The sequence below is a fragment of the Solanum verrucosum genome, unplaced genomic scaffold, assembly GCF_900185275.1.
Source record: "Solanum verrucosum unplaced genomic scaffold, falcon-dt-bn FXZP01000022.1, whole genome shotgun sequence".
Classification (NCBI taxonomy): Eukaryota; Viridiplantae; Streptophyta; class Magnoliopsida; order Solanales; family Solanaceae; genus Solanum; species Solanum verrucosum.
In genome coordinates, this window is record NW_026020086.1 from 4,326,762 (window position 1) to 4,588,541 (window position 261,780).

At 33.4% G+C, this 261,780-nt stretch overlaps 18 protein-coding genes, 1 long non-coding RNA gene and 3 other non-coding genes across 24 annotated transcripts; 16 read left to right on the plus strand and 6 right to left on the minus strand.

The window, feature by feature from the left end:
• Window positions 1-6,745: 6,745 nt before the first annotated feature.
• On the plus strand, window positions 6,746-8,706 carry LOC125824309 (BTB/POZ domain-containing protein At2g24240-like). Its single transcript, XM_049503659.1, has one exon. It carries the CDS (start codon window positions 7,169-7,171, stop codon window positions 8,492-8,494), a length of 1,326 nt encoding a protein of 441 aa, XP_049359616.1. The 5' UTR covers window positions 6,746-7,168; the 3' UTR covers window positions 8,495-8,706.
• A 1,657-nt stretch (window positions 8,707-10,363) lies between these two features.
• LOC125824308 (omega-6 fatty acid desaturase, chloroplastic) lies at window positions 10,364-17,235 on the minus strand. The gene is made up of 10 exons (XM_049503658.1): window positions 16,937-17,235; window positions 16,789-16,843; window positions 15,056-15,294; window positions 14,586-14,729; window positions 14,177-14,328; window positions 13,226-13,348; window positions 12,933-13,110; window positions 12,704-12,822; window positions 11,023-11,137; window positions 10,364-10,822 (listed from the first exon to the last, which is right to left on the minus strand). The coding sequence occupies exons 1-10, from the start codon at window positions 16,973-16,975 to the stop codon at window positions 10,661-10,663; spliced, it is 1,326 nt and encodes a 441-aa protein (XP_049359615.1). The 5' UTR covers window positions 16,976-17,235; the 3' UTR covers window positions 10,364-10,660.
• A 4,149-nt stretch (window positions 17,236-21,384) lies between these two features.
• Window positions 21,385-27,871, plus strand: LOC125824300 (formin-like protein 13). The gene is made up of 4 exons (XM_049503649.1): window positions 21,385-21,592; window positions 24,144-24,844; window positions 25,802-26,023; window positions 26,105-27,871. The coding sequence occupies exons 1-4, from the start codon at window positions 21,520-21,522 to the stop codon at window positions 27,689-27,691; spliced, it is 2,583 nt and encodes an 860-aa protein (XP_049359606.1). The 5' UTR covers window positions 21,385-21,519; the 3' UTR covers window positions 27,692-27,871.
• On the plus strand, window positions 22,440-150,381 carry LOC125824317 (norbelladine synthase-like). Its single transcript, XM_049503665.1, has 3 exons — window positions 22,440-22,445; window positions 149,244-149,421; window positions 149,930-150,381. The coding sequence occupies exons 2-3, from the start codon at window positions 149,250-149,252 to the stop codon at window positions 150,205-150,207; spliced, it is 450 nt and encodes a 149-aa protein (XP_049359622.1). The 5' UTR covers window positions 22,440-22,445; window positions 149,244-149,249; the 3' UTR covers window positions 150,208-150,381.
• Window positions 40,335-46,102, plus strand: LOC125824320 (reticulon-like protein B21). Its single transcript, XM_049503669.1, has 9 exons — window positions 40,335-41,896; window positions 42,157-42,219; window positions 42,530-42,632; window positions 42,755-42,823; window positions 43,023-43,170; window positions 43,285-43,354; window positions 44,175-44,240; window positions 45,102-45,224; window positions 45,790-46,102. The coding sequence occupies exons 1-9, from the start codon at window positions 40,489-40,491 to the stop codon at window positions 45,957-45,959; spliced, it is 2,220 nt and encodes a 739-aa protein (XP_049359626.1). The 5' UTR covers window positions 40,335-40,488; the 3' UTR covers window positions 45,960-46,102.
• On the plus strand, window positions 49,701-60,006 carry LOC125824306 (RNA polymerase II C-terminal domain phosphatase-like 4). Its single transcript, XM_049503655.1, has 11 exons — window positions 49,701-49,865; window positions 50,869-50,960; window positions 51,905-52,054; window positions 52,094-52,119; window positions 52,388-52,473; window positions 53,499-53,614; window positions 53,922-54,102; window positions 57,520-57,809; window positions 58,179-58,367; window positions 58,705-58,743; window positions 59,482-60,006. The coding sequence occupies exons 2-11, from the start codon at window positions 50,958-50,960 to the stop codon at window positions 59,779-59,781; spliced, it is 1,380 nt and encodes a 459-aa protein (XP_049359612.1). The 5' UTR covers window positions 49,701-49,865; window positions 50,869-50,957; the 3' UTR covers window positions 59,782-60,006.
• Window positions 84,865-86,644, plus strand: LOC125824311 (CBL-interacting serine/threonine-protein kinase 6). Its single transcript, XM_049503661.1, has one exon. It carries the CDS (start codon window positions 85,199-85,201, stop codon window positions 86,471-86,473), a length of 1,275 nt encoding a protein of 424 aa, XP_049359618.1. The 5' UTR covers window positions 84,865-85,198; the 3' UTR covers window positions 86,474-86,644.
• LOC125824319 (uncharacterized) lies at window positions 90,995-94,959 on the plus strand. The gene is made up of 4 exons (XM_049503667.1): window positions 90,995-91,104; window positions 91,617-91,693; window positions 91,838-91,928; window positions 94,659-94,959. Exons 1-4 carry the CDS (start codon window positions 91,085-91,087, stop codon window positions 94,687-94,689), a joined length of 219 nt encoding a protein of 72 aa, XP_049359624.1. The 5' UTR covers window positions 90,995-91,084; the 3' UTR covers window positions 94,690-94,959.
• On the minus strand, window positions 98,540-98,642 carry LOC125824737 (U6 spliceosomal RNA). Its single transcript, XR_007442805.1, has one exon. It is a non-coding gene; the product is annotated as a U6 spliceosomal RNA (small nuclear RNA).
• Window positions 99,579-99,650, plus strand: TRNAG-UCC (transfer RNA glycine (anticodon UCC)). Its single transcript has one exon. It is a non-coding gene; the product is annotated as a tRNA-Gly (tRNA).
• Window positions 109,791-112,130, plus strand: LOC125824318 (uncharacterized). Its single transcript, XM_049503666.1, has 4 exons — window positions 109,791-109,912; window positions 110,223-110,360; window positions 110,608-110,683; window positions 112,109-112,130. Exons 1-4 carry the CDS (start codon window positions 109,835-109,837, stop codon window positions 112,114-112,116), a joined length of 300 nt encoding a protein of 99 aa, XP_049359623.1. The 5' UTR covers window positions 109,791-109,834; the 3' UTR covers window positions 112,117-112,130.
• Window positions 118,064-123,073, minus strand: LOC125824307 (bHLH transcription factor RHL1-like). The gene is made up of 7 exons (XM_049503656.1): window positions 122,463-123,073; window positions 122,289-122,381; window positions 122,035-122,205; window positions 121,860-121,925; window positions 120,470-120,535; window positions 120,220-120,288; window positions 118,064-118,696 (listed from the first exon to the last, which is right to left on the minus strand). The coding sequence occupies exons 1-7, from the start codon at window positions 123,015-123,017 to the stop codon at window positions 118,376-118,378; spliced, it is 1,341 nt and encodes a 446-aa protein (XP_049359613.1). The 5' UTR covers window positions 123,018-123,073; the 3' UTR covers window positions 118,064-118,375.
• Window positions 133,193-138,921, minus strand: LOC125824305 (NADP-dependent glyceraldehyde-3-phosphate dehydrogenase). Its single transcript, XM_049503654.1, has 9 exons — window positions 138,684-138,921; window positions 137,317-137,510; window positions 136,695-136,823; window positions 135,704-135,823; window positions 135,162-135,298; window positions 134,673-134,828; window positions 133,970-134,348; window positions 133,551-133,667; window positions 133,193-133,456 (listed from the first exon to the last, which is right to left on the minus strand). The coding sequence occupies exons 1-9, from the start codon at window positions 138,826-138,828 to the stop codon at window positions 133,343-133,345; spliced, it is 1,491 nt and encodes a 496-aa protein (XP_049359611.1). The 5' UTR covers window positions 138,829-138,921; the 3' UTR covers window positions 133,193-133,342.
• LOC125824738 (U6 spliceosomal RNA) lies at window positions 142,783-142,885 on the plus strand. The gene has a single exon (XR_007442806.1). It is a non-coding gene; the product is annotated as a U6 spliceosomal RNA (small nuclear RNA).
• LOC125824315 (norbelladine synthase-like) lies at window positions 143,080-144,669 on the minus strand. Its single transcript, XM_049503664.1, has 2 exons — window positions 144,249-144,669; window positions 143,080-143,552 (listed from the first exon to the last, which is right to left on the minus strand). The coding sequence occupies exons 1-2, from the start codon at window positions 144,430-144,432 to the stop codon at window positions 143,263-143,265; spliced, it is 474 nt and encodes a 157-aa protein (XP_049359621.1). The 5' UTR covers window positions 144,433-144,669; the 3' UTR covers window positions 143,080-143,262.
• A 2,319-nt stretch (window positions 150,382-152,700) lies between the features above and the next one.
• Window positions 152,701-159,603, plus strand: LOC125824374 (probable galacturonosyltransferase 6). Of its 2 annotated transcripts, none has more exons than XM_049503744.1 (9): window positions 152,701-153,183; window positions 153,289-153,323; window positions 154,542-154,583; window positions 154,675-154,813; window positions 154,937-155,013; window positions 155,898-156,145; window positions 156,884-157,241; window positions 158,302-158,817; window positions 158,996-159,603. In XM_049503744.1, exons 1-9 carry the CDS (start codon window positions 153,066-153,068, stop codon window positions 159,269-159,271), a joined length of 1,809 nt encoding a protein of 602 aa, XP_049359701.1. In that variant the 5' UTR covers window positions 152,701-153,065; the 3' UTR covers window positions 159,272-159,603. The 2 variants fall into 2 exon arrangements, with proteins under 2 accessions (XP_049359701.1, XP_049359702.1); XM_049503745.1 differs by having other exon boundaries at window positions 155,913-156,145.
• Window positions 159,604-178,494: 18,891 nt separating this feature from the next.
• Window positions 178,495-179,990, plus strand: LOC125824377 (uncharacterized). Its single transcript, XM_049503748.1, has one exon. The coding sequence runs from the start codon at window positions 178,587-178,589 to the stop codon at window positions 179,766-179,768; it is 1,182 nt and encodes a 393-aa protein (XP_049359705.1). The 5' UTR covers window positions 178,495-178,586; the 3' UTR covers window positions 179,769-179,990.
• A 1,950-nt stretch (window positions 179,991-181,940) lies between these two features.
• LOC125824376 (glucan endo-1,3-beta-glucosidase-like) lies at window positions 181,941-185,068 on the plus strand. Its single transcript, XM_049503747.1, has 3 exons — window positions 181,941-183,109; window positions 184,492-184,810; window positions 184,922-185,068. The coding sequence occupies exons 1-3, from the start codon at window positions 182,069-182,071 to the stop codon at window positions 184,948-184,950; spliced, it is 1,389 nt and encodes a 462-aa protein (XP_049359704.1). The 5' UTR covers window positions 181,941-182,068; the 3' UTR covers window positions 184,951-185,068.
• A 1,454-nt stretch (window positions 185,069-186,522) lies between these two features.
• Window positions 186,523-200,130, plus strand: LOC125824370 (FIP1[V]-like protein). Its single transcript, XM_049503739.1, has 9 exons — window positions 186,523-187,593; window positions 188,945-189,171; window positions 190,022-190,148; window positions 190,843-190,911; window positions 191,021-191,158; window positions 191,344-191,445; window positions 191,647-191,987; window positions 195,198-196,800; window positions 199,250-200,130. Exons 1-9 carry the CDS (start codon window positions 186,613-186,615, stop codon window positions 199,805-199,807), a joined length of 4,146 nt encoding a protein of 1,381 aa, XP_049359696.1. The 5' UTR covers window positions 186,523-186,612; the 3' UTR covers window positions 199,808-200,130.
• Window positions 200,131-237,576: 37,446 nt separating this feature from the next.
• Window positions 237,577-244,362, plus strand: LOC125824385 (uncharacterized). 2 transcript variants are annotated; one of them, XR_007442769.1, is made up of 3 exons: window positions 237,577-237,840; window positions 238,811-239,645; window positions 244,240-244,362. It is a non-coding gene; the product is annotated as an uncharacterized LOC125824385 (long non-coding RNA). The 2 variants fall into 2 exon arrangements; XR_007442768.1 differs by lacking the exon at window positions 244,240-244,362 and adding an exon at window positions 240,906-240,932 and having other exon boundaries at window positions 238,811-239,711.
• A 6,598-nt stretch (window positions 244,363-250,960) lies between these two features.
• Window positions 250,961-252,060, plus strand: LOC125824382 (temperature-induced lipocalin-1). The gene is made up of 2 exons (XM_049503753.1): window positions 250,961-251,380; window positions 251,638-252,060. Exons 1-2 carry the CDS (start codon window positions 251,024-251,026, stop codon window positions 251,821-251,823), a joined length of 543 nt encoding a protein of 180 aa, XP_049359710.1. The 5' UTR covers window positions 250,961-251,023; the 3' UTR covers window positions 251,824-252,060.
• Window positions 252,061-253,218: 1,158 nt separating this feature from the next.
• On the minus strand, window positions 253,219-258,954 carry LOC125824381 (VAMP-like protein YKT61). Its single transcript, XM_049503751.1, has 6 exons — window positions 258,499-258,954; window positions 257,523-257,620; window positions 257,326-257,430; window positions 257,138-257,203; window positions 255,001-255,087; window positions 253,219-253,432 (listed from the first exon to the last, which is right to left on the minus strand). Exons 1-6 carry the CDS (start codon window positions 258,689-258,691, stop codon window positions 253,382-253,384), a joined length of 600 nt encoding a protein of 199 aa, XP_049359708.1. The 5' UTR covers window positions 258,692-258,954; the 3' UTR covers window positions 253,219-253,381.
• Window positions 258,955-261,780: the final 2,826 nt, after the last annotated feature.

Below are 261,780 nucleotides of genomic sequence, written 5' to 3' on the forward strand. Positions count from 1 at the left end.
TAATTTTTTAGATGTAAATTACTACTAAATATCATTTATATAAATAATTTTTTCAATTATTATTTTAGGTAAGATTTTATCAATTCAACATAAAAACATCCTTTTATTAAGACAATTATTATATGAATTATGAACATAATTCTATAAGTAATAAGTTGATAAACTTTAAAGATAAGAGTTAGAATCATAGAATCTGATTCAAAAAGTTGATAACTTTGTATGCCTACTTTAATATGAAAATTTACGAAGAAATAAAAAAAGAATTTGTAATTTACTTTGTTCAACACTTTTCGACTATTGATTCATATTTTTGAGAGTGTATTACTCTAACTATCAAAGATTTGAAAAAATAGAGTGCAAAAAAGAGTTAAAAATAATAAATAATGTGAGTGTTAGCGAAAAAAATGTAAGAGTCCAAAATAATATTTTCTTGATTTCTTCTATTTTAATGGAATTAAAATACATAATTTTTTATTTGTAGAAATTTGAGGGCCCCAAAAAGGGGGGCCTAAGGCCAATGCCTTAAATTTTATAAGCAAGAGCCGCCCCTGGCAGCTACCAAATTCCATTTTATTTATAATAATCATATCTGATAATTATTGTGATCCAAAGGTATAATAGTTCTGAAAAACCATATGCTAAGAAAGAAGAATTAAAAAAATCCCAACTGTAACCAATCTAACTTTCCAGCACTTTAAAGTGATAAGGGTGTGAGATAAATTAAGAGGATGGAAGTTAGGATATCCTTATCTAAATTTCGATGTATAAAATATTTTATATTTGTCTAAATTAATTAGGAAAAGATCATAATTTAAAGGATATAACATGGATAACTCATAATATAAGCATTATAGTGGCTGACAATTTAAATTCACAATAGGCCATATGAACGAATGCACAAAAAGTATTTTATATTTTGTACAAAATTTAAAAAAGGATCGTAATTTAAAAGGTGAAACATGATTATGTACTTGATTTATGTGTAAATTTCAGATATGACATATATTATGGTACTATTTTCAGGCTATAGCAGTAGATTTAGACTTTCAAGTTATAGCATTAAAAATTTCAGGTTATAACAAATTCACAAATAAAAGAAATGTTTTTATTAATTCGAAAAAAGTTAAAAAAAAAACGAAAATAAAATAAAAAAAACGAAATTATGGATAATAAAGTAAAAAACTGAAAGTGTGGCCTGTAATTTAATTTGAATTTATTGTAGATAATTAATGATTAGCATGAAATAAGGGATTCAAACAAATTAACAATATTTTTTATCCTTAATTCACTCAAAATCAGTTAAGATAAATTAAAAAATCATATCATATCATTCTTTTGTAGATAATTAATAAATAGCATGAATTAAGGGATTTAAACTAATTAAGATTATTTAGTATCCTTAATTCACTCAAATCAGTTAAAATCAAATAAAAATTCAGATTTTATCTTCTTCTTTTTTCAACGTTTCTCTCTCTTCAATTTGCAACAAAAAAAATTCAACGTTTCTCTCTTTAATTTTCAACAAAAAAATCCCACATTCGAGTAATTGAAGTTTTTTTCATCTTTGAAAATTCTTGATTTTGTTGTGATGGACAACTACGTATCAGTTTTAATCAAACATGGTGAAAGATGGGATCCTTCGGGTTAGTATTTATTATTGTTTAACGTTTGTTTTAGAATGATAGCGAAATGAAACAAAAATGATCAAATTGTCGATTAATTGAAGGTGGAGTCATAATTTGTTAACTGTTGATATCATATTATGTTTATTGTTGTGAAATGTAAAAAATTTAGTGTTTTTTTTTGTTTATTTGTTTATTTTGTACACGGTTATTGTTTTGTGAAATTATAAATTTAATGTGATTTTATGAATAAATTTGATAGAATAAATTAAATGAAATTTGTATGAAAGTGTGCTAATTATTCTGTAAAAATAATTTAATTATACTGTTGACGAATTTATGAAAATTTATTTTATTTGATAATGAATTTGATAGTATAAGTCGAATGAATTATGTATGAAAAGTGTGTTAAGAAATATGTAAAAAAAAATTGGAATTCTTGACGAAGTGTATTACAAGTGTTTTAAATTGGTATTAAATGTGAAATTGTTGAGTTTATATTAGTTTTGTTATTTCTGTATAAAGTTGGGTGACAGTATTTTAATTATTTGGGACGAGAAATGTATATAGTTTGAATGAATAATCGTTTCGTATGAAATGTGTATTAAATGAGTATGAAAATGTATAAATTTGGTATGAATGATGATTGTTGTATGAAATGTGTATTAAGTGAATATTAAATGTGAAATATTATGTTTTGTATGAAATTTGTTTTGTAATGTACTGTCTGAATGATATTTGTATGAAAAAATAATGACGAGTGTGTATAATTTTGTTGTTATTATAATGATTTTTATGGATGAAATTTGTATTGTCTTTGAAATGAAAAGTCAATATTATTTAGCATATTTCTAATTGATTTGTATAATGTTAGACTAATTTTTATTTTTTTTAATGAAACAGAGAATTATGTTGATTTTCAAATGAAATGAATTATATATGAAAGAGGGTTGCTGATGTGAAATTCAAAAGGTCCAAAGTTACTTGCAGTTGATAAAGGCCACAACATGAAGCATGTTCAAATTATCTTGTGCAAAACTAATGACTGCTTATTTGTTTAGACTATATATAATTTTTATTTTATTTTGTCGTTTAGATTAATGTTTTGTTTTGATATGAAACATAATTGATTTGAAGTGAATTATAAACTTAGTGTTTAATATACCGTTTATTCTTTATACATTGTTCATTCATTAATCATACAGATTGCATACTGTTAAAAATAAAATTTATTCCAGCTTAATACATAAGATAGTGTAAATATTAGTGATAATTATAAAAGGTAATTATGGTATCCTGAGTATTTAATTTAATGTAAATTTACATGAATATTAATTTGATTTTCAACTGGTGTCCTACTATAAATAAATTTAAAACAAATTGCAGTTAGTGTTTCATTCCCACACTAACTTCAGTTAGTGTCATACACATATTAATCAAAATTTCAATACACGTTTTATCCAAACAACATGTATAAAAATTGATAAATTCATATAATCACACAATTTATACCATTTGTATATCAATATTATATCACAATTCATACAATATTCAACAATAAAATATTAAACTCATAGGCATACACGTATTAATCAGATTTCATACATGTTTCATCCAAAAACATGCTTAGAATATAAAGTAAGCATAATGTGATTTCTTTAAAGAAAAAATCAGTAGTTTGACAAATCATACCATTTTCATACCAATTTAATAATTTATATCATAAACACAGTTAATAGACAATCACACCAATGTTAAAACGCAATTCCATTTGTATACCATTATTATATCACAATTCATAAAATTTTCAAAATCAAAACATTTAAGCGTAGTCATACACATATTAATCAGATTTCATATAAATTTCATCCAATAAATGTATAATTTGGAAACACACTAATATTTTCAAAATAGTATCTTGAAATTGTAATAGACCATCAGTAATTCATATGTAAATGGTATCTGCCTAAAAGAAAACATATGATATTATATATCATCAAATACTTAAACACAAAAAAATTGTGCAAAAGTTAAAAAAAATAACTTTTTGTTGTTCTTCTTGTTGATGGTTTTGAAGATGCTCCAACTTCTACATTTTTTTTCTTTTTTTCTTTTTGATTTCAGTAACAAAATCAAAATCGGAATCAGAAGGGGTTTCAACAATTTTCCCCTTCATCTTCTTCCCCTTTTGATTTGTAGGGGTGACCTTTTTTTTTCTTCATTTTTTCTCTCTTTGTCGCTCCTTCAACTTAGATGAACCATCAGTCGCCAGATTTTGAATATTCGTCGGATTTTCAACAATTTCACCCAATCTGGGACTCTTTTGAGGCATTTCAATGGGTTTCTTAGACATAATTTTGTTGGAAAAAAAAATTGGACGAAAGATTGAATGTTGGTGTAGTTGGCAGGTGAGAAAAATGGGAGAGAAGAAGATGAAAGTGAGGTAATAGCGTGTATAGTTAGATATGTATGGGGGAAGGGTGGTGGGATTGACTAATGGGAGGTTATGAGTATAACATTAAATAAAGAAGTGTAATCAATGTAAAATCCCTATAATTGTGTAAGAGATAATTATGGGGTATTCTTTATTTAAATAATTTAATAATAATATAAAATTACAAAAAATTACTTATTTAATAAAGTAAAATTTAATTAATTTATAAATAATTAGTGATATGTTATAGCCCGTAATTAAACTGTTATAAGCAAGAATTTTTTAAAAGTAGATTTTAAACCTGTAATATTGACTCTTAAATGTGTATATGGGGTGATTTTTCCTTGATTTATATTAATAATTAACTTCATGACTTGAATTTACAACATATAGACCATGACATTCCCAAAATATTTCATATTTATAAGAGTTCAACAAAAAACCTAACATAATATACCTTATATAGTCAATAAATTAAACCATAATACAAACGTCAAATTTCATGGTTCGAACATATAACTTTATCATCATCTCTTTATATCCTTATCTCAAAGACCAATAAGAAATATAATATAAAATAACTTTGAAGAGGTCTTTTTTTAAGTCTCTCTATGTTAAAAAAAAAGTAGCCAAGTAGAGAAAAAAATATTCGAGGTTTGCGTCCTATTGAAGTTTTCTAATATTCTCCGTTCATGTTTACTCGTTTATTTTGAATTTTATACGTCCCTTAAAAAAATAATTAATGTAATATTTTATTATAATATATATAAAAAATAATCAAATAAATAATTATACTAATATTGATCATATAATTAAAAAACTTACCTACACTTTGTCATCACTTGATAATGATGATTTTCTGTAACAACATTTATAAGTAAAGCATTTCATAGATTTATAAATATGAAAAATTTAGTTTTTACATGATTTATTTTTATATTACAAAATATGTTTTTCTGTCTCCTTCAAGTGTTTGTTATGAATTTTTTTTGTCTATATTGATTTGTAGTTACTGTGCTTTTTAATATTCATTCCACCTTTTCTATGGAATTCATAATTTTAATATAATTTAACCAAGTCAAATAAAATTAAATAAAACTATAGAGAGAAGAGTTCTTGACCTACATTTTTTTTAATAGAACCACCTACCCTTTGATGTTTTTTTAAACGTATATAATAATTGTAAATTCGTTTGAAGTTGAAACTAATGTATGATTATATGTGGATTTTGGATTAGAATCTTATTGATTCTGAATTTTATGATATTAGCAAACTTAAGTTTCTATAATTAACTCGATATAAAATTTTATTGACTAAGTGAGCAAAATAGAAACAAATTTGGACATCTTTCCATTAATTAATAATGAAAACTCTTATCTTTAACAACCTCAAAAAGAAAATAGTTACAGAAAAGAAAAAGGGTACTTATCTTAACTTCAAAACAACAAAAAACAAAACAACAAAAAAGGATCAGAATGAGATGAAAAAAGAAGGATGAGAATGATGACTCAATGGGTGATCCTATTTTAATATACACATAGAGAGAGTTTTATGGTCACAAACAAATATATCTCAAGTATCTCAATTTTTTGAATTATATCAAAATTATCAAGTGTGCGATTTTTTATTTGAGCTAACATCAACTGTTTAAGATATATTATAGATATCATATATGTTTTTGATAAATGATTAGTGATAGCTCAGATAAAACTCACATACATAATAGTTCATTTATGAAACTCAAAAAAATCAGCATATACCATGCATACATGGAAATAGAAAAACTGTTTCGAAAAGACCCTCGAGATACTCATATATATATATATATATATATATATATATAATTGAACAGACTCCAAGACATAATAATTGGTCACAATCTCCAATTTTTTCATGACAACTTCCTAAAGTTTCTATTGACATAAAAAAATAAGCATTGGGAAACATAAAGAAACACATAACGCACAAGACACGCTCTCTTCTTCTTATGTCTAGCAAAAGATAAGCTGACTTTTCTTATAAAGAAGAAGAATGTAGACTTAACTAACCAACAAACAAACAAATAAATGGATATTATCATTTTTAATCCCTCAAATATCATCAAATTTTAATTTTGATCTTTGTGAAACTTTACCAAGCATTATATATTTTTAATCACGGTAATATCTGGATCAGCTTGCGTGTATTTCAATTAATTTCAACAAATATTTGCTATCTTAGCATAGGTATACAATAACTTCGTCCATCCAAGTGTTTTTGTTGAAAATTAAACATAAGACCTCATTTCCACTCACTTTCATATACCACTAAATCATACTCTTAGGTGTTTTTTATCGTATGGAGAGACATTTTTATGTATTATGCCATGATTAAATATGTTTGACCAAATATTAAAAGGATCAAAACAGTAATTCATTACTAATTTAGGGACCAAAAGTGCAACTATCCCTAAACAAATAAATGAAACCCCATTTAACCATTTTTTTAGAATTACAACACAACTACCAAATTTTTCTTGACCATTTGATCAAAAATCCATATAATCCCATGGCCAACTATAAAAGGATGCTAAAGTGGGACCCACATAAGACAATGAATTTATAAAAAGCTCATATAGCTTGTGTTCAGACTTAAGCAAGACCTCAAAAAAAAAAAGAGAATTAAAAGAATAGAAAAGAAAAAAAGATCAAAGAAAAAACACAACAAAATTCAATTTTTTTGAAACCCAATACCCTCCCAAGTCCAAATCCAACCAAAATTCTCTCAAGAAAATTCAAAACCCATCTCTCAAATCCTTTAATCTTCAATACCCATATCATAAATTTTGTCAAAATTGAATCTTTTCTTCTTTTCCCACCATTTTCCCTCTGTTTTTCCTTCTTTTTGTTCATAGTCATGATAGGTGCCTTGTTAGGACCATTAAAAATCAGTTCTTTTCCATATTGGTCCTTGTAAGAAGTCTTGAATTCAAAATTTTCAGTAGAATTTAAAGAGACTTTTTTTGACTTCTCTGTTTGTATCTTCTTTTTTTTTTTTTCAAGTTAGGTGTTTTTTTTAGTTCAATTCTTGATTTCAGGTCCCCTGTTTTATCAGATTACTGTAAATTTGAGTTATGGGGATTCAGAAAGACAGAGTGAAATTTAATGTTGGTGGTAGAATTTTCGAAACTACAGCAACAACCTTAGCTAATGCTGGTCGAAATTCTCTATTTGGAGCTATGTTTGATGATGAATGGAACTTGAATTCTGATGCCACAATCATTGAACATTTCATTGATAGGAACCCTAATTGTTTCTCAGTCCTTCTTGATTTGCTTAGAACAGGGGAGCTTTATTTACCTCAAAATCTTCCTGAAAAGTTGTTGTATAGAGAGGCTTTGTTTTATGGTCTTTTAGATCATGTCAGGTCAGCTAAATGGGGTCCATTTGATGGAAACAGGCTCCGTCTGGCCTGCTCAGTAACGGGCCAGGCTCCTGGTGATGGAACTGCCATCCGGGCTGGCCCGGATGGCGGGTGTTGTGTGGCTCATGGTAGTATGGTTCATGTGTATGATTGGATGATGGAGGAACATCCTCCTATTAATCTTGATTATCAAAGGGTGAATGATGCTGGTTGGATTGATTCTGAGAATATTGTGTTGAGTGCTTGTGAAAGATTAGGTAAAGGGGATGGGGGTATGGGGTTGTTTAGTGCATCAACTGGGGAGCTAAGGTATAAATTTAATGTCAAACATGAAAATCAAGTCAAGAGTTATACTGCTGGCGCGCTTAGTTTTAGTTCAGATTATAAGTTGTTTTCTAGTTGTAAAGGTAGAAGTAATGAGTATGGTATTGGTGTATGGGATCAAGTAACTGGGAAACAGATTGATTTTTTCTACGAGCCGCCCGGTTGGTCACTTGGTGATGCTGATAAGTTACAATGGTTACATGGTACAAACTGTTTGTTAGTTGCTACTTTGTTTCCAAGGAAGGATAATTGTTACATTAGTTTGTTGGATTTTAGGGATAAAAGTATGGTTTGGTCATGGTCTGATATTGGCACGCCTATAACTGACGAGAGGAGAGTTAGGGACGCGATAGCAATGGAGGAAACGAGTTCAATATGTGTCGTGAACGAGTATGAAGATTTGGGGTTTATGGATTTGAGGAGGAATGCTGGAAGTGTAAGGTGGAGTTCAAGAAGCAGGCTGATGAAGGGGAAAATGCCAGATGAGCCATGTTATCCTAAACTGGCATTGCACGATGGACAGTTGTTCTCATCGATGAACGACTGCATCTCTGTGTTCTGTGGTCCTGATTGGGTACTTACATCAAGGCTTCGACGAAGCTATGGTGGTTCCATTTGTGATTTCTCTATTGGTGGTGACCGTCTTTTCGCTCTTCATAGCGAGGAAAATGTGTTCGATATATGGGAGACATCACCTCCACCAATTATATGATTTTTATGTAGTTTTGAAGGGGTTTAAGTGAGTGATTTTGTTATCTTTTTCTTCAGATTGTTAAAGAGTGACTAATGTAGATTTTTTTAGGATTAGAGAAATTGAATAGAAATCAGTGTTTGTAATACTTTCTAGATTTGTGAAGTTTGAGTATACATATGAAAAACTGACATGTTAAAGTTAAAGGAAAATGATTGCTTAGCAATCAATATTTCAAATTTTTACCTTTGCCTTGCTTCTAATAGATGCATTCTTTCAATATCTAGTACATCATTGCTAGACTAGATCAAGATTCGCGTCCGAAAGTCATTTGTTGGAAGGTCAGTTGCTCCTTAACAAAGACTCGAAGTCGAAACCTCTAATTAAGGATAGAGTAGTTACCGCTCTACTACAACTCTAGTAGATTCATTGGACGACCTTTACTACAACTCTAGTAGATTCATTGGACCACCTTATGATAAAGTAAGTACTAGCAAGTCTCTTTTGAACAAACCCCCATACAACAACTTTTCTTTTGACCTAAGCTTTTAACAAAGATTATTCCTCTTTATGCAGTTGTACAATCCAATGCAACTAAGGCTCCCGAGTGATAATAAGTATTTTTTTATTCTTAACTAGAGACCCCGAGTTCAAACTCTTAGGTATGAAGTCGTCTTTGTTAGAAAGCATTTCACCCCACACCCCAGCCCAACCCCTTAATGTGGGAATATCGACACGAATCTAGATAGCCCCAATACAAATATCAAACACCAGATGAAAAAACGAAAAAAAAGAAGTTAGAAGGGGTGAGGGTGGGGTGGTAGATACCATTTGCATGTGAGCAGTTGTAACTACTCACCCAGTCTCCAGATTATTTATTGTTAAGAAAAAAGGAGGTAAAGTTTTGCTTTATTTTTTCATTTCAGTAGGGTATCTCATTTCCTTTGAAATTGTTTTTTAAACGGCTGAGTCCAGACCAACTGTTTCAACTGTTATTTGCTATATCCCACTAGCACACTAGTACCAAGTGACTTTGTCTATCAATACTTGGCAGATGGAAAGAAATCTAATATTTTTTTGTTTCTGCCAAGAACTGAATCGTAATCTCTCAAGATTTTATTCGATTCATCAACCAGTGGGCCACACCCGTGGGGTGCCTAGGGGCATTTTTATTCATCTTTTGCAGTCAAAACAGAATTGTTGGCAACTGTAAAAAACAACATACTCATATATATGATATCAACAAATGCTTACTCTCGTCTTTTAGGCTGCCATTCATGAAATCTGGAGCCAGCAGTATTTGTTTAATGACACCACTAATCACTTCTTTATAATTAATAATAATATTCATCGAATGGCACGACGCCTAATAACACGACAAAATTTCAAAATTATCATAATGCAGATCATTAAAATAAGTTCAAACTTCTGTAATTAGGAGCAAATCCCCAGTTAAGAAGCCCCACAAACAACATAAAAATTCATGCACCCTTTGACTTTCGCCGGCGTATTTCAAGTATCCAGAAAAAAACATTATCTCAAAACAAGGATCATTAAACAAAGCAACTACAACAACATTACCCAGTGGATAGGATATACGCAAACCTTACCTACCCTCTACCTTTTGGAGGTAGAGTGGTTGTTTACGATAAACAAAGCAGCAAGTGTAATCAAAACTATGATTCCACCTGTTCAAGACAATACTTTAATGCAAGTGCATCAGGTTTTACAACCTGTTAGCATGAGGTTTCAAATTCCAAATGCAAAATGACAATGCACTGATGAGTAATGAAGGTAAATTACTGTCAACCATCTACATTTACATATGTAAAACAAGATTTGAGGATACTGGCATAACATAAGTCTTGGCAGATTATATTGAGTCGACCGTAGGGAGAAGAATTTAATGAAGCTTTGGTATTAAATAAGCAACATGTTATTCATGGGTACTTCTCAAAAAAGAAGACAAAATCGCGAGAAACTTCAATTATTGTATACTACACTAACACTACCAAGAAACCTCTGGAGAAGATATTTCTCTCTTTGATGAGTTAAAACAAGTCTTACAATATTTGTGAGAACTTGACATTTGGGCACTGGACCGCTTGACCGGACCCAAAAGGATTGGAAGGATACCTTCCCAAAGAATGAAGCAAGTGAAAGTTGACCTTTTGAGGTGCACGTTAATCAAGCGTAGTCTGGCATTACTTTTTTAAGGAATGTGATTGGCTGGGCTTCTTCAGGGACAACTTCATCAAATGCAACATAATTCCGCTCCTTATCATAGACATGACATACTGTCAGTATTGTCTTCATTAGACGCCAGTTCCATGAAGCCTCGTTCAGGTACTGTTAGGTGTCAAGCAAAACACAATGTTGTCAATAGCAATGGAAGACGATTTTAGAGATCAAGATGAAATTTTTATATTCATTTTTTGTCCTCACTCATGCGTTTTCTGTTTCCCCCATCAAACAGAAAAAATGATATCCCATTCAAACGTCATTAAAATGAAATGAACAGTATTAGAGAAAATGCCAAGTCACGATACCTTTCCCCAATTCTCTTGGAGAGATTGATGAGCTGCCCGTAAATTATAACTTGGTATTCTGGGGGATATGTGGTGGGGAATATGAACATTGATATCATGACAAAGAATCTCAATCCTGTCGAAAAGAAAGAGCAAAGATCAGAAAATAAAAATATGAGACGAAAAAATGAATACTTGTCTAGTCTTTTTACTTCTTTTACTCTTTGTAATTTGTCCTTCTATGGTGTCCTTTTCTTTCATCTCTGGCTAAAAGGAAATTGCCAAGGTTGCCACAAACAATGGAATAGCCAACCCAGGATCACAAAAACGGACAGAGACTTTGATCATAATCAGATAGATAATACAAATCCATCTTTCTTCCAGGATATGAATCGTGGAAACAGAGATGTGGTGTGCTCAGTAAGTTGCACAGACTCTTCACTTTTGATGCCACACCCGTGTCAGATTCTCCAAAAATACACTACTTCTGGAGTATCTGACACACTCCCGTTGACATTTTTGAAGAGTCCAAGCAGAAATTCCTGCTTCTGTTCTTCATGAAATTTCCATTAAGATCACTTTGAAAAATTAAGATTTCCATAAATATAATTCTTGTGATCAATTTTCATTTCTCCACTTTCTGAAAAAGATATAGTGGGTCAGCTTTAACAGGACTTTGATATGTTCTTTTTCATTTTTTGTTTTATAACCGTGGTATCTGGGCCAGTTTGCGCAGACCTTGACCAATTCCACGAGGCGCATGCTACCTCAAACCAACACAGGTACCGGGTAACTCTATCACTAAACAAATGTTCTATCTCTCCGGTCAGAAGTTGAAATTCAAAGGAACTCATTGAAGGAGGGAGCAGTAAACAAAGAAAAAAAGAGGTCACCTCTTCCTTTATCAGGTAGAAACATAGTCTCAGCAGTGGGAAACATGCATTCCAAATTCATGATATTAGGAGAAAAACTGCATCATTTTTGTGCATAGGAAGCATAACCTATGACTTTGTCCGCAAGATCCAATTATTTTCTAATTACCAAACTTGGTTTCAAGACCTTATCCCTTGTCACTAGAATACGCTCAGCTAGTCTCATGGACAAAAAAGGCAATGAAAGAGCTTTTTTTTTTCAAATAACAGTGGTGAGACGGGCTCGTTTTGTGTACCTCGACAATTCAACTGAATACCTACATCATCTACGAATGCAGATATTGGCTAACTCTATCCACCAACACTCATGCAGATGGTAAATTCCCCTAGTTTTTGCCTCTATTAGGATTTGAACCCTGACCTTTGTGATTTTATTTCAACTTCATTGACCTAAGTCACCCCCATTGGGTGCAAGTGGATCTTACTTTCGAGAAAATCTTCCACCCACTGAAGTATCTACAGTTAATTCATACTCCCTCCATTTCAATTTATTTGCCTTAGTTTGACCGTGCACGGAGTTTAAGAAAATAAAGTACACTTTAGGATCTTGTGGTCTTAAGCTAAAGATATGTATAACGTACCAAAATGTCCTTTAACATTGTGATCTTAAACATGCCACGTAAGATGTTGAAATTAAATAGTTGCCAAATTATGAAAGATGCATTCTTTTTCAAACAGACTAAAACGGAAAGTAAGACAAATAAATTGAAACCAAGGGAGAACAAGATTAGCCAATAACTTCACGAAAGAGGATAAGAGAGATCAATTACCAACTAGGATAGTCACAGTGAACTGTGCCATTCAGCTGGGCCTGAGCGGCATTCCACTCATCAGAAGTTTTGAAGGGTATGTGGGGTGCTGTATGATGAACCATCGTAAAAGTACTCATCTGATCATTTGATTAGAATAAAAACTTATTAGTACAGGAAGTTTTCTATAGCAAAATTTCAAGAACGAGGTACCAAGAGGTAATCACAGGAAAGCAGAAATTGTTGTTACCCAAAAATGATAACCCAACCATGGCATTAACCAGAACTTGATCCATCCAATAATCCCTGTTTTCCAGATTATCAGTGGCCAGCCAATTGCCATAAAAGCAAAGACACAACCCAAACTTATTTTCACCCTGTCAATTTCATTTGGTCTGAACTTGCTCAAATTGAAATGACAGAGCCACCTAAATCAAGATCCAAAATAGTAGATAAGAATCAAGAAGTTATAAAAAAAAAAAGCCATACAAATTAGAAAATATGGCTATTTTCACAGCAAAACGATTAGTTATAATGGCATACCAGTGAGCTACAGACATCCAAGGTCGAATAGGGCCGTAACCTAATATAATTGCCTTCCTCAGAGCAGGGACTGAATCGAACTCCTCCTTCCAAACAGGCTGCCAAGCTGTGTCTTCGTGCAACCTGGAATAGAGAAAAGTGAAAGTTACAGTTTATACATATCGATGAATAATGAGTATAAAGTGCTAGAGTCTAATATACTAAACAATTGCAAGGGAAGCTTCATTGATGGAAAAAGATTTCTTCAAGTGGTTGCTTTAATTATTGTGAGAAATATAGGAAAAGAATATTATTGAATTGTTGTTGTGTCTACATTATTACATTGAGACCCTATTTATAGACCCTAGAATACAATCCTTTACCAAGTAGGATACTATTTAGTATTCCTATTTCTATTTCTATTCCTATTCCTATTCTAATAGGATTGTATAAACCTATTCCTATTTTTATAGGATTGTATAAACCTATTCCTATTCTAATAGGATTGTATAAACCTATTCATATTCTAACAATTATCATTACTCGAAAGAGCTGGCATACTACATTAATATACAGGCTGCGACGGCAACTACTTTTTTACCACTTTTAGACATGAAGAGCAAATTTGAACATTGATAAAGCTGACTTCTTTAATTTGAAGCTGTTAAACAAATATATGCCTATTCTCTGACTTGTGTAGGATCAGTTGGCAAAAGTTTATGGGTCAGAAAAGTTATAAAATAGATCTCGTTTTCCTATATAGGCAAGCCATTAAAGGAAAAAGGCAGAATTAAATCTATACACAATGTTAATGGGTGCGGTATTCCTGTCTAACCAGTGGTATTAGCCTTGAAATTTCCAGTTGAACAGCTAAATATAATAGATTAAGTCGTTGACATTTCACAGGTCATGCCAAAAACAAAGATGTAATTAACTTGAAGAAAATAAAAGTACAAGGGTCATTTGACTAACATGTTTGTTTTCGCGTGATGCCGATCATGCTTGAACCTCCATGGCTCATAGGGATAAATCAATGGCAAAAAGGCTAGTGTTCCAACAATATCTTCCAATAATTTGTTCTTTGAGAAGGATTTGTGAGCGCAATCATGTCCTATTACAAAGAACTTCACAAATAAAACCAAACAAAGAAAATCGACTTTGAGATTTATGGTTAAGAAAAGGATATAAATAAAAAATAAATGAGGAAATAAATAGGCTAAATTCTGATTTGGAGATGGGAACGAAAAAGTTAAGTAAGTTGATCTGTGCTGTCTTTAACATGATTTCCTTTCTCTGCTGCGTTAGAGATCACATAAAAATAGAATAATGGCAAGAACAAATAATAGAAATACCAAAAAAAAGAAAGAAATACAGAACTCACCCCTGTAACTGCTGTTCCTGTCCAAGCCCAGGCCAGGGGAAGTAGGTACCATGGAGCTTTGGCAATCATGAAGAGGCCCAGTGTGTAGGAAGTTACTGATATCAAAACTGACTTCAATGCCTTTCCATCGTCAATCTCAAATACCTAGTGCAGTAAAACGCAATCTTAAAATCAAAGTTGCACCACGGATAGCAAGTTACTAACCAGTGGAAACAAAATATTATTTCTATTTTGGCAACTATATGAGTCCATTTTTGTCCTTCATTGTAATAATGGAGACAGACTTGAAGATATTTCACAAAAGGGACTGGATACTCATTTTTGTAGTTTTTTTATATAAACAGTACATCTCATTCGGAAGAAGTGTGACTGTGTGAGCAACTAATGTACCAATGTCAATTACCAGATTCTAAAGGAAATAAGCGAACATTTAGATTTTCAAAAACCTTTGTCAGAGGAAATAATAATACCTTCTTAGGTAGTGACTCAGTAATATCTCTCATTGTGACGTTATCAGGTAGTGGTTCTCCAATTTGTCTAAAACCATATTTTTCACTTAATCGTTTTCTCTCCTCTGCAGAGTCTAAGGGTGCAGGTGCTATCGGAACTGCAACAGCTTGTATAACATTTTTCTTTCTCGAGTAAATTAAGCAGCCTTTCTGTTTCGAGCTTATCTGAGGTAGACTTTCCCACTTTAAACAATATGTTCCTGTTAATATATTCAAACAAAAGATTGTACATGAAGCTGGTAAGACACAATGCAAAATCCATCCAAAACATCAAAGAGATTCAGCTATTGTTACAGTTTTCAGCTTAGTTATCAAGCTTGGCCTAAAACCGTGCAATGCATAGTAATCTTAGTATTCATATCTTAAATGCAAAATTGCTTTAAAGCTTTCCAGAATATCAAGGTGAACCAATATATCAATATGAATATGTTTGTTAATAATTAACATTAGCATCTGTCTGATAACACTGTTGCATCTTATTCCGTTTCACTAAACAATAATTTAGTTAAGACGTTTATCACAAAAGGGAAAGTCGAGAGATTTTTAGATTAGAAAATGGTCTTTAGTTTAGCAGTTCAATTTTCTTGGAATGTTATGCTCATGATCCAAAATTCGCAAGGAATGACTAATTCCAAGTTACTTTAAGCTATTCCAAATTTTGTATCCAAAATTCAGGGAGAAACAAAAAGAACAACAATTCAATTTACAGAAAGGAAAATTTATACAGATGAAAATCCACATAATGTAGCCACTAATTTTCAGTAATCAATTACACAACTAAACCCTCACAGAAGTAACATGCAATTACCATTCATAGAAGCTACATTTAAGTGTTCTATTCACAATCAAGAAATTTCACCTTCAATTCAAGAACGGAAAAGGGACAAAAATGGCCTTGAAATATTGTATATAGAACAAAATTGCCCTCCATTTGGCTGTAGGTCCAAAAATGGCCCTGAATTATTATAAATTGGACAAAAATGCCTTTGTGGTGGCAAATTGGCCCAATTATGCGCCTATCATGTTAATGGAAACCTGTATCCCCTTTTAAACTTTTATATCTTTGCTAAGGCTATTGAAATAAGTGGGATAGCTTAATTACAGTTTTTTCATTCTTTTGTCTAAAGTAATTATTGTCTGTGTTTATAATAATAGATTTGGTGTTTCTTCATAGGCGCTTTTCTTGGCTAAATCCCACACTTTAATTGTGCTTTGCGCTTAAAACTCCATCAGACTTTGGCGTTTTTCGCTTTTGACTACTCTGAGCCACTAATTTTCAGTAATTAATTACCCAGCTAAATACTCACAGAATTAACCTGCAAATTGCCATTCAAAAAGCTACATTTAGGTGTCCTCAATTCAAGAAACAAAAAAACAAAATCGTCAATAGACCCCCACCACCACCACAACAACAACACACTGACACCCACAATTAACTCAGTTCAAGCAAAAACGCAGACGAAAACCTACAAGTCTAGCTACTAATTTTCAGTAATCAATTACATAGCCAAATCCTAACAGAAATGATCTGCAATTTACCATCCAAAGAAGCTACTTTTAGGTGTTCCATAATCAAGAACACAAAAAATAGACCCCCCCCCCCCCCAACAACACACACACACATACAAAAAGTTAACCCTGTTCAAGCAACAATGCACCCCACAAGAAAATACTAGTAATTTTTATACACATACCTGTAGAAGCAATTTGCCCAATTCTAGTGCTATGAACTGATCTTTTCTTGGAAGCCTAACATTAGAAACCAAAAAAAAAACATGAACTTACAACCAAAATTCACCAATACAAGAACAGTGGAAGCAACAAAAAAAAAAGGGATTTTACCAAGAACAGGAAACCAGAGTCTGCAACACTGCAAGCCATTATAGAGCAAAATTTGCAGCACAAGAACTCACAAAAAAACAAAACCCCACTTAGATTTTTTGGTTCTTTAGCCCTTTTCTTCTCACCCCTTACCTCTTTAACCAATAAAAATTGGTTCTTTACTGTAAAAAATGGTTCTTTATTATAAAAATTGGTTCTTTATTGAAGATAAAGAGTGAAGGGAGGAGAAAGGACCAAAAAACTTATTTCTGTTGAAGTGATTGGGCTAAGCCGCTATAAGGGCCTATGGGGGTTAAGCAATTCACATGGGGTTATATATTGCACTTTGAATTTGAGGTATATAACACATCAACAATGACTATTTGGACCAAATGTGGATAGAAATTTGTGTTGGGATTTTGAGGGACCCCTTTGAGCTATACTTGCAGACTTTTTGTGGTCAATTTGTAATTTGTCAATTTCTTTGGTTCATTAGAGTTCACTAATTTTTGAAAGTGGGAGTGTTTTTCTTTTTATTGGTTTGGATGGTTGCTACCTACCTATCGTTTCATCGTGTAACGATCACACCAATTTGATCGTTACTAAAATAGGAATTTTCTTTATTACATAACAATGAATTTTTAAAGATATGATATAATAAAATTTAAGTAATAGTCAAAACAAACATTGTATTATACAATACAATAGGTTAGAATCATCCAAACAAGTTGTTAATGTTTAGGTACTTCAAAATTAACTTTAATTCGTATTAGACAAAATTTGAAAATCAAGGTCTAAAGTTACAAACTTCAAACATACGAGTCCAAAGTTGGCTTGTCAAAACTCAACTTCATACCTATAAGCTATAAGTATAAAGTTGATTTATTACTTGTGCAGTTCACTCTTCGTACATTTAAGCTTGACAATTCCCAACTTTAGATCTATATATCTAAAGATTGAACTATTAATGTAAGTTTAGACGTGAATGAGTAAGTTGAAATTAGTACAAATCTAAAATTACCATACTCTAGCCTCATAGCGAAATTGAATTGCAAAGATGCAAAAATACTTTGTGTTTGACACAAGTTTTAATCGTCAATGATATCTTGCGTGAAATAAACGTTACTATCAGAATCGTGATTCACTATGAAGCAATCCGACAGATTAATTAAAATCATTTCATCTTTAGTAAGAAAACACAAGTTAAGAACTTGAAAATGTAAAGTCTCTTGGTAAGATATAAATTTACTTGTACAATAGACAATCACACTCTTTATATCTCTATCTCTTAGCAATATATCGCTTTGGAAAGCATTTATATTGCTTGTAGTGCAAATGTTGGAAACAAGTCTTTGACTGTCTTTAGTCGAGCAATTGCTACATTTCTCGAACAATCATAATTTACATAACTTTTCTATCTTTTTTTCAAGAAAATGAGTCTCAAACCGTTAGTTCTTACCTCTCGACTTTTTTTATACGTAGATTTACCTAACGTGAATATAAATTTATTGATCAAGTAAATCTCAAACTAAATATCTAAAAACAATAATCATGATTTAAACACTTATCATGTGCTCAACACATCTCTAAAAAGTTTTCCACCATTAAAACTATGAAATCACAAAGTCCATTAATGTTAGGTTCTATTTGTGGTCTTGTGGACGGTGGACAAGTGACCCATCGATAAAAGTGGCACTGTACAACAAACGGCTTATGTCAATTAGTTTTAATCGATTTTGATAGTCATTAGTCGGAATACGGAAAATGTCTTAATCTATGATTTTCAAGTTGACTTAATTTTTCTTGAATTAACAAAATATTGAATCTCGAGTTTCAAACTGAAATATCATAATAATAAATTCTTACTTACAAATTACAATGCACAAAGCCTCCACAATTTCACTTTTATGGTAAATTTTACTTCAATTCTTCTTTTATATAGTAGTTGTGTAGTACACTCCCTTCTTGGTAAAAAAAAATGACGTTTATTTCAAGTTAATAAATACATCGCATGTATTATGTGTTTGTACGTAAATTAGATTTAGCATTTAATCTTAATTAATTTAACATGTATTTTTGTCTAAATAAATCAGTTAATTATAATAAATCTATATGGTAAAAAGGTCAATATCATTTTTGCTCTAGGTAAGAATGAAGTTAAATTGAAGCCATCAAAATTCATAGCTAATATTAAGCTCCCATTTAACTACGAATTTTAGGAGTATTTAAAAAAAATAAAAATAAATAAAATAAAAATAAATAAAATATATATATATATATATATATATATTATTTGTTCATGAAATTTGATTAGTTTTTAAGTTCTAAAAATGGTCCAGAGGTCTTATTCGAGTCTTGGGTATGAAAAAGTTCATGTTAGGGAGAACTTCGCTCTTAAATGAATCTTACGCGACGTGAATCTAATTTAATCAAATCTCAATATAAATATCGAATACTAAATGAAAAATAAAAAAATCATTTATTTTCATTCCTAATTATAAAAAGATGATAATGTTAACATTAGAACTTTGCATGAAGTCATAAAAAAAAAGTTTATTCTTCCTTTAATAGATATCCAAGCACATGAAAAGCCGAGAAGGAAAGGGAAAATAGAAAGAAATGACAATTTTGTGTACATTTCCTAGTGTAACAAGTCTTACATTTTGTAGGTAAAGGTATGATCGAGTGATCAATAAGGTTCGATGAAAATTATAAGAGAAGTATACGTCATTAATTTTTATAGTGTTAAAATAATTTTTGTATATCTTGCTTTTAAATCATATAATTTTATTTCATAAAAGTTTAATTTGATATCAACTGAATGAGACATTGTCCATCACCATTCTATATAAATTTACACGCAAACAAAGTTGCTTCACATCGATTTACAAGGAAAAAATGTTAAAGAGTAAGTATCGAGCTTGATAGTGATTTTTTTCCTCATAAAGTATGCTTTATTCTAGAATTATTTTCTATTGATTGTTTAATTTATTATATTGAAAATAACGTGCATTAATACAATCTTAAGAATAAATTGTTTACTTGTAAAAAATACCCAGTATCTAATTATTACATAAAAAAAGAGTTTGAGAGACCTTATTTTATTTTGAGATAACTAATTTTCAGTACTATTATTCCACAATTTGACATAAATAACTTAGTTTGATACTAATAATTAATCTTGACATAACCCGAGTTAATAATTAAATAAAAAATAAAACTGTATTAATTTTTTATCTCACACACATCTTTAAAAAACTTTAAGTAGGTGTATAGTTTATTAAACTAACTTTATTAATAATGCTTTAAAATTTTAAATTTAACTATTACTTTATATAGTTATTTAATATTAAGATTAGTACAAAAAAAAACTCAATTTGCAAAATAGATAAGTAAAATGAAATATCTACTCTCTTCATTTATTTTTAATTGTCATGTTATGCTTTTCGAAAGTCAATTCCACTAATTTTTAAAAGTAAATTAGATCATATTAGTTCAATATTTTAAAATAAATATTTTAACATTCAAAAACTATACAAAAAATAGGACTGTGTATCGGTCGATTCAGTTTAATTTTACAATTTATCTGCTTGAATTATCTGTTATCGATTTGTAAACATGCTAAACTATTATAGAACCATTAAGATATTAACTTATAAATTATTGATTTATTAGTTATTAATCGTTATCGATTTAACCGTTAATATTTGATTAAAAAAATATGGAAAATCACTTATAAACAAGGTGACAAACCAAAGAAATCATGCATACGAATTGACAAATTTCATTTTTGCTCAAAAGCAAACACTGTTACATTGTAAAATAATCGAGAGTTTGATACAGACAAAAATAAAAGTATGAAATTAAACTCTAAGTCAAGGACTATATGTAATAAATGATATAAATATAATTATTTATTTTTCAATATGTTATCGGTTAACCTATTAAGAAAATAACCTCAAACCATTCAGAATCGATAATAAAAAAATTAAAACCGTTATCGATATTGCTAAACGAATAAATCATTACCGATAAATCAATAACATTTTTTCGATTCAAATTATCGATTTCAGTTCGATCTTGAACAACTCTAACGAAAAATACTATAAATTACATTATTTTTATTTTTCTCATATCAAATATAATGAATAAATATATTTTAAAATATTAATCAAAATAATTTTCAAGAAACTATGACAACTAAACAGAAACGTGGACGATTTTTTTTTCAATACTCCTAAAAAGGGTAGTTTCCCATTAAATGACAAAATTTCCAATATGGGATATATATTGAAGTAAGATACTTGTAATATAAATTTTCCTTTTCCAAAGTCTACGTTGCCTTGCCTAAATGCCTTCCACGTCGTCGTTTTCTTACAAAAATCCATTCTTCTTCTTCCTCTTTATTCGTTAAGCGATCTCTCAAGCTTCAACAAAAACTCTCCATTTTCAAAATATACACAAAAATTCACACAAAATATATGTATAGATACACATATATTATATATATGAATAAATATATTTGTATGTATAGATAGTTTTTTTTTTTGTGGAATTTGAAAGGAAGGAAGGAAGAAGGTGTTTTTTTGAATTATTAAGCGAAAATGGCATTGTTACGGAAATTGTTCTATAGGAAGCCACCTGATGGACTGTTAGAGATCTGCGAGAGAGTTTATGGTACGTTTTTTTTTTTTTGTTTTAATTAATGGAGGTTTTGTAATTCTGGATTTTTGTTTGTTTGTATTTGAGATCGAGCTGGAATAAATAGAAAATTTATGATTTTTTGAGTTTTTTTTTTTGGTTTATACTTTATGTTTCAATGTGTGAAATATGTAATTATAATGGGGAAATGGAAATGTGAAGAAATGATTATTCTATGCATTTAAGAGGGTGGTTTAGTGGTTAATGAAGTGGGTTGAGCAACATGAGGTCTCAGGTCCCGAGACAAAAATATTTACTTTTCGTCTATTTCTAGCATTGGTGGATAGAGTCACCTGCTACATATTGTTGGTGTGAGTTGACTAGTATCACGTAGAATTAGTTGAGATTGGCCCGGGCACCACAGTTATCTTGGTGGTAGGTGATAGGTATTTTGTGGAATTAGTTGAGGGGCGCTTAAGTTTTGTCTACCTGGTACATGTTGCCGAAAGGAGGTGACACGTATGACGTAGAGTTAGCTGAGGTGTGCACGAGTTGGCTCGGGCAACGTGTTTATCATGGTGGGAGGTTGTAGGTATTCCATAGAATTAGTCAAAGTGGGTATAAGTTTTATCCACCTAGTACATGTTGTTGGTGGGAGGTGGCACATATATCGTAGAGTTAGTTGAGGTGTGCGCGAGTTTTGTCCACGTGGTACATGCTGCTGGTGGGAGATGGCACGTTTGCTATAGAGTTAATCAAGGTGCACGCAAGTTGGCTCGGGCACCATAGTTATCATAGTGGGAGCCTGGGAGGTGACATGTATCCCCTGGAATTATTCAAAGTGTGTGCAAGTTAACCCGGATGTCACGGTTAACAAAAAAAGAAGAAGTGATTATTCTCTGTTAAGACATAGAAAATTGAAAAAAGGAATCATTTTTGTTGCCACTTTGAGGCCAGTGAAGATATATTTCCTTGTTCGGATTCGGAAAGGAGCTTTATTATTATTGAAATTGAAGAGGCATGTATTTGGGCCTTTAATACAAATTAAGACTAGACTTTAGCTACTTTTGGATAATTTGAAGTACATGTTTTGAACTGTATGCCAGCTGGCCCTCGGTGATTTCTCGATTATAAGAAAATATCGAAATATGGGATGTTAAGTTGGAATTGTGAGTGGATGAAGCGAGTTGAGGCAAAATGCAAGTTATCTTGCAATGAAGAAACTGTCATATACTTTAATTCACCTAAGCGAAATTCAGTTAATTTTCAGGGAAATTATGTTGTGATGACTATATTGACTGCTGCCAAGTTGGCGACGTTTGGCATGCTAGCTGAGCTGAGTCGAAGCATAAGCTGCTTAATGGGCAGAGGATTCAGCTCATCTTTTTCGCCCAAAATACTCTAGTGTAATACTTGGGAATAGTATAATTAAAAGCCTGCTTGTGCTTTGTTTAGTATATTTAATGAAATTTCTAAGTTGCTGCTACCAACGTAATCTAAAATAGTGCTTTCCCAAAGTATGGGTCATTTAGTTCGAAGGGTGGTTGTGCTGGACACTAATGCATAATGCAGTTTCATTTGATCTCTCCGGTGTCTGATAGCACAACTGTTCAATTGGACTATTATAAATGAATAAAGGCTAAAGAAGTAATGTAACTATGTATGTGTTCTGATGATTAATGCAAATGATATTATTCTTAGAATATTTTGAAGTAAAAAAACCCAATGGTATGGCTTTAGTGGTCAATGAAGTTGGAGGAGAACCATGAGGTGTCGGGTTCAGATCTTGGTGGAGGAAAAAAAATAAACAGGTGTGGTGGAATAGTCAAGGTGCACGCAACTTGGCGCTTGACACCACCATCACTCAAGGCAAAAGAAAAAACTGAAGTGGAAAACTCCGCCACTTAAGAGGTAGAGGATTGAACTGATTCTTTAGGCTGAGACATGTTCTCTATTAGGGTTAGATGAAAGGAAAACCATGTCACCCAGCAGAAAAGGTTAGCTTTCCAGTAGTTGTGAGTTGAACAGTTTTGATCAGTCATACTTTGATGTGTAGTACAAAAAGGTAAAAATACTTGAGGAAGTGATGCTTTAGATAATCTTCAATCAGTAGTGATTTTTTCAATTTTATCAAGTTTTGAGTACATGTAAATTAGGTATCTTACTCTTACGTGACCCAGAAAAAGGTGGAAGGAATGGAGAAAATACTGAATCTAATAAACACAACAACTCAAATGTGATGTTATTCAATCAATGCCTTAAAAACTAAAAGGGACACTGTCAAGAAACACCTTGGCATGCTTCCTTGAAGTGTTTCAAACAGTATTGTGACAATAGAATCCAAATTTCTTCTCCTTGAAAAGGGAGAAAAACGGAACAGTAATGTGGCAAGAGAAAATGGTTTTCACTGTTAATTTTATTTTCAAAATATTTATGTTTAGATTTCGACATAATGCAGGAGGCCGAGATTATTACAGCTGAGTCATGTCATCTCTGTTTATCAACACAAAAGTATTTTGTGACTTGAAAATGTTAATGCCTGTTGGTACATCAGTTTTGCTAATAATTTGTTCTATTTTATATGCAGTGTTTGATTGCTGTTTCACCACTGATGTTTGGGAGGAAGAAAATTACAAAGGCTATGCAGGAGGTGTGATTAGTCAACTTCGGGATCATTACCCTGATGCGTCAATATTGGTTTTTAATTTTCGTGAGGGTGTGTCGCAGAGCCTGATGGCAAATATTCTGTCTGAGTATGATCTGACAATAATGGACTACCCTCGGCACTATGAGGGTTGCCCCTTGCTTTCAATGGAAGTGATGCACCATTTTCTAAGATCCGGTGAAAGTTGGCTCTCACTTGGGCAACAAAATGTGCTTTTAATGCACTGTGAACGGGGTGGTTGGCCAGTTTTGGCATTTATGTTGGCTGCGTTATTGATATACAGGAAACATTACACTGGAGAGCAGAAGACCTTAGACATGATTTATAAGCAGGCTCCTCGTGAACTTTTGTACTTGCTGCAGCCACTGAATCCAATTCCTTCTCAGCTAAGATACCTACAGTATGTAGCCAGGAGGAATGTGAACATGCAGTGGCCTCCATTGGATAGAGCACTCACATTGGATTGCATCATTATTAGGGCTATACCTAATTTTGATGGCGAGGGTGGTTGCCGGCCAATATTTCGTATCTATGGACAGGACCCGTTTCTAGTTTCTGATCGATCGCCAAAAATTTTGTTCTCAACTCCAAAGAGGAATAAAGTTGTCCGGCATTACAAGCAGGTAATATGTTTTTTTCCTCTACTAAAATCATATGTTACTTCCAAAGGGTTTATGCTATCTTTGAGGAAGGGTATCTTTATTCTATTCTGTTGATTAGACATGATGCTTGGTTCGAGTGGCGACGCCAGGAATTTCACGAATGGTGTCCTGAAATTGCACAACAAAAGCTTTTTTTAAAAAGGAGAAAAAAATTGTTGCTAATGAGATTCAAACACGTGGGCACTAGCTCATTCAAGGGGTCCGAAACTCATTAAAGGGGTCTGAAACCACTGGGCCACAACAACCTATTTTGTCAAGGGTGTCCAAAATACGTTATTTAATCACTTTGTGTGTCATTTTACTTGTATATACAATATTTTTTTCCGACGAAACCCTGACATGCACGTGGCTCCGCCCCTGCTTGTTTCTAGGACTGACATATAGCCTTGTCAGATTCATTTATAGTTGAAAAAACACATGTGAATAGTGTCCAAATAGACCAAGGAACATATGGGGAACTTTATCTATGATAGTACAACTTATTGTATTTCAATGAGATCAATATGTTTGACTTAGAGTGGATCAACTACCTAATATTTAATTTTCTACAGTTCTCTCGATTCTTTCATCTTCCCAAAGAAGCAATTTTACGGTTTTTCCTCTGCTCTATGACCTTGTTAATTTGTCAAGCGGTGGTCTTCCGTTGGGATTGAGATGTTTGATTTAGAGTGAATTGGACTATTTAACAAGTTGTTCTACTTGAACCTTATGACATTTTGTTCTAATGCCATTATTCTTATGATTTTTCTCAAGTGGAGTTCAGTTGAGTTAGGTTGTTAATTTCACATGCTTGAAATGCATGTACCTGTTATATCTTGGTCTTTCTCCCTCGCCCCTCTTTCCCATTCTTGTTATGCATGCCCTCTTAGGACCCAACTGACTAGTATTGATTCAACATTCCTTATAATATCATTTCAGGCCGAATGTGAATTGGTTAAGATTGATATCAATTGCCATATTCAAGGCGATGTTGTGTTGGAATGTATTTGCTTGCACGATGATTTGGAGCGGGAACAGATGATGTTTAGGACTATGTTTAACACAGCTTTTATTAGGTCAAACATTTTGATTCTAAATCGTGATGAACTTGACACTTTATGGGATGCTAAAGATCAATTTCCAAAAGATTTCAGAGCAGAGGTATGTTTTTTTTTTTGTTGTTGTTGATACTCTCCAGCTAGAAGCATATTGTAATTTATGAAAGTTATGCTCTGGATGAAGGTTCTTTTCTCAGAGATGGACACTGCTGCTTCTGTTCTTCCTGTAGATTTGTCCTGTTTTGAGGAGAAGGATGGCCTACCAGTGGAGGCATTTGCCAAAGTTCAGGAAATCTTTAGCTCTGTGGATTGGATAAGTCCAAAGGCTGGTGCTGCTTGTAATGTGCTCCAACAAATAACCACGTCAGGTTTAATTCAGGAAAATTTGGAATCCGTTCCTCCCCTGTCTACAGACACTAGCATGCTCCTCGATCAAGCAAATTTGGAGACTCCTGGAGAGAGGAAGGGACCTGCACCAGTGGACAATGATGCAAAGGGCTCGTCACCATTTACATTGGAGCAGCAATCTATGTCATCCATAAAATCATCCTCCAAAGTACAACAAAGTGACCAACAGAAAGTTGAACCTCAATTTATTGGGACCAAAAGTGAGATGAAGGTGTCAAAACTGCAGCCGTCAATTCCTCTTTCAAAACCTTCTCCTGCTGACCTTAGTACAGAACCTAGTGTGTCTTCTGTGCCATCACAACAGTCCCTGTACGTTTTTCCAACGTCGGAACATCCTCCACTTATAAAGAAGTTGGATCCTCATGTACAAGAATGTGATAAGCTGAATGACCTTCCTTCCCTACCTGAGACCAGGACTCCACCCTTCAAGACCAGCATTCCAACTTCACCTTCATCCTCATCCATACCTGGGAAGGATCAGGGTATTGGTATTGGACTAGTTCTATCTCCTACTCCAGTGACACCAGCGCCGCTCACTCCTCCCATGAAGGATAAATTAGTCACTGGAACTGTACCTTATGCATCTCCGGCTGCTCCACCCAGAACCCAAGGTCCTCCAATTGTATCCTTGAAGGATGAAAAACCTACTTCGTCTCAACCTGATACATATCTGCTTCCTCTAGCAGCACAGAAGCCAGATCATAAAGGAGAACCTGCTTCACCTCCTCATCTTACTGGGTTGTCTCTGTCTCCTTCCCCCTTGGCACCATCACCAGAGACTCCTCCCGTGAAGGATAAACTAGTCACTGGAACTGTACCTTCTGCATCTCAGGCTACTCCACCCAGAACACAATGTTCTCCAATTGTTTCCTTGAAGGATGATAGACCTACTATGTCCCAATCTGATGCACCTCTGCTTCCTCTGACAGTGCAGCAGCCAGCTTATGAAGGGGAGTCTACTTCACCTCCTCGGACAGCGCAGCAGCCAGGTGATGAAGCTGCTGAAAAGGAACCTACTCGACCTCTTCATCCTTCTAAAAGTTGTCCTCCATCCCTAGCTCCTCCTAATTCCTCTTCTCCATCAGCTGCCATTCCCTTTATCAAACCTTTAGAACAACAGTTCGTCCAGAGTAGTAATTTTTCACCACCGCCACCGCCACCGCCGCCGCCACTGCCACCGTCACAACGTCCAATCCCTCTATTGAACGAGAATGTTGCTTCCATTGGTGGATCACCTCAGCCACCTGTTCCTCCCACTCCACCTTTGAAGGAACATTCAGTTTTCAGAGGGGTGCCATCACCTCCACCACCTCCGCCTCCACCCCTCGAGACTCATGCCCATTATTTACACCCCCAGTATTGAGCAAGAATTCTGTCTGTACTAGTGAACCACTTGAACCAGTCCCAACTTTGAAGGGAAGTTCAGCTTTTAGAGATAAGTCACCGCCACTACCACCACCTCCTCCTCCACCTCCATGCCAGTTAACTACAACCCAAATATTGAACACAAATTCTGCCTCTATTTGTGAACCGCCTCCACCTCCACCTCCACCTCCACCTACTCCACCTTTGAAGGAAAAAGTTGTTCCCCCAACCAGGGTGCCACCACCCCTGCCTCCACCTCCTCCTGTGCAATCTATGAAGGAGAACTCCTCGTTCAATGGTGGACCCTCTCCACCTCCACCCCCTCCTTTGCCTGCTGCTCAAGCTTCTAAGCCTGCGAATGTATCTGCAATGCCACCACCTCCTCCTCCTCCTGCGTTGGGTTCTCGACAAAGTGTCCCTTCTGCTCCCCCTCCTCCAGTCCCTTCTCTTAATCCTGATCTAAAAGCAGGTGCTAGTATGATACAGTCAGCATCTAAAGGTAGTAATCTCCCTACTTCTCCATCTCCACCCCCACCTTCTGCTCCTCCACCTGGCTTAAAGGGACGAGGACCATTGCCTCGTACCATGAATTCAAGAAGTCAGTCATCAAAGAAACTGAAGCCTTTGCATTGGTTAAAAATATCTAGAGCAGTCTCAGGAAGCTTGTGGGCCGAGGCTCAAAAATGCAGTGATGCTCCCAAGTAGGTGCTAACTATGAGTGTGAAAGTAGTCATTAGTTAATTTTCTTAAAATTCTTTCCAGATATAACTTCTGATGTCCTCCAATTTCTATTTGATAGGGCACCAGAGATTGATATATCAGAGCTTGAATCCCTCTTTTCAGCTGCAGTTCCAACTTCAGGACAAGGCAGTTCAGGAGGGAAAAGGAATTCGGGGACCTCAATGGGGCAGAAGCCGGAGAAAGTGCAACTGGTAATTGCTTATGACTATATGACATCTGAGGTTCCTTGTGGATTTTCATAAAAAATTTCCCTAGATCATTTTATCTTTATACAGTCATTTGCAAAGTTCCTGGTGCAGGTGTTCCATGGTTTGACATAAATCTCAGAATCTTAAATATTATGAACAGTCTAATTCTAACGTACACTTTCTGTCATGGTCTTGTACTTCCTTACTTCCTTTAATGCAGCTTGTTCCCCAATCTCTCTTTCTTGACACGATTCTGTGTTTTCACGTGGTTCCTTTTTGGATCACCTAGTTTTCAGCTTAAGAAACTTTGTTTTCAGAAGGGTTTCTGGAGTGAAATTCTTTGGCTGAAATTTGGTACTTAATTCCTAAAAACCTTAGTGTGTAAACAGAGAAGCACAGTGCTGACATTTTGTAGGCATTATTGCTCTCAGTGATCTTTATTTTTCTTTTTAATGTAATATCACTTGATATATAGCATGTTTAGATAGGAGGTCGCACTGATTACTTAAAAATCATACATAAATTTACATATAAATATTAATTCCAGAATGGACCATGGTTGGATTGTCTAGAATGTCAAATCTGAAAGCTGTCAAATGTGCATGGTGTTATTCATTCAGAACCGTCCCTTAATTACTGAATAACATAAAATTAAAGACACTAGGACCAATAGTTTCACTATTGAGGATGCCAAACCTTATGGCAGTTGGTCCTTTTCTTTAACAGAAAGTTGTTGGAAAAAAGGAACTGCATAGGTCAGTGCACTGTACTGAGGCAGCCGTGTAATTGGATTTTAATCTTTATTCACATTGTTTGAATCTAGGGTCAACAGATTTATTATACTCATGATTGAGGTCGGCCCTTTCCCCGACTTTGCGTGAACGCAGGATTGGATGTTTTGTGCACTAGTCTGCCTTTTTGTTTAATTGAGGGTCAGTAAAATATAAGCTATTGCTTTACCTTATCAAAAATAAATAAATATCAGCTATTGCAAGCTATTGCTGCACCCAAGAGTGTGACCTAGTGGTCAATGAAGTTGGGGGAGAACCATGAGGTCTCAGGTTCTAGTTCACACTAGGTGATTTCTTCCAATATGTCAAAGCTTTGGTAGAAAACATCACCTGGTATCTGTGTTGTGCTGGTGGGAGGTAGCAGTATCCGGTGGAATAGTCGAGGTGCGCAAGTTGGCCAGACATCACGTCATAAAAAATTATTGCTTTTATTCTAACAAATATTTACATTGTTCTGTATCTTAAAAAATCTAATTAATAAATTATGTCTCTTAGGCCTGTAGATTGGGATCTTTTACAGTTATATAATACCATGGTAATTGGACAAACAAAATCTTTTAATTCTGCTTCCCAAGTTTGTTTCCACAGATTATCTAAGCTTCTTTGTCACGGATTCAGTGAAAACCTATTCATGAGTAACATCTGATAGAATCCATTTCCACCTGATACTCATATAGCTCTGTGGAAGCCACTGCCTGTTCTCTCCTCGCATATAGCTGCGGAGAAAAGATGGAAGTGTGGCACTATTTCAGCTCTTCCATGTTCTAAGAGAGCATTTACCTGAACTCTATTTTGGCAGGTTGATCATAGACGAGCTTATAATTGTGAAATCATGCTTTCTAAGGTGAAAATACCACTGCATGAAATGCTGGTAAGCTGTATACATATACAATTGGCTTTCTTTTTGGATAATATGGTTATTCTAGAATATATATATCTGACATACAGCTGTTTGTACCAATTGTTTGTATTCATCTGTGTCATATATCTTGGGTAATCATTTATCCACTTCTGTATGCCTGCAGTAGGGTGGTGCTGTTATCACAATGATTCATTTGACATTTCAAGTTCTAATAGTTAAAGCATGTTATGTGTCCCATATTTTATAGCTTCCAGTGTTTGACTGATTTTTGTGTTCTTGATAAGCAATTATTGTAAACTGTGTGCCATTGTTCTTAGACTGCTTATCTATATAATTTTCACTCCCTTCTGTTTTCTCAATTTTGTACTTAACTTCCTCTCAGAAATATGAATAACAATCACATTGTAGACCTTGTTAGAGATTCTTTGCGAGATGTTCAGTTTTCAAATAAACATCTGTAGTAACAATATCCATGCTTAAATGGGAACTTACTATTGATTTGGACTCTGTCTGCTTAATTGTATTGGTAAAAAACTTACGTCTTTTAATATCGTAAGACTCTACTTTATTGTATAACCAATGTACATATCCCTGCTGATTTAAGTATAATCTGATATTTAAAGAAAACAAAGCCATTCAAGTGTCACCTATCCCGAGACAAGGTGTTTGTACGTGTTGAATCTTGTAATCACAAACTTTAGTCCTGGTTGTGCACTTTTTGCATGCTAAATGTTCTCATTTTTAACCTTCTCCATCTCTTCCTGTCATCTCTCTGTGATGGTCCGTGGACCATAATCCTGCATATAGTCGAGTTACATTGAAATGTGATTATTTCCAAGAATGATGTACACACACACCCCTACACCCAAACACATCTTTGGATTAATTATATATTGGTGGTGGATGGGTAATTGTTCTCCTTATATGGTTTTGGACAATCCTTACCTCATGAGCTAGCTTTTGGGGTTGTGGTAGGCCCAAGGTCCATGAATATAACGTCAATTGTGTGGATTATTTTCTGTTAAAAGTTGGATTATGCTTCTAATTGTTGGCTACCACTTTTTAATAATTTCAACAGAACTCGGTGCTTGCACTGGAAGATTCTGCACTAGATGTGGATCAGGTGGAGAATCTGATTAAGTTTTGCCCAACTAAGGAGGAGATGGAAACTCTCAAGGTGAAAGATCTGATTGAAAAGAGTTAAGGAAAACTAATAATTAAATGTACATAGGAACACAGTGAATAACCTTGTTTTAGTTGCATTTCTGCTTCAGGGTTATAAAGGAGAGAAGGAGAAGTTGGGTCGATGTGAACAGGTTTGTTCATTGTGAAATAACCTTTTTTTCTTTAATTTTGCTTACTATCCCACTTTATCCTGTATGGAATTGATTGGACCATTTATATAGTAACATCTAATTGTAAGATCTCTTTGTTGTTGCAGTTTATGTTAGAGTTGATGCAAGTACCACGAACAGAGTCCAAGCTGCGAGTTTTTTCGTTTAAGATTCAGTTTGAATCTCAGGTGAGAAGATGGCAGATGCCAACCTCCTGGCTCTATTCTTTTACTGATTGAGCTGCAATATTTTCTATTCTAATAGATTCCACTTGGCCTGGTGCTGCTGCCTCTTTGCTGCACTGGGAATGTTTCGCTTGCTGACAGCATATTTGTTTTCTTTCAATTTCAGGTTTCTGAGCTAAGGAAGAGTCTGAATATTGTGAATTCGGCAGCTGATCAGGCACATTTCTTTTGTTTTTTCTTTCCAACTTTAATGCTTTACCACTTTTAGATGAGACAAGAGGTTTCTTGATGCTGTCCTTGAATATCATCTTCTCTTTGATGTTGTAATCAGATTAAAGGTTCATCAAAATTGAAAAGGATTATGCAAACAATTCTCTCTCTCGGAAATGCTTTGAACCAGGGAACTGCTAGAGGTGGGTAAACATCTCTTTTATTTTCAAGCATATCTGCTATTGATTTCTTCATTGTGGCGTCTTATTTTTCTCTGAGGGAGTGAGTTGAAGAGTTCCCCTACCCAAAAGAAAAGGAGTGACCTGTTTGACAAATGACAAAAGAAATTACACAATATATGGGGGTGTGGAATTAAGAAATTAAATGCACATCATCAACACTTAAACCTATTAGCTTAGACCATTCACCTATGTTGGTGCACTTACCACTTCAAATAATCAGGTCCAGCTTTGTATAGAAGATTAACTGATGTTGTTCCTGCTAAGGACCATCTAAACTTGCTTTTTTCAAATCCCTGTAGGGTGGAAACCACAGCCTGTAGGGTGGAAACCACAGCCTGCATGTCTGTTATTTGAATAGGTCTAATTCTTATGGAGATTTACCCAATTATGTTTCATGAAATTTTTGGAAAATTGGTCCCACCAAAAGATTTCCAAGTTGAGAACTCCTTCAGCAGTAGAAATCTAAACTCTAGATAAGGAAAACATGTCAAATAAATCAACTGGGTATGGCTCAAAGCTTTTCTGATGAAATGATATATCTCTGCAATTGTCATCTCCTTTGGCTTTTCTGGTCTTGAAATTATTGAAAAATCCCTGCTTCATTTAGATGATAAATGCAGTTCTTACAAAAAAAGAAATCTTTGAGCAATTATCTTCGTCTCATCTAATAATCTCTTGATGATTTCTGTAGGTTCTGCTGTTGGATTCAGGTTAGATAGCCTCCTAAAACTAACAGAGACACGTGCACGGAACAATAAGATGACTCTCATGCATTATCTTTGCAAGGTACAATCTTTGATCGGCACTCTTCTTGATGAAAGCATGATGATATGGTTGACTAATATTTTGGGGGTGGTGTTTTCTATTACACACATATTTCCTCCTATCTTGAACAGAATGCAGAATAAAATTTGTTCACTTAGTCCCCAATTTCTTGGCAGATCTGATTGTTTTCTGAAATAAATGAGTCATAGCATTTCATTTATGTGATGCTTGGTCAGTGATTAGTAGAATGCACATTAAGATAAAGCCAGCTTTCAAGGACATTTGCTCGTTTGGAAGGGATCATCTATGTTGAGCATGAGTTAAATTTTCTCTTATCTGTGACCTGAATTTACATAATCAGATCAGCTGATTGCACCTTCTCTCATTAGATCCTTTTCAATTGTGTCCCAGGATCATCTGTAAAAGAAATCTGTATCGGCTTTTATCTAGCTAAAAGTTTCTATATCTGAAGTTAGTAAAGACAAATTATAAATTCAACCCTAACTGGTCAGGTTGAGAAAAAGGAATTAGTGTCTGAAGTTCGTTGGATAAATCAGGGATTATCTCTTTACTTGGGTTTTTGAATCTGTATATAAGTTGATTATAAGAAGCTTAGCTGAAAGGAAGAATAGAAGTCTTATTTTAAAAATAAAAAACAAAATAAACAATGACTAGATGCACAGGAATGGATCTTTTCTCACGACATGCAATCAAATCACAAAACTTGGCTTTTTACATTGTTATCAGCTTCCTCACATTTATCAAATCAATCTATATAATTATCTCTATCCTAAAAGTTGCATGGCGCATCTGGTACTTCCAGATTTCTTATCCTATTGATGTTAAATTATCCTCTAGCACTTAGGCGCTGACCGGTATGAACCTTTTCTTTATAAAGTGTTACCATAACAACTACGTGTCTTTATATTCACTATTTTCTCGTCATTGCGCTGGTATCTTACTACTTGTAACTCAAGATTTTCACTTAGGAAAATGATTTGAATTTGAGTTTACCTCATGTTAGCAACCAGCATATTTTACAAGATGCTTAAAGAAATTTTCTCTGCCAGGTTCTTGCTGACAAATTGCCCGAACTGCTAGATTTTTCTAATGATCTTTCTAGCTTGGAACCTTGCGCAAAGGTATCATTATTTGGACCAACCAATGATAAGTTCACTGTAGAAATATGACTGACAATGGTCTGATTAAAAATTTTCTGCAGATACAACTGAAATTTCTTGCAGAGGAGATGCAAGCTATTAGCAAAGGACTGGAGAAAGTTGTACAAGAACTGTCTATGTCTGAGAACGATGGAGCTGTGTCTGAGAATTTCCGTAAGGTAAGTCATGACTACATAATACTGATTTCTGTGTACCGTCAGATTCTGTCTCTTCCTCTTTCTGGACCACTCTACCCGCTCAATCAAAAATGAAAATAAATAAGCGTGATGTTAGCATCCACTGAGATGCGCCCAAGTAGTGATCACAGTAGATGATAGCGCATTTCAAGAAGCCGAATCCTCCTAGATTCCACTATGCAATTCAGAACTGAAAAATTCTCTCGTGATGAAGGCTCTAATTCACTTTTATTCTTTCTTATAATGGATAATGAGAAAGAAAAAGAATTCTAAGTCAAGACACTCCTTGATAATATATAATGTTGAGCAGGAAGAGCAAAAAGTTCTCACTGTAATAAAGAACACCAAGAGCGGAATGGGGATCTGTGGAAGAATAAAGATCCTAGTAGACGAGCAGAGCATTATACCAAATCGGAAATCTAGAGTGGTGAAGAAGATAGGAAAAGAAGTGTTGTCAGAGGGAGCCACAAACAAAAGAGAAAACATTTATTCTTTTGTAAGACACTGACCTTCTTTTATCCCAGCTCCTCCCTTTCCTCAATCTGATGCGTAAGACCTGAAACAGCCAGCCATCTACTTTCTAGTTTTGTACCCATAAGCTGTGGTACTGGTGTTAGAGCTGTATAACTGCTGACATATGTGCACTTTCAAAGGAGTCTTACGATCATGAGTAGATATGCTGTGGAAAGCCCTAATTGACTTGGGACTTTGGTTCCGGATTGTAAAGATATGGCACCTGGGCCTAACTCAACCCCAAAAGTTAGCTCTCAAGGGGAGGATTGCCCAAGTCCATATAAGGAGACCACCAATCCATTCCCCAAACAATGTGGTACTTTTACCCACTCTAACACCCCCCTTCACGCCCAGGCCCAAATAGAGCATGGACCGGGAGTCCAAACAGAGATGGACCTGACTCTGATACCATGTTGAAGTGGGTGACCATCTCATCTAAAAGCTTACCCACTTCAACAATCATTGTTGTCCCAGGCATAATTTAGTTTCTTTTCCTCATTGGTCCAAGATAATCCCCTGGTTTGAGATGAAAGTATGGGAGTTCTGTTTCTTTTTTACTTCATCTCATGTCATCCTTAAGCTTGGTAACTTCATCATCCTTTTTGATCATTCTTGATTAAGACGAGGAGGAAAAAAGCACTCATGTATCCTTGTCACTGGAATGGGATTCCTCTTATTAACTTTCTTCTTATTCCTATTCTTTTTTTTTACTTGGGATAGCCGATGGAATCAAAAAAGAGATCTTGAAACATTTTATTTGCACATGTTGTGCTGGTAGAACAAGAGAGATCAGAAAGTAGATAATGAATATTCTCATTGATTAGTATAATTGCCGTTTGCCAGGCTTTGAAGGAGTTTCTCTGTTATGCTGAAGGTGAAGTGAGGTCCTTGGCTCAACTTTATTCTGGTGTGGTAAGTCTTATTCCTAACAGAATTTTTCGTGGTCGTTTGGTGTCTTACCACATTGAGATGTTCCTAACGGTATGTTTTTCTTCTTTATGTTCCAACAGGGTAGAAATGTTGACACATTGATTCTATACTTTGGAGAAGATCCAGCTCGTTGCCCATTTGAACAAGGTAATGTTTGATAAGTGATCATCTAAAAAAAATGTGCTTCAGATTTTCTGTGATCCCTTGCCTTGTGGTAGCATTTGATCATATCACTAAATATTTTGAGTTTACTATTCTACATGGGTACACATTATACAAAGCATTTTGTATGATAATTTTCGAAACTGGTAACAAAGCATTTTGTATGATCATATGTGCACAGTTAGACCTGTAGCTATAAATGAGGTGCCCAGCTTAACGTCGTTCCTCTTTTTCCCCTAGTTATCACAACGTTACTAAACTTCCGAAGGATGTTCAATCAAGCCCTAGAGGAAAACCGGAAGCAGGTGGAGTTTGAGAGAAAGAAAGCAGAGAAGGAAGCAGTGGAGAAGCAGAAGATGAGTCATTCGGAGAAAACTTGACATCGTCTGGAATAATGTATTCTTATATGAAAAGAGCATGATCATGTCTTCATTGAAAACATGAGAGCAACTTTTCTTTGTCATGGCAAAGCTTCATTGAGATTGAAGATTTCACGGGGAGCGAGAAATCAGTTATCTGATGGATATAAAGAACGATGTACATTTCTCTGCAGAAAAACTGGATAACGTTGGTTTAGGTTCAATGCCACCCACAGAGTTCTTCTATCCTTGTTTATGAGAGGTAATCCCAGAACTGCATGCTTGTTGCTGCCTATGTTGCTCAGACTCTCTAAAAAAATGTGCCCCTGGTGCATGTCGGATACTTCAAAACTAGTGCTTTTTTGAAGGATCTAACATAGGTGCAACAACATTTTTGAAGAGTCCGAGCAACATAGTCACTTGCTGCTCCTTTTCTGTTTACTGACCCTTTCAATAACTCTTGTTTTTCTTGTTTATTTCATTTCAACCTTCTTGCAGAATCTTAGAGTATGCAGATGGAATTACTTTGGGGAGGTAGGCTTATTGTACATATTTATTTATTAGGAAAAGAATGTAGAAATTCTTTGAGAAGATTTTTTTATTTTTTATTTTTTTATAAAAAAAATGATAACATAGAAATTTGTTGTCCATTTTGTTAAATCTTTCAGTTAGTGTCATTTTTTATTCCCTGTATTTCATGGTGATGATCCTAGTTCAGTCTTAGTTTTTGTGGTTCATCCTACTACCATATATTTTTGTATTATTTTTCAATTCATTTTATGCAAGTATTTATTAGAGTTGAGATAACTTTGTTTGATAATTCTGATCTCTTTACAATGAAAATATATGAATAATTAGATCTTCATATATGAACTCTTTAATTAAGTCTTCAAAGTTGCAAGAAGGTAACTTTGATATCAAACTGTAATAACTAAAACAATCATTCCTTCGATGTGTTTCATTTTTATGTGACGATGTTTAACTCGAAAAAAATTTAGTCAAAATTGGAAGTAAACAACTTTTATGTTTATGTATGTAAAAAATAATAATATAGATTTGGTAATATCACGTGCCGTCAACGCTCAGCATGTGGAGCAAAGTTCAAAAAGTGACCAAGAAACTAATTTTTTTTTTAGTGGAAGCAATAAATTAATAAACTTTTTATATTTAACTTAAAAATTATAATCCAAACAGTTCTGCACACTCTTCCAAGTCTCCATTCTGTACATAATAATAATAATAATAATGGAAGTCTCGAGTCCACAAGATGAATAAAGAATGTGTATAAATTTTCTTCTTAGGTGTGTTAGTTAAGAATGTGTAAAATTAGAAAACAGTAAAAGTAATAGTAGAATCTCTCCTCTGAATCCTATTCTTTTCCACTAATGTAATAATGTAGTTTCCTCCTCTCATCATCCCGCTCCTATAACAACCTTGGAATTCAAAACAGTTTTGCAGGACATGATAGGTAACATTTAACCTCTATACACCACATAATTCTCTGGTGAAGAGTATGCATCAGTCGACGATAAAGTCAGAATTTTCATTAAGCGCATTCAAAACTAATGTATACACACCAAAAATAATTTATGACCTATCTACTTTGTATATATAAACATAATTGTTCGACAATGAAATATCCAACTAAACACTAATATATATGGCTATGAAACTGACATCGAACCATAACATATCAACAATAACTCATAACTCAAAGGAGGGTCATGTGGGGATAAAGAGAAAAATAATAAATTGAATGTGAAGCAATATATGCAAACGACCATAAAGCAAAACAAAATAATAGGAAGGTGCCTTTAATTTCACGTGGTGGTGAAACATAACATATCAACAACATTGCTTTTTTTTTTTTTGGTCACAATCCAAATGCAGCCTTATCCACCTATGCTTTAATTTCACATGCTTAAAAATAAAAAAAAAGGTAATTAAAAGATACATTATTAATTATTATTTTTTTTAAAAAAAACCTTTTCTACATTCATCCCAACGTTCTTCACTTTTTTTCTTCCATTTAACATGAGTTAGGAATAGTGTTGGGGAAAATATAATAGAGTAAATGATAGTCTTCGTTTAATTTATGTGATATTATTTAATTTGAAACATAAATTAAGAAGAGGATTATGAGCTCATGTATGAATTCTCAAAAGGCCTTTATGAATATTTCTTAATGTCTTGACTATTTATGATACATGAAAAGTAAATGATTAATTATTTATTTTCGAAAAACATCAAGTATTTCTTTCAGGTGCATATCTTTTCTTGAGTTCTACATTTCAACATAATTTATGAATTAATGGACTAGAATTGTGAAAGCAAAAATGTTTCATGTATAGAACTGTCTATAGGTTAGTTACGATATGTTTAAGGTTAGAAAATTAGACCTATAAACAATTTACCAAGTACTATATGAAATTTTAATATGATTGTAAAATAATTGTTTATATTATATCAATATATTAAAGTTAAATTCTTTTTCAAAAACATGAGACATTATGATATTCAGAAGTATTACACTTTTTAAATATTACATATTACTTATAATTTATTTATTAATTATATATAATCATGCATAACAATAATTAAGCCCTGATGCATGCAGGAGGCCATAATGCACAAATTCATGGACTATTTTTCACCCTAAACATTATCATTTGCCTCCCAAAGCAATTGTTTTTTACCCCAAAATTCATCATTACTATAACTTTTTTCTGTTTAACCATTAGGGTAATATTTTTTCTGACTAATTGTTATATTATTATTATAGTTGTAGTGCATTTTTCCTCCTTATGTAAATTGTGGTTATTTTCTTATGGTGACTCGATTAATAGAATATATATGATATAGTGTATCGTGAATAGTGGTGAAGTTATTTTTACGTTAAAAACTCATATCGTGTATAAAAGTAAAATTATATAGTATAAACTAATTTGGGAGTCTTGAAACAACAATAAATTCATTTCTAATTTGTAATTATTATCGGAATTAAATCGTGAAATTAATCATTGCTACATGCATCACGTCTTTCAGAGTAGTCTTTTCTAAATCTTTATAATATATGGAGTACGTACCGTATGGTTTGATTTTGGCTTCGCATAAAATTTTAAAATAAATTATTTTGAGTTTTTTTTTTTAAGTAGGAAAAAGTACAAAAGGGCATGGCATGTGAGGAACAAGACTTTAGTTAGTCTTGGTTAAAGAGAGTCACAGAGATCCAATTTGACATAAAAGTGAGTGTCCAAATTTACCAAAGCACTCTCATATTACCTAATCATTACTCCCCCACATTGCATTTTATTTTATTTTTACCCTTTTCCACTATTCTATGATCTTTTTCTTTTATAGTAACTATACAAGAAGAATAAATAAAGAGGAATTTACTTTATATACACTAATAAGATTAATTAAAAAATTTTATATCAAAATGAGTAAATAAAAAACACAAAGATGATCTTTATAGGGTTAATTTCTACCACTTAGACGGTAACTGGTCATATGAGATCATTTTCTCATAATAAAGTGTTACGTATCATTATAAATTAGTTTAATAGTGTAGATAAAAAGTAATGATTACTATAAGTGTTTTATCACCATCTCCATATTAGTTAATGTATGGTCTAATTAGGTTCTGAAAATGATTTAGAACTAAACCTTCACTTGTGCTTTTGCAGGTTATGTATAGTCTTGAATCTGAAAAAATGATTTGAAAAATAGTACTGACATTGATTGTAAAACATGAAAAAGTAACTATTTTTTTTTGATACGTTAAAAGTGACAATAAAAGTGAACAGACGAAGTATTAACATACTTACATGCTAAAAAAATTAATTAACTTGATTCACTTCTTCTTGATCTTATGACAAATTCAACTATACCATTTTTCGATAAACAACACTCATTTATAAAACACAACAAAATAAGGAAAAGAGAAAGAAAATAAAGATAAATGAAATCACCAAATCAAAAAGATCCAAATTATGAAAAAGAAGGCAAAAATGAATAGAAACTCCTCTTCTCTCTCTTTCTGGTATTATGGGATCCCAATGTACTAATTCATAACTTTCATCACACCCCTCTTCATCTTTTGAGCTACATTAATACATACTACCCCCCTCACACACACACCAATAGACACAAAAAAATGGAAGTTGTTAGCAAGAGAAGGGGAAAAAATTCAAGAAATGGTGTTGTTGTGGCAGGTTGTGTATGGGAAAATAGAATGAGATTTGATGAATTCAAAGGTGGAATCAATGTATATAGTGAAAAAGAAGAAACCCCACAAGTTGAAAATGATGATATGAAAACAAATCAAGTTGAAGAAGACAAAAAGTTGGAAATGGGATCAAAAACTAAACTTGGTGTTGGTTGTTTTGTTATGAGTGGAAAGAGAAAAACTTGGAAATCTGAGAGTAATTTTGAAGGGAACCCAACTGAGATATCAACAAAAAGATCTCAACTTTGTAAAGAATTGAGTGTTAGTGCAATGAAGAAAAGTCCAATTCAGAGCAAGAAAAGGGAAGGAAATGAGAAAATGTGTGAGTTAAAGAAGGTGAAAAATGTGTCTCCTAATGGGAATTTGAGGAATTCACTTCAACTAATGAAAGCAAAATCAGAGAAATGTAAAGAGATTGCTGTAATTGAGGAAAATAAGGTTGTTGGTGTTCTTGATGAGTCAAAGAAGTATCTTGAAAGGGTATTTAGTGAATCAAGTGATGAAAATAAGGTTGTTGATGTTCTTGATGAATCAAAGAAGAATCTTGAAAGGGTATTTGGTGAATCAAGTGATGGAAATGAAGAAAATAAGGTTGCTGATGTTTATGATGAGTCAAAAAGGAATCTTGAAAGGGTATTTAGTGAATCAAGTGATGGAAATGAAGAAAATAAGGTTGTTGTTGATGAATCAAAGAAGAATCTTGAAAGGGTATTTGTTGAATCAAGTGATAAAAATGAAGAAAATAAGGTTGTTGATGTTCTTGATGAGTCAAAAAGGAATCTTGAAATGGTATTTGTTGAATCAAGTGATGGAAATGAGGAAAATAAGGTTGTTGATAATGTTGATGGAAATGAGGGGAATCAAATTCTGCTAAGGAAAGTGAAATCAGAGGCAAATAAGGCACAAAATGGGGATGGAAAGAATTGTGATTTAAGGAAAGTGAAATCTATGTGTCTTAATGGGAATTTGAGGAATTCACTTCAAATGGTGAAAACAAAAACAGAGAAATGTCATAAGAGTTTTGAGAAAAATAAGGTTCTTGAGGAAAATTGTGAAGAGAAAGTCATAAGAAGCAATGTGGAACCTCAAGAAAAATTGAATCTTGAAAATGAAGATTTCAAGATTTTGGAAGAAGAAATTGAGAAGGAAAACAGTTTAGCAAAAGAGATTAAGACTAAAAAGATTGTAATTGTTGAAGAGAAAAAAGTTCATATTAGTAACAATGAGAAAAAACAAGTGTCCATTTCTCCAATTATCAAGAAACAGTCTACTCCTTCATTTTCAGGTCAATCAAGAATTCTTCATCATCATCCAAGTCCAACAAGAACTAAACCAGGCAAATCCATTTTCTTGAATGCTTCTTTTTTGTGTTTTGTTTTCCCGCTCGATGTTTGGTATTCATATGTTGCTCAGATTCTTTGAAAATGACGATGGGGATGTTTGGAGAGTCTGAGCAACATAACGAGTAGCCTGACTAGATTTGAATAACAAAGGCAACTTTATATTCAGAGCTCGAAACTGACCTTTTTTCTAATATGATTCTGTTTTTTAAGGTTGCATTTTGTTTTCTCTAACAATTTTATGCTGCATTTTCAGTTCCAGCATCAGATGAATTTCAGAGAAATATTCCAAGACAACATAGCAACTTAGAAAGTTTGGGTAATTTTCTTGTCCTTTAGAATTCAATGTCGAAAAACGTAACTGGTAAAATTATTGTCATGTAACCAAGAGATCACAGATTCAAGATGTGAAAATAGCCTCTTGCAGAAATGCAGGATAAAACTGCATATAATATCACTAATAGCCTCTTGCAGAAATGCAGGGTAAAACTGCATATAATACACTGTTGTGGTTTGTACGATATAACAAGAGCTTTAGTGCATTAGGCTGTCTTTAGAATTCAATGTCATTCTACAAATGTTGATTCTAATTTTCTCTTTTTTGGTTTGTAACTTTTTTTATTTTTCAGTTGATTTGGTCATGTGGACAGATGCATCAAAATCAGCATTAATCTTTGGAATTGGAACATTTTTCATTATTTCCTCTTCATATACTAAAGATCTCAATATCAGGTAATATGACAATTACACTTAGTAAAAAAAAAATTCAGATATTTCTTTATTGATTCTTGAAATAACCAATAATAATAATAATAATGTCAAGTAAAATTAATGATTTTTTTTCTTTTTTACAGCTTCATTTCTGTGATTTCCTATTTGGGTCTGGTCTACCTTGCTACAATCTTTCTATTTAGATCTCTCAGGTAAAACGTGACACATTCTTGGTTACCCAATTTTTCACACAAATATATGGTTTATTACATATCACAAATTTCAAAATTTTCCATCATTTTCTAAAATTTGTGTTCAGTCAAACATTGAAACGAAAGAAATATTAACTTTACTGTTATAGTAGATAATGATTACTTTTTTGATCTATTTTTTTTTTTTTTTGGTAAAAAGGGGTGCAAATGATATAGGTGAATCAAGTGAATATGTATTAGGGGAAGAAGAAGCAATGTGGATTTTGAAATTAATATTGCCTTATATAAATGAATGTCTCATGAAAATTAGAGCTCTTTTTTCTGGGGATCCTGCTACTACAATGAAGGTAAAAAAAAAAAATCTTTTTTTTTGTTTTATTTTTTAAAAAAATAATTGAACATTTAATATTTTTGAATATTTTGAAACTCATTAGAAAGTTGACAAAAATTTGCCTCTACAGATGGCAGTTCTACTGTTTATTTTGGCAAGATGTGGCAGTTCCATAACTATTTGGAAGATGTCAAAATTGGGTGAGTTTTTATTTTTATTTTTGGGTAGAATTAAAAATAATTAATAAAAAAAAAGAGAATGAACTTTTTTGATATTTTTTGGGTATTAGCAAAAAGAATTTTAAGTGAGGAATATTATGTGTGACTTCTACCATCAATGACAAGAGTTGAATATTCTTTATCGAAAAATTTATAATATTATTTATATAAGTCAATATTTTTAATAGAGTACATCTTAAAATTTTTTGGATTACTTAATGGAGTTCTTGATTTCTCCATTATTTATAGATCCATTTTTTGTAATTCTTCCTACTAATGTTCTTGATTTTTAAATTTATAATATTATTTATATAAGTCAATATTTTTAATAGAGTACATCTTAAAATTTTTTGGATTACTTAATGGAGTTCTTGATTTCGCCATTATTTATAGATCCATTTTTTGTAATTCTTCCTACTAATGTTCTTGATTTTTTTCCTACTTTGATAACTTTGTTAATAAGCTTAGAGATAAAAATAAAAATAAAAATATATAACATATTTCATGAAGTGAATTTTTTAAAGGGGTGATTGCTAAGTATTTATCGAAAACAATCTCTCTATCGCACTAAAATAAGAGTAACGTCTACTTATATTTTATCTTCTTCATATCTTATTGGTGAAATTACACTGAATATATTTAATTTGTGTTTTTTTTTTACTTGGTACATATTTTTGAGGAAAAGAAAGTACACATTATTCAGTAGATCAAGCAGAAATAAATAACTGAAACATTCTATTTTCACCTTTTTTTCACTTAACATATTTGTTGCTGACACTTTGTTTTTTTTGTCTGTTTGTAGGGTTTTTTGGAGTTTTCATAGTACCAAAAGTCTGTTCTTCTTATTCCACACAGTTAACTGCCTATGGTAAAATTTATATTCACCATGCTCTTTTTATTTTATTTCTTTCTTGTCATATTTTTGATCGATACCTATCTTAAAACTAGATTAAATTTGGATATACGTTGAAAAATCCTATATTAAATGATAAAATGGTTTCTAACAAAAGTTACTTGTTATAATGAGTTAAAATACATTATGACACTCTTTTTTTTACGATATTACTTTACATGTATATTTATTTTAGAATCTGACTAAATTTAAAATAGTGCCGAAAAGTTTAACTTTTGGAGAAGAAACATCCCTTATTAAATTTCATGGTTTAATTATGAAACTTTTGATTTAGAATCAAGGGATATTAAATATTTCGCCACAACCTTTTTTTAGTATATATCTCTGAATACAGTTTTCAAAATGCAGATATAATTAGTAGAAATTAAGATCTAATAAGCATTTATAAACAAATAATAATAAAAATTTTACCAACTCTTTTTTTTTTTTTTGAATTCTTAGTTGGTGAAGTTAGAAATATTTAATAATTTGTAGTACACATAGTTGGATGAACTACATAACGTCTATTTTTATGAATTTGTCAACTAGTTGGTTGTAATAAATGGGGTCACAATAATATTATTTTTGTTGCATTAATGAATGCAAATAAATAAATATATTTTATTTTCATACACAAAAGTGGTCCATTTCAATCTTTATATACCTTTATCCTCTGCATTATAGGATTTTCAGTACACATATATATGTCTGCTTGATTGAAAATAATTACAATTTCTATAATTTAATTTTTATGAGTTTAAACTCGAAAATTCTGATTAATGATGTTGAAACACTTATCACCTTATCGCAATAATTTTCGATGATTTTAATATGAAGGTACATTTTGGATTAGACGTTTTCGTGATGCTTGGGAAAGTTGTACTCACAAGAAAGCAGTTGCATTTGCAATATTCACACTTATATGGAATTTATCTTCAATTTCTGCTAGAATTTGGGCAGGTAAATTTACTCATTTTTATTTATAGAGCTGCAATTTTAGGGTACTCTTGGCATCGAGGAAAATATTTTCTGAAATAATTTTTACACGAAAATAAGTTTCTTGAAAATTAGGAAAAAAACCTCTATGAGTGCATTTCAAGTTTATTTCAGCTCCTACATATATACCTGTCATCATATTTTTCTATATTACATATTTTTATATAAATGCATTTGAGGCAGTATTTTTTCTTATTTACTTATCAAACAACAAAAAATAAGAAAAATATTATTTATTTTGTTAGAAATTATTTTCCTTCCTACCGAACAATTTAGTGTTTTCTCCAATATGAATTCATACATTTTACTAAACGGAATCGGATTATAGTCAACACAAATTACTTCTTCTTCAAAAACAATTGTCCTTATATATTACATATAAATGATTTTGAGACAAAAACTTTTATTTATTTATAAAAATATCAGAAAATGAATAAAAAGTTACTTTTTTTTTTAAAAAAAAATATTTTTCTTGATATAAAAAAATCGGATTATAATCTCTTTTTTTTTTTTTTTTTTTTTTTTGCAGTTTTTATGTTGTATGTGGGATTTAGGTACTACCAACAAAAAATGATGAAAGAAGGATGGATAGGTGAAGAAGAAATTACAAAATCAGAGGATTATTGGCAAGAAAGACAAAGGAGAATTGGGAGAAAATCAACTTCAATGGAATCCAAAAAGCAAAAGAAAACAATTTAAAAAGGAAAAAAAAAGCGTTAATTAATATTTTAAAGATATAATTACAATCTTATTACTGTATATAGTTGTTTGTTTTAGTAAATAAAAAAAATTGTTGGAGTTTTGTAGCTTCTATTGCTTATATAATAGAATCTTTATTAATTCATTTTCAAGTGGTGTGTTATTATATTGATTATTTTTAGGTTTTGAGTACTCCATTGGGTAGAAATTTGTTAAAATATGGTTAAGAAATTAAAGTCATACTATTTTTTTTGGAATTTAATCGGGACTCGTACCTCAATATAATTATCGGATAAGTGAGAACGAAAAGATTTAAGTTAAATTAAGTACCTTTTGAGTTTTGTCCAAACAAAAGATTTACGTTTTGTGAAATAAACAAGGACAATTATGACTTTTTCACTACATCTACACATATAACAACATATAATATGAAAAGCCACGTATTCATCACATCGCTCTGGTTTTGGCCTCCATACTGCAATTTGAAGGTAAAGGTTTCTCATTCTTCGTCTCCCTCTTCAATTCAATAGATTCGAATTGTTAATTGTTTTATCTTCATCTATTTTCTCCTCCATTACGTTTTGATTTTGAAACAAAGATTTTGTTTTAGATTTAGTTCGACCAAGCCAAAATTAGAGCCAATAAAGAACCCTACATTTGTCTGAATAGATTTATAAAACTTTGCTTTTAGATTTAAGAAGAATTAAAATTAGGGTCAAAATAGTATGTGTTAGATCAGATCAGTTACAATACGGTGTTTAAAATAATTGTGAAATTCACCACGGTTGAATCTTCATCTTTGTTTTTCCATTTTTAATTTGAAATTTTAGGTTGTGAGTTTTTAACTGTAGATGTGTATTGTGATTGGAATCTCTTTATGTTTGTGCATTTTAATGGACATGAGTAGATTAATTTTGCTAACTGTTTCACAGAATGCTTTAGAGGACTAACTAGCAATTTACTGCTTGTTTTAGAGTATGTTTCACAGAGTGAGTGCACTTGAAGTTTGTCTGATAAACATAAAATAGGTTCACTGCAAAGGCTCCCAAAAGTACTTTAGTGTACAACTAAAATATCCGTGAGTCTCTTTAATCACAGATTGTGATTTTTATATCAGTACAGACCACAAGTAAATAGTTGCAATTGAAGAGTAAGAGTAAATAATGCAAGACATGCCCAACAACTAAGAATTTAACTCTTGTGTGGCTTTTTTGAAGTAAAACTTGGATAGCAGTAACTCTGCCATTTTTTCTTTTGTATTGTATGATTATTCCTCTAATTAGGATACCTTATAATTTTGAAGAATTCTAATCTGTAAGCTTACTTTTCTCTGATATGATCTTCATCAAGTTTTAGTGAACTTACTAGCATCCATGTTTTAGAGACTTTTGAGACGAACATCACACATAACTTAATTCATACTTCCATAGTAGCTTTTCCGGCTGTGGTCTCCATCCAGTAAAACTTACTCACCATCAAACGAAATATAACTGTGCCCACCCACACCCATATCGTGCCGACACAGGTGCGGCACAAAAATTGAAGAGTTTGAGCAACTTAGAATTTGTGTCTGCACCAAGTCTTTCAATTTCAAATGATTTCGTAATTCCTAGCCCTCACTAGCTAATATAGAAAGAGATTCTAGGCATTGTTTAATAGAAATTCATTTTTAATTTGTTGTGAGCGTAGCTCATAGAAAGGTTTTAGTTACTTATTATTTAGCTTTGTTGGAAAAATGGTGAATTTCTTGCTATAAGAAATTTACAGCAAGCTTCCTTAACTGTATATTAACTTAACGATATAAAGAATTATCTCAAATCTGGATTATTGTCATATGTTTATGTTAATTACTTCATACGCCATATTTGCACGCCATCTTCTCTTAATTATTAAATGATAGGTAATTTGTCTGTTTCTATTCTATTGTTTGAGTTGCTTACTGCCACATTAGTAAAATAATATGTTGAACAAAAAGATCTGTGACGCCCAATGCTTTAACAAGGTATGTCCCAATCAACGATATGCACATCCACGACATTACTATTCGTGGCTTTAATCTCCAGTGATATCAATGAGAGTATATATTTTTGTCGTCAAATTCCTCTGTGATCATCAACTCTCTTAGTCGGTATTTGTGTTCATCAATTACAGTGAGAAAAGGATAAAAAGAAGATGAGTGTGGCTTTTTTGTCCATCTTTGTGAAATTGCTAATTGTGATATGCATATAATGAAATAACCAGAAGTATTAAAATATATTACATTCTTGATCCTTCCTTAATCCATGATTTTCATGTCCATTTGTGACTCTTACTACATTTTTATCCAAGTTCATTTCCAGAAAGGACTGATTCAACAGTTAAGAGCACAAAAATTATAACCCACAAAATAAAAAACACAAACCAAATCAAATTGATGTGTAACATTCTCAGAATAATGTGTCCTCCAACTTCTCTATAGCTTCTCTAATCTTACTTTCAGTTCTCAAACTTGACTTTGAACAACTCCACACAAGAGACGTTGGTTCAATAATATAACAATTGTGCTTGATCAAATATTTCTTTGAAATGCCCTCTTTCAGGTTCATTCTGTGTTATTGTGATTATTATTCTTCAGTGTGTTCAACCTCCTTGACGTTGGTAAGTGTTTCTCTTCTGCTTGCTTTGATTATAATCGCTTAGCTTCTTGAATTTGCATGTCTCTTAATTGGTTATTTTTTTTGTGTAAAAATAATTCACAGCTCTTCAGCTTGCTTTGGTTGTGTTGCTTAGCTTCTTGTGTTTGTTCAGGTGTATCATTTGGGTAGAGTTTTGTAGCCTTTAGTGTGGTGCCCTATAATTCAATTAGTCATGGAACTAGGTTCTCCTTTGAAACAAAACTCACCTCCCATGTACTAAATATGCAAGAAAAGTATGAGTAAAAAGAAAAATATACCCCATAAAATTTGATCATAATTTGTTCACTAGCAGCACATTTTCCTAAAACACAAAAATCAAAAATCATTTAGCGGCATATGCAGCTATTAGCATGAACATATACAAAAGTTGAGTTATACTTGATAGCTTAGACTATAACTATACTGCCTATGAACATCTAAAGATGCTCATTCAAGAATATAAGAAAGAAAATCATGGCATTAAAGTTTCTAGAACCCATCATATTGGTTGTTTGAATTTGATGAACTATAATAAGCATTTTTCATCAATTTATATGTATATGTTATGTTTATCATCTTTATAACCTCTTCATGTGTTTTGTCAATCAGAACTGCCAATGGCATAGCAGTTGCGTTACTATTTTACCTTTCTCATTTTGATACTAACTTCACTGCGAATGTATATTTACATACCAACAATTCAAACAATATGCTTACCTAGGCAATATTTATGTAAATAATGTGTGTAAACTGCTCAAAGAGATGTCATCCTATCTATTAAATAAGTCTCCATCACTTCTAAATTTGCATTCCACTAAAATTGCACGCATGAAAATATTGGGCCTGTGCGCGCACGGGCAAACACCATCTAGTCTATTAAAATTGACTTTAAATCTAAATTTAAGTCCAAAAGAAAAAAAATATTGGGCCACATAGAGCTCAAAAGGTTGCCAAGAATTGAAAATTCAAGTCCAAAAGAAAAAAGTTGTATGTTATGCGGGGCGGATTAAAATTTTTTGGGTTATCAACCATCCAAACAAGGCGTTAGGTTTTTAAAATTGTGCTATTTCCCTTCAAATCCAGGAAACTTGCCAAGGTTTTCATGGCTGTCTAAGAGCTCTTCGCCATGGCTGTCTAAGGTTTTCCGTTCCTTTCTAAAAGTTCTATTTCGATACCAAAGTTAGGGTTTACAACATTCTGCACACCAAGATTTGGAAGCTTCTTCAACTGATTAGCTTCGACTTTGCCTCAGGTTAATGCGTTTTCTTTCTTTCTTTTTCCAAATGGATTTTGCTGAAATTTGATCGATTCTTCGAATAGGATGTTTCTAATAGCCTTACTGCATCAATAATACGAAGCCAATTTGTTGATTTGAGTTGTTGTTGTGTATAGTTCTTGTTCTTATGTTCCTTCCGATCTGTTTTCCTTAACTTCTCAATGTTTGCGGATATTACACATAATTGCAAATTTCTCCCAGTAGAGACTCTGTGTATCTATAATAATAAGGGGGATATTAGGTTTACTGCATCAATAAGACGAAGCCAATTTGTTGATTTATTAGGAACACAAACATAGGATGCTACTGAAAGGAATCAAATTACATGTTGAATCACCCTCATTAGTAAATAGGACAGGCCTGAATGTGGAACTAAGTAGTTGTTTGAGATAACTTGAGTCAATTTACCTGCAACTGAAGTCTGTGAACTGTGAAGTATAAAGTTCCTCTTTTCAACTTTCTGAAAATAGGACCCTATAAGATCACATATAAATACTTCATTATAGTTTAGCATAGTTGCTTCACTTGGATCATTACCAGCTATAGTTACAACAGGGCTGCCACAGTAATAAACCATGGCAGCTTGCAAAAAAGGGTCACGCTTCATCCTCAATAGACTCCGTTGGTTCTAGGTGTACTATTAACTGTGGCAGCAGTTTTAAAAACCTTCACTGGAAGGCCTAGCTCCATTTTCCTGCTTCACATTGTGTTCATCTAGAGTATAATTTGGAATCTTTGGAGACACCTGATTATGAAGCTTCTCTCCGCGGAAAACACTATGTAAGCCATAAAAATCATGTTTCCTTAAGCTGCTGAACTGATTGGAGTACTAACACTTTTACACACCAAGCTTAATTCACGTAGTTTAAGTTGCGTATGTGCTTTTCCTTTACACTTGTCACAAATGATTCGCAAGACCTGTACAGAGTGTTAGATAAATCACATAATTGATGATCCCTTTTGCTGCTTTTGAATATAGAATCAACTTCAAGGCACTCACCTCCCACCACAAGTTAAAGAAAGCTGTTGCATCACAACAGAGTCCATTTGATCTCTTACGCCTACTATATGGTAAGTTCTTCTAATTAATCTGGAAGTTACCACAATGTTTTCTGGAGTTTTACTAATTACATTAACACTTTTTAGCTTTACTAAAGAGTAACTGAACCTTTTAACTGACTAGAAGCTCATTCTAGTAAAAAATTATTGGTACCTTATGTTTGAGTGGCTTTTCAAAACACTGGGGGATTTAAAAGGTGCAAAAGAATCTATCTCAAAAGTCAAGATTATTGATCTGGTATCTTTGTGTTTCCTTTAGCATCTTATTGCAGCATATGCTTGGGGGAAATGGTATTAATTTGCAAAATTTGCTAAGTATTACTGAATGACACCTTTAGGTGCTCTCCCAGATTGTGTGATGAACACAGTTGATGTTATATCCCTATTGGTAGATTAGTCATATCCCCACAGCTTTTGTGTTTTAGCCTTCTTTTTGGTGTTGCTGATCAATACTTTTTATACACATATTGTCGCTGCTGATTTATCTACCATGTATAACAAATAATTTAAGTTTTTTTGTGTTGGGCCCAGGCAATGCCCGGGCTATCCCCACTAGTTTGTTAATAGTGAATTTGAAAATGGTGAATTTTAAATTTACACACGCCCCACACCCGCTTCAAAGTTACTGAACCCGAACCCACACAAAATTAAACCTGCCTCATTGCCATAGTAACAGCAGATCACACTCTTATTATCTGTCTGAAATCAAAACATATGGAGGTGCTGACATAACATTTACTAATTGTTTCACTATGAAATCTTTACACATATATATATGATTGGCCATTCATATCTATAGTAAAATTTTCAGATTGAGTTAGTTACTTAGTTATAGAATATTTGGTCAAATTAACTTGTTGGTTGTTGTTTTGAGTTTTTTGAACCAGTAGTAAAGCAGCTGTTAGTCTTATGATGTATTAGCATAATACTTATATAATTCATGGTTGACATGCCAGATGAGTCTGACGGCAGATTCTCCCGTCCACTCATCAAGCAGCGATGATTTTGCAGCATTTCTCGATGCAGAGTTGGACTCTGCTTCTGATGTATCACCTGAGCTAGATGAAGTAGAAAATGGAGAAGCAGAGGGAGAGGAAGAGGTGGAAGATGAAGGCAACGACACTGGTGATGGTGATGATGATGATGATGATGGCAGCATAGATTCTAGCAGGTATTATAAGATTCTCTATGAATGCTGGATTTGTTAGTTCATCTAAGCTAATAGTTTGAGTTAGACATGCAAAAGAGTGCAGATAGAAGAAAGGAATTATAGACGGGTTGTACTAATTGTCACCAACTATTGTTAGTTCTTCTGAATTTTGAAATCATTCTGTAGCCAAATTTACTACATACTTTTTAAAGTTTAACATTGCAATTTGAATGTTTCTGCTTACACTACCCGCTCCATTTCCTCATTGATCACTATATTGATATCATAGGTCAAAGAAGCGTAAAATTGAGTTGATTGAAGCTGCAGTTGATCCACAGAGTTCAGTGTCTCGTGGAGAACCAGCAGAAACTTCAGGTGAGGCTGTAGAACAGTTATTCAATCTTCTGTCAAGTTGTTAAGCATTTTATGTCCTTGTAAAAAGAAAAGTCTTAAAAGGCATTTTATCAAAACCGAGTGGAGTCATTTGATGTTTAGGTGTTGTTATAGAGATATTATAACACCATACAAAATGATTGTCTTCATCTTTTGATTATTTGGTTAAAATGTCTTACATGGCATAAAAAAATTAAAAATATTGGAAGGCGAGGAAAACTCTTAAGGAACAAATAATTTCGAATGCTAAATTCCTTATATGTCCATGGTTGGAGAGAGTGGTACTTTGAAGGAAATAAAAAGCCTCTATGCAACTTGAAATAGGACTATCTTCAACTTTTGAATTTTTTTTTTAAAATGTTTTATATAGCATGTATCATGATTAGTTTTGTCATCTTATCAAAAAAGGCAAAACATTATTGATATTGTTAGCTCCCACTAACAGGGAAGAATCCTTGCGACTTTTGTATATCTGTCAAAGCTCTCACTGCTTGTTGTGAATATTATTGACCTTACTTCTTAGAAATTATTCATTCGCCTAAAGTAACTATTATCTGACTATACTAAAACTGGGTCTTCTTGAGTCTCCTGCATAATATATCTTCTGACGTCACCTTATTAATGCCTTGGTTGCTGAAGTCTGAACAAGGAGAAGTAGCAGAAGGTAGGTTGGTCTTTAGTTCTTCTATAAAAGTTAAGTGATGCCTTTTTCATATAGATGACAGCTATGGCTTCCTCGACACTGAAAGGTTGATGCTTCTTGAGCTTTCATTCTTTTGGGTGGTGGGCCTTCACTAGGAAACGGTAGATCAGTTAGACATAGTAACTGGGAAAGAAATGTTCTCATGATGACAATAATAGGCTGCAGCTACTTGTATGTGCTTATAGGTTCTTTGACTCTTTCCTTTCCAGTCTCATCGATGCACTTCCTGCTCCCCTCCCTCTTTTGCATCTTTTAAGTACTTGTCTGGTTATGTATGATAAATCTGACATGTCCCCATGTGCAGGAGCATCTTTGGCGCTGGATGTATGCACTCATCCTGGTGTCATGGGAGGGATGTGTATACGGTGTGGGCAGAAGGTGGAAGATGAATCTGGTGTGGCTTTTGGATACATACACAAGGTTATTCTCCATGATTCAGTATTCACTAAAATACACTTATATATACATATATTCTTTTCTGGTTGGTCGGGTTGGTGGGGGAATGTTGCGAGCTATGTCTCGGATGCTTTCAAAATGCCGCCAATGCCTGTCGGACCCTCCAAAAGCAGTGCATTTTGGGAGGATCAGACACGGGTGGCAACATTTTTGGAGATGCTGAGCAACATAGGTTGAGAGGAAACGGAAGGAACTATATGACGTGCTGGGAACAGCTATTGCTATTAAACTTTGTACATCTATTCACTGGATTCTATCAATAATTTGGCAGAATTTGAGGCTTGCAGATGATGAAGTTGCTCGATTGCGTGACAAGGACCTGAAAAATTTACTACGACACAAAAAGCTGATCTTGGTTCTAGATTTAGACCACACACTTCTGAACTCAACTAGACTTGCAGATATTTCTGCAGAAGAATCATACTTGAAGGACCAACGAGAAGTACTGCCTGGTATGCTACTCTTACTGGTTATATGCTGTTAGCTTCATAATTTGGTGCTTATATCTTGCTCCTGAAAGTGGTGAAAATCTGTTTTACTTGCACATGGAAGCTAGAGAAGCCAGAATAAGGAAATGCTACCCAACAAGTTATATGTACTGCCCAGGGCTCTTTGCCGTGGCTTGAAATCTGTTGGAGATATTGGTAGGTGGAGAGCAATTGCATGTGGTGAGGTGAAGTACTAGGATCTCTTCGATGTACGAATGGGATATTGTGCTATATGTTACGCGATAAGTTAATGAATTGGATAGGGAAAGAACCTATAAAAAATATACGAGGAAACGTAAACTAGATAGTTAAGAATAGTAAATGAAGAATAAGACTGTCTCATTGGAGTTAGTTTAAACTTTAGCTGTCCCTCTAATCAGTACTGCACTGATTTATGTCACCTACTCAATCTGCTACTAGCCTCATATTCCCTTTTATTTGATCTCCAGGGTTTGAAGGTATCCGAGTCTGATAGCAAGTATGCGTCACTGTTACTACATTGTTCTTTGATTCATTCGAATAATGCCTGAGCAGATGTGATTAAAAAAAAAAAAGACCGATGAAGAAATGAGGTCATGTGGTTGATATCTATGGTTGGAGATCTATTTGGTTTAGGGGAAGGGTCTACTGTGTAAGGGAGGATGTTTACATGGCTGGCGTTGGCTATGGGTGTAAGTCTGTTTGTCGAAGGAAGTTGAAAGTGGCAACATCTAGACCTTAATTTTCTTTTGCCTTTGTTCTTTTTCTTTTTTTTGAGTCAAAGTTAAAGAAAATAAAAAGTGGACCTTACTTTCCACTTGCCAAGTTTTAATAGGTCTTAATTGTAATTTTCTTTTATATTTTTGTGTGTTTTGAGATTTTCATGGGTGAATAATACTTTCTCCACCACATTGTCAGTTAAGGGGTATTATTTTCTCTTTGAACCAAAATTATGGGGGTAAGAGGTTGCCCGTATAGTTGAGGTGTATCAATGGATTTTTTTGAACAAGATTAGGAGGCAACTTGTATTTTCCCAAAAAGGACTTGGCAGGTAGTAGGTACCCCGTGGAATTAGTTGAGGTGTGCGCAAGCTGACCGAACGCCATGGTTATAAAAAAAAAAGGTTTCCCAAAAAGGATCTCTGGCATTCTTCTCTGGTGGAGAAAACTCAGCTCTAATATGTGAGACTATTTATGCAATTTCCAGAAAAAATTGAAGTTCTAATTGCAGTTGCTCATTGATGATTCTTCCATGAGCAAGGTACTTGTGAACAGTGGATAAACATATTTTAGTAATTAGTGGTCAACAAAATACTTATTGTTATCTTGGAGTGCAGCATTCTGATGAATCAGAACTTGGCTTGGCTACTAAATTGATGTAGTACCTTAATGGGGAGAAGGGTGAAAATGCTGGAGAATGAAAAAACGAGAAAGAGAGGATTAAGAGAGAAAAGAGATAGATCAAGACAGAAATAGAGAGAAGAATAAGAGGAAGTAGACGGTCATATATGTTGGTTGGTGCCGTATGTGTAAAAACAGGTGAAGGTGTAGGTGACCTTCTCCTTTATTATGGGGTTACTTCGAGGTTATGGTGGGAATTCTTGAGATTGTTTGGGATCTGTTAAGTTGATGCCACACAATGTGAAAAGGTTAATGTTCAACTAGTGTTGCAGGAGGAGGAGACTGGAGAGGGCGCAAGAATTAGGTGTTGCCCCACTTGCACTTATGTTGGTCTTTGGAGAGAGATAAAGATGTGAGAATGAGAGGGGGATAGAGAAGTGGAAAGCCGGAAAAGAGGGAGGGATATTAATGCCTAATCAACTCACAATCATTACTCATGCCCATCAAACAGTAAATCAGTACATTAGTCATATTTATAGAAGATCGGACTAAATATAACATAAGGTAATCTCATTTTCAAAAAAATAAATATAACATAGGTTTATCTTTATCGGCCTTTTTTCTAAAAAAAAAGAAAAGGGTCATCTTTATTGCTCCTTAAACTAAAAATATAAATTACAATAGATAAAGATAAAGTATGCAGCATCCTTACGGTCTGGATGATGTGGCTGGGGCCTTACTCTTAGGCTCAGTTTCTTAGACTTTTCTTCTTTAATTAAACTCAATCTGTTTGACATATCTAAATCTCTCCTCTAGTTTATTGTTTTAATACATTGACCTTGTATCTTTGAAGAAAAATGCTGTCCAACAAGTTATATGTACTGCCTAGGGCTCTTTGCCATGGCTTGAAAACTGTTGGAGATTTTGGTAGGTGGAGAGCAATTGGCAGTGGTGAAGTGAAGTACTAGGATCTCTTTGATGTATGAATGGGATATTGTGGTATATGTTACGTGACGACTAAGTTAATGAATTAGATAGGGAAGGAACCCATAGAAAATATACGAGGTAACATAAACTAGATGGTTAGGAATAGTAAATAAAGAATAAGACTGTGTCATTGGAGTTAGTTTAGTTGTCCCTCTAATCAGTACTGCACTGATTCTTGTCACCTACTCGATCAGCTACTAGCCTCTTATTCCCTTAATTTGATCTCCAAGGTTTGAAGGGGATCCAAGTCTGATAGCAAGTATGCGTCACTGTTACTACATTATTCTTTGATTCATTCGAGTAATGCCTGAGCAGATGTGATTAATTAAAGTCCACTTTAGTGGGTTACTGTTAGAAAGATTAATATGTTTTTAATGGGTGCTTCAGCGCTCTTTGTTTACCCCCCTAAAAGATGACCATGAAGAAATAAGGTCATGTCGTTGATATCTATGGTTGAAGAGCTATTTGGTTCAGGGGAAGGGTCTACTGTGTAGGGGAGGATGTTTACATGGCTGCCGTTGGCTATGGGTTTAAGTCTGTTTGTCGAAGGAAGTGGCAACATCTGAACCTTAATTTTCTTTTGCCTTTGTTTTTTTTTTTTTTTTTTGAGTCAAAGTTAGCTGCTCGGTGTTCTATGTATAGTAGTATATGTTTCTATTGAGTTAGTGTTTACTCGTCTTGTAATGATGTGGAATTGTGGATGCCTGGACTAGGTAAAGAATGTTTAGTAGGCACTCTTCGTTAGAAAGTATAATGCCTATATCATGCAGCGATTGTAAGATATGTGCCCTTTAGTTGAACTTCTGACATCTGGGCAATCTAAATTATACTGTTTGATAAGCTGGCCTTTTAACTCTAGAGCTTTGTAAGCTCTTCACTTTAATAATTCTTTGTGGTCATCTTTGTCGTTGAATGCATTCAAGTTATTTTTCTAATATAAATGTTAATTTATTTAGACCTCATAGATGGTTAGGATTTCTTTTGCTTTAAATTCTTGTTGTTTGTCTGTGCTAGTTATTTTGCAGGTCTCTGTTGTGCAGTGTTTTATGATTTTTTCCCAACTTACTATCTACAGATGCTTTAAGAAACAACCTTTTCAAATTGGACTGGATACACATGATGACAAAGCTGAGGCCATTTGTCCACACCTTCCTGAAAGAAGCCAGTAGTTTGTTCGAGATGTACATTTACACAATGGGCGAACGTCCTTATGCGTTGGAAATGGCAAGCTTACTTGACCCTGGAGGTATCTACTTCCATTCTAGAGTGATTGCTCAATCAGACTCCACTCGGAGACATCAAAAGGGTCTAGATGTCGTTTTGGGCCAAGAAAGTGCTGTTCTGATCCTTGATGATACTGAAGTGGTAAGTATGTGAACATTTCTTTAGGACTATATGATCTCTCCAACGAGAATGAGAGAATTTATTTAGTGGCAAAGAGAATGCTAATCCCACCCAAGGCTTATTATTAATACAAAGGGAGGGAAAGTTAGTCTAATTAAATTTAAGTTCCTACCACCATAATTCCATGACAGCTTTTCATTTTCCATGTATTGCTATTCTGACAGTTCAGATTTGTTTTGGAGTTTAACTCATCTTCTGCATGGAATTTTTCTGAGCCTTATTGTTATTTAAGGAACTTTCTTAGTGTTTGTGCCATGCACTCATGTTCGTAGTTAGATAGATGAGATGAGTTGTTTTGGTGGAACTGAACCTTTCTATGTACTGTTTTAGGTATGGGGGAAGCACAGGGAAAATCTTATACTGATGGACAGATATCATTTCTTTACCTCAAGTTGTCGACAATTCGGTTTGAAATGTAAATCACTTACTGAACAGAAAAGTGATGAAAATGAAGCTGAGGGAGCGCTTGCCTCTGTCCTAGGAGTACTGCAAAGGATCCACAGACTATTCTTCGACCCGGTATGTAGGCTATTCTTCCCAAATTAATTTCATAGTCTCTATTTGAGTTGTCTCAATATTGTATACAATTTAATTCAAAGGACACCCACATAATTCAGTAGTTTCTCAATATTTTAAGAAAGGATACTGCATTTGACTGTGACTTTTATGCTAGAAAAAGTTCATATTTACACAAGTTAATTGCATCTACACTTTTGGACCCACTTCTAGATACAATATAACTTCACTATTGCGTGTGTTAGCGGAGGTGGTTATACTTGCTAATTTTGTTATATTTAATTGTATTTGTCTTACAATGTTAGGGTTCCCTAATTCTCCTTAATGCTGCTTCTTTCAGGAACGTGGGGACAATATTATGGAGCGGGATGTTAGGCAGGTAAAATTCTCAACAAACAGTTTAATTTATTGATTTTTACTCCTTCCCTAACCCCTCTTTAAAGATTCTTCTCTTAATTTGCCAACTCGAATTAAGATAAACTAGTACCCCACTTTTCACATTTCAAAACACTCTTCCGAATCATTTTTTGCCAAATTTTGTCTAATATCTGTCACTTGTAGTATTCGCAGAGTTGATTAAATGAAATTTAGAAGAGTTGCGATAAAACAGAGTATTCTGTCTGTGAAAGTGACTCTGACCTAATATATTTGCTCACTTATGAAGCAGCACCCACTCCCTTGAAAAGGGTGATCAACTTTTGGCCATGAGTAAAATATTTTTTATTTTGTATTTTCTTGAATTACTTGATTCGGAAACAACCTCTCTACCCTCACAAGGTAGGGGTAAGGCTGCGTACACAACACCTTCCAGAGATGCCACTTGTGGGATTACATTAGGTATGTTGCTGTTGTTGATGATCGATAACTTAATGCATAGCGTAATGATGCCTGGAAACCATAATTATGCTGGTCCCGTTGTTTAGAATGTCAATAATTTTGAGGTTATAGAAAATATATCTTCAAGTGCAATGATCACTTCTCATTGATATACCTGTAATTGAATAGATTTTGATCCTTGTCAAAGAGTCTGCAGCTTTGCTTTATACTAGAGAGTTTAATTGATTAAGAATATATATATATATATATATATATATATATATTTCGGTCATTATTACAGGTGCTGAAAACTGTTCGGAAGGAAGTACTGAAGGGCTGTAAAATCGTCTTCACTGGTGTAATTCCCATACAATGCCAACCAGAAAACCACCACTACTGGAAATTGGCTGAGAAATTAGGAGCTACATTCTCCACAGAAGTCGATGAATCGGTGACACATGTGGTCTCCATGAATGACAAGACTGAAAAGTCACGTCAGGCACTGCGAGAGAAGAAATTTTTGGTCCATCCAAGATGGATTGAAGCTGCTAACTACTTGTGGCGAAAGCCACCTGAAGAGAACTTCCCAGTTAGTTCATAACTATTTGCTAACCTTGATTTTAGGCAACTTTTTTGTAAATTCTAGTAGAATGCTTACAGGTTTCATTCACCAATAGAAACCATCCGATGAGGAAAAATAGTTCGCGCCCGAGGGAATCAAAACCAAACTCTGGCTAGTCTTCTTCACTGATCTCTTGAATTTTGTCTGGAGATCAACCAAATTCATGTGATTGTGTGGCATTCTGGATGCTGATTTTGCTAGTTATATTGCAGTGCTAAAAGTGACTTAACAGATCATTAGGAATTGCGCGATTTGCACTTGTGATTGGTTCTAGCCATCCCCACCTTAATGAGTTGGACTATGAAGGGGTTAGCCTTCCCCCCTCATAGCCTATTAATTATTTCGAGAAAGCAGCCATTCACGTCAGAAATGGAGGTTGTTAAGGATTAACTTACTTACTCGTGACAACCTTTCAGCCTCCCAACGACCTATAACACTAGTATCTTTTATGTATGTATATCTTACATTGAATTGTCAGTATCGAGACCAGTTCGGAATGCTGATTGAGTGTAGTAGCTTCGTATCTATCTCTCCAAAGAGGAGAGAAAAGATACAACTCAAAGTAGAATATCTCCTTGACATGATGAAAGTCAGCCTGATATCAACTACGATAAAAAAAAAAAAAACCCAATTGTTTTACATGAAGATTGGATAGACGTAAGATAATCTCAAGTATGAGTTGTCAAAAAAAATAATAGGAAAAAGACATTCTAGTTAGGTTTAAGTTCTAATCCCACAAGATTAGTAAGTTGATATGACCCATTTAAATATAGTGGATAACATCGAGGCTTGAAAATTGATATGTATTTGATGTACAGGAGCTAACAACTGTCTGTATGCTTATATTGGTGAATGGTGACGCTATTATTGTTATGATTAAAAAGGTAGTACCAAATTATAATACACCATATTTTCAACATATCATTGCGTGAAAAAATATTTTTATATATCGATCTAAAGTTAAAAATAATATTCTAAATTATTAGTAACAAAATGTAGAAGAATGTGACGTACACCACCTAATTAATTATGTCAAGATTCTGAAAAGAAAAAAAAACATTTGTCTCATGTTTGGATACACTAAATCTGAATTTAAAAATAAATATACAAATAATTAGAAGTCACACTCATATTGGAGAAGTAAAATTCTACTAGAACACGCTTTTATTTTTAAAGTTTCTCAAAATTATTGAGACTAAGAATGTATGTTTAAACTTTACTCTAGGAGTGGCAAACGGGTAGATTAGATATGAACGGGTAAAAAATATTTAAACAAAAATGAATAAGATATTGATCGACACATATTTAACACTGATAAAAAAAAGTTAATCGATGAATAATATGAATATGTATTATATTATACATGGCTTTATAAACAGTCAGATAAAAACTCAATCTAAAAATCAAAATAAATCTAGACTCTCTGAATTATTTTTTAAAAAAAATGGGTTGGATTGAATGGTTAACTATCTACCAACCCTAATTTAATCAAACATTTGATTACAAAAAGTTAAAAAGATATTAAAAAGATGTGCTTAATTAGAACTTAATTATTGAAGCAGGATATAAATATATAATTGTGAAGACAAGGATCACATTATTGAAGATAGATTTTATATATATAATTGACCAAACATGATTAATAAGTATTAGCCTTTGCATTATTGTTAACTAAATGTTGTTCACATAGACACCTGTACAATTATTTATCTTAAAAAAAATGATCTGTGTTAATATAACATAAGTCATTTCTTTTGTTTAATAAACTCATGAGTTTTCGTATATATAGGTGATTTTTCAAATATTGATCAAGTGTCTTGAAAATATATATATATATATAAAATGTAAGTTAATCAAACAAGAAAATATCAATTGCTGGAGCTATGATTTACATTAATAGGTCGAAGCTCAAAAACATGAAAAAAGTAACTATACGAAGAAGTCAATGAGATTCAGCATATACGCACATAAAAGGTAATTAAATCTTACATATACAATGTAATATTTCACCAAAAAGGATTCAGGTAAACTAACTCCGTTATTCTTACCTGACTCCGCTCCTGATAATAGTGTTTTAATCTCCACACGTGGATTTGCCTCTAACTTGCGTGTTAAATTCACTAATGAGGCTTCATAAGTAATTAGTGTCAAGACTTCAACCAATTTCCCTCCTTAAAAAATTATACTACATACTAGAATAAATATTTATAAATTGCTAAACTCTTTATAACAAAACAATTGTCGATCTAACATAAATATTTAAGTTATATGAACGTACAAATAACAATTAATAAGACCAAATGATTAAGGCTTTTGTGGTGGAACAATAACTATTCCTAATTAAATCATTGATATGGTCATGTTATATCAAATTCCTTTCATTTTATGGGGAAAAATTGTTGATCTTGAAGATGAGGTGCAATGTAAATCGCGAAATAAAATTTGAATAATGTTTATTTATTTTTTATTAAATAAGAAAAGAATCTTTTGTTGTATCGTTAAATTGTCATTTTTCTTTGTTTCACAAAAGAGAAAAGCACCTAACAACACCTAAACTATTATACATTCGGTGACAATTTAGGTAGGAATTCACACACCTTACAATTCAGATATGAAACTAAAAATAAAAATAAAAATAAAAATTGAGATATTTTAAATATGTTTTTAACTCTTCACTCTATCTTCAAATCACATCTTCAAATTTCATTGAGGTTTACATCATTAATGTCATATCAAATTACCTATTTTTTCTAGACAAGATATGTTGTCTATTGAATTGTTAATTAGTGTCCTCGTCGTTTTTTAATAATTTTTTTTATTCCTTCCATAAAGAATGAATTATTTGTCGCCTCTACAAAACAAACATTAACACGTTAATCCTCATACTTAAGAGAATCTATATATATATAAATAAGAGAACCTTAAGCCCGCCTACGTGGCACCACCAGAATCCAGGATTCCCTTTTAAGTTATTTATTTTCAAAATTAGTCTTCCCCTTTCATTAAAAGTTGTGACTTTTATGAAAAGTTGCGACTTGATATAAAAGAGAATGTTAGGCCCGCCTACGTGGCGCCATCAGAATCCAGAATTCCCTTTTAATTTATTTATTTTCAAAACTAGCCTTCCCTTTTCATTAAAAGTTGCGACTTTTTTTGAAGAGTTGTGACTTTTTTGAAGAGTTGCGACTTTTATGAAAAGTTGTGACTTTTATGAAAGGTTGTGACCTTTACGAAAGAGTTGTGACCTTTCTGGTAAGACACAATAAATATTTGTTCAAACTACTCTTGGTTGTTTATAAATAGAGGGATTTCCTCTCATTTTAAAACAACGAAAATTCTGAACTACTTATTCTTCTTCTTTTGCACAATTAAATATTCGTGTACTTTGCTCCTGTTGAGTGACTCACTTCACCATTGTTTTTTGTATCAATACACTGGTGAATAGAATCGTCCTATCCTGAAAGGATCTATTAGTTTAAACCTCGGGTACTAGAGGGGAATAATTTTCTTAAGGGTACACTACGCATTTAGTGGGCTTGATTTTTTCCTTTCTGTTTCATTTTATTGTTACATATCCTGTTTTTTTTTTTTTTTACAATCATTAATTTATGCTTATTTTATTAATTGTTGTTTTTGAGTATATCTTTTAAACTTTGTTGTTTATGTTTCTTCAAAATTATTGTTATAAGTATTTGTTTGTACAAATTAAATAACACACGTTAATTCAGTATCATGCAAGTTTTCTCTACTAAAATTGTTGAAAGTAGAGTAAAAGAATCCTTAAAGATCTGTACTACCATATCTTGAAGATAAAATTCAAATTTGGTATGTCATGTAAACACATAAAGATCTTAAAAACTTTATCGCACCTTGATATGCGAAGTGAACCAGGAAAAGAAGACAAAAATTAACAAACTTTGGACATAAATTCAAGAATGTGCTGGATGACCTATAGAGGAATATGACTAGACTGCAACATCTTTTAATCCCAAAGAAATAGATAACTATACAATAAATTAATTGCTCATATTCAATATGAAGTATGAACAAATTTCTCAAGTTTACTGCAAGTTGTAAAAACTTTTTTTGAAGTAAAAGATGTGTTTTCGACACTGTGATTGGAATAGAAGTGTAGTTTCAAATTGAACTTCATCACTCTGGTATGTTGATTTTAAAAACAACCAAACAAACTGAATAGTTGTGTAATATTTTTCCCTTTCAAGTACATATAATAAGTTGAGTTGTTGTCCAATATGATACATTTTACCTAGGCTTAAGTCATCAACAACCCCTTAAAGTTGTCCGCATAATTCACTTAGACTCCTTAATTAGGACTTGTACATATTGAACACCTAAATTGTTCAAAACATGTACCTATTAAACACAAAACGTTGATATGGCAAAAAATGTGTTTTGCACTTCCCTGAAGCGTGTGAAAAGATTCAAAATAGTGTTTTTTGAACTCTGTTTTTACATTTTATCTTCTTTTATTGACACTTGGCACTATAATTAACTTAAAAACATTTTTTTTCTTTCATTTACACTTTTTTCAAAAAAGAAGAGCTCCACCCCCTCTACTCATCTTCTTCAAAATTTAGTTTGCAAAACTTTCTCCATTTTAGCTTCAACGTTGTTTGTCTTTTTTTTTATATAAAAAAAATATATTATTTCTTCCAAATTTTAAGATAAATGAAAATCAACTATGACGAAATCATATGATTCATCTTTGAAAGAAAGACTTTCTTTTGTATGATTTATTTCAAATCTCATAAAAATAATGGAACAAATATGAAGAAGAAGAAAGATGATAAATGATTTTTACATATAAAAAAAGTTAGCTGATATTTTTTTATCACAATTTTCAAACAAATATTTTTACTCAAATTCAAATATAAATCCATTAAATTTATCAAAAATGATATTCGAAAGTTTGAGAGAATTAATTTTTGAGCTATCAATTTCTTTTGATCATCGATGTAGAAATGAATAACCACCAGCAAAATTTTCTTTCTTCTTCACTCTTAGTATGAAAATATATAATTTTTTAAAAAAAGTTAATCTTCAAGTTATTTGAAAAGAAATTAGGTTTTGTGATTTGAGAAAGAATATATTTTGGGAAGAAGATGAAGATGAAGATGAAAAGGGGTTGGGTAGGGGTGGAGTTCTGTAGAATAGGTTGACATTTTCATTTCTTTTTCTTTTCTTATTTGTTAAAAAAATTAGATATAAATGTGTTTGAAATAATTTTAAACAAAATTTTATTTGTTTTTTATATTTTGGGGGCCCAGTGTCATATGTTATTTTTTAATTAGTCGTTTTGCCATGTCAGCGCAAGTGTATCACACACTCTTCATATTTTTTGCTGATTATCAAAAAATGCCTAATAGGAACAACTTTTGAATAGGTAAAAGTGTTCAATAGGTACTAGTCTTAATTGAGGTGTCTAAGTGAATTATGCGGACAACTTTAAGGGGTCGTCGATGACTTAACCCTTTTACTTATGATACATTTAAATGGGAACTTTAAAGTGATATATGTAAAACAAAAGGTAGTGATGAACTTTCTACACGTTAGAATTAGAATATTTGTTCACTTTTTTCAACCTTTTACAATTTGTTTATTTCTACACCAACGATTATTTATTTATTAGAATCTTTAATATTACCGGTTGATGCATTTGATTCCTGGAAACAAAATGATAAATTATAAAATCAAATTAAAGATGATTGATTGAAGGATAAATGATAAGATGTTATAATTATCATTTTCTTTGTAATGTTTTACTTTAAATGACTAATAGGTTACAAGAATTATTTTATAAATTCTGTAATATTAAATTTCCGCACGAGGTGTGGATTATTTTACTAGTATATATATATATATAAAGTTTTAGTTGCAACATAAGTCGCTGCTAATAGATATAATAGTCGCCACTAAAAGTATGTTTTAGTAGCAACATTAGTCGCTGCTAATGCCTATCATAGTTGCCACTAAAAGAATGTCTTAGTGGCAACATTAGTCGCCGCTAATGCCTATAATAGTCGCCACTAAAAGTATGTTTTACTACCAACATGCCTGTAATAGTCGCCACTAAAAGTATGTTTCAGTTGCAACATTACTCGCCGCTAATGCCTATAATTGTCGCTTCTAACAGTATGTTTTTAGTGGCAACATTAATTGCCGCTAATGCTTATATTAGTCGCCATTAAAGGTATGTTTTAGCGGCAACATTAGTCGCCGCTAATGCCTATAATATTGGCCACTAAAAGTATGTTTTAGTGGCAACATTAGTCGCCACTAATGCCTATAATATTGGCCACTAAAAGTATGTTTTAGTCAACATTAGTCGCCGCTAATTCCTATAATTGTCGCCACTAAGTATGTTTTAGTAGCAAATTAGTTGCTGCTAATGCCTATAATAATCGCCACTCAATGAATGTTTTTAAAACCTACTAAATTTTAATTTTCTTATAACAATCGATTATTAGAAAAGTTGTTCAAAAGTTTAGAAAGATTATTTATGTCCGCGCGGATAAATTACCTAGTTATATTATATTCTTTTAAGTAACTACCGGCAATTTAGGACACAAATAATGTTTTAGTGATAATTAATCTAAGGACAGTAATCTTTATTGCTTTATTTGGAAGGACAAATATTAATAATGCAATAAAGACTTCTAGTCACACTCATCAATTTCATATCTCAAAGTATATAAATGATAAATCCTTACTTGTTTGATTTCAATTGGTAGTTTAATTTGTGTTGAAAAGTAAGGAACTCTTTTAAAAAATGAAAGATAAACAATTCTAATTTGAAAAAATATCTTATATTATATTTGTAGTTCATGAGAAGATGATTGCTCGAGATCATATAAGAGATCCGTCAATGCGATACTCCAACCCCCCACTCATGACGAGACATCTAGAGCATGAATAATTTTTATTCTTTACTTAATTTCTTTGCATGCAAGTTCATAAAACCCCAGTTCACTAGTAACATCCTCAGGCCATTGTCTGGCCACATAAGAGAAAACTAACATTATGCTTTCCTGTGAAGAATTACATAACGGTAGTTGTTTATCTTAAACTTTGGAGTATACAATTCACATTTTATATACCTTAATGAAAAATTTTATGAGAATCTTCATAATTAGTTGGAGAAGCATTGTGTATAGTCCCGCCATTTTTATGCCTTATTTTGGCATTTACAAGCCAACTTTTAGGAATTAGGTGATTTTATTATTTTTTTCGTGTGTATTAGCCCATGGATTTGGCGTCTTCGATCACCTGAAAATTTTTTTGAAAAAAGTTTATGAGGACCTCCGTAATGAGTTAGGGAAACATTGTGTATAGTCCCACCATTTTTATGGCTTATTTTCGCATTTATGAGCCAACTTTTAGGAATTACGCAATTTTCTTATTTTTTTGTGTGTATGAGCCCATGAATCTAGCGCCTTGGAGCACCCATCATTTTATGACTTATTAGGAGAGCATTCCATATAGTCCCATCATTTTATGACTTATTTTCACATTTATGAGCCAATTTTTGGGAATTACACGACTTTCTAGGTTTTTCGTGTGTATTAGCCTATGGATCTAGCACCTTGAAGCAACCAAATTTTTTTTTTTGAAAAAAATTTATGAGGACCTCCGTAATGAGTTGGGGAAACATTCCATATAGTCCCACCATTTTAAATGGCTTATTTTCGCATTTACGAGCCAATTTTTAAAAATTACGCTACTTTCTTATTTTTTGTGTGTGTATTATGGGCTAATATAAACACACGAAAAATCAAGAAATTTGGAAAGTGAAGTGAAATCCTCAACTTCAAGTATAATGCAAGCTAGAACAACATTGCCTTAGATATTGTGGTGTACATATGCAAGGAATCACACCATAACCGGTGTCGATAAAGGGCATGATCTTAATTTAGAAAGGAGCTCTCAAGCTGAAGTGGAGAAGAAAGTTATGATTTTGTTGATCCTAAAAATGACCTGTAAATATGAAAATATGCGTTGAAAAAAATGGTGAGATTATACAAGATGGCTCCCCAACTAATTTGGTTTTTCCACATTGGGGTAGTTTAAACTTGAAAATGTGTCAGCTTGCCCCTCGGGACCAACTCACACCATTAATAAGATCATAACAGACGTTAATTAAAAATGTCGGCCAAAAACAGGTCGGGATCACGTATTACCAAAAATATATGGACTATAACATGTGAAAATTGGTAATTTGGTTTTTCTCACATAGGGGCTCGTTTGAACTTGAAAATGCATCCAGATGCCCTTCGGGACCAACTCACACCATTAACAATGTCGTATCGAACGTTCATAAAAAATTTCAGCCAAAAACAAGTCAGGATCACGTATCACTAAAAATACATTGACTATAGGCACACAAAAATTGGTAAATTTGTTTTTTCCTTCATTTTAGCTCATTTTAACTTTAAAATGTGTCTGTTTGCCCCTCAGAACCAACTTATGCAATAAATAAGGTCGTAACAGACGTCCATGAAAAATTACAGCCAAAAACACGTTGGGACCACCTATCAACAAAAAATCATGGATTATAGCATATGAAAATCAGTAAATTTGGTTTTTTCGGCATTGAGGCTCGTTTAAACTTGAAAATGCGTTTGTTTTTCCCTTGAGACCAACTCACGTCATTAATAAAGGTCGTAACAGACGTCCATGAAATGTTTTGATAAAAAACAAGTCGGGATCAAGTATCACCATAAGTCTATGGACTATAACATACGAAAATCAATAAATTTGGTGTTTTTCTCGCATTGGGGTTCGTTTGAACTTGAAAATGCGTCAATTTTCCCCTCAGGACCAACTCATGCAATTAATAAGGTCGTAACGGACGTCCATGAAAAATTACAGCAAAAAACAAGTCGGGATCACGTATCATAAAAAAATCATGGATTATAGCATACGAAAATAAGTAAATTTGGTTTTTCCCCGTATTGGGGCTCGTTTAAACTTGAAAATGCGTTTGTTTTCCCCTCGAGACCAACTCACGTCATTAATAAGGTCGTAATGCACGTCCATGAAAAGTTTTGGTAAAAAACAAGTCGGGATCAAGTATCACCATAAGTCTATGGACTATAACACACGAAAATCAATAAATTTGGTGTTTTTCTCGCATTAGGGTTCGTTTGAACTTGAAAATGCGCCAATTTTCCCCTCAGGACCAACTCAGGTCATTAATAAGGTCGTAACGGACGTCTATTAAAATTTATGGCCAAAAACAAGTTGGGATCACGTATCATCAAAAATCAATGGATTATAGCACACAAAAATTAGTAAATTTGGTTTTTCCCCGTATTGGGGCTCGTTTAAATTTGAATATGCGTTTGTTTTCCCCTCGAGACTAACTCACCTCATTAATAAGGTCATAACGGACGTCATTGAAAAATTTTGGTAAAAAACAAGTCAGGATCAAATATCACCATAAGTCTACGGACTATAACACACGAAAATCAATAAATTTGGAGTGTTTTCTCGCATTGGGGTTCGTTTGAACTTAAAAATGCGTCAATTTTCCCCTCAGGACCAACTCAGGTCATTAATAAGGTCGTAACAGACGTCCATGAAAATTTATGGCCAAAAACAAGTCGGGATCACGTATCATCAAAAATCAATGGACTATAGCAAACAAAAATTGGTAAATTTGGTTTTTCCCCGTATTGGGATCGTTTGAACTTGTAAATGTGCGTGCTTGCTCCTCGGAACCAACTCACGCCAATAATAAGGTCATAACGATCGTCCATGAGAAATTTTGGTCAAAAAAAAGTCGGGATCACGTATCACAAAAATTCATAGATAGCACACGAAAATCTATAAATTTGCTTATTCCCGCATTAGGCTCGTTAGAACTGGAAATTGCATATGTTTGCCCCTCGTGACAATCTCACATCATTAATAAGGTCGTAACAGACGTCCATGAAATATTTTGGCCAAAAACAAGTCGAAATCACGTATCACCAAAAATCCATGGACTATATCACACGAAAATAGGTAAATTTAGTTTTTCATGTATTGGGTCTCATTTGAACTTTAAAATTCATTTGTTTTCCCCTCGGGACCAACTCATGCCATTAATAAGGTCGTAACGGACGTCCATGAAAAATTTTGGTAAAAAACAAGTGGGATCATGTATCACCAAAAATCTATGGACTATAACACATGAAGATTAGTAAATTTGGTTTTTCGCGCATTGATGCTTGTTTGAACAAGAAAATGCGTCAATTTGACCCTCGAGACCAACTTACACAATTAATAAGGTCATAACATACGTCCATGGAAAATTTCAGCAAAAAACAAGTTTGGATCATATATCACCAAAAGTTCATAGACTATAGCACACGAAAATTGGTAAATTTAATTTTTCCCGCATTGGGGCTCGTTTGAACTTGAAAATGCATTTGTTTGCCCCTCGAGACAAACTCACACCATTAATAAGGTCGTAACAGAGGTCCATCAAAAAATTGGCAAAAAATAAGTCAAGATCACATATCACCAAAAACTCATGGACTATAGCACATGAAAATTGGTAAATTTGGGTTTTCCCGCATTCGGGCTCGTTTGAACATGAAAATGCGTTCGTTTTCCCCTCGGGACCAACTCACGCCATTAAAAATGTCGTGATAGACGTCGATGAAAAATTTCAGCCAAATACAAGTTGGGATCACGTAAATTCATGGACTATGACACATAAAAATTGGTAAATTTGGTTTTTACTACATTGAGACTCGTTTGAACTTAAAAATGTGTTTGCTTTCCCTTCAGGACAAACTCACGCCATTAATAAGATTGTACCGGACGTCTATGAAAAAGTTTAGCAAAAAAATAAGTCGGAATCATGTATCACCAAACATTCATGGACTACAACACACGAAAATGGATAAATTTGGTTCTCCCGCGTTGGGGTTTGTTTGAACTAGAAAATGTTTTTGTTTGCCTCTCGGGAGCAACTCACTCCATTAATAAGGTTGTAATGGATGTCAATGTAAAAATTTGGCCAAAACTAAGTCAGGATCACGTATCACCAAAAATCAATGGACTACAGCATACGAAAATTGATAAATTTGGTTTTTCCTGCATTGGGGCTCATTTGAACTTGGAAAATGTATCTGTTTGCCCCTTTGGACCAACTCACACCATTAATAAGTTCGTAACGGACGTCCATAAAAACTTTTGGCCAAAAACAAGTTGAGATCACGTATCACCAAAAATTCATTGACATAAATATCGATAAATTTTGTTTTCTCACCTTGGGATCGTTTGTACTTGATAATGCGTCTGTTTGCCTCTCGAGACCAACTTATGCCATTAATAAGGTCGTAACGGACGTCCATGAAAAAATTCGGCAAAAAATAACTCGGGATCACGTATCGCCAAAAATCCATGGATTGTAGCACACAAAAATTGGTAAATTTGGTTTTTCCTGCATTGGGGCTCGTTTGAACTTGAAAATGCGTCTGTTTACCCCTTGGAACCAACTCACGCCATTAATAAGGTCGTAACAGACGTCCATGAATATTTTTTGCAAAAAATAAGTCAGAATCACGTATCAATAAAAATTCATGGACTATACACGAAAATTGGTAAATTTGATTTTTTTCCGCATTGGAGCTCGTTTGAACTTGAAAATGTGTTTATTTTCCCTCGGGACCAACTCACGCCATTAATAAGGCCGTAACGATCGTTCATGAGAAATTTCGGCAAAAAACAAGTCGAAATCACGTATCACCTAAAATCCATGGATATAGCACACGAAAATTGGTAAATTTGGTGTTTCCCGTATTGGAGCTCGTTTGAACTTAAAAATGTGTCTGTTTACCCCTCGGGACCAACTCACTCCATTAATAAGGTCGTAACGGACGTCAATGAAAAATTTCAGCCAAAAACTAGTAGGGATCACGTACCACCAAAATTTCATGGACTATAGCATACCAAAATTGGTAAATTTAGTTTTTCCCGTATTGGAGCTCGTTTGAACTTGAAAATGCGTTTGTTTGTCCCTTGGGACCAACTCACACCATTAGTATAGTCCCACCATTTTTATGGCTTATTTTCACATTTACGAGCCAACTTTTAGGAATTATGTGATTTTGATGGTTTATCGTGTTTATTAGCCCATGGATTTGGCGTCATGGAACACCCAAAAAAACTAAAAAACTTTATGAGGACCTCCGTAATGGGTTGGGGAAGCATTGCATATATAGTCCCACCATTTTTATGGCTTATTTTCGCATTTACGAGCCAACTTTTTCTTGATTTTTCTTGTGTATTATTAGCCCATGGATTTGCGCATTGGAGCACCCAAAAAAAAATAAAAAAATTATGAGGACATCCGTAATTAGTTGGGAAGCATTGCGTAGAGCCCCATCATTTCTTTATGACTTATTTTCGCATTTACGAGACAATTTTTAGTAATTACGCGATTTTTTTGGATTTTTTGTGTGGATTACCCCATGAATCTGGCGCCTTGGAGCACCCAATTTTTTTTTTTGAAAAAACTTTATGAGGACCTCCGTGATGAGTTGATGAAGCATTACGTATAGTCCCACCATTTTTTTTAAGGTTTAATTTCGTATTTACAAGTTAACTTTTATGAATTACGTCTTTTCTGGTTTATATATATATAGAGAGAGAAGAAACATTCATTTCATTAGAAGTTTGATGGAGAAACATTATTGAAGTCTATCTAATTTGTTTATTATTTAAGTTTAATGAAAGTTGTAGTTTCTAAACTTATGTTGTTGTCAATAGGAATTTTAAGATGGTCATAGTTTAGAATGTTGAAATGGAGAGAGGGGTCATGATGCCATTTTTTACTTGTGGAAACTAAAGGCATCAACAGGTTCGAACCTTAGAAATAAAAATACATATAATGTTAAAATGATATTTATTGGCCATTTTTTGACTTTGTTAATTGAAAAACAACTAGTCTTAAAATTTTAAACTGCACACGGGAATCCATTTGAGTTTGGATTAAATTTTGGGTATGGTATCGGTTTTAGTCTGATCCAATATAGATATTAAATATCGAACGAAAAAAAAATTGAACACCATAAAGCCTTTACTCAAGATTGTTTTCCAATCTATCCTAATTTGTGATGGTCACCCATATTAACAAGTGAAGAAGCAAATACGTGCAAGGAAATTAAATTATTTTTCTTCTCTTGATTTATGTGTTATGGTGTTACATCATATTTATTTCATATTTGTGCAAAAGATTGCGCCATAATAAATTGAATAATTGATATGTTCGTTTTACATCAAATTCCTATAATTTTATGGAATTGGAAAAATAATTTGATTGGTTGGTATATTTTTTTACATCAAATTTACTTTTCATTTCTAAATTTAAATTTCGTGACCAAATAGACACTTCGTTTACAAACATAAATCACTAATTGCACTAATTATAAACAAAAAAATATATAAATATTTTTTTTGACTAGAAGTATAACGTGACAATTTATCATGTCATCATGACACTTAAGCTCATTTGAAACTATTTTTTGTTATGTAGGAAGTTTCTGTATGCAAATGAGAATAACTTATGTGAAAAGGAATCATCATGCTTTAAATAAAAAACTTATGTGAAAAGATTTTAGAAAAATATAGGAATTTCTCTTGAAAGATTTAAAACTCATGAATTTGTTAGGAAGGTTTTCGAAACATTTTAGTCATATAGATCTTTTAAGATATAAGATATTTGTACTATAATTTTTATTTGTTTATTAGTCCATATTATATTGCTAGTATAAATAGGAAGATGTTCATTTATAAATTCATCAAACACTTATCTTTTGAGAAATTTACTTTTCATCTTCTATATATGAATGTTTAAAATTATAAGCACTTTTCACTTAATAAAAAGCATGTGGAAAGTAGATACCAAATTCTTACTTGAAGCACATTATTGACTTTTGATTCTATCATATTAAGATAGTAATGATTTCAACATATATTTTATGTTTATTACAATTTTAATGCAATAATTGGTCAATTCTTGATTAAAAAAATAAAAGTTAGTCGTACATTTGTTTCTCTTCAATTGGCTTGCTCTTTTTTTTTTGAAAAAAAAGGAGCAATTAAATTTATCTTGGATTTTCTAAATTTTTATTCCCTCTCAAATTATTAAGGGAATCTTTTTCAGAAAACATGATATGTTTTAAAATACAAAATTAATAAAATTACCATGTGACAATCCTACACAATTAACATTACTTAATTAACTTGCTCTCTGCATTTACCCTTTAGTTTTAGTATTACTTTAGTCTTTAGGTTCACAACGTCAAAAACCTAAAGAACTAAGAACGATGACGTCTAGGGTTTGCAACGATGACGGCAAGGGTTAGGCAATGACTCGGGTTGTGAATTGTGAGTATTTACTATACTTTTACTACAATAAGAAGAATTTTTGCACTCAATTAGTAATTATATTTCTCTCTTTATTTGTTTCGCATTAAATTGTTGGACAAGTCATATATTTATTTTGAAAGCATTTTCTTATTGGTTAAACCAAAAACCAAACCGTTAAAGACCAAATCCGATAAACCAAAAACCAATAACAAATATCTTATTGGTTTGGTTATCGGTTTAGCATATTTAAAAACCAAAAACCGATAAACCGAACCGATAATACTTAAAATCGAACCGAACCGAGACTGATATGTGACATTGTGACAAAACAACATTTTGTTTCCCTTTTTCTTCCAAATTAAATTCCTCTCTGTCCATGCTTTACCATATAATTATAATTTTATAATAACAATAACATTAACATACTCAATATGATTTTATATAATCCGATATAAAAAAAGCAAAATATACACAAATCTTATTTTTATTTTTACAGGTATAAAAACTGTATATTTCTAATAAATCGTCAAATCGAAATAACGAATAAATAAATAAATTGTGATGACATTATTGGTTTTTCTGTCTCTTGGTGAATCAAAGAATCAGAAACATCCAAACCAACTTTTTCTGTTTTGATATGATTTTTTAATAAATATGACAAAACATTCTTCTTTTTATCATTGGATCTTGGAGATGACATCAATATATAAAAAAAAAAGCCAAGAAAAAAGTGCATCAAAATAATTAAAATAATTAATCATCCAATAATTCATAATAATAACAACAATAATAAATGTATGCCATACCTTGAGGATCCCACACTTAGCTTTTTTGTTAAAATGATTAAGCTCATCATCACGACACTTATAAAATAAGATCAATAATAGTGATATATAATACATATATAGTGTACTAAGCTGTACACAAACGTGCAATTTTATCTTGAATCTTCTTTTTTTAACACTTAAATATTTCATTAGATTTGTTTTTTTCTAATTCCTATACTTGAGGAAAATTTCACATCGGCAAAATACAATAGTCTAATAAAATGAAAGATGAAAAACTAGAATCTAGAGATTTTTTTATTTGGTTTAACCATTTGGAATTCGAAACACGCGACTAAAGCGATTAATTTAAATTTATGTTACGTAGGGTAACCCTACTTAAATACGAGCAAAAACACTTTCTATATAAGGAATTTCTTTATTCATAGTGGTCGAATTCAAAACTTTTATTATTTAAGGGTTCGCATTCGTCATCACATTCCTTTAAGTGAAATTTCAAACATTTAAATTTACTCCGAAAAGGTATGAATTTTGTTTTAATCAATTTAAAAGGGCAATCGACATAGTTATACTAAGTAGGGATTATTATATATTTTTTGTGGAGTATTTGTAATACAGAGTATCAAGATTATGTAACTAAACGATTAATTACACGAATCGTGATTGTTAGAGATCTATTTCCGCTACGAAGAAACCGATAAATCTCCTAAACTAGTTATTATGATTTTTAATACTAACACAAACAAATGAACAGATTCATTATATTCTCAAAATCCTATATAATATAAATTAGAGAGAATATAGTTAACGTGTTTTAAATAATTAGGGTTCATTAGTTTCCAAATTATTACCTCAATTAGAACGACAGCAGCAGAGAGAAATATAATCATGACTCTAATAATTTAATTTTAAAATTAAATTATTGGTACAAACTAATATGACGCGATAAATCCTAACAGAATGAATATATAGTATACGTACATTAAACTTTTTTTACCTATAAAAATATGTTGAAATTTTAGTGCATATTCACATACGTATTGGTTCGTGTGTTTACTTCTTCAGATTTTGAATTTCCTTGTTAAAATTTCTTATTCCGCCACTGCTTACGAGTTACGGTGTATATAATTAAACTCTTTTATTTTTAATTATCTTATTTTTTTCTTCATATGCATGGTTAGTAGTGGGGAAGAATTTGCATGGGGGAGGTTTAATCATAAAATCATCAAGTTGTAGAAAATTCATTTCATTGTGCATATTATCTTGTCTTCTTGGAAACCCCATGTGGAGATGCACCAACTTCTTTTCAAATAATTGAACATTAGAGGTATATTTGGGTACATTGTTAAATAATGACAAAAGTCCCACATCGGTGGTTAATGAGATGGGTGGACTCCTTATAAGGCTTGAGAAATACTCCTCCCTTTGAGCTAGCTTTTGGGGTGTGAGTTAGGCCTAAGACCTAATTTAACATAGTATCGGAGCAGGGTCTGTCTCACCCGATGTTGTGGCCCCCAAAATCAAAATTGCCCACGCACCAGATGCTAAGCACTGGGTGTGAGGTGGGGTGTTAAATAATGACAAAAGTCCCACATCGGTGGTTAATGAGATGGGTGGACTCCTTATAAGGCTTGAGCAATCCTCCTCCCTTTGAGCTAGCTCTTGGGGTGTGACTTAGGCCTAAAACCTAATTTAACATACATATATCTCAATTTTAATGGGAAACAAAATGTGCTTAATATTGTTTGGCATAAAATAATTTAATTTTATGCGATTAATGATTTAACGCATATACATCAAAATTGACGTTTTTACTAAGATCTATTACTAGAGAATTAGTAAAATTACGGACGATTTTGGATGTTCTATTATCATGTGACAACCATGACAAAGGACGGACTGATCACAAGGAGCGAATCAAGAAAAGGACCGACAAGCTTCTATAGGAGAAGGCATATACATGATATCTTAGACAAATTTCATATCGAAATTGGAGCAAAATTTTGCAAAATTAACTCGCTGCAAACATTTTTTATAGACGTTTTGTCGGAAATCCTTTAACGATGAGCGGAATTTTGATAGAATGTCCATCGAAAATCTACATTTTTTTAGTACTGATAGAGTATACATGCGCACGTTTGGATTCGGAGATGGAGTAGCTTAAGGGACAAATTTGATCTATAAAATCTTTATTGAGTCAAAGAGGATAATATATTTCATACAAGCGGATTGGGCTCGAAAATTGAGTAAGAGTTTTTAATTAATTTCATTTTAGTTTTGGAAAAAGAGTTTAATCTTATGCAATTTGCAAACATCATCTCCTATGCCTAGCTAATTAATCAAATTTTGATACGCCTTCATTTTTGTTTTTATTTTTGGTTTTAATTTCTTGGTCCAAATACATTGATGATCATATAATAAATCTATATAAGACAATTTTGTAATATTTAAAGGGTTGAAAGAGCTTATAATAAAAACAAGCAAAACATGATTTATGAGAAAACATATATAGTCCATTCAAGTGTGCATTTAAGGAGTGACGTCTTATGATTGATTACATCTTCGGTCAAGGAGTTGCATTTCAATAATCTAATTTCGTTTGAGTGGCTTGATCATAAGGACGCTCACACAAACACTATTAAAAAAATTAGCAACAATTGACATACAATTTTTACTATTGAATAACAAAATATGGTCGTAAATTTTTATTTATGGAAGAATAAATGATAGAATTATCAATAAATAAATAAAAATGTTCAACTTGGCGCAAATAGGCAACCAATTTCATAATTAATTCTTTATTTTCCTTATATACAAATTCCATTCATTTTCCTCAACATACACTATGTAATTTAACTACACTTAAACTAACGTCTCCCGTAATATAAGGTGAATGAACCACGTTTTATTAAATTAATACATCTACTCTGTGACTTTTTAAAATCCAATCGAAATCGATAAATCGAATAGAAAAAAAGTTATTGATAATGGGTAATTATTAGTTTAACTGTTTTATTTTTTTTGTTATTAGGTTATCGATTCTTAACGGTATGAAGGTTTTTCTTAACGGGTTAACCGATAATCCCATAGTTAATTAAATAATTATATTTATACAATTTGGTATAAATATAAAGTCCTTGACTTAGAATTTAGTTTCATACTTTTATTTATGTCTATCTCAAACTTTCGATTATTCTACAATGTGATAGTGTTTGCTTTTGAGCAAGATGTAATATGTAAACTCTTGTGCATGGTTCATTTGGTTTGTCACCTTGTTTCTATGTGATTTTCAATTTTATTTTTTTTGTCAAATCTTGACAGTTTAATCAATAACCGAACTAATAATGATAAATAATTGATAAGCCAATATCTTAATGATTATTCTATAACGTTTAACATGTCTACAAATCGATAATTGATAAGTCCAACTAATCAACTTCAAAGCCAAATCAAACCGACCGATACACAATTGTTATAAATTTGCTAATTATGGCTTTGAACGAAATGTATTTGCAAAAGTCTACCTGCTATTTCTTTCCTCCATCATGGACATTACAAAACTTTTTTGAGGTATTCAATAATCCCTTTAAATAATTTTTTTTATTTTCTTTTTCTCATAAATATTTAATTACAAGCGTTGAATACCACTTTGAATTGGTTGATGTCAATGGGACACCAACTAGACCAAATGTGACTAAATACAACTAACGTTATTCCCATAATAGGGTAATTAATTATTAATAAATAGATTAAGCCTATTAACAATTTATTCCTTTTTAAATAATTAAAATTAGACTAAACCTGAATGATCAGAAGCAACCTGCCTACATAGGACGCTTAATTTAATCATGTAAATGAATTTGGTCATATATTATGTCCGACATGAATTCATGATACATTTGATACCACCTAATAAAAAAATAAATCAGCATCATAAAAATAATAAATTAATCTTAAAAGAAATTAAATAAGATTAGAAGTCCTCAATTGTCTTTTTTTCATCATTAATAAAGATATATTCTCATGATATTTTTTGTTTTCTTTTCTTATTTGATATCTCGTATCCTTATTAGTGCCCGATCTAATACACACTCTCATCTTATGTCATACATTTTTTTAGGTGGATCGAGATAATTAACACCTATCTCTTTAGACATTTTTATGTCTTCCAACTTTATAATAGTGTTTATATAGACAATATTAGAACTTAGGATTAGATTAACTAATAGATCGGCTCACTAAACTAGCATTCCTTATGAATGTATAATTTTGTTTAAAGGATATTTTTACTGACACGATCAATAATCCCAAGATGATTATCATATAAAATGTGGTACAAAGTTATTATCGTACAAATAATCTTAAAATTATTAATTTCATAATAAAAAATTTAATCAACTATGAGATAAGTTAATTATGTATCTTATATGCAAGAATCATAAATTCAAATTTTAAGTGTGATACTTTGTTAAGTTTTTGACAAAGCAAATATTTTATTTGATAAATCATGAGGAAAGAGAAATAGTTATTTTAACGACAAACTTAAACTTGTACCGTTTTAATTAGTAGTACTAGATATTTTCATGTATTCTTAATGAAAAATATTAATACTAAAATAGGGTTGACTTAACTAGTGATAAACTTAATTTAAGACTTTAGTGGATGCCCTATAATGTCATTTAGGGTCACTTATTAGAAGAAAAATTAAAAAAAAAAGTGTCAAATATAATGACAACTTTTTCTTCTAGATTATTAATTTCAATATTGCACATTTATTATTATTATTTTATTAATATAATAGACAATTTTTGTCTCTTCTGAATTATTCTAAGTGAAGTTAGGTTAATATATGCCACAATATTGATTATTTATTTAACTTCTATGTTAATAAAATTAGACTACTAGACCATTAAAAAAGTTCTTAAGTAAAAAAAAAAAAAGAGAAGAAGAAGTTGGATTTTGACAGTTGAAATTAATTGTTTTCTTGTCAATTTTAACAACTTTGAGAATTCACAATTTTATTTTTTAAGTGTTACATATGTTATGGTCGGTTTTGATGATGAAACCAATTTTAACCTTTTAGAAGTGATTATTCTAGAATTTTAAACGATAGTAATTTTATCGATTAACTAATTAATTGTTAATTAGTTCTAAATTTAATTTCTCATATTGATTTGGTCAAAAATTAAAGGATCCACAACTCCTTAAGTGCTTACCTAACAAATAAGTCTCAATCCCAAGTAAGTTTAAGAAATGATATGAATATGTAGTGTTTATCTTTACTTTTACACGTTAAGATCTATTATAAATTTTATCTTGAAGAAAATAAACTTCTAATTTAAAAAGTAATTAAAAAAAACGTTTATTTTCCTTCTCTTTCTCCCTCTCTTTCACTCTTACAAATTACAATATACGAGTCAAACTCAATATTAGAAGTCTGAAGTCAGGATTGACAAGCTCCAACTCGAAGAACTAAGATTCGAAAATTCGAACCTCATGTATAAGGTTTGATAGAAAATGGCTGAAGTTTTAAAGTGTTGTTAATTTTTGCTATATTTTAAATAGATGTCCTTCACCCGGCTATCTATGAAACTAGCATATAATTTTTGGGGAAAATTGTATGAAATAATAAACTATTAATTCAAATTAAATACTATAGCCATAGTTTATTTAAATTGTAATTCACAACAAACACTCCCTGTTTTTGCCATCTGATTCGGTATACAATTAGTCATTTTATACATTTCGGTATAAAATGTGTTTGTATAAAACGAGAGAAAAGTGTGTATACAAATACAAATGCATATATTTTTGTCCTATACACTTATAATTATACAAATACAGATCTTATTATACAAATTACAATGTATAAATGAATTTATACAAAACTGAACAATTTGTATAAAATTGGATGTTTGTAGCGAATTATACAAATCAAAAGCTCCATGACAAACATAAAATTTGTTATGGAGCGCAATTATGCAAACTATAGCTATAACATACCAATATGATTTTTATGTTTGCTATATGTGAAAGTTGTTCTATAATCTTTGACAAGATAAAAATTTCAACATATCATTTTTTTTATGAGTATTATAACCATTTGATATTTGTTGACTCGATTAATTCAAATTTGTGATGCATATATCATCTCTTTTGTTATTCAATTAAGTAGTCAAATTGGACAAGAAAGAAAGAAAAAAAAAACTTTATATTTATTGGAGGAATCAATTAGTTGAAAATTATTTTTGAGAAAAATATAATTCTACTTGCAAAATGGTGCCAAAATTGTCTATTTTGGCCGCCAAATATGAAGCATGATGTTTCATGAATAACCTCATATTTAATTTCTACTACTTTCTTGGCTTTTTCCTTTAATTTAAATCATGTCCAAAATCATAGTATTTGATATGAATATGCAGAAAAACTACAACTTCTAGGCAATTTCTCCTATTTCATCACATGGAAAAATAATATGTTTATAATTTTATTTTTAAAAATAAATTATTGTCCAACAATATCAAGTGTTAGAAAAACTTATCTTGGAGAACTATAATATTTTCTAAATTGATTGATATATTTAATATAATTAGTATAACTAGACATAGCAAAATGAATCTTCAGCTTATCGACGACAATCTCTCAAATACACATGTTGGTGTTGTTGACCCGTTTTTCTTTTCGAGCATGAATATAGATAAATAGGGTTGTCCACTCTTAATTGGAGATTTCGAGTTTAAACTCAAAAAATGAAGAATATTTTTAGTATGGAGAATTTTCACTATCAATATGTAAACCTGAATTTGTCGGGACTCTAAAGTGATTATGGAGCCCCGAGAGAAAAATCAAATATTTAAAATAAATGCATTTTCTGAAAATTATTTATTTATTTTTGCTGAGAAAAATGCCAGCAGTTATTTCTATTTTAAAACTAATTAAAGGTGCAGTGGATCTCTCATATGCTTTGGATATTCTATATGATTTGTTGTACCTTTTTCTTTTAAGGAACTATATGGTAATATCAGATTAAATCATAAAAGTTTCTGATATTAATAATAAAGAAGTTTAATTAAAGGAATAATTGCACTTTTAATTCCTCAAGTCATTAATATTTTTTTGTCTTTTATCCTTATAATATTTGACTAAGTATATTTAATTTTTAATGAGCTAAGTAATGTGTTTTTCGTCCTTTTTATGTATGAAACATGTGATATGAAAATTATTCTTAGAACCATATCATCCTCATTTATAGCGTACCAATAAAAAAAATTAACATAATACATTGTTAATTGAATGACGTGATGCTTGATATTTCGTTAAATTTGTGAAGATCACAGTTACAAGAATCAAAAGTGCATGTATCAATTAATCCAAAACTAAATATACTTAATCAGAAATCATAAGAACCAAGAATAAAGTTTTCACTATTTGAGGGACTAAAAGTGCTACTATCCCTTAATGAGAAATAATAATTTTACTAAATTAGACATTTTTTCAGTTAAATAAATTACCATAAGTATGACTATGATTAGGACCGCCAATAAGGTAAACAATTAAATAGTTAGGTGAGAAGGTGATTTGTTAACATCTAAAATAAATGAGTTACTATAAGAATAACTTTATAATTGGATTATCTTTGATCTTATTTAACTTTCTTTCTAAATATATTAAGAAATTAAATAGTGAATAATTCTTTATCTAATTAGTACTTACTTGGTTATTTTAGATACTCAATCAAAGAGAAATAGATAGTTTACTTGTCTAATTGTTTTACCATTTAATAACACACGTGTTACGTTACATATATATATATATATATATATATATATATATATATATTTCAAACATGCTACATTTATGTTGTTATATTTTATATTTAATTATATTATAATATGGTAAAAATAGTTTAAATACAACCTATTTTTCTACTTGAAAAACAAATATTATTTAGCGTAAAACACAATCGATTAATGTTGTGGAGTATTATTAAATACTCCATTTGTCGGAGGTGACTTGCGCCAAATAAAAATTCCCGAATGAGAATTATTATATACTTCATTTGTTTTAAATCCTTTGTCTAATTTAACTTGATACTAAGTTTTTAAGGAAATTTTACCAAAACAAAAGTTTAAGAAAATATTTTTTTTTTTTAATTTTATGATTTTACGCTAAAGATATGTAAAGTGTATATTCGTTAATCTTGTGCTTTAAACATGTGACGTGAAAATTTATAATTAAATAGTTGCTAAAAGACACAATTTCATTTCTTACTGATAAAAGAACAATGAATTTCTTTATTTGACAAATATTTTTAATAACACTATCAATATTTTACTTATGTTGGATATTACTTATTACACAAAAATTCTGCGAAGGTGAACTTTCATTTAAAATGTTATTATTTTAGCATAATTTTAGAATATTGCAAATTCTCGTGATTTATTTCTTAAACTTCGTGCTCGATCAATTCCGTTAATAGGAACGAGAGAGTCCACGTTGGCTTACCATCTCGTTGTCAGTCAGAATCTGTGGCCAGTATCAAAATTTTCAATTATTGCAATCTGCCACCAATAGTATAAAGGTACTTCAACTTTTGTCTACAAGTTTTGAAAAATTATTTGAAAAAATGAATTACTCTTTTATACAAGAAAATTTTGACAAAATATCATTAATTAAAAGGTTATTAATTTTTTCGAATTATATTTGAAAGGTTGGCTAAATTTGATTACCGGCTCAAAAATTGTCAAAAATACCCAATTTTTATGCATTTGACTAAATACGAATTTTATTGATTGAGTATTTTTAGAACTTATGATCTTAAAAATGTTATGATTTTTTATAACTAAAAACAAATATTAAGTATAAAATGAAAATTATAAAAATTTCTAATATCTAATGGTATCAATTTTTTTGCTTACAAAGGTATGACTTTCTTACTGTCATGTTATAAACTTAAAAGAACAATAGTATATTCAATATAATTTACGAATAAAATTTGAGAATAATAAAATGTACATAGATCTTATTCCTATTTTTATAGGATAGAAAAATTATTTCCAATAAGCCATCGATTCAAATAAAAGAAAAACAAGTATATTTGCAAGAAAAATGTGAAAATACACTAGCAAGATACCAAACAATCAGCATAAACGTAATTGATTTTTCTTTCAATATTTTTACGATTTCTTTCATTTTTAATTTACAAGTGGGATTCAAGGAAAGTATTAATTGAACATACCAAATAAATAAAAACAATGTTTTTGAGTATAATATAAAGTAGATACTTGTTAATTGAATTGAATTTATATAACTTTTTTTAGTATTTCATTTACTAACCTTCTAAGATGAAATTAGGCCACTAACCATATTTTGAGTGAAATATAATATTACAACTCTACCCTTGAATCTAAATCTCAATAATTCACTCTACATTTAAGTAACTAACCAAAAACTATTCCAAATGTGGCACAAAGGGTAAAACAGTCATAAAAATTAACCAAATTTTGAAGTTACCAAATTCTTCACGTCAAACCTACTAAATCCTAGCTTTACACGTGTCACTCTATAATTGACTAAAATATCCTAAACGATTCCTCTAATCCATTACGATCTCTCCACGTGTCAAAATAGCAAAACCATGGCCGTTAGATCATAACAACCCTATGTTCTACCAATACGTTGTCGTGCCGTGGTGAGGTCTCGGGTCATGAAGAAAGTTTTGTTAGGAGCGTTATCCAGAATAGGTTTGTAGGGCGTGGTTCAAATTTAGATGGGGTTCTAATGTAGACTTCGAACACGGAACGAAAAAAGAAAATTATGTTCTATAAAAAAATGACCATTTTACCCTTGAACCAACTATAAATTCATGCTAATAGCCTCCATTCAGAAAGATTAGTGAAAAAAACCCATTGATTCTCTGTTTTTTTTCTTTAGTAAACAAAACTAAAATCTCCATTTTTTTTTCCTTTCCAATTTTTGGAGAGAAAATCCAGCTAGGGAATGCAGAGAGATGAGAGGCTCTCGATTTTCTAATCCCCTTTTTTACGCCGGAAATATCCAAAAATCAGTCGCCGGCGGCAGGAATTGCCACCGGAAACACGTAGAAGACGGGTGAATCAATCACCCGTTTTCGCCTTCTCCGTTCACCAAATCTCTTTTTATTAACAGATTCAAACACCCTTTTCAATCTTTAGTCTCTTTTTTCAATCAATTTGGAACAAAAAAAAATGGCTCCGGAAGAGAAATGTGGAGCTTTGAACGGAAAATATGAACTTGGTCGGCTTTTAGGCCATGGAACATTCGCGAAAGTTTATCACGCACGAAACGTGCAGAATGGTAAAAGTGTTGCCATGAAAGTAGTGGGGAAAGAGAAAGTCATTAAAGTTGGTATGATGGATCAGATCAAGCGAGAAATCTCCGTAATGAAAATGGTGAAAAACCCGAATATAGTTGAACTCCACGAAGTCATGGCGAGTAAAACTAAGATTTACTTCGCCATGGAGTTCGTTAGAGGAGGTGAGCTTTTTGCAAAGATCGCGAAAGGCAAGCTGAGAGAGGATGTTGCTAGAGGTTACTTCCAGCAACTGATCTCAGCTATCGATTTCTGTCATAGCAGAGGAGTATTTCATCGCGATTTGAAACCTGAGAACTTGTTGTTAGATGAAGAAGGAAATCTCAAAGTGACTGATTTCGGGCTAAGTGCATTTACAGAACATTTAAGACAGGACGGATTGCTTCACACAACTTGTGGAACTCCGGCTTATGTTGCCCCTGAAGTTATTGGTAAAAAAGGCTACGATGGTTCAAAAGCGGATATTTGGTCCTGTGGAGTGATCCTCTATGTTTTATTAGCCGGTTTTTTACCATTTCAAGAAGAAAACATCATGGCGATGTATAAGAAGATTTATAGGGGTGATTTCAAATGTCCACCTTGGTTTTCTTCTGAAGCTAGGAGGTTGATCACGAAGATGTTGGATCCGAATCCCAATTCAAGAATCACCACCTCAAAAATCATGGATTCGTCATGGTTCAAGAAATCAATCCCAAGGACGTTAAGGAACAAAGATGAGGAAGAATTTGCATTTTCCTCAGATAAGGCTTGTAAAGAAGTTGAGACAATGAACGCGTTTCATATCATTTCGTTATCTGAAGGGTTTGATTTGTCACCATTGTTTGAAGAGAATAAGAGGAATGAGAAAGAACAGATGAGATTCGCGACTACTAGGTCAGCAAGTTGTGTGATATCTAAGCTTGAGGAGGTAGCAAAGACATCAAATTTCAGCGTAAAAAAGAGTGATTCATGTGTAAGGCTACAAGGACAAGTGATTGGGAGAAAAGGGAAATTGGGAATTTCTGCTGATATATTTGCTGTGACAAATTCATTTCTAGTTGTGGAAGTGAATAAAGCTAGTGGTGATACATTGGAGTATAATCAATTCTGCAGTAAAGAGCTTAGACCAGCACTTAAGGATATTGTTTGGACATCATCTACACATACTTGAAGGATAAAATAAGGTGTAGATTTGGGAATTTTATTTTGTTGTGTTTGTTTTCATGTTGTTAATTAGATTTTTATTAATTTAGAGGCTCAAGAAAGTTTCTTGAATTGTTGAATGAATGTCTTTTGTGTTTGTTTTGCAAATTTGCATCTACTTTTAGTTGTTGTTCTAAAATTGTGTGTTGTTCTAAAATTGTGTGTTTGTTGTAAATTGTGATGTTTCTTTTGATTCAAATTTGAGTGTTAGAATCAATTTTTCTACATCTTGATGCAACTTGCAAGTAGGGATAGAGCTAGAAGGCAACACAAATACAACTACAATATATTCAATGTAATTCCATAAATGATCTGGAAAGGGCAGTGTGTGCGCGCATTTTTACTCCTATATATCTTCAAAAAGTAGAGAGATTGTTCTCGATAGAAGCTCAGCTCAAGATTGAGATGTTGTTTATGATAAATCATTAATCTGAATGTGACATAGTTATCAAAAACATGTATACAAATTAGATTTAAAATCTAATTATGACCACATAATAATATCATTAATTTAAAATTTAGAACTCATAAATTCAAATCCGCTTTTGGGGAAAGTGTTTGTTACAAGTCCAATGAAAACACTTCTCTGGTAGGCAAATGACCATAGATCATATTGTCTTCTTTGTGATGTTGAGAGGTGCAAATGACCATAAATCATATTGTGTTCTTTGTGATGTTGAGAGGTGCAATGTATTTGTTTAACCTTAGTATTGTCCACCAATGTGATAGTTAAACAAATTAGAAATAATATTAATATTTTAGGATGAGGAATTAAAAAATGGAAGGATAAAATTATTGTGAGGCAGGTGTGTAGTTGTTGTTAGTCTTTTCTATTCATCTCAAAGAAGAGTGGATTTATCAAATTAGAATAGACTACCACCTTCTTTTAATTTGGTGTCCTTCGTTATCTATTGCCATTTGATATCTATTTTAAAGTTTCGATAAAATTTGATCGTGTTATATAAAGATCACTAAAAGGAAAAGTAAAAACTGAGTTATTCTTGTTCAATAGGCGTCAATTGATATTTCTTTGTCGATAACTAACATGGTATTTGTGTGTTGATTGAGATCTCCAAAGTTTGTTTTTTTTATATATTATTCTTATTTTATGTATATATATATTTGCAATGCGAGTTGATAATGTTTTCATACAATTAATCAAATAATGTACATACAACTTAAGTAAAATTTTATATTGAGATTTTTTTTCTAATATGGTAAACCAAACCAATCGATAAAAATTAAAATGTAAAGAATCAACTATGCTACTCGATTGTTTCAAAAATATTATTAAAATATAATACTTTACTCATATTTTAAAAAAGTTCGAGCAACATTGAAACTAGAATTGACCATCAACTTGGGTCATTGAAGACATATGTAAGATGTAGATTTAGATCTATCTACATGGAGATTAAAATTGCATAAAAATAATCAAGTTCAATATTTATACATTAAACATCATGTGCATGAAAAATATATCGAGACTAATAATACTTATAATTAAATATTGAATAAATTTAATCTCAAATTTTATAATGTAATAACCTCCCTAATCCCTACAAAAGCGGCTTCTTAGCCAAGAGAAGCTTGATTAATTTAGATTCGCATCGAAAAGTTCTACTTTAAGGAATAAAGCGTTTTTTACCAAAAACAACTGCATATCCAAGATTGGAATGTAAAAATTATGATTGAAAACAAAAAGGTACTTATCACACTGTCACCATTGCTTGAATTTCCAAAATCACATATATTTTTTTTAATTTTTAGCTTCAAATACTTGTCCATGTGGGCTCTCATGAGTCATTTCTTTTGTCCTTCTACTATGAAGTACCAACTTGTTTTTTTACTACATTTGCTGTTTTTCTTTGGAGTGACTTGTGTGTTATCAAGGAAAAAGATAAATACTTTACTATTTTCTGCTTTCCCTATAAATAAAATATAAATAAGTATATAAGAAAATGGTAACTACGAAAATGCCACTTTCAAAATTATTGTCTTCCAAGAAGATGAAATGAAAATATCTCCATGTTATTTTATGAAGGTTTCTGAGTGTTTAATTCACCATGTCATCAGAAGGTCACACATTCGATTATAGAACTAATCTTTTGGAGAAATATAAAGTAAACTTGTGTACAATTTTTTTATAGAAATATATGATAATGTTGTTTACAATAGATCCTTGAAGTCCGATTTCATAACAAGGAGCTTAGCACACTAAACTATGTATTCTTTTTATTAATTTTTTTATTTTAGTAAAAGCAATTTCAAAATTATTTTTATTACAATTTTGATATTGATTTTATACCATACTCAATGTGGATTAACAATAGCAGAAATAAAATAATATGATCAATATATTTTTTTCCAAAGCTCTTCCCCGAAAATTCCTAAAGAAAACCAAGCTTACTCCCAATAATAATACCTAAGGTCGTGTCCAAAAATGTCGTAAAAATGGTGAGATTGTATGTACCACACTCCCAACTCTCTACGGAGGGTTCCATAAAAGTTTCGCAAAAAATTCATTCAGAAGTCATATCATCAAAATATTTATGGGCTAAAACACACAAAAAAACAAAAAAACTGAGAAAATCGCCTAATTCTTATAAATTGGCCTTTAATGCCTAAAGTTCACTAAAAAAATAATGTAACAGTACATACTGCTCCCCCAACTGAAGATGGGAAGGTCAGACTTCTACTATCCCGAAGTCTCCGATAGAAAGAATGATTGATTGCTTGAATGCTGGGCCATCTACTCGCGAAATGTGTGGCGTGATAAGATAAGGACCACTAGGGGCCCGGTTTGTCCTTCTTCCCGCAAGAACCCTAACCCTTCATTCTATTCCATACAGTCTTGGTAGGACATCTATTTCTCAATTTCATAATATAGTAGACTAGGAATCCAGAAAACTTCAAATCAAGAGGTCATACTCCGCCAACTATGTTTGGTTAAAGCTTTATCCCGGTTTGTTTCATTTGCTTTCAAGTCTAGTGGAATCACTATGATAGCTTTCATTTGCTTTCAAGTCTACGAAGCTTTGCTTCTCCCCCTGTAGTCGTAATACTCGGCTTGTCGCTACTTTGATTCAAAAGGTAACCGACGGTTCCCGACTTTCTCTGCTTTCCGCAACCGTAACCACTTGTCATTCCAATTACTTCATCCATAAACCTTTTTTTTATTTCAAAATAGTGATATGCTCTAAAAAAGTAAAGGAGAAGCTTCCATTCTAGAAGCGGTAGCTTCCCGCCTCCCTCGGGGTGAGAAGTTCCCTTCCCTGACTAAGGCAATTGCCAATAGTTTCTATTGAAAGACAGGCTGACTCTTTAAAAAGGGCGCCCTCCTAATCTCATTTTGATAGGAAGAGATATTGATAATTATCCCACAAACCGGAGTGACTTCACTACCTGAAGAAAGAAAGCTGCTTCGGCAGGGTCGAAGAAGACGTGTTAGACACCGAGGGGCCGGGAAAGAGGAAATCTGGTCACGAGTTAAAAAACAAAACTCCGTTTCCAGGAAATTGCGCACTATGACCTCGTACTCCCTGGGTGAAAGTCCCTCTCTACGGAGGGTTTCATAAAGGTTTTGGAGAAAATTCATTAGGAAGTCATATCACCAAAATATTCATGGGCTAACACACAAAAAACTAAGAAAATCGCCCAATTCTTGTAAATTGGTCCTTAAATGTCGAAAGATCACTCTAAAAATGATGAGATTGTACGTACTACTCCCCCACGTCCCTACAGTGGGTTCCATAAAGGTTTCGTAAAAAAATTGTCCAGAAGTTATATCATCAAAATATTCATGTGCTAACACATACGAAAAGTTGATAAACTCACCGAATTCTTAGAATTTGGCCCCTAAATGTCCAAAAATCACCTTGAAAATTGTGAAACTCTATGTACCGAAAAAATGTCCCCACAGATTCTTTGCAAAAGGTAAGACCAAACAAAACTTGAATCCAACTTTAAAATTCTAAATAATTTTTAAAACAAATTCATGATGAAATGCCCACTTAATTTGATGGATTGTGGGTCGGATATAATTGAAAATTCATTCAAAATAAATTAATTTAAATTCATCTCAAATTATTACTAGTAAAATTGATTTTGAGAATTTCATTCAAATATAACTAGGAATAAACTTAATAAATTAAAAAAGTGGAGAAATATATTTGACACTTTTCCCAAAAAAATAAATAAATATAGACGACACACACAAATCACAACAAAGGTTTTGCAACTCTCTTTGAACAAAAACTCTTCTCTTTTCTTCATCTTCTCAATCGGGCGGCTGGCTAGGTATGTCTTCTTTTCATCAACTTTTCTCCATCTCTATGCCTTTTTTCTTCGATTTTTTTAAAATCTAATCTGAGCTTTCGTTTAAAATTGTGTTTAGTGATTCGATAATTGTAATTTTCTAAAGATTTTAAGTTATTGGGTTTGTGATAGAGAGTTGTTTAGTTGTAAAATAGACTCACATAAATAGTGTTTGTTATGTGACTCACAGGAAACATTTTGGCATTTTCAATTGTTGCCACAATCGAGTTTTTGCTTAGCTAGCTCTTGAATTTTTGTTTTCATGGATTCACCGTCTGATTCGTAAGTTACTTTGAGCTCTTTGTCCATTTTTCTTTGGTATATCAGCTTGTTTAAATGCAATTTGATAAATAAGCTACTATAGTGTATTTCTTAAACTATATTTGCTCGGACTCTCCAAAAATGTTACTGCACCCGTATCGTGTCGGATCCTCCAAACTTACACTATTTTTGGAGGATCCAACAAGCACAACAACAACAACATAAGTGAAATCTCACAAAGTGTGGTCTGGGAAGGGTAGAGTGTATGCAGTCGTTAGTCCTTATAACTACCTCGAATAGGTTATTTTCGAAAAACCCTTGGCCCAAGAAAATTGAAGTAGTAATAAAACGAAAAGAAGGTAGAGGGGGAGAAACATGATAACGAATAGCAAAGCAGTAACAACTACAACAAGGTGTGATCACCTAAACAGTGTAAATTATAGATGAAGAGTCTGAGCAACATAGTTGTTATATAAACTTCGTATCTCTTGTGGTTTCTTTGTGAGTTGAATTTGAGTTTCTTTTTGTTGAAGGCAAGTTATAAGGAGGAGAAAAGGACCGGCATTTGAATATTTGGTTCCGCTTATTTATGCACCGGCTCTTCCTCTCAGTAAGTTTTGATCCTATCCAATTCTTGCTTATTTAATTCAATAAATATTATTATTTTATAGATTATCGTTTGTTTGTGAAATTTTGGATGGATATGCTATTTATGTTTTATACCTCATTGCATTTGATGTTTTTGGGTTTTCAGTTAGGATAGCACTGAGGCACAAGCCAGTTCTTAGGGATCGTTTGTTCTATGGTGTCTTGGCTGGTGCATTTGCTCATGGAACTTATTTAGTGTATCCTTTATCTCATCCATTAAACTATTGCTTATTCTTACCTGCACGCCCCACACCCCCTAAATTTTGTGTAAGTTTATGTTTTAATAGAAGCTTACGGTACACAAAATGAGTTCAAAGGTATCTTCTGCCATTTGCTCTGTCTAACTTTCCTCTTCCCAAATCATATTGTCAATGTCTTAACTATGTTTTTTACCTCCGACACTGCCACGTAGATATCAATTTTAGTGTCAATAGGATCCATTTTGACCTACCAAACTCAAAGTGAAACACAAAACAGACCTTTGTTTTAAGATTATAGCTTCAAGCGCGATGAAAAACATTTCATAGGTTGGTGGTGTATGATATTTACATGTTAATGCAAGCAAATTTTAGCAGAGAAAGTAGTACGGGGAAGTCTATAATCCTAAAAGAACTTTGCTTCCTCCTTTGAAGCAAATACTTCTCATGAGAAAATCTCTCGATCAGGCTATGTCAACCAAACACCATAAAATGATTAGATGAAGGAACAACTCTATAATACCAAATAGAACCTTTCACATACCTATATCCGTGAACGAAGCATCTAATAACCCCTTTGTACGATTATTCTAATTCCTTTGTATTTCTGTTATGGTAGTTATTATTACAATAAGAGGAGGTGAAGGAGGATAAATAACTAAGAGCAGTGGCAGGTGTGTTTCACTGTGTCCTGTCATAAAGTTGATTTTCAACTTTGGTTTAAGTTATTGAAAAAGAAACATTTGTAAACAATGATAAAATATGCTTTGTGCTTAGTATCTAAGATGTTTATTCTAATTTCATGTTGTCCATCAATTGCAAGTATTCCTAGCACAACGAGTTCATTGCTGTTTTTGCATCGATCTGAATGCTGACACCTAAAAACTTTCTTTTGGCATGTCTGGATACTTATATCTAATACTATTACAGTGGTTATTTTAAAACAGTTTTCGCGTTTAGTATCTAAATATGATGGTTGCAAAGCAATTTAAATTTGTTTAGTCCTGATAGTTGAGGAGGGATGCATGCTTCTGACTTTAAAATTTGTCATTAACCATGATGTGATCAGTTTAATGAACATACTGGAGAATGCTATTAATTTGCGTATTTAAAAGCAATAGGTACTCTAGTCTGAGAAGCAAAAAAAAGGTGCACAAGGGTTGAAGATAATGATGTTCTCAGATTTCATTTCTCTCATTTTTTTAGGATAACGAAGTTGTATCAGAGGAAGTAGAACTTTTGGTCCTTTCTTTTATAGATAGATATCTTAGAAATGTTTGGTACATCATCTTCTTATACTAGACCTTTGGCTATTCAAATCCTATAATTCTTGTTATGAGGTTTTCCGTGTACCTATCATTTACAAAGTCTCTCATGCAAAATCTAATCAAATGCTGTCATACGGTGTTCAGACAGTTTTATGCTGCAAATAAGCTTTTAGTTGTAGTATGAAGATTACGTACTCTTAACTGTCAACCATCTCATAGCTTTCATAATCCTCTTGAATTCCTTTCGGTAAAGCTGAATGGTACTCATGTTCAGGACATCTTTTGAACTTAAAAAGTGAGCACCAGGAACTCCTAGCAAATACTTGTGTAGACTCAGAGCTGTTTACTGTATGTAGCTGCTGCACTTTTGCATACCAGAACATGCAAGTCATTTCTACACAGAGAACTAAGCTGTAAAGACTCTGCTATAAAGATAGTGTGGAGATCTTTTTGTTTTGCAAAGGATCCAAATATATAATTTTGCCTGCAGATTGAGCTTTATGCATAAGTTTGCTGTGGGACTCGTGAAACAATAGCTATTTGAGATTTATTTGGTTGTTATTAGGTATTCTTTTATCAACTCTTACCATAGATAATGAGAACCACATTTTTTTATGCTTTGAATGCAGAGTTTTGAGAAAGTAGGCCTTTCATTTGATTATCATGTTTGTACGCTTGCTGACTGCAGCAAACAATAATCAAATTATTATTCGTTGTTTATCTAGAATTGTAGTCTCAAATAGATAGACTTCCATGTTGGAGGTCTCAAGTTCGAAACCCCTTGCCAGCGAAAGCAAGGGGTTTGTCTTCTAGGTCGAGCTCGTCGCATCAGGCTTGCCTAGTGCGGGTTACCTCTCCTATGTGGTTTGCGAGCTATTACATAGGAGTGGAGATTTTACCTTGTTCGCACCCAAAGGGTAGCGGCTGCGTGTTTCCCTTGTCATAAAAATAAAATAGATAGAAATGGAAAAGTTCTAGAAATAGTATGGAGTAATTCTAACATTTAAGTAGATGCATATAAAAATATATACATTTCTTAGTCACCCTTTTACCTAGGGGCAGACCTAGTAAGAGAATTATAGGTTACCGTTTTACTTGTGTCTACTAAATTAAGTTTTGTTAACATGAAAATAAACACTGGTTGGGCTTATCATGAGATATACTTGTGTATTGGAACTGTACATTGTGTTCTTTTTCTTTCACCTTTGGCGTGTTCTTGTGTTTTATATGGTCTGTTATTAGGCAAATCAATAATATTATCAATTTACCATATGTCATATATCTATTTTCTTTCTTTGTTCTTTCTTGAGCCTAAGGTCTATCGAAAACAACCAAGTAGGGGTAAGGTCTGTATAAACTTTACCCTCCACAGACCTCACTCTATGGGACTACATTGAGTATGTTGCTCTATTTTCTTTGTTCTGGGGCTGCGATTGTTTGTTTTCCTTAACTGACAGTTCAGTACAGATTTATATGATGCTGAGAGCAAGTGATGGATATTCCGACCTGGAGATTTCTCTTCTATAGCAATTTTCCCTGTGCTCAAACAAGATGCAACTTGATATTCTGATGACATTTCTTATACTACTATATTTTCATGCGATCGTGCTTCTATCTTTTGGTAAGGGGTAGACTAAATACACATTTAAACATTTTGCTCTTTGGAATCATTACTTTGTTTGAGAATGTTTCTGAAACATATGTAGCTGTTGTAACCAAGGAATCCCGTAGTTGCTCAAGGTTTCATCGATAAGTTTCCTTAATTTCGAATGTTGTACCATATCTGTAATGTATTTCTTTATTTTTTTTAGTTTTGGTGCACATGACACACGTTAGACGTGACAGACTCCTAGACTGGCAAGTTTCTAAAGGAGTGTACATGACATCTTAGATGAATCTCACGTTGAAATGGTAGAGGAAAGTGAAGAGCTTTATAAGGCATAGAAATTGATGATGGTGTAACCAAAAGACAAATATGTAAAGTCTGTCAGGCTAAAGCAGATAATATATGTCATGGGTTTGGTCAGTGAACCATGTGACTCAACATTATTGTGGTCCATCATCATAGCCAGAAACTAATCATCCAACATTATTTATGTAGGGCAACTAGCCAAATTCTACCAAGTAATGTAAAAAATGAAAAGTGTCATTTTCACAAATCAGACTATTCCAATGCTAGAATAACAAGTGGCATATGCATTGAGAACGGGAATTGAACTCTATTAGTTTGGCAATTCAATACTAGAATCATTAATATTTAGTTGAAACTTGAGGACTAGAATTGAACTTTATGAGGTTGGTAGCTCAATAGAAGAATTTTGTTGAATCTTGAGGAGGACGAAAATTAAACTTTATGTGGAAGAGGATAGTATTTGAATAATAGAATAAATAATATTTAGAAGAAATTGAGAAAGGAAATTAAACTTTACAAGGTTTTTGACCTATTTTTGTCTTTACTTAAAATTAAGTGTTATAAGTACTTTTTTGGAGTTAAAAGTTGTTTTGGTTTAAAAGCAATTAAAATTGTTCAATTCAAAGTTACCCTCTATCACAAAAAAAAAATCATTTATTATGGCATATAAATAATAAATTTATGGATCAATTAAATGAACGGTGCAGGTTTAATTCAAAGCTAATCAGAATTTTAATAATTAAGAAAGAAAATGATTGAATTATAGAATTAAGTATAGCAATGTCCTTAAACTACGTACTAAGAGCAGTGGCAGGTGTGTTTCACTATGTCCTGTCATAAGTTATTGAAAAAGAACATTTGTAAACAATGAAAAATTATGCTTTGTGCTTAGTATGTACCTAGGGGCAGAGCTAGTAAGAGAGTGGGAAGGGTCTCTCCCCCTCGTAGGAAAATTATAGGTTACCGTTTGACTTGTCTACTAAATTAAGTTTTGTTAACATGAAAATAAACACCGGTTGGGTTTATCATGAGATGTACTTGTGTATTGGAACTGTATCTTGTGTTCTTTTTCTTTGCTCTTTCTTGAGCCAAAGGTCTATCAAAACCAAGTAGGGGTAAGATATGCATACATTCTACCCTTCACGGACCTTACTCTGTGGGATTACATTGGGCGTGTTGTTCTATTTTTTTTGTTTTGGGGCGGCCGCCATTTCTTAATTTTTTTTAGTTTGGGTGCACATGACAGACTCCTAGACTAGCAAGTTTCTAAGGAGTGCACATGACATCTTAAATGAATCTCACGTTGAAATGGTAGAGGAAAGTGAAGAGCTGTATCTGACATAGAATTTGATGATGGTGTAACCAGAAGACAAATATGTAAAGTTTGTTGGGCTAAAGCGGACAATATATGTCATAAGTTTGGTTAGTGAGCCATGTGACTCAATATTATTGAATACTATTTGCCAAAATTTATCCTACAAGTTAAAATGATCAGTATGTGACTCATCTATCTACAAGTTGTGAGGCCTAAAAGTTAAGAAGAAGAGACTCGAAAGACATCAAATATTGTGGTCCAACACCATGGTCAGAAACTAATAATCCAACATTATTTATGTAGGGCAACCAGCCAAATTCTACCAAGTGATATAAAAAATGAGTAATGTCATTTTCACAAATCAGACTATTCCAATGCTAGAGTAAAAGGTGGCATTTGCATTGATCACTAAACCTTTGTTGAAAACACAAGGTCGGGAATTGAACTCTATCAGATTGATATCTCAATAATAGAATCACTAATATTTAGTTGAAACTTGAGGATCGAAATTGAACTTTATGAGGTTGGTAGTTCAATAATAAAATAACTAGTATCTAGTTTAAGCTTGAGAACCATAATTGAACTTTACGAGATAGAAGAGAAGGACAAAAATTGAACTTTACAAAGAGGAGGATGGTATCTAAATAATAGAATACCATAATATCTAGTGGAAACTTTAGAATGGGAATTAAACTTCACGAGGTTTTTGACTTATTTTTATCATTTTAGCTTAGAATTAAGTGCTTATAAGTACTTCAACACTTTAAAAGTGCTTTAAAATTGTTTTAGCTTAAAATTAAGTATTTAAAATAAATCAATTCAAACAGGCTCTAAATTACCCTTTATAACAAAAATTCATTTATAATGTCAAATAAATTAAAACAAATGAACTAATAATTATAACAATCATCCCCTACCAAACCTGTCTTAAAAAACAACTTTATGAGTCAATTAGAAAAAAGAGTAGTTTGATACGTAAAATATTCCATATTAATAGAATTCGAAGAAGGATCGCACCCTATAGCATATTTATGGGTCAAATTATATGACATTATAATATAATATAAATTGGATTCATGTATTAGCTAGACCTTGAAAATGACAATCCAATTAAGGAGACAAATAATCTCCATTATTATACTTATTACTCAATGAAACAATGATACGTTGTACTTTGAAAACTAAACATGATGTTTACATTTAATCATTTTCTTAAGACTTCTAAAAATATCGAAATATTCACGAATTTATTAAATTAAATTAATAGAGAAAGTGTATAGGTGTAAGACCAAACTTCTTTTGTGGTCAATAATAAATTTTGGTGAGATATTTAGATCAGATGTGATCATTTTTATTGATAAATATATTATGAGCTTAAGTTTAGTATTAACAGCCCATTATTTATATTAATTAATGTTTGACTATTACTTTGGAGGTTTTTTAAATGAACGGTGCAGGTTTAATTCAAAGCTAATCAGAATTTTAATAATTAAGAAAGAAAATGATTGAATTATAGAATTAAGTTTGGCAATCTTCTTAAACTACTATCAATTATTATGGAGCTAAACCAAGTTAGTGTTCTATTTAATTATAGAAATCTGTTCATTTTTGGTGAACAGAGATACTCGATATTTATGTTAATGAGAGGTGACAAATACCCTAAAGATTGGTCAAGTTGTACTCAAATTTACCAAAATACCATGATTATATAATTTTTTAAAAATAAAAATAATAGCTCCTTTGAAGTCGACAAGCTAGTATACCAAGAATATAGAGTAGTACGAAATTTCGCTAAGATAACACTTATTTTGAGACGAGACAGTGCTTTCTTGTGTTCAAATGTTGGTAAATATAATCTTCACAACACTCATGCACCCATTTTCAGAAAGCAAATGACAAAACAATTGCTAAGCCAAAACAAGTGTGGTTTGCTTTAGTGGTTGAGCAGCTTCACTATCAATCGATAGGTTGAGAATTCGGGTCTCGTGGAAGAGTAAGTGATATACTACTGATCGGGTGGAATGGGAAAAAAATAAAATCTTCCATGCCAAAGATTGCACACCGAAAAAGTTAGCTCAACACGATCTCTAAAAAGATAAGGGGATTTGTTTGAGAAAAAAATTTGGACCATTTCTCGATTTGTGCGTGTCATCCTTGCGCAGGGGCCATGCTAATCTTCTCTGTATCGTTCCAATTTTATCGGATGTCCCCGAAGGGACAAGCATACATGCTAAGGTTTAGATATATTAAGAGAACAAAGCTTTTCTATGTAGCCGGTGAGGGAGAAATAGCTTGTTTGTTGGGTGGGCTTGGGCCTGGACTCCTTTTATTCCATCTGAATCGAAGCCCATTTGTTTGTACCTGGACTTTAACTGTAATGGGCCGGCTACGGGGAGGATTTAAGGGGTGCTAAGGTGTTCACTCGAATTTATTCGACAATTTTTTTTACCATATATAAGATAAAAAAAATCACTTTTTTGTATATATTTAGAGAGATTTTGAATTTCTTAAACACAAGAATTCACCTTGAGGTTTTAAATTCAAGCTCCACGTACTATATTTTTATTTTTCAAACCCTATTAGTGAAAATTTTGGATCCGCCATTGAGCAATAAGCCATTGATTGGATAAACTTCTTCTCATAAGTATTTATTGGGAATATTTCGATCTCCTTCCACAAGAGATATGCTTCTATTTGTTTATTTGCTGCTTCTTCTTTTTTTTTTAAAAAAAAAAGAGAAAAAATAAGTTGCTTTATATTTTGTTTTGTTAATACATTGAAATGTATTTAATATTGTTCTTTGACAGTAGATGAAATATGATGTACAAATGTGTTACTTAGTGGTCAATGAAATGAATTGAGAATCATAAGATCTTAGGTTTAAACTCCAACGAAAACAACAACATTATTAGATGACTAATTTTCATTTGTTCAACCCTTGATGAATAGAGTTACCCGATACTGATGTTGGAGGAAGATAGCTAATGTCCTGAACATATACTTCTTTTTATTTTTTTGGTAAATTTTGGTGTTTTAGACACAAACATATACAATGTGAATGTTGACATTTTCATATTTAATGATACAATATGTTCCATATGGCCACAGTCCTACTAATAAACTAGGAAGTAAAAAATTATATGTTATACAACAAGGCGTTTGTAGTCCAACGGTTAGGATAATTGCCTTCCAAGCAATAGACCCGGGTTCGACTCCCGGCAGACGCAAGTCTTTTTTTTTATTCGAGGTCAAGGCCGATATTCTTAGGGTTTTTTTTTTCGAGGTCAAGGCCGATATTCTTAGGGTCATGTCTGACCTTGATCCAAAAAGAGATTGGTTGGGATGGAGAGTTTGGATCCTCGAGAATCTGCATACTCTACGAGTGAACATTTCTAGGAGAAACTCAATGACCTTCTCTCGAATTGAGAGGAGTCTAAAGAAGAAATTCTCGATTTAGCTGATTATGTTGCCCGATATATATATATACCGGCAGACGCAAGTCTTTTTTTTTATTCGAGGTCAAGGCCGATATTCTTAGGGTCATGTCTGACCTTGATCCAAAAAGAGATTGGTTGGGATGGAGAGTTTGGATCCTTGAGAATCTGCATACTCTACGAGTGAACATTTCTAGGAGAAACTCCATGACCTTCTCTCGAATTGAGAGGAGTCTAAAGAAAAAATTCTCGATTTAGCTGATTATGTTGCCCGATATATATATATATATATATATAGTTGTTTAATGCAAAAATGAAGAGTCCAAGGTATATTCATTTCCTCTTTGCCTAAATTCATGTAAAGCAAGAAAAAGAAAAAAAAATAGAAGTCCCATAGCTTTTAATTTTCAACACAAAATACACAAAAATCATCTTTTGAAAAATTTAACACTTTCTTCAGTTCATAAATTAATATATATTTGACATGTAAATTGTCATATAATTAGCAAGAAAAAGAAAATGAAACGTTTCATTTGACCTTAATCCTCCAAGGCCAAAAACAGCACTCATGAATACACGTACCAAAAGCTCATACAGGAAAGTTGACTCCTAGGATCTGAAACCTGGGACATTTTTCTTTCCTAGCTAATTAGATGACACTTATTTAGAGACGGAGGGAGTACTTTTTTGTGTTCAAATGTTGGTAATTATTATCTTCAATCGTCCAAGCCAATACGAGTGTGGTTTGCTTTAGCGATTGAGCACCTCCAACTATCAACCGATAAGTTGAGAGTTTGAATCACGTTGAAGTTTAAGTAAGAACACAATTGATCGGGTGAAGTAGGAAAAAGAACATCTTCCAAGCCTGCAATTGCACACCAAAAAAATTAGCTCAATACGATCTTTAAATAGAATATAGGTCTAGCTAATTTCTATTGTTCAACGTTGAGGGAGAATTTGATTCTTTTGTTAACTTAACCTACTATTCTTTTTATTTTTCTTAATCTACATATACTGACTTTGATACAAAGTTATCGAGTTTGACCAAACTCGTAGGTTCTATTGGGCATCTGCTTATATTTGAATATGGTCATTAAAGAGAATATAGGTCTAGCAAGATCACAAATGGCACTCATGTACAAAAATGCAACCATTACTAGGTATCACCCAAATATGTAACTTTTTGAACCCTTTACATATGTTGAAAGGCCATTGTTGGGTCTGTGCAACATTTCCACGATATCGTTATGATGAATTAATGGGACTTGGCCCGAAAGTAATATTCTTGCCTTCTATCATTATAAAGTTCGGGTGTTATCGTCACCTTAGCAATTCGTGCGAGGATTGGTCATTAGGGATCTCTATAAAATCCTTTTTATGACCAAAAGAAAAAGAGCAGGAAAAAGACATTACCAAAATCAAACCAATGACCATCGCATTACAAATATCATGTTCAAAGTTAAGGTTAACAAAAAAATTACAAGAGTTCCAACAATTTCAGTTCAAGCAATGCAAGTTGGTTCAATCTACCACCACCACAACAACAACAACAATAACATAGCACTCCCACCTTTAACCAGAGGTCTCGGCCGGGTTCAAGCCCAGGGTATAGAGAAAATCCTCTTGGGAGCACCACCCCCGAATGAGCGATCCGAATTTAGTCAGGGCTCCAATACAGTATCTGGACACTGGGTGGGAATGGGGTCTCTGGAAGGTAGAGTACAACAAAACTTATCCCTACCTTACAAAGGTAGAAAGACTGTTCCCGAAAGATCCCAGTTCAATCCATAATAGGAATTAACGGGTTGAATACTAACCTTGTCATATTTGAATCAACGCACGATGAAATATATCCCTTTACTTCAGCATTTGATCATCCCAAGCTAGCCCTGCTAAAAACTGGATGTAGATGTTGCACTCAAAATTCATGTGTCAACTGAAAAAAGAAAATTGCAGTAAAGAGGATGCTATGCTATGTAAATAAACCAACAGTTGAATAAACAAAATATAAACCTCATCAGATAAATCGTTCCTAAGGCAACATATCCATCGATGTTGTTGTGTTGCTCAATGTTCACGCCACGTTAGAACTACTCTCCAATTATCCATGAGTTGTGAGTTGTTGTCTCGTTATATGATCTTAGAAGATAATCAACTCATGAGCTACCTTTGCAGTCGAATTAGATCCGTGATATCATTTTCTTAACAATACCAAGGATTTGTATAGACGCCTCCAACAAGCTAGCTATTCTAGGGGTGACATTTAGCTGCCTGATGGAAAATTGGCAAGACACATCAATGTTTACGCTATTCTTGACAACACAAGGTCAGATAATATGTTAATCCATAAAGCCAGTATAACCTCATTGCCTTTCTTCATATCGTTAATATGAAATGCTCGACATGCCTATACTTCAACTTGTGATTCTGCAATATACAAGCAAGAACTACTTGGTTACCAATAATGTTAGGACCAGGAGAAGAACAATAACTATGCATCAGTCTAAAACAAGTCAATCGAGGTCCCAAATAATAATATGTGAGATTATATCATAACGATAAACACATCAAGAAAATTTCCTCTTGTACAATATATATCTTGATAACCTAAGTGAGTGTGCTTATTCAAGTGCAACTAGCAAAGATGGCAACCAAAGTTATGTACTGAAGGATGACATTAGAATTGGCTAACATTATTCAGACATATAACAAATATTCCACTTGAAACATTTTTGATTCCTTAAATTTTGTGGAGAGAAATCATTGCTACTTCTCCATCTTCAGTAAAAAGTCATAGTTGCTAAATCTTCAACAACAACAATTGAACTTCAGTACCAAACAAATTGAGGTCGGCTATACAAATGATTGCGTAACTTTATATATCATGTCAAAAAAATATTCTTTCCATCAAGTTGTTATGCTAAATACACTAAGTCCTCACAAAAATGTACTCCTATATATCTAACATGTATTCTCCAATAAATTGGTACTGAATAAACAACTTTACTATCATAAGAAACAACATTTAGCTACTGTTCGTTCTCTTCTCAATTATTTTCAGCATGACTTCTTCAGTAATACTAATGTATTTTCTTTTCATACTTGATTTTGATATGTTTTACTTAAGCCGAGGATCTAACAAAAATAGTATCTCTACTTTCACAAGGTAAGGGTAAGGTTGCGTACACATTTGATGATGATAAAGAAAACTATACACAACATCAACAATGTTTCGATCCTATCCCTACATAAATTAGGATCGACTATATGAATTAGGTTGCTTTGTTTAAGTTAATCTTAGTCCAACATTATATAAAAACAAAAATAAGAAGTTGATATATTTTGTACTCTATCATACAAATCTCTTACGAGACTAATTAAAGACTTCAATAAAATAAATTACCAAACCTAATGTTAACATTCTAATAACATGACTAAAACTCAATCCATCAAGACAAGTAGACAACTAAAAAAAATGGAAAAAATTTAATCAAAATACCTGCTGAGCAAATTAGGGATTCCTTCATTCATTCATCACTCAAGCACGCCCCGACATGATTCGTGTGTCCGGTACTGGATGCGTGAACAATCTATCTCAGGGCCCAACATATGAACTTGACTCTGACACCATGTTAAATAAACTAGTCCAATTCAACAAAGAACAAGCTCAAGAAAAGGATTACCCCAAAACATATAAAGAGACCCATTAATCAACCACCTATGTGGGATTCCTAGAAGCAAAATAAATCAAGAATATTTAAGAACAAAATCAAGAAATAGATCAATGAAGTTAATAGTACATGATGAAAAAACTGTTAATTAGATATCTAGAATAGTGATTGATTTCTAGATTTTTGCAAAAAATTTACCAGATTTGTACAAAAAAAAAAGGACAGAATAGGAAGAGATGTACCTCCCAAATCTACAATTGTCCTCTAATAAGTACATGAAAAGACATGCTTAGTACAATATTTAATTACATAATTATGAGATATATTTATTTACAATAAAAAAAAAAAAAAAAGAGTAAAACCCCTAAACTTCATAGTCTCATACTCTTACCTCATCTTATGATAAACTTCATCCTCTTTTCTGTCTAATAACCAAAACCACCACCAATAATAAATACATATTAGAGAATTTCATGTACAGATTCACAAGTAAATTTTGTTCGTATATATAAAAAAAGAAGTTTACTAAATATTTAACTATGAACGCAGTCACTTTTGTAGTGATAGCTTGAGGTTGTTGCAGAAATCTATAAACTTCAAATTGTGAATTCGCTTCCGAAAGAAAAGAACAATGAAACAAAAACATATCTACTATCTTTAATTTTATTGTGGGTGTGCTGAAATGTCATGTCCATCAGTCTATAGCTTAGATATACTAGTATAGCCTTTTTCTTCAAACATCTATCACAAGATAAGAAAGAAACAAACATAACTTTTAAAGAAAAATTTACAAATGTCCTTACATTTATGATGCTTCAACAAATGTCATGATATAAGTGATGGACTATGAGTAGCAGATAAGATCAACGTTTGCTATATATAAAATTTATTTGAACCCTTTGTACATCTCATGTAGGTGGTGGAAACGAAAAAAGAAAGAAAGAGGAGAAACTTAAATTGTGAGAGAGCTGACAGAATGAGAAGTGAGCACACGCAAATGACAATTGTATAAATGTTTATACAATTCGACTGCGTGTGCTCACTCTCTTCTGTCAGTCATGATTCTCTCTGTCCCCCCTCCTTCCTCTCTCTTTGCTTCACACAAACCCAAGAAATTAGTCAGATCTAAAATCAAAGATACAACTCCTTTTATAGGAAAGAATAAAAACCCCTAAAACATCTTCCAAGAAATCAACTATATAGAGTGACATAAGCAGTAACTTTATGAATTCGATAGAATTTAATATTTTATTGACTCGAAATTCACAAAAAAATTATATTTGGATATCTATGAATTGTGATGAATAAAATATACATCCTAAGTAGTACTAGTACTAGTAGTAACATAAAATGATAATATATATATATATTTGTGTTTGGTTATCTCTCAAAGAAAAAATCAAAACTAATGATGAAAGACGAATGTCAGAATCCGAAATTGATGTCTTAATATTTCTATAATTCAAATTTAGTACTCTCTCTGATAATATTTAAGAGTCAGATATGAATAACTTTGACCTACACTATTTTTATATTATATTAAAAAAATATATATATTAAAATTACTTAGCTAGTGCTAAAGCCTAGAGAACATTTTTTTTGTAGTGGTTTTGTGGGGTAAATTGGTTTGGTTGTCCTTTTCTACTAATATATTACTAAGCCTTTGTGGTAGATTTCAAGAAGATAACTTAATTACGAAAATCGTAGCTTTTAAAAATTAAATATTTGAAGATAAAAATCGCAAGTATGAAAATTTTAAATTTATGTCAAAGCTTAACTTAAAGTATATGTCTGTTCAAAAGATAATTGTATTTATCTTCAAACTTTTTTGGTTGAAATGATATTTGCTTCGTCTCATTTTTAGTGGATATTACTATTTAAAAAAACCAAATATTTTTCTTTGATTGCTATTTTGTCAATCTTAAAAAAAAAACTTTAAATCCTCAATTATGTTGTTTTAAAGTATTTTTTATTTAGATTTCAAATATGTAAATTTTATTTTAAAATATTTAAAGAATTTATATTCAAATTTATAGTTAAAATTAAGTATTTAATAATTTGATTCTCATACACCAAACTCTTTAACATAAATTGTAATAGAGAGAGTAGAAAATTACTTATAATTTATAATTCTATTCAAATTTATAGTTAAAATTAAGTATTTAATAATTTGATTCCCCACACAAGATTATTCAAATATGACCCACCAAACATACATTAGTTTTAGTTTTATACAATACATTCCAACCACAAAACTTTATTTAGATATTTCATACGTAATTATTTTATTATTGTTTTTTAAATTTCTTGATCCAAACAAAGCCTAATACATATCTATATCATTGACTTGGTATTCGTTAGTTTGATTTGACTGTTGTGGATGAATCCTGACCGTTCGATGAGAAGTGGGACCACCCACATGGAAATTGTCGTGGGGATTTGGACCACCTATAGGCCTGCGTCATTCAAGGGGAGACACCACAAATATGAGTACTATTACTTTTTAATACACGTATGTTTTCACCACGTGTCGCCATATCATTCGTCTATCTGCACAAGATCCTTTTTATCTCATACATCTTCGATATGATGTTTTTATATAGAGTGAGTCAGAATTTCAACTTTATGAGTTTTAAACTTTAGAATGACGACTTCAAGTGTTTATAATTAAAGTTCTAAATTCAATGTTTCGTATAAATTTGATAAACTTTTTAAGAAGCGTATAAAAAAGGTGACTAATTAATATTCTAATATGAAATTGATACTAAAGAAGGGGGCATGCGTTTCCCTTTTTCTGAATTAAAAATTGTTTAAAGTGAAAATTAACAAACTTAATCCAAGGAAAGAGTGATTAGTGATTAATATAGGTTCCCTGAAACCAGGCTAGTGCAGTAATCAAGAGATTAGTGATTAGCTCCACCCTCGATTCTAGCAAAATGTTGGTAAATATTACTCCTATTGGTGTAGGCTACTCATAAAGGACGTGTTGGAAAATATACTATTGATGATCATATTTAACTACAATTCATAAATCATAATCCTATTTTCAAAAGGAAAGAGGAAGAATCACATGAATTTTCTTGTTTTTCAAGAAAAGCGTGAGTTTTTTTCTTACTTTTGAACTAGAAAGAAATCTTTATAAATATGGGATCTTCTAATTTAGAAAGACAAATAATTTTCTATATGATATTTGTCTATCCGAGAGAGTTAATTAGCCTGTTAATTTGAGATTACTATAGAAGACCATAAAACTGGAATCGAATCAGCTTCAAGATATTTGTTCACACTTTAGATGTAATAATTTATATAAGTAGTATAATTTTGAAATGCTTACGTTGCGTGCTATTTTCCAACACAACTAACCATTTTTACTGAGTTTTGTTGGAATGGGTCCATATGACACCATTTAATTATGGCCGAAAGTGATGTCAACTTTTGCACAATATTTGATTAAAGTTAGAAAACTATATTTAACGCAAAAAAATAATTGAAAATTGCAATAACAACAACAATGAGAAAGCAACCAAAAATGAAAAAAATAGTATATAGTTAATGAGAAATATTATACACTAGTGATGAGCTGGAAATGCTCAGGAGTAAGTTTAAGCTTCGAAAATAGTTCATATGTTATGTGACTGTGAGGAGGACTTTTTTCATCTTGCGAGAATTTTATCGATAATTTAAGTTATTGTAACGATATATATACTTTTGCATGAATATATTTTTGTAAATCTCCTACACTAATTTATTCATATGAATGCATGTGTATGTATCAATTTTTACATGATAAATTTTAGAGTCGAGTCAATATGATATAGATCATTGTATTAGATATTATTTAAAAAAATATAATTTTCTTTTAATGAAAAGTTTTTCTTACCTTAAAAAAAAAAATCATCGTTGCCATAAGATTATTGTCAAATAATGGCCAAACACACAAGAATTGTCTTCAAATTTGATATCATCATTCATCAATACATTGTGGAATGAGCTTTTAGATTGTGTCAAATGCCAAATCATATCAACATTGAAAAAGTCATTCATAACAAAAAAAAAAAAAATTGGATATGAAAGTCTATGAAGTAAAAGGTCAAAGAAAACATAATTATGAAATATAATTAAAAGGATGATGTGGAGCCTCTCGAAAATTTGTGATTTAACTTGATGACTATAGGGGAGATATTACGAAAGACTGTGAACATCTTTGAAAAAGACTTTTCGCCAAAAAAATTATCAAAATGGCGAAATTAGAATTTTCATGAGAAATTTAAAATATAAAAATGCAGAGATAAGAAACAAAAGTAATTCAACTTATCAATGCTTTGAAGTACATTTTTTCTTGAGTCCGGTGATAAAATAGAGTATTATAAATGGTAGGTGACCTTGTTATTACGATTTATTGACATTCAACATTTTATCGCTCTAATAAATCAAATGAAATCAATTGTAGCACCCACAAAGAGTTTTGTTATCAAATAAACATGCTTTGTTATGTTGATATATACAATTAGGTCTTTTTATAACAAACATTCTCGATGCATACATATTTTATAATAATGATCAAATTTCTCTTATTATTTAAACTTCATATCCTCATTAAAATTAAAATACATAAATTGAAACTAATAATATCGAACCAAAACTCAGAAGACAAATAAATCGATGACAACATCCACAAACTCACAAAGTATTGTCAATTGTAGTAGTAGCACCCACAAAAAGTATTGTTATCAAGTCCATTACAACAAAGTGAAACAAATTTTAAGTGTATTTTATTATGTTGATATATACTATTACACTGTTTTACAATAGACATTTTTTAAAATAACATTTTATAATAATAATCAAATTTCTCTTACTTAAACTTTGTGTTTAAGAAATTAAAGCACATAGATTGAAATGAATAATATTCAACCAAAGACTTAAAAGTCAAATGAACCAATGGTAACACCCACTAATCCAATAAAATGAACAAAATGTGCTTATAAATGTACTCGTACGATTCCACCATCACATTACATGGAATGAACCTTATATTGGTGAGTTGATTTTTAGCAGCCCATGAAAAGGATGTATGCTTTTGTCCATTTTTGGAAAATAAATAAATAAATAGATCATCATGAAGTAGTGGTGTTTAATTAGATATTTTTGGACTTTATTTATTTGAACTTAACGAAGATTAAAAAATAAATGATTTAAATCTTAGTTCACTAAATGTATTGTTTATATTACGTGGATAATTTTCACCATCATTATGTCCAATCATCACCATGAATCATATCTGACAGCACAATTATCATCATTGCCAGCCACCACCATTATTGTCAATCGATCGCTATCACACTTGTCACTTCCATCATTATAACTATGTCCACCACCATCACTACTAGCCAATACCACCATTGGAATTAATCCTTACTACCAACCATATCTACCATCATAACGAGTTTTGCACCCAATTACCACCAACACCATCATCATCAACCATCACACATTCTTCAGCCACACTGTCAACTATTAACATCAATCAACTCTACCACCACCACGACTAATTGCTACGATCAGATCAATCAGTACAACACCATTCACTTTCATCATATCACAGTTATCGCTACCACTATTATCTCCACTAACATCAACCATCGCCGCTACAATTCATCTCCACCATCACTAGTAAACATAATTTTTGTTTTCAAATTAAAGTATATATTTTTTAATATTTAATTATTTTTTATTTGAATTGTTTATTTATTATGTTTAACAATAAATAACCTATACATATTTATGTTGAAAAATGAACAATCTTTATCATTTATAATTTAAATCTGAAGACAATATCTTAATCACTCATATGTGCATAATCAAATTCAAATATTCTTGTTGCAAACAAATGAAAAATATTAGTTTCTCTTCAATTATTTATTTGGGCCCAAAGAGTTTCAACCAATACGGCCCATTAAGCTTGTAATGATCCAGCCCAGTTATTTAGCCCGTATAGCTTCAAATCCAACATTCCAGCTTGTTCTTCAAGTTGTTAAAATAAAAAAAAGAAAAAAACTTGTTCCTCAAGAAAAAGTTCTGTACTCAACACTAAATAGAAATTTGTTATCTAGTTATTCGATATTGAAATAATAATTCAAAGTTGAAGTAAGTTATTTAATATTTATTTAATATATATTAGAATAAATTTTTTAATATCAGTTTAACTCGGTTTTTTATCATTTATAAATAGAATATCGCTAGTTATTTTCAAAAAGGTTTAACAAAATATTTTCCTTCCTTCAAAATTGCAGTTTAACAGTGGCGATGGAAGAGTATACATCACAAGTCAGTGAAGAAATTCACACCGATGTTCTCAGCAAAGCTCGAATCTCTTGCTACAAGGTACATTTGTTTTCTCTCAATTTGTTAAAAATATGTAAATTTTGTATATATTTTGGACTACTTGTATGTATTTGTGTGTGTAATTTCAAGCTGAAATCACTGGAAATTATCATCTATTTTGATACGTAAAGCTAATAGAAAGGAGTGAATTTGTATTCCTTCTATGCTTGGATGTGTGTGATTTAGAGCTGAAACCACTGGGTTTTGTTGGACATTTCTGGATTAATTTTTTTGTTTTATTTTGATGTTTATATGAATTATATCAATGTTTGAGTAAGCTAATACAAGGCTGTGAATTTCTGGTTTGAAGGCGAGAGATGCGTTCTACTCATGCCTGGTGAATAAATCAGACAAGAAGCCTACTGAAATCGGGACTGTTGGGCTGTTATACCCAGTTGATTGCAACAAAACTAGGCAGGAATATGTGAAGCAATGCAGACCCACTTGGGTGAGTTCTTTTTTATCTCATATATTTAGTTTCAATTTGTTTTGGAATGAAATAGATATATATATAATTCAGTTAGTCTAGTCCAACTAGTTTGGGATTGAGGCGTAATGGATAGGTTGATTGAGTTGTTCGGTTTTGAAGTAGTATTTTTTGGAAGACTTTATTTGGATGTTGATAAAGTTGATAGACATTAACTTTCTGGGACTTACCCTGGTGTTTAATTTAGTATATGTTTTTTGTATGATAGGTGAAACATTTTGATAGGCAGTACTGTTCTAAGAAGAAAGTTCAGAGGCATTTGGATGATAATGAGTCGAGGAGAGGTCCGTTGTCACTTCCACAGCCTTATACCTTCAAACCCCCTTGTTCTTGTTGATGACAATTTTTTTGAATACTTTGGATATTGACAAGGGGTTACTTAATGCTTGTTTTTGGTAAATGTTGCGGTTGTAAGTGATGGGGATCTTTCAATTTCATCATGAGTAGTTGTAAAGAGTAAAATTGGTAGTTGAGGAACAATGAATTGTGTATTTTGAAGTTGTAAGTTGGATGCCTTATGTTTGACAAGAGACTTGAAATGGCAAAATTATCATTCTCATTTGTCAAATCTTAATTTTCATAAAGTTCTATTTCAAATTTGTTTAGATTGAGATTGTATAGGAATTTTGCTCTTGTTGCATCTAATATAATTTAGCAAAATTATTGTTCTCATCTATGTTGTATCTAATATAATTAGTGAGCACTGTGTTTTAGTTCTAAATTCCATTTAACTACAGCAATATCTCCCAAGTCCCTTGAGTTTAAGCTTTTCAGTCATCTCAGACGGACTACATTCGTTTTGTCCATTATTTCATCTCTTTCTCATTTATTATTCTCACTATTTATTGCAACTATTGGAGTGGCTTCTGGTTGATCCGAGTTACAATTGTGTAGTAGTGAAAATTATAGTAATTGGTGGATTTACAAAGTGGATATATAGGAAGACAGTCTTATTATTGTCAATAGCATTGAAGATTCTTCAGGAAATCTTACCAAATATTCAGTAGCATCCTCCCAAGAATCGCATGCTTTTCTGAATCCAATATTTAAAAGACACTACAAGAAGCTGTGGAAAATCTTGGGAGAACAAAATAAGTAGCTGCAGATAAGACTTGTGTACGAGAGTGTGTAGTAGAACTAGTGTTAGTGTTGCCATAGTGAACAAAGGTAAGATCCCCAAGGCCCAGGGAGCACGTAACTGGAACATATGTACTGTTAGGAGAGTTACATGAGTGCTATGTGGCTTGTTGAAACACCGGGGGGGTGGGGGGGGGGAGGGAACTTCAACAGAAATCAAATGTTACATCGAAAACCAGAAACTAACTAAAAGAATTTGGTATGCCTAGCTAGTTACAATAACAACATTCCCTGTGTAGTCCCACAAGTGGGGAAGGGGAACAGTGAAATGTATGCAAACCTTACCCCTACCTTTGTGAAGTAGAGAGGTTGTTTCAGATATATGTCTAGCTAGTTCTAGAAGAATTTTCAGATGTCCATGCAGTAATGATAAAACCATTAAGGTTCTTACTTAGGTTCCTTATTTTAGCTGTTTCTGTTTGAATTGTGGATAATGGTATCGCTTCTCTCTGTAACTCGCATGACTATATCAAAGTAGGAGCATTATGTTCTACTTCTACAGGAAACATGGCAATTATTCTTTTGCTGTACTTTGGCAGAACCAGTCTTATAACTCTAATGATATCTTACAGGGTTGTAAGGGTACTCAAATCACTAGTATTTTAAGATTCTTATCTGTCTTATTTGCTCAATTGGCTTAAGATCTTATCCTGAACGGCTCAACGAGTGTGTCAATTACTTGCATACGGACTTCTACTGCCATATAGGATCTTTGAGTCACGTCTCCCTGCTGGAAACAGTCCATTCTGATACCGGATCCACTGATGTACCTTCCATTGCTTGGGTTTTGCTAATTACTATTAAATCTAGGGGTAGCCACAAGATATGGGGGACCAGTCCAGGTGCGTGTAAGTTGGCTTGAACACCAAAGTTATTTAAAAAGGAGAAATCAAAAGCAAGTATGCAGTAGAGAGTACTATTGAATCTGGTATATATTTGTGTTCACTTACAATTTGCCTATTTGAACAAACTGTGTGAAATAGTGAACAAGATATTTGTTTACGTTAACAAACCGTAGTGCATTTTGATAGTTAAACCAAAAGCTAAGTGGATCATTTGCAGTAAACTATAGCATACAACCAATAACCTATGACTCAGTTTGGAATTAGATAGGCTGCCTATATTAGTATTCTATTTTCACTTGGGTGCAGTTCATTCCTTTACTGGTACACTAACTTTTGAGCTCTTTCGTTTCTGATTTGTTGAGGACTTTATTCCTATGATGATAACTCTCCTTTAGGAATAGCTACTACTCACGTTTCTTTTCCTGGAGCAATGTTTTAAAGCTGGATTGGATATTGAACTGAAGAGGTCACTAGTCTCCATTTTAAGGTGTTCAACTGGTTATACCACTGGTGGTTTAACTGCCTCTATAGTGTATGCATAAGTTATTATTATAGTTCAATTTATGAATGCTGAATCGCATAAACAGTCATGTCTTCTCTCCCCCATTTGTTGTCCGGATTTGACCAATGAAGATGACTTACTCCGTGTTTTCCCCAAGTTTATCCTACTGTTGACAATAAACTCAGTTCAATCTTCAAGAGAATATGCACTGTTGTCTGGTGATATCAGATATATATCTGCAGATTGTAAAATCACAGATTTGTTTGTTACTTTAGTTTGTTTCTTCTATTTCTAGTGTTGTGACTAAGTCTAGTTTATTAGTTGTACCAGCTTTTGATCAAGTTAAAACTAAGCCTGTATGTGAACAGAATCAAGACAGGTCCCAGATTAACCATTTGGGAATCCTGTCCCTGCACATTTGTCCCAACTAATCTTTCAGCTGATGGAAGTTGCTAACTCATACATTTAAAATAGAAGTATGTAAATTGAGGAGCCTAAACTTGTTTGGGACTGAGACACAGTAGTAGTTGTTGTTATGTGAATTGAGGAAACCGTTTCGTTCTTTTATCTCTGTGTGATGTCGTAGAATGTACATTCCATATATGCCTCCAAACCCCTTCACCGGAAAAACATTGTGTTTATACGATCAATAAATTGGTGGAGCTTCTTGTGACATTCAATTGTTCATAAGTTTAACCAGACTGGCAAAATTTGGTATTACATTCATACTAGCACCAAGGGTGTGGCCTAGTGGTCAATAAAGAGGTTGAGAATCCTGAGGTTTTAGGTTCAAATTTTAGTGGAGACACAAAAAAATACTAAGTACACAGGTATTCCATGGAATTAGTCGAGATGGACGAAAACTAAATCATAAGAAAAACTACTTATCTTATTAAATTAGTTAAGACGTGCATTGGCAAATCTTTGTTTAATGAATTTGATTACAGAGGTATAATTTCAATTAAATTAGTGCAAAAATTTAAATATTAAAAATAAGTCAGTGATTCGAACAAGTGAAAAGGATGGAAAGGTACTTAATTTAGGAAAGAGTCCTTTGTTAACACTTAATTGGAATTTAATTAGTTGCCTGTCTTTTTTTCCTAACAAGAAAGGTTAAAGCAAAAGTTGGCATATGTACTAGTCAACTTTTTTTCTTCAAATTTTGGTTGTGTTATAATTTTTTAAGTCAAGTGGAATAAAAATTACACATTAAATTGTTGTTAATTCAATTGTAATATAAGTAAGTAGTTTTTGTGGTTAGTGGCTTTCCCTTTCAATCCAGTAACATAACACCAAATATTTACCCTAAACAGTATGCTTAAGCCACAGATCAAGACATTTTTACTTTTAAAATAATTATACTACTTAAACAAAAACAAAAAAATCTTTCTTTGATGTTGAAATTTTGGACTGAATTTTTTTCTTGAGAATAATTATCAAAAATAAAGGTCAAAACCGCGTCTATACTGAATTGTCATCAACTAAAACATGATGGCAATAGTCCAAATAAGTCATATTTGCTTAGTTAGCCAAAGACTTGATGATGCAATTACCATAAATTATACAACAACAATCCTAATTTCACGAGTGGAATTTGAGAGGATAGTGTATACATAGACCTTATGCCTATAAGATAAAAGTCTATTTTCGATAGATACTTAGCTCAAGAAAAAACATTACAGAGCAGTTTGAAATTGTCATATTCTAGCTCATAAATTACAAGTACATTTTTCCTGGCAAGGTTTAGGGTCAGAGTTTCAAAAGTAGAAATAGTGCTTGTTGAACACTTTTTTATTGTGTTTTTAAAAAATAGTCAGGATCTTTAAATTGAAAAATTCGTAAGATATTTTATGGAGATTAATTTCCGTTATAGATTCTGAAATTTCATGATAGTGACCGTTTTTCGATTATAGAGACCGAAAATGACTATTTCTGAATTTTTCCACCTCAAAAATACAAGTTGAATAATCTATCCATTTAATTTTATTTGACTTCTTTACCATTTTAAGAGTCAATAACACTTCCCTTTGTTGGCTTTACATTACTTTGTCAAAGCAAATTTATTGATGGCTAGTGCAATAAATTTTTGGAGAAGTTATACCATTGACAGCTTAGTCAAAAATATTTATAATCGCTAGCTAATATACAAACATTATTATAAACTAGTTATATGTATATTATCTATCAATCGACTTTTTTTTTATAGGTGGATGACTATTTAAGTTATATTACTTGCCACCAAATTGATGTACCATCGTGGCCTAGTTGATTTAATAGGAACACTAATTTGAAAATCCTTTACGTGTTGACAAATTCAAAACTTTAATTATGTTGAGTAAAATATATGTAGAATTACATAAATAGCATGTAATATATAATTTTAATGATAAAATAGTTTGTGTGTAGCATGTCATTATCCTAATTTTGGTAACTATTACCAAACTCTTTATGTAAACGTGCATCCAAATATCTAAATTGTCACATAAGGATTTCTATATAAAATGGCCTGAAACTAGTTATATATAAACGGGAACATAAACCAAAGTCAATATTTTTATAATATTTGAAGGACTAAAAGTGCAAAATAACTTTTCATAACATAATAAAAGAAAAAGTATGAGAAAAATGAGTGTGTTCCATATTTTCTTTAATTTAAATTAATTAGTTGGTGAGTAGTGGAATTTTGTTTTTGTAATTTATCACCAACTACCCCAATAGAAACAAAAAAATTCAATCATGTCAAATCATATTTCTCAATTATTAGTCATTTGAAACTAAAAGAGTGAGTAAATAAGCCAAAGATTTGAAGTGATTTAAGTTATCATATTTGTTGACTAAAAAACTTGTTGAAATTTGACTATATATTTCTCAACCACTTTGGATATTTAATTAACACAAAATAATAAGTCTATCATATTTGGAATCATATATTTGTCCAATTCATATTCCATTGTGGAATTAAAGTAGCGTACGTAGATAAATTTGTCTAGTTTTCCAATGCCATTTTGTGGCAATTGTATGATAATTTTTTTCTTACTGTCTCTAGGTTAATTTACCTATCTCAAAGATAGAAGTAAGGTCCATCTTTATCTTAAAATTACACTGGACTTATTGTTATTACTGTCTTATATACATTTTAGAGGTCCAATTAATTTAAATTTTCTTACTAAAATCTCTAAAGAAAAAAAAGTGAAAAAATCCTATTCATTTTATTTTTCTTTTTAAGGTTAAAAAATTACTACTTTAGTTTGAAAAGAAAGTAAAGTTCCTTGACTTCTTCCTTCCAAAGGAAAAACATCAAGAAATTCCAAAATTCCATATTTCTTCAATATAATATAATGGCTTTTACACAAAAACTTACCCCTCTTTTATCTTTTTCTTCCAACAAAAGCAAAAGAAGACCTGTTTAAAGTGGAATTAATTCTTTTTCTAAAGTCAAAGGAGGGCCTATTATTTAATTGGGAATTATTATTAAAAATACATATATGATGGTAAATATTTCAATAGAATACCACAAAACAAAGCAATATAATTCCCCCCAAAAAGTACTAAGACCATCTCCAACCCAACACAAATTTTACACCAAATTTTATATTTGATGTAAATTTTGGTGTTTTGAGCTCCAACCCACACCAATATTTATACCAAATTTGATGTGTGAGTAGTGTTACACCAAAATTTGGTGTAACACTATTCACCACACCAATTTACTTTTTGAATATTTTAATATTATTTCATTATACAAACTTTTAATTAAACATTATATAAATTGTAGGTTTTAATTAAATCTCTTGTATATTTAATTATTTTTTATGTAATATTTTTATAATATTAATTTTAGATATAAAATTTAGCTTTTTTATAAATTAACTTTTCTATATATGACTTTTTTAAAAATTAAATTTATGTTAATTCTACTATAAATTACAATTAACCTTCACAAAAATTAAAAATGCAAACATATAAATTTTTAAACAAATAATACAATGTACTTAAAAATAACCAAAAATAATAAACATTCAACAAAGTAGTAATTGTCATACATCAACATTGAAATATAAAATACATAGTAATTTTAAAAAGAAGTGCTACATGATATATTAACTTCATGTATTATAATGCACAACATGATAATTGAGGATGAGCATGATCTTAATGCACCAATTCAAGATGCATCGGAAGGTCCAACTCCGACAGTAGAAATGACAATAGATGAAAATTATCAATTTCAACAATTTCTAGCTCAATATAAAAAAAATAAAGGACAAAGAAGCTCATTTTGAACTACGTAATACATTAATAGAGCATTTATGGGAGCACCGTAGTGATCTTGAAAGTTGAATATTTATGTAGAATTTAAAATAATTTTTTTCAATTATGTAATGTTTATTTAATTGTATTTCATTAATGATTTCACTTTTCTTTATATTATCCACTATTATGTTATATTATTTAAAAAATTATGGTACAAAATAATTTTATATTAAACGATTATAAAAGGAAATAATATGAATTATATATGGTGAATGTTTTAGAAGGAATTTATTTTATGAAATAAGAAAATATAAATGAAATAAAAATAATAATATAATAAAGAAGATTGAGAAAAATATTCCCTTTTGATGTAAAATTTAATGAAGTGGTTGGAGTTGATTACACCAAAAATAGTGCTAACACCATAAATTTTGGTGTTTGGATTGAAGATGCCGACAGAAAAGATACCTACTAAAATAATGAGAAGGGATAAAGCAAACACCTCAAAGCTGTCAACCCTTTTCCTTGAAATGTGAAAGAATCAAAATCCTATTTTTCCCATGCTTTATTTATGTAAATTAACTCATCTTTTTTTCCAGAAATAATAACTTAGTAATATATTCATAAATTTTATCCATACTTTTGTGGATAGAGAATTCGATACATCTTCAGCTCAACAAAAACTAAGCTTTTGAAGTAATGTAGTAGGAAAAAAAATAATGACATGGCCAAGAGATTAATCTTCTTATAATTCAGTTTTCGAGGGTCAATCAAGAGTTTTTTTTATCGCAATACTTTTTATATTTTCAATTCTTATGATTTATATTATGATTTTTATGTAATTTCTAAATATATAACATATATCTAAACACACAATCAGGAAATAAATTTGATTGAGTAATAGTATAAATTGAGAGATACAAAGTAATTCAATCTTTTTTTTCTTGGTTTGTATCAATATAATTATTCATAATTATCCACTATATCATCATAACATCATGATTACATATATGTAATACTATTCCAAGTAAAAGTACTTAATTAAAATAGAAACAGAAAAAGAAAAAAAAAAGATGATCATTAATTAAGAAGTAACATGAGAGAGATTTCCTTTTGTTAGCTTAAGTTAAATCTTTTACTTAAACAAAGTCTACCCAAATACAGCGTCGTTTACGTTTCTCTCTTCTGAGCCGTTTACGGGAACTGGTTTTTTAAAGTGTTAAAAAGAGTTGAGAGTTTTAAGCTTCAGATAGAGAAGTGGCGTCTTTTCCGGCGGCGTTACCTATGGTGGCTGACTGAACAGTCAAAGCCGATAAGGTAGGAGAAGCTGGGCGACCGGCTTCGGGGGGAAGTAGTGGGATTCTGGTGGAAGTAGAAATGGCTGTAGCTAAGGATATAGGCATTAAACATAAGCCTTTTCCTTGGAGATACTGCATAGCCGATCCCATATCTTCCTCCATTAATTTAGCTACTTGGTGCTCCGTTACCGTCATTGTCTCGTTGTTCGAAGATGACGCCGTTCCGTTACCTCCCCTCCCAACATTTCCTTCACCTCTTCCCTGTATCCAATTGTACTTATAATATAAAATGTGTTTTATGCATCCAATCCAATCCTCCATTTTACTTCATAATGGTGTGCATATAGTTAAGGTAAATAAAAGAGGAGTATTCAAAAACATCATCATCTAGATTTAAATGCACCTCGTCTCAAATTCTTATAGCATGAAATTATTAATAAAAAGTCGTGAAAAGAGTTGAAAACACTCACTCCTAAACTTATCGACAATTTAGAGTTGTAAACAAATGTTTTTAGAACTATTAGTAATTTCGCATTAGTTTTACCCTCGAACTATTAACAGCGTTAAAAATATCTCTCTACTTGACCAATTAAATTAACCTACACCCTCGATCTGCCACGTAACTTAGCTAGTAGTCTCAAACTCTTATAGGAGCATGAGATTATTAATAAAAAGTCGAGAGAAGTGGTAAGAAGACTCCTAAACTTGGCAAGAATTTAGAAATGTATTTTACTCATATTGCAAGACTGAATATATTTAAATGCAATTAATCAAGTAAAAGAGTATTTTAAAACTATTAATAATTCACATTAAATATATATAGGAATGTTTCTCTAAATAAAATACTATAGTGGTTGAGGCCTTGAGGGGGTGTTTAGGTAGGATGGGGAAAAGGGTTGAGGGTGAGGGAACATAAGTAGGCACGCGTGATACTTTATGTTTTTGTCGCATTATGCTGACACACTATTTTGAGAGAGACATTTTATGGAGGATGAGCTATTGGTTTTTGTGGTTCAAAAATTGTACCTTTTTATAACTAGTAGAGTAGTACCTTATGATCTTTTTCCTATAAATAGAATACTCCATAGGCATTATCTACTGTCCACCATATATTGGTCATTACTTTTTCTGTCAAAAAACAACATGATATGATACTCTCTCACACCTTTTTTGTTTCCTTTTGTATTTTCACCTTCTCTATACGTATTTCATGCTAAGTTTATCAACAGTTTGTATTAAATTAAAGATTAAGGTGATAAATTAAAGAATTTTTATTCACATTAACTAATACTAATCTATTTAGACAAACTTTCAAAATATGCTTGTTTTGTAGAGTGCTTTTGTTACAAGTGCTTATATTGATAGGCTTGATTAGTCAATTTTAAAAGCATTTTGACAATATTAGAAACAACTTCTACTTCTACTATTACTACTCAAAAACCCCTTTTATCCTAAATGATCCACTAAACACCTCAATTCTCTAAAATAATCTCTTTTAGCTTTCAAAAACTTCATCAAACACATTATTTCCTCTGTTTCAAAATAAGTGCCCTTTTAACCAAAAGTATTATAATAGTTTTCAACTATACCTTATACTATTAAAGAAGTACACCTACTACTTTTTAAAAGTGCTCATTCTCAAAAACATCTAGAAAATAAACTAAAGTAGTAACACTTATTTTGGGACGGAACGAAAGCAGTATAAGATAATGATACCAATGTTGAGTTTTAATATTTCAATGGTTAGATGTGAAAGCAAATGAAAATTGAAGAAGATAGTGTACCTCAGAGGACATATCAGCAACTAAGGGAGCAACAGCTGCAGCACCACCCAATCTACTCATACTCAAAACCTGAGTTCACACACAAAAGAGAAGGGGGGGGGGGGGGGGGGGGAATGAAACACAAACACCATGAAAATGACAGAAAGTAATTTTAAAAGATTACGATTTTAGCATCCAAATTGTCAACAAGGAAGCATCTTTTTCCAATATAAAAATGAAGAAAAAGAGAGAGTAGGAAGGAGTAAAGTACTTTGACTTGGAGCTGTAAGAATTTGACATAGTCGATGATCTCATCCAGCATTGAGGCCTTGTCTGTCTGTCATTCCATAAAACCAACAAACACTATCACGTTACTATTCCATTTATTTAAACACCATTATATTCACTTCATCTCTTTCACTTTCAATAATAAAAAATAACTGACTCTTCACTATTTCACATTAACTTTCTTTCTATAAATCAATTTAAAACACAACATATTTCTTATGTCAACACACAATAAGTAAACAACAATACTTTTTCTTGGTTTCCCATGTTCACTTTAGGTCGATTAATGTACATTCGTGTCAAAAAACTCTACTAGAAAATATATAAAACTCTCCCTATCAAAAACAATTTTTAGAGACCTACTTAAAACTTCTAACTAAAAATAGAATATTACTTTACCATCCCCACCACAATCCTCATGGTTGTATTATCTTCGATGTCAATTTATACGCTACCGTTTGTTTCAGTTGAACACCTAAACACTTTATTAAGTGTTTCTATTAAATGCTTCAAATTCAATTTTTGAAAAAACTATTCTAAAGTACCTTTTATTTTAATAAGTTACTTATATAAAATATGTCACCTCATTTAGTTATATGCATTAACATCAATAAGTCGTAGAATCTCAAACTCATTCCTATTAAGGCTGATATACTTAATGTGGTTAATTTAACTATTTAATAAATTCTACGAATATGCTAAAACATTTATAATTTGAACTAGCAATATCTAATCATAATACTTTTTCATATGTTCTCATGTTCAATTAGAATAAAAAGTAATTGGACTAGTCATTCGGTATTATGTATAAAGTATAATAATTTTAAGATAAAATAATATATCACATTTAATTGAAGGTATTAGATAATTTTTACATTATTTATCTCATATACATGATATAATAATTTATTTCCCATCAAACGACCCCAAATGTTAGAAAAATATTAGATGAGTAACTATCAATAGGATTACGATCCCCGGGAGAATCTCTTTTCTAGTTTTCATTTTCAAGTACGCACGGAAAGAAACAACAATGCACATTCTCCTTCACACTCTCAAGTATACAAATAAACACCTACTCGCCTTATTTTCACGACACGTGTCCAATTGAAGAAGATTATTATATCCATCAAATCACATGGGACGAAAAGCAGTTACAATTTATAATTATAAAAATAATTAATTTTCTAATTTATGAAACTAATGATAATTTAATCAAAGTTAAGATCAGCTAATTAATGATTTAAATTACAATAATTACTCTAGATTTAATTCAATTTACCGTATTCATTAAATTAATATGAGTGTTTTATATTAAAATATAATGAACGAGTAGAAATGAATAGACTGCGAGTAATTTAGTATGAAATTACCTTATTGGCATTGGGTACCAGCTCCTGTAAGGCCTTCATTCTCTCTGCAATTCTCTCCCTACGTAACTGCCCACCATTTTCATTCGCAACAGAAACGCAGAAAATTCGGAAAATCAGAAAGAAAAAAAAAAAACTGAAGAAGAAGAAAGGGTGGAAAAACTGTAATTAAACGTACTCTTTCAGCGATGCTGTGAGGATCAGTTGCTTGTCCTCTACGAGCTCTAACTCGTTGTTGTTTTGGTTGTGCTGCCGGCGTTGAACCTTCACCACCACCAGCTGAACCACTTGCTGCCGGAGTTTGGTTCATCGCCGGAGCTCCGAAACTCTGCGATTGCATCGATCCTCCCTAAAATTATCGTATTCGTTATTGCTAATTTTTTCATATAATATGAGTTTGTATATATATATGCATGTAGAATGTGTATAGACCTGAGGATGATGAAAATGTTGAGGTTGATTGGAGGTTTGACCAAGGGATCCGGTGAATCCATTGAAAAGAGCTTGAACGGAATTGTCATTAATCTGTATTTAATGGCGAATTAATCGTTAATAATTGTAAGAAAAGTGTTAAATTAGTCATAAATATGAGAAAACGAAACTCACCGGATTAGCGACGCCGTCGTTTTGGTCACCATTACTACTGAGGTTTAGAGGTAGGGAAAGGAGGCCGTTATCGCCGGAAGCTCCATTAGGAGACCTGAGGCTGTTTCCGGCGAGTGTTCTAGAAAGCAAAAGCTGCTGTTGTAGCATAAGTGCTTTAGCAGCTGCAGCCGCGCCGCCGCCAGTGATCTGATGCTGACGGAGCTTTGAAGCTAGTAGAGAAGAAGCTTGGTCGTTGTAATGGAACTGTGAGTGAAGTGGATTAGAAGGAGGTTGATCTTCGCCGGAGCTAGGGTTATGCGGCGGCGATGAGAGATGGTGATGTGGGTCCCAGGATTTGGAAAGGTCAGGCCAAAGAGAAGAAGAAGGAACAGAAGAGAGAATCTGTTCGAGAAAATCGTCGTGAGACGACGTCGGATCAAAGTGAGAGTGACCCATATTGTGTTGACCTAAACCACCAACACCACCGGTAGAACCGCCATTTCCGCCAATTTGAAGGTCTTGCAGTGACATCTGTGACTGCTGTTGTTGACTTAGAAGTGAATTCATGGCTTGCATTTTTTTTTCTTCTCTGTAAACAAAAATGGTTCCATTAAAATCACACAGAAAAACACAAAATCAACAGAAAATATTCAGAGATTTAATTCAGTTCTGTACCTGTGGGAGATTTTGCAGAGAGAATTTTTTTCTTCTTGCTTTTGATTTTTCTTCAGTAGCTTTGTGTGTGAAACTTTGGTTCTAAAAGGAGAAGAGAGAAAGATAGAAGAAATGAATGAAATATAAGTTATGCTTTTGGAATGTTGTTTATATAGGTAGTTTATTTGTGTTGATCTCACACCCCCCCCCCACCCCCACCCCCACCCCACACACACACCTACACATTTTTCTTGCTCACACTCCGCAATACAACGATGGCATATTCGATATAATTTCATGAGTCGAATTTTTTTAAGGAGGATTGGATGTAACGATGTAATAGACCTTACTTCTATCTTTTTTCGTAACCATGTTTTAGTTCTCTCTTATTCTCAAATATCAATATTTTAAACAATTTTTTAATATCAATATTAAAATATTTTTAAATTTAAAAAATATATATTTACAGTATAAATATATAATTTTATTAATATTTTTATATTATCTACATTAAACTATATTTAAAGTTATTGTTATCTATTATTTTTACTTGTAAAAATAAATACTAAAGTTTTGATTATTATTCAAATATTAACCTCTTATATGCTCATTTATTTTATTAAATAGGACGTGATAACTTATATACTCAATTAGTATTTTTTTTCAGTTGTATTTTTTGAATAGTAAAAATAATATTTATTTTTTCATAGAAAATTGTTACATAAATAATAATAAAAAAAGAAATTGATGATTTTAAAAAAGTAAAAAAAGAAGACAAAGGGTAAAATAGATAAATTAAATTATTAATAAATGTATTCATTAAAAAAAAGAAAAAAAATATTGTTGAGGTGGCATGCCACATGACATCCACCTCATCAAAATGTCAGGCCACATAGGATTTTAAAATGCCATGGTGGATTTCTATTAAAAATAGGGTATATATGATAAGTTTCTTAACAATAGGGTTATAAATAATCGTATAGTATAACAAAGAATAAACCTAACTAATTATAAGTAAGTTTTATCAAATACATAGAATAAACGATATCATATACATAATCAAAACGGATTAGGTACACAAAGTAAAAAGATCGGATAATTCTAATCATTAAGTACATATTAGATACATAAAAAAAACTATATCAAATTCATTAAAGAATTGTTCAGATACACATAATGAACAAATCATATACATCTAATCGATAAATACATGACAAATGCATAGAAGAAACAATATCAGATATATAGAAGAACAATTCAAACACACATAATGAACATATTAGATACATCTAATCATTAAGAATATATCAAATACATAGAAAAAGTTATATCATCATATACATAAAAAGCAGTTCAGATACACAAAGTGAATAGATCAGATACACAAAAAATTACAATCAAGAAGCAGAAGTGTAAAGTTTGTTGATGCTCGAAAAAATTAGAAGGATTTCAAATTTTTAGGAGTAGTGATACAATAGATATATTCCTAAATTTATGTCTTAAACGTTACATTTCTTATTTGGATACACTTAATTATATGTAGATACATCTAGACGTGCCAGATATGTTATCCAAGGTGCGAATTATGGTAGGAGTGGTAATATGCAAATTCATGAAAATGGAGATAATTAGTTTCTAAGCTAATGAAATTTATGTTGTTTGCTAAAAAAACAAATGAACTTAATGATTCTGATTTGAATGATTATGTTTAAGACCTTCGTTAAGAGTGTACTGTTCGATATGACGAAAAGCTATTTTTCAGAAAAATAAGTAAGTTCCTAGGATGAGGATGGGGGCTTGGTGGTAATAGTGAAGATAATTAAGGAGTGTTAAGGATGGAAGGAACACAGTCAATGGAGAATACCACTTATGAAACTTATACTTTCTACTTTTACTACAAAAATGATCATTTTTCTCATTATAAATTGAGATGAAGTAGAATTTTGCTAAGACAGTATTATGAAAATCTTGTAATTATATAAAATGAATTGCTATGAATTCAATTACAATTTAATTTAGAAAACGTAATTTCAAATTTTAATTCCACCTTTGATGATAACCTTGTTAGTATGTCAAAACTAAAATAAACAAATATCTATACATAATTATATATCTATAAAAAAAGATAATTATAAACAACTAATAAATCTTCTCATACATCAAGCTTTTGATATGATTCGTTTTGTCTTTGAAGATCTCAGTACAATGAACATGGCTCTATAGTCTATACATGTACACAAACATCAAGTAAGTAAGATGTATTGGATTAAGGAATCGTTAAGGCAATATTGTGTTTTTTAAAATTTCCAGTCAGTTCGATATTCATATTGGAACCTGATTAAATTTCACATTAAAGAGCATAACTAGAGGCAAAATCTGACTAGATTTGAATTGACGCCAGAAAGTCACACATTAAAAGGCATAAGTCATAACACTCCCTAATAAAGATAATTTCATATCTAAAATGACTCGAACTTAATATCTCTAGTTAATGATAATTGATAAGTCAATATTGTGTTACTAATTAAAATTACAACGTTTGTCTATTTAATTCTTAAATTATGGTTCTTTTGTCGGCCTTCCTACAAACAGATAATTTTCAATCTTATAAAAAATGGCAGCTGTAATTCCTAAACACAACATGTATATATAGGTCATAATTAATGGGGCAGGTTGTGGGTTGGTTCACTAGAGAAAGAAATTAAACTTGTAAGGTTCTTATTAAAGTATGATTTATAAGTGTCATCTAAAAAGTTAGCCAAAAAAAGTCATATAAAAGCTCAAATGATTAAACTATATATATCACTTTATTTAATTGTTAAGTACATCGAGAAATGATTATATTAGAATTCTCACATTGCCATCATAGAGAATCTTATTCTCAAATGCTCAAACTAGAGATCCCTAATTAATAATAAATATATCATATCTCAAAACCTGTTTGGATGGTTATTAATTACTTATTGTATTATATTGTATTGTATTGTTATATTAAATATAATGTATGTTTTGTTGTTACTTAAATATTATCGTATCATTTAAATATATTATTGAATAACGATCAAAATTGTCACGTTATTTAACAATCTATTTGGTGTGACGTCGCTATTATCCTCTCTTTTTTCTCATTTTGCCCTTACTATTTAATAAACCTATTTTACCCACTATTATTCATATTGTTGGTGTGTTGCATTATGAAACGATATAAAATGATGCAATTTTTCTAAATGTGTATTTATCAAAATAATATTGTACAACATGATATGATTTGATACGATGTGATACGATACATCATGATATGTAATGAAACAAGTTGTCAATCACACACTAATAAGCTTGATTCTTCTTCTTCTTTTTATGAGTCAAGCACATGAAAACTTTTTTTTGACAATCAAACATGTGATCTCTATTTATTTTGATACCACGTTGATATGTTTGATCGCCGTCTCATATAAAAACTTAACCTATTAGAAAAACATACTTTTATTTATTTGATCACATCTTCAACAATATATGATCATGATGTGATCAACAAAATTTAATATTACAATCTAAGCCCTCTACTTTTGACATAATATACTTCACAATTTTATTTGGTTGATTATTACCATTATGGAGTTCAAAAATGTGTGTACTAAATGTAGCATTATAGTACTAAAAACAAATAGCAAGAATGAAGTCATTATTGGGAAGGCAAATGTTTGAGTTGGGACTATAAAGCAAAGGCACATATTTACTATTGTTATAATTCTGTCAATATATATTGAGGACTCCAAGATAATAAATGCTCAATGGGGGAGGAGAAAAAAAATATATATATATATATAGTTTGTCTATTCGAATTAGTTTAAACACACCTCAATTAGTTTATTGAATATTTACTCCCTTCATTATTATAAGGATAACTTTGTATATCAAAACTTAAGAATATAAAAAGAAATTACTTCTTGATTTTGCAAGATTTGCGACAAAATATATACTATAATGTTACATATTACACCATATATTCAATATTAGAATTATATTCACCAATCTGAGTACTTCGAATTTGTATTGAGTAGTTTCATTAAATTTGTAATTATGTCAAAAACTAAGTTCAGATAATTCAATACGCAACTCTAGATTTGTCCAAACTCTCAATCCGTAAATTAAAATTTGAAATTTCTAATTAATGTGAAGAAATATGAAATATGACATATGAAATATATATCTCAGCAAACTTTTTATCGTATATATGTACTACAATTAAGTACAAATTAAGGACCACTTGAGGCAAAACTTAAAGATCCATATCTTATGCTGATCATAAGAAAAAAATCAATTAGATTAATTTTTTTAAGAAATCAATTTCTTATCTAATCTGTCTATTGGCAAATCACAATGCATTATAATGTAATATATATCATGGGAAAGATCAACAAGAAAATGAAAATAAATTGCCTGTAAAATAATATAATAATAAACCATATTGTTTGTGTTTAAAATTTTATTTTGCATTTTTAAAGAACATTGCATTGGTGTCTAAAGAATGTTCAATTGTTACATGTTGGAAACACAAAATTCAATAAAAATGTCCATGCACATCCCACGACTTTGGAGACATATTTTCTATTTGTAAGATGTTATCTTTTGACATTTTTATTTGAATTGTCCATGCACTAAGATTTTCATTTTCATTTGATATGTTTTACTTCAGGCGACAGTCTATTGAAACAGTTTCTTCACTTGTAAGATTACACTAAGAGTATGTTTGGAAAATATTTTCTAAAAATTATTTTTCTATTTTCTCGTATTTGATTGGACAAAAAAATTGAAAAATATTTTCTTTAGAAATACAAACTCCTTAAAAAACAGTGCTTTAGTTTTGACTCAAAATAAATAATAGCATATCATTTAAAAATATTTTAAGCCTAAAATATCATAGCAAATAGTTTGACGGAATGAGTAGATGGTTGAATGATGACATGGACCCCAACTTATTTCATTTGTGAGACAAATTTACTATCTTTACCCGTAGCTTGAAGATGGACTTAGCTTGTAAAATAGAAGCACGTAGGCTAGTTGGTGGCCACAAGCCCATAACTATTCGAATGATGTGGGTGACACACGTTAATTTCCAATTAGCCTAGTGTATAATTGTTTGTTTATTTTAAAAAGATCATACAAATTTAATTTAATTCAAAACAAATAATATCATATCACAGTAAGAGAATTGTCTTTAGGATTAGCCAACATCTTCATTAGACATAATCACTTTAATAAAACTTTAAAAAGTAAATGACATTAATTTGGACAAAATGAACTTTAGATACTTGTACGAGAGGTGATTAAACTACAATAATGAAATAATGTTTTTCTAATTCTAGCCAAACCAAGTAAAAAATATTGTTAGGTTGACATGCCATTTCAAAAGAAAATTTAAAGACATGAAATATCTTCTTTCATAAACCCTACATGTTCTAACATTACCATAATTGATTAGACGAGTATGTGTAAATCAAAGTTATGCTTAGGAATCTCTACAAAGAAAAGAACCAATTGTAGTATCAATGATGTGACTAAACATTAACCAAAAAAAAGACAGTTTGATGTATTAAGTTAAGTATCGTGAATTTACATAAGGTTGGGGAAGTGCAACACTCTTATGAGATGTGATGTAGGTACGTAATATATCCTGATGCAAATATTTATGGTTGATTTCATGACTTAATTTTGTGACCTATAAATCAAAGATAATTTTATCATTGTTCCAAGGCTCCCCTCAAATTATCGAAGTGTTATGAGAATAAAACTTGTGCTTTTCAACAGTATTTGGGACATGGTTCAAGACTAAAATAGTTGCTTATGGTGAATTGAGGATGATTTTATCACCAAAGTTTGTTGCGGATAGATAAGTACTCCTCCAATATTAACTGACCAGAGGTTTTTGGTTTAAATTTATAATTGAAATTATGTTTCGTAGGAAATACTCTACCTCTAAAGGGAAAATTGAGGCGTGATGGATTAGTCAAGGCCCAAAATAGAAGTTGACAGATGGGGGAATTATTCACGCATGAAATGAGAAAAGTTAATGTAGAAACACATAAATACATTGATGTAAATATCATGCGCAGATAATTTTTACCGTGATTGGTGTAATAAAAGTAAGATAGTAACAAGTAAGCTAAAAAGACTAGTATGCCCTTAATAGGAACATAAAGTGATTGAAGGTCAAAATATGCTTAACCAAGATTAATCAAGAAATTAATTACATTTTTTCCTTTAATTAAACTAAAAGGCTACCTTTCTGCTTAAGTTGTAGGTATCTGTCTTTGTCTTGTACCTATCAACAAATTAAATTAACCTTATTTTTCTCTTTAGTTTTTCAATTGAGAGACTACTTTACACCTCAACCCAATCCCATTGTACACTTTAATTTTAATTATTAATTTTCCTTAATTTAATTATTGCCCCTTCTAAAATTAAAAATAGGGTTTTGGTAGCTACTTAAATACTTCTCACATATACTTTAATTCTTCAAAGATTCTTGATTCTCAAAATTATATGACAAAGATGGTACTAGTGATTAGGGGTGTGCAAAAATCGAACCGACCGATAAATCGAACCGAAAAAAGTGTTATTGGTTTATTGCTATTGGATTATTGGGTTAACGGTTTCTTAATGGTTTTATAAAAAAAGTTATCGGGTTATCGGTTCGGTATTGGTTTTCAATATTGGGTTATTGGGTAAACCGATAACCCATTAAGAGTTAAGACTATAGCAATTTACTACTTTTACATATACATACATATTAGTAAATATTAATCTCAATATCTTAATAGTTATGTCTTTGTCATTTAACCATCAATTCATACATCGCTATGACTTTGAGTTCACAACTTTACATTATACAAATCGTTAAAACCTAAAGTAAAAACCATATTCCTCTTAATTTCTCTTTGTGGTACACATATATAGTTCTTTTCATGTTTGTTATTATTATTTCTATCTTATGAGATTTTGTAAAGTTACATTATTATCTTGTCGTATCAAATTTATTAGAGAAGTCATATATTTATTTTATAAGCATTTTTTTATTGGTTAAAGCAAAAACCGAACCGTTAAGGAACAAAACCGATAAACCGATAAACCGAAAACCGATAAAAAATTATCTTATTGGTTCGTTATTGGTTTAGCGCACTTAAAAATCAAAAATCGATAAACCGAATCAATAATACATAAAACCGAACCAAACTGATCGATACACACCCCTACTAGTGATTAAAAAATTAAGAAAGTTCTAGTTGAATAAGTAGTGTATTATACTTAATTATTTTCTCTTTTGATTTTAAATTATTGATGCTTCTAACTTTAATCAATATACATAATTATTTGATGCCTAAATACAAATGAAATCAAGACTCTTTCATATGTATTAAATCGTATAATAAATCATCAAAGAAATAATTAAGGAAAAGAAACAACTTTAAAGATGTGTTTAGTATGGAAGGAAAATATATTATGAATCTTGTCCGGCCCAATCCACCACCCCATACCCCTACCCCTGAATTTCACCCACACCTCACACACACCCCAACTCGACCCGAACCTTATCACTCCATCTTCATAGTGTTTATTTAAATTATATATACATATTTTTCGATAAGCCCTCGCCTCTCACGCCTACCCCATCCCTCCCCTACCCCCATCCTAATCATACCGCCTGGCCCAATCCACCATCCCCGTACCCCTACCCCCGAGTTGCACCCACACCTCTCACACACCCCAATTTGACCTGAACCCTACCATCCCATCTTTATAATATTTATCTAAATTATATATAAATATTTTTGAACTTTAAAAAATAAGTATTTTCTAAGAATATACATTGTCCTCCATACTAAAACAAGTTGGATAATTGGTGATAGGGAATAAATAGTGTAGATCCAAATAGGGATATAACCCTACATTAGAGGAAAAGAAACAAGAAATATCTAAGTATGAAAAAGTTAAAAGTCAACTGGGAAACAAAAATTATTCTAGTGGAATGTTGAAGATCATCACAACAAACAGTACAAGAATAATATATTATAGTAATAATAACTAGTGGAGTAGAATGGTAAAGTGTAAATAAAATTAAGCTTTTTCTTTTCACAATAACTAATAAAATATTTGAGTCAACTCTTAGCAACTCTTATTAATTATTAATTTTACAAGATAGGATGACACAAAAGATAACTAGTAAAATTAAATTATATATTTTGCAATCCACCAAGAATTAATAATTTATAATATGCATGCAGTATTAGATAAGTGTATTAAATCAAATTATTACTACACTTTCTTTTTGTGTATTAAATATATATAAGACTAAATTAAATTAAACTTGAGACCAGCTACATATTAGAAGTAGGTAGTATTAGGAGATGACCCTTTATTTGCTTTATACATTATTGTGTTATTATTGAATAAAAATACAAGGATTAAATTAAGAAAAGAAATGGTTTCTCTTTAAACTAATAAATTGGGAGTAATATATTAGTATTACCAGGGAACCAATGGAATTAGGAGTAAGTGCACTCATGTCAGATTTATTATTCTAATAAAAAGAACTTGTTTTCAACTTGTACACCTAACAACATAATACTATATAAATTAGGTTTAACAAACAATCTTTACCTCCGATGTCAGGACTTCCTAGAATGAATTTAGATTAATCGAATTCCAAAATGATTATCAAACATCAAATGAGAAAACAAGAAAAACTAAAGTTTAGTAGTAGAGGTAGCTAAGAGCGGCAAGTTGTGAAGGTCGATGATAATAGAGGTAGTTGGCGTGAACAGATTTAGAATTTTAAGTAGATATGTACACTTTTTATAGAGATGTGGATAAAGAATTTACCTTGACAAGTTCAACCTTTAGATTATTATCCATGACGGAAATTACAATTTTCATTGAGGAAGGTCAATAAAGAAAGGAGTCTCCCACAAAAAAGTGAAGGAGAGGCAATATTTAATTACGTTTTTTTTCTTTGCAAGTGTTCACACCAAATCAATAAAATTAAGACGTATATATTCTTGTTTTTTATTTTAACTTTTATGATTAAATAATTTGATTTGATGTGAACACTCGAACGTATAAGTATGATCAAACTTTAAAACTTTCAATGCACTTACATGAAAAGAAAACTGTATTTGCTTTGAATGCACAAAACCATTAAAACAGCCCACAAACAGGCCCAAGTAAGAAGCCCAATTAGAGCAGTACAGAGAGGACCTTCTCAATAAATAAAGAAGGAAAGCTTTATTTGCTTTTATTTCCACAGCTTCATTTGGTTGTCAAAATGTCTCATAATTTTCTGTGATAATTAAAACAGTAAAACAAAGTCAAGAAACATGAAAAATATGTTCTTGAAGGAAAAAAAGAAAAAGAAATTTTGAAATAAGTAAGCACAAAAGAAATTGACTACTGGAAGTTGGGAACTTTTCAAAAATATCACTCCATATCGTTTTATGTGTCTTAGTTTGACCAGACAAGAAAGTTTATAATTTTGAATAATGTCATGTCATTTCTTTAAAGAGTGTAACTAATTAGAAAACAAACATGCTGGAATTGAAACAACAACAACAACATATTCAGTGTTATCCCACGAGTAGAATGTGAAAGGGTGATATGTACGCAATCTTATCTCTATCATGTGAGATAGAGCTAGAGACTATTTCTAATGGACCTTCAGCTCAAGTAACACATACAAAATCCAAAAACAAATATTTAACTCGATTTCTCTATGTCAATCATCTCGTCCACTAAATACCAATATTAATCTTCAACAACATACCATGTGTATTCTCACAAGTGGGATCTGGAAAGGGTGAAATGTACACCGACCTTACCTCTATCTCATGAAGATAGACAGAATGTTTCTGAGAGACCCTCAACTTAAGTAACACATGACAAAGGGAGTTTGTAAAAGATAATACAGAGGTAAAACAAGGCATAGCAAATAAGACATAACAAACAATAGAGGAAGCATATTATACCATACAAAGCAAAATAATGTGATAAACGAAGCACAAGAAACAACAACTAGCTAGTAACAACAATCGAAGAACAAGAAACTGCGAGAATAATGCTAATATTAGTCCACCAATATTAATCTTCATAAGCTCCAAGGAAGAAATGAACAATAATTGGTTTCAACTCATTAACATCTACAACATAGATTCTTAATCATTATTGTCAAATTTCTAAAGCAAATAGTGATTAATTTACCCCATAGTATAAGAAGGGGTTGGCAAATTGATCACAGTGGTCTTCACTTTAGTCATCATGTTAATGCTGTTAGTAATCCCTTGTGATCCAATTCCACTGTCCTTAATACCCTGTTAAACAAAATTAATCACCTTAATTACTACGAAATTATCGCGAAGATAATCAAGATTATGTAATTTGATGTTGAAAACGGAGTTTAATTACCTGGAATGGAAAATGATCCGGTCCACGAGCTGGAGCTGAGTTAATCTGAACGGTTCCGGTTTCCATTGCATCACTGATCAGTATTGCTTTGTTGATGTCTTTGGTGAACACACAACCCTGTAGTTTGAGTCAAATTTATCAGCCTCATAGTATACTATGGAGTCGTTTGGTTCACATGCTAGTTATGTCGTATAGGAATTGTTTACGCAGTGAATAATAATGAAAGGACGGAATCATTAATATAGGGTGAATAACCTACACGTTGAATGTTATGTTAGGTTCTTGCATAACGTAATGTGAGTATTATTTACTATATGAATCAAACGTTACATTAGTTATGCGGAGATTATCTCTTTCTAATTCTTCCAATCGAAAAACGACTAACTTTTTTCTTGTGATAGATGGAGAGAAAGAAGTACCTGCAGACCGAAATTGCTAGCATTGCAGTGGTGAATTCCTTCTTCGACTGAGTTGATCCGAATAACGGGCAAAACTGGACCGAATGGTTCTTCCCAAGCGATTCTCATGTCTGGCCTAACATTGTCTAACAACAAGGGCCAGATAAGGTTGCCTTCTCTCTTGTATGGCTGACAAAATGTTGCATCTTTCTCCTTTGCGTCCATGACCAACCCCTCGATGAAATTCGCGGATGACTCGGAGACAACTGGAGTGATATCACAATCATCTTCGGGTGGCCCAACCGTTAACTTTGCCACTTTGGCATTTACCTTCTCAACAAGAGTGTCAGCAACGGATTCCATCACCAACACGACCTTAACGGCTGTGCATCTTTGACCACTGTGATAGACATGAAGGATATCGGCATATTATACGTGTAATTATGAACTCTACATCACATTCATATCTTCGATGATTAATGGATTAAAGAGAAGTTCATCGAACACACAGACAGAAATGTGATCATGTGGGAGTGATAATAAATCAGGCAATCCATGAAGTGAGTATATCATTATAAAAGCCTACTATTATGTCGATTTCATAAAATGCATACATTCGTTTTGATCCCCCTATGGCTAATACCAATGCAGTTCCGACAACGTGATTGTTAAGGAAAAAACACTAACATGTTCTGTTTTGATAACAAAAATAAAATTCACACACCTGTAAGAAAATCCTCCTTTCACAATGTTTCCAGCAGCCAAATCTAAATCAGCATCCTCGAGCACAATACAAGCATCCTTTCCTCCCAGCTCCATCTGTAGGGGGACCATTCCTGCTTTCTTCGAGATTGCAACACCGGTGTCTCCACCAGTGAAGCTGATGAAACAAGAAAGACAAGTGTGCGGTTATGTGTGGATACACAAATATCAAGAACGAGACTAAGGAACTTGTTTACTCTTTTAGTGTTTCGGTTGCAGTCTAAGAAAAAACATAAATCGAACAAATGCAACAATGAGATAGAATATATTCCCGATTGTTTAATTTGTTTGTCTTACTTTTCTTTTTAGTCTGTTTAAAAATAAACATTTCTTTCTCTTTTTGACAACTCTTTAATTCCAACTTTCCACGTAGCATGTTTAAGACCACATGATTAAAGGGAATTCCATTTCAAGTCAAAACCAGACAAACAAATTGAAACAGAGGGAGTACCTTATACAGTTTACTCCAGGATGCATAGTGAGAAAATCTCCGATTTCAGAACCTTTTCCGGTCACACAACTGATAAGGCCTTTAGGGAATCCAGCTAAGTGGAAGCAATGCACCATATGCAGGGCAGCCACAGCACCCTGTTACGAATGATCATTTGAAGTAAGTAGACGTTTGAACATGAATTTGGTAATACTTGGGAAAAAAGACATAGCATCTGAAGTTAAGTTGAAAACAGGTATTTGGAATTGAAGTTGTGTTTGGACGTGAATTACTTGAAAATATGTTTGAAGTTTTGCGAGGGACAAAATTTTACTTGAAAAAGTGGTTAGAGCACTATTGGCAATTTTTTTCTCGAAGTTAAATGATGTTAATATTATCCATTTATAGAGCTCCTTTAGCGGTAAAGTAACATTGTAACAAAAAAGGGAAAGGATATGTGTCATCATCATATAGAATACTATTGATAAATCGGAGAAACTATATAGTAAGAATTTGATGCATTGTAATATAGCTAATTTGAGATCGAATTTTAGTGAAGTAACCTGAGTTGGAGGCTTGAGGACTAAAGAGTTTCCAGCAATCAGTGCAGGAGCAATCTTGGAGACGGCAAGATTGACCGGATAGTTGAAAGGAGGAATGGCTAGAATCACACCCAACGGTATCTGTAGTCCACGGACGTGTAGGTTATAATCATCAGTATATTACCGATAAAATTAATATCAACATTTTAAGTATGAAACATGAGTTCCAATCTGTATTTACAACTGATAACGGAAAATTTACAGATAATATGAGTCATTGAGTGGTTATAGGCTGATGTTATGAGTTTCTACATTTTCATCTATTTATTTTTTTCGATTTATCTTTGGACTAGTACAGATTCAGGTAAAAAAATGTCCTCACAACCTCGTCTGACTTGAAATCGGTTTATGTTGCCTTCCTTTTTAATAGACAAACAAAAAACATTTGTCTTGAGGGAACGTCTTTATAGGTGATGTCTTCACTTTCCTTTCTAGTTTGTTCCGAAAAGAATGATACGTATTCTATATTTAATGATTATAACCACACAAATAAGTGTAGTAATATTCCCTAAGCATATTCTTTATAGGACAGTGTTTACATGCTGTCAATTTATAATTTCTCTTTCTTGACTTCTTTTAGTCAATACTTAGAAAAGAAAACTCCCATCGCCGTCTTGGTTATTTTCTTCTTGTTGTTGTAAGAACCTAATTGGTTTTCCGGAATTATTTTATTCGCCTAAGTCAAATCAAATGTCCTGGCTATATGTAATGCCACTGCAACAACATTTCCAATGGGTGACACAAAGTCGTAATCCAAGCTCATCGATCCAACATTTGATATACGTATAGAGACAACATGCTTTGCAAAACAATGAAATGAAACTACTTATAAAGTTGTTGACGAAGTTATTAAAATATTTTGATCCTTTAACAATCAACGCAAACCGATGATACTTTATACTAAATGACATTATAATAAAGCGATATTAAATCGTTTAGTCAAGAAATGTACCTTGGATGTTAGACAGTATTTGGTCCTTTCATTTCCAGGGAAACTATCAGATACCAAGAACTTACCCTCCCCTAGAATTCTAACTCCTTCTTCAGCAGTGTAAGAAACCAGATCTCCAGACCTCACAACCTTCATCAAATTCACAACGTTATCAGCCGATAAAGCAATTAATTTTTTTCAGAATTCGTACAATATTTTACAAGTTTTAAGTTCTATGTACTGACAACGTAATAACAGACAAACATGGTAACCAACATGCTATCACTAGTTAAACATCAGTAATAGATCAAAGATTTTTACACCATCAGCGTCTATGTTGCTTGGACTCTCCAAAAACGTTGTTTCTCCTCTGTTAGATCCTCCAAAAATGCACTGCTTTTGGAGGATTATCCGACACATATCCGGAGGAATTTTTGGAGAGTCAGAGTAACATGGGTCAACGTATATGTTGCTCAGAATCTCCAAAAATGTTGCCGCTCCTATGTCGGATCGTCCAAAAAATGTACTACTTTTGGAGGATCCGACACACATCAGGCAACATTTCCAGATAGTCCAAGCAACATAGGACTCATTCAGAGTATATAACTTAAATTCTTCTTTTAGTTGATCGACAACGAAGTACCTCGGTGACAGCATCTTTAGCTGGTTTTGCAATTTCTTTAACAAGGCATTCAGCAATAGGGGCTTTGTGTTCTTTCAAAATTGCAGCTGCCTTATGAAGTAACTCTGCTCTTTTCCATAGTGGTGTTTTAGCCCATGATTTTTGTGCTGCTTTTGCTATTTCCATTACTTTGTTCACCTCTTCTTGAGTACATGCTGAACCAAAAAAAAAAAAAAAAGAACAAATATCCATGAATCTCGAACGTTATCATTTTCGATACGTAGACCAAATAATACAATACAAGCAAAAGTTCAAATTTTCCAGGGAAAAACTGGATGCAAAATCAAGAAATAGTTTATGCATAAAAAATTTTACCACTGTGTTAGTAAAGAGATTACGTTCTATACACTGACTCGGTAATTTTACACAATCAAGTCACTTATCGGTGACATTTACCTACGAATGAATAAAATGTTAACTAACATGTTATAATAGGTTAAACTACACTGACGATGGTGTAAATTTGTTTTACTTTATCAATGTATATAACTAAAATTGTGAAGTAGACAAAAAATAAATAAAGAGAATCTAGTATTGGGAGTTCTTGGCTGTTTCCCACCTCCCAATGTGACCAATGATCATAAAATTCTACAAGAAAACAGAACACTTAAGTTTGAAAGTATTAAATGCAATTAAAGTCGAAGCTACAATTTTGAGTTTATGGTTCTGAATTTTAAAATAGACGCTCTAAATAGATTATTTATACATATTAAATGGTCTTTTTAAACATAAATACATGGTTTGGGTCAAAACTACGGATTCTGCTCCATAAGCAGAAGTTTAGTTCCATCCCGGCGGAGGCAAAAGTCAGCTACGGCCATGTAAAAATTACATTCAGAACTCAATTATGAACACTTGAAGTCATCGTTCTAAAATGCAGAATTCATAAAATTGAAATCTTGACTCAACTAGTACAACAAATTCCAAAGCACTTTGCACAAAATTCAAGGAACCCCAGAAACATATGCCAGAAAATTCATTAATTATGTATACATAACATTTTTCCAGTTATTACCACTTGAAGTCGTCATTCTAAAATTCAGAACTCATAAAGTTAAAATCTTGGTTTCGCCCCGTACACTACAACAAATTCCAAAGCAATCCAAACAATTTGATGCACTTTACTCCTGCTATACATAGCTCCAAGAAAAGATAAAACTACAAGAGTCTATCATACACAACTTGATCCATGTTATGTAACACAAGCAACTTTACCAGTTATGTCAACGCTCCCCTTCACCCCATAAACATATGACACAAAATTCATCAAAGAAAAATCTCAAACAAACATCAACCTTGAATTATTTTTTTCTATCAAAAAAACATACCTTGAACTTTATATTGTGTTTTTCTTGTAGTGGGATTAATAATAGCAACAGATTTTCCAGAAGCTGATTTTCTCCATTCTCCTTCACAATAATATTTGTACACTTCTCCATCAATTATTTCTGCAAATACTCCATTTCCAGCCATTTTTACACCAAAATTTTATTTTTTTTCACAATAATTAAAAAAAAGGGATAAGAAGAGAAAATGGTGGATTTTTTTTTGGGTGAATTTAGTGTGAGTGAGAGTGAAAGTGTGAGTTCTATAAATATAAATTTGTTGGAGAAATATGAGCCACATTTACTAGTATTGAACAATTTTGAGACCAAGATTTTAAGTTTGAATTTGACATTGTTTATGGAGGGTATTTACGATATTGCCATTGTGATCTAAGTAGTTAGAAATTAAAAGTTAGTTGAAAGACACGTTTCTTTTTGAACGGTCCACTTGTAAAACTCGCATACCTTTAATAATTATTTGTTTACATATATGAGTATTATTTATAATTTGTCATCTACTTAAGCGGAGGTATTTCACAAACAACCAATCCATCTCTCCAGCGTGAAAATTATAAGATTTACTTATATTTTATTTTTCTCAAATTTTATGTGTGAGAGATGGGTTCGAAAGTGATCAAGCGTCATATGAAAGCTTACAATTGTAAATCATATAGTCGATAAATCAGACGAGAAATAATAACATACTAAAAACATATAATTTGACCAAACAGCCTACATATAATAAAACTAATATTGAAAAACATAAACATGTTGGAAAAAATCTCCCCATAAACAAAACCTCATATATATTAGCTCTATATATATTAGCTCTCTCTCTATATATATTAGCATTTACTAATATATATTAGCTCTATATTTACCATTTTACCTATAAAGAAATAATTTAATTATAACTAGCTCTATATATATTAGCTCTCTCTCTATATATATTAGCATTTACTAATATATATTAGCTCTATATTTACCATTTTACCTATAAAGAAATAATTTAATTATAACTATACAAATATTTATGACTTATTTTACATTACAAATTTCAAAAACATTTATTTAACTAATTACAAATTTTCAAAAATCATCACATAAATTGAGACAAAAACAATATCAGCTATGATCATATGTCAGAAAGGGTGGTTAGATATAATTAAAATAAGAATGGGCTTTCCATAAACAAATTGTTGTTTCTTGAATTGGAAAAGGATATTAGATATGTACAGAAGACTGAGCTTCTAAAAATGTCAGCAGCCCCAAGGAAATTGGAAGTTAGAATTATGTCATAAGGATAGCAAAAATGTACACATCTCATCCTTTTTCCGGGGCGGAGCTAGAGTATAGTTTACGAATTAAATCGAATTCAGTAATATTCATCCAAATCCTATATTTATCTTAAGAAATTTACTAAATAAATGTAGATTACTTCAATAATTTAAAATGACAATATTTTTGAATTCATATACTTCAAATTCTAGTTACGCTTCTATATCTTTCAATCATTCAAATAAATCCATACCTAAGTATGGGCATTTGGTTCTATCCACAGTCTAAAGCAGCTTCCTCTTATCTTTTTCCTCCATTTGCAATATAGATTTTTGCAAAAACAGTGGGTGTAAATGAATGAACCTTCCTTAGTTGATATTTTTGTTAGGGAAATTTTAAGTCATATATTGTTACGATTCAAATTTGACACTTAGATCGCGATAAGATACTTGATGAGTTACTATCTATAAAACGAATCCCTTTGAGTTATAATATGCATTGCGAACAATGATAGATAATGAAAGAGGAATTATTACGAACATGCTCAATAGTGTGGAAGCGTTAACATATAAAGTATATAAGTGATCAAGTTATGGAGCTACTAATTCTGAATACAAATTATGAGGTATGAGTCAGGAAAAAGATAGTACTAAATCTATTATTCATTGCTCCACTAATTTTGATTCATGTGACCAATATTAATTAGGCCTATTGAAGGAGTTAAAACACGTTGTTAGAGAAAATCTCTATTTTAAGGTTCGGATTTGGTCAAATATCCAATTATAATTGAAGGAATTTTAACTATTTCATCATACGCTTTTATTTTATAATTAACATGAAATTTCAACTTTCAAGACCACCAATGGAGTAAAAAACTACTAGACTCGATCGATATAATAAATTGAACTAATGTGCTTAAAAATTAGCTGGTTGAAAGTGATGGATCAGGCAAAGAAAGGCAGGGTGCAAAAGAAAGGAGTGTAAATGGAGTTATCATAAATTCTAAAGTTTGGAAAAAATTCAGTAATTTTTACTTAAAATTATATTTATATTAGAAAATTTATTAACTATGTGTATATAAATATGTAATTGTAAAACCAATAACTAAGACGAATTATGGATTTGAAAAATTCAGAATCCATAAACTTTAAATCTTATCTTCGCCTTAAATGAACTTCTTTATTATTTCTTGGAAATCATGTAATAATCTCCAATAGTTAACAATCTTTCTACCTTTTCAAAATAGAAGTAAGATTCGTGTATATTCTACTATCTTCAAACCTCGCTTGTTGAATTATACTGAATTTGTTGTGGTTGGTATTTTTAAGTAAATCTCCAAATATATCAAGGAGAGGGAAAGTGTATACAAGAAAGGGACACATTTTGGACCATATATAGAGTGTTTGATGACTTTGTGGCTCATATGCTTTTGTTTTCAAATCCTAAGGCTTTGGAGAACCACAAATGTAGTTAAGGGGTAGGTGAGCCCATTACAATGATTTCAAAGAGAATGGCTAAAATTATTTTAGGACCACACAAATGAGGCCCATCAAAATTGTTGAGTTGGAACCTTTCAGTTTGGTGATAAAAACATGAGTTGGTTGTCTATAACAAACAAGACAAAGTGACCACACCCCTTTAAAATCTTACTACTATCATTTTGTCATATAATTTACTAGAAGAGTTTTAACTCCGAATCTTAGATATAAAATTGTCTTTGATGAGGAGTTTTTACCTTTTAAATTGGAACTTTTCAATGCGAATTTGGATTGATTTGGGGCTCAAAGCGGGTATCAGATACAAATGTTGCTCAAACTCTTCAATATTGATGTCGTATTCGTGTGGGTCCTCCAAAAATGCACTAATCTTGGAGAAACTAACACGCTCGTATCGATGTTCTTAAAGAGTCCGAGCAATATAGTCATACACCATATGGAAAAAAAAAAGAGTTTTAACAATATGCACTAGCAGTGACTACCGAGAGTTGTGATGGGATGAATAAGATTTCTGCACTTTAAATTAAAAAAATTGGGTTCGAGCCTTTGAAGATGGAATGTGTCATTTTTATGACCATAAATACATGACATTAAAGACAAAATATGAAATTTAAAATAGAAGAGTTTTGCCTAGAAATATATTATTCTTTTTTAAACGAATAAAATTAAACATAGATGTTTATCATATAAAATCGATTATTAAATTGTTAAATATTGATTTATCTGTTATTAATCAATATTAATTTGGTTATCAGCTTAATCATTAAGATTTCACATGAAAAAAATTCTTCAATGAAAATTACTTAGAAACAAAATGACAATTCAAATGAACCATTCATCTTATGAGTTTGTACTTTGTAGATTGCATCTTACTCAAAAGATGACATCAACACCTTATAGAATTACTTTTGAGATAATAAGAAGTAAAAGTATGAAACTACACCCTAGAAAAGAACTTTATATATCGAAGGGTATAACTATAACTTACTAATTTACTATCAATTATCGATTGATACATAAAGAAAGAATCCAAACCGTAGAACCGATACCCCAATAAAATAAAAGTACCTATGTCATTATTAAAACAGTTAAACCAATAACTTATTACCGATAAATCAATAAATATTATTCCGATTTGGGTTTTCGGTGTTGAACTGTTTCCCCATCGATGTCCATGAAGCAAGAGAAATAAGAAAGAAGGCCGGCCCATTCAGATGGAAGATCCAGGCCCAGGCCCGCAAAAGAAACCCAACAAGCAAATTCTCCCTCATCGATTGCATAAAGCTTCTTTGTCTAGTTTATATGGCGGAATATTAACATGCATGCTTGTCCCTTCGGGGACATCCGATAAAATTGGAACGATACAGAGAAGATTAGCATGGCCCCTGCGCAAGGATGACACGCACAAATCGAGAAATGGTCTAAATTTTTTTTGTCCAATTTTGGTCTGAAATTTCTTCAAACATTTGACAATTCTTTTGCGCTATTTCAAACCTTTCTCCTAATCGGACAATAATCGATTAATTGGGAATTCATCTTCAGAGCTAAGGCCCGAAATACTCAAAGTTTAATTAAATATATTGGATGTTGATAAACTAATGCACAATGAAAAATATTAGATTTTGCATATTATTATTTTTGCATCACATAATTAATTATTATGTGTGAAATGTTGTTCGATATGATACTACAACAACAACATACTCAGTGTAATATTATAAGTAAAGTTGAATTTGATAGAAATAAAAATAGAAATTTGGTCATCTTAATGAATTAGATGATATGACTTAGCTTGATAAGAGACTCAATCATATATGTGTCTTGTTTGTTAAATAAGTCTTGGCTGCTCTGATGACAGTTTGCAATGGCTCAAACATAGTGAATGCATGACTTGCAAGTTTCACATCTTCAACTTCATAATTTACTGTAAATTTTGTGATGCATGAATTTTCATCTTTCTCATTCACTTCAAATCTAATTCCATAAAAAGTAAAGCCAAGATCAACATATCCACCTTCAATCACTTGAGATTGCTTGTATCTTTTTTCATTGTCTACTATGTTGAATCTCTCCTTGAAATAAGGTATTCCTGGTGTACCTATTTTAACAACAAACAAAAAACATAATTAATAATCATTTAATTAAGTTTCTTGATGGTGTTACTAATGTTTTTATAAATGTTAGTGTTTATTCTTTTCTTGAGTCGAAGGTCTTGTAAAAACAGACTATCTATGGGTAAGATATGTGCATACTCTAGCCTACACAGACTTTACTTGTGGGATTACACTGACTGTTGATTTTGTTGTTGTTCATTTAATGAAGTAAATGATTCCCCTTTGTTACCATACTACATCTCACACGCTGAGTTAATCACTAAAGTCTTATACAATTTTATGTTGGATGTTTTTTGATGGGGGATCGTATAACCCGAAGCACTAGAATGATCCAACAATCACGAAAGGGAGTATACCTACTATTATAACATACTACACTTGGCTCATATGAAACAAGTCTTGTCTAGGAAGCAGAGCGATCTCATCTTGCTTGTTTCTAGCAAAGTTTCTAGCTCCAATATATAAACACGAGAGATTTGATTTTGTAGCTCCTTACGAGTGTGATTTAAGCTATATGACCTTTATTCTACATAAGAGGAAAAAATAACACATGGGATCTTTAAATGAAAACACAAGATCTTCATTGAATCATATATTTTCTATTCAGATTGTAAGTGGACATAAGATATCATTCCCTCGATGAACATCGTATCTAAGATGATTAGATTGATTTTGCGTACCTTCAGGAAAAGTGATTTTGAGGACAGTTCCAGTACTACCATCACCTTCAATCACATCAACTTTATTAAGAAGAGTAGGCAACTCTTGCACAATGAATCTAGACAAATGTAATGTTCCATAGAGCTCCCATGCTACATTTGCAGGCACATTCACTTCTATCTCATCTGAAATTGTCCCCTTCATATCGTCCTAAAGGTGGTGATTGATACTAACAGAGTACACGCAAATTTTTTAGTAAACAATGATTCTTGAAAGAATGTTATTATGAACCTGTTTTATGTTATGTTTTAATTTTTTCTAGTGGTATTTATAGTAGTACAACATGTTAAATTTACAAAAATGTGTAAATGGCTACAATTGCCAAGTTTGAATTTGGACTCAAAAGACTTCCATCTTGGCTGCTGGAAAATATATATTATAACATAAAATACCCTTTAATTTTTTATTAATCATGTGCTATTAAGAATAGATTATATATAATTGGTATTCCTAAGTCAATGTTGCTCCAACTGATCTTTGACTAGGGTGATCTATACATTTATTATAATGTATAATCACGTAAAGTGATATATCTCCCTTGAAATATAGTTTCCATCGCGGCGCGCGATACGTCCCTCGAAATGGTACATCCTCTTATCACATAACACTTATCACAACCATGTCTCAGAACCAATGCAAATGACATGTTCACACAAATAATGAGGACATGACCATTTTCATAACAATACACAATTCACAACAATACAACCGTGATACAACATCAACAATGATTCAACAAGCCTTTCAATCCAGTCTTAAACATCACACATCAACAATTAAACACATTGTATTTTATTACCCCTTTTTCATCATTAGAAAACAATTAATATGTACAAGTCAACCCATCATCAAGTCTCATTACCCTCAAACACATATCACAAAGAAATACACGAACTCCATACACTTAACAAGGATTTAGAAATTCACTTGCCTCAAATAGTCGAACAATCACTGCGAGACTTGATTCTTCCCTTTTCGTTGGACTTCCAGCTCAAAGCAAACTATTCATATTAAAATCACAATAAGATTTCGAAACTAACAACACTCATATTATTATAGGTCTAGCCTAGACCCAAAAACTCACTCAATTTATAATCAAGTTCTTAATCTTGGTGCCAATTAACATGTCCACTCTCATGTTTTTTTCCAAATTTCAAGCCTAGGATTAAGTCCTAACTCCTCCAATACCATAATCTAATGGTATTCATATAATATAATATATCTATTATTCAATTATGTATATTAATATGCAAACTTGAATCATAAGATGGTGACCAAATTTAGAGACGTAATCAGCATTCTTAACTATTGAAAACTTAACAAAAATCTAAACCCCATCATTAATTTATTTAATTTATCACAATGTATTCATAATGGCAATCATTGGCCAGCATGCTACAGTGCATCGGCGTGCACTCCAATTTCTTCATCCAACATTATTTAATAAATAAAATGGGTACAGATTGAGATAATTGATATTTAATGGCTTCTCCACAACCCCAAAACCAATTAACATATTACAATTTGGTCAACTATATATATACATATCTAGTATATATTTGTACAAGGATAGAAAATTAATTTGATAGATTTTGTTCTTACCTAATACTCGTTGTTTCCCTTGTTGAAGTCGCATAAGTTCTTCACAAACTTCTCAGTTTTGCTTTCCTCCGCATAGGTGAGTTTCTACCTCTCTTTTTCTCTTTCTCAAATTGTGGCTAATATTATTTTTTTTATTTTTTATTTTTTTTATTTATAAGAATTGTGGTCCTGTGGACCCTTTATTTATTCCCAGCCACAAATGTGACTGTCACCATCCAAAATAAAAGAAAATACAAATGAACCTTCCCCAAATGTGTCGGTCCAAATCTACTACTATGATGATTATGTTAAACCCTACTAACTTATTTTATCATGGGTTAAATAGTATAGGGTATTAAATTATGACATTGACCCATTAACCACCAAATAAATAAATAATTTATTTAATATAAACCCATCAATTAAATAACCGCAGTTATCGAATAATTTAAAATTTTCAAATCAACTTCACCGATTAATCAAATTTTACTCGGGGCAACTATCAAGAGGGATAAAACGCTAATTTTATGAAAATTCTCAAAAACAATCTTTCGGGTCATTACATTTTTTTATTTTGTCAACACTTTTAAAATAGATTTCTTCTCTTTTTTGTCTCCTTTTTCTCTTTCTAGAATTCTTTTCATATGTAATTCTCTCCCCAATTTCAATTCTTCTCCTTAATTCAATCTGTTTATGAAAATCAGATATAACAATATGTTTTTTCATGGATACTTCTAAAAATCATCTTTATATATAATCTTGTTCTTGTCAAATTAATTGTTGAATTTCATGATTTGTAGAATTGAAGTTTTTTCAATTTTGTTTTTGCGAAAATTTAGGTTATTCAACCTTCTTTTGCTTTCTTTCTAAAATCCTTTTCATATGTATATTTGCTTCTCTTCTAAATTTTCTCGTATTCTCCTTAATTTACTCTGTCTATGCAAATCAAATATAACTGTATGTTTATTGATTGATTCTTCCAATAATTTCTTTTAATATATAATTATGTAGCATTTCTTTCCCCATTAATTTTGAAAATTTGTGATTTGTGGAACTAAAGTTTTTAAAACTTGTTTTGGCGAAAATTCAGGTAATAGTTTTTTGAATTTTTTGTTCTCAATTTCATGGGTAAGAAAGATCTTCGTAAAAAATCAGAATGTTGATTTTGATGAATACAACCCAATGTATACCAATGAATTCCAATCTCAATTTAAATTAAAGTATACAAGTTTATTATGTGAATACAAATCACTGAATACACGATGGATACGAACTAATTTATACATAGTGTAATTACCGTATACATAAACAAAATCACATGTACAATTAATGAATAAAATTTATATATGTATCATATTAATCTCATTCTTGTATTCATTATAGTAATACGTATAATTGATGGTAATATTCTTATGTATACAATATAAAGTTTATGTACACATGCTACAATTACTGTATACATCAATAAAATTTACACGTCTATTTTATGAATATTTTTTTTGTGTATACATATTTTTTTTTTATGTATACATTATGTAATTGCAACTTTAATTATTGTATAATTTATGCATATGTATTAAATTATAGTTTCTAATAAAATGTCATTTAATATTATTTGATTAGTTATTGTCGATTATGTGATAATTAATACACGTTAGAGCATTAATAATACATTTTCTTACCTTAAAAGTAGTCACAATCTTTTAATAAGTTATTTAAAGAATTTTAAAAAATTCATTCCTTAAAAGTTGGTGTAACCTTTTTTTAATGGGTTAATTAATATATATATATATATCACTTCTTAAAAGTAGGCAATCGGTTTTCTAATAAACTAATTATTGTTGATTGGTAAAAAAAGGATCATCATAAAATTACAATCAAATATATCTTTGTGTTTCTGTAAATTGCGTTACAATTTTTTTAAATAGATGGTTAAATAAAGTTGAGTTTAAGAATTTAAAGATATTGCAAAGCTAACTTCCTTAATTATAGGAGTTAAAAACAAGGAAGAAAAAATAATCCCACATCTCCTTAATTAATGCGGGTTGGTTGCACATGATAAAAAGAAAAAAAACTATAAAAAGTTGGTTTTATTTCTTTTAGGCTAATACTGTCAATTCCTCGTAATTTTTCAAAAATATTTTTGTCACCTATAAAAATGGGTTGTGACTTAATTTGTATTAATGGGCCACTTAGGATGGGCTGTATAATTGGGCTTTCAAAGTCAATGTCGCTCCAACTGATTCTCCTTCTAGACGAGCTTAGTCTTTTTCGATGAGTTTAAGTTTTACGTACTAACGATATAAAATAAATATTTATATAATTAGATCACTTGTAATAATATTTTAAATTCAATGAAAGATCATTGTATAAGTTTCTTACACCACTTAGAATAGACTATATAATCGGTTGATCTTTGATTTTTTTTTCCTCTTTAGCAATCTAATTTATGCCTAGTGGCTCATAATATCAATTTATTAACAAGATAAGTAGAATAAAAATAACACAAAATCTTGTCAATGTGGCAAAATTTGTGAACAATTGAATAAAACAACAATTTTTGCCATGTGTATACAATTTGTATCAAAGTATACTCGTGTAACCATTATAACTCACAAACACAATATAATTTATCAATTCGGTAAAACTTTGTGAACGTTTTGTATTCAAATTATTCCCCGCCTTACATAACATGAGAAAGAAGATAAAACTAGTCAAAATTATGCCATTTATACATAAATTAGTAAAAATATGCTATTTTACGTAAATTGTCCATTTTTACGTAAAATAATAAATGGGGATAAAATTTAAACAACTAAAAAAATATCCAATTTTAGCAAAATAGATGTCCCCATACAAATGCCCTGGCATACAAGGAAGTCACGTCAACCAATTAAAATATGAAGGCCGGCCAATTATGATTATGCACTTGTGGTTGAAATTTATCTTTATCAACTTATATATCATCAAATATTAATAAGAGGCTTAGAAGCAGATTTCTCTTCGTCGACATGTCTATTTCATGTCGAGAGTATTTTTAAATGTTTAAATTTTATAACAAGAGTATTTTTGGAAATTCAATGTCTACACTCTAATGGTGTTTTTCCTATATTTTTTCGCTGATAATTTGGTCTCACATCAATAAAAGATGCTTTATCAAATAAATGAGACTCAACATAGGCAACATGAGCATCCGTCAAATTATAAGAAAATGTGTCTTTTTTTGAACGGACTAAAAAGAAAAACGTGTCTCATAAATTGAAATAGAAAATTAATACATAAGGCCATTTAAGTATGGTTTGTTGGACCCCACTTTGTATCTAGTATTTTATATATATAATATGTGTGTGTGTGTCTCATAGCAACTACTATAAAAAAACATGTTGGGGAAATTTACAGAGCAAGTACAAATAAATGCAGCAGCAAGTGAAGTTTGGAATCTCTATGGCTCTAATGAATTTCCAAAATTTGTTGTTGAAAAACTCCCACACATTGTTGAAAAAGTTGAGTTGATTGAAGGCAATGGAGGAGCTGGTACACTTGTGCAAGTTAGTAAGTTACTAATCTACTTCAAACCTCATAAAATTTATCTACCGAATTTACATCAAATCAATAAATATAAGATACGTATCTTTCATACACACAATTATCTCTTCCTTTTTCCTCTTCTTTTATAGGTGACGTCGTCCATAGTGATTACTTACTTGTAGTTGGTGTTTACATCCAATCAATTAATTCTACTTATTACGCAACAATCTTATACCTCCTTCATTCTATTTTGTTCGATAATATTTTCTTTTCAGTCCTCGTAAAAAAGAAGTGACATATTTCAATTTATTTCCTTAATGAGAAGTCTTTATAGCCACACAGATACTACGACATGCATGTTGAAGAACACATGTTTCAAAAAATTTGTATCCACACCGATGTTATGAAATATTTAAGGCCATAACTTTTAAAAATCTTTTTTTCTTTTCCAAATTTTATGTCAAGTCTAACTACGACTGATTACAATAACTTGGATTAGCTATAACTTTATTTTTTGGACAAAATGTATTAGGTTTACCTGGAAATCCTCCATATAAAGAGAAGTTTGTGTTAATGGATGATGAAAAAAGAGTGAAGGGAGTAGAGATTGTTGAAGGTGGATATCTTGATCTTGGATTCACTTTCTATGGAATCAAATTTGAAGTCATTGAGAAGGATGAAAATTCATCTTTCATCAAACTTACAATTGATTTTGAGACTAAAGATGTTGAAAATATTCATCTTACTATTCCCAACCTCCAAGCTTTTCTTGCCATCATGAAAGCTTCTGCTGATTATCTTGAGAAATAATATTTTTATTATTATTATTATTGGATTTTTTCATAGTTTATGTTGTTTTCCATTTTACTAATTTCTTCTTGTTGTTATTTCTCTTTCTTGTATTAATGTATTGTATTATGATGGACTTACTATTGGATGTTATTATTTTTTGTCATGAATAAAGTAAGATAAGGTCATTGTTTATTGCTTATATAATCTTGAAAGGAATGTCAAATAAGTGTGTTGGATTTGAATTTGGGCATTAATATAATTTGTGTTAATATATAGATGAATCATCCCGACTAATAAAATGAAATAGAAATTTATAAGATCAAAGTTTGTTACGGACTTGTCCTTTATACGTGTAGTTTCACTTGCACGTACCTCGACTTATTCTATAGAGCACTAACTATCTCCAATCAACACAAGTATTGGGTTAATCTGTTCATCAAGCTTGAACGGATGAGAAGGAATTACCTAATATTTTTTTGCTATTGTTGTGTTTTAAATCTAAGACCTTATGATTTTCAATCCATTTCATTGATCGCTAAGCCAGTGGCAAAGCCCAAAATTTCGCTAAAGTTGTTCAAAATCTATTATATATGCATTGAAAAGTAATTTTTAACCTATATAATTAGCATATATCTGTAAGTTCACTATGTAATGTTTCAATGAAAGGTATTCAACTAGCTTCCTTTCATTATACTAATCTCAAAGCACAATATTAAATATATTTCTATGTATTAACAAAATTGGGCTTCATTTAGATGGGACTAAAACAAGAAATAAAAGGAGTCCAGGTCCGTTGTTTGAATATACCCAACGAGCAAGCTAATTTCCCACATCGACTTCACAATATTCTTTATCTTAACTTTTTTATAGTAGCTCTGCTCGTATCCTACTTTTCTTATAGGTTTATGATTCAAATTGTTGATATGTGATATTTATCGATACAATTTATCCAAATATTATATTCATTAAACAATACAATACCATACGATACAATATGTATACACTTTCCATTCTGAATGAAGGCCAGTTGTGCCTGGACTTAACCATAATGGGCCGGCCCACTTAACCAATTGTTGTGCCATCTCAATTACTATTTAATAGAGAGATGCTAAAAGCTAAACATGTTTTAATAATAATTACCTTCTTTAATTACTTTAAATTAAAATATATGTAAAGCAACCAAATAATTTTTAGGCTAGTTTTGTTCTCTTGTTCATCGGTTCAATGTACTTGTGAGATGTTAAGTTTTCTAATTTATTGCAATTTGTTTTTCTTTCCGAGTTCCTAAATTGAAAAAATAATAATACTAGGTATAGATGTGATGTAGTCACCTTGAAATTTCTCTTGAATTTTATTAAATTATCGTGATTGAATAATATTCAATCAACACGATCTAAAGCAAATTCACTCTTCATAACTGATCGATACTTTATTCAAACAACATAAACATTTGCTTGACCCATTGACAAAAATTTATAGTTTTATGATTTTTAAATTTTGTAAAATAAATAAATAACGCTATCATTATTTGGATGAATAATTACTTATTGCTCTTATATCGGAATATCTTAAGCAATTACTCTATTGTGTTGTTTGAGATCTTCAAGAACAATTAGATAAAAATATTTAAAAAAAGTTAATCTCATCTTATATTTCTGAAATAACAAATAACTTGAAATAACTATTTACAAAAAGCATGACAAATAATTCAAGATAGAGTTAGTGTTAAGTTGAACGAGCGACTGAATTGGTGGAATGAATGATATCTCATCAAATATGATTTCCCCACATTTCCAATCGGGTACACCTCGCACAACTTATACATCTTCTATATAATTTGTGAGTTATTACATAAGAGCGGGTTTAACGTGAATATCAATACAATATGTACACAATAATCATATATATATATATATAAGAGAACCTTAGGCCCGCCTACGTGGCGCCCTCACAAACAAGAATTCCCTTCTAATTTATTTATTTACAAAATTAGCATTCTCCTTTCATGAAAGCTGTGAAATTTATGAAAAGTTGCGACTTTTATGAAAAGTTGTGACTTTTATGAAAGGTTGTGACCTTTCCGAAGGATTGCAACTTTTTCAAATAGTTGTAACCTTTCCGATAAGACACAATAAACATTTGTTCACACTACCCTTTGTTGTTTATAAATAGAGGGATTTCCACTCATTTTAAAACAACGAAAATTCTGAACCTCTTCTTCTTCTTCTTCACAATTAAATATTTGTGTACTTTGCTCCTATTCAGTGACTCATTGATACCATTGCTTATGTTAAAGATCTTGATATATATTTTTACAGTCATTAATTTATGTTTATGTTATTAAGGATAAATGATTAGATCTAATAATTTTCATTTTTCTTTACATTATTAATGTTTATTACTATGTAATTTTGTATGTAAGATAATATAGTGTTTTAATTTTAATGACTGATATATTTTAAGTATTATTATATAAATTTCATGATATTAAATTTCCGTGCTTCATTTTACTAGTTGTATAATTATACCTAACCTAAAGTTAATTCTCCAAAAAGTATATAACTCCATTTTTTACTCTCTCTCCTTCTGTTGAAATCTCATTTCCTTCACCTGCACTTCACGGGTTCTCACGAACATGGCACCCCCCATCAATCTCCGCTTTCATCGCCTTTCTTTAATCAAAATTAAATCTTTTTAATTAAAAAAAATTACCCAAATCGATTCCATTTGACCCAGAAGACAAAAAACCAGAAAAAAAAACCCTAGTTGCATTTATATTTTTTTGTATCAAGAACTGTGTATTTTGATATACCCTTTATTGAATCTGAATCGATCCAAAAACCCCAAGTGTTTTTTGAGTTAATTACATGTCTTAGATGAGGTTTACTCGAAGATTTACGAGGATTTTTATTATCCTCTGTTTGATTGCTGTTTTTGTTACAACTCCAATCTTGTTGTTTTCTTCACATAGGTTGATTCATCTTGGTTCTGATGGTAATGGTTTTGTTTATATGTGTGTTTTCAAGTTGTTTGGGTTTTTGGGGTTCTTTTTGTTTTTGCTAATTTGATTGGATTTTGTTCACATTTGGGTTGTTGCAGCATCGAAGGAGTTTGTTGGAGATTTATCAATTCTGGTAAGATTTCTACTGTTACTGTTTATTGCACTTTGATTGTTGTATTATTTTGTGGTAATGGCTTTTCCTTTTTCAGTATGTGTTGTCATGCTTTCTTTAGTTTCGAACTGCTTTTCAATGCTTTTACTTGAGATGAGATGTAGGGGTAAGGTTTGCTTATACAATACTCTGCCCAGACCCCAGTTGTGGGATTACACTCTGTGTCGTTGTTGTTGTAAGATTTCTTTTCCTTTATTCAGATTTTGTTGTGGGTATTGCTTGTTTTGGTGTATGTTGTTGAGAGGAAGTAGATAAAGCACCATAGATTATTTTGAACATTTGATTTTACTATTGTACAATGTGTTTGCTAGTAATCAGTAAGAGCTTTTTGAGGGGAAGTAGATAAAGCAACATAGATTATTTTGAACATTTGATTTTACTATTGTACAATGCGTTTGCTAGTAATCAGTAAGAGCTTTTTTTTTTAATAGCTGAAGTTGTTTTTTTGGTACCCTTGTTGTTTGCCTATTTTCGACCTGGTGTAAAAGATAAAGCTGTTAATGGTCCCCATACTTCCATAAGTTCCATTTACCCTGTTGCTTTGTTTTGGTATATGTTGCTGAGGGGAAGTTGATAAAGAAGCATATATTGTTTTGAACATTTGATTTTACTCGTGTAAATTGTTTTTTTTTGTTTTTGATAAAGGTAACTACTCGTGTAAATTGTGTTTTCTAGTAATTTGTAAGAGCTTCTTTTTTATAGCTGCAGTTAGTTTTTTGGTACCCTCGTTGTTTGCATATTTTGGACTTGGTGTAAAAGATCAAGCTGTTAATGGTCCCCATACTCCCATTATCCTGTCCCTTTGTAAAGGCAAGGATGCAGAGTTTTCTGTGAGAAGAATTATCTACTTATTGCTTGTGTCAGTTTTTGACTGGACCTCGAGTTTTATGATGTTAGTTAACTCATACAGAGTATATTATTTAAGTAGTGGTAATCAAATAAAAATGTCGAAGTAGTAGCCGTTAACAAGTTAGTTTGATAGAAAAGATCATATCAAAGTTAAAAATTTGAATGCTTTGGAAGTTCTATAAAGATGAAAAGAGTGTCATGTAAATTGAAACAAATGGAGTCTATTGTATGGGATCTGATTGAGATTTTTCGTATTTGGGTTTTGATTGGAGTTGATGGATTATATTGTTATGATATGATCTGACTGATATTTCTATTTCTCCATTTCAGAAGCACAGGATAGAGGTTCAGGCGCTTAATGCAGTTCAACAGGTGATATAAACTCTATATAAGTTCTTACAACTGTGAACATCCACTTGAATTGAACTTATGTTTGCAAACCTTTTTCTGCTGTTTGGTTTAGGAAGAAGTTGAAAACCTCAAAGAACCGATCTTGGATGTCTACCGAGATGGAAACCAAATTTCTGCAGTCAGTTTGTATACCATTGATAAGAATGATAGTCTTGGTCAACCTAAGAATGTCAGTTTGGCGGGAAATAATGGTAATTTGATTATTCAGATGTTCTTTACACTCACACACCCCACCCCACCCCCACCCCCACCCCGGGCATTTCTTTTCATTCTACAACTAGAAATTAATTGTACACATTCCTACCTAATTTCAGTAACCACACATGATTCGAAGAAAGAAAGTCAACAAAGTTTACCAGAGGAAACACTGGCCACACGAGAAAAGGCATTGGTATGTATGGAAGTCCAATGGACGCTACATCAAAGATCTCATTCATTTAGTATGAAATTTTCTTCATCATTCCTTTTATTTATTTATTTTATTTGATAAATAGATTTCAATCTTTTAATTAGTACAGTAAAAATCATAGAGTTGCTGTTGGTGGAATCATTTGCAAGTAGAGCGCAATGGTTACAAATCATTCATATAGTTGATCCTGAAATTTGGCGTAGTGGAACGGTTGATTAAATTTGAAAGCCACTAATGTTGTTTGTCCAGAGCTTGAGACTAATAGATGTACTTTTATTATTGTTTGGATAAAATAGAATTAATGGTGGTTATATAAAATATCACGTGTTGTTTGCAGCTTTAGAGTTGCATATGCATACAGCTGGATTCCTTTGTTTGGTGGTGTTTGAATTTTGAAGGTGTTGCTTTAACGTGGTGATTGTGATAATGTGTAGTAATAAACTATGTCTTCATGCTTTGGAACCTTACCAAGAAATGGTTTTCTTAGATTAAGTTAAATTAGCAAATTTAGATTTTGCATGTTCATGACGGTAGGGAATCTGTCGATTCGATGGTTCAGATGATTTTTTTTTTGTTCTTTTTCTTTTTTTCCTTAATCAAAAGAAGGTTTGACTGAACGTTTATAAGAAGGGAGTTTTCATGTGCCATGCTCATTTATGATTTTCACTTTCCAAGATTCAGCTGTTGTGTAAAATAAATTGTGATAAAGTATAATATTAATTATTGTATTGAGGGTTTAAAGTAATATTGGTTTCTCTTTCCACTCGCTGTGAATGGTCGAATACTACTGGTCAACTCCTGGAATATGTTTTATGTATTTTGTTCGTGTTAACTGCAAAGCTCTTCATGTTATCACCTGATTTCAGTTGGTTGTATTGCAGGAAAAATCCAGGCCAAAAGAGGTTCAACACAGTCAGAATGTACAGTCTCATCCACGGAGGGCATTAGATGAGAGGGTGAAGGAGATTAAAGATCAGCTGATAAGGGCCAAAGCATTCTTGAATTTTGCACCGGCGGGTAGTAACTCTAATTTTGTGAAAGAGATAAAGCTACGAATTAAAGACTTGGAACGAGCTGCTGGTGAAGTTTCAAAAGATTCTGATTTGTCAAGGAGGTAAGATGATATTTCTTTCATCACTTTAACTCTTCGTAATAGACTAATAGCTATGACATCATCTCTTATTTGGACACAAGCTCAAACCTGGACACATCATGGAACCTGGCTGATTTGATATATGTTGGTTGCTCCACCGTAGCATAAAATCTGCTTGGCTTGAGTAATGGCTCTTTTTAGCCATTTTCTGTACCTTTTTTTTTTTTACAAGTGTGAGTTATGTTTGTACTTATTGTGTCTGAAAGAATATCCGAGAGAAGGTCAAAATTGTCAAATGAAATTGACAAATAACTTGGTGCTAAAGTTAATTATGTACACAAAGAATGTCTTTAATCTGTTATTGGTCCATGAGTAGTTGAGGAAAAATTGGTTGGTCTGGTAACTAAGTGTTGAATGTTGGCCAGCGAATATGTTTTTTCTCAGTCTTGAATTAAGTACTTAAGTGTATTTATTCTCTTTATGATTTTTTCCTGTTTTTTTAGTTCCAGACCCTACATAGTGGGATTTCACTGGGTTTGTTGTTGTCCTGTTTTTTAGTTTACTTTTTGGGCACAGGTACTAATCTGTGAATGGATGTTTGGATGTATTGAGATAAAAATGGGTTCAGAAAGTGACAATAAGGATTTTACTTTTGGATAGTTGATAGAATCTTTAAAATACGGAAGTATACTATTTTGATTGGAAACTAGGGAGCAGTTAAATGATGTATGTGTGATCTAAGAACAGTTATCATTCTAGGGCGATACAGAAGATGAAGGCTATGAGTGCAACCCTGTCAAAAGCCAGTAGATTGTTCCCTGATTGCTCGGCAATGGTGAAAAAACTTCGTGCGATGACGTATAATGCTGAGGAACAACTTCGAACGCAAAAGAATCAAGCTTCCTTCCTTGAAAATCTTGCGGGAAGAACTACTCCGAAAGGCCTTCATTGCCTCTCCATGCGGTTAACCACTGAATTCTTTGCCCTACAATCCGAGGAGCAGAAACTACCTAACCAACATAAATTTCAGAATCCAGATCTCCACCACTTTGCTGTTTTCTCTGACAATGTTTTGGCATGTTCTGCAGTTGTCAACTCAACTGTATCAACTGCTAGGGTGAGCATCTCCTTAATTTTCTTATTCTTGGCTTTTATTTTTCTTTTTTTCAATTTCTTACTACTTCCTCTCTTTCAATTTATGTGTATTACTTTCCTTTTTAGTCTATTTTAAAAAGAAAGCAAATTTTTATATTCAGTTCTCCTCTTTAGTTCCAATTTCTCACATGACATGTTTAAGATCACAAGATTCAAAAGATATTTTTGGTGCATTACACACATCTTTAATTTAAGACCACATCTTTAGTTTAAGACAACAAGATTCAAAAATCTCTTTATTTTCTTGATCTCTGAGCCAGTCATACCATTTTAAGAAAATGAACAGAAGGGAGTATATTTGTTATTCACGTTCTATTTTTTCCTTTGATGTTCTTTTCTCATCGTTACTTAATCTGCTGTGATCTTAAGATGATTAAGAATAGAACATAGGTATTTGGAGTAAATGTCATTTTGCACATGGCCTTTAGAGGAAAATTTTCATTTAGTATCTATGTTGACTGATGCTTACCTGTAAGCAGCTTTGGCTTCAGTGCGGAACAGAGTAATTCCAATTGTGCATATAAGTCCACTATCGACTTATGAGAACACATGCTATTATTTGTTGGTGTCCTCACTTCTGCAAATAGAATTCCAAGAAGAACTATGATTGCAGTAACATTATCATTTGTAACTTATCATGCAACTGTCATGTATGGAAGGGCTAAACTCTTATGATTTTATAACAGTAGCTGCAAGGAGTAACTATTGATCACTATATATATTTTGAAGACAAATTAAATAATCATGGTTATGCACAAATTTATACTATTGATTACTATAGATTTTACAACAACAACAACATTCCGAGTGTGATCCCATAGGGTGGGGTCTGGGGAGGGTAGAGTGTACGCAAACCTTACCCCTACCTCATAGAGATAGAAAATAGTTTTCCGACAGATCCCTGGCTCGAGCAAAGCATTTGAAAAAAGGGAATACAGAAACAATTACTATATATTTTGTAGACATAAATTAAATAATGATGGTTATGCACAAATTTATGCAAGTGTTTATGTATTTGGCAGGCTCCAGAGAAGATTGTGTTTCATATAGTGACGGATTCTCTTAACCTACCAGCAATGACAATGTGGTTCTTGTCGAATCCTCCTGGCAAAGCAACAATTCAGATCCAGAGCATAGACATGTTTGATTGGTTACCCAACAAGGATATTCTGCAGAAGCAAGAGTCTCTTGATCCAAGATACACTTCTCCACTGAATCACCTGCGCTTCTACATGCCTGATATTTTTCCTTCTCTCAACAAGATAGTGCTCCTTGATCATGACGTGGTTGTGAAAAGGGATCTAAGCGGACTTTGGCGCATCAACATGAAGGGTAAAGTGAATGGTGCGGTGGAGACTTGTCTTGAAGGCGAGCCGTCATTCCGGCGAATGGATATGCTCATCAATTTCACTGACCCCATGGTGGCAACGAAATTTGACGTGAAATCATGCACATGGGCATTTGGGATGAATTTGTTTGATCTGCAGGAGTGGAGGAAACGAAACTTGACTGGGCTCTATCACAAGTACTTGGAGCTGGTATGCACCTATATCCTATTGTTTGTTAATTACTTATGGAATTGACCAGCGATTAATTATATTCTTAGCTTCTCTATAATAATGTGTATATATAGTTTTGACTTATAGTTGTTTTATTATTAAACATTGTTCTCCTTCTATTCATCACAGCCTCATTTTTAGTCCATGCATTGTGCAGGGAAGTAATAGACCATTAATGAAAGCTGGTACTTTGCCCATTGGTTGGTTGACCTTTTACAAACATACACGTGCTATAGATCGGAGATGGCATGTCTTGGGGTTGGGGTACGACTCTGGTGTCAAACTGAATGAAATCGAGCAAGCAGCTGTGATTCATTATGACGGAGTTATGAAACCATGGTTAGAGATTGGACTCCAGAAGTTCAAGCCCTACTGGAAGAAACACGTTAGGTATGAACATCCTTTTGTGCAACAATGCAATATTCATGACTAGGAATTTTATCCTTTAGCAATAGGCCAAGTTCCACTTCACCACAATCACGTAGTGTAGGAACCCCTCGCGTTCACCTTATTCTTTCACACATTGATCCCGCAATTTTTAACTTGTAAAGTCCAACTTTTACGCCTCTCCTGCCCACGTTTATTTCCTGCTCAGCGGTCATAGAAATTTATCCCACAATAGCAATAACTTGGGACCTGATATTGACATGTCCCTGAGATTCCTGCAATGCTTGGACTTGCATGTATATTGATCTTGTAGAATGCTAAAAATGTTTCTTATGATTTACCAGTTGTAGATGAGATAAGAAATATATTTCTCTATGACATTCTTCTTTCTTGTAGAATGTATGTTGTTGGAGAGGGAGGGATTGCTTTGGAAAAAACTTATAGGGTGCACCTTATTTTTATTTTTTCAATCATCCGGTTCGGATACTCACAAACACGACTAATCTAGATTCACATCGTAGAAAGTCCATCATGGCTAGTGTTTTAACGTTCTCTACCAAAGACTTCATTCTCAAGGTTCGAACTTAAGACCTCTAGTTCAATGTCTAGGATAACAAAATTTTATTCATAGCATTAAATTTTCAAAGTTTAAAATGTAAATCAATTATTATTACTATAAATATGGCCAGGATATTTTAAGACAATTTCCTAGAATGGCTCTCTGGATTCTGTATGTTTAGGGTAATCAACTAACCATCATTAGTGGATGTGATTATTGATTTGTAAATCATAACATGATTTTAAAGCAGACTCAATCATCAACATCAAATTTTAGTTTCCTCCTAATATCGGAATAAGACTTTTGTCGACTTTGAGCTGTTTTCAACCTTTTGCGAATCAGTCGGGAACGACTTGGAAACGACAGTCTGGACCCAACGGAATTGACAAAACAGTCATTTGAGGTCGTTTCGTCAAAATGTCGATCAAAGTCAACACTTTAACAAAAAAACACAACAAAATGCCAAGAAGCGAAAAACTGACCCCCGACACCTTTGGGAATCAAACCAAAGGTTGTTCTAGACCAAAATCGACATTTCGGAGCTAGTTGCATTGACAAAATTTGATTCGAGCACGTTTACCAAGAAAGTTGACCCAAGTCAATTTTTTGACTAAACTCAAGGCTAAAACACCTAATCACCTAGACTCTAAACAGAAGCTTGAAAACCTAAACCAATCATCACACTAGACTAAAAAGACTCTTTTAGAGCTGATGGAACTGACGGAATTTTGATCCGACGTCAGAATCTCCGAATGTTGACTGAAGTCAACTCTTTCAAGCATTAAGCTTCCAAAACTCAAAACTTGTGCCAAACTAAACGAAATTTTACCTAGTATAAAAACCATGTACTATGATATTTCCAGAGAAATCCCAAGTTTCTTTCCCAACAATTTCCCACTCTTTCTGTGAGGCAAAACCTCACCACACTACACTACACTCCGACACGAGAAGAGGACCAGGCGCTTTGTATCTTCGGGATAGGAGTTGGCGGTCTACTTCAAGAGAACTTCAATCTAATACTCATTATGGATCAACTCATGTTTCCACTTTATTTTCATTACAAGGATGTATCAAGTCAAGATCCGTTGTTCAAATCGAATCACGCCAATGTTATGGAAGTTTTTGAATCGTGTAAAATAATAGTAGTACCAAAAACAACACCTTCTATAATCATGGTTATACTTTAATAAGTCACATTCTATATATTTCACTTTTTCTTGCCTCTCTCCTCTCTTCCAATTTTGCATGCCTCCTTGCTCCTTCTCTCCCTCTATTGTTGCACTCCACACTCTCTTCCTCTCTTGCTCGCCTCTCTTTGTATAATATATTTCACTATGATACTCCACATAGTAGAGACATCATTTATTCAACTGTATTATGCCAAATAGAGGGAATGAATGCATTGAAAAAAAGAGAAGAAAATACTTGTATCAATTGTAACTCTCTAATGGTTGTTTCAACGCACTATTTTGGATCAACATGTACCTATCAGTCTATATTTCTTTATTTTTGTATCGCGAATGAAAAGCGATACAAGAGCGAATACATACATACTAGTGATAAACTTGTATCATCTTGTATGTATTAAATACTACTTGTATGTATCAACTACAACCTATATTTTTGTATAGCGAATGAATACAACTGTATTAGCATGTATATGTCGAATACAACTTATATCAGTCTGTATTTCTATATCATGAATGAATATAAGTGATACAACATGTATGTATCTAATACAATTATATCAACATTCATCTATTATTCTGTATTCGTTGATACAACTTAAATTCATCGAATATAATTTGTATCTAGCATCTCTCCTCCCTCTCTCGCAATCTTGCTAGCTTCTTTCCTCATGCTATAAATGGTAAATAAACAAACTATAGCTATAGATTTCTAAAAACCCTTGACATTAGTCATTTCTGAATTTTTTGTTTAACAGACTCAAATTAAGTACCAAGATAGTAATAATTAAGATTAAGATGTATTTCACCTTCTAAACATTTGAAATGGAAGATACTAAATTTCAAAGGGTTTGATTGGTGGTATGATCACATCATATTCTGGAATTGTGGTCAAAATCTCTTTGCTACTTGTTGCTCCTTTATTCTTGATCTTCATGCTTTTCTTAGCAATGACTTTTGATTTGTCTTCTTTCATGGTCTTTCTTTTTTGTGCTGCAAGAAGATTGAACAATCATATATAGTGACAGATCTAGAATTTAAATTCGAAATTTTCTTACGACCTATTTAATTTACTTGATTCAAACTATACTTATTATTAGTGGATTTTTACTTGATTCAAACTATACTTATTTATTAGTGGATTTCTAACACATATATAGGGTGTGAGTCAAGATTATTGTGTTCGGGTGAATTTACATACATCTTTAACTACATACTCCTAATCTTCAACATTATCATATAATTTATTTATTTTTTAAAAAAAGAAGAAGAAAAGAAAGGAGTAATAGATGACCTTGAGTTCTGCCAAATCTTATAATTTCAAGGGCACGTTGCAAAGCTGGATTTTTTGCTGCTGATGTTATAGCTTCATTTATGCTCATGGGGCTTACAATTCTACTAATTGATACTTCTGCCCTCTCCCCTTCCTCCATTACTTTTTTGTCCTTGATACTACTAGTGTTTTGCACTTGTAGCCTTGGCTTCTTTGATGAATTTGCTAATGGGGGCTTTGTAGAAGCCATTGAAGTTGATTGATCAACCTATATAAAAGAGAGAGAAAAATATCCTTTTACTTGCTATATATACTGACTAGTATATATATATATGGATTTTTTAAATGTATATACATTTATCTGTGACTTTTTAGGGCGAAATGTTTATCTAATTGAGGAGTGTTCAATTGATCAATCGATTCTAAGCTAGAGACAACATTTTGACCTATAAGTACCTTATGATTTTTCGGTGATGATAATGAACTGATCTTTGATCTATATACATTCTATAATTTTCAGGCAAAGACTGTTCAATTAATAGGTCACACTTGAGCCTAGAAACGGTATTTAAATAATATACATCCTATGACTAAAAATAAAGAGTACTCGATCGATAAGTCTTGAGTATAACAACAGGCTTTGATCTATATGCACTGTGTGGTTTTCAAGCAAAAAAATTTGATCGTTCAATCTTGAGCCTAGAGTAATATGTATTCCATGGTTTTAGGCAAAAAATCCTAAACTGATTAATTACTTTGTGTTTATGTGACTCAATCAGTAATTTTAGTGTATTAAATTAACAAAGAAATTGAAGAGAGAAAGAAGCAATCAACTTACCTCCATTGAAGAAAAGAAAAGAAAGAGCAGCAAATTGGTAAATTGTGAAGGGAAGAAAGAGATTAAATAGTTACAAGGAAGAAAATGATTAATTACTAATTAATTACATGTCACTAATTCAGTCAACTCCCATAAAGAGAGATTGATTGTTGTAATATAGGGTGGTTAGATGGACAATAATAAATGAGATAAAAAATTTGTCATGATTTAACATATTAAAAATAAAATGTGACAAAAAGTAAAGAAAAATAACAATTTAAGTAAAAGAACTTTACTTCACATTAAATGCAAGTTTCCTCAAAAGATGATCATAATTTGACCAAACAAAACACACACAAAAAAAATATTTAAGCATGGTAGGATTAACATTTAAAAAAACTTGTTAAGCTTGACTATTTCATATTTTCATAGAACTTAAGTTCAAGAGGAAAACTTTCTTGCTGGCTCTTTATCAATTTCTTTGTTAGTTTGATATACTAAAATTACTGAGGAAATCACATAAATATAGAGTAATCATTTAGTTCAAAATTAATTAATCAATTTAGCATCTTTTGCCCAGAAAATCATAGAATACATATAGGTCAAAGATTAACTAATCTATTAAATATTTTTTGCTTGAAAATCACACAATGCATATAGGTCAAAGATCTTTATTATGCTCAAGGTTAATCGACCGAATACTCTTTATTTTAGGCTCAGGTTTGACCTATTAATTGAAACAACTTTTGCCTAAAATGTATATAAATCAATGATCAACTCAATATCACCATCAAAAAATCATAAGATATTTACAGGTTAAATGTTATCTCTGGCTCAGAATTAATCAATCAATCGAACACCCTTCAATCAGTTAAACATCCTTCCCTCGAAAGTCATAGATGGATATATATATATATATAACATATTTTATATTCTAGTTCGTATATATAACAAGCAAAAGAGTATTTGTCTCTCTCTTTTATTTAGGTTGATCAATCAACTCTAATGGCTTCTACAAAGTCCTCATTAGCAAAATCATAAAAAAAAAAAAAAAAAAAAAGGTCAAGGCTACAAGTACAAAACACCAGTAATATCAATGACAAAAAGTAATGAAGGGTGTAGTGTTGGGGTTTATTTGCCCTGATTTCTTACCATAAATAGGTTTTCCTTTTAGGAAAAGGTTTTAATATTTTACTAGTCCTTTTCTTGTAGGAAAGGTTTAGGACTCTATAAATATAGACTTGTTCCTTCTAACTTAATTAGCATTCACAATGTAGTCTTAAGGGCTTTGAGAGTTTTGGTTAGAGGGAGAATTTGTGGGTCACAAGCTTGATACGTTATCACTTGTGTGAACCTCCCATGTATTCCGAGTGAATTGGTTGAGGTTATTTCTCTCTATATTTTGTACTCTCATGTTTATATAGTGGATTGCTCATCTCCTTTGTGGACGTAGGTCGATTGACCGAACCACGTTAAATCTGTCTCTTTTGGTGTGTTTTTCGTTTGTCTTCTTACTCGTGGTCTTTCGAGGTTTGTTTTGCTAGCTTCCGCATTACACCTGCTTTTTTCGGTCCTAACATGTAGAAGTACCAATTAGTAGAACTGTAAGTCCCATGAGAATAAATGAAGCTATAGCATCAACAACAAAAAATTCAGCTTTGTAACTTTCCCTTGAAATTATAAGATTTGGTGTAACTCAAGGCCATTTATTACTCCCTTCGTTTCTTTCTTCCTTTTTTAAACAAATTGGCTCAAGGCCTTTTTACTAACAGAAAATTGTTTGCCCTAATCAAATAAGTTGTCGAATTTCTACCAAAGATCATGATAGACACAAAAATTTAAAACAGAACATCTTGATAGAATCAAACTAGACAATGGACAAAAGCTATAATGATAAATCTTGATAGAAACAAATTATTTTCACGTAATTTGCTATGATCTTCTTTCTATTTGACTGTGTTTTCAACATTATTAAAAATGTGACACTTTATGTAGGAGGGAAATGACCACTTGAAAATTTAATTACTAATATGTGTGTTGTGCAACATGTTGTGTAACTTCATATAGAGAATTTATGATTTGTGCATGTGTTGTATATAAATTCAATAAAGTTTTCTCATTTGCTCTGTATCATAAGGGACTCCATTCTTACGGTTTAATATAAAATAGTGAATAAACAATTGAATAATCGAAATTCATCAAAACTATGAAAATTCTTGAATATATACCAAAATTTATGATAAACATGAAAATTTATTAAACACTCTTGTCAAAAGATTTAACTAGACCTAAAGCCTTAAAATAGAAATATTATTATACTCATTAGACATAAATAAGCGAGAGACATATTTGTAAACTCACAACCAACTAGGGTCGAGAAAACCAATAATATCAACATTAACTTGTTGTAATTCCAAATACATTGGGGTTGAAATTAAAATGGCTATTTACGACAAACAAAGAAGAAAATAAATGATGTTCTTTGTTGTCGTAAACATAATATTACCCTGTTTATACAACCCAGCCCACTTCTGATACTGTCTATTTTGGGCCTAGCCCCATGCAACTTTTAAAATGCATTATTAGGGGTTAACGCATGCTTCCTTAAATATCCAAGATCTCTCGTGTTTTGTCAATATAGATTCTTCTTCTAAATTAGTGTGTCACATCAAGGTTCGAACTTGAGGCTTCTAGTTAAGTCTCTCAGATTAGTAATTAAATTTTCAAGTCTAAAATGCAAACCAATTACTTCGAAGTTGGCAAAGATATTCTAAGACACAAACTTTCCCATAATTGCTATCTGTATTATGCATGCTTGGTGTAATCGACTAATCATCATTAGTGAATATGATTGATTAGTAAATCTTTACAAGATTTTAAAGAACTCGAATTCGTTAAGTCTCCCATATCGATTGTGGGGTGGACATTTGACTTCTTTATATGGACTCGAAAAATCCTTTCCTTTTTTTAGAAGAATTTTTTGGGGGCATTCCCGCGTCAGCCTTTCCCATGATGTCAATTTCTAAGGATTTGATTGGTAGTGTGATCTCATCATTTTCTGGAATTGTGGCCAAAATCTCTTTGCTACTTGTTGCTCCTTTATTCTTGATCTCCATGGTTTTTGGAGCAACGACTTCTGATTTGCCTTCTTCCATAGTCTTTCTTTTTTGTGCAGCTAAAAGATTGAATAATCATACATAGAGACAGATCAAAAATTTTAATATTGAGTGAATATCATAAATGGTTACAAAAAAATCACTTAACTATCTATTATTAATTTAAAAAATCACTACACTTTGAGTATATTAACTAAAAAGTCACAGAGACGAAAAATACTTAACTTTATGATTGTAACTCTTATTTACTCTTTTTTGAAAAATAAAATTTAATAAATAAAAGTTCAATTTATAATGATGTGATCATGTATGGAATTTATCCTTTAAATAATATAGATTCAAATATGATTTTTTTTTCTCCACAAATTATTTGGTTTACTTGATTCAAATTCTACTTATTTAGTGCTTGTTTGGATTGGTTTATTCCATATGTTTTAAAGCCAAGATAGCTTTTAAATATTCTTAAGAGTGTTTAGGTAAAAAAAAAAGTATCTTTAAGTACATATTTTTTTATTAAAATAATAAAAATAAGTCAAATGTTATAAGTTAGAATTCTTAACTTATGACATATAAATTATAATTACCGGAAAAATTACATAAATGCATATCTTATTTTACCATAATCTCTAAAATTCTTATCATTTAAAAAAAAAATTACAAAAATCTCCTCTTGGATACATCCCTATCCTCTCTCGTATACATCTCTATCCCCTTCAGATACATCCTTATCCCCTCTCGAATACATCTCTCCTTTCTCGGATACACCCCTCCCATTAAATAATGTATCATTCGAAATCCGTGAGCTATGTATCTGCAAGTTTCCTGATGTATTTGATATCCTATAAATTTAAGAGGTTTTTGTAATTTAAAAAAAAATAGAAATATAATGTAATTAACTCTTAATACTAATGTAATTTTTATTAAATAATAAGTTATAAACCCATCTAATGAGGATCTTGGTGAACTTTTGACATATATATATAAGGTATGAGTCAAGATTATTCCATTCAGATGAATTCATAACAAGAGTATATAGTCACATTATGAGGTAGAGCTATATAATTGAAATGAGGTCCAATTGGATTCTCTTAATAAAAGACTTGGTTCAAATATAAGTAGAATTAAAAAAAATTGTGTATATTATATATAAATTATTGAATCTCGTTGCATATGGAAATCTTACTTTAGTTCATAGCTAGTTTGAAATCAATGTTTGTAGCATTCATACTTTTTTTTAATAGTTTGATACTCTTAGAATTCACAACTGAAAAGGTAAAAATCAGTGATAGTCAAATTTTATAGTTAAATAATCAAACTCGTTTTGCCTTTAAAAACTAGCATTAGTGACAACAAAACATGTATACCGCAACTAAAAGTTTGTATTAGCGGCAACATTAATCGCCGCTGAAAGATATATTTCTTGACACTAAAAACAAGCATTAGTGACAACTATTATCGCCGCTAAAACATATACAAGTCGCCGCTAAAGGTATGTATTAGTGGCAACATTAACTGCCTCTAAAAGGATTATTTCTTGCCATAAAATTAGCAATAGTGACAACTATTATCGCCGCTAAAACATATACTAGTCGCCACTAAAAATATTTATTAGTAGCAACTTTAATCGCTGCTAAAAGATATATTTCTTGCCAATAAAAACAAGCATTAGTGACAACAATTATCGCTGCTAAATCATAAATAAGTCACCACTAAAAGTTTGTATTAGTGGTAACATTAAACGCCGCTAAAATGTATATTTTTTGCCACTAAAAACTAGCATTAAAGACAATTATTATTGCCGCTAAAACATATACTAGTCGCCACTAAAAGTATGTATTAGTAGCAACTGAAATGCTGCTAAAAGGTATATTTCTTGCCACTAAAAACTAGCATTAGTGACAACAATTATTTCTGCTAAATCATATATAAGTCGCCACTAGAAGTTTGTATTAGTGGTAATATTAATCGCCGCTAAAAGGTATATTTTTTATCACAAAAATTAGCAGTAGTGGCAACTATAATTGCCGCTAAAACATATACTAGTCGCCACTAAAAGTATGTATTAGTAGCAACTTAAATGCCGCTAATAGGTATTTTTCTTGCCACTAAAAAACTAACATTAGTGGCAACGATTATCGCCGCCAAAACATATACTAGTTGCCACTAAAAGTTTGTATTAGTGGCAACATTTATCGCCGCTAAAAGGTATATTTATTGCCACTAGAAACCAACATTAGTGACAACAGTTATCACCGCTAAAAGTATGTATTAGTGGCAACTTTAATCACCGATAAAAGGCATATTTGTTGCCACTAAAAACTAGCATTAGTGACAATAATTATCGCCGCTAAAACGTGTATATAAGTCGCTACTAAAAGATTTTATTAGTGGCAACTTTAATCGCCGCTAAAAGGTATGTTCTTACCACAAAAAACTAGAGTTCACATTGAATTTAATTTTTTTAATGGTTTGATACTCTTAGAATTCACTACTGAAAAGGTAGGAATCAGTGATAGTCATAATTTATAGTTAAATAATCAAATTCGTTGTTAACTCTATTTAGTAATGAACTATCAAAATATTATGTCAGCTATGAGTAATTATATTGAAATTTATAACTAATTTTTTTTTATAATCTATAATTATAACTTATATACCAAAAATAATAATTAAAGGGGAGGTGTGTAGATATGAAAGAGTTAATAAAACTCACTTTTCCCCCTCAATATTTGGATTTGAGAAACAATATTTCCTTCCCATTTTGAATGAGACAATAAGAATCAATGACTAAAAATAAATTGAATTCTTGCCTAAAAATAATAAAAATAATGAAATATACAAAGACATTTTTAAATTTGAACTCTAGGAAGAATGTATACCATGAAGTCTAATGGCCAGATTTTAAAACCAAAAATAAAGAGGAAAAAGAGAGATGTTTTTATTTTAAATTATAAAAATACCATTACTTAAAATTTTAAACTACTGAAAAATATATCACATTTTATACTTATGAGGGTTGTTTTTAATATTTTTAATTTATTTTTAGTCATTAATTTATAATTAATTAAGATAATCTAGTTAAAAATATAATGGGAGTGTTATTTTTCGAACTTAAGACACTAAGGTGGTAAAGTAAGATTTATCTATATAAAAAAATACAATATATGACCTTGATTTCTGGCAGATCTTAGAAGTTCAAGGCCGCGTTGCAAAGCTGGACTCTCTACTGTTGATGCAATAGCTTCATTTGTACTCATGAAGCTTACATTTTTACTAATTGGTGTTTCATCCCCTTCCTCCATTACTTCTCTGTCCTGGATACTACTTGTGTTTTGCACTTATAGGCTTGGCTTTTTGACGATTTTGCAAATGGAAAATTTGTAGGAGTCAATTGAGTTGATTGATCAACCTAAAATAAAAGGGAGATATATAATTTTTTTCTTGTTATAAATAACCGACTAGAATATAAAACACATCATATATATGTACAAAAAATAATATTTGACTTATACATACATTTCTTATGTTTTCAAGCGAAGGGTGTTTTACTGATCGATTACTTTTCAGCTCAACAACAATCTTTATATACCTAATGATATTCATGCAAAAGATGTCCAATTGATTGATTTGCTTTGAATTACTTGCACTATTTGACCTATAAACACACTATAATTTTTTGGCAAAGGATATTCAATTAATTAATCAATCTAGATTAGAATGACTACCTATAAGCACCATATTATTTTCGGGTGAGGGTTGTTCAATTACTTGATCACTCTTGAGCCTATGAATAGTATTTAAACTATATGCACCTTATGATTTTCAAGCAAAGAATAATCGATCGAACCTAATGACAATCTTTGATTCATTATTTTTAATGTGACAAACTAACAAAGAAATTGAAGAGAAAGAAGTGATCGACTTACTTATATTGAAGAAAATAAAGGAAAGAGGTGCATACTGATAATTATGAAGGGATAAAATGATTAAACAATTGAAATTTTAAAAAAGTAAAGGATAGAGGTGTAGACTAATAATTGTGAAGGGAGAAAATGATTAAATAGTTGAAATAAAGAAAAATAATTAATAATTAATTATATATAATTCACATCAGTGTTTATGACTGTATTTGATCTATATACACCCTATGATTTCCAGAGTATATATGCACCTTATGATTTTCAAGCAAAGAGTGATAGATTGATTAGTCTTAAACCTAGTGACAATCTTTGATTTATATGCACTCTATAATTTTCAAGTAAAGAATACTTAACTGACCAATCAATCTTAAATTAATTGATCTCTTGAATCTATGTGACTCTACCATTATTTTTTATGTGACAAACTTACATAGAAATTGAAGAGCGGGAAAAAGCGAGAACTGGCCAACTTATTTGCAATAAAAAAATAAAGGAAAGAGGTGTAGACTGATAATTGTGAAGGGAGAATATGATTACATAGTTGAAATAAAGAAATGAAAAAAAAGGAAAGAGATGTCGAGTTTAGATTGATAATTGTGAAGGGAGAAATGATTAAATAATTGCAACAAAAACTAATTAGTCACTCTAGATCTTAAATGTATTTGACCTATAAACACCTTATGATTTTCAGGTGAGGATTGTTCAATTAATTGATCGCTCTTGAACCCTAAAGTAGTATTTAAATTATATGCACCTTATGACTTTTAAGATACGAGTCATCGTTCGATTAATCTTGAACTTAACAACGATCTTTGATACATTATTTTTAATGTGACCAACTAACAGAGAAATTAAAGAGACAAATGAGTAACTTACTTGCATTGAAGAAAGCAAAGGAAAGAGTTGTAGACGAATAATTGTGAAGGAAAAAATGATTAAATAGTTGAAATAAAAAATTAAAAAAAATAAAGGAAATATGTGTAAACTAATAATTGTGAAGGTAGAAAAAAGATTAAATAGTTGAAATAAAGAAAAATAAATGAAGGAAAGATGTGTAGAGTGTAGATTGATATTTGAGAAGGGGGGAAAAGGATTAAATAATTGCAATAAAGAACTAATTAATCACTTTAGATTTGAATGATTGTATTTGACCTATAAACACATTGTGATTTTACGGTCAGACTTGTTCAATTAATTGATCACTTTTGAGTCTATGAATAATCTTTAAACTATATGCACCTTATGATTTTCAAGTAAAGAGTGATCAATCGATTAAACTTGAATCTAGTGACGATCTCTGATTCATTATTTTTAATGTGACAAACTAACAGAGAAATTGAAGAGAGAGAAAGAGAGAGAATGACCAACTTACTTGCATTGAAGAAAACAAAAGAAAGAGGCATAGACGGATAATTGTAAAGGGAGAAATGTTTAAATACTTAAAAAATAAGGGAAAAAGGTGTAGACTAATAATTATGAAGGGAGAAAAGAATTAAATAGTTGAAATAAAGAAAAAGGATTACAAATTCATTATATATCATTCACATCAGTGTTTATGACCGTATTTGATGTATAAACAACTTATGATTTTCAAGTGAGGGTTGTTAATTGATCACTTTTGAGATTAGAAATAGTATTTAAACTATATATATGCACATTATGATTTTCAAGCAAAGAGTGATCGATCGATTAGTGTTGAACCTAGTGACAATTTTTTATCTATATGCACTCTATAATTTTCAGGTAAAGAATATTTAACTTACCAATCAATCTTAAATTGATTGATCTCTCTTGAATTTATTTGACTCTGTCATTATTTTTAATGTGACAAACTAACAAAAAAAACTTGAAGCGAGAGCAAAAGAGAGAAGTGACCAACTTACTTGCATTGAAGAAAATAGAATAAAAAAGGTGCATACTAATAATAGTGAAGGAGAAAAGGATTACATAGTTGAAATAAAAGAAAGAAGTGTAGAGTGTAGACTGATAATAGTTTAATTAATCATTCTAGATATGAATGGTTGTATTTGACCTATAAACACCTTATGATTTTCAGGTGAGGGTTGTTCAATTAATTAATCACTCTTGAGCCTAGGAATAGTATTTAAACTATATGCACCTTATGATTTTCAAGCAAAGAATGATGGATCGATTAATCTTGAACCTAGTGACGATCTTTGATTCACTATTTTTAATGTGACAAACTAACATAGAAATTGGAGAGATAGACGTGATCAACTTACTTTCATTGAGAAAACAAAGGAAAGAGGTGTAGACGAATAATTGTGAAGGGAGAAAATAATTAAATAGTTGAAATAAAAAAAAAGGAAAAAGGAAAGAGGTATAGAATGATAATTGTGAACGAACAAAATGATTAAATAGTTGAAATAAAGAAAAAAGATTGATAATTAATTATATATAATCCACAACAGTGTTTATGACTGTATTTGATCTATAAACACCCTATGATTTTCATGTGGGGATTGTTAACTAATTGATCACTCTTGAAATTAGAAATAGTATTTAAGCTATTTATATGCACCTTATAATTTTCTAGCAAAGAGTGACCGATTAATATTGAACTTTGTGACAATTTTTTATCTATATGCACTTTATAATTTTCAGGTAATGAATATTTAACTGACCAGTCATCCTTAAATTGACTGATCTCTTTTGAATCTATGTGACTCTGTCATTATTTTTAATGTGACAAACTAGCACATAAATTGAAGAGAGAGAAAAAGAGAGAAGTGACCAACTTACTTGCATTGAAGATAATAAAGGCAAGATGTGTAGATTGATATTTGTGAAGGGAGAAAAGGATTACATAAGTTGAAATAAAGAAAAGAAAATAAAGGAAAGAGGTGTATAGTATAGACTGATAATTGTGAAGGGAGAAAAGAATTAAATAGTTGCAATAAAGAACTAATTAATCATTCTAGATCAGAATGACAATATTTGTCCTATAAACACCTCATGATTTTCAGGTGTAGTGTTCAACTAATTGATTACTCTTGAGACTGGAATAACATTTAAACTGTATGCACCTTATGATTTTTAAGCAAAGAGTGATGGATCGATTAATATTGAATCTAGTGACGATCTTTGATCCATTATTTTTAATGTGACAAACTAACAGAGAAATTGAAGAGAGAGAAAAAGAGAGAAGTGATCAACTTACTTGCATTGAAGAAAACAAAGGAAAGAGTCTTTCTCCCACTCTTTTAAAGCTTTCAATAAAACCTTTTTAGTCGTGGAAGCAACAACCGATCTGTTAGAAAGTTCTTGCATAAGTTGTCGGATCCTCAAAAAAAGTTGTAGACGGATAATTGTGAAGGAAGAAAATGATTAAATAGTTGAAATAAAAAAAAAATTAAAGGAAAGAGGTGTAGCTAACAATTGTGAAGGGAGAAAATGATTAAATAGTTGAAATAAAGTAAAAGGGTTACTAATTAATCTATATAATCCACTTTAGTGTTTATGATCATCTTTGATCTATAAATATACTATGATTTTTAGGTAAGGGTTGTTAACTAATTGATCACTCTTGAGATTAGAAATAATATTTAAACTATATCTATTCACCCTATGATTTTCAAGCAAAGAGTGATTGATTCATTAGTATTAAACCTAGTGACAATCTTTGATCTATATGCACTCTATAATTTTCGGGTAAAGAATATTTATATGACCAATCAATCTTAAATTGATTGATCTCTCTTAAATCTATGTGACTCTGCCATTATTTTTAATGTGACAAACTAACAAAGAAATTGAAGAGAGATAAAAAGAAAGAAGTGGTCAACTTACTTGCTTTGAAGAAAATAAAGAAAAACGGTGTAGACAGATAATTGTGAAGGGAGAAAAGGATTACATCGTTGAAATAAAGAAAAGGGGTGTAGAGTGTAGACTGTAGACTGTAGACTGATAATTGTAAAGGGAAAAAGGTATTAAATAGTTGCAAAAAAGAACTAATTAATCACTCTAGATCTTAATGACTTTATTTGACGTATAAACACCTTAAAATTTTTCATGTGAGGGTTGTTCAATTAATTGATACCGCTTGACCTTATGACTAGTATTTAAACTATATGCACCTTATGATTTTCAAGCAAAGAGTGATCGATCTATTAATGTGACGATCTTTGATCCATTATTTTTAATGTAAAAAACTAACCAAAAATGATTGCTAATTAATTATATATAATCCACATTTAAGAGACAATTAATTATTTTTTCTTTTTTATTTTATACTTATCATTAATAATTTAATTATTTATTCACAAACTAATTAGAATGTTAGTAGTTAAATTAAATTTTCTCAAAATAAATACTTGATTAACGATTTTTTCAAACGAGTGCAAAATGCAAATTAAACAAATAAATAAGAACAAGGAAGTACTCCATTTGTCTCAAACTGTTTTTGTGATTTATAAAAATAATTGTCTCAAATAAGTTGTTATCTTAAAAATTCAAGACAATATTAATATTTTCTTTCATTTTACTCTGATTGATAACTCTTCTGCAAGACTATAAACATCTCAATAGAGTAAATGAAAGATAAAATAGTAAAAAACTCCTATTCTTCTTCTTTTTATAAAAAAAATGCGAATAAAAGAAAAACACAATAGATAATTGAGTCAGAAAAAGCAAAAAAAGTTATCGAAGACAGTGCAACGATACTCACCTCAGCCTCTCTAGCGACATTAGTTACCAGATTCATTCAGTGACAATCTTAGAATAAAGAAGTCCTTCAACTTGTTTTACATCAAATACAAATTTTCTCCAAGAGGTTGATTTGACCAAAACGCACAAAGAAATGTTTAAGCATGCAATTACATTTGTCAATCAATAAAATAATGAGATTGACATGTTTTAAAAACGTGTTGACGAAACCTTATTTTCTTTCTTTTGTGAAAATAATGTCTTTTTTGTTTGTTTGTTTACTATTTTGTAACTGAAATTGAGACTCTTGTACTTATGCTCAAAAAGGAAGTTTTCTTGTTTGCTTTATAAGGAACTCTATTATTATGGCTGAATCTAAAATATTTAGTTAAAAGAATAGACTAATTGTAATTCATGAAAATTATTAAGATTTTCAATTTTATACCAAAGATCATGATAAACACCAAAATATAAAATTTATGGAACACTCTTATCAAAAGATTTGAGTGGATCTAAAGGCTTAAAATCGAAATATTATATTAGACATAAATAATCGAGAGACATATTTCTAAACTTACAACCGACGATAACAACATTATCTGGCTATTTTTCCAAATAAAAAATTGAGATCGAAAACTCATAAACCGGCAATAACTGATTGTAATTACAAATAAATTGAGTTTGAGAATTACCGACAAATACAGAAAAAAAGTTATTTATTGTCGTATACACCATACTACCCAGAACTTTAATCGAAATGTTATATTAGGCATAAAATTGTTAGAGACTTATTTTCAAACTCACAACCGACAATAACAATCATTAACTAGGCGTAATTCCAAACAAATTGAGGTCGAGAACTCATAAACCGACAATAATTATTCGTTGTTACAAATAAATTGAGTTTGAGAATTTCCGACAACTACAGAAAAAAAGTTATTTGTTGTCGTATACATTATATTGTCCAGTTTAACTTTAATTCAAATGTTATATTAGGCAGAAAATAATAAGAGACTTATTTTCAAACTCACACCCGACAATAACAATCATTAACTAGGCATTATTCCGAGCAAATTGGAGTCAAGAACCGATAAACCGACAATAACAATATAAAGTAGTCGGAAATCCAAATAAGTTGAGGTCGAGAAACCATAAACCAGCAAATAAAGAAAAAAATAGAAAATATTATTTGTTGTCATGTACATAATACAATGACATACCTAATATAATCCTACAAGTGGAATCTAGTTAAGGCAGAGCGTATGCAACCTTTTTTTTTTTTACCTTGGGAGGTAGAAAGCTTATTTCCGCCAGAACATGTGCTCAAGAAAAACTAATAAAGCACTTTAGAAAAAGAAATCACATAAGTGAGACAACACTCCAACTTACTAGACTTCTACCCTAATTGTGTCCTCTATAGCCTCCTATCTAAGACCATGTTCTGGTAAGTTAAAGATGTCCATATCCTGTCGAATCACCTCCCCAATACTTTTTCGATCTGCCTCTACTTTTTCTGAAACCATCCATAGTCAACCTCTCATACCTCTTATTGTGGCATTTGTACATTTTCATTTTACATGCCTAAACTATCTTTGTCTTATTTTTTTGCATCTTGTCCTCCACTGAGACCATATCCACCTAACCCAGATGTCTTCATTTCTAATTTTATTTCTCATAGTAAGCCTACAAATCAATCTCAACACCCTTATTTCTATAACTTTCACCTTATGAACGTGAGAGTTCTTGACTGATCAACACTTTACCACATACATAGTTGGTCTACTCACCACTATGTAGAACTTGTCTTTACATTTTGATTGAACCTTCTTATCACACAAGCCTCCATATGTGAGCCTTCATTTCATCCACCCTACATCAATACGATGTGTGATATCACCATCAATCTCCCCACTACCTTGGAGGCTTGGACAATAGACCTAAGATACTTAAAATTGTCTCTCTTTTGGATGACATATGTATCAAGTCTCACTTCCACATTAGAATCATGTAATGCATCACTGAACTTGCATTCCAAGTATCTTATATTGGCCCTACTTAATTTGCATCCCTTAAACTCAAGAGTCTATCTCCAAACTTTCAGCTTTATATTAACTTTGTCACTAGCCTCGTCATATACATAATATTAAAGTAATTTGTTTGAAACTTTTTAATGGACCTTTTACGTAACTATACATACAAGAGAAAAAGTTTTCAACAAAAAATGATTGAACGTATATGGTATATGTAATGTATCGATATAATATAAATAATATATAATTATATTTATATTTATATATGGTGTATATAACTAATGTATAAGTGTATATATATGTATAACTAGTCATTTTTAACATATTAAAATAAAATAATTATTTTTCTCATATTTTACTCTTAATATTAATTATTTAATTTTTTAAATCATCATTTTCTTGATGGATGTGTCAAATCCAAATATAATAAGTGAAGATAAATGGAGAAAGTATGAAATAAGAACATCAGCCAACTACCGTTGAATCTCTTCTCATCCACTCTTTAATATCTTCTTTAAATGCACAACTTCCTACCTTCGCTATATAAACCAAACAAAATTCCCAAATTAGTTGTCTTTTAGCTATAAAAATTATCTTGTTGGTAATTTTATTACTTAAATGTAGCAAAAAGATATAAAATTATATATAACAATTTTATTACTCCACCTCTTCAATAACAGTTGTCTATTATTGACTTTGCACACTTTTTAAAAATTATAAATAGAAGAGTAATTTTACTATATCACCCTTTGAATATAATAAATACAATGTCTTGAAAAATGTAATAGAGAAATGACTAAAATTAATGATAAGGATAAATTAGGGGCTAAGTGTAAAATTGTCCATTGATTTCATAAAGTGGACAAGTATTGCTGGACATCTCAAAATAGTATAGTGGACGACTATTGTTGGATGAAGGAAGTATTTCCTTGAGAGACACTATTTTATTTGTAGTTTTTATTAAGCTTTTAACCGTAAAAGACTACCTTTTTTATTATCTTATGACTCAAGTTTTCATTTTCATTTAGAAAATAATCAAATATGATATTTATATATAACAATTGTCTTATAATAATAACAGAATAGAAAATTTTAAAGGAGTATAGCTATATATTTATCTTTAAGTCTTGATGATATATTTTATCACAAAGTATCTTGAATGCGGCCTCAATTTAACTTACCCTAATTCTACTTCAATACAACATGCAATATCATTTTCAATCTCCCAATTTTCTTGGATTATCGACCCAAAATACTTAAAACTACCTCTCTTGGATATGAGTTGTGCATTCATCTCCATACTTCCATCTCCGCTTTACGTGTTTCATCTCCAAACTTCCAGTCTATTGTTAACTTCACCCCACGTCTCAGCGATAACGACTTTTGTACCATGTACCATCTTGAGCAGCCGAAAATATTGATACCAATAAATTAGGGATCATATGAAACGTTAGGAAATGCAAATTGGTGATCTAACGATAAAGATTGGATAATAATCTCACTTTTCTCTCTCCATAATCGGTTTGACTTTTGTAGATCGGTATATCGAACTCAAAAAGAAAAGACCATGACACTTCCTCTAGATATGGGCTTAGAAACCTATAAGGATTATGAATCGGCCCAAATATAAAACCAAACGGGTCAAACAAAATTCGAAGACAAAAGTATAAACATCAAGAATACGATAAAATTGCATTCTTTTTCCCCCTTTCGAGAACCAGAGCTCTTCGATTCCTCTTCAATTCAGGTAATTTTTCTTAAGTTCTCTTCAATTTCAATTCACAAACCCTAATAATGGAACCCCAAATCCGCAATTTCCCGGTTTTCATACAATCACCAGAGCTTCAGATCCCCACCCATGTCCTAAATCTTGAAACCCCTAATCCTAATTTCACTTTGCAAGACCTCAAATCATGTTTTTTTGATAAAACCCAGAAATCATTAGCTGCAATTAAGGATTCTGTCTATTTTACCTTTGATGGTCGACCCATTAAGGATTCAACTCTATTGTGTGGTTCTGGGATTAGCCCGTTTTCCACTTTGGTCCTACGTTTTCGCCTTCGTGGTGGAGGTGGTGATGGAGGTGCCACGGGTGCGGAGTCGCGAGACTGTTATCTTAAGATGTATGCTGTTAAGAAACCGGATAAAATTGACCCAAATGAGATTAGGTTGTCTAGATGGTTGAATTGTGCTTTGTCGAATGAGTCGTTAAAGCATCCGGTTGTCATTGATAAACTTGGGAATTTGTTCAATAAGGAGGCTTTAGTTGAGGCTTTATTGAAGAAAAGGGTGCCTAAGCAGTTTGGGTATATAAAGGGATTGAAAGATATGATTCTGGTTGAGCTGTCGGTGATTCCGGGGAAAGAGGATAGAGGGCTTGGTGATGGTGAAGGGACTGGATTTCAGTGTCCGGTAACGGGGTTGGAGTTCAATGGGAAGTACAAGTTCTTTGCTTTGAGGGGTTGTGGACATGTTTTGAGTGCAAAAGCGTTGAAGGAAGTGAAATCCTCAGCTTGTTTGGTTTGCCACAAGGAGATTGTGGAGAGTGACAAAATTGTGATCAACGGGAGTGAAGAAGAGGTTGCGGCTTTGAGGGAGAGAATGGAGGAAGAAAGGGTGAAATTGAAGGATAGTAAGAAGGTGAAGAAGGGGAGGAATGAGGATGTAGCTGTGAATGGTGAAGAGGTCATTGGGGCACCACGCTTGAGCGGGATGAAACATGGGATTGAGGATAAGCTAGTAGGCAAGGATGCGAGGAAAGTGGAAGGGAATGGTAAAATTGGCATTAAAAGTAAGATTGAAGTTAAGGATGTGAAGAATAGTGCGAGCAACGGGTCAGGGAAGAGGTTTAAGGCTGTTGATGTAGCTCCAGCTCATGCTACAAAGGAAGTCTATGCCTCCATTTTCACTTCATCAAGAAAGTCCGACTTCAAGGAGACTTACTCTTGCAGATCTTTGCCCCTTGGAAGAAACTGATAGCTGTTTTTGTCGAGGTGATCTGCTAGTGTCTTGGACTGGTATTATTGTCTTAAAAATGTTGTTTCACGAAAGATAGTTACATGCTAGACCACTGAGTCGTAGATGTTGCCTCTTGCCATATGATTCAGTCGGTACTTTATATGTATAACATACATTGTTATTGTACATTTGATATTGCTTTCCAGAGTCTGCTTGAAACACTATAGCAGCTTTTGTTCACTCGCTTATGCCCGTTTTCCGTTGATTTCTTATAAATGATTTGTACTTCTAGTAGTTCTTTTCATTCTGATACCGCTCATTCAGCTTTAAGATAATGTGATGACTGTCTTGAAGGTGGTTGGCTTCTTCCCAGATCGTTACACGCCTTATTTTAACATGTTGCACTGGTTTCCCTGAAACATGACATTCTCATTTAGTTGGTATAACGCCCAATTCTTGTGGGGGCTATAGTGATTGATTAGCTATCGAGGCTTTGTTTGATGCAGTGTAGTTTTCAAACGAGAACCTTTATTTTATCGTAGCACGCATGGGCAGACTATCTTCTGTCAATAAGCTCTTCTCTAATAAATAATTTCTTCTTGTTTCCTAATTGTTATTGCCCTTTGTTGACCTTTATTTCATTTGATAATTCCCTTGACTTATTCTGAACAAGGTTTATGTAGTTGTATATGAGAGTTTCTTGTTGGTTTCTGTATGTATTGCTTTCTGGTGGTTTCATGGTCTTCTTGTATGTCGCTATGTTGTTGTGCCTCTTATCTTGGTTCGTTCCAGTATGGCTCGATTTGCTTGTAGTAAAGATTGTGTTTACCCAGTCATGATATGATTTGCACCTACCAAATCACTCGACTAACTGGTCATAGAATCATCGTTAACTGTTGATGATTGTCTTAACAACAATAGCATACCTAGTATAGTCCCACAAGTGATGGCTGGGAGGGTGAGGTGTACGTAGACATGACCTCTACCTTCGTGGGGTAGGGAGGTTGTTTTCGATAGTTACCATCTCAAATAGGTAAATTCTCTTGTAATGAATGCAGGTTTTCATTTAGCATCATCCTCTCTTTGTCATCCAGCTAATAGCCTAATACTACAAGGAAAGTCTGCCTCTACATTCATTTTTGTATATTTGATGGTTTTGACTTGTATACATTGAATAGAATTGATTTTTATATGAGATTATTTTGAGTTGAAGATCTAATATCTATTTCGGAAAAGGGTTAAATATACTCTAGCACTATTGAAAATAATTTAAATATACTCCTCGTTATACTTTCAATCTAAACATACTCCTCTCTAAATATACTCCTACCCTTTTGGCTCAGTGGTTTGGGCTTGGGATTTTTATGTTAGAGGTCTCAAGTTCGAAACCCCTTGCCAGTAAAGCAAGATGATCCTCTTCTGGGTCGAGCTCATCGCATTGTGTTTGCCTTGTGCGATTACTATTTGCAAGCTATTGCATAGAAGGGGAGTTTTATCATGTGTGTGTCCAAAGAATAGCAGTTTCGAAATTTTCTTGTCATACATACATACATACTCTCCTCTCATTGTCCTTGGGTACAAAATTGTCCTTTCTCTTTTCAAATGTCTAAAGGATCTAGACTAATGTTTATAGCATGTGGAGATTTAAAACTTGCATTACCTCGAAATTAAGCAACAATATCGTTTTGTATCAACGTATAATGAGAGAGTTATATTTGAATTTAAAGTATAACGAAAGGAGTATATTTAAAATTATTTTCAATAATGCATAATATTTGATTCTTTTTTATTTCTATTTTACAAGATAAGAATAAAATTGTGTACATATTATCCTTTTTATATGTCACTTGTGAAATTATACCAAATTTTTTTTTTTGTATTACTCGTGCAAGAGAGAGTATAGATAATTAATTTGAATCATGATAACTGTCATTATTTAAGTCAACTTTTGCCCAACAGATTTTGAAAAATTATTTTTAAGTATCTATTTTACCAAATTCAACCACACTCCTAAAAATGCCCATTGTCACATTTCGGACATATTCATTTTCAATGATGTTGCGCAACATACGCGTTATCAACATAGTCTTGGAATAATTATGGTATCCTTTTAACCTTTGTTGCCACGACACGTTTATATTATACTATATTATATTCCTCCCTTTTAACATATGTATCAAATACTCACAAAAAATCTAGAAATCTCCATTCTCTTTCCCTTTGGTCAAAATAGTCCAAATTTCAAATTGGACTTCTTTTACTATTCTTCTCATATAAATAAATCATCTATCTCCACATCAACCATTTTCACATCAACCATGAACAAAATATCAAGCAAAACTTCTTTTATCCTATTCTTCTTTGTTATCGCTCTTTTTCTTCATGACGTAACTTCTATAGGTGTTAATTACGGGACTCTCGGAAACAACCTTCCTCCGCCAGCTCAAGTAGCTCAGTTCATCAAGGATAAAACGGTCATAGACCGTGTAAAGATTTTCGACATCAACCCGGACATCCTCCGTGCTTTTGCAAACACGGGAATCTCACTTACGGTCACAGTACCAAACGGCGAGATCCCGAATCTTCTGGATCTCGATTATGCTCGACGATACGTCGAGCAAAATATCAAACCTCATTACCCACAGACAAAGATCGACGTTGTTTTAGTGGGTAATGAGGTTCTTCATTGGGATACACCTGATGTACAGAACAAGCTTGTTCCAGCTATGAAAGTTTTTTACCAAGCTTTGGGTTTATCTGGGTTGAAGGGTATAAAAGTCTCTTCAGCTCATTCATTGGGTATTCTTCTCCGTTCTAATCCACCCAGCGCAGCCCGGTTTCGACCCGGTTGGGATGTGGGTATTCTAGCTCCGATGCTACAATTTCTTCGTGAAACAAAAGGTCCTTTCATGGTAAACCCTTATCCCTACTTCGGATACAACAAGAAGCAAGAGGATTTTCTTCTATTTAGAAAGAATAAAGGGGTTTACGATCGATTTTCGAAGAAATGGTACATGAATTCGTTCGATATGTTGTTGGATGCGGTGTATATGTCGATGGTGAGATTGAAATACCCAGATGTGGAGATTGTTGCTGCGGAGACAGGGTGGCCTTCGCAAGGAGAAACGTATGAACCGCAGTGTACTGTGGAAAATGCAGCTTCGTATAATGGTGGATTGATGAAGAAGTATAATTCCGGGATGGGTACGCCATTGATGCCGCACAGGAAGATCGAGACGTACATTTTTTCATTGTTCAATGAGAATACCAAACCCGGGTCGATCGCTGAGAGGAATTTCGGGTTGTTCCGACCCGATTTCACTCCGGTTTATGATGTCGGAGTTTTGAAAGCTAAACAGGTAATTTCGAAAAATTAATACTATTGTATATGACTAGTTATTTTACTAGTAATATAGTGTAATTGCATAACAAAGTTGATGTAGTTAATTTGATAAAAGCTAGGAGGGGCATTTAAGTCATTTTCTTAATTGGAATTATTATGATTATAATCGTACTGCTATAATAATTACAAGAAGCTTTTTGTAAATAATTTCCTTTTGTCTTTTGGTTTGAAGAATCTTTTTTTCCCAGTTGAGTACAGCTAGTTGTATTGCATTTTCCCACTCTAGAACCCTAGATAGATGGGAATATGTTTTCCATCTATGTGAAGCGCGTTTCGTACTTAATCGTTTCAATCTAGGTGTTTTAATTTGACAATAAATGGACCTTGAAATCATTATTATCACAATTAATCGAATTACTAACGTGGCATGGTCGAAAAGGAAAAAGTTGACACTTGTTCAGTGGCCACCACATGTTACGTAATAGATTAATAAAAATAAAATTTCTTCATTGGATTCTCTAGCATTAAATAATTGTCATTTTTCAGTGAACCAAAAAAGTTTAGCATGTCCAACGGCTACTTAATGAAACATGTGATGTAGTATTTACAAAATGAAAAAGAAATAGATTTCATGAGCATCATCTTTTTTCTATCTTTAAATTTGAATCTTGTCTTCTTTGTTTTTGTTTTTTACTTTATTCTCCCTTGTTTTTAATGTATTGCTTTTTTCCTTTCTGGTCCCACTAATTTAAAGATAGAAGGTTGTATTCAAAAGTGATGGATTTAGAATTTTCATGAAGTGGTGTTAACGGTTGTGGTGCCAGCAAGGCTTGAACACACAATCTTAGGAATTTTTGCAACCCCTTAATCACTATGTTGCATAGAGAATATATGATGGGTTGGTTATGATACGTTATTTGATTTATTTTAGTTCAAGTAAATTTCAGGTGATAATTATGTTAAGATTAGTGATCGGGCCATAAATTCATATAAAAATATTCATTATTATTGGAATTTGAACTTGTAACTTAAGTGGACAGTGGAGACTTTGACCATAGGGATCAATTGATAGACATTTTTCTTGAGATCTAAGATGAACATATTTTTTATTCACCGTGCGCTGACTGAAGCTACTATTGATCTCTTTACTATACTAAGATTTTTCACTTTCGTTATAAGAGATTCAAGAACTTGTATATATATAATTTTTTCTGAAAAATATTACTTTTGTTACATTGTATATATATTATTATACAAGCTAAGGATTCAATTGAACCACCTTGCCTCTTACTAGAGTGTGTCATTATGACTGATTTGACTTGTTTAAATGCAGTTTAATTGTCACCTCTAATCATTTACCTAACTAACATCTAAGTTTTATAATTTCGATACTTACAGGCTCACCCAACACCTTCATTGCCCCCACCAAAAACCGGTGGCGGAGGCAACAAAGGGCAACCAAAAACACCAGCAGAGAACAAAAAATTCTGCATGCCAAAGGTTGGGGCGACTGATGCACAACTACAATCCAACATTAACTATGTGTGCAGTGAAGGAGTTGACTGCACACCAATTCAAGTGGGTGGTTCGTGCTTTAAACCCAACACTATTCGGTCTCACGCGGCCTTCGCCATGAACTCGTACTACCAAAGGGAAGGCCGCAACAACTTTAACTGTGACTTTGCTGGTACTGGTCTAGTTGCCTCCTCCGATCCAAGTAAGGTTTTACAATAATGTATTGTCTAAATTTTCGTAAAATGTTCTGTATGATACAAAAATAAAATTATATGATCTTTCAAATGACATTGTGTGTGTTTTTTTTTTCTAGGTTATGGCACATGCAAATTTGAATCTTGAATGTAGGTGGAGCTGAGGATTATAGTATTGACTTGTAATATTTATGAATGTTATGTACTTTGGTTTCACATATTAATCTAATTGTATTGGTTTGGTATGTAAACGTTCTTTTTATATATATATATGTGATTTAATTTGCCTCATTTATTAATTTCTCTTTTCCATTTGTTTTCAGTTTTATCAAGTCATCTTAAATATGTATATACTTTTGTTGGGCTTGTTAAGGAGTGTAGCAACAAAAATGGCAAAGTTTCAAAATATAATGAGATAAAATAGTTATAATTTACTTAATTTCGATTCGTAGCTATATATTATAAAAGGAGAGGCGAGCGAGATTGAGAAATGGAGAAGTGAGGCGAGTGAGAGGAGAGATGTGAATTATATTTGTTGGATAGTTATATTTATATATATATAACTAGTATGTATATATATCAATGATTGTATTTGTATATTTGTTGGTTTATTGTATATGTAATAAGTATGTATATAATTGTATTTTTTGAAAACAATTTGTATCAATGAATAAATTGTATCATGGAATATAATTGTATCAGTGTTGTATCAAGTTCAACATTGTTATCATTTGTATCAATGAATACATGTGTATTTTTATTTTGTATCAGTGAAGTGTATATGTATAGTTGACACTTATCATTTGTATCTATTTAGTTGATTGTTATCATTTGTATTTGTGTAATTGATTGTTAACATTTGTATTAGTATTAAGAGAAAAGAGGCAGGGAGAGGAGAGAGCTGAGGGAGAGATGGCGGAGAGAGAGAAGAGAGGCGAGCGAGAATGCAAAGAGAGATGAGAGAGGGAGAGAGGAAGAGAGAAAACAAGAACAAAACCCTAACTGTGACCACAAATTGTAATTGTTTCAAATCATAGTGTTGTATTGTAAATACATATCACATATTTGCTTAATTATGTAATTTTCACATTCTTAAACCCTTTTTACGCTAATGTTACGTTAAGGTAATGTAAAAAATAAAAAAATAAAGAGTAAAATCAATTTGGTTAAAAATAATGTAACCAATAATGAGAATTATAGTGAGTTGAATAAAATTTCTCTATCCTTAATTAGGAGCTTCGTGTTGGAATTCGACCTATGAAAAAAAACTATGTGGGAGCGCTCTCTCTTAATTGTGTTTTACATTATGATGCGTGAATTCAAATTAATTAGTCGAACCTTTAATATACACAAATTTAAATTGATCGAAGTTTAAATCCAATTATTGGACATAAAATAAAAATTGTATTTTACCACTGAACTCCAAAATCTTATTGTATGTTATCACATGATAAATATCGCTACTCTGAACTACACATAACATGTGACACGTAACAACCTCATTTTCCATTGATTCTAATCCGTATCAAATACCAATAATTAGAAATCAAATATATCATTATATTCTCAAAAATCATTTTTTTGTTACTTTACCTACCTACTAGTATTACTTTTTTTACATTTTACTAAGCTCAAAATTTGGAAATCTTCCCTAATAGTGTCATTAGCAAAATTTGTACCCTTTTTTCTTAAGAGACCCTCAAAACCAGATTTGAAGAGTACAAATTTATACACTTCTTAGAAGCCCTCAAAACCCTCTCTTTCTTGCGTTTCTCTCTGGAAGTACTCGCAGCTCTCTCTCTAACCGATAATGGAGGACGACGATGAATTCGGAGATCTCTACACCGATGTGCTCCGCCCCTTAACGGCGTCGTTTCAGTCTCAGCAGCCGCCGGCAGCGCAAGAAGAAGCTGCCCCCAAAGCCGCCGGGGCTACGAGCCGGCCGATCGATCTGAACATCAACAGCGATGATGAGGAGATTTTATACGGAGCACCGAATTCGAATTCGAAACCGAATTTTGCTGGGCCGAGTTCTATTACTGGTCAGGAAAAAACCCTAGCTTCTCCTCTAGATGTTAAATCCGGGTCGAGGTTACCCGAATCCAATCTGAATTTAAAACTTGGAGCTGGAAGAATCGAGGGTTTGGGTGGAATTAATGAATCAGATTTGATAGCTAGGGTTTTGGTGAAGAGTGAGGATGTGAAATTGCCTAAAACGGAGTTTCAAGATTTAAATTTTATGGATGAAGCTAATATTGATATTGTAGTGGAAGAGACGGATGATAAAGATGATATTTTGATGGGGAATCATCAAAATGTAGGTGAAGACCCTGAGAATCTGAAGGATGGGACTGGAAATGTAGGGAATTTCGTGATTGAAGCTTCTGGTGCCGAGCAGTTGATTCCTGGGCTGGAGATTCCGGGTATTTCAGGTGGGGCGGGGAATACTGGAGAAGGAAATGTTGAGGATGATTGGGATAGTGATAGTGAGGATGATTTGCAGATTGTGTTAAATGACAACACTCATGGACCAATGGGTATGGAGAGAATGGGTATTGGTGAAGAGGACGATGAAGATGAAGATCCTTTGGTTATTGTTGCTGATAATGATGGCCCAAACCATCCACCAATGATGGAGGAGCAAGATTGGGGTGAAGAGGGGGGTCCTGCCGCTAATGGAGAGAGAAAGGAGATAACCGATGCACTAAAAGTGAATGGAGCACCTGGAGTAGCAGGAAAGGTTGGGTACCCCAATCATGCATACAATCATCCGTATCATTCCCAGTATAAGGTCAGTGACGTTGTACATCTGGGGGTTTGTGTTCTTCCCATATTGTTTGATCAGAACATGCAATGTAAGCTGACTTGTAATTTTCATATGGTTTTGTGGTCATTGGTGATGTTAAGGCCGATGGCTCTCATTGTATGCACAAGCTGTATAAAGAATTGTACTGATGATAATATTATTAATAAAATTTATTTCATAATTTTGCTGGAAATAATTTCTGTTTGGTCAGTCTATAGCTTGGTCATGCTTTAATTTATAGGTAGAGGATGTTTGGAATGTTCCAATACCAGGCATCCGCAAAGGCTAACAGTACTCATCCACAAATTGAACTCTCTTTGGGATATCCAAACGTACAATTGAAAATCTCCTTTTATGGGAAAATGTGGGACACATGTGATGAACTCTAACTATTCAAAATCCCATGTGATTGCATGTTGGTTCACACGTTTATTGCCACATGATACATTGGATGCTGCTGTCGCAGTTAATCGTCTAACATTACTCATCTAAAAGCACTTCAAATTAACTGGCTATTGTTAACACCTTTTTGAAATAGATAAAAGCTATTTTTTTGAACAATTGGGTAACTAGCTCTTGAGAATGTAAATGAAAAATCTCAGAAAAACTTATGGACATTAGTTTGTTGGTGGACCATTCCTGACTTTTGATCTCTTTTCAGTTTAACTATGTTTTTGTCTCTAATCAGCACCTTCATTTTCCAGACGGGCTGGACCTGTGTGAGTAGGTCATTAACGAATGAAGCCTATTCAAGTCAATCTGGTTGCTTAAACTGATAATGATACATACTGAAAGAAAGATCCGTTTTCTAATGCTGAGTGATGAAGTACAACATTCAATTAGTATTTGGTCAAATATAAAGAAAAGAAAAGATATATAAGAATTTGTAACACTGATATCTGTTTTATTTCGGTTGCATGAAATTTACACGATTAAGTAACATATGCAAGTCCTATTTTCAGACATCTTAATAAAAGTGAAGATTTTAGTCCATATTTCTCACATTGCTTGCTGAATCTGTGAAAGCAATGTCTTACGTGCTTATCTGGTGACATACTTAACACATTTGAACTGTTCTTTGGCCATATTTTTACTCTTAGCTTGCTTACTTGATGAAAATCCTTCAGAACTGCTGCCCAATTTTGTCGTCTGTTTCTTGTCAGATGATTGGAAGATTTACTATATATTTTTTACTTATACTGTTTTAAAAAAGATTTTCTATATATTTCTGTTCTGGATTCTTTTTCTTTTTGCCATTCTGTCTTGATAGTTGTCCCTGTTACATTATTTTGACAGCTGACATGAATCTCTTATCTGTTTTTCTTGTATCATGTAGTATGTGAGGCCTGGTGCAACTCCTATGCCTGGAGTTCCCCCGTCGGGTCCTGGAGGAATACCTGGTCAAGTCCGCCCCCCTGTCAATGTAGGCCCTGTTGCTGGACGTGGTAGAGGTGATTGGAGACCACCAGGAATGAAAGGTGCCTATGGTATGTCCGGCTGGGGAGGTGGTGCGTCTGGACGTGGCTTTGGGATTGGGCTGGAATTCACTCTTCCTTCACACAAGTATGTTTCCCTGATTTATAACATACTTGAATTTGCTATTCTTTCTATTTGGTGAGGTTTGATATTTACTGTTATGAAGGAATCAAGTGTACCACCTCTTTTCTAGTTACACTACGTTGCTGGAATTTATTTTTAGTATACATCGTGTGTTGAGTCTGTAATTTAGGTTGGTTATTGTCATTATGTGCAAATCCTCTGTTCCTGTCTTAAGCATGGGCACTTTAGTTCCTATGTCCAAAATTCTTTGGAATTTTAGAGTTATATGACTATGTTGTATGTTCACAGAATTGAGTTTTTGGCAGTTGAGGAGTAGTCTCCGATCCCTTATTTATTTTTGGTGCACCTGTGTAGTTCCGGGTTGTATTGAGGATTGAGTGTCTTTTATAGAGAACAATATCTTTGTGTAGGTCCTTTACTGTTTGGTATACCTCTTGTATATGAACCTTCTTTTGGCCTTGTGATTAATGAAAATATTTACCTGATAAAAAAAAAAGACACGGTCAATAACAATAACTCTTCCTGCCTCTTATATTATGTCTCTGTCTGCAGCTGCTATAAGAAGTGTTTGCTTCCCGTCAAATTTCCCAAGTAACTAGTTGTTTTTTATCTCTCTTAAGACCTATGGAAGAACTTGTTCTCATGTTGTGAAACTCTAAGGAGGGTTAGTTAACACATAAGCTTGTGGTAGATCTATGAGGTTAAAATTCATGCTATTTATGTGGTGAAAGTATTACTGTGTACAATGTCAGATGACTACATTTCATTTGGTTAGTTTTTTGGGGCAAATCATGTATCTACTGGAAAGGTTCAAAGACGCTCAAAATGCTTATTTACCCATGTACACTGTCAGGACTATATTTGAAGTTGACATTGACGGTTTTGAAGAGAAACCTTGGAGACTTCCAGGCATTGATGTAACAGATTTTTTTAACTTCGGTTTGAATGAGGATGGCTGGAAAGATTATTGCAAGCAGCTGGTTGGTTAACTATATTTCATGTTCTTGTATTCAGTTTCTTTGTGAATCCATGCATCGAAAATCCTTAAAATGATTGATAGTTTTAAACCTTGTTGGAAGTATTTTGATATTTCATGTTCTCCCTACAATTTAAATTTGTATGCTAAGCTAATTGTAAAAGATTCCCTCCGTTTCAATTCAAGTGACTTCCCTTTCTAGTTTATGTAAACAAATGCTTCTTTCTATGTATGGGAACTCTCTAATTCCAACATTCTACATCACTTGTTTAAGACCACTGGATTTCAAAAAGCATTTTGGTACATTAGACACATCTCAAAAGTCTCTTCTATATTCTTACCCTTTGCCTAATCAATGGAGGGATTATGATTTTATTGGGATGCTTCACATAAAAAATGTACAACTGGGCTCTCTCTCCCCCCCCCCCCCCTTCCCCTTCTTCTTTTAGCATGGCCCTTCTCCTTTCTTTGTTCTGGTTGTCATGGGTGCTTTCCAGCCATACCCCATAATCTGTTGGTCGCGCCCCATGGCACAGGGGCTAGCCTCTCAATGCCTGTGAGACATTGTGCATGCATGAAGAGAGTTAGGAAGGAGGACTGTTTTGGAGTGCAACCACAAAATGCATGTTTAGTATGTGTGAATGCATTGGTTCTGTCAAGTGGAAATCTTGAAATATGATTATCAATCTTTGCTCCAGGAACAACTTCGACTCGAGTCAACTATGCAAGGAAGAATTCGGGTGTATGAAAGTGGGAGGACAGAGCAGGTAATATAATGCTTATGCAGATGAAGATACTATCTTCAGCAAGACATGCATGTCTAAGATGCTTATCATACTTCAAATTGTTCTTATTCTTATTTGGTATTCATTTTAGGAATATGATCCAGAAATGCCTCCAGAACTTGCAGCTGCAGCTGGTATGCAAGACATTCCATCGGAAAATTTGAATGGTAAAACTGAAGGAACTGCAAATGACCTAGCAAGAGGATCAATGCGCATGAGACCACCACTAGTATGTATTTTGAACTCAAGCCTTACGTTTAGAAACTTTTCTGGTATTTTGTGGGCCTAACTTTCTAACTTGGCGATTGGGTGAAGTATGCTTACTATTTCATCTTTAACCATAATAAGTAATGATACCAAAGTTTCAGATATTAGTTTTCATACTATTTACTCACTGATGTGATGTTCTACTAGCCCACTGGAAGACCGATACAGGTTGAAACCGGTTCTGGTGATCGCCTACCATCAATTGATACCCGACCACCACGACAGCGTGACTCTGATGCAATTATTGAAGTGAGTGATCTGACCCTGTCTTTTTCCAAATCCAAAAGGAGGTGTCTCTATCAAAATAGAAAAAAGAAGCAGAATTTCATGCTGAGATCACTCTGCATTATTGTTTCCCTAATTTTTGCATGTTTCTAACAAGACTGTACTGCTTCTTATTTTCTACATTTTGTTTTATTTATCTCTGTTGACATTTTCTTGGGTGAACAGATTGTGTGCCAGGATGATGACCAATACACAGGGATTGACAAGAATGAAGTGCAATTGGACAATATTCCTTCGACAGAGGATTTTAGAGGTGATGCAAGAAGAGGACCCCTGCAGGAGGAACATGTTCAAGAATCTGATGGTTTTCAGCATTCTTATAAGAGCCACAAGCGAGAGGCCAATGCTAGGAGAACACAGTTTATAAACCCTATAGGTGATCATTTAACCAAAGGAGATGGAGTGGTTCCTTTCTCCTCGGAGGCTCCTGGTCAGTTTGTTTCTGATTCTGGAGGACAGACTTCTGCATATGACAACAAGAATTGTGTTTCTCAACAAGAGGAAAGGTACTATATATGTTGCGTCAATAATGGTTTTACCTTTCAGACCACGTGAAACTTAATCCTTTTTCCTGTTTTAATTGGTAACATAGATAGAAGCAGATAAGGTTTCACTTATTTTTTGGTGTTTGCAAAATTTCACGGTCTACAATGATAAGAATGGGAGTGTCAAATAATCCTTCAAACTATCCTCATCATTTAAATAGATATTCTAATATAGTTGTGTCTATTGCCCATCTTCCTGATTTTCGGAGAATTCTCAGCTGTTTCAAGCCATGGTGGCTTTGGTTCAATGTAAAATTACAACATGGTTGTGGCACCAATTTTGGTATTATAGTTGTGATTTGTGAGGGGTCGAGGGTCCAATTTGAGTCATAAGCTCTGGCAGTAAAAGTGTGTGCCTTGGGGGTAAATTTATTTTTTGTTATTTTAAAAGTATTTTTGCTATACATCATATTTTTTACTATAGTGTAATCAGTAATTATATTTATACTTATGCTATCATGTTCTCATGTTATAGTGATTTTTTCTAATATATATAAATAAAGAAAGCAACTCTCATAAAAATGTCACTGCCATAAATAATACTTTTAGATGATTATGCCTGAAATTGATAGGATACAGATTCCATGACACTATGTTTGTGAGACTACTTTATCCATTTTTTTCATTGCTCTTACACATTTTATCTTTCTCCTTATTTGAAATATATAAAGAAAAAATCAATGCAAATATTAGTTGAAGGTGGGAAAGACTAGTAGATGTAGAGATTGATGATGGAGTGGATGATGATTTTATCTTAAAGATTATCTTTAAAATAATTATAATATTTTTTTCTATATTATTGGTGATTTATTTGAATTTATTTGCAAAATTATTGAAAATTGTACTTCTGATTATTTTTCTGAGCAATACAATTATAAAAATGAAAATATATGAGATTTATGCCCCGAAAATTGATGGGATATATGGAGTGGACTTGTGCCACGTGTTTCGGGGCTTATGCCTCTCGCCATGTTGCATAAAATTCTTCGCCTATATCTATAGTAACTAGATTTATTTTTTTCCGGTTCCCCTACCAATGCAAACCCCTAGTTAGATTCAAGCATGCTACACTTTCTAATTGTTGGGAGAACCTAAGAACTTAGTGGTTGTGGTGCTTAAATGAGAAAGCCAGTATCTTACGAGGAGAATGACATGATTTATAAAAGTTAAAACACTAATAGTCTGTTTTGATTGGCTTTTAAAAAAAGAAGAAGCTTATAAGCTAAAGCCATAAGTTGGTCATACCCAACTTTTAATTTATTTTTGTGCTTTTTGATTTAAAAATAAGTGCTTAAAAACACATTTTATCTTTTCCAGACACCACAAAAAATAGAGAAAGAGCTTAAAAACCGAAAGCACTTAAAATAAGTCTATCCAATCATGTCATAAATTAGATCACTAAAATGGAGACGTGATATGAGGGTGATGCAATTGGAAGATACGTGACGAAATGAGAGAAATTTCTACAGAACTATTATGAGCGCAACAATGTGAACGAGTAATTGTGGGCCTTTAAGGCTTAGCATATCTACACGATGATTGTACTTAAAGTAGTCCTCAAGGCTTTGTTTAAGTGGTAAAGGTAGAGGAACTTGTGACTTTGGTAACTAGTTTGGGGTTTGGGCCCTGCGTCATGGGAACTAAGCATGGTATTTGAATGGGCAAGGGTGGAAGGGCATGCTGTTTTGAATGTTGCAGTTGTTCCTAAGAGTTGTTCGTAGGCCGATTTCTCGGTCATAAAAAAGATGAATTGCAGTATAAGTGAGAATGTAAAGATGGTTGTGTCGTCCTACGAGATTAGACGCGATTAGAATGATTACTTCGGATAGTGGATGCAAGTAGTACACATACAATGAATCAAGGAAAGGTGTCTTATATGGATTGTTTGTATCCACGACATTGCGATAATTGATGGAGACAGAGGGAGACGAGGCCAACTTAAAATTATATACAAAAATGTTATTTCAATGGACGTACAATCCCTTAGAAGTAATATGGACTTATCTAAAAACATAGCATAATGTCAACAAAGGAGATCCATGTAGGCATATACCACATAGTTGGTATTAAAGCTTAATTCCACCACTGATGCTTGTACCATGGTAGACTGCCTACATCACACCCCTTGAGTTTTGACCCTTACCTGGACTGGGTTAGGCGTTTGTGGACTCCACACCTATTATTCTATTCCGGAACTTGTATTCCATGTGTTAGAGTAAGAGTATGTTTGGCTAAAGCTCTAAGCTGGTCAGTGGTCAACCTAGCTTCTATAAATTTGCTTAACACGAAAAGTGCTTATAAGCCAAATCAACTAAATGCCATAAGTTGCTCACCCTAACTTATGGTTTTATTAGTTATATATGTTGGGTAGTATATATTGTTGTGTGGCTTTAATGTACTTTGTTTAACTGTGTTCGGCAACTTTACCTTATGGCCCTGTTGTGTGATCTACTCTGTGTCATGTTGTTTGAAGATGCCTATTAAGCTAAGCCAGACAAATGTGGAGGTCCAAACATCAAAATATACTGGTGATAGCTTTGTTAGCAATGTCCAAGTCCCTCCCTTTTATTTTTTCTAGTTAGAAAATTAATTATTACAAGCAAGTAAGATTCAGAGGAAGCCCATGAGAGGCCCTTAAATTATAAGGGGTATCAGAAGATATAATACAAACAAACTCTAAACAAGAGTGCACCCATCCTTGCTTATTAGGTTATTATGTTGTATTTGATTGGTAGCTGCTTCTACCAATGCAATAACCCGGAGTTCAAAATTTGATGCACATTATAATCTTGTTGCATGTGTCATGAGATATTATTTGTCTTTAATGTTTCAGATTTTTAAAACTTATTTGGCTTTCTTTGTCAAAAAAAAAAAAACTTATTTGGCTTTTTCTGAACCAATGATTTCCCTAGACTATGATCAATCTATTTTTGGACAAGCAACTTCAAGAATCTGGGAATCTCTGGCTCATATCACCATTCTTATTAAGTTCTTTGAAAAGCTTTCTATCTTATTTGGATGTCTTAAGGGAGTAAAGTTTAGTCACACATTATGCTATCTTCCCATTTACTCTTGCTATTGTTAAAACAGAGCTGTTGTTACCTGCTTCTTTTCTTGGAGTCCATTGTCTTGTGTTAACCTAATTTTGGCTCTCCCCTTTTTTTATTCCAGGGGAAAAAAGGTAAGTGCACGCGACAGATCACCTGACATTACTCCCAGCAATAGCAGAGATAGACTCCAAGTTGATAGTCAGAAGGAAGAATCATTTGAAAGTGTTGATCGTACGCACACTCCTGTCCCTCCTTCTCCCACTGCTGATAGACCTGCTCAGGAGCAAGATATGGAAGATAGAGATGATATCCCTGATCAAATTGTTGAAGAAGACACAAACAGTGAAGTTGAGAGGGAGGAAATGACTTTGGATGCAAGAACTGATAGTGAAGCCATGAATGATGAATTTCTACATTCTGCAAAAAAGCAAAAGTTAAGTTCACGACATGAACAGTCTTCTCCTCAAGAAACTGATGATGGAGAAGACTCCAAGGCTGGAAGAAGTAGCGAGAATAGCAAAGTCCAATCTGGAAGTAGTCGAGGTTATCGCAAGTTACGGGATGATATGGATGAGGAAGTTGTTCAAGGTGGACGCTCTATGCGCATAGATAATGCCAAAAAAACAGTTGCCAGAGACGAGGATAGAATTCGAAAGAAAGCCCGCAATGAGAAAGAAGCAGAAAAGCACTCTGTTGTAGTGAAAGGGAGGGAAGATTCTTATTCCCGTAAAGGCGCTGACTCTAGTTCAGCCCATTACATTGACCGGCGAAGGGAACGCGAATATTCAGAGGGAGTATGGCAAAGAAGGGATGACGATCTACAGGGGAGGAGAGCAAAAATGGAAGAACCACGAAAGAGGGAGCTTATTGATGAAATTGGAATTAGACACCGCAGCAAGGCTCGAGAATTTGAGGGAAGTGATAGAGAAGAGCGCCATTTATACAGAAAACAGTTGGAGAACGTTACTTTAAGGCCTGATTATGATAAGGATATGGGAGCAAGGCACAGAGACAGGGATGAGTTGAAGAGGTACGATACTTTGGATGATCGCCACAATAAAAGAAGGAAAGAAGAGGTAAAATTAAGTAGGGAACACATTGACAAGGAAGAAACCTTCCATTCCCATGGAGAAACTATGGTTCGCAGAAAGCGAGAGAGAGATGATGCCTCAGATCACCGAAAGAGAGATGAGCTGATGAGACTACGAGAAGATGAGCAGCTCTATATCAGGCACAAAGAAGATGGAGTGTTTCAGAGGGAGAGGAGTGATAGACAGCGAGAACGTGAGGAGTGGTATAGGCTCAAACAGTCACATGAAGAGACACTACCAAAAAGGGAGAGAGAAGAAATAAGGGGCGGGATGCGGGCTGGACGTGTTTCGGAAGAAAAAGCTTGGGCTGGTCAATCTAGAGGGAAAGATGAGTATAGAAACTCTGATCAGCACTCAAAGGATGTGAGGCATGCTGACCATATTAGAAGGAGGGATCGTGTTGAAAATGAAAGTCCATCGAGGCTGAGGACACGTGAGGATGAAAGAAGAGCAAGGCATGACAGGGTGAGCTCACGTGAAGATCGTGCTCCTATTGCTTCAGATAACTCCAGGGTTAATGAGAAAAGACATAAAGATTATTTAAAGAAGGGTAAAGAATTTGAAGGTGATCATAACTCCCAGATGGCTTTGAACATGAACGAAGATGAACTGTATGGACAGAAAAATGAGTTGGTAAGTACCTATTTCTATTTTATATCAATAGTCTTCAAGTTTTTGTTGTCACATTGCATTAATTATGATGACTTACGACTCTGTCTGTGAAGATGGGGATAGCAAATTTTAATCATATAGTAACAGATGCACAGTTAGTGTTGGAATTGAAAAAACTTCCAAATATTAAGACAACTTTGTTTGGTCTTTTTCTAAAGTAGACTTCCCTGAAATCAAAATAAAATGCTTTCAGAAATAAAGACAGTCAAAAGGGTAGGTTTTAACCAAAAAATAATACATGATAAGTAACACCTCAATCCAAATTAGCTAGGTGGTGATATTTTACCCAAAAGGGTGCCTAGTAGTCGATGAAATAGGTTGAGAACCATGAATTTTCAGGTTTAAATACCAGCAGAGTGCTAAAAACACTGGGTGATTTCTTTCTATTTGTCCGAGCCTTGGTGGACAAAGTTATCTCGTAGAGGGTAAGGTGGGGGGAGGTGACATGTATTCCGAGGAGTTAGTCGAGGTGCACGCAAGTTGGCCCAGATACCATGGTTTTTAAAAAAAATGAATCCTCTTTATCCTTCTACTCTACTCAACTTTATTCATTCTAGTTCAAAAGTTCTCGAAAAGGAAATTATCTTTCAAAATTAGCCAGTTCTGTAAAAGTCGGTACCAAAACATCGGGCAGAAACCCAAAAATAATCTTTCAAAATGTATCTAAGCACATCTTTTCCCAAAATTGTTCTCAATTTTTTTCCAAGATCTAATTTCCCCAAAAAATTTAGACCTACGCAAAATCTGATGCCACGGGATAGATATTAGGTGGAGAGAGACCAAAAGATGTGATGTGACGTTAATCGGTTTCTCCTTTTTTTTTCTGAGTTTATTTTTGTGGGGTGGGGTGGGTGGGGGTATGGCAATAATGGTGGTGTCTGGACCAACTTTCACACCAACAAAGATACTTAGGCAGATAGACAGAAATCTCTGAAGCCTCTGCTATGACTTGAACCTTGGTTCTCAAGGTGTTTACTTTCACTCTCGCCTGTTAGGCAACCCCTTGGAAGCTCTAACAAGTTGTTTTCTAATGTTCATGAAAAGTTTTTTAAGGTAAAGACAAAAAGAGACTGCATGGTGAACTATTTAATGGAAGTTCTAGCTATTACAAGAGGTCTGGTACTCTGATTACCCATGGTGTAGGTACTCTGTTGGCTTAAATGGTATTTCACGGAGATTCTTTCAGCATTTGACGACTTAAGAAGCTTTTGATATTTCTTTCTAAGAGTACTAGTTGAGATTTTTTACTTTTAATTTACAACTATGGTCAGTGTTTACCTATTGCCTATTTCCTATATGGCTGTATGGATTGGAAGTAGCTAATATACACACGAATAGTCAAGGTACGAGTAAGCTGGCATGGACACCACATTATTAACAAAAGTTATATATAATGGTGGCATCTGGCTTAGCCTATGTGTTAAAAATATTAGGAGAACGAATGGCTGAACGGAAGGGGAAAAAGTGATGAGCAGTGCTAATGGGGCTTGAAGGCAAGATTACATAGAAATTTCAACTTCCTTGTTGAGTTTTTTCCAAATATCTAAACCAATTAAATAATCCTGTTGATGTGATGGGGAAGTCTTTACATACTACTTGATAGAGCATCCAATACTTTATATAGACAAGAATATCAGAGCTTCAAAAGTTTTTTAAGAAAATGTTATCATTAATTTATACGAAGGGAATTGTCAAATTTTTCAGAGACACTCTTTTGTTCCTTTACTCCTTGGGTCTTTTTGGACAGGACTCAAAATTTCTTATGCACTCTATTATGCTATGGGCAATTTGCAGATGAGAAATAGTTATGCGGGCCATTTTGGAACTTAGTCGTAAGTTGTAACCCCTTGCAGCTTGTTGTGAGCCCAAATTGGAACTTATTTCAAAATTGGCTTGGATTCTTTGACATTTGTAAGCTTGTACTCTCAAACATACTTGGTCATTACAGAAATGTCTGTTGACTAGATTGTAGGTGTACTTAATCATGAGCTAATGCTGTGGGACAATTAAAAACTAATTTCTATATGCAGAAGGTGCATTTGGATTCCAAACAGACAGTTAACATCATGATGGGTTGACTGGAAGTATTGTTCTGAAAAACTAAGTTTAGATTGTTTTGGAAAAGATTTTATGCTTTCAAAACACAACTATCAAACACTAAGTTGGCAAAAGAAACTTAAGAAGCACACAAGATTTAATTTCCATAAATATCCAGGAACAGTCATATGTGATCCACATTACCCTGACTTTCTAGTTTAGACCCATGGTGCATTTAGTGAAGCAATGATGTCCAAAAAGAGGAATCTGGATCTATCAAAGTAGGGTTGGTGTGGGGGTGTAGAAACCTATTCTTCCATTTTCTAATTTAACCTCCTATAAGCTACATGTTTCCTTCCTGCCTTACCTTCAGGTGAACTCAAAGGGAAAATTTGTGCAAGGAACCAATGACAACAAGATCCACAGGAATCGCCAATCCTCCAAGAAACATGAGGAAGCAGCTTCATCAGATGATGAGCAGGAGGATTCCAGGAGGGGACGTTCCAAGTTGGAACGATGGACAAGCCACAAGGAAAGAGACTTTGGTATCGATGCTAAATCATCTTCCTTGAACATGAAAGACAACAATGTACACAAGGGCACCGGTACTTCATTAGCTAACAAAAATCAAGATGAAGCTTTAAAGATGGTAGAAGACAATCAACAACCTGCAGCTAACAATAAAAATGGAGGTGCCCCTGAGATTAATAGCCTAGAAACAAAGCCTGTGGAGGATAAACACTTGGAGACAGTTGAGAAGTTGAAGAAGCGTAGTGAGCGCTTCAAGCTTCCAATGCCAAGTGAGAAAGAAGCTCCAGTAAGTAAAAAGGTGGAAGGTGATCCATTATCCTCAGTTCAAAGCGAAACCCCTCCAGATTCAGAGGTGAAGCCAGAGCGTCCAGCACGCAGGAGGAGATGGACAAGCAATTAAATGAGAATTCAAGGAACATCTTTGTTTGATGGCTTATTTCCTAATCATGGAGTATATGCCCTCCTTGGCTAATGTGTTACCAATGTGCACAACTTAAGGATGCCTGTACTGCTGTTGTCTATTCAGGATCTGAGGTTTGTGTAGACCTCCCATAGTAGATTTGGGAATCTGTAACCATGTTGAGATTATCTATTTGGTTTTCTTAATTCTGTAATACATGTATATACCAGTAAGCCTAACATCATAGTGGCCCATTGTTGGGGTGCCAGAATTACATTTTTGGGTATTAAATGACATTGAATTATAGTGTATGAGTAGTAGTAAACACTGTATTTGAGAACCATAGTTAGCGACTATGGCTGATAACTATGCCCTCCATGGTCATTCTTCCTTGAAGGCCACTCCCTGCCAGGAGTCTTCTGTGTTTGCTGTCACTTTTTTGGACTATGAACTTCAGGGACCAAAACTCAGTGTCTACAAGATGAAGGGACCATGGAAGAGAAGCAAATTTCAGGAGAATCTGGAACTAGGAAACAGGGACCTGAAATTGCCCTTACCCGTGTAGTATGTATCGTGGTAAACTGCTTTGTCTCTTGGAAAATTTATTTGTTTCGCTGGAGCACAAAGTCAGAACGCGATTTTTGTATGTTGTGCTAGAGAAAAATATCTGAGTTACAGAAATTATAACAGGAGAGAAGAAAATCTCTTTACCACGCAGTTGTTCTCTATTCTCTTGTAGCTTTTTCGTTTTTTTTTTCTATAATAAATTCCTGCGGTTGTAACATGAGGCTCGTCGATCGCTTATCAAACATTGCATAAATGTTGTCTATCTTGTCTTGCTGAAAGTGAACATGAGGCTGGTTACCTTGCAGAAAGTGAACTTCGAAAGAAGTTTGATGATAGAAATGAGCATTGAATAGAGCAGGATGCAACAATAACTGACATATAAAAGTGATTTGCATTTCGTGAAATTAGAGAGATTGTTTTCGATAAAGAATACCAACACAGATTTTTGAAAAGGAAATACAATAGCGAGAAGATTGTATTCATCCAAAAGGAAACATTTTAGAGTTATACACGGTTTTGATATCTTAATTATTGATAAAATTTAATTTTCTTTTGTGATATCCGTATTTAACCATGAAGATTGTATTCATCCAATGTGCAATTTGATAACTCGAATAAAAAAATAAGTTATTGATTTATTGGTAATAGATTATTAGTTAGCGATTTCGGTAATGATTTTATTTTTTTAATTATCAGGTTATCGGTTCTTAACCGTTTGGGGTTTTTACTTGACGTGTTGGCCGATAGCCTAATAGCAAATTAATAAATTATATTTATATCATTCAATATATAAAGTTTTTGACTTGGAGTTTAGTTTCACACTTTTATTTCTGACTCTCTTAAATTCTCGGTTATTCTACAATGTATCGGTGTTTGCTTTTGAACATGATGCAAAATGTCATTTCATGTGTATGGTTTGTCACCTCGTTTCAAGTGATTTTCAATGGGTTTTTTTGGTCAAATCTTAGCTGTTAAAGCGGTAGCCGAACTAATAATTGATAATTGATAAGTCAAAATTTTAATAGTTCAATAACGATTTAGGATATCTTCAAATCGATAACTAATAAATCAAATTGATAACCAACAAATTGAACAGATAAACTTTAAAATCGAACCGATTGCTAGTTGGAATTTCGAGATTGCAAATAATGAGTAAATGCAAGGATAGAAACGTAAAATGAGGAGACTATAGAGTACTATAAAGTCATCTCTTTCTGCATAATTCCTTTCTATGAACTCTAGACAGGAAAAAAATGAGGCAACAGAGAGGTATTTGGGGAGTTTTAATGGCGGTTGCCCTCTCTCTGTTCGCCGGTGATTTTTCCATTTTGGCGAAGAAAACTTCAAATAAACCACCATTTATCTTTAGGGGTCGTTTGATACTGCTGTTGTATTGAAACTTCCGATAAATAATCGGAAGTTTTTTGCAGTATGTAGGTGTACACACACATACATCTATGTATCTATATATATATATATATTCACATACAGGAAGGAAGGGTTTAGGGTTTAAGATCTGACCCTTTAACTGTTTCTTCTTCTTCTTCTTTTTCCTCATCATCATCATCATCTGTGAATCCTTGAAAAGGGTTTTCGCGATGTTTGGAGTTGTTGTTGTTGTTATTATTATTATTATTATGGTTGTTGTAATGCATGAGAGGCTATGATGATTAAGGTGTCTAGAGTTCATGGGGTTAAAGGAGCAGGGTCCGTATCTTGGCGGGGCGACCCGGAAGGCATTTTGGTAGTGCAACCGAGGTCTGCAGCCATGGCGGATGCATTGTCTCCTTTGCTCTGATTATACAGATCTGAGCCTTCAAATCGGAAGTTACTGCAGTATGTGTATACACACATTCATTGTTCATCTCTCTATATATATACCGGAAGAAGGGTTCAGGTTTAAGATCTGACTCTTTTGGTTCGTCGTCGTTATTTTCACCTTCTCCAACCCTACCAGTTTGTTACGGATGAGAGGCTGTGATGATTAAGGTGTTCAGAGTTAATGGGGCAAGGGAGCTGGACCCGTATCTTTGCCGAGCAACCGAGGTCTGCAGCCATGGCGGGTGCATTGTCTCCTTTGGCTTGATTATACTTATCTGAGCCTTAATGAAGTCCAATACGAATAGGCTTAATCAGGTTTTGGTGAGGTGGAACCGAATCTTGGTAGGGAAAACTAAACTGTGTTGTAAATGATGAATAATTGAGTGGAATGGATGTTAGGGATTCATTTAGATTGTTGTTGTATGCTATTCTGGTTTGCAGCTATGGCGGTGTCCCTTTCATTTGTGACATATCTGAGCCTAGTTGAGAGAATAACTTGAGGAGAATATGAATTAGGCAGAGCATTGTGATGGGCTGTTTCTAGCAATAATATCTGAATGCTAATAGTTGTTGGATTCCACTTTCCAGCCATGTTCCTTACTCACCGACCGATGAATAGAACCGAGCTGTTCTTGGCGTAGTAATGTAAATATGACCTTTGGGAAGATATAATAATAATCTTCAAGTTGTTAAACTTTTACTGATGAAGAACACAGTTTTTACAATATTCCAACTGTTTGAAGGAATGGACCTCATCTTCCCATTCCAAGAATGATTTTTGTTACCAAGGGATATCGACCAATCTTCACCTTCATTTACTTAAGTTGAAAAAATAATATAACCAAAGTAGGGAAAATAAGTTTTATAAATAATATTTCAAGTTGATTGTCTCCTTCCAATTTTTTTTATCACCATACTACTCTCCACCACCCTTGAACCCCCTTCTTACTATCTCATTCATTACTATTGTTAAACAATTTTTTTTACTTATCCAACATTAAAAAAGATATCTATTTACACTTTTCAACCAAATATTTTCCTCCCATCAGAATATCAAACCATGAACAAAAGAAAGACAATCAAACAGATGATTATTAACGAGCACCAAACAATTGCTATATCTTCTATGTGCTAACTTTGAATTCAAAGAGTGAAAATATGTATTATTGAACTTGTTAATTATAATTTTAAAAGAAAATGTGAATAGTAAAAATGTAAAAGAAAAATACATGTACTATAAAATAGCAATCCAAAGATTGTGTTCTGAAACTCTGGATGGGAAAAAAATGAGGCATTGGGGAGTTTATAATGGTGGTTGCCCTCTCTCTGTTCTTCAGCCGATGATTTCCCTTTTCTAAGTTTCACCATACTTGAAAATGGTCTTATCATATATACTAAGAGCTTGTTTGGATTGGCTAAATGTTGAGCTCTCTAATGAAGTTTTCTAGAGTTGGGTCAGGCATATTGGAGCTAGCCCGTTCCCTAGTATCTTGGTGGGGCGACGACCCGGTAAGGCATTTCCATTGTTTTGCTAACTGAGGTCTGCGGCCACGGCGGTTGCTTTGTCTCCTTTTTTGCTTGATTTTGTATTACAGATCTGAGCCTATAACACTTTTGAAAGCTGCTTCTGCTTCTTCACTTGTTGATGCTGTAACGATGACAAATGGAATTGGGCCGGGTATTGGAGCTGCACGTATCTTGGCGGGGCGACCCGGTAAGGCATTTCTATTGTTTTGCAAACTGAGGTCTGCAGCCATTGCGGTTGCTTAGAACCTCAAAAGAAAAAACCATTTCAGTTTTGGCAAGTAATTTTTTGTGAACCCCTTTTTGTTAGAATAGCTCAGAATGAGGCAGCAGAGAGAGTAATGGGATTTCTAATCAAGGGTGGTTGCCCTTCTCTATCTGCTTTGCTTATGATTCTTCCATTTTCTAAACAAACCAACAGCCCTTAATAAAGAGAAAGAGAGAAAGATGGAGTACACATTAGTTTCTGTTGTTTTTTTCTTCCAGTCAGTTAGGTTCTGGACTGTGATTTTCTTGAGCTGAGTCTATTGGAAACAACTTCTCTAGTCTCCAAAAAGGACCGGGGTAAGGTATATGTACCATTGCTAGCTTTTAATTATAGGATGAGGCTGTGATGATAACAAATAAAGTTGTATAGAGTTAGGTTGGGCATTGGAGCTGCACATATCTTGGCGGGGCAACTCAGCAAGGCATTCTGTTTTGTAGCCGAGGTCTGCAGCCATGGCGGTTGCTTTGTCTCCTTTTGCCTGGTTTTATAATGAATCTGAGCCTCAGGAGAAAGAATTGGCTGAAAGACGCTTGATTCTTGTGAATTCCCTTTTGTTAGGTTAGCCTAAAAAAGGCAAGAATGAGGCAGTAAAGAGTATGGGATTTCTATCAAGGGTGGTTGCCCTTCTCTCTATGCTTTGCCTGTGATTCTCCATTTCTCAAAGCATACCAACAGCCCTTAAAAAAGAAAGAGACAGAGAGATACACTTGAGTTTCTGGGTTTCTTTGCATTTTTGCACCCAAACGTATGCTCATAAGGCAATACACACAACTATGCTAATAGTTTTCATAGTCAATAGTCATGCGGTTGTTGTCTTTTTTTTTTTTTTTTCTCAAAAAAAACAACCGCATGACTATTGACTATGAAAACTATTAAAGAGGCAGTGATGATTTCTGGGCTAACTGAATTTCGGGCATGGAGATTACCCACCCCGTGTCTTGGCGTGGCAACCGATATGGCCTGTAATTGAGACCTCATGCAATTGTGTATTGCAGCCATGGCGTGGTTGAAATCTCTTTTGCCTTATCATAACACAAATCTGAGCCTCAATTTGCTTAAGAAAAAAGGGGAAAGGGTCAAATTTACCCCTTCACCATGACCATGCATAGGGGGCAATATCTTTTCCATGATAAATGTGGGAGATATTGAACCCACACCCTTTTCAGGAGAAGTTAAAATACTCACTACTAAGATGCTCTCTATTTCAAGGGCTCCGAGAATATAAACTACAGTAAAACCTCTCTAAAAATTGATACTCGATAAATTAATATACTCTCTCAAATAATATTTTTCTCCTGCCCCGGCTTGGGCCAGTGGAAAAAATGACTGATTTTGATAAGATAATATATTTTCGGAAGTCCCCTATATAAATATATGGTCCCATTATCTGAAGTAACAATACAATACAATGGGTAGCAACCATCCAAACAAGTTGTTATTGATTCGTTCGGTTTAGATACAAGTTATGCTAGTATGATTGACGGCTTTAAAGAGGCAATGATGATTTTAGCAACCTTTCATTTCTTTATGAGCTTATTAATCGGACATTTGAGATTATCTGGCTCGTATCTTGGTTGGGCATAACCCCCAGATTTTCTGGTGATTTTTGCAGCCATGGCGTCGTTGGATCTCTTTTTGCCCGGAATGTAACACAGATCTGAGCCTCATTTTCTGGAAACTCTTCTTTGTATAAATCTGAGGTTGCGGTTAGAACAGAGAGCTGTGGGGAGTTTTTAGGGTGTCTTTGCCCCTCTCTGTCATTATCTGCTGCCAATGATCTCTCAAATAAAAGTGTTTCCAATTGCAAAATCACCCTTAGTTGATTGATTTATTACTCCCTCCGTTCCACTTTTTAGAGGCTATGAAGATTGTTGTTTGTGAAAGATGAATCAGACATTTTCCTCTTGAGCTAAAAGACTGTTTAGGCATTTGGACGAAATGACCTAAAGTAAGTGTGTTCTGCAACTCTAGACGGAAAAAATGAGGCGACGGAGAGGCATCGGGGAGTCTTTAATGGTGGTTGCCCTCTCTCTGTTCTTCCGCTGATGATTTCCTTTTCAAAATTTCACCAAAACCACCATAGTTGAAAAAGGTCTAATCACATACTACGAGCGTGTTTGGATAGCTGGCTTATATTATGTGCTGTTGAGCTAAAATGTACTCTCTCTAGTCCATATTAAAGTGAACTGAAGCACACTACTACTACTACTTCTCCTTCTTCCTATGAGGCTGTGATGATGACAAATGAAGTTGTCTAGAGTTGGGTCGGGCCTATTGGAGCTTGCACATATCTTGGCAGGGCGATCCGGTAAGGCATTTCCATTGTTTTGCTAACCGAGGTCTGCAGCCATGGCGGTTGCTTTGTCTCCTTTTTGCTTGATTTTATCTCACAGATCTGAGCCTCAAGAAAAAGACCCGTTTCTGTTTTTGCAAGTAATTACTTGTGAACCCCTTTTTGATAGGTTAACTCATAATGAGGCTGCAGAGACAGTAATGGGATTTCTATTCAAGGGTGGTTGCCCTTCTCTCTGCTTTGCCTATGATTCTTCCATTTTTGAACAAACCAACAGCCCTTAAAAAAGAGAAAGAGAGAAAGAGAGAAAGATGAAGTACACACTAGTTTCTGTTGTTTTCTTTCTTCCGGTCATTTAGGTTCTGGACTGTGATTTTCTTGAGCTGAGGCCTGTTGGAAACAACTTCTCTAGTCCCCCACAAAGGACCGGGGTAAGGTCTATGTACCCTTGCTAGCTTTTAATTATAGGATGAGGCTGTGATGATAACAAATGAAGTTGTCTAGAGTTGGGTTGGGCATTGGAGCTGCACGTATCTTGGCGGGGCAACCCAGTAAGGTATTCCATTTTGCAACTGAGGTCTGCTGCCATGGCGATTGATTTGTCTCCTTTTGCCTGGTTTTATAACAAATCTGAGCCTCAGGAGAAAGAATTAGCCGAAAGATACTTGAAGTCTTGTGAATTCCCTTTTGTTAGGTTAGCCTAAAAACGCCAAGAATGAGGCAGCAGAGAGTATGGGATTTCTATCAAGGGTGGTTGCCCTTCTCTTTATGCTTTACTTATGATTCTCCATTTCTCAAAACAAACCAACAGCCCTTTAAAAAGAAAGAGACAGAGAGAGTACAATTGAGTTTCTGGGTTTCTTTGCATTTTGCACCCTTAAACGTATGCTCATAAGGCAATACGCACAACTATACTACAACAACAACAACAATAAAATGACTATGAAAACTATTAAAGAGGCAGTGATGATTTCTGGGCTAACCAAATTCCAGGCATGGAGATTACCCAACCTGTATCTTGGCGTGACAACCCGGTTTGGCCTGTAATTGAGACACATAACTCACACATGCAATCGTGTGTTGCAGCCATGGCGTGGTTGGCTTCTCTTTTGCCTTGTCATTTCACAAATCTGAGCGTCAATTTGCTAAAGAAAAAGGGGAAAAGGGTCAAATTTACCCTTTACTATGCATAAGGGGCAATATCTTTTCTATGATTAATGTGGGATATATTGAACCCATGCCCTTCTGATTTGCAGTTTTAATGCTTTTCATTCATAATGTATCTCCATCTTTTGATAAGTAACTGCTCAAGAATGAGGCATTTGAATGAAATGTTGGATTTTTGAGGGGTGGTTTCCTCCCTTCTCTGGTAAGTCCCGGGTTTTGTTTTGAAGTCTTGCATGTTAACCATGTTCATATTTTTCTGGTGGTTGTTGCAGCCATGTTGTCATCGGATCTCTGTTTGCTTGAGCTTAATTTCTGGGAAATTAGAAAAAATTGCATAAATGGGATACTTTGAAGCTGATGTTTAAATTGTCAGTGGTGATAGAAGATGATTTTATCAATCTTTCATTCCCTTCTGAGCTTATTAATTGGGCATTTGAGATTATCCGACCCGTATCTTGGCAGGGCATGCCGCTAAATTTTCTGGTGGTTTTTGCAGCCAAGGCGATGTCGAATCTCTTTTTGCATCTGTCAAGTTGAAGTGTCCAAGTGATCACTGTCCAACTGACAATTCATGGCAAGTTTGAGGGGCTATCTATGTATTGGCCTATCTAAAGTAACAATACAATACAATACAATGATTAACAACCATCCAAACAAGCTCTTATTGATTCGTTCGGTTTAGACACAAGTTATGCCAATATGATTGACGGCTTTAAAGAGGCAATGATGATTTTAGCAACTTATCATTCCCTTATGAGCTTAATAATCGAACGCTTGAGATTATCCAGCTTATATCTTGGCAGGGTATAACCCCAGATTTTCTGGTGGTTTTTGCAGCCATGGCGTCATTGGATCTCTTTTTGCCCGGGATATACCACAGATCTGAGCCTTATTTTTTTGGAATTCTTCTTAGTATAAGTCTCTGGTTGTGGTGAAAACAGAGAGCTGTGGAGAGTTCCTATGGGTTGTTTTGCCCCTCTCTGTCATTCTCAAGCTGCCAATGATCTCTCAAATGGAAGTTTTTTAATTGCAAATTCATCCTTAGTTGATTGATTTATTTATTACTCCCTCCATTCCACTTTTTAGAGACTGCGAAGATTGTTGTTTGTGAAAGATCATCATACATTTTCTGCTTGAGCTGAAAAGACTGTTGAAGCTGAGAAATTCTCTTTTAAATGCAGAATTTTGAGGTCTTTTCGTTTTAAGCTCTCTTATAAGTGAATTCCATTTATTAGGTTAGCCCAGAAATAGAGGAATGAGGATGCAGAGAGTATCGGATTTTTTTCAAGGGCGGTTGCCCCTGTCTGCTTTGCCTATGATTCTCCCCTTCTCAACAAACCAACAGCCTTTAAGAGAAAGAAAGAGCAACGTAGTACTTCAGTTTCTGGTATTCTGGATGATCATTCATGAAATTTCCCCGATTTTCAAGTATACCACAACAATTACGCCACCTTCAGATCTTCAGTCTGTCTTCTCTTGGCACTTTGCATATTTCTTCCCGTTTTCTCTTATTGTTAGTGGAAACTGGAAAGTGTTCCATCATGATGCATTCTGCACAGAAAGGGGCTATGATGATGCTTATATATCTTCTAGTTCTGTGCTGATCATGGAACATTGAGATGAACCGACCCGTATCTTGGTGTGGCAACCCGGTGTGGCCTGTTGAGAACTTCTCTCCCTCTCATGCAATCGGTGTTTTGCAGCCATGGCGAGACTGGCTTCTCTTTTACCATATCATTGCATGCATCTGAGCCTCAATTTGCTGAAGAACATAAGTAGGCGTTTGGATACTGTTGCAGTAGAAGTTGTGAAATTCTCTTAAATGCAGACTTGTGAGGTCTCTTAAGTTAAAAGCTCTCATCTAAACGAACTCTCTTATTTTAGCAGAAATGACGAGTATGAGGCAGCAGAGAGTATGGGATTTCTTTCAAGGGTGGTTGCCCCTCTCTGCTTTGCCTATGATTCTCCCCTTCTCAACAAACCAACAGCCCTTAAAAAAAAAAAAAAAGAGAAAATATATCAACTTCAGTTTCTTGGTTTCTTTGGGTCCTGTTGTTGTGATACATACTCAAAAACCCAAACACTTCAGTTTCCTTGTTTCTTCAGTCTGTCTCCTTTATGGCTTTGGAAACTCTTAAAAAGGCAGTGATGATAACTTTTTCTAAATCTGGTTAACCCAGTTCAGGCATGGAGACGATCTGATCCGTATCTTGGCGTGGCAACCCAGTATGGCTGTGATTGCTAAAAGTGTCTACCTGGCATTATGCTACCTGTGATGAGAGTTTCTTCTCTCACACACACAACCAATGTTTTGCAGCCATGGAATCGTTGACTTCTCTTTTGCCTTATATCTGAGCCTCAATTTGCTAAGGAAAGTATATCTTTTTTATGCGTGTATATGGAATATATCGAACCCACACCTTTTTGCTTACAAGTGAAGTTATATTGTTGTTCCCTCGTAATGTGTTGCCAAATCTTTTATCCGTAATAGCTCAAGAATGAGGCATTTGAGTGAAATGTGGGATTTTCGTGATGGTGGTTCCCTTCCTACTCTGGTAAGCATATGATTTGCTTTCCTTTTTTTTTTTTTTTTCTTGCTTTTATTTCTGTTACCACGTTTGTAGTTCCTCACAAATAATGAATATGTTTGTCTGTGTGCAAACCAAGCAAATGAATGTTTTTGGGCGTGATGATGATGGGGCAAAACAATTTCACCGTTGAGGCTACTAACCCATATCTGGGCATGGCAAATCAGTGCAATATTGACTGGTGATTTGAGTCCTCTTTCGCATGCACGGTGCACGACTGGTGTTTTGCAGCCATGGCACGGTTACCTTCTCTTTGCCTGATCGTTTCTGCAGATCTGAGACTCACCTTTTTTCGGTACCTGCAAATTTGTATCCAAAGATCAATAAACAGCAGGCAGTTCTAGAGCAACTGAATTTGAAAGCAGTCTCTTTTGCACACATATTGCATCAATAATTTTGCTTTATCTTCAGTATTCAAATAAAATAATGAGGAAACATGAGGATGTTCCTTTAGATATGTTGTTCTTAGTTTCTAGTTTTCCTCATCCATTGCAGTAACTAGCTTGGAAGTTGGAAGAATCATGGCTGAATGGTACTGTCTATAACTTTGTTTTTTTTGTCTTATGGCTTTGATGGCCTTTTGTGCATATCTTCTACTAATTTTTTTGCTCTTTGTTGGTGCCTTGGCTGGGAGATTGTCCCTTGGAAGCAGTTGTCTGGAGTACAGCGTCTCCCACCAAAATATCGTGAAGGATTCAATGTCTTGAAACTTAACACAAGACAACTCACTGATTTGTTGTTAGCTCTACCGGAGGAGTCTGAAATCAACACCTAACTGCTTGGGCATTGAGTCTAATTATATGAGAGCATTGAGTCTGAAATCACATTTTTTAAAATTGTAAGACGCATGTCAGGTTGCGCCTTACTATATACCACCTTCCTTACCCTTTTGATTTAATTATTTTTTGTTGTCCTTTTGAAAAGTTTGCTCAATTTTTTTTACCCTTTTGAAAGTGTTACATTAATTAATAAAATTATTTATGACTTTTAAGGGGCTGGTGTAAGGGGAAAATGAGCAATGAGGGATAGAGGGAGTAGTACCATTTACCTCAAAAAGAATCACAAGAATATTAATGATGGACAAGTTCCCATGTCCCACATGGGTGTCAGTCATTTACTTGAAATTTGATCCAAACAAGACACTTTATCTCAAAAAAAATTGCCACTTAACCCCTCTAGATTCTTCCATGGAACAGTTTTTGGGTATATAAACCACAAAAACTCACAAGTGAAAAAGTAGCAAAGAAGAGGTTAGCCCAGGTAAAATGAGGCTAAACAGAGAGTTTTGGTAATTTCTTTACAAGGGTGGTTGCCCCTCTCTTGTTTAACCAATGATTTTTCCACACAAAAAAAGCAACAACCCTTGGATTCATGTTAATTTCCTGGAAATTATTGAATCATTTGTACCAGGAAAACATACATACATACGTACGTACGTACTACTATATTCCAACATATATATATATATATAGCAATTATTCTGGCTGGCTTTCTGTTTCTGTACTCTCTCTATGTTGGTTTATTTTCTCAGTTTTGAGGCAGTGATGATAATGATGATGAATCTGGGCTAACCGGATCGGGCATAGAGATTATATGATCCGTATCTTGGCATGGCAAATCACGGTGATTTTGCAGCCATGGCGTGGTCGCCTCTCTCTTTGCCTCGATCTCTTTGCAGATCTGAGCCTCTAAAATCTTTAATTTCCTGGAAATGAATGAATCGTTGAAATTGGAAAAACATACATGACCAATTAAAGCCAATATAGCTGTGTTTTCCTGTTTGTGTTTTTGGTTGATTTTATCCACAACAATAGAGGCAGTGATGATGATTTGTTTGAGTTCTGGGCTAACCGGGTCGGGCATGAAGACTATTCGACCCGTATCTTGGCTTGGCAAATTACAGTGATTTTGCAGCCATGGCGTGGTCGTCTCTCATGTGCACCCATCTCTTTGTAGATCTGAGCCTCTAAATCATAATCTAACATATTAAATAATCAAAAGTTTAATTACCAAATGATTGATGCATTGTAAAATAATCAAAAGTTTAAGATAGTCATAAATAGATAGAAGTATGAAATTAACTTCTAAGATGGTTTACCATCATTAACGAAATTGTTATAAATCAATAATTTTTATTTATTTAACTTGTTGATTTTGAATGATCTTACAATGTTCTCTTAACTTCAAAATTATTGAAGCTCAATTTTTTACTACTGATTTTACATGACAAAGATGTAATTGATCACATATTTCCTTTCACTTTGATTCAGAAATAGCTATGCAAATCTCTTCTTGAGCCATTATTGAACATACTATTTGGACATTTTACTAATTGAACCTTGAAAATATTGAATCAAAGGTCCACTTCCTAATGAATTGTTTTATCAAATATGAGTAATATTAATGAGTGATAATGACTTGATTGACCTATGTAAGACTACTCACCTATCTTATTAAAAAAAAAAATTGGCCAGAAAACAATTTTATTCTTTTAATTTTAATATTTTTTAATTAAAAAAGTTAATTTATTTTAAAATAAAAGAAATATTATAGACTTCTTAAATTTTTAAATTAGACTCGAATTATAGTGAAAAGCTACCTCGAAATATAAAAGGGGAAAAAAGAATTTATCCCCCTATTCCACTACCCATTGGCTTCAGAGGCTTCAGAATACTTTCTTTTTCTATGGACTGCATAAATCTTCTTATCTTCTAGTGTTACTATTTACCTAAAAAGAATCACAAGAATATTAATGGTTCCCATGTCCCACATGATGATGTTTCACTGAGTCAGACATTTACTTGAAATTTGATCCAAATACAGATACAATCAACAAATTTTTGTTGTAATCCTCTAAAGAATTCATTCAAGACCGCAATAAACTAAAAAGAAATACTCTCTTGGTTCAATTTTTACTTGTCACGTTTTGACTTGATACATTCATTAATAAAATAATTATTGATATAGATATATTATCAAACTATTTTTATTAAATGATGTTTTAAAAAATAATTTGTAAAATAAGTATTTAATGTTGAAGGTAAAATATGAAAAAAATTATTATCTTCTTTTGATATGTTAAAAGTGATAAGTAAAAATGAAAATTTATTTTATGAATAAATGACAAGTAAAATGAATGGAAGAAACATATTGTAATGAATACAATAATTAGATAGATTGTATCATTTTTCGTCGTTATATAATTTCACATATCAATATTTTGAATAATAAACATATAAAAAAAGTTGGTAACAACATAGAGCTTCTATGAAAAGGATAAAAAATAATTATTAAATAATAAGCAAGATAAAATGAGAAGAAAATATTACCATTAGACATAAGAAAAATGACACTTAATAACATCTTTATTTTATATAAATAAATATAAATTGAGCTTTTTAAAATAACAAAACATATCTATATTTAAATATATAAATATATTGGCTAAATCCATATCCTCTAAAGTTGACACCAAATTTTAGGTAGACATTATAACTAGGCGATATTCATTTTAGACATCATATGTAGGCTTTTGCTATGTCATTTTGACACTCAAGTTTCATTTATAATAATCCACCCACTTCAAGAGCTAGTTTTTTTTTGTATATATAAAACAAGAAAAGAAGGGAAAAGTTAAAGGTGGAAGATCATTTTCCCAAGCAAAGAAAAGGTTAGCCCAGGAAAAAAAAAAAAGAGGCAAAACAGAGAGTTTTGGATTTTCTTGACAAGGGTGGTTGCCCCTCTCTTGTTTAGCCAATGATTTTTCCAGAAGCAACAACCCTTGAATTCATGTTAATTTCCTGGGAATTATTGGAACATGCATGCCATACAAACATACATATATTCCTCAACTTTCCAATTCTACATCTATGCCATTCTGTTTTTGTTAATTAATTAATTACTCTCTCTGTCTATCTTGGTTGGTTTTGATCCATTGAGGCAATGATGATAATGATGATGATGATTCTGGGCTAACCGGATCGGGCATGGAGAATATACGACTCGTATCTTGGCTTGGCAAATCTGATGGTGATTTTGCAGCCATGGCGTGGTTGTCTCTCTCTTTGCTCCGATCTCTTTGCAGATCTGAGCCTCTAATATCATAATCAAACAATTTTTGGATTCATGCATGTTTTCCTGGAAATGAATGAATTATTGAACATGGAAAATTGTGCTTTTTCTTCAACTTCAACAACTATGGTTACAACTCTGTTTCTCTGTGTTTGTTGATCCAAATAATTAGAGGCGATGATGAAGATAATGATTTCTTCGGATTCTGGGCTAATCGGGTCGGGCATGAAGACTATACGACCCGTATCTTGGCTTGGCAAATCACGGTGATTTTGCAGCCATGGCGTGGTCGGCTCTCTTGTGCCTCGATTTCTTTTGCAGATCTGAGCCTCTAAATTCATAATCAATAACTTTTGGATTCATGCAAATGGAAAATGTTTTTTTCTTCATACAAAACTCTGTTTTTCGTCTTTGTTTGTTTGTATTCTGTATGTTTATTTTCTCATTTTTTATCCATAAAATTTGAGGCCGTGATGATGATGATCTCATCGGATTCCGTTGAGATTATCCGACCCGCATCTTGGCTTAGCAAATCACCGGTCAGCCAGCTAGACTCGAACCCACAATCTCTGATTCATTTATTTTTTTTCATCTAGTGTCTCGAATCTATAATCTTAAGATCCAACGCAAAAATGCTTAAAATCTGAACAACTTCCCTGCTTGATCTGAACCTCTAGATACTTGAGACAGAACTAAACTTGTGCGCATGTCTTACGGAGTAGTGATGAAAACATAAGAATTAATAAGAAAAGTAATGCATAAAGTCTATAAAAAAAAGTTATGAACAACAAAATAATGTGTGTATAAACATCAACAAGTCTGAACCCTATCTACTAATTCTCAATCAAATAAGTTTAATTCATGTTTGATTAAAATAAAATTATAAATAAATTGTTTTGAAATTATAATATTTAATTTATTCATATTAAAAGCAGGATAACAATTTCAAAATAACTAATTTCGAAACAATTATTTACGAGCCATTGACCAATTTGTTTAGATGATTATTATTTATTATTTTATAATGTATCATATTTGATTATAGTGTGATGTTTGTATTGTATTGCATTGTTTAGTAAATACAATGTTTGAATAAATTATATTGTTTTTCATTGTTATATAATGTCCTGTATTAATAATTTAATTGATAAAATCTATCAGAAATTGTAGTGTATAAAGTAGAGTTATTATGAAAAAATAAATGATAGACTAGAATTCTTAAATAGTAAATAAAAATAAAGTAAGAAGAAAATATTAAGATAATAGTGCGATCACACCAAATCGCTCGTTACACAACATGTTTTTTGTTGTTATCAAAATTTAAGTAACAATCAAAATAAATATTGTATTTAAACTAATAATACAATACAAGGCAACAATCACCCAAACAAGGTGTAAAATTGCTTATCTTTCGATTCTCTTCATTAAATTTTACACTAAAAAGTAATATTGTCTTTATATTCTTCTATTTTAATATTATACTATTATTTTTATTTTCAAAAATATTATATAATACAAATAATACTCCAATAAAATAATAAAAAATGGTTTAGCGTAGATGAACGGTACTTTTTTTTTTTAACCTCATGATAACCCGCAATTGCTATAATCTCTACCACAACTTTTGTCCTTTGGGTGAGCACTTTGTGCATACTAGGTAAACCCCCCTGTGTCATAGCCTGCAAACCACACAGAAAATGTAAATCGCACTAGGCAAACCGTACGTGATAGACTCGATTCAGAAGACATTGAGGGGGATCGATCCCGGGTCATCCGTGTGAATAACCACCTTCCAAACCAATTAAGTCATCTCGAAGGACATGAACGTAGTGTTGATGACACTATTCACACGCTATTTTGTTTGGATGGTTGTTGTATATTGCTTCATAATATATCACATTGTATTGTATTGTGTTGTATAAGTATCGTAATATATTATTTTACTGATTATAATGTTTAGATAAATAGTATCATTTTTCGTCATTACTTAATAATTTAAATGATAAATCTACAAGACATTGTAGGGTACATGATAGATTTACTATAAAAAAATATGATAAAATAGAATTATTAAATAACTAGTAAAGACAAAACGAAAAGAAATATTAAGGTAAAGACACGATCACACCATATTGATAGTTACACAAAATGAGTCTTTTTATTGTTACATTACGATGAATTTAAACAATACAATATAACATAATTTAAGTAACAATAAAAAAATTATATTATATATAGATTGATAATACAATACAATACAATAGGTAACAACTAACAACCATGAAACAATGTCTAAAATAGTGTAAATAAAAATAGTGGTTTTGGAAGTCCACAACACTATATTTTACACTAAAATAGGATTTGGCATAAAAAGTAGTGTTGGTTGGAGATGGTCTCACAGTAGAAATCCAAAAAATTCAGAGAGACGAAAAGAATGAGGATTTGCAGAGAGTTGAAGAGAAAAGTTCAAAGGGCTGTTGCTTGATTTCAATTTTTGCAGTTAAACACCTACCAAACGACGCCTTTGCTCGAATCATATAGTAATAATAATAATAATAATTGTTGCGAAAATACTGAGGCTGTGATGATGATTTTCTTCGTTTTTTTTCTCTGAGCAAATTGATAGTGCAGGAGAGCATTTGGACCCGTATCTTGGCGGGGCAACCCGGATGGAAGGTGACCTAGAAACCGGTGCTTGCAGCCATGGCGGTGATTTGAGTCTCTCTTTGCTGTATTGTAAGTATTACATATCTGAGCCTCATTGATTTTTATGAACTGCAGCTGTGAAATTTCCCATAAAAGGAAAAAACGCTTAGTCCAGAAAAGTGAAAGGTCATAGACGAAGAATGAGGGCTGCGGAGAGTAGAGGGGAAGTTCAAAGGGCTGTTGCTCCTCTCTGCAATACCTGTGATTTCATTTTTGCTGTGAAAAAAAGAATCTTTAATAGCCCTTTTGCGGTTAAACAGCTATATGCTTGTTCTCTCCAATTTCTCAAATCCAAAGGGATAATCAATAGTAGTAGTAGTACTAATTGATGCGAAAATTATGAGGCTGTGATGATGATTTTCTTCTTTCTCTGAGCAAATGGACAATGCGGGAGAGCAATTGGACCCGTATCTTGGCGAGGCAACCCGGATGGAAGTATATCAGAACCGGTGCTTGCAGCCAAGGCGGTCAGTCCAGTCTCTCTTCCCGTGTTGTAAGTATTACAGATCTGAGACTCATTGTTCCATTTGCTGAAAGTGTGTCTGAAACAATCTTGGGAGTGAGATTGCACTGGGTTTTTGTTGTTGTTGTTATTGTTATTGCAGCTGTGAGTTTATCCGTTAAAGGAAAAAAGCTTAGCTCAGAGACGAAGAATGAGGATGGCAGAGAGTAGAGGGGCACACTTCAAAGGGCTGTTGCTCCTCTTTGCAATACCCGTGATTCCAATTTTTGCTGTGAAAAAATATAAATTCAACAACCCTTTTCAGTTGAACAACTACAAAATGACCCCTAAATCTTTGCTTGTTCTCTCGAAATTCTCAACCCCAAAGTGAGAATCAATAGTAGTAGTAATGATAATAATAATAATTGTGGCAAAAATTCTGAGGCTATGATGATGATTTTCTTCTTTCTCTGAGCAAATCGATAGTGCAGGAAAGAAATCGGACCCATATCTTGGCGGGGGCAACCTGGATGGCAGGTTACCTTGCAATTGGTGCTTGCAGCCCTGGCGGTGATTCCAGTCTCTCTTGCCATGTTGTAAGTATTACAAATCTGAGCCTCAATGTTTCATTTGCTGATAGAGTATCGGAAACAATCTTGTTACCTCCACAAGGTAGGAGTTAGATTATGCTGGGTTGTTGTTGTTGTTGCAGCTGCGAAATTTGCAGGTCGAAAAACACATGAGAATTTCTCCGTTAAAGGAAAAAAAGGTTAGCTCAGAGACGAAGAATGAGGGTTGCAGAGAGTAGAGGGGAACACTTCAAAGGGCTGTTGCTCCTCTCTGCAATACCTGTGATTACAATTTTTGCTATGAAAAAATATGAATTCAACAGCCCTTTTCAGTTAAACAACTACCAAACGACCCCTTAATCTTTGCTTGCTCTCTCGAAATTCTCAACCCCAAAGTGAGACTCAATAGTAGTAGTCATAATAATAATAATTGTTGCGAAAATTCCGAGGCTATGATGATGATTTTCTTCTTCCTCTGGGCAAATCGATAGTGCAGGAAAGAGATTGTACCTGTATCTTGGCGTGGCAACCCGGATGACAGGTTACCCTGCAACCGGTGCTTGCAGCCCTGGCGATGATTCCAGTGTATCTTGCCGTATTGTCAGTATTACGAATCTGAGCCTCAATGTTTGATTTGCTTAGGGTCTATTGAAAATCGCCTCTTGACCTCTACCTTGTGGAGGTCAAATTATACTGGGTTGTTGTTGTTGCAGTTGGGAAATTCGCAGGTCGAAACACATACGAGAATTTCCCATAAAAGGTAAAAAGCTTAGCCTAGAAAAGTAAAAGTTCAGAGATGAAGAATGAGGGTTGCAGAGAGCAGAGGGGAGTTCAAAGGGCTGTCACTCCTCTCTGCAATACCTGTGATTTCAGTGTTGCTGTGAAAAAAGAAAAATTCAACAGCTCTTGTTGCAGCTAAACAGCGACCAAATGACCCTTAAGTTTTTGCTTGTTCTCTCCAAATTCTCACACCCAGTTATAATAATAATAATTGTTGCGAAAATTCTGAGGCTGTGATGACGATTTTCTTCTTTCTTTGAGAAAATCAATAGTGCGGGAGAGCAATTGGATCCGTATCTTAGCGGGGAAACCCGGAGATCTTAAACTTAAGGTGCCCTTTAATATTGTGGTTTTAAAGATGTCATGTGGAAAGTTAGAATTCAAGTGTTGCCAAAAAAGTAAAGAGACATTCATTTTGGAACCAAAAAGGGAAGACAAACAAGTTGAACCAGAGAGTATTTATTTTCTATCATTTGGATGGGGGCGGCTGGCATATGCTTTCCACCTTTCTAGGCTATGTTCAATCATGGCAATTGAGAAAATCTCCGACCCGTATCTTGGCAGGGCGACCATGTTACGGCTTTGAATAGCAAACTGATGTCTGCAGCCATGGCAGCGTCGATCTTCTCTTTTGCTTTATTCAAATACAACAAATCTAAGCCTTCAATAACCCATTCGGGACGAAAAACCTATTACGGGTTTGCTCTGAAATTTCAGCTCTGAAGAATGAGGCATCAGAGAAATTGGGATTTTGTGTAAGGGTGGTTGCCCATCTCTGCTTTGCCAGTGCTTTCGTCATTGATAACCAAAAAAACCAACAGCCCTTTGAAATAAACAAAAAGAAAAAGAAGAAGAAAACAATTGAAAAAGCCTCATTCAAACAAGCCCCTATACTCTTCTTGCTCTTCCTCTGTCTCTTTGTGCTGCTGATGTTGTCTTTTGCTTGGTTACGGGACTAGAGCGAATCGTCTCTTGTGCTACGGTCTAATATATGTGTCAAAGAGCGGATTCTCTTGCAGCGGATACGGGGCATTAAAGGGGCTGTGATGATTGCTTCCTTCCTTTCTAGGCTATGTTCAATCATGGCATCTAGAGAATATCTGACCCGTATCTTGGTAGGGCAACCCAATACAGCTTTGAATAGCAAACCGGTGTCTGCAGCCATGACGTCGTCGCTGTTCTCTTTTGCTTTGTTCAAATACAGCAAATTTGAGCCCTCAATAACCCATTTCATGGTTTTCGGTGTTGAGTCTTCTCAGGTGGAAAAACCCATTACGGGCTTATCTCTGAAGAATGAGGCATTGGAGAGATGGGGAACTCGAAGGTGAAAAAACAAAAATGAGGCAAAACAGAGAGTATTTGGATTTTTCTTTGAAGGGTGGTTGCCCTCTCTGTTGCGCCATTGATTGTCCTCCATTTTCAAACAACCAACAGCTCTCGAAAAAAGCAGAAGCAGAGAGGATTTAGGTCATATAAACGGTCGTTCACCTATGTTTGTGTGTATTGTTTTTTCGGGCGTGATGGCCCTTTTATCAATTTCAAACGGAGGGAGTATTTAATTAAATGCTCGTTTGGATTGTTGTTACATATAGTTTCAAAGGGTTTCTATGCCCTTCAACTCTTTTTTTTTCTTCTTTTTTCAATGCTTCCGCCGGAGCCTTGGATGTTGCTGGTGGAACTGATGCTGGTGAATATAATCGGTGGCTTTAAAGAGGCAATGATGACTTTTGTCAAATTTTTATTCCTTTCTGAGCTGGTAATAGGGCATTTGAGGTTATCCTACCCGTATCTTGGCAGGCATGCTCCCAGATTTTCTGCTGGTTTTTGCAGCCATGGCGTTGTTGGACTCTCTTGTTGCCCGAGCTTATCAAAGATCTGAGCCTCACTTTCTCCATCGGTTTAGTTAAATGAACAAAACAAAAGCTCCAAAGGGAAAGAACGAGGCTACAGAGAGTTTAGGGATTTTTCGTTGAAAGGGTGGTTGCCTCTCTCTGCATCAGACAATGATTTCTCCATTACTGTAAGAACCCCAGGTCCCCAACAACCCTTTTATCAATTTTAATGAAGGGAGTAATATTAACAGTTTGTTTGGATGGTTGTTTACATATCATTACAAATGGTTTCTATACCCTTTCATGCTATGCCATCTCTTTTCTCTAATGCTTCTGCCGGAGCATTGAGTGCTGGTGTTGGAAGCTGAGTGGTTGAGTATAACCGGTGGCTTGAAAGAGGCAGTGATGATTTTGTCAATTTTTAATTTCCTTCTGAGCTGAATAATCAGGCATTTGAGACCATCTGGCCCGTATCTTTGCGGGGCATGCTCCCAGACTTTCTGGTGGTTGTTGCATCCATGATGTTGTTGGATTCTCTTGTTGCCCGAGCTTAACACAGATCTGAGCCTCACTTTCTCTATCAATTGGGAAACTATTATTAGGGATTGTTGAGTATTGAAGGCTATGTTGATAATTTTTTTCGTTTCTTTTTTTGAGTAACTCAATAGGGCAAAGAAAATAGAGTGATCGAATCTTGGCGAGGCAATCCGGAAAACTTGTGATTTTGTGTCATGCAACCGGTGTTTGCAGCCATGAGGTTGTCTTCATTCCCTTGTCTTATCGACAGATCCAAGCCTAAGTTTTACTCTTAAGGTGTCTTTGGTATGGTAGAAATATTTTTCATGATGAAATCAATAATTAGTTACCATTGTATTCTATGAGAAGAGAAAAGTTGTAAATTTTTCAGGTGACATATATCTCAATGATGATTATAATGTCACTCTATGGGTTAACAATTTCGGGCTCTGAAGATGATCCAATCCATATCCTGGCCTGGCAAATCCCAGGATGGCATGCAATTGAGGCTCTCTTTTTTGCATGCAACCGGTGATTTTGCAGCCATGGCGTGGTAGCTTTCTCTTTTTAAAAAAGGGAGAAGGATCAAATATGCCATTGAACTTTGAGAAAAGGCTCATTTATGCCATCCATTAAAAGTTTGGCTCATCTATACCATTTCCGTTTGAGAAAAGGCTCATCCATGCCATTATTTGTTAATTGAAAAAAGTTTCAGTTTTGCAAAACCATTTATTACATGTGGTCAATTATGATTCAGCCATGTCATTTATTAAATCATTTTTTTAATAGGAAAAGGCTCAAATATGCCACCGAACTTTGAGAAAAGGCTCATTTATGCCATTTCCTGAAAGAGGCAGTGATGATACTTGCTCATGGGGCCATTTGCGACCTTTTCTAAGGCCGCTATTTAAATTTGTCCTCATTTCCATCCGGGCATTGGGGCATCCCGCCCGTATCTTGGCTTGGCAAACACTGGAATGGTCTGTGATTTGAGGTTTCTCTTCACATGCAATTGGTTCTATTGCAGCCATGGCTTGGTTTCCCCATCAGAAACTGAGAAACTGAGATCTGAGCCTCATTTTCTAAATTTCCTTTTGACGACCTGCTGACCCGGGAATCGAACATGCAACCTTCTTTAATGGAAACTCATTTTGCCTTGTTTCAAAGAGAAGTTAGATTTTCCCTTCTCTTGATGTGGTAAGTCTGTGGAATTCTTTTCACAGGAGATAACAACATCCCTTTAATGCAACCATTGATTAGTCTTCAATGGAAGGTTGTTCTCTGGATTTGGGATTCTTCAGTTTTATGTGTTAGACTGACGTGTATACCAACTACCACCACGTCGTTTCTGCTCAATGGATGAGGCTTTGGGGGATCAGATGATTCTCAGAGTGGATGACCATCTTCGACATGCAGGTGCTTTCTTTTTACTCTAAACCAGGCAACCTTTTTTGTAATGTTTCTGCATATAAGTATATTTAGATTTGTGTGTTTCAGTTGTCGTAATTTGTCTGAACTGGCTGTTCCAAAGCAATGAACTCAAAAAGGGGAAATAACAGGGCTGAGCTAATTAACAACGGGCATTAGATTTTTGTAACCGTATCTTGGCATGACAACTTGAATTTCTGTGATTTGTTTGCAGGCATGACAGGTTTCCAGAAATTTCAGTGCTCCAGATACAAATCTGAGCCTCCAGTTGAGAGCAAAGCATTAACATAGTAATAGTAGTACTTGGACCCTCAGTCTGATTTATGAGCTTAATTCTAATTTCTAAGTATCCTAATATCTTGAAAATTATGCAACCATTTTCTCGAAGTGGCAGTGATAATATTTGCTTATCTGGGCTTTGGGAATAAAGACAATCCGCCCCGTATCTTGCCTTGGCAAACCCCAGTTGCTATGTGATTTAAGGCTTCTCTTTCACATGCAACCGGTACTTTTGCAGCTGCGGCGTGGTCTCTTTCTCTGTTCCCCATTGATAGGTTAGATCTGAGCCTCAAATTTGCAAGTAGTCCTGGACATTTGTTTGGTGGAAACGAAATCCATTTCACTTATTTTGAAAGCCAGCTCAATGAGGCATCATGAGAAACGCAAACTATTTATTTATTATTCATTCATTCAGTTTTGCTAGCAAGCCCACGATTTTTTGCTGCTGCATGGCTGCATGAACACCTAAACAGCGAGAATCATACTAGAAAAAAGTGAAATTGAGGCAGTGATGATATTGTTCTTGGAAAACAAAAGCTACAAGTTGAGCATAGCCTAGAAAGGAAGAAGAATGAGGCATCAGAGAAATTGGGACTTTCTGAAAGGGTGGTTGCCCCTCTCTGCTATGCCAGTGATTTCTCCGTTAATGGACCATAAAAACCAACAGCCCTTCGAAATAAACAAGAAAAAACAAAAAACCTTCATACCAAACACACCCCTATACTCTTCTTGCTCTTCCTCTTTCTCCTCTCTTTGTGCTGCTAATGTTGTAAAGGGGCAATGATGATTGATTGCTTCCTTTCTGGGTTATGTTCAATCATAGCAATTGAGAAAATATCTGACCCGTATCTTGGCAGGGTGACCTGGTTATGGCTTTGAAGAGCAAACTGGTGTCTGCAGCCATGGCGTCGTCACTCTTCTCTTGTTCAAATACAGCAAATCTGAGCCCTCAATAACCCATTACTACAACAGCATATCCGGAAGTGGGGTCGGGGAAGATGGTGTCTATGCAGCCTTACCCCTCAATAACCCATTCGGGTAAGAAAATCCATTACGGATTTCCAATGAAATTTCTGCTCCGAAGAATGAGGCGTCGGAGAATGGGATTTCTGTAAAGGGTGGTTGCCCATCTCTGCGTTGCCAGTGATTTCTCCATTAATGGACCAAAAAAACCAACAGCCCTTTGAAATAAACAACAACAACAATAAAAACTTCATACCGAACACACCCCTATAGTCCTGTACTCCTCTTCCTCTTTCTCCTCTCTTTGTGCTGCTAATGTTTTGAAGGGGCTATGATGATTGATTGCTTAGTTTCTGGGCTATGTTCAACCATGTCAATTGAGAAAATATCCGACCCGTATCTTGGCAGGGCAACCTGGTTAGGGCTTTGAATAGAAAACTGGTGTCTGCAGCCATGGTGGTGTCGCTCTTCTCTTTTGCTTTGTTGAAATACAGCAAATCTGAGCCCTCAATAACCCATTCGGGTAGGAAAATCCATTTTTGGTTTGCTTTGAAAGTTCAGCTCTGAAGAATGAGGCGTTGGAGAAATTGGGATTTTCTGTGAAGGGTGGTTGCCCATCTCTGCTGTGCCAGTGACTTCTCCATTAATGGACCAAAAAATCCAACAACCCTTTCAAATAAACAAAAAGAAAACAAATTGAAAAAACTTCATCCAAATTCCAAACACCCCCTCTATATTCTTCTTGCTCTTCCTCTGTCTCATTGTGCTGCTGCTGTTACTATTGCTGTAAATGGCTGTGATGATTGCTTGCTTCCTTTCTGGGCTATGTTCAATCATGGCATTTAGAGAAGATCCGACCCGTATCTTGGCAGGGCGATCCAGTTCGGTTTTGAATAGCAAACTGGTGTCTGCAGCCATGGCGGTGGCGCTCCTCTTTTGCTTTGTTCGAATTCAGCAAATCTGAGCCTTCAATAGCGCATTCGGGGTTTGCTGGCAATTGACTTGAGCCTTGGGGTTTGCTCCCTTTCAAGGTCTCAAGTTCGAAACCCACTGGGTGCAAACAATTTCTGAGGGCCATCGGACTGGGTAAAACCTGAATTAACCGTGGTGCACTTGCGGGAAACTCCTTGCCGAGGGCCTGTGCACCCCCGGGATTAGTCGGGGCTCAAAGAGACTCGGACACCCGGTGCAAATAAAAAAAAAAATAGCGCATTCGGGTCGGAGAACCCATTACGGGTTTGCGCTGAATAATGAGCCGTCGGAGAAACTTGGATTTTCTATAAAGGATGGTTGCCCATCTCTGCTTTGCCAGTGATTTCACCATTGATTACCAAAAAAACCACTAGCCCTTTAAAATAAACAAGAAAGAAAAAAGAAAAAAGAAAAACAAATTGCGAGCTTCATCCAAAGACACCCTATACTCTTTCAATGTCTCTTTGTGCTGCTGTTGCTGATGATGTTGTAAAGGGGTTGTGATGATTGCTTGCTTCCTTTCTGGTCTATGTTCAATCATGTCATTGCTCAAAGTTTCATTACAAATGTGTTGTCAAAATATTTAATATATCTAATAGATCTTTCGTTAAAAATATTTACAGCAGTAGTTGCAGACTTGCAGCTTGTATCATATAGTTCGTGCTTAATTCTACTGTAGGTTTCCACATGGCAATTTGGTGACCGGCAAGTGTAATTGCAGAAATTCACTGTAAGTGAGGTTTATATATACAACTTATCTTTATATATTGAAGTAAAAGATATCCATCATATTTTATTACCTGAGAAGTATAAAGAATCATCTCAATTGTTGCATGTCACCACAAACTTATGTTGCTCGGACTCTCCAAAAATGTCGCCGCACTCATGTTGGATTCTCCAAAAATACACTATTTTTGGTGTATCCGACACGCACCCTTCGATGTTTTTGAAGAATCCGAGCGAAATAGCCACAAAAAAATAGCATGGTACATTTCTGCCAGACAGGCTATAATCTAGATATTAGTACATTGTATAGCTACAAGCTTTTTCCTCGACAAAAGTAACAATGGAGATTGAGCCCAGAAGGAAAATGAGGCCAACAGGGGTAAGAGGGACTTCTAGGAGGGCGGTGTCCCCTCTGTTTGGCCTATGATTTCTCAATTAACAAAACTAACAACCCTCTTATTCTTCCTTTGCTCGAAGAAACCCAAGAAAGCAAATATCTGGCGCCTTCGCCGTCAGGCGTTATTGGATTCTTTAGTCCAAAATTTTTACAATTTCTTGAAATCTATGGAAGAGTGGACATTTTCTGAAAGAGGCCGTGATGATAATTGTTTATCGGCATTTACAAAAATGGTCTTTTTTGAGGCCACTTTAAATTCCGTCCTCATTTCCATTTGGGCATAGAGACATCCTGACCTGTATCAGGCTTGGCAAACACCAGCAAGGGCTGTGATTAGAGGCTTCTCTTTCACATGCAATTGGTTATTTTGCATCCATGGCATGGTCGCCTTCTCTTTAACCCAATAGAAAATTGAGATCTGAGCCTCATTTTCCAAATTTCCTTCCTAACAATCTGGGGCTGGGAATCGAACACGAGACCTTCTTTGACGGAGAGAGATCAATAACACCCTCTTTATGCGACCGTTGATAGTCTTCAATGGAAAGTTACTCTGGAATTGGTATTCTTCAGTTTTATGTGTTAGACGTGATAACCAACTACACCACCACAACCGTTTCAACTCAGAATGAGGCGTTGAGGAAGTGATTCTCAATGTGAATTACCATCTTCAACATGCCAATGATTTTCTTTATGCTCTAAACCAGACAACCCTTTTTTATGTATATTTCTGTACGTGTACATGTGGATTTGTGATTATTAATTCAAGCATCTTAGCTTTGTCCTCACTGGCTGTGTTCCAAAGCAATGGACTCGGAAAGGGAAACAATTGGGCTGTGATGATGATGTCTGCACTCTGCTGAGCTAAATATAATAGTGCATTAGATTTTTGTTGCCTGTATCTTGGCATGGCAACTTGAATATCTGTGAGTTGCAGCCATTGCAGGTGCCAGAAAACTCAATGCCCCAGATACACATCTGAGCCTCCAGTTTAAAGCAAAGCATTAACAGTGCTAGTAGTAGTAATACTTGGAACTCAATCTGGTTAATAAGGCTTAATCCAAAGTATCCTAATTTCTTGAAAATTATGCAGCCATTTTCTCAAAGTGGCAGTATGATATTTGCTTATCTGGCTTCAGGATAAAGACAATCAGACCCGTATCTTGGCTTGGTGAACTGCTGTTGCTATGTGATATTTGCAGCCATGGCGTGGTCTCTTTATCTTTCCCCATTAAAAGCCCAGATCTGAGCCTCAAATTGCAAGTAGTTGTGGACATTGTTTGATGAAAACCCGTTTTCACTTATTTTGAAAGCCAGCTCATAAATGAGGCATCAATGAGAAATTGGAATTGTTTATTTATTTATTTATTTATTTATTTGTTCATTCGGTCAGTTCTGCTACTGATGGTTCTCTTGTCTTGCTGCTGCTTGGCTGTGTGAACACCAACAGCGAGAATCATACTAGAAAATTGAGGCAGTTATGATATGGTTCTTGGTAGCCCAGTTGCCAGTTTAGGGCAGCAAGAGATGGTTCTGTTAGTGAATCTAAGTCCAAATTCAACTCAAAACTCGGGGTGACATATATAGAAAACTTGCCATTTTTGGATCCCAGATTCTTGTCCCTCAATTCATTATAATTGTTCTATAATGGCTAAATCCTTTGCTGTTTTCTTTTCCCCTTTTTACCATGGGAGGTATGGTGAATTGGTCAGAACTAAAATACGATCTACTTGTTACAATAGTAAAGGTTTTAACAGTTACGGAGGATTTTGTTGTATTTGGTGCTATTTGTATAAATCATGGCAAAGTGCTGCTACTAAAGAAAGTTTTGATGCCTCATCTCCCCAAGTTCCTTTGCTTATGCTGTCTGCTGATAAAGATGACGATTAAGAGAATTTTACTCTGTTTCCAAGGAGAAAACTCCAAGCGGTCTTTCTCCCAGAAGCTAAAGGGCGAGTGTCTTTCAACACAGGGATGGTTTGCACTGTGCAATACACAGCTATAGGAGAGATGACACTGTTGCGCCCTTTCTCACACACCCAAATTCAGCTTCCTCCACATACTTCCTCCAAACACACCCCTATACTCTTCTTGCTCTTCCTCTGTCTCTTTGTGCTGCTGCTGCTACTGATGTTGTAAAGGGGCTGTGATGATAGCTTGCTTTCCTTTCTGGGCTATGTTCAATTATAGCATTGAGAAAAACCTGTATCTTGGCAGGGCGACCCAGTTACGGCTTTGAATAGCAAACTGGTGTCTGCATCCATGGCGGTATCGCTTTTCTCTTTTGCTTTGTTCAAATATAGCAAATCTGAGCCCTCAAATGAAATTTCAGCTTTGAAGAATGAGGCATCAGAGAAATTGGGATTTTCTGTAAAAGGGTGGTTGCCCGTCTCTGCTTTGCCAGTGATTTTTCCATTGATAACCAAAAAAATTAACAGCCCTTTTTAAATAAACAAAAGGGAAAAAATGAAGAAATGTTATCCAAACACACCTCTATACTCTTCTTGTTCTTCCTCTGTCTCTTTGTGTTGCTGTTGCTGATGTTGTAAAGGGGGCTATGATGATTGCTTACTTTCCTTTCTGGGCTATGTTCAATTATAGCATTGAGAAAAACCTGTATCTTAGCTGGGCGACCCAGTTATGGCTTTGAATAGCAAACTGGTGTCTGCATCCATGGCTGCGGCGTTCTTCTCTTTTCTTTGTTAAGAAATACAACAAATCTGAGCCCTCAATAACCCATTTTATGATCTTCCATGGTGAGTCTATTCCCGGGTTGGAAAACCTATTGCGGTTTTGTGTTGAAATTTCGGCTCTGAATTCAGAATGAGGGAGAAAATGACAAATCTCTTATGTTTGAGGGTATGTCCAAAATAGTCCCTTAAATATGCACTTAACAATTTTGGTCCTTGAAGTTTTTCAAAAGTTGAAACTTTTAGACTTTGTAAAATAATTTGATGCAAGTAGTGGGAAAAAAAAAGAAATTAGCTGGAACCCACATCAACAACATACCCAGTGTAATCCCACAATTGGGGTCTAAGGAGGGTGGTGTGTACGCAACCTTACCCCTACCTTGTGAAGGTAGAGAGGGTGGTGAGTTCCCGCTTATTTTGGGGGATTTCTGGGCTGTTTGACTTTCTCAGATATGCCGATGATTTAGCTGTCAAGCCAAAGAATTTACCCCAAATGGGAAAAGGTTAGCCCTGAAATGAGGCAAAACAGAGAGTGGGATTTTCTGTAAAGGGTGGTTGCCCCTCTCTGTTGCGCCACTGATTTTTCTCCATTATAAAACAACCAACAGCCCTTGTTTAAGAACTAACAAAAACTGGAAAAACCAAAATGGATTTAACATGTATACTCTGAGATCTCTGTCTTTCTTCTGTGTGTGTGTTTTACGGTGTTGACTGTTGATGAAATGTACATAAAGAGACAGTGATGATGATGTTTCTATTTCTGGGCTAACTAATTTGGGCATTGAGATTATCCAATCCGTATCTTGGTGTGGTGACCCGGTATGGCTTGTGATTGCTGCTTCTGTTTCTTGCATGCAAACGGTGTTTGTTTCTGTTTTTCCTTATCATAACATACATCTGAGCCCCATTTGCTTGAAAAGAAAGAGAGAGAAAGAATCTTTCCGTGGTTCAATTTTGAGATATGTTGAACCTGCGATTTTCTACTACAAGCTATAAATCATCTTGCTGTCATAATGTATAATCTTATTTGTTCGGTATCAGCTGAGCATAACCTAGAAAGAAAGAAGAATGAGGCATCAAAGAGATTGGGATTTTCTGTAAAGGGTGGTTGCCCCTCTCTACTCTGCCCATGATTTCTCCATTGATAACCAAAAAGATCAACAGCCCTTCGAAATATACAAGAAAATAAAAATAAAAAAATACTGTGAGAGAATCACATGATTCTCTGTGTGGATGACCATCTCGGACGTTCTGGTGATTTCTCTGTGTTGAACATCTCCGTGTGGATGACCATCTCCGACATTCTGGTGACTTCTTTTTGCTTTAAATTTAAACTAGACTGCTGTTTATGCATATGCATATTTCTTGTGTCTATAATGCATTGTGCATATGTTTCAGTTGTCCTAGTTTGGTCCTCACTGGCTGTGTTTCAATGCAATGCAAACAGAGTTACACGTTCATAATGTCAGCAAGAGGAAACAATGAGGCTATGATGATAGTTTTGCTGAGCTCTTTGAGTCGGGCATTAGAGTTCTGTAGCTGGTGTCTTGCGGGGCAATCTGAATATCTGGAAATTTGCAGCTATGGCTGGGCACAAAGAACTCAAAGCCCCATGACATAATCTGAGCCTCTTGCATCATTTCTCCATTACCAAAACCAACTGCCCTCTTCTAGTCCTTTTCCTTTCTTTCACTTTAGAAAAAAAGAGAGCATTGACATCAGCAGCAGCAGTAGTAGTAGTTGGACCTCGTTCTGATTTATGAACTCAGGTCCAAGGCACCTCAAATTCCTCGAATCCTAACCAGTTATCAATGAGGCAGATAATATTTGGTTATCTTGGCTTAAAAAAAGGTTGTTCGGGTTTATAGACGAGTAGATCTGTATCTTGGCTTGGCAAAAACCCATGATGATATGTGATTTGAGACCCCTCTATCACATGCAACTGGTTCTTTTGCAGCCATGGCGTAGTCTGCTTCTATCTTTGACCCATTCATTAGTAGCCAGCTGTGAGTGTCAAAATTGCAAGTAGTCCTTCTGGACATTGTTTGATGGAAAAATCGTTTCTTAGACAGCTAGCCCATAAATGAGAGTATGAGACATCATCAATGAGAAATGTGAATAATTTATTTTTTCATTCCGTTTTGCTGGTAAGGCCAAGATGTGAAATCTTGCTGGAAGAAAGTAACAGTGGCTAGCTCTTTCTTGTAACTCTAGCTTGAGAAGATGCACATAATTAATTATCTTTTACTGCTATTGATTCTTGCCTTGCTGCTGTGTGGCTGCATTAACACATAAACAGTGATAATCATGCTCAAAATAAAGAAATGTGAAAAATTGAGGCAGTAATGATATGGTTTTTGACAAATAGCAATATTGGTTTGCATTGTTGATATGATACAAGACACAGTAACTTGGCAGGACAACATAGCATTTCTGAGAAATGTAAGTACCTGATTATAGAGAGATCTGAGCTTCATTCTTCTTGTTTATGATATGTAATATCTTTGGAGTCTTCAATAGTTCTTACTGTTCTCCTTCAGCATGAAGGAATTCATCCTAAATGATAAGTAATTCAAGTAAACCATGAATTAACATTCAAATGAAGCTTTTTTTCATTGTTACTCTGATAGATGAGACTTCTATTGGCTCTATGTTATCACCACTACTTGTCTGAAAAAATTGTTTTATTATGTGTATTTTATCCTTTATTTAATCAGCTTCTTGCTGCTGCTATGTATTTTCCTAGATGTTTTGCTAAACTTGCTTGTTGCTGATTCTTGGATTTACTGAAGCATTTTTCCTCCCAAAATTTTGCCTATAAGCATGGTTTTCTTGTTGAAAGGGCCTATTGGCATGGTGTCCTCCCAAAACTACTATGTGGTTCTCACCAGCTGATTCTAGCTTGGCTACATATTCTATCTCTCCTTTGTTTGGACAATTTTAGTCCTTTTGCATATGTTTAGCTTATATTTCAAAAGTTTCTTTTTTGGTTGTTCGAATTTCTCATAATCAACCCCCCCCCCCCCCCCCCAAAAAAAATAAAATAAAATTATTTTAAACAAAGAGGAAACTCTTACCTTTTTAATGAGTATTGTCTATAATATTTTGGTTGTCTTAGTTTTGTCCTCACTGGATGTGTTTCAATGCAATGCAAGCAAAGGTTGGGTGCTCATATAGTCGGAAAGGGTAACCAATGAGACTATGATGATAATGTTTGCCGAGCTCATTGTATTGGACATTGGAGTGTTTTGACTGGTGTCCTGGCGGGACAACCTGAAATTTTGCGATTTCCAGCCATGGCTGGTGCAAAGAACTCAATGCCACCATATAATCTGATCCTCCAGTTTCAGAAATAAAACAGAGCATTAACTGCACCAGCAGTACTTGACCTCATTCTGATTTATGAGCTCAGTCCAAAGCAGCTCCCTAAATTCCTTGAAACATGTGCTATCATTTTCTCAAAGAGGCAGTGATTGTATTTGCTTGTCTGGGCTAAAAAAAAAGGGTTGTTTGGGTTTTAGAGACGAATAGATTTGTATCTATGCTTGGTAAAAACCTCTGATGGTATGTGATTTGAGACTTATCTATCACATGCAACTGGTTCTTTGGAAGTCATGGCACCATCTCCTTCTCTTTGCCCCATCAGTAACCAACTCTGAACCTCAAAATTGCAAGTAGTCCTTCTGGACATTGTTTGACGGAAAAATCTTTCTTTTGAAAGCCTGCTCACATCATCAATGAGAAATGTGAAATCTTGCTGGCAAACTAACAGTGCTAGCTCTTTCTTGCAACTCTAGATTCAGAAGATGCACATAATTGTTGATTTGTTGCTGCTATTGGTTCTCGCCTTGCCGCTTTGCATTAACACATAAACAGCGAGAATCACGCTCCAATAAGAAACAGTGAAAAACTGAGGCTGTGATGATATGGTTTTTGACAAATAGCAATATTTGTTTGCATTGAGATGATAAGACTCAGTAACTTGGCAGGGCAACCTCTCTAGGTTGCAGCCATGGTACTTGTGATAAACTGATCTGAGCCTTATATTAAGTACTAGTAATTCACAATTCCCTTCTTTCTTATTTTTCCCTTTTTTTCAAGATGGCTAAAGGGGTGCTATTTCTCATTTACATATTCTGTCTGGTTATAAATATTGCTCATATGTTTTTAGTTTTGTTCTGAATTACAGTGATTTTTCACATCTCTTCTGCCAATGGATGCCCCATTTTGCTGTCTGCCCGTATCTGTCTTGAGTTGGACAAGCAGTCAAGCATTGGCCTGTCTTAGCTCCCAGTGACCTGCTTGAGGAGACCTTTTCTAACCGCAGCATGGGGAATGTCTCCTCCTTAACTATGTATGGCTAATGAACTTCTCGCTTTAGTCTGTTGTTTTCCTGGGCTCAGGTCTATAGTAGTCGTGGACCTAAGAGCGGATAGTAACATTGTATATATCACTTGTTTTTTTTTTTTTATGTTTTCCAAGTTCAGTTTTTGATTTGTAACAGCTACTTTGGGCTGGGGTCGATAGTAGTGGTGGACCTAAGACCGTACTTACTTGAGCTTTAACTTGTAATATCCCATTTTACGCTTTACTTTTGTTGTAATTACTCTACCTGTTATCTTGTGTTTTATTTAGGATTATAATTTTATTCTTGTATTGTTGGTGCATGGCATTCTAATTTTAATATTGTATTCATCAAAATAATACAGGACAATGTAATGTTTGTCTTGTCAAAAATATATTTTCTTCCCTATATTTTGTAGTATTGATTCTCCTTTACTTGAATGGAGGGTCAATCGAAAAGCAGCTCTTTTTGAGAATTGAAGAAAGCAAAAAAAGCTCAGAAGGGAGAGAATGAGGCTTACAGAGAGTTGAAGGATATTTCATTGAAGGGTGGTTTGCTTCTCTCTGTAACAATTCCAAACAACCCTTTCTTCTGGAAATTTGGAACTGTTCTTTTTTCATACAGAAATTTGCACAAATATGATCTTTTCTTTTTATGTTTCCGCCGGAAAATTCAGTGTTGCCGTTGCTGGTGAGTATATCAACGGCTACAAGCCCTAATCTTCTTCCCCCAATTATGCGCAATTGAATTCGACCCTACGAGATGGGCTTTTCAAGTTAGGCCCAATTGATTAGGGCACAGTATAAGAGAGCAGCATTAACGTGAAAATTGCACAAATCTCATTAGTTTAAGTATGAGGCGGCGGTGAAAGCACGGAGAGCTGTAGGGAGTTTCAATGGGTGGTTTTGCCACTCTCTGTTATTCTCCGCCGCCGATGATCACTCAAAATTATTGCACAAAACCACCCTTTTGGTGAAATTTCACTAGACTTTCCTCTGTTCCTAATTGCTGTTACTCTCTCAGTCCCAATTTATCAGGCTATGAAGATTTGAAAGAATTTGTCTTCTTCGGAAGATGAATCAGACACATTTTCCATTGAGCTGGAAAAAAAACTGTATCTTGGCGTGGCAGCTCAGATGGGTCTGTGAGAATTGGAGGAGAAAGTATTCTTTTCTGTCTCATAAGGCTAGCTGATGATTGTAGCAATGACGGTTTTTTTAAAAGCTTTTTGGTTTTGTCTGAGAAAAGGCGAATCTGAGCCTAATCTTATTAGTTTAAGTCTGAGGCTGTGTGAAAGCAGAGAGCTTTAGGGAGTTCCAATGGGTGGTTTTGCTGCTCTCTGTCATTCTCCGCTGCCGATTATCACTCAAATGATTACAAAAAACACCCTTATGTTTGTTACTCCCTCTGTTTCTTTTGTTTGCTACTTCCTACGTTTCAAATAATCTTCAATGAAGAATTGAAGTTTTTTGTCTTCTTTGGAAGATGAAACAGACATATCTTCTCATTGAGCTAGAAAAGACTCTATCTTGGTGTGCAGATGGGTCTGTGAGAAGTGGAGGAGAAAGCTCCATTTTTGGTCTTCCTTTTCTGTCTCATAAGTTAGCTAACTGATGCTTGTTGCCATATTGTTTTTTTTTTTAGTTTGGTTTTTTCCTGAGAGAAGGCGAATCTGAGCCTATTCCAACAACAAAAACAGCATGCCCAGTATAAGCTTACCGAGTTCCTAGAGGTGCTTTTTCCATACGAGTGTGCCTAAAAATGTTTTCTTTTGACTAGGAACTCTATGAATGTCAACGTCTATTTTTGAGTTTCTTTGTTTTGATAAATATGTTCCTTTTTTATATTTAAAACTACCCTATTTTTCAATTATAATGAATAGGGAAGCTCTTTCTCTGAGATAAGTGTGCCTTAATGTCATCCCTTGTTTTCTCTGTTTTTGAACTCTGTATAGTAATTACAAAACCTGTGCCCAGATATGTATTCCTTTGTCTAGAAATCTAGGCATTTGAGTACTAACATATATTTTTGAGTTATGGTGTTGCTGATATGCTTAGTTTTCTTATAGGTGAAAGTTCATAATTTCTTCAACCTGACCTGTTGTAGTTTAAACTGTAATTTGATTGTTCATTTTTTAACATGATGTAATACAACTGCATCAATTTATGCAGGAGCACCACAGTTTGTGTTAGAATACAAGCCAAATCATAAATCTTTTGTGAGCAAAACAGTGTATTTATAAATCATATTGGGAGTAAGATCATTTTATAGTTTATGCAAATTTTGCGGTTATTACTTGTTTTGTGGATACCACTAATTTTTGAGGTTTTTTCCGTCCTACCTAGGTTTTTTTGGGCACACTAGTGATTGACCTCATTACCTAAACAATAAATCAATACTTCTAGTCTTTATTCTGTGCATGAAGGAATTCAATCCTAAATGATGAGTAATTTAAGTAAGCCATGGATTAACATCCAAATGAAGCTTTTTGTCATAGTTACTCTGATAGATGACCTCAATTGTCAAGACTACTTGAGAAGAAGTTTCACTAGTTGATTTTATGCTTCATTTTGTCAGGTTCCTGTTCCTGCTAAGTATTATCGGTACAAGATGTCATACTTCTTGTTTTATGTTATGTATTATCTTAGGAGTGTTTATACTTCTTACTGCTCTCCTTCTATTCAATTTGTTTACTATATGCATGAAATATCTCATCCTAAATGAAATTCAAGTAAGCCATGGATTACCATCCAAATGACGCTTTTTTGTCATAGTTACTCTGATGGATGAGGCCTCTATTAGCACTATGTTGTCACAATTACTTATCTAAAGAAGTTTCACTAGGTGATTTTTATGCTTCATTTAGTCAGTTTCTTGTTTTTGCTATGTATTATCTTTTAGGGGTTCTCTTTCATTGATAATGATCTTTACAAGAAGCCATACTTCTTAAGAGTCTTGATAATTCACACTGATCTCCTTCAATCAATTTGTTTACTCGGTGCATGAAGCAATTCATCCTAAATGATGAGTAATTCAAGTAAGCCATGGATCAACATCCAAATGATGCTTTTTGGCATAGTTACTCTGATAGATGAGGCCTCTATTTAGCTCTATGTTATCACTACTAGTCTAAAAATATTGTTATACTAGGTGTATTTTATGTATTTAATCAGCTTCTTGCTGCCGCTATGTATTCTAATTGAAAGGGTCTAACATTATTTAAGTATGAAAATAGATAATTGTTTGTTATATACAAAAAAGAATTGCAAAACAAGGCAACTTTGCCGAGGGGCTCTGTATTTGTTGATCCCCTCTTTTTCCCTGTTGCCGATATCATACTTGGACAAGATTGGAACGATTCTAGTTGATGAGCTAATATGTGGTTCTAACCAGCTGATTCTTGCTTGGCTACATTGTCTATCACTCTTGATTGGATATATTTCAAAAGTTCCTCGTTGTTTCAAATGTGTTCAATCAAAAACCTCTACTATATTTATGCATACATCCCATGGCTTAGGGGCTTTGGTCCAGCGGTGAGAGTGCAACAATTGCTGTGTTATAGAGGTGCATGTCGTGCGTTTGAATTATCCCTTTGGTTTAGGGATAAGAGTGCAACAGTTGGTGTGTTAGAATGCATGCCACAGATTTGAATTGTTAAGTTTGGTATTTAAGCAGAGAAAGACAGAGATGACTGGTGCAACATAGAGTTTCAAGTCGTGATCCATTATTGGGGATTTTATGGTTAATTAAAAAACAAAAGTGAAATTTGTCAACTGTTTTTCTGAATATTGCTGATAATGTTCACTACTTCTAGAGCCAAGTGAGACCATATGTTCAGTTGCAAAAATTGGTAGAAAAGTAATTGTGTATACAAGGGTAATACCTGGAGTTAGAGAAGTTGTTCTTGATATAATTCGAAAAAAGAGAATGAAAGTGAAGAAATTAAGGTAAAATGTGAAAGATAATATGACAAACTAAAAAAGGAGCAATCACTATCAAAATTATACAATGATTGATGTGCAGGAAATATTAAATAATACTAAAAGGGATGGAACAACAAGAAACTTGATGGAAAATTTTGGTAGCTCAATTGATGGATTATCTTTTATCTTTTTGGTGTAATTTCGATATCCACCTTATATGAAAGAACAAAGTGATACAGTTCTTAACTACTATATCGAAGATCATATCTTTGTGAAGTTAGTGCATCATGTCTTATCACCTATCCACAATTTCCTTGTACCTTTGCATTGGACCACTTGTACATCTCATTTTCACATATTCAAACTATATCGACCAAGAAAATTTGGAAACTATATTAAAAAAAAAACTAAAAATTGTAAATGTAAATCTTTGTCCTAAAGAAATTGTTTTTTTATACTTTCAACAAGAAAAATTAATGAACTGGTAAAAAGATGGGAGTATTATAGTTCAAGTGTTGAGGGGACTATATAAGCAAAACCTAAGGGAAATGGACAAAGCAAAAAGCTCAAAAGGGAAAGAATGAGGCTTAAAGAGAGTTTAAGGATTTCTCATTGGAAGGGTGGTTGCCACTCTCTATATCAGCCGATGATTTCTCCATTAATGTAAGAATTCCAACAACCCTTTTATCAATTTTGAACAGAGGGAATATATAATTATCAGCTTTGTTTGAAATGGGTTTCTATGACCTTTCAACTCTTTTTTCTCTTTATTTTTTCTTTATACTTCTGCCTGAGCATTCAGTGTTGCTGGTGGGGGTGAGTATAATTGGTGTCTTTATAGAGGCGATGATGATTTTTGTCACTTTTTATTCCCTTTTGAGCTGATTAATTGAGCATTTGAGGTTATCTGATCTGTATCTTGGCGGGGCATACTGTTTTATGCAGCCATGGCGTGGTTGGACCCTCTTTTTGCTCGAGCTTAACACAGATCTGAGCCTCAATTTACTGGTCTCTTCGTCCATTTCAATTGAGGGAGTATTATTAACAGCTTCAGGGTACTATAAGCAAAAGTTCATAAATAAAAAATGAGGCTAACAGGGCTTTTGAATTTTTTTTTGTTGAAAGGGTGGTTGACTCTCTCTGCATTCAGCCAATGCATTCTCCATACTGTAAGAAACCTAGCAACCCTTTTATCAATTTAAAATGGAGGAAGTATATTAGTTTGTGTTTGGTCATGTTTCATTCTGAAATTTGAAAATAATGTAGTGTTTGTTTTCAAAATGAAAAATTATATTTGAAAATTAGAGTTGTATTTTGCTATGAATACAAATTGGAGTCGTTTTTGACTTTTTGTGAGTAATTTGGAGTGAAAAAAGTAAAAGTATCTTTTTTTGTTTTTCAAATCCTATGGTTGAATTCCAAATTTTATGGCCAAACTTGTTTTTCTGAGTTCAACTCCAGAAAAAATTGAAAAAAGTTCATGGACAAACGTAACATCTCGTTTGGAATGTTGTTACATATTGTGGAGGACATAGATTAGGGAAGGAGGTTCGTAGGTTGTAGACTAGTAGTGCATTGTCTTGCGATCTTCCCATACTAGTGGTCATAATATTACTCATATAGTTTCTTGTCTTTTCATTTTGTTACTATTGGAAGTTTCTTGTACTTCGACTATCATATATTTTTGTAGTTACTGTTCAATATGTTTTGTTGCTCTTTCTGGACTGCTTTGGACTGTTTTTCTTAAGCCGAGAGTCTAGTGGAAACCACCTCTCTACCTCTAAAGGAGGGATAAGATAATGCATATACTCTACTCTCTCAAACCCCACCATGTGGGACTATACTGGGTATGTTGTTGTTGGATATTTTGTAATATATTGAGGTCTTAAATTGAACACATGAAAGAACATGACTATTATGAAAAGTCGATCTCTTAAGTTTTATAAATATAAGGACTCTCTAGAAGTAACCCAAAAAGAAAAATATACATGCATATACAAGGACTTTGTTGTATCTTGAAGGCAATTTCTTGTATTTTTCCTAATATGTATACGGGAAATATCTCTTTAAGGAAAGCGATTCTTCATGCCTTAAAGCCATCTTCTTCTTCAATTATATTTCCTATAATTTTTCTAACAGTTGCTTTTATTGCTTCGGATGGCTTGGAAGAGGCGATGATGATTCTTGTAACTTTATTCCCTTCTGAGCTGATTAATTGAGCATTGGAGGTTATCCGACCCGTATCTTGGCGGGGCATGCTGGTTTTTGCAGCCATGGCGTGGTTGGACTCTCTTTATACTCTAGTTTAACACAGATCTGAGCCTCAATGCACTGATCTCTTCGTCAATTTAAACTGAGGGAGTAGTATTACCAGCTTCAGGGTACTATAAGAATGAGGCTAACAGGGAGTTTGAGGATTTTCGTTGAAAGGGTGGTTGCCTCTCTCTGCAGTCAGTCAATGATTTCTCCATTATTATAAGAATCCCAACAACCCTCTTATCAATTTTAAACAGAGGAAGTATATGATTATCAACTTTTGTTTGAAATGGGTTTCTATATGCCCTTCCAACTCTTTTTTTCAACTCCTTTTTAATGCTTCCGCCGGATCATTGATTGTTGCCACTGGAGCTGGTGGAAGCAATGGTGCTGAGAATAATTGGACAGCTTGAAAGAGGCAATGATGATTTTTGCCAATGTTTATTCCCTTCTGAGCTGATTAATCGGGCATTTGAGGTTATCCAACCCGTATATTGGCGGGGCATGCTCCCAGATTTTCTGGTGGCTTTTGCAGCCATGGCGTGGTTGGAATCTCTTGTTGCCTGAGCTTAACACAAATCTGAGCCTCAAATTTTTCTCTGTTCAGCTTGGCTTTTTTTGTTATATTTAGGGTATGTTTGGTATGAAGGAAAATGTTATCGAGAGTTGAGATACAAAAAACGAAAAGCTCAGAAGGGAAGGAATGAGGCTACAAAGAGTTGAGGATTTTCATTGAAAGGGTGGTTGCCTCTCTCAACATTCAGCCAATGATTTCTCCATTACTGTAAGGATCCCAACAACCCTTTTATCAATTTTAAACGGAGGGAGTATATAAATAACAACTTGTTTGGATTGTTGTTACATATTGTTTCAGAGGTTTTTATGCCCTTCATCTCTTCTTTTCAACTCCTTTTTAATGCTTCTGCCGGAGCATTGAATGTTGCCGGTGGAGCTGGTGGAAGCTATGGTGGTGAGTATAATTGGACAGTTTGAAAGAGGCGATGATGATCTTTGTCAATTTTATTCCCTTGTAAGCTGATTAATTGAGCATTTAAGGTTATCCGACCCGTATCTTGGTGGGGCATGCTGGTTTATGCAGCCATGGCGTGGTTGACTCTCTTTTTGCTCGATCTTAACACAGATCTGAGCCTCAATTTAGCGGTCTCTTTGTTAATTTTAACTGAGGGAGTATTGATAACAGCTTCAGGATACTATAAACAAAAGCTTAGAAGGAAAAGAATGAGGCTAACAGTGAGTTTGAGGATTTTTCATTGGAAGGGTGGTTGCCTCTCTCTGCTTTCAGCCAGTGATTTCCCCATTACTGTAACAATCCTAACCGCCTTTTTATCGATTTTAAACAGAGGAAGTATATAATTAACAACTTTTGTTTGAAATGGGTTTCTATGCCTTTCAACTCTTTTTTTTTCTTTTTTCTAATGCTTCTGCTGGAGCATTGATTGTTGCCAGTGGAGCTGGTGGAAGCAATGGTGCTGAGTATAATCGGATGGCTTGAAAGAGGCGATGATGATTTTTGCTAATTTTTATTCCCTTCTGTGCTGATTAATTGGGCATTTTGATGTTATCTGACCCGTATCTTGGCGGGGCATGCTCCCAGATTTTCTGGTGGTTTTTGCAGCCATGGCGTGGTTGGACTCTCTTGTTGCCCAAGCTTAATGCAGATCTGAGTCTCAATTTTTCTCTATTCTGCTTGGGCTCTTTTTTGCTTAATGTTAAGGGTGTGTTTGGTATGAAGGAAAATGTTTTCGAGAGTTGAGAAACAAAAAGCAAAAAACTCAGAAGGGGGAGTGAGGCTACAGAGAGTTGAAGATTTTTCATTGAAAGGGTGGTTGCCTCTCTCAACATTCAGCCAATGATTTCTCCATTACTGTAAGGATCCCAACAACCCTTTTATCAGTTTTAAACGGAGGGAGTACATAAATAACAGCTTGTTTGGATTGTTGTTACATATTGTTTTAAGGGTTTCTATGCCCTTCAACTCTTTTTTCAACTCCTTTTTAATGCTTCCGCCGGAGCATTGAATGTTGCCGGTGGAAGCGATGTTGGTGAGTATAATCGGACGGCTTGAAAGAGGTGATGATGATTTTTGCCAATTTTTGTTCCCTTATGAGCTGATTAATCGAGCATTTTGAGATTATCAGACCCGTATCTTGGCGGGGCATGCCACCAGCTTTTCTGGTGGTTTTTGCAGCCATGGCATGGTTGGACTCTCCTTTTGCCCAAGCTGAGCTGATTAATCGGGCATTTGAGGTTATCAGACCCGTATCTTGGTGGGCCACCAGTTTTTGTTGTGGTTTTTGCAGCCATGGCGTGGTTGGACTCTCCTTTTGCCCAAGCTTAACACAGATCTGAGTCTCAATTTTTTTTGTTTAATATCAAGGGTGTGTTTGATATGAAAGAAAATGTTTTCAAGAGTTGAGAAACAAATGTCAAAAATCTCAGTAGGGAAAGAATGAGGCTACAGAGAGTTGAGGATTTTTCATTGTAAGGGTGGTTGCCACTCTCTGCATCAGCCAATTATTTCTCCCTTGATGTAAGAACCCCAACAACCCTTTTATAAATATTAGGAAAAACTACCTAATTAGACAAACACACACACACATATATATATATACCATATCAATCTAACCTATACTTCCATGCTGTGACCATACAGTGCATTCTCTTTTCTCTAATGCTTCTGCCGGAGCATTGATTGTTGCTGGTGGAAGTGATGGTGCCGAGTATAATCGGATGGCTTAAAAGAGGCAATGATGATTTTTGCCAATGTTTATTCCTTTCTGAGCTCTGATTAATTGGGCATTTGAGGTTATCCAAACTGTATCTTGGCGGGGCATGCTCCCAGATTTTCTGGTGGTTTTTGCAGCCATGGAGTTGTTGGACTCTCTTGTTTCCCGAGCTTAACACAAATCTGAGCCTCGATTTTTCTCTATTCAGCTTGGCCTTTTTTTGTTATATTTAGGGTGTGTTCCATATGAAGGAAAATGTTTGAGTTGAGAAACAAAGCAAAAAGTTCAGAAGGGAATGAATGAGGCTACAAAGACTTGAGGATTTTTCATTGATAGGGTGGTTGCCTCTCTCAACATTCAGCCAATGATTTCCGTTAACTGTAAGAATCCCAACAACCCTTTTATCTGTACAATATCAAAGAGAAAAGTAAGAACACCCCTGAACTTGGCGCAAATTATCAATTTCGTCTCCGATCTATTGACAGCCTTAAAAAACACCCCTCTATTTGACTAACTAAACTTAGATACATCCTCGATCTGTCATATCAATGACATAGCAAGCGGTCTCAAACTCTTGTAGGAGCATGAGACTCTTAATAAAAAATCGAAATTAGTGTTAAAAACACCCCTAAACTTGACGAGAATTTAGGGGCGTATTTCACTCATGTTGCAAGATCGGGGGTGTATTTTAGTTCAATTAGTCATGTAAAGGGGTGTTTTTAAGGGTCTCAATTGTTTGGGGATGAAACTAATATTTCGCACAGAGTTTAGGGGTGTTTTCAGTACTTCTCTCTATATTAAAAGCATGAAAACCCTTAGAAATGTTGATTGACGTATATAATTAACAACTCATTTGGATTGTTCTTACATATTGTTTAAAAGGGTTTCTATTCCCTTCAACTCTTTTTTTAATGCTTCTGCTGGAGCACAGAATGTTGCCGGTGGAGCTGGTGGAAGCTATGGTGGTGAGTATAATTGGACGGTTTGAAAGAGACAATGATGATTTTTGTCAATTTTTATTCCCTTCTGAGCTGATTAATCGAGCATTTGAGATTATCCGACCTGTATCTTGGCGGGGCATGCTGGTTTTTGCAGCCATGGCGTGGTTAAACTCTCGTTTTGCTCGAGCTTAACACAGATCTGAGCCTCAATTTACCGGTCTCTTCGTTAAGTTTAACTTAGGGAGTATTATTAACAGCTTCAGGGTACTATATGCAAAAGCTTAGAAGGAAAAGAATGAGGCTAACAGTGAGTTTGAGGAATTTTCATTTGAAGGGTGGTTGCCTCTCTCTGCTTTCAGCCAGTGATTTCCCCATTACTGTAAGAATCCCAACAACCTTCTTATTGATTTTAAACAGAGGAAGTGTATAATTAACAGCTTTTGTTTGAAATGGGTTTCTATGCCTTTCAACTTTTTTTTTCTTTTTTCTAATGCTTCTGCCGGAGCATTGATTTTTTGTCGGTGGAGCTGGTGGAAGCAATGGTGCTGAGTATCATCGGATCACTTGAAAGAGGCGATGATGATTTTTGCCAATTTTTATTCCCTTCTGTGCTGATTAATTGGACATTTGAGGTTATCTGATCCATATCTTGGCGGGGCATGCTCCCAGATTTTCTGGTGGTTTTTGCTGCCATGGCGTGGTTGAACTCTCTTGTTGCCCAAGCTTAACACAGATCTGAGTCTCAATTTTTCTCTATTCAGCTTGGGCTCTTTTTTGTTTGATATTAAGGTGTGTGTTTGGTATGAAAGAAAATGTTTTCGCGAGTTGAGAAACAAAAGTCAAAAAGCTCAGAAGGAAAAGAATGAAGCTACAGAGAGTTGAGGATTTTTCATTGAAAGGGTGGTTGCCGCTCTCTGCATAAGCCAATGATTCCTCCCTTACTGTAAGATCCCCAACAACCCTTTTATAAAATTTAAAAACGACCTAATTAGACATACATACATACCATATCAATCTAACCTATACTTCCATGCTGCGCTCATACAGTGCATTCTCTTTTCTCAAATGCTTCTGCCAGAGCATTGAGTGCTGCTGGTGGGGGTAGTGGAAGCTGTGGGGTTGAGTATAATCGGTGACTTTAAAGAGGCAATGATGATTTTTGTCAACTTTTGATTTCTTTCTGAGCTGATTAATTGGGCATTTGAGATTATCCAACCCGTATCTTGGCGGGGCATGCCAGCTTTTGCAGTGGTGGTGGTTTTTGCAGCTATGGCGTTTGTTGGACTCTCTTGTTGCCCGATCTTAACCAGATCTGAGCCTCAATTTTTCTCTATTCAGTTTGGATTTTTTTGGTTGTATTTAGGGTGTGTTCGGTATGAAGGAAAATGTTTTTGAGAGTTGAGAAACAAAAAGCAAAAACTGAAGGGAAAGAATGAGGCTACAGAGAGTGGAGGACTTTTTATTAAAAGGGTGGTTGCCTCTCTTAGCATTCAGCCAATAATTTCTCTACTGTAAGAATCCTAACAACCCTTTTATCTATACTATATTAAAAGCATGAAGACCCTTGGGGCCTGTTTGGAAAGCCATCCTGGTAATTGTATTTGATGTAAGTGGGTGTACATAGAGTTGAGGATTTTTCATTGAAAGGGTGGTTGCCTCTCTCTGCATTCATCCAATGATTTCTCTATCATTGTAAGAATCCCAACAACCCTTTTATCAATTTTAACGGAGGGAATGTATTATTAACAGCTTGCTTGGATTGTTGTTATATATCGTTTCAAAGGGCTTCTATTCCCTTCAACTCTTTTTTTTTTCTTTTCTTTTTTTGAGGCTTCTGCCGGAGCATTGAATGTTGCTGGTGGAGCTGAAAGCGGCGCTGGTGAGTATAATTGGTGGCTTTATAGAGGCGATGATGATTTTTACCAATTTTATTCCCTTCTGAGCTGATTATTCGGGCATTTGAGGTTAACCGACCCGTACCTTGGCAGGGCATGCCACCAGATTTTCTGGTGGTTTTTGCAGCCATGGCGTTATTGGACTCTCTTTTTGCCTGAGCTCAACACAGATCTGAGCCTCACTTTCTCTGTCAGTTTAGGGAAACAAAAGGTTAGGAAAATGGGCAAAGCAAAAGCTTTAAAGGGATAGAATGAGGCTACAGAGAGTTGAGGACTTCTCATTGAATGGGTGATTGCCTCTCTCTATATTCAGCCAATGATTTCTCCATTACGGTAAGAAACCCAACTATCCTTCTATCAATTTTAATGGAGGGAGTGGAGTGTATTATTAACAGCTTGCTTGGATTGTTGTTATATTGTCAAAGGGTTTCTATGCCCTTGCAACTCTTTTTTTTTCTTTTCTTTTTTTAATGCTTCCGCCGGAGCATTGAATGTTGCTGGTGGAAGCAATGGTGGTGAGTATAATCGGCTGGTTTGAAAGAGGTGATGATGATTTATGTCAATTTTTGTTCCCTTCTGAGCTGATTAATCGGGCATTTGAGGTTATCCAACCCGTATCTTGGCGGGGCATGCTCCCAGATTTTCTGGTGATTTTTGCAGCCATGGCGTGGTTGGACTCTCTTTGCTTGCACAGGTCTGAGCCTCAATTTACTGAACTCCATTACTGTATGAAACCCAATAACCCTTTTGTCAATTTTAAGTTTTAACAGACGGAGTATTCTAACATCTTCAGTGTACTATATAAACAAAAGTTCTGGGAAATGAATAAAGCAAAAGCTCAGAAGGGAAAGAATGAGGCTACAGGGATTTGAGGGTTTTTGTTCCAAGTGTGATTGCCTCTCACTGAATTAGCCAATGATTTCTCCATTACTGTAGGAATCCCAACCACTCTTTTATCAATTTTAAATGGAGGGAGTATATAACTTACAGCTTGTTTGGATGGTTGTTACATAACGTTTCAAAGGGTTTCGACGCCCTTCAACTCTTTTTTTTCTTCTTTTTTTTGGTGCTTTCACCGGAGCATTGAATGTTGCTGGTGGAAGCGATGGTGGTGAGTATAATTCGACGGCTTGAAAGAGGCGATGATGACTTTTGCCAAATTTTATTCACTTATGAGCTGATTAATCAGGCATTTGAGGTTATCCGACCCGTATCTTGGCGGGGCATGCCACCAGCTTTTCTGGTAGTTTTTGCAGCCATGGCGTGGTTGGACTCTATTTTTACCTGAGCTTAACACAGATCTGAGCCTCACTTTCTCTATCAGTTTCGGGAAACAAAAGGTTAGGGAAATGTACAAAGCAAAAGCTCAAAAGGGAAAGAATGAGGCTACAGTGTGCTTACGGGATTTTTCATTGAAAGGGTGGTTGCCGCTCTCTGCATCAGCCAATGATTTCTCCATTACTATAAAAAACCCAACAATCCTTTTATCAATTTTAACAGAGGGAGTATATTATTAACAGAACTTCAACAGGGTAAGGCTGCATACACATTACCCTCTCAAATCCCACATGTGGGATACACTGGGAATGTTGTTATTTGTTGTTGTTTGAGTGTGTTATTAGCAGCTCGCTTGGATGGTTGTTACATATTGTTGCAGATGATTTCTGTGCCCTTCAACTTTTTTTTACTTTTTCAATGCTTCTGCCGGATCCCAACAGCCCTTTTATCAATCTTACTGATGGAGTATTATTAAGGGTTTCATACCCTTTCATGCTATGCATGCTAATACCATCTATTCTCTTTTTTAAATGCTTCTGCCGGACCATTGAATTTTGGCGGTGTACGTGGCGAGTATCATCAATGGTTTGATGAAGGCAATGATGATTATGTCGAATTGTCATCCCCCTTTGAACTGATTAATCGGGCATTTGAGATTATCTGACCCGTATCTTGACAGGGCATGTTCCCATTTTCAGGTTGTTTTGCTGCCATGGCGTTGCCGGACTCTCCTTTTGCCCGATCTTAAACACAGATCTGAGCCTTTATGTCAGTTTGAAAAATATTTTGTATTTAGGGTTTGCTTGCTTGGAGACTGGTTAGAGTTATACAGGTGGTGGTGAGCAAAATTGACGGCTTGAAAGAGGCGATGAGGATTTTGTCAATCTTTTATACCTTTATGAGCTTATCAATCAGACTTTGAGATTATCCAACCCGTATCTTGGCAGGGCATGCTCCTAGAGTTTCTGGTGGTTATTGCAGCCATGGCATCGCCGAACTCTCTTTTTGCTCGAGCTTAACACATATCTGAGCCTCATTTTCTCTCTGCCATGGTGTTGCCAGGCTGCTTTGAGATGCGTTACTTAGCCAAGAGTCTATTGGAAACAACCTCTCTATCTCTACAAAGTAGGGGTAAGGTCTGTGTACACTCTACCCTCCCCCAACCCACTTGTGGTATTACCCTGGGTATGTTGTTGTACTTTCTCTGTCGTTTTGGAAGCTATCAATTCAGTAAAACCTAGGCCAAAACCCTGTATTTGTTTTAAGAACTTCAGCTAATATGTGTAATAATCTATCAATAGCCCAATAAACAAAGTCCTGGATTCACCTCTGGAGAAAAGTTATGCAGGTGGTGATGAGTATAATTGATGGCTTGAAAGAGGCAATGATGATTTTGTAAATCTTTCATCCCTCCTAAGCTAATACTAATCGGGCATTTGAGATTATTTGACCCATATCTTGGCGGTGCATGCACCACATTTTCTGTTGATTTTTGCAGCAATGGCGTCGTTGACCTCTCTTTCTGCCAGAGGTAAACACAGATCTGAACCTCAATTTATTGATTTTAGAAAATTCTGTCGTAAGACTAGTTGCTTAGGTTGTTTTTGATAATGGAATGGATTTTATAGGCACTTTGTAATCTATTAGCCTTTTTGTTTTTTCTCTTGTTGGAAACCAATTTTTGGAGGTCTCCAGCATATCCTTAATGCTGATGAATACAACATTATCTTTATCAAAAAAAAAAAAAAAGGGCAAAAGTGGCAAGCTCATGCTATTGCTAGAAAAGTATATTCATGTGTACCTTGATTAAACCTGCAACATTTATCTATATTATCTTGAAAAATAAGTCTTTGAACTCTGCAGGAATGAGTCAAAGCAGTAGAGTGTTGACTGGAGAAGAGATTATCTTTGCCAATTAAGGCAAGATTTAACTCAGAAGGTTTTGTGCTCTTTGTACTATTTAATTATTTGTCAGAAAAATGGCCTTTGAGCAGTTGCTTTGGCTGTGTAAGGGTACTAACATGACAAGCTTTTATCTGTCTTTCAATTGAAGTGTCACGTGTTCATCCTCAAATTTGATGCCCTTTTTGTATCTTGAGAATCCTAAAATACTGAGGCTATGAAGATTATCTTTACAAGACTGAAAATGTTGGAGTCAAGTCCAAGGCCTGGCTTGGCAAAGACAACTTGGAAGGTCTGTGAAGAAGGATGAGAAATAGTAGGTGTTTTGTAGTCCTTTCTCACGAGGCAACCAATATTTGCAGCCATGGCTGGTTTAGCTCTGCTCTTTGATTAAATAGGCGAAAGTCTGAGCCTCCTTACCTCAATTTAACTTACGTTTGATCACTGAAACAGTATCTTTTAGAAGTTTTCTTGAATTGATCTGAAAATGTAGGTACTGATCTCTTGACAAATATAGAAGACCAAAACAGGTCAGTGCATACTGAAGAGGCTACGTTGAACCTACTGACTATTTTTGTCATTTCCTGCATTCTGAACTTGAGAGTCTTATTTGCCTCTCCTCTCAACAAGAAAGCTCAGAAGGGATAAAATGAGTCCCCGGAGAGTTAAGAGGATTTTTGTTGAAAGGGAAGTTGCCTCTCTTTGCATTAGCCAATGATTTCTCCATTACTGTAAACATCTCAACAGCCCTTTCTTCGCTCTTCAGGACTTTGCTCTTTTGGATTAAAGAGCAGTCTCAAAAAGGAGGAAGCTTGAAGTGTTTCCTCCATGATGTATGCTAAAACCATGCATCTTTCAGTCTCTTTCTTTCTTTTTTTCTTTGTGCCTTTACCGGAGCATTTAATGCTGCCGGTGGTGGTGGTGAGTATACTCGACTTCCAAAAGGAGGTGGTGGTGCCCCGTATCTTGGCGGGTATGTCCACAAATTTTCTGGTGGTTGTTCAGTCATTTTATCATCGGATCTCTGTTTGTTGAGCTATAACCAAAGTTGCTCGAACTCTCCAAAAATGGTGTCGCACCAGTGTCGAATCCTCCAAAAAATGCACTACTTTTGATGGATCCAACACATCTGATAATATTTTTGAAGAGTCTGAGCAACATGGTCTATAACACAGACCTAAGCCTCAGTTTCTGGGAAATTAGAAAAAATTGCACAAATGGGATACTTCAAGGCTGCTGTTAAAATTGTCAATGGTGATATGATTGATGGCTTGAAAGAGGGAATATAATTTTATCAATTTTTCATTCCTTCTGAGCTTAATCGGGCATTTGATACTATCCGACCCGTATCTTGGCAGGGCATGCCCTAGATTTTCTGGTGGTTTTTGCAGCCATGGCGATGTTGGATCTCATTTTGCATCTGTCAAGTTGAAATGCCCAAGTGATTACTGCCTAACTGACAATTCATGGCAAGTTTGAAGGGTTATCTATCTATTTGGTCTGTCTAAAGTAACAATATAATACAATGGGTAACAACAATCTAAACAAGCTGTTATTGATTCATTTGGTTTAGCAAGTAGTTATGGCAGTATGATTAATGGCTTGAAAGAGGCAATGATGATTTTAGCAACCTTTCATTCCCTTATTAATCTGACATTTGAGATTATCCGACTCGTATCTTGGCGGGGCATAACCCCAGATTTTCAGGTGGTTTTTGCAGCCATGGTATCGTCAGATTTCTTTTTGCCTGGGATATAACATAAATCTGAGCCTCAATTTCTGGTAACTCTCCTTAGTTTAAGTCTTAGGTTGCGATGAAAGCAGAGAGCTGTGGGGAGTTTCTATGGGTGGTTGTGCCCCTCTGTCATTCTTCGCTGCCAATGATCTCTCAAATGAAAGTTATTCCAATTGCAAAACCACCCTTAGTTGATTGATTTATTACTCCCTCTGTTTCACTTTTTAGAGGCTATGAAGATTGCTGTTTGTGAAAGATGAATCAGACATTTTCCTCCTGAGCTGAAAAGACTGTTTAGGCATTTGGACAATATATGGTTGACAATGACGAAGTCTTGGCGTGGCAGCTCAGATGGGTCTTTGAGATTTGAAGAGAAAAGATCCAGTTTTGGTTTTTTCTTCTCTTTCTCACAAGGCTATCTAATGCTTGCAGCCATGGCAGTTTTAAAGCTCTTTGGATTTTATCTGAGAAAAGTGAATCTGAGGCTTCCCTGTTACCTTGTTTGTTCTAGTAGAATGGAGGCTTTTGCGACTCTGAGAATGCAGGTGGTTGCTCTGTCTCTCTGTTAACTTACATAGCCGATGTGTACATTTGTGTTGAATAGCCCTCACATTGCAAAATTCTAATGATTGTGTGACGATATCATCTAAAAAGTTAAACTGATAAAGAGAGAGTACAATTTTGTTACTTATAACAAGTCAATAATATACTCAATGTAGTCCCAACGATGACGAAGATGATTGATAAATTAATCAACTATGGCCACCCCTAATAGTTGGGATCAGCTGTAATTCAATATTCTATAGTTTGAGGTTCTCTAATACTCGGTGAAAAGCCTTTAGTTTAAGCTAGAGATTTGGTGTAGGTAAAGAGCTGTATTCTAAAAATGAAATATATTTCAAGTGTACCATTTAAGTTGATTTACCAGTATCTGTGAAAATGTACTAAAAATAAAAATATTAAAATGTCTTGGTTAACAATCACCTTCATTAATAATTATTCTAGAATGTGTAGAAAGAAATTACCATTAAAATGAAAAAAAAAAAAAACAATTTAAACAGCCCCTTGTATTATTGAACACAATTCTAGAACCTACCATTTCATAATCTGCCAAAAAAGGTCCATTATTACACTTGTAAGGTGCTCAAATGTCCGCGTCTATATCCACAAATATTTCACATTACACAATATATCCTCATCCCAATAAACCTTATCAAGAAATCAGTAGAGCTAGGGAAGGAAAATAGATTTAAAAAAATTACAAAGTTGGAAATCGAACTCTTACCAACAAAATAAATGTTCACATTAAGATTTTCTGCGTGCAAAGTCAAAAAAGAGTTGACACAAAAGAAAAAGGAGATATTTTAATTTTAAACAAACTAAAAGGAAAAATATGTTAAAAACGAGAGATTAACATCACAAAAACCCTTTTCTACCCTTAAAATTCTTGGAAAAAAAGATAACTAGTACTTTCTTGAAATCTAACATTCCACCCCATTTTACCTTTATATATATCTCACATCACACTAAACCTTATCAAGAAACCAAATCTAAAAGAGACCAAAAACTTCTCACTTCTTTGAAACTTTGCAAAAGAGATGGAAGTAGTGAAGAATTTGGATGTTGAAAAATACATGGGAAGATGGTATGAAATTGCCTCATTTCCATCAAGAAATCAACCAAAAGATGGTGTAAACACAAGAGCCACTTACACTTTAAACCAAGATGGGACAGTACATGTGTTAAATGAAACATGGAGTGGTGGAAAAAGAGGTTCAATTGAAGGGACAGCTTATAAAGTTGATCCAAAAAGTGATGAAGCAAAACTTAAAGTGAAATTTTATATCCCACCTTTCTTGCCAATTATTCCAATTGTTGGAGATTATTGGGTTTTATATATTGATGATGATTATCAATATGCTTTGATTGGTCAACCTAGTAAGAAATATCTTTGGGTAAGTTCACTAAATCTTTTTTTTTTTTTTTTTTTTGTTGATAATTTGAAAAATGGCATATGGTTGGATATCAATATTTGGGAGGAAGTTAGTTACATAATGGTTATCATAAACTTAAGTGGAGTTTAGATACAATAACAACTTATTCAGTATAGTCTTATAAGTAAGTTATTCAGTATAGTCTTATAAGTGGAGTTGTAGATATCTTTTGCTCGATTATATTATATGGTTTTAACAAAATGTTATTTGGTTTATAGATATTATGTAGGCAACCACATCTTGATGAAGAAATATACAACCAACTTGTTGAGAAGGCAAAAGAAGTAGGATATGATGTGAGCAAACTTCACAAGACACCTCAAGCTGATCCTCCACCAGATGGTGAAGATGCCCCAAAGGACACTAAAGGAATTTGGTGGATCAAATCAATCTTGGGAAAATAGTCATCTTGCATGTAGTTTTTTTAAAACCAATAACTAAATAAATTTTACAATATAAATTATGAAAAGTTGTCTTGTAAAGAAGAGTTTATTGTTGTTTATATATTTCAAATGTTTTTTAAGGTTGTAATTTTCTTTTAGGTGTGTATGTGTAATAGTGTGTTGTTGTAACTTGTAAGAGAGTTTGCTGTTAATTTTACAATATAAATTATGAAATGTTGAATATATAATTTGTTTCTTGAATTTGTGTATACTTATGTGGTTTCTTCTTAGAGACGTATTATGGTTTTGGACTTTTATAATGAACTATCAGTGCAATTTTTCTATATAAATTATAATGAACTATCAGTGTAACTATTAAGTTTTTTCTTTTTTATTTGAAGGATGGCGATATTTCATGAAGAAAAATGGAATAAGTTAAAAGAGTGTATTTAGATAAATAGTTGGTGATATGAAACACTTACATATCTGATAATTTATACAAAAACATCTAATATTTCATATATAAAATTTGTACGTCTAATGATTTGGCTATGAAATTTGATAAAATCAACTCGCACACCAGATAGTAAAGTTCATATAGTAAATTCATACGAAAATTTAAAATATTTTTAGTGTATTTTTTTGCTATTAACTTCTTCTTTTTTAATGTAAACTTTGGATTCGTTTGAACATAACTCTTCTCTCGAACTCACTAATTTGGCATGAAGTTTCTATGGATAGAGACATCATTGGATTTGGTGTAAACTTGGTGATTAAGGATTCCATGTTAGCCTCAAATTTCCACATTGTTGTCCCTACAATTGTTTGATATAGTCTGACTTCATATTTTTTTAGAAAAATATTAAATCCTTATTTGAACATATATATGATGAGTTTTGAAATTTTAAGGCTAAGTTTTTTTAAAAATCGATCTTTCATATTATATGTTTTCTATAATAAAATCTGTAAAGAGACAACACCGTCGTAGAAAGGTTTGATGGTACTTTCTACTTAGTACTATAACATACTATAGGTCCAAGGTCTGGAAAAATGGATTCACTCCTAATGGCTAATGTCATTAGCTAGCTTTTGAAAATAAGTTACGCTAAGGTTCACTTCCTATCATGATCAAAGTTAGATCCATCTCAATTCTTGATTTACCCGATGACTCCATGCTCCAGTACAAAGGCCTGCCATGCGCGGGGTGCAGGGGTATCGAATTTGTCTCACATTGGTTGCGGAATGGGGATTTTGGGTATTCAGTCTCAGCATACAGCAAAGATTGTGCCAAATATCAGCAAGACAAGACATCAGAAACAGGAAACAGGAAACAGGAAACATGTTATATAGTAACTATAGTTAGGTGAACATCATCACATCACAACTTTCAAACAAGAATATCAATCTGAGACTTGACTCTCTCTTCATCTGAGATCATATTACAATAGAGAACAAAAGAATTCAAGCTTACAGAATATCATAGATGATATAAACAAACAATTCTCCGATACTTCATATGCAACATAGACACAAGTTTATCCGTGGTTGAATTGCCCCCCTTTCATTTTCAGAGAACAGTCTATAAAATTGTACAGCATGAATTGGTTTTCTTCGCCTGCTTGTAGAACATCTGTTTGAAAATCAAACAGTTTATGTCAGGAAATAAGCCAAAACTAATAGAGTCTCACAGATAATGTATAAGAGTCTGCAGCTTCTACAATATTAACATTACCAGAGAGAAATAGTAATAAAAGGCTAACAGCAGAGACAAGCACATTGTGTTTCTAATTAGGGTGATCCATGGCCATATCACAAAGGGGTTCACCGAAATACAGTTCATGTATAAGAGAAGACAGCTTATTTCAGATGTTTACTTTCCCAGTCCATGAGCACGTCAACAAATCGCATCACCAAGAAGCTTCATTCGTTCCTCTCCCCCCACAAGTAGAAAATTTGGCATCAAGCTTTTAATTCAACTAAAGAACTCCCAATGGACATATACTGCAGAACGATATTCGACTGTGTTCTTTGACACGAGTTCACTTAGCAGGAAGATGTGTATCTAGTGTGATAATACTACAGAACTTGTTGCTCAGTTCCGTATGTCCATATTATTCAACAAACGATTCCATGGCATGCATGCGCCTGCACCTATCATGTCATGTCTACCATGCTTGTAGAGAAAATGTGACTTGTCAAATACTTTCCACAAATAAATTGCAAATAACCTCCCCGCCCAACTCGATATTGAGCGTAAAAACTACTTGGATCTTTTGAGTTAGTGAGCCATAGCAATAACATTGTCAAAAGATCCGAGTATTATCCACACAACAGTGGACATAATCTGAATTGTCAAAATAAATTGATAAAAATAGTAGAGGTGAGTTACGATTGATTATTGCTTAAAGAAATATGAAGAGAGATCATCTGACTAGAGAGGTTGCTCAAGTGGAAAGCAGAACATGCAATCATGTGAAAACTAAGCCACACTCCACCTACAACCTTAAGGTTGAGGGTTCCGGTCATCATGGGATCAAAGTGGGGAAGGGTCACTGTTGACTGAATTAAGAGAGGTTCGAATTGCATAAAGGGGAGAAAAATGAGAAGATTTTTAGTGAAATATAAACCTTGCACTATTTAAAAACAACGTGAAGTTGCAATGGCTAACCTATAGCACTAATTTTTAAATTTACCTCTTGATTCTGTTTAACTTAAAACATATTGTTAGAATATTACTATCTTAGGAAGAACTTAATTGTTAAGACCAGGCCAAACTTCCAATTGTTGGAAGTCCCCATTCTGGTGAAAAAAACAAAAAATTATGTTGTAGTTTGACCATTTCTTTAAATTGAAACTCGTTAAACAACCCCAATGATCCACATGCTAGTCATGGCAAATCTATAATATCTGAGTACAAATTTCATGGGGAATCAGCCTAATACATAACTATGACTAAAGTAAAAACTCTAGTTTCCACAAACAAAGTGGACGACTCATCTCAGAAAAGTACAGACTTGAGCCTGCATATTTTTATTATGTTATTAAATCAGATTAATTAGAGTAAATATATTCCACCCAAGAGGAAAGATGAAGAACTGTTCATTGTTAAACAGCGTTTATTTTCTTTTCAAGATTATAATCCTCTTAACAAATATAGATTTCTTTTCAAGATTATTATCCTCTTAACAGATGCATTACCTGTGAAGCAGCACTGAGATCTGAACTCTTCTCAACCAAACTGTCTAGCTTCTCACCACGTTCTAAGACACTGTCAATTGTCTTATGCTGTGACAAAAGGTAAAAGAGACCAATATCAGCACAGCTAGCAGCAACCAAAAAAAGAGGACCAGAACTCCTTCAGGCATTAATATGCATAAATATTTGACAAGTACAGTGCACATTCAGAAAGAAAATACAAATAAACAGAACAACTAGAGTCTCAAAAGAGAAGTTACTTCTAAAAACACATTTAACTAACGCACTGAGTTGATTGCGCAATGTAAGAATCATATTTGCTTTCCTAATTTTCTACCCAACAGCATGCTTTTAACACGAGCATTTGATGTTAAAGCTTTAGGATGTCCATATAAGAATAGTTTGCTTAAAATGCACCAGGAAGGTCAAACCAGGTACTACTCAAAGTAATAACCATGGCCTACAAGAGGGAGTGAGGGACAAAGTGTAAATAACTTGGAAAGCTTATCAATGAAAAGTATAAAACCATTAAACTACTTGGAATAACATAACAAATACATTAAGAATTCAAAAAAAAAATTAACTAGACATCAAATAATGAAGGTGGATACATCCACCAAAAAGTGGCAACGCACTTGTCAAATTCTAAGCTGTAATAATTACAGTATCTTTATCATCCTTATATTCTTCTGGAACTCCTTCATTATATATTTTTCCTTTTTCCTAGAGATAGAACTCCCCCCTCTACCAATCACTCGACATCAACTAACAGTATATTTGGTTCCCAAAGGGGATGGGAATTGTAAAGATGAAAGAAATCACTAATTTACTTCCCCAAGGCGGGGAAATTCATTATTTACCTCTAATGTTTGGTAAGGTTGGAATACAAGTACAAAAAATATATGTTCCTTCTTCATGTCCAAGTTGGGAGGGGTTAAGAAGTAGACAGAGAAGCAACCTCCACTTTTATTTCTCAAATATATCATTATTCACCAAATTTGAACCGTGGGCCAGTGGCACTCGGGATTTCTCGGTAATAAAAAAAGGTAGCAAACAATAGAAATAACAAAGCTCAGCTTGGTTCCACTTTTTTTCTTTCAAATCTAACCAAACACAGTGTATAGGCAAAGAAATTGGAGAAAAACTGCATCAGCTTCATTCTCTAATAGGCTATCGTGTACCAGATGACCTCAAATCAGAAATAACCAAGTGAAAAGGAAATTCAAGAGTTAAATATCACCTCTATTTCGTACTACAAATAGCGTAAACAACCATTGCGTCACAGACCAGAGATGAGTACAATAATTAATGGCTCCACAACCATTCGAACACGATAACCATTTTAGTGTACAATATACAATACGGATATAGGTTAGTGCTCCAAAAGCAGGTTATATGATAAATTAGAGAGGCATATAGTCTTTCACCATGCCAAAATGTTGTGAGATAGAGCATGAGAATGAAGCATACAAAACTAAACTCCTGCTTCTGTTAAGAAAATGGACCTTGCACCTAACTTAATCCCAAAAGTTAGCTTATGAGATGAGGGTTGCCCAAAAATCACATAAAGAGACTACAACCCATTCTCTCAACCAATGTGGATACAGAACACCCCAATTGGACATATGAAGCATGAAAAACATAACATGAGGGCCAATACAACAACAAAAATGGCCGGACTCTGATACCATGTTAAGCAAAATGGATCTTCAGAAAACAGACCTTGGGCCTAACTCCATCTCAATGAGTTAGCTTATGTGTGGGATGGATCAAACCCCCCACCACACAGACATACCCTCAAACCAATGTGGTAGACTCCAGCATACAAATGATTTCAACTTGTTAAAAAGCAATACAAAATTAATTAGTAACTTCCTTGGAAATTCAATGCACGAGCAGAAGCCTACAGGAAATTGGCTGGCGGGGGCTAGGAGTTACATGTCCATATATAACCATCAAGGCTATAAAGATCATTAACCAAAGAAATGAAGAATCGGTATTCTGTCCAGGTCTTCTGGAACTCAGTCCTCAATGATCAACCAATCATTATCCAAATGCAAACTGCTTACTATCATCTTCGAATAAAGAGCTTAAAAAGATACCATTAAGCAGGCAATCATGAGAATAACACAATACTTACGAGAATAATTTTTGTTTCATCCAACTCTCGTTGAATTTTGAACAGCTTATCGGCCTCAGCAGGATCCTGTAGGGGTCAACATGACAGGACTTTAGCTCAACCATCAATTGTTTTAAAATGAAGGTGGGAAGAATTTGATTGAAAAGGAATATCCATCATCACCCAGCAAACAAAAACAAAAAGGAAACCTGAAATTTGACTAGAGCTTCATTCAGATAAGGCCATGGTTGAGCATTGTCGCTTTGAACCGTTTTCCATGACTCACCAAAATTCTTCAGATACTCATCCAGAACCTGGAAAAATCAGATGCAGATCCATAGTTTGATCTCTCCATATATAGAGTTTCTCCTCTCAAAGCTGAATATCTAAAATAAAGAGCCTATACCTGGTTGAGCAGTGAAAATGCACTTCGAACTGGATAGTGATCATCCATGAAGCCCAAAGCACATAAACCATTTCGATTGTATGAATGCACCTTGTATTCTAAGGTAAAAAAAAAACACATGTCAAACCTGGTGTATGTGTAACCAAAAAACAATTAGGAGTATATCATTGGGCCGGTATATAGATCAAACGTGACGTAAAAATCACTACTTTGTGCTAGAGGCTGTGATTGAGAGCCAATCCACCAAATTTTTATATCCTACACTAGTTGATAAACATCAAGAACACCGATTAACATAACTCGTGTAAGCATGTGAAGACTTCAAGAAATATAACTGAAAAAGATCAAGTAGTTCACACAACAATTTTCCCAACTAAGCTAGTCAGCACTTCATCCTTCTACTTTTGTACAAGGACAACATACCCCATGTAGTTCAAAAAAGTGGTTTCTGGGTAGGGTAGCGTGTACCTGGAGGTTATTGATAAACTTTTGTGCAAAACCATCCCCAAAACAAACAAAAAAAAGAGAAATGAAAACAGAAAAATCACAAAATTCAAGTCTCAAAGCATCAGCAGCACCTATAGGACCAACAGCTGCAACTTTGCAACTTTTTCTTTTATAACCCGGCGGTGTCTATGCCCACTTGCGCGCACCTCGACTACAGATACCTGCCACCTCCCACCGGCCAGAGGTACCAGCTAACTATATTCAATTGTCCACAAAGTACTGTTTTTGTCTAACTTTGCAACATTACTCATCCATCTATACAATTTACCAAAAAGAAACAGCAAATTGAGCTGCAACCTACATAATATCACAAACCCAAACACCCAATTATGAACAAAAAATCATCAATTAATACCGCATCTGCAATTCCACCAAAAACCAAACAACATATTCGACTCCCCAAACCAAGATAACACAACCCCACAAACAAATCAACCAAAATTCCAAAAGGGTGTTGGAGAAATCAAACCTTCATGCTGAACAGATTGTCGTTGTCCAGGTGGGTTCCTTTTAGCAACAGTTCGACCCACAAAAACCATGAATTCCTTAACGCTAGATCTCTGAAAATACCCAAAATGGTTAACATCAGAAGCGTTTGCTAAGATCACAGGATCCGAACCTTCTGGATTGCATTTCAACACCATCAAAGCTGTGATCTTCATCTCTGTTTTTCTCTCTAAACCTCTGAAACTTCTTCAAATTTTTTTCAAAAAAAAAAAATGAAAAAATTATCCAAAAACACCAAAATAAATTTCAGAGAATTTTTCTCCTTTCTTCTATGGCCGCCTTCAAAGGAATGGAATTGATCCTTCTTGAGATTACGCGATGTGTTGATTTTTATCACTATTTATTTTATTTTATTGCTATTAATTATTTTAATGGAGAAGGAATAAGAATAGGAAAAATGAAAAAGGAAAAAAAGGGAATGGGGTTAGAAATAGAATATTGGTCAATTGAAATTATGAAGAAAAACAAAAGGAGAGGGTTAAAATATGCTCATTTACTATTTAAAAATCGATTGTATTTATTAAACACTTAATTATAGTATGTGTTCATTGAATAATTTTTAATATATGTCCAGACTTAGATTTCGAAAAAGCATTTGTACATGTTCTTAAGCACCAATTTTATAAATAAATAAGTTAATTACTTAAAATATATTGTTATCATTTAATTATATGTGTTAACTTTTATTTATTTAAGATGCACTTGAGAACACAAGGGCATAAGTTTGAATCAAAGATGACAAAGAACTTTTTATCATGTTGTAGACATTGAAAATTTGCAGACTCTAGTTTAATTTAAATTGAAATTCTAGAAGATGTGTTCAGTTTCAATTAGAATTTTTGAAGGCTACTCAACCCTAAACCCTAGTTTATGTCTATATAAAGGATACTAAATTCCCTTAAAAGACATCTCAAAATATTCTATAAACTCTTGGGTATTTTTAAAGATCAAGATCTCGAATATTCCACAAAAGTCATGAAATACTCATATAAAGGTCAAATCTAAATCATCCTAGTTTTGAGAAATATGCCACTAACGGCTCTCGAATCATGGATAAATCTTAGGAGAGTAGAATCAAGGGAGGAACAAAATTGTACCCGCATATTTATCAATAAAGTTATGTTTTTTCTTATTTTATTGTGATTGTCATTTATTTTTTGTTACTTTAAAATTTGTTGCAAACACATGTATTTAAGTTTTTAATCAAATCAAGTCATAATCAAGTGTTTAAATGAGATGCATTAAACAAATTTAAGAAGTTATAGGTATATTTAGTCAATAAGAAAGAATACTTAAATTGAACTTCAACCGAATAGTAATTCTTAATTATGTTAAGAAAATAAATCGGTAAATTTTTTCTCTAAGTATTTTGCATGTTGAGACACGCGTCACATTGTAACTTCGTTGATAATGGTACGATGATTTGTTCGAATTCAAGGAATTCCACCCAAGAAAAAATATGAGATACTTTATTATAACACAAATATATGAATAAACACAAGGTGTAAACGTAAATAAACAATTTCTAAGTAGTATAAAAGCAAATTTAACAATATTGACATATTCAAATTGACACCTCTATCTCTAGATAGATTTTTTTTTGTTTCGACTTCAAATGTTTTTCTCTTTTAAATTTCAACCAAACCTTAATCAAACGCCTACTAAAATAATTAGATGAAATATAACTTTTTACAAATTTAGTCTATTTTATTTTATTTTTATGTGCTAATAGAGAAATGATTTAAAAGTGGGCTGAGAAAGGACAATCTGATCTCTACCTTCCGAGCCCATTATTAGCGGGCTTGGGCTGGTCAGAGGCCCAACTAGTTATCATCAGTATCTGGGCCAAAGCCCCAAAATTATGAAAGATACCAAACTATAATATTATAGACATTTCTATAACGATCATCATCTCTAACGATATTTCAGAGTAATGGTCATGTTTACTTTGGAACCTATTTTTCATCTTATGTTATATTATATGTTCTCTATAATAACTTTTTTCTATAGCAATCAAAAAATATCTAAACAAACGACATCGTTATAAAGAGGTTTGACTGTAGTTTGTGATGCCCTTGAAGTTTCAATCACCAATGAGGGGAGTTGTGATGTAATGATAAGTACTTTTTCATTCTTAACAAGAAGCTCTCATATACAATAATTAATTTTAAAAGATCGCTTTTATAGCCTATAGGATATCAATTTAAATAAATTAACATATAGCAGGATCCTGACTTCCCTAATGCTTACATTATAAAGAGTTGCAACTTGCAAAGGATTATTAGTAGTCTTAATTGTTTTAATACATATAATATTAATTCATGTATTCTATCTCATCTTTATTTCATGAGATATAAATTTTTGCCTAATTTAGACAAACACTATTTGCATTTTGCATAACTAAAATTGAATTCTAGGTAAATTATATATATACCATTTTATGAATGCAACCAAACTAGCCTAAAATAATTATGCATGACACATCATTATATCATATTTTAAAAATAGATTGTGACATTGTTATGTGTGTTTGTGGATAAAATGTCCTATTTGGCATGTTGATAAATAGTGTCAATGGGTGTTAAGACCAATGAATTATTTTATTCACAAATGTCATAGTCCCTTAATTTTCTTGTTATTATGTTAATTGTACCCTAAAAAGGTCTAAACTGAAAATTAGAGCCTGAAAAAGCATAAATTTTGAGCAATTATTTTAGGTTTAATTATGGAATCTTTGACTATTTGATTGTAAGTCATTTTCATAGTTTAAATCAATTCAAGAGGCTAAAATTTTATAATAATACAAAAGGCCTAGGACCCATAATACTCTTCAAAATTATCATTTTTTTGTCTTTTGTGCTACAAATATGACATACTAATTAATGTCATTGACCCCTTTGGTAAAGGGTGTCATCACAATTTTATATCTATGTGAGCCATATATAAAAATTTTCCAAAAAAATATATTTTATATATATATAATAGGTTAATACTGTTTGAAAACAATATAATGTGGATATTAATTTAGGACAAAATCTTAATTACCATCATGAACTTGGATTCAAAGTACTCATTTATAAGTCAAGATGATAGAAGATCAACCTTTGCTTAAGCAAAATCATACATATTTACTTACTAAAAGGTGTAATATGGTGATTAAAATTCTTTCGTTACTTAATCAGATGCTTTAGATTTAAAACTATAGAAAAATAATATTTTTAGTCTAGAGATTTTATGTTTTTTT

What these genes read in the sequence shown, in the direction of transcription:
- LOC125824309 (XM_049503659.1), top strand. Translation starts at nt 7,169, where the DNA reads ATGGGGATTCAGAAAGACAGAGTGAAATTTAATGTTGGTGGTAGAATT.
- LOC125824308 (XM_049503658.1), bottom strand. Translation starts at nt 16,975, where the DNA reads ATGGCTTGCAGTGTTGCAGACTCTGGTTTCCTGTTCTTG. An exon ending in CATCACGCGAAAACAAACAT is followed by an intron (nt 13,349 to 14,176) that starts GTTAGTCAAATG and finishes TCTCTATTCCAG; the next exon opens with GTTGCACGAAGACACAGCTT. An exon ending in CACTGTGACTATCCTAGTTG is followed by an intron (nt 11,138 to 12,703) that starts GTAATTGATCTC and finishes TCTTTTCGACAG; the next exon opens with GATTGAGATTCTTTGTCATG.
- LOC125824300 (XM_049503649.1), top strand. Translation starts at nt 21,520, where the DNA reads ATGGCATTGTTACGGAAATTGTTCTATAGGAAGCCACCTGATGGACTG. An exon ending in GATCTGCGAGAGAGTTTATG is followed by an intron (nt 21,593 to 24,143) that starts GTACGTTTTTTT and finishes TTTTATATGCAG; the next exon opens with TGTTTGATTGCTGTTTCACC. An exon ending in TTGTCCGGCATTACAAGCAG is followed by an intron (nt 24,845 to 25,801) that starts GTAATATGTTTT and finishes ATATCATTTCAG; the next exon opens with GCCGAATGTGAATTGGTTAA.
- LOC125824320 (XM_049503669.1), top strand. Translation starts at nt 40,489, where the DNA reads ATGGAAGTTGTTAGCAAGAGAAGGGGAAAAAATTCAAGAAATGGTGTT. An exon ending in TCCAACAAGAACTAAACCAG is followed by an intron (nt 41,897 to 42,156) that starts GCAAATCCATTT and finishes CTGCATTTTCAG; the next exon opens with TTCCAGCATCAGATGAATTT. An exon ending in TTGGAAGATGTCAAAATTGG is followed by an intron (nt 43,355 to 44,174) that starts GTGAGTTTTTAT and finishes GTCTGTTTGTAG; the next exon opens with GGTTTTTTGGAGTTTTCATA.
- LOC125824306 (XM_049503655.1), top strand. An exon ending in AGAACCAGCAGAAACTTCAG is followed by an intron (nt 52,474 to 53,498) that starts GTGAGGCTGTAG and finishes CCCCATGTGCAG; the next exon opens with GAGCATCTTTGGCGCTGGAT. An exon ending in ACAGACTATTCTTCGACCCG is followed by an intron (nt 58,368 to 58,704) that starts GTATGTAGGCTA and finishes TGCTTCTTTCAG; the next exon opens with GAACGTGGGGACAATATTAT.
- LOC125824311 (XM_049503661.1), top strand. Translation starts at nt 85,199, where the DNA reads ATGGCTCCGGAAGAGAAATGTGGAGCTTTGAACGGAAAATATGAACTT.
- LOC125824319 (XM_049503667.1), top strand. Translation starts at nt 91,085, where the DNA reads ATGGATTCACCGTCTGATTC. An exon ending in TGCACCGGCTCTTCCTCTCA is followed by an intron (nt 91,694 to 91,837) that starts GTAAGTTTTGAT and finishes TTGGGTTTTCAG; the next exon opens with TTAGGATAGCACTGAGGCAC. An exon ending in GCTCATGGAACTTATTTAGT is followed by an intron (nt 91,929 to 94,658) that starts GTATCCTTTATC and finishes CTGACAGTTCAG; the next exon opens with TACAGATTTATATGATGCTG.
- LOC125824318 (XM_049503666.1), top strand. Translation starts at nt 109,835, where the DNA reads ATGGAAGAGTATACATCACAAGTCAGTGAAGAAATTCACACCGATGTT. An exon ending in CTCGAATCTCTTGCTACAAG is followed by an intron (nt 109,913 to 110,222) that starts GTACATTTGTTT and finishes TCTGGTTTGAAG; the next exon opens with GCGAGAGATGCGTTCTACTC. An exon ending in AGCAATGCAGACCCACTTGG is followed by an intron (nt 110,361 to 110,607) that starts GTGAGTTCTTTT and finishes TTTGTATGATAG; the next exon opens with GTGAAACATTTTGATAGGCA.
- LOC125824307 (XM_049503656.1), bottom strand. Translation starts at nt 123,017, where the DNA reads ATGCAAGCCATGAATTCACTTCTAAGTCAACAACAGCAGTCACAGATG. An exon ending in ACGACGGCGTCGCTAATCCG is followed by an intron (nt 122,382 to 122,462) that starts GTGAGTTTCGTT and finishes CATTAAATACAG; the next exon opens with ATTAATGACAATTCCGTTCA. An exon ending in AACATTTTCATCATCCTCAG is followed by an intron (nt 122,206 to 122,288) that starts GTCTATACACAT and finishes CGATAATTTTAG; the next exon opens with GGAGGATCGATGCAATCGCA.
- LOC125824305 (XM_049503654.1), bottom strand. Translation starts at nt 138,828, where the DNA reads ATGGCTGGAAATGGAGTATTTGCAGAAATAATTGATGGAGAAGTGTAC. An exon ending in AACACAATATAAAGTTCAAG is followed by an intron (nt 137,511 to 138,683) that starts GTATGTTTTTTT and finishes TTTTTGGTTCAG; the next exon opens with CATGTACTCAAGAAGAGGTG. An exon ending in AAAGGAGGATTTTCTTACAG is followed by an intron (nt 134,349 to 134,672) that starts GTGTGTGAATTT and finishes TGTCTATCACAG; the next exon opens with TGGTCAAAGATGCACAGCCG.
- LOC125824315 (XM_049503664.1), bottom strand. Translation starts at nt 144,432, where the DNA reads ATGAAGGGGACAATTTCAGATGAGATAGAAGTGAATGTGCCTGCAAAT. An exon ending in CAAAATCACTTTTCCTGAAG is followed by an intron (nt 143,553 to 144,248) that starts GTACGCAAAATC and finishes TTGTTAAAATAG; the next exon opens with GTACACCAGGAATACCTTAT.
- LOC125824317 (XM_049503665.1), top strand. Translation starts at nt 149,250, where the DNA reads ATGTTGGGGAAATTTACAGAGCAAGTACAAATAAATGCAGCAGCAAGT. An exon ending in TGGTACACTTGTGCAAGTTA is followed by an intron (nt 149,422 to 149,929) that starts GTAAGTTACTAA and finishes AAAATGTATTAG; the next exon opens with GTTTACCTGGAAATCCTCCA.
- LOC125824374 (XM_049503744.1), top strand. Translation starts at nt 153,066, where the DNA reads ATGAGGTTTACTCGAAGATTTACGAGGATTTTTATTATCCTCTGTTTG. An exon ending in GATTCATCTTGGTTCTGATG is followed by an intron (nt 153,184 to 153,288) that starts GTAATGGTTTTG and finishes GGGTTGTTGCAG; the next exon opens with CATCGAAGGAGTTTGTTGGA. An exon ending in CAACTGTATCAACTGCTAGG is followed by an intron (nt 157,242 to 158,301) that starts GTGAGCATCTCC and finishes TGTATTTGGCAG; the next exon opens with GCTCCAGAGAAGATTGTGTT.
- LOC125824377 (XM_049503748.1), top strand. Translation starts at nt 178,587, where the DNA reads ATGGAACCCCAAATCCGCAATTTCCCGGTTTTCATACAATCACCAGAG.
- LOC125824376 (XM_049503747.1), top strand. Translation starts at nt 182,069, where the DNA reads ATGAACAAAATATCAAGCAAAACTTCTTTTATCCTATTCTTCTTTGTT. An exon ending in GAGTTTTGAAAGCTAAACAG is followed by an intron (nt 183,110 to 184,491) that starts GTAATTTCGAAA and finishes CGATACTTACAG; the next exon opens with GCTCACCCAACACCTTCATT. An exon ending in AGTTGCCTCCTCCGATCCAA is followed by an intron (nt 184,811 to 184,921) that starts GTAAGGTTTTAC and finishes TTTTTTTTCTAG; the next exon opens with GTTATGGCACATGCAAATTT.
- LOC125824370 (XM_049503739.1), top strand. Translation starts at nt 186,613, where the DNA reads ATGGAGGACGACGATGAATTCGGAGATCTCTACACCGATGTGCTCCGC. An exon ending in AAAGTGGGAGGACAGAGCAG is followed by an intron (nt 190,912 to 191,020) that starts GTAATATAATGC and finishes TATTCATTTTAG; the next exon opens with GAATATGATCCAGAAATGCC. An exon ending in TGCGCATGAGACCACCACTA is followed by an intron (nt 191,159 to 191,343) that starts GTATGTATTTTG and finishes ATGTTCTACTAG; the next exon opens with CCCACTGGAAGACCGATACA.
- LOC125824382 (XM_049503753.1), top strand. Translation starts at nt 251,024, where the DNA reads ATGGAAGTAGTGAAGAATTTGGATGTTGAAAAATACATGGGAAGATGG. An exon ending in CTAGTAAGAAATATCTTTGG is followed by an intron (nt 251,381 to 251,637) that starts GTAAGTTCACTA and finishes TTTGGTTTATAG; the next exon opens with ATATTATGTAGGCAACCACA.
- LOC125824381 (XM_049503751.1), bottom strand. Translation starts at nt 258,691, where the DNA reads ATGAAGATCACAGCTTTGATGGTGTTGAAATGCAATCCAGAAGGTTCG. An exon ending in CATTTTCACTGCTCAACCAG is followed by an intron (nt 257,431 to 257,522) that starts GTATAGGCTCTT and finishes TGATTTTTCCAG; the next exon opens with GTTCTGGATGAGTATCTGAA. An exon ending in AAGCTCTAGTCAAATTTCAG is followed by an intron (nt 257,204 to 257,325) that starts GTTTCCTTTTTG and finishes TGACCCCTACAG; the next exon opens with GATCCTGCTGAGGCCGATAA.